Below are 268,232 nucleotides of genomic sequence, written 5' to 3' on the forward strand. Positions count from 1 at the left end.
TGCCGTCTGTCCCCGAAAGAGTTCGACTGTTTGCTCCCCTTTATGTATGAGCCAGAGAGTGTATGTGCGTGTGAACACGCGTGCGCAAACATATGTAACTGTACGTGCGTCCCAGAAGCCCCCCCTGACTCATTTGCCCTCCACCTGCTCAAGGCCAGGTACAAACACACCTTGTCGCCGCTTCTGTCTCCCATCAGGCTGATTACTAACAATTAAAACAAAACATATTCGTAATGGCGGTCAAGTTAATTGGATTTATTCTTTATTCCCCGACACGCACAGCGGTTTTAGACACCGCAGCGAAGTTGGCAGAGGAATACGCACAATTACCTAGAAAGTGCGCACGCAGACACACATGCGGCGGGACGCGGTGTCGAGGCACGCAAACATCAACAGGCTACCGCAACACAGACTATAATTTCATGTTAAAGCGCCTCCGGGCAGCGTGCTGTTTGTGCAACAAGTCGGCAGCAGCTGCTTCATCCTACAGATCTACTGTCCCAGCATGTCAACTCTTATTTGAATGCACAGTCAGAAGGCGTCTGTCATCAGTTTCTACCGGTGCCAAGGGAAAACCGGAGAGTAAAAGAAACACTTTTATCCGCTTATTATGCTTCTAGTGCACCGCAGCAGTCTGACACAAAGCGATATGATTATGGGATATTGAATATTAGGTGCAATGTCAAGTAGAACTGTGTAATTACTGTTGGTTTATTTATTCATTTAAATAAATATGATACTTTTATTTGGTTCTGCAGAGAAAATGTACTAAATTACTTAATTAAAATGACATTTTCCCACACAAGTAAACCAGCTCCTGACACATATAATCTCATTTATTGATCATTTCAGTCAGATAACAACAGTCTTATTTTGTGCATGCGAATGTTTGAATGTTTCATGTTATCCTGACAACATCCTAGTATAGTATACTCTCCTATATGTGAATATGTGCATTAAATTACAACAATATTTATATATATATAGAAAATAGAAAACAAGAGTGTGTAAAAAATACATTATACTACAGTAGCCTATATAGAAACAGAAAATAAAATATGTGTTATGCAATTTATAACAGAATGTAACGAATAAAAACTAATAATGCTTGAGAACAGGATCCTGAATAGGTGTGTATTTAGTATTAAGGGTTAATTCAGGGACAAGAAAACCTCGAATTAGTCTAAAAATCATACTAAGTATGTATTATTGTTTTAAACTATTAAAAAAATTACAAAATACAGACATATAATCGCATAAAAAAGCACCATATAACAGGAAGTTATCCGCTAAAAAACTCATCCAAGTCACTGAGTTCACTATTTGGATTAATTGTACAGTTTTTAATATAATATTAATAAAATACTCAATCAGTCAGTTTACTAAATCATTTTTATATTTATTTAAATAATGTTTGAGACCCATTAAACTGAAGAACAGTATTTATCCAGCAGATGGCAGCAACCAACAAACAAATCAGACACAAAATGGAGGAAACGGAACTTCGTCATCTTTTTTTTTTAATGTTGCGTTTGTTTTGGTGATGACGAGAAAGCGGTCAAGTTAGTCAGAGTGACATCATGACACTTCCGCCTGGAGCCTTCATCTTAAAACGTGTATCGGTGGGAATGTATTTGTTGGTCCGTAATTCACTTCGCAAACACGTGAAGAAAATAAATTTAAACGAACAGATGATTGTTTTTAATGCGTTTTGTTTCTTTGCATCACGCACACGTAGGAGTCGTCCTGTGAAAAAAAAAAAAAACGATTACCGCTTTTATTTTGAAGGCTAAACCCGTCCGCTTCCGGTCACATTTCAGCTAACCGCGTTCAACTTGACGCCGCGGCGACAAGGCGCTGCCAAGTCTTGACAACAAAACACAAAATTGCCTCACGTAAACCTATGCAGCTAAAGATCCACCACCATGGCGTCTTAAAGGGGTGGACGAAGACGCGGTTCCATGCTCGGTAGGTGACCGGAGCCAGTCTACTCTTTCGCCGTTGAGCCGCGAAACACGGACGCTGGAGAAGCTACAATGAGCTCGGAGCACCAGAGCGACAGCGAGGACGCCGACGGGTCGCAGGACAGGCCCAACAGCGGCAGCGACAAAGAGGAAGACCCCGACATCGACGACTCGGACGTGGAAGATGACACTGCTCCGGCGGTGTCACCCTCGCCGCCGGGACCCAGCGTGGACCGGCCGGAGCGTGGAGCGGGGTCCCCGGCGTCGGAGGAGGGAGAGCCCGGCTGTAAACCGGCCGCCGCGCCGCAGCCGGGGAGCGGCGGGGACCCCAGCACCGATGGCCGCAGGGGGAACAGCTTGTTTTCTTGGCTGCAGAGCAGGACAATAAGACGGGGGGTGTTTGTGGACCCGGCTAGGGATAACTTCAGGACAATGACCAGTTTGTACAGCTCCATGAATCCGGCTGTGGAGTCTGTGAACCTGAGCACTCAGACCCACGGAGCGGTGTTCAACCTGGAGTACTCCCCGGACGGGTAAGACCACATTTTGGGCCTTTTTATTCGGGAGTTCGTGTTTACAGAGTTGCCCCACTTACCTGGGAATTATTTAAAAAAAGGTTAGAAGTAATATTGGTAATAAAAGTGCTTGAATTGCATCATAAAATCCACCTTCACATGCTTCACCACTCTGCACTCAGGTGTATCTGCAGCCAAAAAAAGTGGGAATACTTTTAATTTATGCCCCAAATTTTCTTTCTAATCAGCCGTCCAGCAAAGTATGAACACCCCTACTATTGCATATTTAATTAACTTCATAAAAGCACCAGTAATATTTGCACATTGTCACTTAACATTAGCCACAGAAGAGGAGGTCCACAGACTTTGGGCCTTAAAATGATGTATTTTGAGTGAAATATTCCTTTTTCCTTCCTTCAACTATTATTATCTTATTATATCATGCGGTTCCAGGAACAAACATTCATCTGGCACACTACCACTGAATGATGCACATTGGAGTGTATTTAGAAGTGGTTATGCTCCATAAACCTGCTTATATACCCTGCACTACACCACTGCATCCATATGTCACCTCACTTCCCCTTAAAACTCACTGAGACGTTAAAAAAAATTAACAATTTCTCTGAACAAAACCTCGAAAGTCTTGCAAAAAAAACAACAACACCGTCACAGTAAGTAAAACTCAACACACACAGAGGTTTAATCCTCTGTGACCAGACAGCAGGTGAAGGAAGTAAATCCTGCAGCCCAACCAGGTCAAGCTGTGTCCCTTCTGGGTCACGTTTGTTTTGTGGGCTTATGTGGCTGCACAACAAAAGGAACATGTCCGTCCTGCACAAGTGGGGTTTTTTATCTGGGAAAATGCATTTTTTTGCTGTAGATAAAACATCCTGAACATACAGAGCCTTTGGCTTCTATATTTTGGGGCCTAAAAGAGGAAATTTATCCAATTTTATGGCACATTTTTTGTAATCTTTATCACATTATTACAACTGTTGGTGCAGAGTCACCCATCATGCTTTTGCATCAGAGTCAGGGAGGTAGAGGATTGTAAATATAAGTAAATTTCAATAATCCAATCCAATAGACTTTGTGCATAGCTGAGCATTAATACGTTTTCTGAAAAGCATAATCTCCTTATTGGGTATTGTTTTGTCTTTAGATGATCAGGGTGTCATTTTATTAATTTATCTTTTCATTTATGTCTAAATCCATGTTCCTGATCCGTATCATGTCATAAATCTAAGAATGGCGTCCGTAAAACTGGAGAAGAAGTTACCTTTTCTTCCGTAATCGCTCCTCGGTTTACGCAGTCTCGCCATATTAAAGTGTCTCATCAAAGACGGCTGTTCAAGTTTTCTCACATTTCCTGCCTGGGAAAATATTTTAGCTCAGATGAATTGATAATGCGCCACCTGCAAATGTGGTATTGCAACACGCTGATATTTGAGCTAATACCAATGGATTATCTAATATTGTAGTTTTATTATTATTTATCCAGATGTTTATTTGATGCATCACTGGCGACTGTAACGTTTTTGCCTTATAAATAAATATATATAGACATTAGGGGTGCACGATAACCGATAAGATAACTGATAATTGCACATTTTTGTCCTTTTTTTGGCTCTTGCAGCCACTGTGTGTTGTTAGTGTTGTTGGAGCTGTCTGTATTTGTGTTGAAAACAGTGTAACAGGTCCAAACAGACGGACTCTTTCCTCCCCCTTTAATATTTACGAGTGTGTCTCCGATTTGTGTGTCTGCTCCGCTCAGGTCTGTGCTGACTGTGGCCTGTGAGCAGACCGAGGTCCTGCTATTTGATCCCATCTCATCCAGACACATCAAAACCTTGACCGAGGCCCACGAGGACTGCGTCAACAACATAAGGTACATTTCACCACACCAGTGGAGGGACCCAGGGAGTTGAAGCTGAAAGCAGTGAAACGTAATAAGGTTCAGGATGGCAACATGATCCCTTAAATCGTCTTTATTGTTACATCAGATTAAGCTCCCTGTCAGGATATGAAGTGCAGGGGCCAATAAAAAACCAAAAGGAATCAAGCTGCTGTGTAGATTCATGGCTGCGGAGAATCTTAAATGAAATCGTTCCCCTGTTCCCTGCAGGTTTTTGGACAATCGTTTGTTTGCCACCTGCTCCGACGACACCACAATTGCATTATGGGATCTCCGTAAACTGAACTCAAAGGTTTGCTCGTTGCACGGCCACGCCAGCTGGGTGAAGAACATCGAGTACGACACCAACACTCGTCTCCTTGTCACATCTGGCTTCGACGGCAACGTCATCACGTGGGACACTAACAGGTTTGTGAGCGTCGTCAAAGTAACATTTTAAGATAAATATGAGGAAATTATTCATATTTAAACATGAACTTTGTGTTTTCTGCACCTTTTTAGATCTTTTGCACTTGTGATTTTTGCATTATGCAATAGGAAACATTCATTATGTGGTTTTTCACCTCCAGACTATCCCTTAATAATATATAAATTAATTATCTACCTTAGGGCTGCAGCAAATTATACTTTTCATTATCTATTAATATATTATTTTCCCAAAAAACAATGTTAAAAATGCCCATTACCAGTTCCTAGAGACAAAGGTGATGTTTTCTTATTGCTTTTTGTCCAATAAATAGTCAGAATATATAAAATTTATAATTATGTAACAGAGAAAAGCTAGAAATCCTTAAATCTGAGAGGCTGGGACCAGGGATTCTTTGTCATTTCTTTTAATAATTGATCAATTTGTTGATTTTTTTGCCTCTCATAGTTGTGTTACAATGTGCTGTTCTAGTGTTTACGTCATTGTTGTACCTGGAGCTGCACATATAAACTCCAACCAATATATCACAGACTTTTTAACAGTCCACTCTCCTTCATCCCTCTGTCAAATAAAACCTGCAGCATTACAGCTCAGAAGGTGGGCTAAATGGTGTTTTTGGCTGTAATTCAACCCTGAAAATCTAATTTCTTCTCCTGAAGAGCTACCCAAATAATTTCACTGTGGATGTTTTGTCTTGTTGCTTCCTCACACCTTGCGCAAACCCTTTTAACCAGAATTACATTCAATTATTTGAGCGAAAACAACATCAAACTGTCCGTTAAGACTTTAACTGTCCTCCCTCTGCAGGTTTACAGAGGACGGCTGCCCGCACAAAAAGTTCTTCCACACCCGCTACTTAATGAGGATGCGTCTGACACCCGACTGTTCCAAGATGCTCATCTCCACTTCCTCAGGGTACCTGCTCATCCTCCACGACCTGGACCTCACCCAGTCCCTCGAGGTGGGCAGCTACCGCATGCTGCGAGCGAGACGGACGCCACTCAGCTCAGGTCAGATCTCAGTCTCCCTGAAAAACTAAATCTGCCCATATTTCACTTTCTACCTTTTGTTTTTGTTTTGTTTTTTTCTATTCTTTCAGTATTATCTCTGTTTAATGTTTTTAGATATTCCTTTTTGTAAAACGTACACCTATTTAGTGCCAAAGGAAGTTGTTGATTAAGACATAATGAGCTGTAATTTTGATGGTTGAGTAATTTTTTTTGTCCTTTCATCAGGTAACAATACAAAATATTCAAAACAGATTCATAAATGCAAAGAATAACTGGATTGTCTTAATTTAATGTCATTTAAAATCTAATATTTTTAGACATTGCACAACTTATGATGGACATTTGTTGACTAAACAGTTTAGTCTTTAGAACATTGCTGTTGCTTCCAGATTAAATAAAATAATTTTTATTTACCGTGGTGTGATTTGTAGATGGAGGCACATCAGCGTCCAGGTCAGCTGGGACTCCTCGCCAGGGAAATGACTCCAGCAAGATCCACCCTCACCGAGAAGGTCAGAAACAATCGCAGTGTAAAACTCAGATTCTTTTCTGCTAAAGTGATAAAGACGGACTTTATAATTATTTGCTAACTTTGTTCTCGCAGGTCTTTCTCCCAGAAACAGCCTGGAGGTTTTGACTCCAGAGATCCCTGGAGAGAGAGACCGAGGGAACTGCATCACCTCCCTGCAGCTCCACCCTAAAGGCTGGGCCACGCTCATCCGGTGCTCGAGCAACATGGACGACCAGGAGGTGAGAAACACCTGTTTTTAAGATCTTTATGATCATTAACGGCCTCACTTCGTGTCTCCATCTTCATGTTTTATAGGTCTGAAAGCAAAGTGAGATACTTTCTTTGCGTCTAGATCTGTGAAGTGATTTATGACCTCCCTTCACCCTTGGTTGGTGTACTGTAGGAACTGCCTCATCAGCAGCATACTGCACCTGCATCTTATTGAGCATAAAAAAACCCTCAGCAGGCCTGTGTCGTTTGTAGCTTTCTTCTTGCCGTTGTTATCAGCTTGAATTCACCACAGTTACAACTGATCTTCCGGTGGCAAGTTGTTTGACAAGTTTACCTGACTCTTGATGTACGGTGGCCTGCAGCTGACATAAACAAAACCAATAAAATCCTGTTCTCAGAAAGTTTCAGGAAGCTTGTTATAAAAGTATCCACATACACACTGAGTTTTGGTTCAGATTGCTTGATGTTTTGGGGGATTTTTAAACTTTATTTTTGTAATTTTTGTTCCAGTGGGACACAGAACTGAACACACTGGAGGGAAGTACAACACAGCTCAAATGTTGTTAGTTCAGCAGTTGACTTACTTGCCAATAGTACCATACAAAGATAACACCAATAGGGCATCAAGTAAGAATTGCCTCCGGTCTGATAACCAATTGTAATCCATCTAGTCCTCAGAGGGAATTAAAATGACTGCAGTCTTATGTAATCCAATTAGCAAATACACATTCAAACCCAGTGTGACCCCATTGAACAAATAAATCACAAGGAATTATACATATGATAATACTAGTAGACCTCAACTTGTATAAACATGACACGATCAGATACTTCGTCTTTAAATTATTTTCCATTGGACTCTGTGTGTTTGTCCTACTGCAGTACCTTGAATGTCCAAACTCATTCTCCAATAACAACAACAGAAACAACAAACAACAAAATCTAAGAAAATTTGGCCCCATCAAACTTTGTTTAGTAGAATTTATTTACAGTTTGCTGTCGGTGCAGTGTTGTATCATCATGTGAATTGGTGTTTTATCGTAAACAAAAAGCCACTAACGGTTGGTCGGTGCCGCTGTGGGTCCCGGACCAACGTTAATCTCTCCAGTGACGGCGCCATCATGATTAATAGTTTCAGACCCCGCTGTGTGACTACATCTAACACCGCCATCTCTCCTCCTCTCTCTCCCCAGTGGACGTGTGTGTATGAGTTCCAGGAGGGAGCGCCCACCCGCCCGCTGGTCTCCCCCCGCTGCTCCCTCCGCCTCACCCACTACATCGAGGAGGCCAACGTCGGCAGGGGCTACATCAAAGAGTTGTGCTTCAGCCCGGACGGACGACTCATCTGCTCCCCGTATGGCTACGGCGTCCGCCTGCTGGCTTTCGACGAGAGCTGCGGCGAGCTGGCCGACTGCCTCCCAGTCCAGACCAGCTGCCTCAGGGAGATCCGCTCCATCTACTCGCACAGCGACGTGGTGCTCACCACCAAGTTCTCCCCGACACACTGCCAGCTGGCCTCGGGCTGCCTCAGTGGACGCGTCGCCCTTTACCAGCCTAAGTTCTAGCAACCCGCACTGTCAAAGAACGATGCACTGCAGACCTGGGTGGAGAAGTGCTAATCAGGGTTCCAGCGCAGATCTAGAAATGTGTCGAAGGAGAATACAGTTTCTATGATTTTAAACTCCTAACACTTAATATGTGTAGATTTTTGTCGTGCAAAGGCTATATCTGCTTTGTAAAAAGGCCTTCTTGGTATCCTTTGGTATAGATTATATCAAAACTATCAAAGGAAATTCAAATTTTCCCAGAAAATCTGAATCTATGGGAACCCTGAATAACATTTCCTAGCATTTGTTTTAAAGTGCTGTAGTGGACCGGATGGGTGGGAGTTACTGCATGCAGATATTTTAAATAGTCTGACGCACGGTATAAATGGAATATTGTGATTTTTCTGGACCCTCTGCCAGACAATCTGCATGGAAAACTCCACCCATCTGGCACCTAAAAAGGAACAAAACAAACCTTAAAACATATTTTCGGTACTTCTCGACCCAGATCTGTAGCTGTGCAGCAGACTGAGTGTTGACAGCCACTGTTCTGAAAAAAAATAGAAGAAGGAGAAGACTTCAGCTGTGACCCCTTTGTCCAGGCTGCACTAGTGGATGAAAACTTTCAGCCTCTCTGACCCTGAACTTCGAAAAAAAATTGGAGAAAACAGACAAACTTTGAGGCAACGAAACAAAAAAGCGTCATTGGGATTTGCAAACAAGACTCCATCCAGACTGAGGAGTTCAAACCTTGAAGCTCTGATCATTAAATCAAGAGCTCGTCTGTGGCTCTTTTTTTTTTTTTTTCATACTAAAGATTCATTTTGGTCTCTATAGCAGTAGAAAACTTATTTTGAGACTCCAGATGTTGCTGTCTCGGGACAAAAACACTAAGGATGCAAACAAACAAACAAACGGATATTAATCCATCAATTCTAACGAGACAAACAAGAAAACAAGGCGCTTGTCTCCGTCGTCTTGCGCTGTCGTTGATCGTCTTTGACACGGCGTCCTCCGCTGCGGATCGTGTCGCTCTCTCAGCTGCTCCGCTCTGCTCATGCCTTTTTCCACAGGTGCTGCTTCTCTGCTCATACAATCTGAACTTTGACTTCAAGGACCTCATTGTCGACGCCTTTCCCGTTTACCTACCTGTCAATTTTTTTTGTTCTCCATCTCCACTCCGTTTCCGCCTTCATGGTCCTTTAGCGGTTTAGGTTTTTTAGTGGTTTTATTGGTGTATTAATGTCTGCACTACTAGTTCACAATTGTTTGATTCGTTTGATTCTAACGTTCACTGTTTGATCATTGAGGCCGCTTTAGGATTCACTTCTGGTTTCCCTGCACAGTTTTTGAGTTTTTAATCTTAAGTCTGTGAGTGGAAACTTGCTGTCTGGACAATAGAAGCCGCCGTCGCTGTCTCAGACATTTTCCAGACCCACTTTCTGTACAAACTACTATTGCAACATACTTTAGTGAAGGAAAATACTATTTACAATTACATATTTCTTCTCCAAAAGATAAGACTGGCATTATTCTGTATTGTTTTTGGTTTTTTTACATAGAGCACAGTATGCTGTCTGTGGCACTCAGCCCATTGGTTCCTACTGAAGACATAAATCTTAAGTAATTTCCTGAAACAGCTGCCACTGTAGTTTGTAGAAAACGTTACTCAAACAGGAGTAAATAGAGAAGTTGTTGGGACTACTTTCAGCCGTGGAGTAATACACAATTCTAGTGCATATTTGCAGCTGTTGTTTATAGTAATGAAGGAACATGTCTTAATGGTACAGAGGATTAAGATATATCAGTATTTAGCCACACAGATAATAAAAGTCCATTCATACTTGGTTTTGAACTGAGCCCCTAAAGTCATATTTTTTTATCTGGTGCCCGTCCTTTATTCCTGTCTTCTCTTTAGATAATATCTAAACATCTAAAAATACTTTTTAAATCATAGTATCCATTGTTCTTAATAGATACTTCATATATTTACTCTTTCATTTCATTAGAACACCTGTGATATACAGTAAAATCACCTTATATCACTTATCTGTTTAAATCATTAATTCAATAATAATTAATTATGGGATGATAATAACTTTCCTTGTGTGAGCAGGATAATAACTTGTGCACAAAAGCTCAAAAAATGTGACTTTAAGGGACTTTTGGGGCTCTGTAGAGAAAAAGAAAATATATATAGAATATTGCCAGCCTCTTTAATTACCTTGTTGACTATTTTGAATATAGGGCAGAAGAAGTTTTTGCCTCAGCATCGTTCATTTAACCTTTTATAGGACATTGTTGCCAAGAAACATTTCATTTGATTGTTTTTCAACCTTGTACCTCATTTTGTTGGTTTCTGAAGAGAGTGTTGATCCACATCAGTGTTTTGAATTTTTTCTCCTCCTCCTTCATCACATCCAGTTATCTCACTCTTACAATGTCGTCATAAAAGGTGACCAATCAGGTTTTCTTCCTCTCTAAGGAGCAAATGGATTGCTTTGACTGTTGTAGTATCGGCAATGCTTTTGTGTTTTCAACCACTGTAGTATAGCTGCTCCAAGAGCCAAGCCTGGGTGTTAAAACCTCAATGTAAACTGGTTACAGTACATACCGACTGACTGCAGAATAGATATTGCGTGAACAAAAGATAGACATTAGCGTATACTACTATGCATACCAGCCTTTATGAAGATTCTCCTTTCTTATTTATACTGGGGGGGGGCGCGATGCTCTGTGTGGAGCCGTCAGATGCCAAAACGTGTTTTTGCTTGGACAAGGCAGTGCTTCTCCTCTGTAGTGAGATGTGAGCTGAGAACTTGAAGTGAACATCTGCAAATTATGGATTTAAAAAAAAAAAAAAGCTTACATTTTAAAAGAATTGGTTGACGTTACTGGAAATACGCTTATTCACTTTCTTGCCAAAGGTCAAGTGAGCAGATTGATACTCGTCTCGTGTTGGTCAGTTGAATATGAAGCGACACCTTGCAGCCGGTTAGCTCAGCTTAGCACAAAGGCTGCAAACAGGGAAAACGGCTCAGCTGACGCAGTCTAACGGTCACAAAATCTGCCTACAGGCAACTTTAATTTAACATTTAATCCATATTAAAACATTTAAATTTGCAGTTTATGGGTGGTTATGTATCAGACTATTTCTTGCCTGGCAACCAAACAACAACAAAAAAATAGTCAGAAACATAATCGTCATAAAATGGCATCTTATTGTTGTTTATCCAGCTGTTTAATGAGCTTTGTGTGTGCTGGTAGGTGCTGTTAGTCAAAGCCAAACTAGCCGTTTCCACTTTGTGCTTGGCTAACCAGCTAACAGGCTTACTGGCTGCTTGCGGTAGCTTCATGTCATCTGTTTACACGTGTGAGTGGTTATCAGTCGTCTCCGCTAAAACCACCGCCAGGAAGTTAAATAAGACTGAATAGGAAATTTATGAGTTAATATTTGTTAAAAAAAAAAAAAAAAAGGAAGTTGTCTGAACACAGATGTGATTTAATAATTCCCAGCTCACAACGTGGTCCTGTATGTACTGAGGAAGGATGCTTTCAACACTTTGTACCTCAGTTAACTGCTCAAAATGTGCGTGTTTCACCAAATGGGGTCCATTTTACATTCAGTTCAGTCAATTCTGGGACTTTTTTCCACCTCTAGAATAACTTATTTTCCAAGTTAAAGACATTAAGAAACAACCCAGAAACATTTCACTATTTAACTGTTACATTTATAGTTGTTGTTTTTTTTTAATTGACTGAGCTGAAGGTTAAAGGATCATCCATGCTGTATATTCAATGCTGCTTTTATTTCACTTATATTCACAAGCTCTTCGGAGAGAAGTGTCTTATCTGCCATTTTTCACTTCAGGTATAGCAACTAAAAAAAAAAAAAAAAAAACTGGGTTCATTTTTATGGATTTTTTTTTTTTTTTTTGGGTTTGTTTGTCTTTGGTCAGTCCTGTCCTTGGTTTCAACCTGTGTCCTGTTGTGGATTAATTGAATGTTCTCAGTAGTTCTGGTGTTAACCTGTGCACCATCACCTCAACTGATCACAGGTGGAGGAGGGGTGGACAAGAGACGGGAAACGTGTTGAATTACTCACACTGTGGTTTCCTAAATGGCTATACACAGCAATGAATCCCAACAATGAAACTAAAATGGTACTTATTATCACTGAAATAAAAAGATTAGCTTCTTTTTGCACTTCTGACTGTTTGGTGTTTGAGTCCAGTATTTCTATCTTTATATCGTATTTTATTTTTTATCCCATTATTAAAAACACCACACGTGAAAGAGAACCAACCACTAGATGGCAGTCAAACTAACACCTGCAACTACTCCCCAAAACTAGGGGTCCTGAACCCTCAAGAGACCGTGAGATGGTTAAGTTAAGAACAGTTTAACGTGTTCAAATAAATCTGAGAAGAAAGAATCGCATACCGAGCTGAACCGGTCACAGCTCGTAGACATTTACAACCTGTGTCAAAGGGCGGGAAGCAGACACAGCTGTGGTTTAGGGGATCACAAGCCGTTAAAGGTCGGGAAGCACTGCACGCTTCTGACTGTTTATAGCTGATGCTGATGGCTTCTTGCAACGCCGTTCTCACAGGTTGTAATTGAGCTGTGAGCAGTTTAACCAGAGCTTCCTACTTAGATTGTTTCATTTGAATACCTTTTTAAAGTCACAAACAGGTAAAACTCTGCTTTTCTCTAACTAAAATGTGTGTGTCAGTCATGTTTGCTGCTGTGGGGGATGTCAGTGTTTGATGGTCAGTCAATCTCAGCATCTGTTGGATGGATTTCCATTAAATTTAATACAGATATTCATGGTGCCCAGAGGAAGAATCCTACTGACTTTGGTGATGCTCTGACTTTTCATGTAGCGCCACCAGCAGGTTGAAGTCCTCACATATCCAGTGAAATGTCAACATCTACTGGAGAGATCAGCCACAAAATATTGTACCAACATTAATGGCTTCCAGATGATGAATACCTTAAACTTTGGTGATTTTATTGACCTTTCCATGCTTGCTTTTCCTTGAAGTGTTGACATTCATGTGACGCTATCAGCAGCAGCCACAAGAAGCTTTACCTTATTTATTGATTTTGGCAGCCCCTGTAGACAAAAGCGGCTCGTTTCATTGCTTTCAAGGTGAATCCGACCCAGTGGCAGGCATTAAGAATAACTATATTGAAATAGCCTTTTTCTCGCTGATGGTCTTGTTTTACAATTAAATTTAGACAGTTTCATTAGCAGTTAAAAGCGCCTTATAATACTTTAATATGTCAATTGCTTTGATTTATGATTAAATACCTGTAAAATGAATTACATTCGCTGTTTAGTGCCAATTAGCAAATGTTAACATGCTTACACACCGAACTAAGATGGTGAGTGTGGTAAACATTACACCTGCTTAACATTGTGCCTAAGTACAGCCTCACAGAGCCACCAGCATGGCTGTAGACTCATTATCTTGCTTGCTCTTGTTTCCTATTTTCTCATTTTTATGTTGTGATCCCCTGTGAGGTCGTGACCCCCAGGTTGGAACCACTGCCCTAGCGGCTTCTGTCAGTTCCAGGTTCTTTGGTTCAGATTCACACGATAGATATATAGATATAATACAAATAAGTCATATTTATTTGAGATTTTATGGTCCTGTTGGACTTCAGTCAAACAAAAACAGACTAAAACATGTCACATATCAGACCAGCTGACAGTTAAATTCTCAACTTAGTCTTAGCAACAAACACTACAGCATCAACAGCTATAATGTACAAATACTAAAGTGAATGCCTGTCCAGAAATGTAAAGATGTTCATTATCATTCAAAAAAGCTTCATGTTTGTATAACTTTTTAGAAGTGTTCTTGTTTTTGTATAAAAACTCTGTTTTTTTAAGTATCCTGTCATCTTCTGTAAGAGTTTGTGTGACTATCGTGGTTTAATCTGCCTTAAAGGGACAGTACACCCAAATAAGCTGTTGTGTCTTTTAATTGAATATTTTAAATCTGAGATCGCCAAATTGGTGGAAGTACAAATTTTTCAAACCTCACTGTATAAAACTGTCTGCATGTCTTGGTATCTACGTAAAAAAGAAATTGGGTGAACTGACCCTTTAATAGTGTCCTCTCAGTCATAGGAACACTATTCCCAGAGGTCACTTTTCTCCGTTCTAACCGAACTTCTTCAACCTACAACCAGCTCACGTCTGAGGCTTCTTCAGCCCCTCGTCCCGTCCGCTCTCACGCTCTCTGGGCTCCGGTGGACCGAGCCTTCCTCGCCTGCTGCAGCCGCTGACTCTCCCTGCGGCGGTTGATGGCCTTGGTGCTGGCGCGGAGCTTGCGGAGCCTCAGAGCTCGAAGACGCAGCTGAAGGTCCTGGGGAATCTTCCCTCCCTTGGCCCGGATCTCCTTCAGCCTCTGAAGGGGCGTTTTGGTCATGGTGAAGTCACAGATGGTGGGATGTGGCTCCATTCCAACGTTGCACCGACGCATGGACGGGAAGTAACCCTCGGCCCAAACCACCACCTTGTACTCGCCCGGGTTCAGTAGACGCCAGTAGTCCCCGTCGGCAGCTAAGGAAATAAAAAAGGGTTGAATTTATGCTCTTGATTGTTATGTTCCTAAAAATTTAATTTCTAAGAAGCTTTAGTGGTTAATGTACTAATCAAAACAAATATTATCTTCTATTTCTGCCAACAGATCCTTTTAAATTCTACACACTTGACCTTTAAAATGAAGATTATTATTACACTTTAACTTACACTAAAAAAATGCTTTCAAATTGCTTTTAGCTATTAACTTTTAATCTTACCTACAGTATTAATTGTCATTTACTATTGATTTTATTTATATATAAAGGACCAGTGTGTAACATTCAGGAGGCTCTATGTTCATGGTATGTTTTCATTAGTGTATAATCACCTGAAAATAAGAATCGTTATGTGTTTTGTGCTTTTTTTGGCGTGTTTCACAGCCACCGTAGTTTCTCCTTCAAGCATGGAAAGGGAGGGTGAAGCGATGAAGTTGTGATCTGCAACTTCACCGCTATATGCCACTAAAACCTACACACTGGAACTTTAAATCTCTCTTTTATTGCTAAAATAAATAAATAAAATAAATACATTTTTGTCCTTTTCTCATCCTTTTAATAATCTTAGGACCCTTCAGATTTACCACCCGACCCCGTTACTTGTACAATCAGCTTCCGCACTGGTCATTAGAAAGGAGAATAATCAGATAAAAGAAATCAACCTGATCGGATGTCATGGTCGTGGTCCTCCACCTTGATTACAGCGTCGGCTATTCCTTGTTTGGTCAGCTTGTCTCTGATCACACCCTTGATGCCTCTGTGAATCTGAGTGAAGAGGAAATGATGCACCGTAAGGGTCCCAAAGAGGACATTAAGGCACAAATGAAAAAAACTTTATCAAAAAATGGATCAAAGCAGCTTTGAGATCCAGCTCATGTGACTTTCTTAGTGCAGCTGGACCGACCTGCTCCATGTAAACCAGCAGAGACTCCTTGTTGTTCTCCCACTCGATGGGAAGCTCACTGGCATGAGGGAACTTATCACAGGACAACTCCACCGTCACCTCGAAGCAGTTGGTGTGCAAGTAACTGAAGTCATTCATACCTGAAGGAAGATACAAGTTTACAATCTGGATCAGAGAAAAAGTAGTTTCAGGAAACTAACATTTAAATTTATCAGTTTTATTTATGCTTCTGGATGTGGAGGGTGGCGGCTACCATTGATTTAGATTAATTATAAAAATGGAGGAAAATGTAAATTAACACATATAATTTAATGATGTGTTATTGCCACATTTTAGGCTAAGTCTGTAGTTTTAAAACTGGGGGTTTGAGAGCAATGGGGGTCCCCAACTTTAGATACTTCTATGCTTCACTAATGTGTCACAATAATGTTTTGAGTTAAAATATCTTAATTTTGGGGCTTTTCCAAGCAAATATTAATATATGTTATTGACAATTATATCACCATAAAAGGTCCAGTGTGTAAAATTTAGGAGGCTCTATTGTCAGAACTTGAATATAATATTAATAGGTATGTTTTCATTACTGTATAATCACTTGAATATAAGAATTATAATGTTTTTGTTACCTTAGAATGAGACATTTTATCTACAAATGGTCACTTTTCATGTTTCTACACCCAGAATGGTCACACACTGGACCTTTAAAGTCCCCATTCCACCCTCTTGCCTCTAAACCATAAATATTTCTCTAGATCCGCCTCTGGTTGAGCTCACAGGAGAAAAAGCATAAACATCCAGTTGCAGGGAAGGATGTAGAAGATCAAATCTGAATAAAATACATAATGTAACAGAATATGACAGAATGTAAACAACTAAAACTGAACTTTTGTTAGACAAAATAGGGGGAAACATTTGTAGTATTAGTAAGTTTAAGGTGTAAAACAATTAGATTTGATTCTTATACTCATAAAAGGTTGTAAATGTTAATTTAAGGTTACAAAAAGGTAAAAACTGGAACCTTAAGTTAAAGATTTAAGGGACTCTAGTTTAAATAAAGAGGTGCATGCTTTGAAAGGATGTTTGTCTGCCGGTAGTACATTTTTTTCAAGTTTTATCATTTGTGAAAACAGAAAACATCCTCTCCAAAAGCACAAAGTAGCATTTCTGAACTAAATCTTTCTCAGATGGCTTCCATCTTTCAGAAAGCTCTCTGCGGTGACTCACTGCCGGGGACGGTGTGCCAGGCGCCGCCGTTGATGATGTTGTTGTGTGACTGGAAGTCCTCAGAGTGGCAGATGCGGCGGTCAGGGTTGGCCATCACCAGGTTCGTCGAGGCGTACACGGTGGCCAGCCAGCGGAAGAAAGCGTTGTCCGCAGTGGGGGTGTCCTCCACAGGGGCCCAGTCACGGGTGCAGTCGAAGGGGTACGTGACCACCAGTTCTCCCCCGTGGAGGTTCGCACTGAGCACGAAGGGGATGTCCTGCATCCAGCTGATGACGGCGCGAGTCTCTGGTGCAACCTGAGAGGGATGGACAATCTGGATCAGCTGGCTTTGTTATTGTATTACACTTTTTTAGACCCTGATTTATGGGAAAGATTCTCATAATTAAACACAGAACTTGAGCTTCAGTCTTCTTCAAGTTTAGTTTAACAGTTTATTTGTACAGATACATTTAAAGGATTAATAATAGATGCTTGTGAGATAAAGAACAAACAAAAATAAATGGGCTTATTAAGACGTCAACACCATTTAAACTTTAATTTAATTGATTAAAAGTTATTTAAAGTTAAGTTATAATTCAAATAATATATGTTTTATAGTGTTTGAGCTGTAACTTTAGTGCTATGAGGACTTTGTGGTTGGTTTTGGCTTCCCAGACTTAATTTGTTAATCGGACAGCAGTGGAAATTCTTTACTTGTATTTTTTTCCTGTTGATTACATTTTAATTTCTTTAAGTGAAGCTCTTTTCTTTGTCTGCTCAGTCATTGTAATGGTATTTACATCTTCAAGACCAACGAGTAAAAAACAACACTGTGACATATGAATCAGCAAATATCTAAAACAACTAAAAATAATACTTTTATTTTATCTTTTTACTGTGTGTGTGTGTGTGTGTGTGTGTGTGTGTGTGTGTGTGTGTGTGTGTGTGTGTGTGTGTAGAGTTAAACAAATGAAACTGTTACCAATGACAATGTTCAGGCTTCCAGGAAAACCACAATCCTCTTGGCTCTGAAATTACTTCCTGATCGGACGTTTGCACGACGCTACAGTGGAAACATTATTTTCCTCTTCTCAAACTGACACACACACACACACACACACACACACACACACACACACACACACACACACACACACACACACACTGACTACCCTCAAAAGCTGCTTTTCAGTGTGACCTACATTTATGCACTAATGAATCAGAGACCTACTGTAAGAACTATTACACGTCACCCATGTTTAAGTAGCAGAGTTTGGTCCTTTTGGTAAAAGCAGTCTATTTAATTATTAAAACCTCTGTAATAAATACAGAATATTAATTAATTGATAATATTTGCAACATCAGAGTATCTTCAAAGTCCCTTTTATTGGTTTTATACAGGAAATGTGATTCTTTATTCGTTGCATTGGTCTGGCACAGTGTCATTGTTAATATTTCCACCAGGTGGCGCCAAAGTAAGATGTTGTTCAAAAGTATAATGTTATGATATTTAATACCAGTGTCGGGCAGTAAGGCAATATTAGTAATAATATTACAGTAATAATAACACTGTACCCAGTAACTAGTAGTGTAACTAATTACTAATAAAGTAAATACAGTAAATAATTAGTTACAACCTTGATTTTGTTGTCACCCTCCACTGATCTGAAGTCCAAATATTCACTCATTCAAAAAACTAGAGTTTTGTGGAGAAGGGACACAATCAAAGTTTTGTAGTGAGTTGCAGAAAAGTAATATAACTAGTAGTGTAATTAATTACTGTTGGCAGGGAGTAATAAATAAAGTAATATTACTTTTGAAAAGAATAACGGGTAATAAATGACATTTTTGAGTAACTAGCCCAACATTGCTTAATACTACTACTATTACTCCACTACATCTCACAGGCAAACATTGTACTCCCGCTTTAGTTACTAGTTACTTTTTAGTTTATTGCAAATTTGTCACATTTACACATCTAAAGTAGTAAAATTTAATACCTAGCAGTAATATTAATCCAAAAACCTCATATATAAATATATAATAGTAAAACACTGACAGGGACCATTTTACTGCACAGTGAGTACTTTTACTTTGGATACTTTAAGTACATTTTTGATTGATTGATGATACTTAAATACTTTTTTTGGAACATGTTTGTCAGATTTTTTAACATTTGTCTGATAAATATAGATCTTAATACTTGTTTACAAGAGAGCTCCTCACCATGGCGTCCTCTTTAGTGTAGTACTCTGGGATGGGGATGTAGTGGTTGGACACTTTAGATTTGTCTGCTGCCGTCTCTTGGGCGTCCCACATGATGTTGTTCAGGTCTGGAAAGTTGTGATTCAGGTCGATTCCCTCAAAGCTGTATCGTCCGTCAGCCCAGCCGGCGAGTTCTGAGCCCTGCAGCAGTGGATGGATTAATGTGAATGCATCGTATCAGGGTTTTAGTTTATTCATTCATTCATTCACCTGTTTGTCATTACCTCATTAGCTCTTTAGTTTATATACTTGTTCTTATCCACTAGTTCTCAGTCAGATTGCCTTCGTGTTATGTGCTGTAGCTTTCCAGTGTCTCGTATTTATCTGCTAGTTTGCCTCAGCCTGGCCTGGCATCATTCTTTTAATTAACCATGTGGGCACTACACTTTGTGTTTTTTAAAATGTGGCCTGTGTTGTAGCAGATCTTCTGTTCTGGAAACTTAAACTTAGACCTTTAATTTGATTACAGCCATCCCTCCAGGCTGTAGGTTTGTGAAAGAATGAACTGATATTCCTTTGGTTTACTGAATTAGAACGAACTCCAGCATATTTGTCAAAATCAAACCAGTTGAGCCTGAGATATTGCATGTGAGTTTACATTTCTAACCGTTATTTAGAGTAGGAATTAGGGCTGTTCCAAAATTTTACATTCAACCAAACTCAGGCTGCAGTCCAACGCTGACAATTAAGAAATAAACTCAAATATAAAAGACGTGGCTTAAGACAAACGTGCAATCATGAGCAATCTTACCACCTTAACTCTGGCTTTTACATAATCTAATTGTTTTTATATATGTCTGTCACTTGACGTATCTCTGTATCATATTGTATTGTTGTACTTGTTGAAGCTTTGCACTGGTGACTAGCTTATTAGCGAAGTCCAGCACATTTACGTTGAAGTTTAAACTGCAATGTTAACTAATGTGCTTTGTCCCTGGTAAATAAATAAAAACAATTATTTAAAAAATACAGAAATGTCTCCTCTGTGAATTTAAAGTCAAACAAATACACAAATATATAATTTATTCTCTGTATTACTCTGTAAACTAGACCATAAGGAGTGAGTGCATACGTGCCAGATACAGTCTGAGGGTGTGAAGATAAAAATCTCTACATAACAAGTTGTATAACATGTATGTAGAACATGTCCTATGTATGTGTCAGCAGAACACGTCCCAAACTTGGCATTCAGCCATTGGATAAGAATGATGTCACCATGCGCTAACAGCCAATTAGATTGTGAGTTTTTGTCTTGGGAACAGTATAAAATGTGAAATGTAATGTCAATTCTTTGACACACAACTCAGGACTCTGTACCAGGTGTGTGTCCTTATTGTGCAATATCTATATTTATTATCTATACTTCAATCATCAGTGTTGTATTCTCTAATGTGTCCTGAGTGATTGCAGTCATTTTCCCCGACCACATCTCAACAAACCTAATGTGGGATAAAGAGTGTTTGTGTGGGACAATGTGGGACTCGTTACCATCGCTGAGAGCTAGTTTAAACTTTTGATATATTGTGTATTTAACTTAACTAAGAAAACATTTTCAGTAGCACATAACAGACTATTCATGTTGCATGTAAAGGACTGAAATGTATTTTATTTGAATGCAACTTTCCCAAATCCCACACTAAGTAAATACAGTAAAAGGAAATTAAAGTTTCACAGTTCTTATGGTCCATAGTCGCCTTCCACCAGTTTCACCCAGTTACAGGTAGTTTCCAGTGTTTGTTGTAGCTGTATTTGCTTTTCTTTGTGGTAGTTTTTATCATATTCAACCTTAATCTGCATATCTTCGTCTTTGTGGTGACTTGTGATTTTCCCAGCGGGTGTAGTGTATCAAAGATAATGACAGGTTAACCTGACCTTTACCCACGTGTGTGCAGTTTGATTAACATCAAACACAGCCCCATGATGACGGCCTTCCCTGATTTCTTCACTGATATTAGACCAGATTTTAGAAAAGCCTCTTTCATGCAGTGATTTGACCTTTGAGAACTAGAGCCAATTAAAGTCTGAGACATTGGCCCTCATGAAACAACAATTTCTCTTATATTTTCTTTTATTTTATGTCAAGAGAAGTCAACCAAACGTTCTTATCCACCTAAATCTGCTCTTATCCTGGTGAGCTGATACATATGATAAGAACCTCAACACATGCAATATCATCCAAGGGTTTTTATAGTTTTATAGGGATCAGTCCACAATAATCCAATAACTATAGTTACTGTAAAACATATAATCAAATCTGATTATATTATATTCAAGGCTTTGTTATGTTCCTCAAATGTAAAACCTATGTTTCTTTGCGTTAGACAAACAATTTATGGACTGTGAAAGAGTCACGCATCCCTGACACCTTCTTTAACAAATCGAGGGCAAACTACAAGAAACATGTTTACGGTTTTTACACAAAGTCACATGAACTTCACCCACCTTCACATAAGCGTCTTCATATCCATCAGGGTTCATGGAGGGCAGGAGGTGGATTCGCGTCTCAGTCACCAGCCGAACGACGCGTTGGTTGCCCTTCTTGTATTCTCTGCACAAGTACTGCATTAGGTTGAGGACGAGCTCTCGACCCAAAACCTCGTTCCCGTGCATCCCCGCCACGTAGCGAAACTCGGGCTCACCTGCCGAGAGGGAAAAATGTTTGACAGAAAATAAATGTGGAGGGATTCGACAGGGTCGAGATCAACCTATAGAAACAGGTCACGTTAAACAAAAAGCTCCATAAATGTTCGATTGTTTATGTGCAGTAGGTCAAAGTTAAAGCCCAGAGCCACATCAGGAACATATTCACTCAAAACTTTCAACCCATTTGTATTGTGTTAGGCAACAGTGTGGAGCTGGCTCACAGCACTTTGCCAATAATCATACATGGATTGGCCAGACTCGATGGCAGACATTCCTTAGAATAAAAACTCTTAAGACCCAAAAGCACTTTTTGTAACAAAGAAATTGTGCAATGCCTGCCTCTCTTCTGCTTGGATCTGGAGCCAGTGTTCACTTAACCATGAATACAATGAAATTAAAATCAGCTGTTAATACTGTATATAACCTAAATTCCCTTTATTCCCCTTTGGGAGTGAAGCAATTTAAATATGTTTCTGCCATTTGTCTGAGAAGAAGAAGGGAGGAAAAGTTGCACTCTGCTTCATATTTCACTTCACTTATTTGAACTTTTTGGCAGACAAACCCTGAATCTGAAGACAAGAAATCACAAAGAATATCTGTCCTGTTTGGTGGAGAGAGCGCAGTCTCCAATTTCAAACCCTTATCTGTTTGTTTACACAAGAGCGGCCTTCAATACAAGACACCCAAGCCTCCCTGTGTGGCGCTGCTGCAGAGAAAACTCTGTATAAACACTGGAGGATGTTTAACTGGGCCCCTGAGCAGCTAAACTCAGAGTAACCCGAGAAACAGGATGACCTCTGGTCCAGAAACTGAAACAGTTTTTAAAGGTTTCAACTCATAGAAGAGCTGAAATGGTTCTTACCTAGTTCATGTTTGCTGGGGTTATCCGAGATCACCATGACGTACAGTTTGAAGCCCATGTAGCTCTTCCCGATGGTGTAGACGTGGGTGATGTCTGGGCACTCCTCCGTCACAGACTTCATGAGCTTCGGGGGTTAAAAAGAAGAAGTTGGACTAAAAGTCTTCAAAGGGTTAAATCTGAGAAACTCTGGAACTGTTGAGTAAAAACTCTGGCATTAGACTTTAGGGGGGAACCAAAGTTACTCATCATGCATCACTCTCTAACCTTTCTCATCTCTTTGTAGTTGTGGTGTCTGAAGTCCAGATCATCTTTTGATCCTAGTTCTCGCTCCGAGGCGTAGATGTCAGTCGGATCTACAGGGAAACAGCAAATTAACTTCCTTTTGTAAGACGATGTAGCCTTTAAAATCTTAATGTATTTTGACCTATTAGTCACTGTGAATCTTGCTCTGAGAGTAAACAGTCCAATGAATCATTATTACTATCAGTTTCTGTGTACAGCAGCATTTTCTGCCTACCATCAACACGACAGCCCATTATCTCAGCCCTGAGGCAGATGGTCCCATTGAAGTACCAGGTCTGAGGGTTGATGCGGATGAAGCGGGCGACGGTGGGAACAGGGAGGCGTCCGAGCACCGGAGTCTCTGGATTCTGGTTTCCTTCAAATATCTGTGCAATTCAGTGACACCACAGAAGAGCACAGAAAAAAATATTCTCCAATTAAGGTTTAAACTGTTATTATGCAAACCACAAATTCCAGTTTCTTGCTATCCTCTGTTTGTTTTCATGGTCAGTTCTCTCTTATTCTGTAACTTTTATTTTGTTTAAAGCACATTTTACTTTGGCACAAACTCCCTCAAAATCTGTTTTCCATCTGCGTGAGGTCCACCGGTCACAGTTAGGTACATTCCTCATATCAGAGAACACAGAAAGTGATCCTTACTGCTTCTTCTGTCCCGTTCATGCAGGTTTCCCAGTTCACAGAGTCGTTACTCAGCTGGACTTTGTAGGTGTGAACCCAGTCCCAACTGTAATGAAGACAAGAACTTCAAAGCTGTGTAACAATCTGTCTTTGTTGCTGTACATTTGTCTCAATGTTTCTTTCATTTTGGAACAAAAACTCTTTAGATTTGAATCCTGATTCTACCTGACCTCCAGATGGAGTTTCGGCCCTGCAGGATGACTCCAGTGAACAGGGTGTGGTAGATGGCGTCCACCTGAAGCCACTGGTGCTGGTCCTTATACTCAGCACACCAGGCTCCATCGTACAGGTCACCGTCCTCAATGCCAGACTAAAAAACACATGTTGCACAGAAGTTTTTTGTCAACTGCAGAATCCATTAAACCGACCCAAAAACATTCTTGGCTCTAAGTCAACGTGAAGCATTGCACAAGATTTTGGTGTCGATCGGATTGTAAAATAATTGCTTTCAGGCCGCAGACTGCAGAATGTGAGCAGGAGATTGACTGAGATGCTGAATAGCACTGATGGCTCTTCAATTCACTCATTATTTTATTTCATTTCCAAGAGACTAAAACTCAACAGGAATGCTTTCTACTGCAAATCCCGTCAGTGAAGTTTTATTATAGTGGTAATTTTATTGGCCAGTAAAGGCAGAGGGAAAAAAGTGGAAAGTATGGGCAATGTATTTTATTTTATGGTCTATTAGTTTAAGAAACATGCAGCAGAAATTATGGACAGAAATAAAACACGATAATATGAAGTGACTCAACTGACTCTTCCTAAGCCCCGCCCTTTTTTGCTCTGTGTTAGCAAAGAGTTTAAGAGAAAATGCCAAAAACATAATGATTCCAACCTCTCAAATGTGAAGATTTACTTCTTGTCTTTGTCTTACATTAAAGTTAAATATATATTTTGGGGTTTTGAACTGTTCTTGGATCAAATCAAATGATACCTCTAATAATCTGCCTCCATTCTCCCTTCATGACTTCCTGTCTTTTGCTGTTCTGTCTCTTTGAATTTCCATAAGGGGCAGTCCACCGTTCTCTGTGTTTGAAGTTTGATCTAGACCCACCTGGATATTTAGCCTCCCCCTGTGAGGACCCAGACCCGATCGCTGGTAGGAAGAGGCTTGAATCTGGCTGTCATCGACCCGCAGGGACTCCAGGCCGAGGGGAGGACAATCTGGAAGGGAAAGGAAAAGCAACCAGGAGATAAAAATCTTCTTTGTTGTCTGTGCTTGTCTGGAGATGGCCGGGACTGACTGGTGAGGGGTTAAAAAAAAACGCTTGTTCTGGTTTCTCTGAGTAAGCAAACACATGGCTGATGTAACAAGAGGCCCCAGCAGTTGTTATGTGGAATATCCCTAATTATCCCGGGTCAGTTCAGTGGAAGTTTGGAGGCCCGCTCCAAAGGAAACTGCAGATAAGTGAATCCATGAAGGGTTTGAATGTAATTCGAGACTAAGTTGAGGGCCAAGAGGGGAGTCAAACATCCAGCAGAGCAGGGAGGCGAGAGCTACAACTGCAGGGTATTTTATGCCTTTGGGAACAAGCAGTCCTATTAATCCCAAATACTAGTACAAAATCTTCTTCAAAATGTTAGAAAAAGGAGCAAAAATAATGATGTGTGGTGTAAAGGGAGGTTCACATTAGCAGTTCAACAACAGAGGATGAATCTCTTTAATATGTGTGGAGCTGTTTTTAGTCGATCAATCAAATAGTCATTCTTGCAGATGGGAATATTTGCTGGTCTGCAGAATATCTTTGGGTTTTGGACAAAACAAGCAATTTGTAGACATATAGGACATTTTAAGGCAACATTTTCCACATTTATCTATTATATGTCTGTTTTTCTACAAATAATCATCAGTTGCAACAATAAATATGTTATCCATTAATTTTATTCAAGCCTGTTCCATTTTAAATCAAACATAAACCACATATTGTGGGGGGAATTCATTGAGGGATCTCTAACAAATGTGGCAAACTGTTACAAAATTAAAATTTAAGCTGATTTAAATACTTTTTATTGGGTTAATCTTCTCTACAGCTGAAATAAATAGTCGATTAATCAGTTAATTGATCATCAGAGAATAAATCTGCAGAGGTTTTGATGATACTAATTCTTGCATAAATGCAAAACAACTAGTTCACTGGTTCACTTTGTCGTCTACGATAGTAAATTAAATATGTTTTCGATTTAACTAAGAAAATAATATTGATAACGAGAGTGTTTGTGCAGAAGTTCTGGACTACCCTGCAGCACTGGAGTAACAGAATTATATAAACCAATATTCACATTCTCAATGAACCCTCCACATTTATAAAAACTATGATATGTTACTTGTTATTTGTGTTTGACAGGTTTATAAATTCTGAGCTGATAAGTCAGGCAGTGGTGGAAAGTAACTAGTTACTCAAGTACTGTACTTACAAAGTACATTTTCGACAACTTTTACTTTACTTGAGTATTTAAATGTTATGTTACTTTATACTTCTACTCCAATACATTTATTTGATCAAATTAGTTATTAGTTACTTCACAGCTTCAAATAATAATGCAAAATATAATTAATAAATAAAATATGAGTATTTCTACACTGTGTTATTGCTACTTATTTAACTCAGGAGCTATGTGGGTCCCTGAAGGCATCATTAATTAATAGCACTTAACTGCGTCCTTAATTAACATTAATAACTGGGTCCAACTCAAGTCTCTCTGGGTTCTCACAGTTCTCGTAAAAAGTAAAACTGCTCTACTTTGCTGCCGTTCAGCTGTTAGTTATTTATTTTATTGTCCTACCCAGTTCTGTTTTCTCATCTTCTTCAGTTTCTTCCTCTTTCTTGTTGTTTTCTTCCTCGCTCTCTTGGCTGGTGTTTTTGGTGTCCAGATGTTTGTCTCTGACAGAGGTGGTGCTGGATAATGTAGTCTGTGCAGTCGTTGGAGTCGGTCTGCTGCGCTCCTGCAGCTCCACGGTGACAGACCCAGCTGTGGTCGAGTTGTTCAATAATGAGGAATCAGTCGATGGATCGTTTATCAATGCGTCTGAAAATCCTCCCAGAAAAATCACCGCTGCCAACATGCACAATGACTTTTCCATCTTCTTCTCTGTTTGCAGCTGCAGAGTGAAGGGGAGCAAAAAAAAAAAAACTACCCCGGCTAGTTTATGTGGATTTGACAGAGCCAGACCTCTATCCACTTCCCTCCTCCTCCTCTTCCTCAATCCCACCTCCCCTCCCTCACAAAATTCCAGCCTAAAGTCCCGCGAAAGAAAATGTGATTCAAAGGAGACCTGTGGTAATGTTTGCACCAGTGACCCACATTATCAACTGCCACATTAAAAAAACAAAACCTCTTTTTACTTTTGCGAAGGAACAAATGTTGTGATGTATAAAGTGTTATGCTCCACTTTTATTCTTTTTCTTCTCTCATGAAAGGAGAGGATGTGGTTGGAAGTAACTAGTTACTCAAGTAGGTGCTCAAATTCCACATTTTGAGTTAAACTTAAATTAGTATCTTAGTTTTCTGCTACTTTACATTTAAGTTTGTTCCCAAGCTGCAGCTCTCTCCACGATTGGACATAATCTTTTATTTTTCATTGTCCAGATATATTTTATTGAAGTTCTGGCAACAATTACATAAACTTCCATTTCCAGAACATACTTTTTTTGTAGTTTTTGAGCTGCATAAAACACAAAAACGAGGGGGGGACACAAGTTAACAAACACGGTACAAAAGAGGGGTCTCTCTATAGAGCATAAATCCTGACTCAACCCTGGAAGAATTCTGTGCCTGAACCACAGAGGCAGTTTTACGCTAAGCCAAAAACGAATTTCCACTTAAAATAAATAAATAAACATATAATAAAAAGGTTTTTTTTACTAGCTAAACTACATTGTGCAAATAATACAGTGAAACATTTTATCAAAACTAATAAATAAATGCACCAAATTCATTCATTTGCAGTTGCATACATTATTAATCACTAGTCCATGACTGGTTGCAACATCTACTAAATCCCTTGACATTGTAATGAACGATTGTTTTTCCGCTTTCCTTCTCAGTACCTCCTTCTACCAACCGTCCAGAGTCTTCCAACCAGTTTGATTTATGTAATTTTCATGATTCACATTGTCCTCTTCTGCACTGACTCTCAGGGACTTTTTGTACTTTTGTAACTTGTGTAGCAACATTTATTGAGTGCTCAAGTGTTTCTGAATCATATCAAGACCTGAGACGATGATAACCATCCAGATAGCAATAAAAAAGACAGTCAGAATATCCTCAGTGATTGTTGATGCATTTGTATAAAGAGCTTCCTGTCCTCTATCTTCACTGTGTGTCTGAAGTGTTGTGCGTCAAGCTGAGATTTATTACAGCACAGACTAAAGTTAATGTGACAAACACTTCGTCTCCTGTTTGTCGGCAAACCGTCACATCTGTGTTGTATTTACACTCAGCTTTTTTACTCACTTGGCTGTCAACATCTGGTAAAACTGATGATGCTGCGATGCAAGATGACATTAAGGAAAACAAGGAGTCACTCTCTGAGCTGTATGTGACTTATTACCAGATGTTCTGTGTGCACATGTATACATAAACAGTCTATAGAGTGAGGCTGCCTTTCTGTTTGTGTTTCCAGGTTTGGTCCATGCTTTATGCTGTCAGTCTCTCTGAGAGCTTTTTAATGATCTTCTCTTTGGCAATGAGTCTCCTGTACAACTCTAAATTCAACCACTGCCACAAGTGTAATGGCAGTAATTATACCTCTAAAAAGAAAAGAGACATAGAAAGCCATTTTAATTTCAGTTCAGTTTAGATACAGTGTGACAGGATGACATGAAACAGACTGTAAACATCTCATAATGTTGCCCAAATATGCTCTTATTTAGTTTGTTGATGTCAGAGGTTGTAGCTCTTGTACATGTATTTATTAAATAAATTATCTTAAATCATGTATGTATGTGTTTTAGGAGGAAAATATGTTTTTTATTGCTTATTTTTAAGAGCATTAAACCTTTAGTCAGACCTCTATATAAGCAACTAAAGCAGGTGTGGTAAGAACTTCCTAACCTAACTTAACCTATGTGAGATGAGCTATGGCTTCCTTTCTGAGATGATTTTTATCTACATATAAATAGGACAGTCAAGCAACCTCTCACCCACACAGTCAGGAAATGTACTTTTCTTCGTATTAGTCACCTATTGGATTGCAGTTGCAATTATAACAGTTGCATCTGCCATTTGTGGCTAAAATGTCACAGCTGTAAAGAGCCAGTCATAAGAGAAACGATGTGCTTGTTCTGGGAATTTAACTTAATAATTTACTTTTTTTGTATAGACAGGATGAAATCATGTTTGTGAGAGCTTGTGTGGAGACGGCAGTTGTGCAGAGCTATGGGGACAAATCCAGAGAACAGATGCATGATGGTAGGAAAGACGAATGCACACACATACGACAACATCCAGATATTCCACATGTCAGAAACAGTGTTAATCTGAGGGATCATACAAGATGATGGGCGCGTGGATTTGGATTGGGTTGGGGTTTTTCTGTGAAACATCTTTTATCACAACATGGCGTCTCGTGCTTTAGGGGTTTCAACTACATCTTCCTGCCGAGTGACCAGACAATTTAAGGATATTTAAGATCGAGATTGTGCTTCATTATTCCCTTTTCTTTGTCCATTTGAACTCTAATCACAAATGTTATGAGAAAAGAATATATAGACATGTTTTTTCAATGTGTTTCAATGTGTGAAATTATGAAACTGGTCCAGAATATAATATTGATAGTTGTGGCTTCAGTTTTCAGCATTTTGTGACCTGAATCTGTTTTTACTGTAGCTGCATTAGACCAGTAGTTCCCAAAGTTCTTTGCTTGTGATGCATTAAAACAAGTCAGAGTCTTCCTGTAACTCCTTCATACATTATGGCCTTAGTGATCTATATCCAGCTCATGCTGACCCTAAGAGTATGTTTTTCTTCTCATATTGTTTCATTTGAAAGATTTTTAGTGGCCAAAAGAGGTGAAAGTGACCAGTATTTCTAACAAAAAAAGCAAAATGTAGAAAAAAGTCTGACGAAAATTTAATTTGGTGTACTAGAAATATATATTTTCCTTTCTTATGCCTTCAATAATCTTGTTACCCCTCAGATTTATCTTGAGACCCCAAACCACTGCAGAATAATATAATAAGAAAAACACCTATTTCATTCCTATTTTTAAATCAATTATATACAAAAATTGCACCACGTTGTTAAAAAGTGGAGCATACATTACCACCACCACCACCACCAGCAGCAGTAGTAGTAGTAGTAGTACCATAAAACACGACTCTTATTCTGAAATCAAGAACACCCGAACCCGATTGGTGCGTTTCGTCGTGACGTGTGCACAGGAAATGGCCACGCAAGCGAGCGGAATCACAACATTGCATTTTTGAAGTCTCTTTACTCGTCCTCGCATCGTTAAACTGGAGCCTTTTAAACGACGCTTTCTCCACCGCGGCTGCTTTAACTGTCTCCGAGGAGCGTGTAGTTGCATTCAATCGAAATAACTGTGTGCTATGAAAACATGTCGCTGGTCGCTGTGAGAGCTAACCACCAGCAGCATGTAGCTACCAAATGGCTGTTCGGCTGTGATGTGTGTCACCGTTCAAAGTGAGTGTCCCCCCCCCTCTTTTTTAAACTTTAAAAGAGCTTGTGCCACTGTGATATTTTAATGCACAATGTAGCGTCTGGGTTTTCTAAGTAGTGGATGAAATGTGGCGCTAAAGCAGGAATTACCAGCAGAGTAACGGCCTGGTGTGGCTTCAGGCAAGTGGGAGCTTCCTGTTTACCTGTTTACCTGATTTTAAAGGTGTGTTGTTGTTTTTTTTTTTTTTTTGTTGTTGTTTGCAGATGACAAGAAGACGAGCGAAACAGTGAGGCGGTTAGGTAACAGCATGTGACACACAAGCTCTCTGCACATCATCAACAACAACAACAACAACAACAACAAAGTTTGGTTATTTAAAAAAATAAAAATAAATAAATAAATAAAAGATGCCTCGTCTGGAGGAGTTGGCCAACGTTGCCCTCAGGGTGCCGAGCATACTGGTGCTGGACCTGCTGTACAAATGTGACATTGAAGGTCTCACGGATCACCTCAAGGCCAAAAATGAAGACATGCTCTTCAAATATAAGTATGTCATCTGGAACATGTACTACCTTGGTGAGTAGTGAGTGCAGGGGGAGGTTTTAAAGAACTGGGTTTTAAAACACTTTCACTTCTGTTTTCTTTGTAATCAGCTGTTTCTTGTTTATATTGGACTGAATGTGTAAAGTAGACAGTATTATCTTGTGTGTGTGTGTGTGTGTGTGTGTGTTGGAAGCCTGGAAATGAGATTTTATTCCTGTTGCACATTTGTTTTCATTCAGTAATTTAAAATATTATTGTGAATTAATTTGTCTTGTATCAGAATTAGGCTTATTGCCAAGTAGGTTTTCTTATACGAGGAACTGATCGTGGTTTATTCAATGCAAAACAATAAAAAATAGTATGAGAAATAATTCAAATATTGAAGTATTGCAAGTCAAGAGGCGTAAATAAATGATAAACTATTATAGAAACAATGATTTAAATGTAAGAGCTGTACAGATTTGTGCAATATATTATAATATTATCTGTAGAGATTACGTTGCTGTGTTAGGTCTCCCTCCTTTAAAAAGCTGCCAGCCTCATGATGGTCTAAATGCTGTTATACAAATACAAACAAAGTATTTATATTTGCTAATTAAACCGGTTGAATCAAGTTCAGTTCTGATAATTATGACTGAGTTTTGGTCTTCTACCACTACATTTGGTTTTCTATTAATGACCAAAGATTTGGGTTAAATAAAAATAAAATGTTGTTGTTTTTTTTTACATAATTTATGTCATGATCCAAAGTTATAAAGTAGAACTAAAAATATTAAATTAAATGTGAGGATTTGCTCTTTTATTTTGCCTCTTTAACTGTAAACTGAATCTCTTTGGGTTTTTGGACTGTGAGACAAAAAGATTTGAAGACATCACCTTGTGCTGTGGGAAATTAATCGATAACGAAAATTAGTTGAAGCCCGAGCCATGACCTCAAAACACAGTTGAACACATTGTAGTTGTGTAAGGTTTAGTCTGATAAGTAAAGTCAACATTGCTAAAATTATTATAGACTTAAAAAATGCAGAATACAGCAGATGTGATCACAGTGTGTCGTTCTAGTGTCTAATAGTAGTAGTAATAGTCTTTTATACTTTTTGACTTGAGTATCTACCATCTTCACTCTCACTTCATCAGACACAGAAAACATAATAAACTTTCCCATTTTTCTTTCTTTCCAGGTCATCTGATAAATGTGGTAGTGTTGGTTCTGCCATTGAGACACATTGTGACGCTCTACCTCCATATCCTCGCTGCCCTTCTTCTATACATGGGGCATCAGATTTCCAAGTGAGAAGCACTACTATTACTATTACTATTACTATTACTACTATTACTATTACTATTGCTATTACTATTACTACTACTACTGCCACAACTACTGCTTCTACCACAACTACTGCCCTTCTATCACTAGTACTATTACTGCTATTACTATTACGACTACTACTATTACTATTACTACTGCTATTACCACAACTACTGCTACTACTATTACCACAACTACTGCCACTACCACAACTACTGCCACTACCACAACTACTGCCACCACAACTGCTGCCACTACTATTACCACAACTACTGCTACCACAACTACTGCCACTACCACAACTACTGCCACTACTATTACCACAACTACTGCCACTACTATTACCACAACTACTGCCACTACCACAACTGCTGCCACTACTATTACCACAACTACTGCTACCACAACAACTGCCACTACCACAACTACTGCCACTACTATTACCACAACTGCTGCCACTACTATTACCACAACTACTATTACCACAACTACTGCTACCACAACTACTGCCACTACCACAACTACTGCCACTACTATTACCACAACTACTGCCACTACTACTACCACAGCTGCTGCTGCTGCCACTACTATTAGTATTACTACAACTACTGCTACTACTATTACCACAACTACTGCCACTACCACAACTGCTGCCACTACTATTACCACAACTACTGCTACCACAACTACTGCCACTACCACAACTACTGCCACTACTATTACCACAACTACTGCCACTACTACTACCACAACTACTGCTGCTGCCACTACTATTAGTATTACTACAACTACTGCTACTACTAGACTTTATAGATTTATTGTACCCAGATCAGTTTTCTGTCCTTACGAAGCCTGGCTGCAATCACAGTGCTCCTCCCTCTGTGTATACAGTATCCTGCAGCCTGATATTTAATTTCAGGAGACGAGTTACTGTATCGTGTTTTGAGGCCACTGTTGTTTACTTTCTTGTAATGTGAGAACAACCAGTGGTTTTCATTCAAGGCTTCAGGCTTGTTAATCTAAATACATGAATTAATAATTCACACAAAAACTAAATGTTTGTGCATCTACTCATTTATTGCTCGATTGATTTCAAATTCTCTGAATATTTCTTTTATTTATTACTACTAATAATACAGTCAAAGTATCTATAAATAAGGACAAGTACTATAAGATAACAACTCTTCTTCTTCATACACTGTACATATAATTATAAAACCTTCTTTTTCTGTTTTTTTTACAGGGATTATGTTCGTGAGGAGCTGCAGTACGGTTATGAAGGAGCAGTTTACCTTGATTCTCTGGCCTTCAATAGATTTGTCTCTGCAATGACTAGTAAGTCCCAAAAACATATAAATACATACATAGCATTTAGATAAACACTCTGCCATCTAGACCCTTTAAATATACAGCTTTTCTCACTTGTTTCACCCTTTCCAAGCTTTACGGTTGGAAACATCATCTCATTCCACAATGTCTGACACTTATAATAAATATTCAAACCCAGGCGCACTCTAACCCTAACCCATGTACCAAGTCTGGGTCCTTGCTGCAGCAGTCCATGGGTTTGAATCTGACCTATTGCTGCATGTCCTCCTCTCTCTCTCTCCCCTCCATCCATTTCTCAAGCTGTCCTGTCTATTAAAGGGGAAAAAAGACCCCAAAAGTACATTCAAAAAGTCATATTTTTATGGCTAGATGTCTTGTGCATAATTTTATACAAATTCTCAAAAGAAATTCACCGTAACATGTTCGGTATCTCATGAAATATTAGCTTCTTTAGGATTTTGAAATTATGATATTTGGGTTTGAACAGTGTTTGGCTGAACAGCAGGTTGACTGACCAACCAGCGGGACAGATAAGTTGGCTTACTGTAAACTTCTATCATGTTTGTAATACCAATAATTTACAAAAAAAACAGTGGAAAAAGTGTCTCAAATGGAGCAGTGATAATACAAAAAAAAAAAAAACGAGGGGAGTCATCCAGTGCAACAAAGTGTGAAGAGCACAAAAAAGATTGTATTTGCAGCGACTCTGGCCTGCAACTTGTTCCACGCTTTGGGCTCTTCCTCAGGCAACATCACTGTTGCCAGATTGGGTTGTTTTTTTTTATGTAATTGCACCGGTAAAATAGTTTTGTGCAGGTTGTGATCATCCGGTCTTGCTTTTGTACCATTTGGGTTGATTCCATCTACGATAAGTTAGGCTGTATTCTAGTAAATTGGCCCTGCCTCTCATCAGAGTGGTGTGATTGAAACTGACAGGGCGCCGACGTCAGCAGACTCAGTTTCACATGAAATGACTGATACCTGATATCCGTTCAAATCAAAAGTCACTTCATTACAACTAAACTGAAACTTTTTTCTGTTTCTACGTCTGTAATAATGCTAACCTTTGTACTTATGGAACTTCTTTTATCTTTTATCTATTATGCATTTTTCATTATTGCGACTGATTTATTTGATTTAATTTCTTTTTGCTTTATTATTAGAATAGTCTTCTGAAATTTGTATTGCGTCCCAAAACGTACACTGTTTCACATAAATAACAAAACACAACCTTTAACCACACAACAGAACAAATAATATAACACATATTACATTAGACCTTCAGAATAAAAGCAGCTTCTAGGCTCTGATTGGGCTATTGATTGGCAACACTGGGCAGCGTCCTACCTGAGAAAGAGCTGGATGCCTCTTCCTCTGTACGTCTGAAATCCTGAAATATTAGACTTAGACTTAATGCTCAAGTTGTTATTAGTTATAAACAATGTAGTCATCGGTCATCATCATAAAGTGTGTTATATTGTGTGCAGGTCAGATTATTCTCAGCACGCTGTGTGCCTTCCTGATGAAGACCAGAAAGGTGTGGTTGTTCTCCGCTCACATCCTCCCCCTGCTGGCCAGACTGTGCGCTGCTCCTCACGCCACTCTGTTAACTGTCAACACTTTCTCAATGGGACTGACTGGAGCTGGAATCACAGTGTTCCTCCTCTCACATCTCTTTCTGCCATATCGCCTCGCAAGGGCTGCCTATTCAGAGCTGCTGCAGCTGGAGGTGCTCTTCATCCTGAAATCTTTTTGTCTTTATAATAACACATTTTCGCAATGTTCAATGTGTTTGTATGTGTTTGTATTTGTATGTTGTAGATGCTTTTATCCTAAATATGTGACAAGAAATTAAGTTTAGGACATTTGTCTTTCTATAAGAGTTTCAGTCGACAACGTTATTAAGATATTTTGACCCTTTCAGTGTCATATTAGTCAGGATTGTGTTTTTACATTTGATCAAGACTTATTTAGAAATATTGCTCTTCATCTTACTACACTTGTTGCAGTTATATTCAGGATAAATAAAACAAAATTCAATTTGAGTGCAGGTATCATAGGTGATGTGGCTAAATAAATCACAGTTACATTTCCTACAGGTTAGTTTTATGTTTTTTGTGTGATTTTATTCTTCCAAAATGTAGTTTTGTTTCACATTTTTACAAGATTTCTGTGGTTTAGCGCATAGGATATTTATTTATTTGTACTGACCTACAATTTCTCTGTCACATGATAAGAATATATGTGTTTACACTTACTCTACCTCTTACTTTTAGTTATTTGTAACTGTCTTTTTTTACACTCTTCATCACGTCACTGGTTTCATGTCCCTCAGGTGATCGAGCTGTACAGACTTCTGGCTGTGGGAATCTCTCTGTGGAACCAGTTTGCTGTCCCAGTGCTCTTCAGTGTCTTCTGGTTTGTTCTGTTCGTTGTCCAGCTGTGCTCAGACACCATGTCTGGCAACGCCTCAGCAGGCCATCAGGGAATCATGTTCTTCCTGCTCACAAGGTGTGATGTTATGCTATGTTTTATTATTCCTTGTGTGTGCTTGTACCATTCATTTGTATTTTGTTTATAATCTGGTTGTTTTAATTTGCTTTGTTTATTGAACCCTACAGTGTCTCTGAATGTTGTGCCACACCGTACTCTCTTCTGGGTCTGACCTTCGTGGTGTCCTATCTGGCTCTTGGTCTGCTCAACCTATGCAAGTTCTACCTGGGAGGTTATACAGCTGTTCAGAATGAGAACGTCATGCACAGGTGAGATGTTGTCTCCGATTATAATATCACTAATTAACTCTTTTTAGGTCCACTTGCCACATTTAAACCTGCAGTAACACATTTTATGGGCTCTGTCCACCTGAATATAAATACAATATAAAGATATTGATGAATTATGTCTGTTTGGCCTCTATATTTGTGTTTTATTGTGTTTGTGTAAAATGTTTGTGATTATAGCATCTTTATATTATCTTTATATAACTGCTATGAGTTACCACTGGGGGGCACCAAAGTCACATAGTGGCAGCAAACATTGCAGGTGATTTCCAAGGACAAAGTACATAAATAAAATATGTGAAAAAATCTATCTTCAATCCAAAACTCAAAGATAATTGAATTTAATATCACATAAGACAAAGAAAAGCAGCAAATGCTCACAGTTGAGAAGCTAGAAATAGTTCAAGGTGGATATTTGTGCTTAAAAAAGACTTTGATTAGACATTTACAATAAGAAGAATTAAACTTTGTTAAACTTTACTTTTTGACTCATGCGAGCAGTTTCGGTTGTAGTTGTTTATCGTTTAATTATTTGTTATCTTCTAAACAATAAACTTCTGCACTGTGTACTGTACACATCTAAAGTCAAAGTGCTCTATTATCAATTCTCTGCCCTCCTTTTCCTCAGAGGTGTGACTGAAGGTGTCACCCTGCTCCTGCTCGCCCTTCAGACGGGTCTGTTAGATATGCAGGCACTGCAGCGCACCTTCCTCCTCAGCATCATCCTCTTCATCGTGGTGACTTCAACCCTGCAGTCAATGATTGAAATAACAGATCCGGTTATTCTGGCCCTCGGTGCATCCAGAAACAGGTAACACCGACAACCATGTGTTCAGTTCCTTTAGGAGAGACGCCTGTTGAAGCTTGCTGAGTTAAAAAGCGTTCTCTGAGGATTTCTTCATTTCTGTTTCTGCTTCTAGGAGTGTTTGGAAACACTTCCGCGGCCTCAGCATGTGTCTGCTTCTCCTGGTTTTCCCAGTTTTTATGGCTTATAAAATCTCCCAGTTCTTCCACATGGACTTCTGGCTCCTTATACTGGTGTCTAGCTGCATGCTGACTTCCCTTCAGGTAGGAAGAGTGACTTTATGTGTCATACAATTGTCTGAAGTTTCTATGGTTATGGTTTATTTCTAATTTGGGATGTCTATCAAAGTGTGCAGTCATAATACTGTCAAAACTTTTACTATTAAGCTGTTCCCTAACGCATCTGTGTGTAGAGTTAAAAAATTCCAGACTCTGGCGCCCCACAGTGGTCGTAAAAAAGGCACTGTGGCAGTCGCAATGAACCCCCCCCAAACAAAACCTTAAGCTCTTAGATAAATATAAAAATTTTTATAATTGCATACAAATCTAGATATTGCTCCTGTAAAGTGAAACAAAAGCAAGAGACCTTCCATTAAACACTGGAAGTCATATTTGTAGTTTTCTAAATGGAGATGTGTTTATGCAGGTTACAGGCACTATGCTGATCTACTCCCTCTTCATGGTGGAGCTGTTTCGCAGCGACCCGATCGAGAGCCTGGACGAAGTGATCTACTGGGTGAACGCCGTCAGCAGGGTGCTGGAGTTTGTGGTGGCGCTCTGCGTGGTGGCGTACGGCACGTGGGAGTCGCTGTTCGGGGAGTGGAGCTGGATGGGCGCCTCCGTCATTATCATCCACTCGTACTTCAACGTTTGGCTCCGAGCTCAGTCTGGCTGGAAGAGCTTCCTGCTCAGACAGGAAGCGGCTAAGAAGATCAACTCCCTCCCCAGAGCCACGGCTCAGCAGCTGCAGCAACACAACGACGTCTGTTCCATCTGCTTCCAGGTTAGTGCCGCTGTGACTTTGTCATTGGCAGATCATCAGAGTGCTTGTGCGGTATGTTTAAGGCTGGGAACAAACTACCCAACGGAGCTCCATCTTAACCCCGATTTGGTCATTGCTGCTGTTTTCCCAAGTTCTTTCACAGAGCTTTAACTTGTGACAAATAGTAAATATACTGCACCTGTACAGCCCCATTTTAGTCCTCAGACCACTCAAACACTGTATGCTATATGTCGCATTCACCCATTCATACACATTCATACGCTGATGGCAGAGGCTGCCATGCAAGGTGCCAACTGCTCATCAGAAAAAAAAAAACTAATCCATTCGCACACATTCACACACTGATGGCACCGCATCTAGAGAAATTTGGGGTTCAAGTGCGCTTGCAGAGGGACAAGCCGAGGATTGAACCGCAAACCTTCTGATTAGCTCCGCTCTACTTCCTGAGCGACAGCCGACAAACACAGATGGACATCTAATTTAAAACTGACACAGTCACCATTGTGACATGCTCAGATGTCACCGGTGACAGGGTGAGTTTGTACAAAGAGGACAGTCAATGCTTCCTCTAAATGTTAATTATTGTATGAAAATCCACATTCATACCCAAAATATCACAACAATTTCAACATTAGTATAGAGTTAAAAATGTTGTGATCCTTTATATTTGACAGTATAGCCCAGCTCGACATGTAGGTGGTGGACCAACATGTGACATACACTGCTGTTTATAATACTTAACTCTGTGTGTACCTTTTTTTTTTTTTTAAGTCACGTTGTTCCTGTTTTTCCAGTTTAGCTCCACCTCTACTTGCACTGTTCTGGCACAATCTTTGGCCCTCAGCCATGGTTATTGTTGAAACCAGTTCATATAGCTTTTACCTGTCCTTGACAGTCATGACTAGGTTGTTGTCAAGGAAGCAGCTACAGAAAATGATGTAGAGAAGATGTTAGCCCTGACATGTGCTCTATTTTAAAGAAAAAATAAGACTTTATTGGAGAAATTCACATGTCACAGCAGCACAAACCCAAGGTAAGAGGTAATAAAACAGATAAAGAACTGTTTGACTGAAATGTAATGCAAAATATATTATCAGATGAATCTATACAATATATACGATACCTTAGACCAGTCATACTCAACTTGCTGCCCATGAGCCAAATCTGGCCTGTGATAGGGTGCTGGGTGGCCCACCAACCATTTACCATTTTGTCACAATTAAAATTAATTGATTGACACTGGGAATTTTTGTTTTTGTATATACCAATTAGTAAATATTCAATATATATATATATGTTTTATATATATATATATATATATATATTAATTATATTAAATATATTAATTGACTGTTGCTTACTGTTACATATTAGCCTGCACACACTAAAAGAGCTTAAACATGCTTTTCATTATGTCCCAGGTAGGAGCAGCTTATGATTTGATTGCTTGATGTAAGAGGTTCCAGCTATGTTGTGTAAAGTCTTTCAAATGTAACCAAAGCATTTACAACTAAAATTCAGTTGCAGCTATTAAACACGGTAAAATATCATATCAAGATAATTTTCATATAGGCACAAATAAGTCAGTTATGACCCGTTAAAGTATATAATGTTATATTTGATAGATATGTAATAGTATTTTATAGATTTACTACTTCATTAAGCTGTTACAGTCAAGTCAAATATGTCTCTCCTCACAGGAAATGAGCGCTGCTGTTATCACATACTGCGGACATTTCTTCCATGGCAACTGCCTCCGCAAGTGGCTGTACGTGCAGGAGACCTGTCCCATGTGCCACCAAACGGTCCGACCCAACCCGCCAGGCCAGAGCCAGGCTTCAGGCGAGGCTCCGGCAGCTCCAACTCAGAGAGAACCAGGGCCAGAACCGCCTGCACAAGATGTAGATCAGAACCGGGACAACGGCACGTCCCGAGAGACACAGAGCGAAGCTGTAACTCCTGATCCCGCCGAGCAGCAGGAGCAGACGGGAAGCTTTGGGGATGGAGACTGTGGGGCTGAAAATAAAGACCAAACAGAAGAAGCTGTCCAAGGTCTTCGTTTCAGCTCCAGTGGAGACTTTGTAGGATTTGTTAGCCCAGTGTCAAGCTGCTCTTCGGGGGGCATTTCTAGTTCCCATGTGCTACTGGGTAAAACTTCTTCTCATAACATGCAAAATCAAGGTGAGGAGAGTGGCAATGACTCACCACTGCCATTAACTTGTAATGCTGTGAACGAGAACGCGGTGGAGGGCCAATCTGACTCTAACGGAGCAGAATTTGAAGCTACTTTCTGTCCTAGAGGGCCACAAAACAGCAAAGGCAGCTGCTATGGGACTCCTAAATCATGGAACAGCCTCGGTACAACTGAATTAAACAATGCTGACAACAATCTTGAGGCCCTTGGTGTGAGCCTCGTCGATAGCCAAACATCTGTCAAATCATGTAATGAAAACTCAGAACTCTTAGACTGCACTGACGGACCTCAGACTCATAAAGGTAACGGCACATATTCGGACTTGGACGGGCTCAGAGAGGCAGAAACTGTCCCACAGATGTCCTCATGCACAAGCACAGACAACAGTGACTGACTGCCCTGCATCAGTGCCTTGAAGGGGTAAAAAAAGGGTGATCCTCCTGTACTGGGGAATTAAGCACATTTGCCTTCTTTCTGTGAATCAATAGGAAAAGAATATATTTTACTTTGACAGTGTACTGTCAGTTGAGCAAATAACATGCATCTGGATTGAATATAGGGACTAAATTTTGTGTTGGGTTAAAATGACCCTTATTGTGCAACTGTAAAGAAATTGTAAAATCTAATTCATAGAGATTACGTGTAACTATAAAGCAATTATCTTACGTCGATATTTACCAAATTCTACCAGGTTACGAGTGAAGATGTTTACTTAGAAAAATTAAATGACTTTTGATTTATGTTTTTCCCCAGTGTCCTGGTAGTTGTCTTGTTTAGCATTTTTGTGAATGCAATGTGGCAAAAGGAAAAGCTTCAGCGGTTGTTTTTGTTATTAATGAATCAGCGTTTTGTACTGCAAAGGTTCTCTGTCTGACCAGTATTTTTATTTTTTACTGTAGTTTCTATATGAATTAATAAAACCACGGCAGGTGCACGGTGAGGCTGGCATTGCGTGCCAGATTTCTTAAGTCTAAACACAACATTACTTCTGTAGCCTTAAGCTAAGAGAGTCCAGATGACATTTTTTGGCTGATATATTGATTCGGAGATAATAAAGTATTCTACATCACTGTGTCATTGCACAATCATCCACAGTAAAATATCACAGCCATCATAAAATGCTATAAATAGTATTTCTATGTTATAGTTGTTGGCCATTATTTCGAAATGTCTCCTTACAAAACTTGGGTTGTTTTTGTTCTAATGTCCTCTTCAACACTCAGCTAGTTACATACAAAGGATTTTCTTTTTAATATCTGTGCTGGTGTTCATTTTGTGGGTGTTTTCCCTTAAAAAAAAGTGTCCAAAAATCCTTCAGCCAACCTTCCCATTAGGCTGAAACTGAAGTATTTACACGTAATGTAACCAATATTATTGCCTGTTAACTCCCATTCCTCTCCTTCTCTGTGCATTGTGTGCAGTATTCCTATGCTGAGACATTACATGGCCCCTGTGGAGTAATTTAATTAAACCTGGACTTTGGGAATGTAAGCACAATATCAGCTGAAGGAATTATCTCAAACTATAGAAAAGGGCTACACTTTACAACCATAAAATGTGAAATATTGTATGAGAGTTAAAGTAGAAGTGTCAGTTAAAACACTGAAGCAGTTTTAAGTATCAGTTGTAGTTTATTTAAAGCAGTTAAAGGTGTCAGGTATCATATCAGGACCCACCTGAAGGCCCTTATCATGTCATTATACTTTGGTAATTCCCAAAAAAAGTTGATTTATGAAATAGACTAAGATTTATAAAACCCAAAGATATTCTGTTCATCATCGAAGAGAAGGAACTTTTAACTTGTCTATGATATTTTACGGTCAAAATGAATAATTAATAATAAAATAATCCCTAGTTTGTTTCATAAATCAACTTTTTGGGGGGGTGGAATTACTATCATGACTTATTATATTTGTATTCACTTAATATTCTTATGATTTTGCAAACATATTTAACAATATTTAAAAATATGTTGCACCAAAATCAAAACAATTTAAATTTAGCCTTTAACAATTAATAGATAGATAGATAGATAGATAGATAGATAGATAGACTTTATTAATCCCTGAAGTGAAATTGGGTAGTCATAGCAGCCAGGTACATTTAAATACAATAAAATACAACAACAGAATAAAATTCTTAGGTAGAAAAGATAAAAAAGATAAATAGGTAGATAAGGTGCAAAGAAGTTGTATTTGCAAGATGGTGGTAATAGTACTGATGATATGAAAGTAGGAAGGTAGTGTTATTGTTAATAACAGTATATAATAATAATAATGTATACACACACACACACACATATTAATATATATATATATATATACATGAGATATGATATATAGCATGTGTATAAAAGAAAGATATGCATACAATAAATAATACATTGTATAAATATCAACAAGAAAATGTCAAAATGAATAATTAATAATAAAATAATCCCTAGTCTATTTCATAAATCATAATCATTAACTACTTATTATATATTAATTCACTCAATATAAAAATATATTGCACCAGAATCATAACAATTTAAATTTACCCTTTAACAATAATTAAATAAGCTGACCTATATATAAATATATATATATAAGGGTCCTGTCATGCATGTTGTTGTTGTTGTTGTTTTCCCCCCCAGCAGCTTGTAACCAATCTGCCACCACATCCGCCCCGTCACTCAGCAACCGCCCCGTCACTCAGCAACCGCCCCGTCACTCAGCAACCGCCCCGTCACTCAGCAACCGCCCCGTCACTGCGCAGCCGCCGTGGACCGCCTCCTCTCGTCATAAAGCTCCCACTCCATGTCCACAGCCGCTAGTTGGCTAACAGCATCGACCCAAACCAAAAGAGGAGCCTTTCTTTTTTTTTTTTTTTTCCCCCGGCTCGTCCAGGAGAGTTGTTTCTTTCCTTTCACCTGGCACAACGCACGTACTCAACCTCGCTTTACGGTGTGTGTGTGGGGGGGGGCACAAATAATCCAACTGAAGGCGTTGTAAAGAGAGAGAGGGGATCGAGCCTGCGAGCTTTGTTACCCAACTCCGCGCATACGTAGTTTTAGCTAGCTCGGCAAGCTAACTGCGCTAGCTCGAGAATAAAAAAATAAAAAAAAGGAAAAAGGGAGGCCCGTCGAGTTTGACCGCTTTATTAATTACTGCTTGGATCGGAACCTCTTCGCACACCCACAGAGGAACACCGAGAGAGGAACACCGAGAGAGGATGGCTCTGAAACGGATCAACAAGGTGAGACACCGTCGGCCATGTTAGCGAGCTAACGTAGCTAAGTTACCCTTAGCCTCCCACAATGTAGCCGAGCGCTCCTCTTGTTGCTGTATCCTGTGGAAACATGGCGGTCAAACATGTTCTGGGAAAGTGTGTGTGTGTTTTTTTTGTTGCTTCGTGTACTGTGTGTGTAGTGTTTAGTGGATTTATGTGGCCGGGTAGCACACACACACGGGACACGGCTCGACGTCTGGACCGCAAACGCCATTTAGCTTTGCTAACATTAGTAGTTTCGGTTACAGGTTCACTGTGTTTCTTTCTTTTTTTATTTATTTATTTATTTATGTGTTTATTAAAAGATACTTTATACCTTTTACATGTTTTGAATGCTGTGTGGTTTTAGTGTTTTATTAGAGGGCCTCACATGTCGGTGTGCTATGTTAAAGAGGTATCCAGTGTTTTTTTTTAAAATAGTTTATATAATAGCTGTGATATAATTCAGTCCTGTTGGCTTTATAGGTGTGGAAACAAGACGATTATAAAGTCAAAGGAAGTGTGAAATGTGTGTGTGTGTTTGTATATTAGAGTAAAGTGGAGGGTGGGAAAGAAAAGTAGACTTGTAGCTTTTTAAAAAACAACTTTAATAATAATAATAACAATATTTACACGTATACATACTAGGCAGCAATATATGCCCTCCTCCTTCTCTTAGGATTATTGTTTTAAGTGGTCAGTGTGTCGTTTAAATATGAAACTATAGAGTTTTATTTGGTAGCATAACCTTAATTTATATGATGTTTTTACATTATAGGAGTAAATGTGTCTCAATCTCACCTGTCGACCACATAGTCTGCTTTATTTTCATGTTCACTGAAGCCTGTATGTGGTTAGGATCTGTCTCCGCCATCTCTCCTCTGACAGTACAGATGAGAGGGTTAGATAACATTGTGATCTACTTTCGCTTTTTAGTTTCCTCTTTGCCCTGTTAAACTTTTTATTTTACTCCGATACTCCTGTATTACCAGAACCCGTGACTCACATCGCTGACCGAATTCGTGTTAGCAATCAGAGCTGCGTTTCATGATACACTTCCTTGGTATGCGTACGTATTTGTTCTGTGTCTGTGCACATTCACAGGGTGTGTTCTGGCCCTTAAATGGAGGAAGTTGGCAGCAGTAGAGAGCAGAGTTACACCTAAAGGAAGAGTTCACGCCGTGGCTTCATTTCTTCACCGTGCTGTTGACGAGAATGTTCTTCCAGGGGAATCCATAAACTTCGTTGTCAGATGGTGTGTGTGTCCCGTAGGCCCGGGGTGGGGCTGTGGCCTCCACCTCACTCTAAAGTAGCTGTAGACCTAAAAATAACAGTAGGGGCAGTATGTATGCTTCGGGCTCATCTTGCGGTTGGCTGTGTAGCCCGGTGGTTTCCAACCTTTTTTCCTTAAAGGACCCCTTTTTTCACCCATTTAGTAAACGGACAACCCAAGAGTGGGTAACGTGTTTTTATAGATATTTAAAATTATATTCAATAGCAATAACAATACAGAACAACTGAAACTATACAGTGAACCCAAACAGCGAACGGAAGTTGATGTAAAACGTGTGATTTGGTTGAATTTGGGGCAGACTATTTCCTGTACATCAGAGATGAGGTTTCTTGATAACTTTAGGGAACTTTCAGTCCAATCATACATGCTTGATAGGCTTCTTTTTTTTGGACTAATTCAGTGTTTTCTTCTCATTGTTATATTAGTTCTTTGGTTGCTTTAACAGCGTGCCTTTCTAATGTCGGACGAGGCTGTTTAGAAGAGCATGAAGTTTGGTTTCGTGCTGCGATATAGGCTCACTGTGTGTGTTTTCTAAGTGCCTGTGCGCTCCTTAAAATCGAGAAGGCCTCGCGACCCCCCTTTGGTGACCTCTAAGGCGTGTTGACCATCAACTTAGGAACCACTGGTGTAGACGATAACAAGGTGGCCCCCTTCCCCCTGAGCTGGTGCGGAGTTGAACTTAGAGGGGAGTGACAGGAGATAACAACACTCACTCGAGGGTGTTGTGAACTAAAATGAAGAACACGACCACTCATGTGGCGTCTCCCCCCCCCCCCTGTTCCCCCCCATGTTGGCATTTATACCCAGGATGCTGCTCAGTCTGGCACGTTGATTTCAGATCGTGTCTCCTCCATTGTTTTTTCTCTTTAAGATCACTGTGGTCTAATTGGTTATTGTTTGTAAACCTCTTCTCATTACAGGAGCTTAGTGACCTGGCTCGTGACCCACCAGCACAGTGCTCAGCCGGCCCAGTGAGCGATGACAGTAAGTGTCCCAGAACGAGTCAAAAGCATTAGTCACTATCAATTAATGTGACAATGGTTCATTTATTTTATTTATTAGTAGTTTTGTGTCTCAAATGCCAGATATGAATGTTTTTTATAATTTCCCACAGACCAAGGTAACATCTTCAAATGTCTTGTTATGTCTGAACAACAGCCCAAACCCCAAAGATATTTAGTTTACAATCATGTATGACATGACATCAAACCTGAAAATATAGCATTTTTCCTTTTTAAATGGCCCTTTTTATCAATTAATTTCCTGTCAAAGAACTAACCATTTAATTTAATGTTTGAAGAAAACAGCAAAACAATTAAATAAAAAAACTAAAATCAAACAAGCTACATGTTGAAGATTATTCTGTCACACAGACTTTTCAGAAAATTTTAATTCAAGAGAAACTATTAAGTGTGTTTTTAAATAAACTCTAAAAGCACAAATGGGTGTAGGCCTAGAGCTGAGCACTGGTTATATGGGTCATGAATACCTCCACCCTAAAATAGCATGATGGGCGGTAGAGTAAAACTAATACGTGACCACCATGGTTACAAAACTTCTCAGAGTATGAGAATGAAAGTGTGTGTATATATAAAGGGAAATTGTGCATCTTGAATGCGGCAAAGACATTTTAGAAGCGTAGTTCCTGTCAAATCATACCTGTGACCTTTTCCTCGTTTCCTAACACTTTACTTTCGTTTCTCTGCAGTGTTTCACTGGCAAGCCACAATCATGGGACCTGTAAGTAGATACTTTATGACATAATTGTTGCTCTCTTGTACTTCGAAGGCTGCATGGTGATGAAATTTGTGACCGAGGTAGTGTTCCCGGCTGCTTTAAATGTATTCGTGATAAAGGTTGAAATTTGACTTGATAATGGGGCAGCTGTGGAAAGCGGGTTTAGATCATTCTCTATAATATGTAAATGTCTCTTTTGCTTTCAGAGCGACAGTCCATATCAGGGGGGAGTTTTCTTCTTGACAATTCATTTTCCAACAGACTACCCCTTCAAACCACCCAAGGTAAACTGAATCACACCTGAAACCAGGCTTTCTTTCTTCTTTTATTCTCTCATTAGATCGCATTATACATTGGTGGAATTAAAGATGTATATCGTCCTCTTCAGTACTCATTATGCAACAGTCAGTCTCTATTGCGACATAAAGATAATGGCTAATATATTCACGGTCTGGAACTGAGGTCAAACATTGTATTTGTTTTAGCACTCAGAAACTCTAATTTTACACTGTGTGTGTATGTGTGGAAGTTACTGGAAAATAACAAAGAAACAGTTCTTTTTAAATGAAACCAAGCCTGGCGGTTTGGCATCATAAACACTTTCTGTATCTGTTGACAGTCCTCATGCAGCAATACCGGTCATTCCAGAAGTTGATAGTCATGAGCATCAAACGTGTCCGCCTCGTGTCAAGAAGTTTGAATTGCATAACCATGACATTTGTGACGCACTCTTATTTGACTGAGTCCTCACTCTTTGTTTGTTTGTTTTTTTTTTCCCTTTTTCAGGTTGCATTTACAACAAGAATTTACCACCCAAATATTAACAGTAACGGCAGTATCTGTCTGGATATTCTCAGATCACAGTGGTCTCCTGCACTTACTATTTCTAAAGGTATGGATAATCATGAAAGGACACCATGAGTTCTTGGCAATAAATGTGTCAGTTATTAGTTGATGAGTCTGAAGTGCGTCACCAAACATTGGGAAAGTTCTTGATGGACAAATCAAGAAGGATATTAGCTAATAACAACATGAAAGTCCTTTCCTGTTGACTGTTTTGGTGCTATGAACAAAAAGAGTTTAGAAATGATCATTGAAAGAGCTTTTTTTTAATGAATAATTAATAATTACTTTTTTATAATAAAGTAATATTTTAACTTTATTAATACAAATGTTGCCTTTTAGATGTCATCTGTTGTCCCATTTCTTACTTTCATTTGACAATATGCACTGTTTTGGGGTTAGATATTCATAGACACCTTCATTTTAGATATTACAAGATCATCATTAAATGAGGTTAAGGTAACTTGTGTAGATGGTTCGAATGCAGACTATTTTTTTTATATTTGTTATTATACAACAGTTGTTTAATGTCCATCTGTTTCTTGCAGTTCTTCTCTCCATTTGCTCACTCCTATGTGACCCAAACCCCGATGACCCACTAGTGCCAGAGATCGCACGAATCTACAAAACAGATAGTCAGAAGTAAGTAACATTATCCATACGTGTGCTAAACATGTGAAATAACTCATTCTCAACAGCCCTGTAGTACATGTTGTTTATTATGGTACATTATCCACAATTGTCCCAACTTTTAATGGCATAGTAAAGCAATCACCTGTACAAGTATCACCTGAGTCTAGTATGTAACCTAGTTTCACCCTGTCAGGTACAATAAACTAGCTCAGGAGTGGACAACAAAGTATGCCATGCTTTAGGGTAAGGCCAGGAGGCAGTGCTGCATCTTGGCTCTTGCTTTGGGATTGGTTGGTTGTGATGCTCTGGTCTCACTGGCATAACCAGAGGCTTGGGTCTCTGTTATGACGTATATGACTGCTGTGTTGGATTTGACTGTGATTATACTAATCTCGGGCTGCATTGGCCATACTCCGCTCAGATCTTGCACCTTGATACCCTGCAGAGGAAGTCTGTCTGTTGGCGTAAACAAACAAGTCATTTAAATATTTGTGCCATGCCCACTGAAACAATGCTCTCTTCACTGTTGTGGGTTCCTGATTATACAAGTTAACAGCTAATTGTTCTGTTGCATGAAAAAGTAAATAGTTCAGTAAATACGGATAGTTTGAGGTCTTGTCTTTCCAAACAGACTGAGATTTTAGACCAACATATAAAATGTTAGACCCCACATTTAGTACAAATGCTTTTCTGTTTGATTGGAAAATCAATGTGTAGAGACTTGAGATTAATCCACTAGTTTAAAAAAAATGGGTTGCCTTTATTTATCACTGTTGTTACTGTTGCACGGTAAAAAGCGGTAAAGCCAGTTGTCAGCAGGAACCATTCTGACAAAATGGTCTTGGTGGTGCATTCAAGGACACACCGACATTTGCCTGCCAAAAAGACCTGCATTCGTGCGCTATGAAGTCTAACAGACAAACTATTAGGAACATTTAAGTTGGGTTCCTTTTGTATGAAAAAGCTTGTTAGAGCAGATTTTAAAACCCTCAGGTGTTTGCCTGCAGAGCTGCATCACCATGCAATGAAATGACAATAAAAATAATAAAGGCAACAAATAATTAATTGTTATGTTTAAGTTACAAGTCTTTGCAAGCTGATTATCAACTGTGGCTCCCTGAAAGGAAATCAGTCTGAACATGTATGGTTTAAAAAAAAAAAAATGACCAGAAGGAGTTCTTTGTTTTGGACAGATGGAAGCAGGTAGATCTTTACTTTCAGTCAATAATGAATTTTGAATTACAAAAACACTTTCACAGAAGGTTGTATGATTTTTAAAATCTAAACACATCTCAGTCACCTCAATATAGCTCTTTACAAGGTAAATGTAAAGACTCATAGGACGCTATCGCTACCATTGCATTTACCCAAAACCTTCAAATCTGGAGTTTAGGTACTTTTCTGTGCCATAAAACAATTATTGAGACTATAATCAAACATAAGGGGTGCAACTAACAATTTATTTTCTCTGTTTTTCTCGTTTTCCCAATAAAATATCTGAAGATAGAAAAACATTTCCCGTCTCATTTTCCCAGAGGCCCTGTTGTTGTCGTCTAATGTATTTTTTCCCCTCCAATCAATGGGCCTTTTGTGTTAAATATAATCTGTGTATGAGTGTAATTATTGCTTTTTGTGTTCAATGGCGGAGCATTTAGAAGCAGAATTTTCTGTGCATGTAAACACAGCCACTAACCCCAGCATGAAAAGGTTTTGTTCTTGTAAGACGTAGGTAAAGATGACATGTCAAAGAAACATTTCTCTGTTTTATCACCCAGATTAAGAAGTTTAGTTCTTCCGGTGTTTTTGTTAGGAACTTTGCTTGCACTGCTTTTAAAAGCAATGTCCTCAAGTGCATGTGCTTTAAATAAATCCTGAATAAAGAGAGTTTTTATGGTGAATGTGATGAGTTCAGTCAGTTGTTTTTGCTCGAGTTAATTTAGTTTTTCTTGTTTCTCTTTGCAGATACACCAGAACAGCAAAAGAATGGACAAACAAATACGCAATGTGATGGCATCGTTTGGAAAGCTGGTGGAAAAATGTCGCTGTTTGGTTCAAACAAAAAAAATCCGGGATTTTCTTTTTTCTTTTTCACTTTTTATTTCTTTTCTTTATTTTATTTTTTTTAAAAATCAGAGCATTTTACCTCCTCCCATCCCTCCCTTCTATCCCTCCCTCCTCCCTTTACCACCTGCGCGCTCATAAGAAGATAGTGTTTTCTCTCTAGGACACGTGCCAGTTTCTGTGAAGTTTCTACTCCGGTTTATTTTTTTTTTTATGGAGTTTAAAAAAATACAAAAAAAAAACAATCACCATGGTTCTGAACACTTGTTAGAGCATGCACCAGTAAGAGTTATTTCAACCCAGGAATTGGTGATGTTAATCATTTTACTCTGCACACACTTAGTAGAATCTGATGCGACTGGTCTCCCGACGCCGAACCATTACAATCGACCCCACGATGATCCAGTGTGTTACACCCCGGCCGGATCCCGTGGGGTTGATAACTTACTGGATTTCTCGAGAGCACTTGTAGAGAAGCCTGTCTTTTGCCGTACTACTAAATTCAGAATTTTTAAAAGGTTTCAAATTGGCAAAAAGTCTGGTGCATTTTATTTGAAGGTGGTTAAAAAAAAAAAATTCAGAAAACTAAAGGGGGAGGAGGGAGGGGGATGCCAATTCTCTGAAAGATTTTGTGGGAAACTGGTTAGTGGCTCCTGTATCTGCCTCCTGGTCTGATGGCAGTTACGTTCTTCTGATCATTAGTATAGGAATCTATTACCCGAGGAAAAGAAGTGTATCTTATTCCACTATCAAAAGTGTGTGTACAGAGAAGCACAGCAGTATATATCAATGTTAAGGAAACAAAATATAAGAACTTCAATGTTGTATTTTATGCATGTTAATAAAGGTAGGCTATTATATCTGATATGTTTCTGCAGAAATTAAGTGGATTGTAAGGCTGGACGTTGGAAAAAATTTGGTTCCCCTCAAAGGCTTTCTATTTCTTTTTTGTTATTTAGAAGCCAGTAGATGAGCTATTAGTTTTATGCCCACTCGAACACTGTCTTCTTGTAGCCCTAAGATATTGATGCAAAGCTAATGGTTGATAATCAACTTGTGGCTCTTGTTTCTTTTTACTTTTCCCTTCAATAAAGTTACTTAAACCATAAGATGAGTCTTGAGTTATGTGTTTTATTTAAGGCATTTTTTTTAACATTAACTTTAAATCATTGTTGGTAGTTTGAATGTTTTTAGTTGCTGCAATAACATGACTTATTTTTTTAAAATACAAGTATAATTTCAGTATTTCCATGCAAAAAATGTACGTCTTACATTTATTTATGAATGGTTGTAAAGAATAGACCTGATGTGGATGTCGAATAAGAGCCACTTCATCAGTTCAAATGGAGATAATTAAATCAGTTTCTAAAGCATCTCTTCTGTGAAGGCTCAAAGCTCATTTTAGTAAAGCAATACAGATAATTAACATGAATTCAAAGATAAATTGTGCCTTTTCTTCTATGATAATAAGCTGTTTTATAATACGCCCTTCAAACTGATGACTACATCAGTAATTACAGATGTGATGTGTTTGTACAATATTGCCACAACAGACCATTAAACCTGTTTGTTCCAACTGTACAGAATGATTAAACTATTTACATCTTTGATACAAAACTTTGACTTTAACTCTGAAAAATACACATTTAATCTGAGTAATGTTTACTTTGTGGTTCTCAGCGACACCACAAACGTGAACTACCCAACGTTATATAAAGAAATTCAAATTAACTACATCAGTAAAATGTGAGATACACATTAATGCTGCAGTAAAAGTGCTCAAATATTTTACTTAAGTGGCAATACCACAGTGTAGAAATCTTATTATATATACTGTCAATGGTGGAAATACTCTGTTACAAATAAATAACATAAAGAAAGAAGTACTCATTATGCAGAATGATCCATTTCATAATAATATATGTACTGCTGGGTATCTTAATCCATTAATATTATATTTAATCTGACTCTGCAAAGCTAACACATCAATGTATTTAAGTACAAAGTACAGTATTTTTAAATTAACATAAATATAATATATATATATATATAAATACTCATATAAAGTATCTCAAAATTGTACTTAAACTTACATTTTTTCCACCACTGCTAAAAACATAATGTAAAGTAAAAGTAAAACACAAGACAAAAACCACTTTTCTGCATAATTAGTGCTTTTTCTTTTTATATTTTAAGTTTTCTGCACACTTTTAATGCAGGACTTTTAAATGTAATGGAGTACTTTCACAGTGCGGTATTAGTACTTTTACTCAAGTAAAGGTACAAACACTGCCTCCACTACTCGGTGTTACAGGATTATCTCTAAAAGTTCATATAAAATCTTAACAAATCCGACCATATTGAACCTTTTTTTTTCCCGCCAAGTCTCACAACTGCAGTCAGCTGACCGCCGAGCGCGCGTCACATGACCAAACAAGGAAGTGCCTTTGCACAGCAATCACAACAACAACAACAAAAAAAAAGAAAAGAAACCCCCAGAAGCTCCACTTTTACAGAGTTTTTACGTTACTTACAATGACTCCAGCGAACCGAGAACGATGACTCCGCGTGGAAACAGTCGCGTTTGTGTTTTTGCTGTTTCGTTTTGTTTGTTTTCCGGAGTTTTAACCGGATTTTCTTCGGTAACGGATCGGCGACAAACTGTGAGTCTGAGCGGGAAATGGAGGCTGACAAACGGCAACGGTTCTGTGTCACTGCCCGCGGAGGTTCCTGGGTGTGTTCACTCGGCTCTACAGCAGCAGGGGTACATCCAGGTGGGCACATTAATACGACTCATATGAGGATTGTAATTATGATATTATTAATGAATGAGTCTTCTGTGTGTATTTCCTTTTATTTCACTTTGTTTTTGTTCTTTATGCTGTAAGTTTTCTAACTTAGTTAAGTAAATAAAGTGAATATGACTCCTGTCTGACTTTGATTTAAGTATGTGTACTCAAGTTCTGTACTTGAGTAAAAGTTTGAGGTGCTGCTGTCATACTTTTTCCTTTATTTGTTATTTTGAAGCTCAACATTTTACATACAAACCACACAATCAGTTTATATAAGGCTGTTGTTATTGATTAATATTAATAGTAGTATATTAAACAGACAGAATAGTTCAAATAAACATAATCTCAAGTAGCTGTAACATTAAAATGTCTAATAAGTACTTTTAATTTCAGTACTTTTAATAAAAAATGTTCCCTAATACTATCGCAGTTCTATAAATATAAATAAAGTATAAATGCAGAACCTTTACTTGTAATGTATAACAGTGTTGTGATATCTCAATACTTCTTGAATTACTTTTAATTAGGTAAATATTGAGTAAGTGTCTGTGGTCCTTTGTTTAATTTATTTTCAGTAATTAAAGACTCTCTTCCCGGGTAAAATTTTGTTTTTGTCACCTGTTAATTGTCCTTTTTTTCTGTGAAATAATGTCATAATATATGAAACTAATACAAGTAGAGAGAAACAGAGAATTCCCCAACATCTTACCGGCCTCATTGGCTTAAAATATCCACATATAACATACATGACAGTGTCTATACAGGAGTTTATGTTTTGCAAAGAATTTTGTATTAGTAGAGTGAAATCTGTAGTGGGGAATTTTAATCTATATAATGTTTTCAACCCGTCAGCAATAACATTAAACACTTGTTGCTGTTTTATCTGCACTATCCCAGTATTTTAATGCTATTTTTGCACTACTTTTAGGCCAAAGTATCTCAGGTTCAGTATCCCATTTAGAAGTTTCTTACTGAAGGCTGTGAAACACATCTAAAAGTTCATTTTGGAAATACAAGTAAGAAAGAAATTTTTAGCCACGCACAAAAAAATAAATTAACTTGGTTAATGTTTATTTATTTTTGGTGCGTGGCTAAAAATGTCTTTCTTTCCTGAAATTAAATTAAAATGTCAGCACATGCTACAGTATCAGCAGCAGGTGTCAGTTACAACAAACTTTGAACACATGTTACAACTATAAACTAAGAAATGAAATAATAAATAGTAATTCCCATCAGCTAAATCCTTCCCTTTGCTTTCAGGACCCTTATTTCAGGTTTAACGATGTGTCTTATCGGTGGATTGCCTTTGACAACTGGACATACACAACCACATTTACTGCGTCCACCCAGCTGAGGTCAGTATGATGATTTATATACATTTTTAAAAGCATTTTCTGCATCCTGATCCGGACTCATCTGTGTGTTCTCTGCATTAAAAGGACCAAACAGAAGGTACAGCTCGTCTTTGACGGTGTTGACACTGTAGCAACGATTTGGCTCAATGAAATCATTGTCTGGAAGACGGACAACATGTTCCGCACATATGTACGTTCACTGGAAAATAAGCCTTTGACAATGCACTGTATACATTATCTTCTACTTGAATGCATCCTTTGTTTGCTTTCTTTGAAATGCCATCTGTTTTTGGTGCGTAGGACTTCTCGGTCAGAGACTTGCTGAAGGACGGCGATAATGAGCTGAGAGTTAGCTTCTTGTCTCCAGTTCTTTATGCGTCTGAGCGGAGAAAAGCTCATTCTGCCTACAGAGTTCCTCCTGAATGTCCTCCAGATGTCCAGAAGGGGGAATGTCACGTCAATTTCATCAGAAAAGTAAGTCTGTCTCTACCGCGTGTTACCTCTCCTCTGGAAACCTGAAAGCACAACAGAGTCCAGACTGAAATATTTTAGTCCACCTGGTCCCTAAATCCCATCACAGTTATTTCAGAACTGTTCTAGACATCAGTAATAAGTCTGATTTCAATTAAAAAATGGGTCTAAAATTTCAATAATCAGAATTTTAGGCCTCAAAAGGTCTTTTACTGGATTAATGAAGTTAATGTTACTGGTATAAAGTTCCACTTTTAGTTTTAATTAGTCTTCATTTTAAATGTGCTTTGGGGAAAAATTGGTATTCATCAAACTATAACAACTACGAAACAGACAAGGAACCAATACTGGTTTTCCTTCATATCCTTCGTACTTTTAATTTTAGTGAAACGGGTCTTAAATTGCATTCGTAATGGTCTTTAAAAAGGTCTTAAATTGAACCTGTTGAAGACTGGAGAAACCTTATGAGAAGGCAGGGAAGAGGATGGTTCTGATGCTAAAAAATCAGGATGATCTCCGTGTGATTTGAGTTAACTGAGATCCTCATACTGAAGTTATCTCACCTCAACCAGCACTTCATCATTTTCTGATGTTTACATTTTAATAAAGGAACTAAATACGCAGAACATCCTTTTTAGAGCACTTACATTTAAACAGTATTTATATCACCGTGCGTCTAAAACTCTTTCTGTGTTGTTGAAGGAGCAAAGCTCTTTCAGTTGGGACTGGGGGCCTTCGTTCCCCACGACGGGACTGTGGAAGGACGTTCGACTGGAGGCGTTTGATGTCCTGCAGCTCCTCCAGGTTTCCTCTGTTCCTCTATACAGTACGTCTCATTTAATCATTTAATATTCATCACCAAACTACAGAAATAAGGAATACTGTTAAACACAAACAGGGATGCTCTGAGGCAAGTGTTACAACTCATAAATTGTTTATCAGCTGCGTAAGAATTTATGTTATTTAGCCTCATTGATATAAATGGGGCGGACAAAATCATAGACACACCTGAATCAACACCTGCTTAAACCAACTGCAACAAAACCTTTATAACAATACAATTATAACCTTAATAAATGATTTATAGCAGGACTGTTGCATTAGACTGGATGAGGGTGGGAGCGGTATACCAGTACTGTGGTATACTGTGGGAGAGCCCTGCATGGGCCAAAAACTCCAGCCCTAGCCCATCCCTCACCCGTGGTGTTAAAGCCCTATCCTGGCCCCGGCCCAAAAACAGTTTTTCAGCCTGACCCGGCCCGAGGCCAACGCCAATTAAGCTCTTTCTGATCCCCTCAAACACACACACACACACACACACACACACACACACACACACACACACACACACACACACACTATGGGGACAAGGAAGGGAGAGAAGTTAAATGACCCGCGACCGCTTTATAAATGTAAAAATTCTGATGGGTTATCATACCGTATACATTTGCTTATCTACAGCATTGAATTCTACCGTATTAGTGTTATTAAAAAATAAAATGTTTTGAAATTATAATAAAGCTGTCACTGATGATGTAATACTGTTATACTCTCAGTTACTACACCATGAAAATCTCATAGCATTGCAAATCTAGACTGGATTAGTTTTACCTAGTTGTACCTAATAAACTGCGGTTAGAGGGATTTTCTTTTAAAATCTTGTACACAAATATATAAATACAAATTATTCCTCCCAAAGTTGTATAACTGAGCGAATAATTGCATTTTTACTTAAAGCCTTAATAATCTGTTTGTCTGTCTAGATTCCAGCCTCTCTCAGTGGAGAGTCCAGGTTGAGCTTCTTGTTGATGCGGTTCAGACGACAAATGGCCGAATCACGCTCTCCATAGCTGAGCTGGACTCAGAGCAGACCTTCCAGACACAGTTTCTCCCAGGAAAGACCAAGAACAGCTTCACTTTACACATCAACACGGTACTGAGAGATTGCTGTGTACAGTGAATTAAAGTTTCATCTTAAAATGTTGGTTACCTTTATCTTAATAACTGTATGATGTGGCGACTGTGTGAGCAACAGTCTTACTAAACTGCATTGAAAGGTATCACACTCTTATGAGTGTGTTGTGACAGCAAAGACTATCCTAAGTATCTCTAGAAAAATCTGTTTTAAGAGCTTTTTCTTCTTCTTCCAGAGTAGCCAGGTGAAACTGTGGTGGCCCAACGGACATGGTGACCAACCCGTTTACCATCTCGCTGTCGGAGGCTTTCAGGATGGGTTTTTAATCCTGAATACAAAGTCTAAGGTCAGAGTTCACTGCCTGTCAACTTTTGCACTCTCCTTGTATTTTATTTAGGAATTTAGCTGATGTGCAACAGTAGAATGGGCTTAAATTCACAGTTTGCTGACACCAAAAGTGTAACATTTCTTCACTCTGAAAACAGGACAGATAATATGAGAAAGATGGAAATGCTTTTTATTTGTAGCTTCGACATTCAACAGGAGATTAGATATTCTCATGATGGCCAAGATTTCATGTAAAAACTCATTTATAGATGTCTTACAGATGTAACTCACAAGGTGGGGCTGTAACAGTGAAACAGAGAGAAGTATCTTTCATGTTCCAGCCAGAGTTTTTAAAATTCCAGTGTTGTTATGTACACCTTTCCACCAACGTGATCTGTTTGTTTAATACATCTCGAGTTTCACATGCCAGGACACAATAAGTTAAAAACATCTTTACATTTAGAATAAAACAACACTTTGTTTAATTTCTAGACTAGTTAAGTAGTCAAAGTCCTACAGTAACTACAGGTATGAAAAGTCTAGATTAAAATACACAGACACCATAGGATACAGAATATCTATAAAGAGCCAATAAAGCAACTAAATTAAAGATAATCCTGACTCAGTCTAAAGTATTAACTGATTTTCTGATCAACTACAATGTACTATACTATATACATTGATTTGATTAGTTCTGATAAACTGAAGTAAGGTTCTCCATGTAGGAAATCAAATTTATGAACTAAATTTAAACTGCAGGGGTTTTTTTTCAGCTTGTTGAGGGTGGTCACATGTGCCGCGGATATGAGACTGAATTCATTGACGTCAGTGCTTTTTAGTGTTTTGGTGTTTGATAACAAATGTCTCCTGCAGGTATATTTTCGCACAGTAGAACTTGTCCAGGAGCCAATTGTTGCGTCTCCAGGACTGAGCTTTTATTTCCGCATCAATGGGAAACCAGTTTTCCTCAAAGGCTCCAACTGGATCCCAGCCCACTCCTTCCAGGACCAGCTCACCCCTGCTGTGTGAGTTTAGTTTTGAAAAGCTGCTTTTTAAACTGTTGCACTTGAGTGCTGCCTGATGAGGGGAATACTGATCACTAATTATGATGATATTCTTAGGGAAACTACATCTCCTCTGTTCCTCCTTTCTGTGTCTTTTGTATAGATTTTTTTCTGACTTTGAATCACAGAACAGGCGTAGAGTTTTGACCTTGTTTCAACTACTGTGTTTCCCTTATGAAATACATTAATCCTGACACTACCTGGTTTCTGCTTGTCCCGCAGCTTAAGGAACTTGCTGCAGTCAGCCGTGGATGCTAGTATGAACGCCCTCAGGGTCTGGGGAGGAGGAGTGTATGAACAGGACCTTTTCTACAGCATCTGTGATGAGATGGGAATCATGGTAACTACTGTCATCCTCTAGTGATACCAATATTACTTTACTTATCAATATAACCACCAAAAAAATAACAAATCTCTCTATGAGACTTGACACTGTGTTTACAGGTGCTATCAGCAATATTTTAACAAAAATAAACCTCCTAAATCATTAGGCTGTATTTATTTTCATTAATATTATTAGTTATAAAACAGGAGACCATCATCGGCATAAAAAGAAATCAAAAGCATATTGAGGAGGAATGTAACAAAATGTTCGATACAATTCACAATACTTTGTTCACAATGTGAATTTCTCAGTTTTTTTTTTAGATTGATAGTAAATTATGACTGAAAAAGATTCCCATGTTTCTCAGACAAAAATCTGTAATATATAGTTTCTTTTTCAAATTATAGTATCCTTTTTTTTATTTCTGAGGTATTAACCTTCAAAATAATTCTAAATAGCATCCTTTTAAGGAGCACCCCAGTGCTTCCCATTAAGAATGTTTATGGGGAATATTGTAAATAACTATTTATTAACTAACTTGTAGAACACTGTACATCTGCTATAGTAAAACAAAATGTCGGTGTTATAGGATTTGTTAAAGTCTGAATGTGTGGAACCCTGTTTATTCAATGTGACATGCATTTTCACAAAAAAACATTAACAACAACAAACTGCACAATATACTTCGTACTTTATACTACTCCATCTGGACTTTGTTGCCAATTTGTTCCCTTAAAAAAGAAGCCCTGATGTAGTAGTATAAAGTACGAAGTATATTGTGCATATATGGGTTTACTGTTCTATTGTGTAATGAGCTTATGGTCTTTGCACTATTAGGAGTGTGTGTGTGTATCTATATAGTCCATATTAGCACTGATTCAATTTGTCTAGTGTGAAAAATATTTTAACAGCCTGATGCAGATAAAAAATATAAAGCATTTTATTGTTTTGATTTGTGATACATTAAGAAGTTAAATTTCCACCTCAAGCCCCACTGTTACATAGCATTACAGAAGAAATGACCATTTGAGGACAGATGACTGAATTTCTGTATGATTTCTGATTGCATAACCCCGCTATGAGTCATGAACATACTGTAGAACAGATGGATGCTCAAACTGTTAAGTTATGTGTCTTTAGGTTTGGCAGGACTTCATGTTTGCCTGTGCGATGTATCCGACTGAGGACGACTTCATACAGACAGTAAGAGAGGAGGTCATCCAACAGGTGAGCCGTGCATTTATTTTATTAAACTACTTAGAACTACATAAAAAGATTAAGATAATGGTATTTCAAGTTCAGTTTTTCTATTAAAGCACATTTTTACACAAATTAACCAAACCAAAACCTTATTTGTCACCTTTTTTGATTGTGTCACCACTGACTGAAATTATAAAATAACAAACATTGCAGCATTTCAAGCCAGTTTAAGAGTCCCAAAAGTTGTTGTTGCATCCTGTATCGACAGTAAATGTACTCAGTTTTGTCTTACTCATCAGGTTCAGCGCCTCAAGTCTCATCCTTCCATAATAATCTGGAGTGGGAACAATGAAAACGAAGCTGCTCTGGCGACAGACTGGTTCAGCATCCCAGTTTCCCAGAGACCTCTGTATCTGAAGGATTATGTGACTCTGTATGTGAACAACATAAGGGCGATAGTTCAAGAGGTGAGGGTCAAATCGTATGTCATGGCTAAGAAAAGTTGTCAGGATTTATGTTTTAAAAGGTTACAGATCACTGGTTGAAAGTGTAATATTCAGTGTGGTGGTTTATTGTCAGTGTTCCTCCTAAGAAGTGTCTTAATATCTTCATCAGGAGGACCAGAGTCGCCCATTCCTCGTTTCTAGTCCGACAAACGGTGCTGAATCGGAGCAGGAAGGATGGGTGGCAGCGAACCCTTACGACCCTCACTACGGGGACACACATTTCTACAGCTACATCCTGGACTGCTGGGATTGGCGGAACTTCCCTCGAACCCGCTTCGCTTCTGAATACGGCTTCCAGTCCTGGCCTTCCTTCTCCACTCTGCAGCCGGTGACTGAATAAACCTTCCACTCATACTCAAGATATACAAGATTTGTATTAAGAGGATATAATCTAGAGGAATCCTCTTGAATATTCACTGGACATAATTTCAGACATAAGATTATGTCTCCTTTGTGACAATTTTTAGCTGATTTTGATTGATGGGCCGTTCACAACAAGAACAATAACTACAAATATATCTTTTTAAAAATTGTCCACACCATAACTTTAACAACAACCACAATGGCAAATTCTATTGTTGTGATCACTTTCAGATCAGTTTGATTCACAATATTGTAGTATGCATCTTATTAAATGCTCATATAACATAATTTTAGGGTCCAAAACGGTCTTTAGTGCTGATTGGGTCTCTGAACTTGATTTGATCCTTACTTTTTTTTGCTAAAATATGGATAAAAAGTGTCTTCGAAAGACGACAACTCTCGTAACTCCTCTTTGTGAACCCATATGTTTCCCTGAGACAAGGATACAGTTTGACAACTACGAATACTACTGCTACTAGCACTTATAATAATGATATTTGTTGTGTTTCACAATGTAAAATAGCCCACACTGTACAGTACAGATAGAATAAAATAAAACTAGGTAAGATAAAACCATGAAGGTAAAATAATTTAAATAAAAGATTGTGAAATTATTACAAAAAGCACATTAAAAAAACAGGTATTAAAGGGTAGATGCTGTTTTTTTTTTAGTTGGTGTAAAGTTTCCGTCTGTTTTGTGATGTTTCAGGTTTCCATTAAAGAAGACTGGAGCTACACCAGTAACTTCACATCCCACCGTCAACACCATGAGAATGGAAACCAGCAGATGTTACTGCAGGCTGGTTTACACTTCCACCTGCCAAACTCCACAGACAACTTGAAAAGATTTACAGATACTCTCTACATCACTCAGGTAAACAGCTCTCTCCTCATGTCGGATACTTTTAAAGCTGCACAGGGGGAAAGTTTAATGCACAGGTTCAGTAGCTTCACATAAAAGAATATGGACTTCAGCAACCGGCGTACGTAACATGAAAACTGTACATTTATGTTTATCATCCTGTGACCACTGAGGAAACAGTGAGTTAAGTTGTCTTTTTTCTATTTTATTTTGACATCTCACAGTAGGAAAAGTACATAAAAATATGGCTGAATTCCTTTAAACTGCTTCCGTTTCAGAGTTTTGTGCATGTTGGCTCACTGTCACGTGTTTTACTGGGAGTCATTGTCACTGTTATTAGTAACATCTGTGATCTTCCTATGTGACAAGTCCAAATGTCTGCTGTGAAAAAAGGCCTTTCACTTCTCAGACCACGACTGTAGTAGAAGCCTCTTCTCTGCTGTCCGTCCCCACGATCAGATTCATTCATATTTTTGCCAAATTAAAATAAAGAACACATCTTTTTATCAACTTTCGTAGCCTTCTTTCAAGCCTACGTGAGTATGTATTGTTATTTAATTCATGCTGCCTCTCTACAGAGAGATATAAAGAACATACCTAATACCTGAATATAATATAAATATGAATATAATTCGGATTAAGAATCTAAATCTAAAACAGGTTAATGGGCAGAGATCTTTTTTTAATTTAACTGAGCTTCAGAACAATTTCTTCTTTGTTGGGGGGGAAATATATGCTATATAGCAAAAAAGCTGAATAATCATCACAACTTTTAAGTGTATTTTAGGCTATTTTGTGGCAATTACCTTAAATTATGTTCCTAATATGTGTTTTTGATTAAAGTAGGTAATCAGTTTTTGTTTTTTTAAATACAGACTAAATCATTTAACAATATTAAAATGATCTGCTGTGTTGGGATCCTTCCTGTAAACCATCCAACCGATGATTTAAAGACTGTGATCATGTTTCCCGTGCAGGTCATGCAGGCTCAGTGTGTGAAGACTCAGACAGAGTTTTATCGGCGCAGTCAGAGTGAGATCATCGAGGGAAAAGGTCACACTATGGGCGCTCTCTACTGGCAGCTCAATGATATCTGGCAGGCGCCTTCCTGGTCATCGATCGGTGAGTGAACACCTACTCAGCAGACACTCCTGCATTCAGCACTTTGTAGAGATTCAGCATTGGGAAAATGGAGGTTTATGATCAATTTAATAACTTCTTGCTTATAATTAGAGGTCACTGTTGCAAAACTAATCACATATTATGTCCTTGTGTGTCTGTGTGTGCAGAGTTTGGTGGGAAATGGAAAATGCTGCATTATTTTGCACAGAGCTTCTTTGCCGCCGTCCTTCCTGTCGGCTTTGAGGATGACGACACGTTGTTCATCTACGCCGTCTCAGACCTCAGTCGCGACCTGAAGCTCAGAGCTGTGGTAAGTTGTCATTGGTAAACTGTGTTGTTACATTACATTCGTTTTGCAGGCGCCTTTGTCCAAACAACTTACAATAAGTCAGTTAAAACTCCAAAGTACAAACTGGAAGTGCATCTCTCCAACTCAGTAAGACAGAGAAGGTGTTTGCAGTGCAGACAGTGAAACCAGAATAAAATATAACAAATTAATATAAAAACAGGATAACAAAGCAGGTATGTCATTGTTGTCACTGTTTCATACATTACTTTGGTTCTCATTTCCTCCCTGTGTAGTTCCTGTTAACCTCTTTTTTTTAAGGTTGTCAGTGCAGACATTCATTAAAAAAAAATAGATAGACAGTTTCCAAAAGTACTTTTACCATTAGAGTTTTAACAATGTGGGTTTTGATGACCTGTACTATATATTTTTAGATTTAAGCTGCTAACATGTGATATGAGTTTATATGAGACTGAGATTTTAAGGTTCAATCCTGGACACACAAAATTATTAGCACTAAACACTTAAAGTAAACTATCTAAACCAATTATTTTTGTTTGTTTGCTTCATTTATCACTTTATTTCAAGGGCAGAATAATGGTTGCAATTAAATGCAGCTTAAGTATTACACTGCATAGCAAAATAAAATTGTAGATATAGCTATAATTTCTTAGTGTGTTGTTTTTATTAACTTTATCTTTTCCTTTTAACTTATGTAATGTCTTTGAGTTTCTTGAAAAGCACACTATAAATTACATGTAGTATTATTAATAATAATAAAAAATAAATAAGTTTGTTTCAGTGAGAAAGTTTATCATTAATTTAGCTTTAAAAAAAGTCCCTTTATCCACATTATCATATGATTCTAATAAAAACTATATATTTTTGCTCAGCCTTGCATACAATTTAGAAATGTAAACACTAATTAATATTAACTCTAAATTTTAACTTTATAACTGGTTGATTCTGTATAAATGTGTGTGTTCGATATTGTTCTGATACATCAGCAGAAACAGGTTCTTTTGTCGATCAGGTGACCGTGTACTCGTGGACTGATCTGGATCCGGTCTGCACGTTGAAGTCAGACCCGCTCCCGGTCCCCGGAGGCAGCGCCGCGGCCATTTTCAAACAGCCGGTCGCCGCCCTGCTGGCAGGATGTGGACGCTGCACCCGCCTCACCTGCCTGCTCACCTTCCACCTGGAGGACAGCAGCGGCCAACAGGGTCCCACCAACCACCACTTCCTCTGCTCACCCAAAGACGCTCAGGGACTCCAGAGACCAAACATCACAGTGAGACACATTGTTGCAATCTCCCTTATTTATTTATTTATTTATTTATTTATTTATTTATTTATTTATACAGAGATTAAGCATTGTATGGAAGCAGTGATGTGAGTCCATTAATGGAAAGTGTGACACACATAGATGATAATAAAGTTACTGGATGGCAGGGATACTTTTCAACAATGACATTGGGTTAAGTTAATGAACAAACTTGGATCTAGGATCCTTGATGTGGCAGAATAAGATGACTTTAAAGTCTAGCTTCTGTGCACTGCAGAGACAAGTTAACAAAAATATAATAAAACTGAGTTTCCAGGGCTCTTTAGACAGCATTTAAAATATATTTCGTCTAAGATGAACAAGCCTGAAGCAATAGCGGCCAGATAAAGGTAATTCTTTACAATAATAGATGACTCTCCTGATTCCTGAGCTTCACCTTTATTCAGCTGATAAACTGAGGTAATGAATTTCAGAGAGAGACAAATAAATTCCAAATCATTTAATCAAAAAACTGTATTTTCAATGTTGATCTGACTTTTTTTGAGTGGCATTTTTTGCCCTCATTAGTAGAGTGTTAGTAGAGATACAGACAGGAAATGTGTTAAGAGAGTGAGAAAGGAACAAACACATCGTTAATCAGACTTGGACTAAAGTGGACACTTAAAAAATGTTGTTTACTTGCGGTCGATTGCGTCACGTTTCACTCGTTACAAACACAGTGTCTGTGTGTTTCCCTGCAGGCCGAGGTACAGGAGGATAAGACCGGCTACACCGTTACCCTTCACTCTGCCTCGGTGGCTCCTTTTGTGTGGCTCGACGTGGGAAACATTCCCGGACGCTTCAGCTCCAACGGCTTCCTGATGGCTTCTAGAAACAGGACGGTCAGTTTTACCGCATGGCGTCCCACCAGTGTCGCTGAACTCTCCAGATCCCTCACCGTCACATCTTTAAGGGACGTATACTGACCTGAGATCAGTCCACAGAAGGACAAAGTGGGACCTTATTGTAGCTGAACAGGTTCTGTTCTCTAAATGTGTCTTTTAAAGAGATACTGTGACTGAGGTTGGTGGATTCTTGAGCGTCAGAAAGATATTTTTGTACTGAAACTGATGAAGTTGAATATTTTTCTAAATGTTTAAACTTGTTCTTTTTCCAAACAATCAACAGAAAAGCCTCATAAAATGTCAGTTAGTCCATCGTGGGACATTAAAACAAAGGACATTATTTTAGGTGTGTTTGCAACAACGGGTTAACCCACTGTATTAAATCAATATCAGGGACACGGTGGGGTTTTACTTGAAGCACTCGTTCACACAAAATCCACCAGATAAAGGAATGATAAGTGTAACGATCAATACAATATTGATAAAGGTTGAACAGGCCAATATGAGCCTGGTTTCAGACCTCTTAATCTCCCACGTCTTAGATCTATAGCTACTGAAACTGATGATTAATTGATTGCTCTTTCACTATCAGGACAATACATTTCCAGTATTGACAACGACATTAATCAAACTCTAAGATCACGTCCGGCACTGATCAGTTGTTTGCTGTTCTGAACAGGGATCATTGAATCCAAACTGGGTTTGATTTTACAGATTATTGTGTTTTTGTGAACTTAAAAAAATATTTTTCTTTGTGTGTTTTGCTATATTTGCACATCTCTGAGATAATTCACTGAACAAAGATTAATACTTGACATCGTGGATGTGTTTGTACATTACTGTCCAACATATGTTTTATATTTGTACACAGTTGAAATAAATGTGTGAAGCTTTCTTTTTGACATTGAATTATTTTATTCTGTTGATCATCCGTGTTAAAAAAAAGTACTAATTACATCAGTCGTGCTTATAAAAATCAGACTTTATTGATCCTCAGTGGAGAGAATTATGTGTGTTATCTGTGTGCACATAAGACAGATAAAGACCCAAAAAGGATAAAAACAGTGACGGGAATATTTAAAGGAGATAAAAACTAAACAATAAACTGAAGTAATAATAATTTGTATACAATAAAAACCTTAATTAACAGAGTAAGACTAAGATTTTACATATGAAATTAAGTCGTTATGAGGAATACTTACTCAGACATTTGTATAATATTTTCTGTGGCTGATGGAGGAATAATTCACATCTTTTTCTTAAATAAAAGTACTGATAGTTTCAAGTAAAAGTCTTTTTATTTAATGGGAATATATATATATATATATATATATATATATATATATATATATATATATATATAAGTATATTTCTTAGTTACATTCCACTACTGAAACAAACTATTAATGGACGCTGTTATGGAAAAATCTAGCATCCAACTCATTATGATTATTAGGGTTACTCACACATCCTCCAACCTCATAGGAGTGCAACACTCAGGCGCTGGAGTCTCCCTTTAAGTAATAAACACTTATTAAAGCTTTAATTTAAAAAGAAAACTGGTCTGAATTCATTGTCATATATAAATCCTGCTCACTGAACATGTAGTCACATATATACTGTTAAGTTGTGTGTATATAATAGTTCTATGTTTGTGTTTATCTATGTTTGTTCAACTTTGTTGTCCTTGTTCTTGTGCTGTATGTTTATTTTTGTGTAAATACATTGAAAACAAATAGTATTGTGTACAGTGTGTTAAAAAAAAAAATCCTCTATGTATTTTGTATCTTTTTAACTGTTTAAAATTATTTGCCCCAGTGTTACCTCACTTCTATATGATTTTAATTGTCTGACTCCTGAAATATTTTTAATCCTGGCACCGACCATGTAAGGCAACTGTTTTTTACTTTGTTTTGAAAAGTGCTGTATAAATAAAGTTTAAAATAAGAGAAGATAAACTTATAGAAATACACAATAACTAAAAAAAAGAAGCGAAAAATACAAGATATAGTAAAAATAGTTTAGAGGAAATATAGGATACCGTATATACATATATATGTATGTAAAACAACACAGTACAGGTATTAAATAGTGCAAAGTGACTGTGACTACAAGTGTTGCCGGACGTTATACACATTATTATTATTATTATTATTATTATTATTATTATTATTATATCATTATTATTATTATTATTATTATTATTACATACTTTGCTGTAATCTTTGTTTGGCTCTTTAAAACTGCGTTGACCACCAGCGGCCACAAGGTGGCGACAGAGACATTTAAACACAACCTCACGTGTTAATGGTGTTTTTAACTTCCAGCTGTTTTCATAATTGAACCGGAGACGCAGCTGTACACTGACTCACACTGAGTTATACAGCCGGCATGTTTGTCCCAATTCACACAGTCACCTTTCACACACAAACACACACACACACACACACACACACACACACAGGAGGAGACCCTTTTACAAGTGTGTGTGTGTGTGTGTGTGTGTGTGTGTGTGTGTGTGTGTGTGTGTGTGTGTGTGTGAGCACGTTGCATGCCAAGTGAGAAAGTCAGTCACAAAAGAAAGCATTGAGTGCACGCGGTCGGTCACCTCCATTTTTTCCCCCCCTTCATGCCTCTGCAGTCTGATCTTTGAACCCGATCCAGCTCCGACAGTCCTCATAGATCCACTCAGAGCTCATCAGGAGACACACTGCTGCTCCCCAAAAAATAAGTTAATCAGGTTCTGAGGGAGGGTGAAAACATGAAAGGGACAAAGGCGATTCCTGCTCCCGGCTGAGCCATGGATCTGATTGTGGACTGCCTACAAATTGCAGGGACATCCTGATGTCTGTGTTCTGAGTGAAGCAGCTTTCCAGAGGAGCAGAAGAGAAAAAAGAAGCAGATTAGTTCACTGAAGCCAAAATGTTTAATTTAAGATGTTTTATTGGGTGCGTTTTGATTTTTATTCCAAAGTCCCAGAGTGTGCGTGTGGTCGGCGGGGATGGACAAGGGTTCCTGGAGAATATTTTACACTTTTATGGGGAGAATTCATCCATCACAACGGAGAATCTGGATGATTTACTGCTGCTAATCTCAGCCAGGAGGTCTGAGTCAATAACTGAAGGAAACCCGCTGGCAAACAAAGAGGTCAGAACTATTTATATTTATTACTTTTTATTACTTTTTACTGTTTAAACCTATTACAGAAATAAAACTGAATGACTTTAGAACTGATTTCTTATACATGTGGTCGTAGTTTATAACCAGAACTCACTTATAACTCACTTCTTAAATTGTTATATATCTTTTCTTTTTTTTTTTTTTTTTTTACATTATATAGTTATAGATACTTTAATATATTTTTATATTTTCTGACTGGCGTTTGTAGTTAAATGCTTATTTTTAACCAAATATGTGTTTTCTTATGCATATTTTATGTCATTTTTCCATAATTTATTTGTTTTGTTGCTAATAGTTTTTGCTTTTTATTTACAACAATGCATTCAAAAGCATTTCTGTGTTGAATAAGCTTTATAATAACATTAATCTGTGTATAACTGTTACTCTTCTCTGCTGCACTTTGGGCTAACTTCATAATAAATGTTATTAATGGTTCCTATTTGATCACCTGCCTACAATAATAATAATAAAACTCAACTTACACATCACATTTTATACAAGAATACTTAAAATAAAAACATATAAAGGAAGATATGAGTGAAAGGAACATTAAAGAGGCAGAAGAGAGATTTAAAAACATGTCTAATAACGTCTTTCTGTCCCTCAGTGTCCCTCAGCCGAGGAGATCTTGTCCCACTTTGGGTTCAGTAATGTCAGTCAGCTGACTGTGGGACATCTTGGGGAGATCTGCCCCGCTCTGTTGACCCAGGTGCTGCTGCCCTCCTGCCCCTACGTCACTCCCACGCCCAAGCCCCCTCTGGACTACACTGGTGAGTTGCTTCATCACTACACTGGTTTATTTGTTGAGACCCCCCCGCAACTCAAATAATTCACAGGTCATGCCGGTTTGTTGCCTTGAATGAGGTCTGGCAGTGCTTCTATCCCACGGTGAGATTATCACACAGTGTTGGTGGGTGGACGACGCTCCTTAAAGACAACTGGCTGCCAATTTATTCTTGCTTGTAAAACCTTAAACAAACAACAACAACAACAACAACAAGAGGATGTGAAGTTTCTTTTGATTCAGCTGTGAAGTCAAGGGTTCAAATCCGGCCTCAGAGCTGCCGGAGGTCGTCTTTTCTAACTTTAACTAACCATTAAAACCTGTGACGCTGAACAACTATCTCCTTTTAGACTCTTTAAATGACAGGAAACATAGTAATTACATAGATTTTCTGTTTTTAGATTCTTATATTTTTATTAGTTTATTACTGCAACATAAAGTCAGTAAACTAAATATCTGTGAATAAAGGAAATCGGGGAATTTCCAGGGGTTGTTAAGTTTAAAAAATACCACAAATAGTTTGAAAAAGTATGAAAAATGTTTTATTTTAGTTTAAATATGATGTCAGATTTACTGTTTTCCCCCATTTTTGTTATCCCACATATCCTGATACTTCTGGCTCTTAAGTATAAATCTCAACCAAAGCAGGAAATAACGATATGGAACAGTAATTGAAAACTGATCCTGCAAAAGTTGGTTAAATAATAATTTCAATTTTCTCTGTGCACTTGTGTCTTTTCATGGAATTTATTTCAATTGTTTTGTGCCTTTAAGAACAAGATTTAAGATTATTTTGCCAACTTTTAACCCTTTTAAGTCCTTAAAGTGCTCAGAAAAACCACAATTCCATGACAACTGAACAAAGTACATACTGAAGAAGACTGTGTGATAGGATAAAAAGCTCCAGAAGTGTCACTAAATTTGACCTCGTTTTGCTGTTTCCAAGGTCAAGGATGACGTTTGAATCTGAGTCTGTTTAAGTTTCTGTTTTCACCACCAGAAAGCAAAACTGGAAACACTTGAACATGGAGGTATATATAAAGACAACAGGCAGCACGAGTTAGTAAAATTAATATTTAAGGTTTAATTCCACAGCAGAATACACTGAAAAAGTTTTAATATGGTTTAATAGTGGTGGCTTAGTCTACTGTCAGGAGTACATAAAACATTTTGATGCCGTCTTGCAGAATATAAACCATTTCTATTGTGCAAATGTAGTAAAAACAGAACCAATAACCAACAAAATACTTTACAATAGCTGTATAAACACTATAAACTGACGTAAAAACAAAGTATTTAAGTAGATATTTCTCAAACGTTCTGTTGCACAGGAATCAAAAGAGTCCCAGCAGTTGTTTCAGATATGCACTAGAATGGCAGCATATAAAACAATTCATATCATACAGGAAGTTTAAACCGTTTATAGCGGTTCATCCGGTACATCAGAGCTGCTCTGATTGACGGGTTGTAAATGAAAATGTATGTAAGTCCTGGATCACCACACTTGAATCTGGACTTTTGTCTCAGGTCTCTGTTTCTCAGTCTTACTTATCTGTTTCCACTCATGACTATCAGATAAAAATGTCCACAAATAAAAAAACAACACGGTCATCTCCTGTGGAGGAGCCATAACTCTCCACAATGTCCTGGATTGACTCACAGAGCCACTGACCTCTCTGATTCACCGTCGAACGCTCCTCCTCGGTGCTGTTGACACACAGTTACGGCCAACTGTGACTGTTGTTCACGAGTGCTGATCGCGATGCACGCTGTTTCTTCACCGGTCTCTGTGAACAGAATTCCTCCTCTGCAAATAAATAGCGTTGTGTTACCAAAAAAAATGTCTTGTTTGTCATATATATATATAAAGATAAATAGGACATAATGTAGGTTTTCAAGGTGCAGATCTTCCATGATGGAGGGGGCAAATGGTGCTGGGTGGTTGTGGATACTTTTTGTGGTCTGTTATGTTGTTAATTTCTACGTTTTAGTTTCTTTCACACAGTAAAATCATCTCATCTGTGGTCTTTGCTTGCTCACTTTACCTCAGAGCTATAGGGCTACGTGTTTATAACAATAAATTATAATAAATAGAAGACATTTGTTGTGTGCTAAGAGTGTCTGAGGAGTGAGCAGTTCCTTCACTAATCAATTCATTTTACCATCCAAACCATGAAACTGTATTTTCAGACTTTTTCCACAAGGATCAGGTTGTTCAGTACAACCACAACACAAAGTCTTCTACCTTCAATCACTGTTATCTAAGAGCTGGACCCTCAGTTCAGCCTTACAGGCAGAGGCTCATCTGGCTGCTCTTTGGTTTATGTTTGTTGTTTAGGGTCTGCTGATATTGGCGAGCGAGGCCGGATTGTGAATGCAACCTGAGAGGAAGTCCTACCTCACAGACTCAATTTGCATGACCTTAAAACCTCTACAGCTGCTGTAGTTTTATCCCACTTCATGAAATATTTTACATTTGTTGCTTTAAACACATTCCAACAACAAAAAAAAGTACAGAATGAGCTCACGTAGGCTCCTCAACAATTACTTTCTAATGAATAGAAGACATGAAAAGATAAGAGGTGATACTGTATTTAACTGTAGTTGAATAAATAAAGAGCTTAAAGATGACGTCACTTCTCAAACACGCCACAGAAATGAGCCTAAAGCATTAAATATGTCAACAACATCGTCTGTAGCATTATAATGTAAAGTAACTGTTTATTCTTTAATTTCTGCCCTGACAGTGTGGGGTTACGGGTTTCTGGCGGTCACTGTGATCAACCTGGCGTCTCTGCTCGGTCTCCTGCTGATCCCCTTCACCAAGAAGTCCTACTTCCCCAAAGTGCTGACCTACTTCATCGGCCTGGCCATCGGGACCCTCTTCTCCAACGCTGTGCTTCAGCTCATACCAGAGGTTTGTGAGAGGTGCAGTGGGTTAAATGGAGTCAAATAAATGCCTGTTTTGAGTATGTTTTAGAGCTTGATAAAAGGGCGGTATTGTATAACTAACACTGACATTCTCCTGTTAATCCACAGGCTCTGGGTTTTGATCCCAAAACTGATAACTACGTGGCGAATGCAGTCGGAATATTTGGAGGGTTTTACATCCTTTTCTTCATGGAGAAGGTCCTGAAAATGGCTCTCGGGGTAGAGCATGAGGTAAGATAACAGTGCAGTGAGTCGGTTTATCAGGTGCAAAGCACTTTTCTTTTACTGCTGTGAGTGATATCATTTATTCCGGTTGTATAACTTCCATTAATACGTCTGATTTATTGGCTAATTAGTGACTATAATGAGGACACATCCAATACGGGAGTCACGTACATTATTTATGTTTTAATCATTTTGCACGAGGGTCAGGTTCACAGGGTTTGTGACCTTCAGTAAATATAAGATTTATATGACAGCATATATCTTTACCTTTAAGTTTTTTTAGCCAGCAGAAAACAGAATTTGATTAAAGCTGTCGGTGAAAGTCAAAATATTAGAATAAAGCTCAAAGCACCGCTGTGGCTATCTGTATGCCACATTTATCTTTTAAAGGTCCCGTGTGTAACATTTACGTATTTTTTTTTATTAGTGTAAAATCACCTCTATCTAGGAATCCTTGTGTTTTTGTCACCTTAGAATGAGTCGTTTTTGTCGACGGACATGTTGAACCGCCAAGTTTTACAGCCACCGTAGTTTCTCCACATCCTGTTCTCATTCGTCAAACACAGATGCGAGGTGTGTCCAGTTGGTTTCAGAGTGCAACTTCACTGCTATATGCCACTAAATCCTTCACACTGGTGCTTAAACCTGGCCTAGCACATAGCATATCTAAGTAAAGTCCAGGAAAGGACAAAGTTAACAGAGGTTTCAACTGTAGTTGAAGCACAGAGTAAGACTTAGAAGGGGTCAATTCATTATTATACATCCACTCTCTCCTGTTTATCTGACTCCTGTGTCTCCATTGCCTCCAGCATGGCCACAGCCACTTCACTCCTGCTGAGCCACTTCAAGAAAACTCCCTCCACAACGGAGACATACTGGAAAAAAAGGACTCCATCGTTTTGACCAGCATCAGCACCATCGCCACAGACAAGAGCAGCCCGAACCCAGAACCCCTAAGTCCTATCGTGACACCTTCTCAGGTAACAGTGCGCACTCACGTCATCTGTAACAGTAATAAAATAACGAGGGTGAATTAAACAGGCCACATTCTTGGGATTGATCAACTCCCTCTGCGCACATGTCACATTAACCTACACAGCAGTCAACCTTGTACTCAATCGTCTTTTATCTAATAAGTAGGTAAGTCTTTAAGCTATAAACAGTGAGTTTTTCTGGAAGTCTTATCTTAAGTAATTGCGTGCTCGACAGAGATTTGCAGGCGCCACTATCACAAAAAAACCAACACATGACCGGAATTCAATCAAGATTCACGACTGTAATTTAAACATCTTATCGGTCAGCAAAGAGTAAAATCCTGCAGACCTAAACGGTATTACAAAATATCTCCAAACAGGATGAAGTGGCCGGAAGGAGGTGATGTTTTATTGCGGTTCGGACACACTTCTTTAGGTTCTCTGCAAGCTCAGATGCTTTGGAGTCATTTATTGAGCTGTTATCAGGAGCACATGTAGGGCATTTAGAGCTGCTGTTAATATTTAACAGTAAAATCTCTTGTGTCCTATGGAGGAGTCTGGCTTTGAAGGGATCAAAAATACTAAACAAACAGACATGCCGCTGTCACAGAGGGGATCGAGCAGTGAAACCAAGCTGAAGGTCTCAGATCCTTCCCCTCCTGGTAAATGCTGGAATTGTCTGGCGTGAGCACAAAGACTCCTTGTTTGGTCCATGGCTAATAAAAGGGACGTTTTGTCACTGCAGAGTATCTTCAACCGAGCTCCCAAATGCTCTGTTTATGTGCGCCTGTTTCTCAGGTTTCCCATTAAAAACACTCGTGCCATTATATTTGTAATTGAAGAGTTTCGTTGCGAATGCTGCACATTCATTTAGGGGAAAATATTTCCTGTATTTGATCATCGGTCGGGCTTATCTGTTACATTTTGTGGTTCAAAGATGGACACGCTCTGTTGATAAAAAGCCCTTTAGTAAGTAAGATTTCCTCAAAGTCTTTATTTAATCGTGTTCGTGACTCTTTGGATTTCACTTTGGTTCAAACATTCAAGATCCCCAGACTTACCTGTAGCACCACCATCAGGTTTTGTGCCAGACTTCATGTCCCCCTCAAGATGAATTATAATAACTTTGGTGATGCTTTAACCCAGTGGTTCTCAGCCTAGGGGTCTGGACCCCCACTAGGGATCGCCAAGGCTTCACAGGGGGGTCGCTTTCTTGATTTTAAGGGGTGCTAGAAAACGTAAAATATTTACATAGTATGCCAATTTCTCAGTATTTGGTTTATTTCTGTGAAAAAAATGTTAAGTAGATTGCCTAATAAAAGAATGGCCAAGAGTCAGGGACAAGAAAAGTCTGAATTTGTTAGAAAAAAGAAGCCTAGTAAGTATTTATGACTGGAAACAGGAACTAATCTGTTCAAAATGTATCAGTTTCACTCGTTTTACACGTCTTGCAGTTGTTTAATTGTACAGTTTTGAATATAATATGAAATATCTATAAAATATGTCACTTAACAGTCATGTGAGGCTTTAATCAAAACACCAGGTCAAAATTGTTCTTGTTTCATACTTTGGTTTATTAATTAAACACATTACCGTCATCCTCAGTAGAGCTACAGAGCTACAATTGGGTTTAAGATCATTTACGAACAGTCACCAAGTTTTAGTATCTTGGTCACAGTGCAAATAAACATCAATATAACATTGTCATTGTAAGCAGGCATTTATCTTAAAGCACTGATTTACCTGCTGTATCCAGAGCTGCTAGCAGGGCTGCAGACACACAAATCTACTTTTAAATATAAGTTTTTTAATAAGCTTCCACATTAAAACAGTTAAGCAAGCAATTCATTGCTTTCTAGTTTGTAATATTGATGAGAAAATCCCTTTACATGGTATTGAACAGCTGCCAAAAGCCAAATGTTCAACTTTGTCCTCCGTTTTCTGGCTGATTTGAACTTTAGGTTTAAACATACAGGTGTCAGTGCGTGTGTTATCTTTCTGTCTCACTAAATCCACACATGCTATAAGATTCTTCGTTGGTGTAATCGAACAGTAGCATGAGTTGTTTGTCTTCAACCTGTCCCCGTCTGTCTTCCAGGAAGTGCAGGCGTCTGCCGTGATGTGCTACTGGCTGCGTGGGCAACGCATCTCCAACATCAAGACGGTGGCGTGGATGATAACTCTGAGCGACGCGCTGCACAACTTCATTGACGGTTTAGCCATCGGTGCCTCGTTCACTGTGTCGGTACTGACCGGGTTCAGTACGTCCACCGCCATCGTATGTGAGGAGTTTCCCCATGAGCTGGGTGAGTGAGTCCTCAACCCTGTTCACCCTCATGTGGGGGTCATTACAACATTACAACCTTGTACTGTCAAACATTACTCAAACCTACAGAAGCCCAGAGAGGCTTGTTAGAGATTTTTCTTTCTGGTGATCAGTTTTCTGATGTAAATTGTTTTCTCGCCTGTTAAAACTGGTGAAAATAGGAGTTTTTGGCTTCTTTCAGGTGATTTTCTTCATTCATTGTAAATACAATGTACAGATATGTCAGCAAGTTGTGTAACATTAGTGTCATTTCTTTCTTTTGGCTAGAGATTTTTATTTTAATCAGATTATAAGAGAAATTAAAACTCACTCAAGAAAACATGAAGATGCTTTTAGTCCTTTTTAGAACATGTTGTAGTGATGCACTTCTGCCTCTTGTGGCCAGAATGAGAATTACAACAACAAACACTTCAACAGATAAAAAGAAAAGTAGGTTAGAAACAAATATTAAAACTTTTTTTTTACTACCTGTTTTTTAGATGAAAAAATAAACATTACTGAATTTTTTCCATTACTTTTCTTAATTCATAAACTCAGGAGATAAAACAATTTAGATCATTTAGTAAATGTATCACCAGAATGTTTTTTTCTCACTTGCCTTTTCAGGGCTTCCATAGAAACCCACAGATCTGAAAAGTTCCCAAATTACCAAATAATTCAGACTGAATTTTGGGGAAATGTGTACATAATGACACAAGACATCTATACTATTTCCATTTGATGGCCTAATACCTAATACAGGCATAAAGAAAGTCTCAAGTTTGAATTTTTAAATCAGTGTGAACCTCACATAGCTTCATTGAAGAGCCAGAAGAACCTCACACATAATAATAATAATAATAATAATAATAATAATAATAATAATAATACACATAATAAAGTAATTTAAGAGGAAAGAAAACTGGATTTGAAGGGATTAAAAGCAGGTTATCTTTTTACTCTAACTAAAATCTATGATCTTTACTGACCTCCGTTGACACGCTGCAGAATTGCACCAAATCATTGATCTCCCAGGACTAGTTTTCATACACTGAATACAATAAAGTAATATAATGTAATACAGGTCATGTAAGAAACAGAGAGGTGTCAATAAAGTTATTCTTGCACCTTTGAGGCCATCTATGTAAATGAGGTGGACAATATTAGAAACACCTTTGAGTATGAAGTCCAATACACACAAAAGATGAAATTACCATTAGAGAGAGATTGTTTCTACCTGAGGAATGTTGAAACTCATAGCAGGAAGCATCACTTAATATTTATATAAGTGAGAAGAATAGGTGCTGAGGGTGTTTTAAATAAAAGGTCTGTATAACCTAATCACACTAACCTTTTGTGGTTTGGTGTAGAAGTCTTATTAACTGCATTGTTAAACACAACATTTGGGTTGCTGGATGTTTTATTACAGAAATACTATCAGTTTCTTGGTTTTAAGTGAAATCAATATCTCATGCAAGGAAGATGCGTAAGCTGCGTTCAACATCCGGCTCGTAGTTGTCTTAATTTGTGGTAAAATTATGAGCAGCCCAGTGGGAAAAATACTTCACCTCAGCAGCGTGTCACTTTGATTATATCAGGGTTGTTTTACAGTTGACACAAGTTTCAGCAATCGTCATCAGATTAATGTTCTTTAATCCAACGAAATCCTGTAACAGGATGAGCTGGTAAACAATATCAGTGTCTCGGTTTAAAGTGAAATCAAAAAGTCTTTTAAGCAATCTGTTATATTACATAACTACTAACTATTTTAAAGAGAAAAATGGCTTTTAAAATAATATTCAAACTGTCCTTTCAACTTATCAACCTTTGTGTTTTGTTCCTGTGCAGGTGACTTTGTTATCCTGCTGAATGCTGGTATGAGCGTCCCACAAGCCATTTTCTTCAACCTGCTGTCAGCGGTGTCGTGTTACGTCGGTCTCGTCTTTGGCATCCTGCTCGGGAGCAACTTTGCCCCAAATGCAATCTTCGCCATCGCAGGAGGAATGTTCCTGTACATTGCGTTGGCAGACATGGTGAGTTCGACTGTAAAATACCTGAGGATACTACTGCATGTGTAGATTGCCAATCCACTCTACTTTTAGAGTTATTCTACATGGTTGATGTAAATCTTTATAGGGATAGATCACCCCAACTTTAAAAATACATACTTTTCCTCTTACCTGTAGTGCTATTTATCTGTCTAGATTGTTTTTGTGTGTGTTCCTGAGTTTTGGAGATATTAACTGTAGAGATGAATGATAATATGGGACCAGATGATGCTCAAAAAGCGCCAAAAAATACATTTAAAAAACTTTAGCTTTCTATAAATCAAGCCTAGGTTACACAAGATAATCCACAGACCTTGTTGTGAGCAGTTAAATGTAAGAACTACTTTCTCTTTATCAATCAATCAAGTGTAAAAATATTATAGAGGAGAAAAAATGTGTTTGTTCCTAACTTGTTAATCAACCCTCAGATTTATATTGTTAGTGTGCACAGAGGAACACTGGGAATTATTGTTCGAAGGATCAGTTCATTGTTGGTTTTGGTATTTTCATGGGATTTGTTGACATTAAGAAAAATATGCTTTGTATTAAGGCTTAAATTATGACCTCTTTTTGACCCGCAGAAGGTCAATCAGCAGTCAGTTAATGAGGATATTTCTCGTTTTATTGCCAGACACAAGCCAACAGATTCACACTTCTTGTTTAAATACTATAACTTCCCTTTATGTTGACTCTCGAGAACAATTAGGTCAGTGTATGTCTGTTAAAGGATTGTGCACGAGACAGATATCTGATTGTCCTTTTTCTTTTGTCCCAGTTCCCGGAGATGGACAGCATAGCACGGGAAGAGAAGCGGACCTCCACCAAGATCATCTTCTTCCTGATCCAGAATGCTGGGCTGCTCACCGGGTTCACCATCATACTGCTGATCACCATGTTCGCGGGCGACATCAACCTGGGCTAGAAAGGGGGAGGGAAGACGGAGGCAGACAAAACTGGAAAGAAAAATAAATAAATAAAGGAGCTGCTTACGTCTCTGCTCACTCGGCTGGGCGGGAACGTGAATGTAACATTTTGTACAAAACAAAACAATGCTTTTATATGCTAATTTAGGGGAGCGTTTACTCCGTATAAGAAGGGAAGATTTTTTACAATCATTTGATGTATGAACTCTAGTCAAATTTGTTTTAAGGAGACAATAAATTATTTTTTCAGTCTTCATTTAGTGTGAAATATCTAACATTTATTGTACCTCACTGGTTCTTTAGTATAACATAAGCTGTGTTATTATTAGTTTGATGTCTGAGTTTTGTGACCTCTCTGACCGTCACTGGTTCTTTATTGAATATAGAATATATGATGCTGTCTGTCAAACTTTAGACAATGTGAAGATGTTAATAATGAAACCAGTGGGACTCCGATTGTAAAATATAACAAAAATAACCACTACGACTACAAATGACGTGAACTTTGATGAGCTTTGTCACCAGGTGGTGTTTACTCTACGTCGGAGGTCTCCGTATATTAATTACATTATGCATTGTTTGAGCTGTTCCCCTCAGGGTTTTATTACATTGAAAGCTTCTGTCAGTGGCTGTTTGATTAGTACAATAACCAACATGGAATACCAGAAATACCAAAGACAGAATTAAAGAAACTTTTCAACAGTAAAAAAATGGACCAATTATGTACAATATGTGCAATTTTCAGTAATGTACTTGAATCTTTTGACCTTTGTTTCTTCACTTTAGTCTGTGTTTCAAAATCAGACTATCAAATTTTACTTTACAAAACCAGCTGGTAAAGTTTAGAAATTATTTTCAAAATATTTTGTGTATTAAAGATTTTTATGTAATTTTGTTTTTCATTTAATTTTTTATTACTTGTAAAGGTAAAAAAAACCAAAAAAAAAAACAGATCACACATAGTATTGTGTGGATATCTTATTTATAAAATAATAAATTCCCAACCAGGGAGTGGCAAGATAAATCTGAAGGGTTGTAAAATGATAAATGAGATAGAAAAGGGAGACAAAATTATATTTATTTTAGTCTTTTAGCCTTTTCTCTTGTGAATTATTGGATTCCTTTTTGGGGTCTTTTAATAAATGTTCAATTAAAACAGGAAGAAAATCTCTTTTTGGTTGAAGTGGTAACAACCTGTAGACATACAAGTGGTGGGCTTGCAGGTAGACATTGGTTTTATTTAAGGGGTCACCAGATAAAAAGGATTGGAAACATTTCTGTTGAGCAGTGGTTCCCAACCAGAGGGTTGGGCCCACCACTGGGGGTCGCCAAAGCTTCAGAGAAGGGTCACAAAGCCTTTTTTACATTAAGGTGTGTGAGAAAATCTACACAGTAAGCCTATATGTCAGCATTTCAAACACTGATTTTGTAAAAAAAAGATTATTATTAAGTATGTATGATTGTTAAAAAAATAAACAACACAGACAAAAATATCAGGAAGACTAATCTGATTAATATTCACTGGAAATAAATCTGCTCAAACTTGTTTTACACAAATTCCTGCAGTTATTAAGTTCAAAGTTTGGGTTTAATATAAAGTTTATCAGTTGTTTTCTACTGTTATTGTGATGTAATATGAATTACCTATAAAATATGTATTGTCAGGGGTCATCAGTTCACTGAATGATAAAAAAAAAGGGTAAAATATTGATTAAATTGTGTCTTTACACCAATAACAAACTATTACCTGTGAATGTGACCTTTCTCCCTCTGCAGCCTGACCACGCACACACACAGCGTCAGCAAGCGGCAGCCAATCAGCATTGCACAGGAAGTGGTGCAAGATGCGTTCACGCACACCGTGTGGCTCGTAATTATCTAGATCCGTGGTAATTTACGAGCAGCAAAGCGGGGAAAAAACACTTGACTCATGTCGGTTTCACAGTGATATTTACACAGGTTTCAATGATCTCAGAGCAAAATGGATGTAGTTTAATCCAACGAGATTTCACACCAGAATGAGCGGGTGTTTAATTTTCCCATTCTTTAGACCGCACCTTGAATGCAGCACACCCGATGTTTGGGGATGTACACAAATGAAATGAGACGTTTTTGACTTCGTGGGAACTTTTGCGCGCTCACCACGTCCACACACCGCCGGCAACCGTTAAAATAAAACACGTAAGTCTTTCTTTATTTACTCTTTTTGTAATCCTCCGGACAATATCGGAGCTAATCGACCCGGAACAATGTAATCTCAGCTAGCTTTGAGGGGCTAGGTAGCGCCGCCGATGCTAACAAACGAGCGATGAAAGTCACGTTTCTGAACGTTTTTCTTGGAGGATTTACGATGTTTATGCTCTTAATATTCACTGTTTGATGTTTAATGAGTGCTTGTTACACTTGGTCAATAGAGAGGAAAGTTAGGATTCATATTACAGCCTGTTTTTGTTGGTTTAAACCCCGTTTATACCCGTGTGTTACAGTTATAAAGCAGCACTTAAATGTCCCCTTTAAGCATCTTTTGTAATATTTTATAGAAGAAACAGACATTTTTTTTTTGCCAATTATTAAAAAGCTATTACATAATTCCCCCTAAAACATATTGAAGATTGATCTCTTTAGGAAGATTGGGGAGTTGGGTGAGAATTAACCTGTGAGTTTGCTTGAAAGTAGGTTTTTGAAACTGCTCCAGAGTATGAATCTATCTTATAAATAAAGACACTTAAACATTAAAGACAATCTTTAATGTTGAGTTTATTAAAAAAAAGGATAAAAGACAATGTTACATAAGTGAAAAAAGTCTAGTTTAAATCAGCCTGTGTGTTGTCTGTGCCAGGTTTATTGGTCTAATAGCTTCCCAGAATACGACATAATTATGTTTTTAACATGTAAAAAATCTCAAATTATTTCCTGTGAAAAAGCAAAAGTTTAAAGTTTCACACATTACATTATGGAAGTGCTTCTTCAGCTCCAGTACAATGTGTGGCACTGAGTACAGTTGAGAGATACAGGAACAAGTTTCAACACACCGTGACTCTGAAAAAGAAACAAAACATGTCTTTGTTTCATCACATTTTGACCTCTTTCTCTTTTTAAAAACCAGGGCTGAACCATGGCCGATATCGAGATCCGGAAGTATCAGGCCGACGACGCCGAGGGTGTGAAGGAGATCTTCACCCTGGGGATGAGCGAGCACGTGCCGTCGTCCTTCATGCACCTTCTGAAACAGCCGCCCACCCAAATGGTGCTCATGTGCCTGTTCTGCGCTCTCATGACGAGCTCCAAGTCCTTCCTGCTCCCCATCCTGGCCGTCACCCTCGTCATGGCCGCGGCCCGGCAGTTGGTCGTCTACATGTTCAACAGATACATCGACACGTCCCTCAAGAAGGACCTCAACGACATCGGCGAGACCTACCTGAAGCAGAAGGACTCGTGTTTCTGGGTGGCTGAGAGTGAAGGACGGGTGGTCGGCTCGGTGGCTTGCCTCCCTGCCGAGAACGCGCCCGGGTGCCTGGAGTTGAAACGCATGTCTGTACGCCGCAGCCACCGCGGCATGGGCATCGCCAAGGCTTTGTGTCGGACGGTGGCTGATTTTACTCGAGACCGGGGTTACGCGGCGGTCGTCCTGTACACCTCCGTGGTGCAGACGGACGCTCAGAAGCTGTACGAGCACATGGGCTTCGAGAAGATCAGAGAGTTCGTCATTCCCGAGCTCGCCGCCAAACTCACGAACTTCACTTTGTTTGAGTACAGACTCGATTTACAGAGAGACGGGAAAAGGGACTGAGGCTGTGTGGCGTTACAGGGCGACGGCACCATCCACTCACCCAGTGTCTACGCTTAACGTTTACCCAGCATGCATTGTAGTTAAAGGCAACCAAACCGCCACAGTTAATGTGACAGTATCCACAAGAGGAACTGTTTACTACACACACTTACAGTAAAAGGTCAGACATTGTTACACACACACAAACGACAGATTGATTGATTGATTATTATTAGAAACCTTTTTTTTTTTTTTAATAGTTGATAGAAATATCTGTTATGTCCGAGGTCATTCTGTTTGTGTCGAATTAAGCTTCTTGAAATTCATTTGATTATTTAATTTTGTAAATGATTTGATTTCTACGTGACAGTCAGAATAAAATCGTTAGATCTGAACGTGCTCCTACAAGTTCTGTAGTCCTCTTTATTTATTTATTTATTTATTTGTTTGTTTGTTTGTTGTTGTTCACGATCACTTTTAAGTTCCACATTAATTTTATTACATTACATGTTTCTGACTGTAGATTGGGACTTTTCACACGGGTTTTGTGGCCTCCATCGTTCCTCCCTGATGCCTGGAAGGGAAGTGAGTTTTAATCTGAAACTACACCCCCCTAAATGCCACTAAATCCTGCACACTGGACCTCTAATCCCTCATGGCCTCATCTTCCCTTACTCAGAAATGACTCCAATAAGTTTCACACAGGAAGGAAGAGAGCCGTGGCGTCGGATCGATACGATGTGTCGGCGTCAGTAGAGAGAAATCTGTGAACTCCAACCTGCTTTAGATAAATTATATGTCTGATTTTAGGGTTTTTACTAACAGCTTTTGCAGTAATTATGCTTCATTGCTTCACTGTTACATCTAAAAATACACCCACATCTTCAGTTCCTTCTTTCCTGCTTATGAGCTTTGTTATATCTCTCAGTGATTTATCTATTGTCAGATTTGTTCATACCAGAACTAAAGCATGTAATGTGGCTGGGAAACTATTTCCCAGTTCCCCGTAGGGCTTTACGTATTTCATCTTTTCTTTAACCACACATTGTTTCTGCTGGAAGCCCTAAAAAGAGATCAGGCACCTGTTCGGCCAAACGGGAAGAACGAGTCTCTTCTTTATGAGAGCGAGACGGAGGTTGTGGCCCAAGGGGGGGGAGGCGAGAGGAACCTGCTGGGAACTGAATCAGATATTGACGGGTTTGAGCAGAGCTGAGGTTTCTTCTCTGGGGGTTCGTTTTGCATACAGGATGTTCCAGACTGGTGCTTCACAAGTTGTGAGGTTGTACAGATCTAATATATAATCTCTACACATACATTAAGTTTCAGCTCAATGCCCTGGAGAAAGACTGAGTCTTTTTGGCCTTATTAAACTAAATTGTGCCCAAGGATACGTTTATCTTACAGCCAGGTGATAAGATGAAACAGAACACACATAAAAATTAAAAAGTACATAAAATATATCACAAAAATGGGTAAAAAAAAAACACAAGACACATGAGCGGATTTTTTTGCTGTTTTATTACCTCTTAATTTTTTTTTTTTTAACATAATAAATATAAACATATTTACCCAGCTTGTACATACCTTCATTAAGTAAAAAAAAAAAAAAAAGACATTTTTAAGAGGAATTGCCTTTAATGCACAAAATTAATAATTAAATTAAATAATAAAAAAATAAATAATTTACCTTTTTTTGTCTGTGTTTTTAACCAGCTGTTATCTAATATACCAACCAATGAATACAGTTAATACATTTTACATTACAACCTGACATCCACCACCGGGCTCCTCCTCGGCTCCTCGGGGTACGTGAGGCCGGCTGGGACAGGCACCAGCTCGGACACCTCAGGACGGATGTGCCCCGGTCAGACCTCCATGGATGGATGTTAGGGGGCGAAGCTGAGCTCGTTAGCCGGGATTTATTTTTTAAGGACACCTTAACAGGTAAGATTAAACACACACAGCTCACGTGGACAGTCGCGGGGTGAATTTAAAACACACACACACACCTTTCTAGAAAGAAATGTGTGTTTTTATTAAAATTATCTCGTTTTTTAAAGAGTTTTTTATTGAGGAATAACCGACCGATGCTAACCGCTACTCCTGCTAGCTGGTCAGGGAGTGTCCCAACTGACAGCCTGAAGAAGTGGCTCTTTTATTTAATACCACAGCTGATAAAAAACCAACATTTATACATTTAAAAACGACTAATTACAGAGTCGAGGCCATTACACGTATTTAATAAGCTCTGGTTGGTGATTATGGAGGCGGTGTGGAGCCAGATATGCAGCCCTAATGGGGATGAATGGGGCTTTATTTCTGGTTTATATTAATTAATCTCCACTCCACATTGTTGTTTCCTGATTTCCAAATCCAATTTGGTTAAATCTGTTGGTTGGGGGGAAAAATGTCATATCAGGCTGCAGCCACACCCATGCTGTGATTTATCTTGATTCCCACCAGGTATAACAGGCGAAACATTAGGGTTATATAAGTGTTTTTAGGGGTTAAAAGAGGCTCGTAATGTTAAATAAATCACTGGAATAACATAATTCAGGTCAATAAGGCAGTGGGATGTCTTTGGAGCAGTGGTTTCTAGGCTTTAAACTCACTAGATGGCACCAAATTACACATTTAGCTCTTACATGCTTTCACATAGTTTTTTTTTTTTTTGTTTATATTCTTTAAGGTTTTTTTTTTTATTTTGTTGACTGTGCAGTTAAATTGTGCACTTTCATGCTTATTTGAAGCACGCTGAAATTAAATCCTGGGATGAAGCTGCTCTGCCACTGTTTTCTATGGATGACCTATTTTATTCCTGCATGCATGGTACAGTGCTGAGACCAGGGCTGGATGTCATTAGCATGCATGTAGTGGAGAGGAGGCCCAACCCATAATTAGAGTTTATCCACTATTGTAAGGAAAGCTATTGTCATTATTAATTCATCTAATGGTTATTTATTGAATTATTTAATCACAAAAATCTCCTCAAATCGATTGATTGTCTGACAAACATGTGCATATACATATTTATAGACGTAAATATGTTGAATTTACAATAATTCACTCATAAAAGCAGCAGATTGTCACATTTAGTGACTGAAACGCAATTTCTTTACTATCAAAATTGTTTATTTATTAATAAACTGCTAAGGCTTACAATTAAATATCGGATTTATGTGGGCTACATGGTTACAACTCACTGTAGAGTGACAGAAAATCAATTCAATAAGTCATTTTTAAAAAATAAATGCCAAAAATTCTCTAGTTCTGGCTGCTCAAATGATCAATACTTGCTATTTTTCTTAGTGTAATGATCATGAACTTAATATCTTTGGGTATTGGACACCACATTTACAGTAAGAAATACAGATTATTAAAGGTTTATATGATCAGTCCTGTGGTTTTTTTATATGGATTAAACACACTTTAGTTAGTTAAATTAAACCAGTGCTGAAATCAGTCCTTAAAGAATTGATTGCACTTTTAATTGATGAAGAGTTTAAACCATTTATCAGGTAAAAAAAAAATATAAGTTGCTTGATGAGTTTCATATCTTTTGTTTTCTGTTAGTCATAATCAATATAAAGACATCACTTTAGGATCTGGAGGCTAACATTAAGCATTTATCATTATTTTTGACATAAAAAAATCAGATTAAACATCAATTTCTTATAAAAACTAGTTGTAATTTGCAGCATTTGTAAAGAAATCTTTACCTTTGTGACATTATTAAGACACCTTAATGACTCCTGACACAGCAGTTTGCCTTTCAGCCCCCTTTGATTCAACTATCTACGTCGACACGATCTCTTTTCACGCCTGCCAAAACTTAAACCACATTTCTCCTACATAATCTCAATCAATGCCAGCCTCAAGGACATAGACGTGTTTTACCTTTGTTCAGTGACGTCGATCTGTTCCTCCCTGGACCTGCAGACCGGCTGAGGTGCAGTGTGGTCGTTGCTGTTCCTCCTCTGTGTGTGTCACCTCTGTTGGACTGGTTCTGAAAAGGCACGCAGCAGTGGGCTGCTGAGCCGGTGACGCCTCTTCCTCTGCCATTGTCCTCATTTTCTGTAACGAGGCAGTTCTTTGATTTTGGCTGTCTGCTGGTTGTCTATTATTCCTTCAGTAGAGAAGATAAGGACTCCCCACCCCACCTCCCCACCTCCCCACCTCTCCCCTTCCTCCCACAAATCCCCAGCACCCTCTCTCTTCTTTTGGTTCTGCCTTCGTCATTTGCATAAAAGGGTGCAAAGAGACTGCAGAGGTTTATTTTGTATCCCTAAACATCCCCAACTGTGTTTAACTCTCCCACGCCTGAAATCTTAAGTCTTTCTAGACTTTAAACGCAATCTTGGGAGTTTTATCTCGGCTCTGGGGCCAAAAACATATATACAGCCTCAATAAGTGTGTAGGGGTAACACTGTGCCTATATTGTGTTGTCCTGGTCCATGCTTGCTTCCTGAAGCTTTATGAGCGATGCATTATCAGGGGAAATATCTTTTCCTGAAGGCTGGGTTTCTTTTGTTCTGACACTGAAATGCAAAACTCTTACAACATCTCTCATCAGCCTCTAAGCTGAGAGCTTTTTCCACAGAAACCCCGCAGCGTTTGCTTGCATCGCAAAAAGATGACAACACACAAAATAGAGAGAGTTAAAAAAAAAAAAAAGAAAAAGGCCCAGCCAGGCAGCTGATAAAAGCTGATAAAGGAGAGCTAATCCTTTGCTCTGTGATGGGCCACAGCATCAGGCGGGGACCGAATGCAATCTGCTGGCTTTTTGCTTACAGTGTGCCGCATTACAGAGCGTCACCTGGGCCTTTTGTGTTCAACCACAATGAAACGGCATTGGATTGAGTTGAACTGGTTCGCTTCCCCTCCCTTTTGGTTGGAAAAATGCTTACTGCCTGCGTTCTTTCTGCTTTTTTTAATTTCCAGACTGTTCACACTTTTAGCCGAAGACAGGAATTGAATTTGACAGTAATCTGACGTATACTGCAGTGCAAAGGAGAGGAGAGTTTTTAAGGACACATCTGGGCGCTTTTAAAGGAGTTGTTTTTGTTGACTTATTTACCCTTTGCAACTCTAGTGCTTATTATAGGGTTTTGTGCTTTAATGATCTGTCTTATCAGGACTTAAACTGCTCATTGATCAGCTACAGAGGGCAGTCCTGAAGAAGTCCACACCAACTCCAAACCACTGCATCGTATGAAATCAGGAGAACATGCTCGGGAATAATGACTGTCAAGTTTATTTTGAGAAGCTTTTGAGAGGCATGTTTGCAGGCTTTAGGACCCAGTGCCTCAGTCTGGGCCTAAACCACCCTCCCTCCTGCAGAAGCCAGCGCAGACACTAGCGCAGCGCAGTGCTGCCGCTCAGCTGATGCACTCGCAGCAGACCAGAGAGCCTGGCTGTTTTTTCCCCCCCTCTCTTCTCTTGCTCTTCTGTTTTCCCCTTCTGATCTATTCATCATCGGAGGGCTTGGGATTGGCACCGTCTGCCTGCTCAGAAACTTTCTGACAGAGCCAAAAAAAAAAAAGAAACAAAAAAGGAGGAGCTCCCGCCCGGCTTTTCCTTCTGGCAGCAGCAGAGAGGAAAAGGGACGGGGAGTTTTTGAGGGCTCAGGCTGCGCTGCGAGGATCAGGAGAGGGATGGTGTGATTCTGTAAAGAGACGGCGAGGAAAGAGAGAGGATAGAGGGAGACGCTCCGGCAGCATCACCGAAACTCCCACCCCCCCCTGACTCTCCGCCACCCCTCTCCCAGACCCCCTTCTGTCTGTCTGGCTCACCCCAATAACACTCTCCTTCAGACAAGACAGGCGGTTTGGGGGGCAGCTCGGAAACATGTCACAGACTCGAAGGAGCACATACAGCCGGGTGAGTGTGCACAAGGTGTTAATACATCCCCAGATACTGGTTGAATGAACGGGCCGGACTGGTGTTTTTAAGTTAGTCCAGATCGGTGCGTCATTGTTGCTGCTACGTCTGTTCAATTAGTTTCACTCTGTCATCTGTTCCATGTCGATTTCCACTTTGAATAGGAGGGTTTCGAATCCATTTCAGGGCTACATTCCTCTGTCTGGATTGTCGCCTCTTTGTTCGGCTCAGATGCCCCCTCCGGGTTCAACATTGCTGCTGTGGTGTTGAAGGTTCAGACCCTCTGTGACACCTCGGACCTGTAAAGTAGGAGATGATACATGACAGGGCAGGTAGTAGGTTTTGTTAAGGCTTTTTTGTTGTCAGCAAGACACTGGACACACCACAGGACAATCCTCGAGCCCCAGAAGACTTCCTGTTTGTCATCCGTCTCTGAGTCAGGCAGCTTCCCAGTCACCAGGAGGGATGACATCAGTGCTCGCTGCTTAGATTTTATACCTTTCAGCTACTCTTTTCTTTTTCTCCAGATCACTGAGAGCTCCCTTACTTACCAACAATAGCCCTTAGATTATATGCTTTGTAAATTAGCCCGCGTTACATGGTGACAATCCTTTTAAAACCATGTGCATGGCAGCGTTTCGGTAGCTTACTTTTTTTTTTTTTGAGAAAACAGCAACCGTCTTCAAGTTTCATCAGCGCCTTCCTCAGAGCATTGTGAGAGTTTTACGGTGCAGAAAAATGAGGCTGTATCACTGTTTTCGTCTTCTTTTAGCATCGTATTCGGTGTGAGCTTGCGTGTGTTTTTAAGAGTAGAGTGGCACTAAATAATTCAGCACGTCCTCCTCGGGTCCTCTCTGCTTCCAGCACATGGCAAATGACTGAACAACACTGAATGCTTCATTACAGTATGTTAGCTGGAGCCAGGCGAACTCATCTTGTTTTAATTATTTTATGACTTTAATGAAGGCATGAATTTTAAAACCCCAATGGATGTTTGATTGCAGATTGTTGACAGGTGCATTTGAGCTGTGCAGACGCCCCGAAGCACCGTAAACCAACGATTCCTGCTTCTGTTATGAATCTGAAGTGACTGATGTCTTTAAGTAGATGTTAAAGCTTGAATAAAAGATCGGAGGACTCGACTGTGACGTAGAAAAAGCTCAAGGATGCATTTGCTGCACACCAGCGAGTTAAAATATCTCTTTCCATGTTTTTGCCAACAAAATGTTTGAATATATTGAAGATATTTTGGTAGAGAAAGAAACGGATATTGTAGCTGTAAGTTATGCCTGAGCAGAGAACCGTTTGGTTTCCATGAATATAATATATAGACACATATAAATATATATATATATATATATATACAGTCTGTATTGTGAGCAGTAAATCCTTGGCTACAGTTGAGAGACGTAAATCGCTGATAATGGCCTCTTAAGAAGTGACACCGTCTTTGAGCTTAAGTTTAACAAAACACTCTTTATGTTACCACATTCCAACCTTTACTTTTTTAAAGATTTAATGTCCCCAACCTTGTGCTGTATGGATGACTGTTAAGGCCTGTACGTTCCCATTTAAACCACATATTACATATTGATTGTTTTTACTTCCTCCTGGAACGGCCAATCCCTTTGTATTGCTTTCCATGTTACTGCTGTCTTCACTGAGAACCTGGGAAACAAAGTTAACTTATTCATTTCGCCACTCGGGGGAGGACGCCCTCCTTCAGCGTGTATTTAGACTGATTAATTGGGCCGATTATCAGCCGACGCCTGCGCTCACGAGGCCGATAAACCTAACATATCTGCAGGCAGCTTTTGTAGCGGGGCTGCTGTGGGACGATGTGAGTTTTGGGAAAGTGGTGAAAAAGTTTTGAGCTCTGTCTTATAACCTTCCTCAGTAACCATCGTCTTTTCTAAACGTTAACACTTTTCTCCTAAATGACATCAAATCTAATCTAAAACTGTATTATTCTGTAATAAATTATGTTATAATAATACAGTTAAGTGACGTCTCTTCTGATGTACTGTAGCGAATACTACGTTATGAAATCTGGAGCATAAACTAATGTATTTTTGTGTTTCATTAATTAATGTAAAATCTGTATAAAACAACATGTTACTGGCTATATAACCATGTATATTTATATATGGACTCTGCATGGAATAATGAAGGTATACATGACTTTTCTTTGTTTTAAAATCAGCAGTACTGCTCTAGAAATATTGGCACCGGCATCAGCCAGTGAAAAACCAATATCAGCTGACCACTCGTAGAAAAAACGAAGGCCGTCTCGCCCGAAACGTCCGTGTGGCGCCATTAAAAAGTTAAAAGAGGGGAAGTGCTGTCCCAGTCTTTCGTTTTATGATTTAACACATTTAGGATCCAGCACTCTGTCGTTATAGACTTTATGAGAGTACACAGGAACAGGCCAAGGAGGATAAAAATATGATCCCTCACTGGATGGTGGAATTTGTAGTGTGATGTTATGGTCGTTAGGGTTAAACCGAAACATTGGCTGAGCCGATTCAGCCAATAAATGAACCGATATTAGCTTATTGCAGATATTGTTAGTGTATGTGGAGGCCGGTACCGGTAAGGAACAGGTTGCGAGTTGCAGCAGAGAAATGTAAACAGTATGTTTTTAGGTACTTTAGGAATCAGTGTCACCATAACAGTTTATTTTTTTAATGGTAAAATGTTCACAATTTAAAATAAAGTTTGGATATCAACAGTATCAAAAAGTGTCAAAAACTGGCAGGTATCAAACGTTTTTATTACGTGTTTATGTAAAAAAATAAAGAATATTGGCTCACATGAGGTCAATATTGATATCCAAAGAATACCAAGGAACTTATTGATACAAAAGTAATTTATTGAAGTTTTTGATTAATATTTGTAGGGAGTTTTGTCTGAGTTAATAAAAGGTATATTTATAAATTGTAAACAGGTTTAAAAATGTAGAAATACAACAGAAACCTGCAGAGGATGGGACAGATTAGCACATTTAAAAATGCCCTTATGTTGCTGTTTGTCTGTCTTGTTTTGGTTCACTGTCCACCGCAGAGGTTTCCTGTATTGTTAAAGTTAAACGACAGCACATATAAGAGATAGTGTGTTTACAGTAAGCTGAAGGAGAGTCAGACCATGTTTCTCTCACTGGGTAATAATATCTGTTCCTCTCTGTTCTGCTGAGTCACCATCTGTTCTAGGACATCACACAGTAAAATTGGGTTATGCAGGATTATTTGATTGCAGAAATATATTGCAGCTCGTGTAAAAAATGTGCCCCCCGGTTGAAAACGTTTTCTGATTGTTGCCATGGATTTATCACAAAAATTTGGCTCCTCAGCTAAAAAGCAAAGCACTGCTGTTTAAAAGCATTCATTGACATTTAGAGAGTGCAGGAACGAGGCCTTTGCTTTTTTTCTTTTGTGTGTGTGGTCCTGAACAGCTCAGTAGGTCAGAATGAGACTAAAACTACATTTTGCTCTCTAGCCACTATGTGCTGACATGGTCCTGTTAAAGACCTGTTAATGCAAATGTCCAGTGAACAGCTTCAGGATGTGAAGCTTTGCAACTGTAGTTATTACTGTCTGACAGCTCTAAAGTCATTTATTTATCACGTCAGAAGGTGGTTATTGTAAAACAATGACTCACTTAACTCTTGCAAGTGTAGGGTGATCAGATTGGCATCAGACTGTGCTGTAAGAGAAACTGAACACCAACAATGTTTTACAAGCTGTTAACATTTACAGAATGATTTAGTAAACGTTATCAATAAAATATCTTGTGCATTAATGCTGATAAAACCTGTGTATGCCATTTAAAAGGGCTGAAATAATGATTTATTGCGTGCATCTAACCATTCAGATAGTTTAACCTTTTAAATTTTAATCACGGATTGAAACCAAGTCCAAGTTTCAAGCACAGAGTATGTACAACTATAAATGCACTTAGGACAAGTTATAATCTGATTGCCTCATACTATCTCCGGAGGCAGTCGGTGATGCATTTGGTGTAAGTGTAAGTGTTTCAATAGACGTTTGGTAAATGCAGAGAAACTTTTGTGCACTGATCCAACCTCAGAAAACAAGCAGAATGACACATGGACCAGAGAGCCAGGATCATAACAGTAACATAAAACTACAAAATCCTTTAAACCATCATCTTAAATGTACAATATGTAACATTTCCGCATCAAAATGTCTAAAAACAACCAGAACTACTATGTTATATATATTTTTTCCAACATGTTTTGATGTGAGAAACCCCCCTAGTGGCAGAAATCAAACACTTGACGTTTAAATCCCATTTATAATGTTCAAAGCCTAATTAGGCATCACTTTAAGCCTTAATGTAACTTAAACGAGTGAGTTATATAAACATTCACTCCCTCTGCAGTTGTCATGAACTGGGAAAGTTAGCGATGGAGATCACAACTGTTTTTTGTACCAGGTTGTAAACATGTTTATTTCTGCTGTTAAGTTCAATATGGGACCTTACGGAGATTGATCACTTCCTGTAGCCAGCCTCAAGTGGCCATTTGAGGAACTGCAGTTTCGCATTGGCTTTATTTGTCAGCCACAGGGGTCGTCGCCTGGGTCAAAGAGACCACCCCAAAGGGTACAGCCATTTAGTATTGCACTTCCATAAAGATGGGGAACTTGTGATGCACATTTTAAATAAAAGAATAGTTAAATATGGTGCTTCTGGTGCCAGGATGTCCTCACTTAGTTCTTAGCGTTCCTACACTCTCCAACTCCACTTTCTCCAGTTTGTAACGTAGGATTTCTGTAAATTTGTTATCACCAAGCCCAAGGTGAGAGACTCAGACTCAGACAAAAAGTTCCTCCAAAGCCACAGACCACATTAGGCAACTGATTTCACAGACTCCCTCTGACCAGTAAGCCTTCCAGTAGTGTTGATGTGAACATGAATTCCTGTTTTAACACTCTTGTGTGTGTGTGTGTGTGTGTGTATCCCACCCAGACCACCAGCAGCGGCAGCAGCAGGATGAGCTCGGACGGGGGTGGGCGGCCCGTCAAAGTGGGCTCCCTGGTGGAGGTGATCGGGAAGGGTCAGCGCGGCACGGTGGCCTACATCGGCAACACGCTCTTTGCCTCCGGAAAATGGGTGGGCGTCATCCTGGACGAGGCCAAGGGCAAGAACGACGGCACCGTGCAGGGCAAGCGCTACTTCACCTGCGAGGAGAATCGCGGGATATTTGTGAGGCAGTCGCAGGTGACTACAGAACTATTTCAGTACAGATCCTAAATGCTTTGATGTGTCTGTGCTATAGAAACCTGAATCAGAGGATGATGCCATTGTCTCCGGTACAACCTCCCATCTATTGATTGTTTAGTGTTTCATTTTGTAAGATGTTTGAGATTGTGTTTTTCTTTTTATTTGACGCAGTGGGTTTGTGTGGGGGTTGGTATTTCTCTCTGCTGTCTGAATGGTGCCAGCAGTTTTTCTACTGCTTTGTTGTTTTCAGATGAAAAACAGCTTTATTTTTGTCTCCCAGATAATACTGCAAAGCCTCCAAGGCTGTTACAGTGATCAGAGATTACCTGTAAGGGCCTGGAGGGGACAGTCAAATACATCCAGAGGAAAAAAAAAAAAAAACCAATATGGGAAATATTAGAGTTGTTTGTGTCACTGCTTAAAGTTGATGTGCATTTAATAAACTCCTATTACTTTCTCATTGTGGCAGGTTTTAGTCAGATATCTCATGTTGTTACGAAGCTCTCAACATGTACAAGCAGTAAACAAACACTCACACAGAGCACAGACAGTAGAGTTAAATGTTTGTGTATCTTTGAGGTCTAATGAACATGTCGAATGCATTTCCATCCTCATAAAACATTTTTAAATCCAGCTTTGTTGACATGCATGTTAACTAGCTAGCAGTCTTCCTCTCCCCTCACTTTGCTGGCACATTGCAGCATTTCTTGGCACATTACTGCCACCTGTCAATCAGTGATATAGTGTGAAACCATTGTCAGTAAAGTGTGCGGACATGCAGTCGCGTGCGTGCATGAGACTAACAACACAGAGATCAAATCTCCACAGGACACCTTTTAAACGTCTTAGGCCCATTGGGCCTCCTCCTGCGAAGACCATTTCTTAATCCTAAACCTGTTTTATCTTTTGTGTTTCAAATGTTTCAACTGGACAAATGTGGATGAGTGGATGAGGATTTGTGTGGTTGTCATTGTGAGATTTGACTAGTTGCATAATCGACACCCCTTGATGTGTAAGGCTGCCTGCACAGACAGAACACTAGTGGCATAAGGGGACCAACAATTTGACTAAAATGAAGTAAAAAATAGTCTGCAAGTTAGATGCAAAAATAAAAAGCTACGGCATTAGTGCCAAGACCTAAATGAGAGGGAATGTGACACAGAGAAGGACAAGAGAATTACATTACAGGTGATGTTACATCGTTGAGTGCAACCGAGGTCGAGCAGCGACCTGCACGAAGACCCAGATGCACCGATTGGAGCGTGAGAATATTCGCAGCAACTAATAAATTGTAGAAGCTCTCGTGCCAAAATACCCGTGCCAATAAAAGGGTTCAGTCAGCTGGCAAACCGTGAGGCAGCTCAGGCCATTTGTTTTTCATTTATTTTACTTTCATTTTGATTTCAATATACTTGAAACACAGATTTATGCAGAATAATCTTGCTGGTGGTTTTTTCCCCGCTGTGAGATGAGTTGTACTACATGAGGCCTGGACCCAATGTTGGCACTAAAGACAATTCTTAATTCAAGAAAACTGGTTGTCAAGTTGTCTTAAATCACTTGCACTTGACACTTAATAACAAATCTATATTGGTTTGAGTGGTTCTTACACAAGGCCCACTTTGATGCTGCCTGTGACCCAGTTGTGCAGGTACAGACACACACATGGGTCAGCTTCCGTATCGATTAGGTGTCGTATTACTAATCCTCTTCATTATGTCTCCCGCTTGGCTTAAAAGACTGTCTGACCCTGACTGTCCCTGCACTGCGGTTTTAAAGGTTGCTATGGAGATTTAGAGACAATTACGACTCACTTTGGGAGTGCTATATTTGAATGAACATCGATAATCAAGGCAATTTTGTTTTTCGTGGCTCCCCTTTAACATCTGTCGCTTCCTCTCTTCCAGCTCTGCTGATGAATAAGATAGTTGATGTTTCAGAAGACGTGACTCACTGTCTCTTGCTGTCTTTCTGTCTGTCTCTGCGTCTCTGTGTCTCAGATCCAGCTGGTTGATGATGGGGCGGACACAACGTCTCCAGAGACACCTGAGCCCGGCACTGGCAAGGTCCCAAAACGTGGTAAGGACACACACATTCAGATGGTTATGGTTCTGTCCTTGGTCATCATTCAACCGGTGGTTTTCAGTATTCTGCTGGTGTTTTATAAGTAAAAAAAGAAAAAAGGGAATTTGCTCAGACAAAGTGCAAACATGTCGATCCTGACCTTTTTAAAATGGAGCTTGTCGAAGGGACGTTCATGCTCAGAACATTAAACATGCAGCTCTATTCAGCAACGTGACTGCATGCAGGTAAACAATTCATCTTTTTGTAACGTTAATAAAAACTGATGCTGACTCACTTCTCACAGTAGTGAGGGCTCTTTGCTACAACAGTTGTGAAAGGATTTTTGTTCTTGAATCCATTTCATAAACATCCTCATCTGGTACTGGTGATGCAAAACACCTGCGTTTTTTTACCTTTTTGGGGGGCTTTTTACGCCTTTATTTTGATAGGACAGGTAAACATTGATAGGTTAATGGGTGAAATGCAGCAAAGGGCCGGCTGCAGTAAAGACTTCATCTACCAGGTGAGTTACCAAGCGTCCTGCAAAACACCTTTTACATCAAAATCTACATTCGCAACCTGTGCTGACGATGGTCCTTTTTAAACGAAACATTCACTTTTTTGGCCGGACTGCAGCAATGTCAGGCAGCGCCATGAATGCTAAAGTAACTGCATCGGTCGGTTGAGTATTGGAGTAAATAACCTTCTTTTGCTTACACGCTTCGCCTTCTGAGGCTATTGCCAGTGGAAAATCAGGATGTGGTCCATGCCCACACACACACCCACATCCCTAACCAGTCCATACCTTGCCAATGTGCCAACAGATACAATACCTGATATTCACCATGAGGGAGTGAAACTGGTAAACAACATAAAGCCTACTGCTGAAGTAAAGACGATGGTTATATGCGCTGTAACAGTCCAGCAGAGTAGGAGAGAAACCAGCTCTTCATGAACAGCGAGGCCTGAGGGAGAGCGTGCAGTTAAAGCACCCCAAATAACATCGCTCTGACAAAGACACTCAATACAGAGTGAGTCACAGAAAAACAAGAGACATCCCGCAGAGAGAAACGAATGAAAGAGCAGAGGGAGTTAATGGATAATTAGTTATAATTAGAATACGTTCAATAAGTTTTGTTCTGAAACTGCATTTCTAACGTTTATTACTGGGACCACCACAGAAAATTGCCAATGGACAAGTCATTTCACATTGTGCCGACCTTTACACATGAATAAACCTGATTATTTTGGCATCTGTAAAGGTCATTTTCATATGAGATGAGGCCTCATTTCTGTATCAGTGTATACACGCCCTTAAGCAAGGCAGTGTAACTCCATCTGCTCACCCAATGTATGTCCCTGTGGTCTAGAGTTTCTGCTAAAGGCCTGAAATATAAATGTGCCTCAATATCTCATTACAGGGACACTGTGTGGTTTCAGTCAAGCAGAGTGTGGCACCAGCACTGCTAAGGTTGTTGGTTTGAGCCCCCTCTGTGTGCACTCCTGATCCAGTAAAGCTTTTAAGGGTTAAATGTTCTGTAAATGTTAAACTGAACTTAATAACAACAGGTCATCTGAATTCTTGTTGACAGCAAACATGTTTCTTTTGACTCAGGTAAGAGTAAACACGACTTGTTTGGTGTTGACGCGTTTGTCTCTCTTTTTGGGAAGAGGAGATGAGAGACAAAATTATAATGGAAATCAGCAAAGTACTTAAACTTGTTTTGGGTACAATTACCAGCTAACAACATCATAATTCACTCTCAATAAGGACTGCAGGATAGGACAAAATTAAACCCACAGTAATCTCACCACAAAGGCCGTTAGCAACACTTCTGCTGAGGAATATTGTGTTGACAGCTCCAGAACAGCTTTAAATATATCTCTTACTGTGTATAAAATCCCCTTTTTTTATTCTACCTGATCAAAGAGAGATTTAAATGTACCATAAATAGATAAAATACAGAATTATTATCCTCTTTCTCTACTGTTTGACACGAGAAAAAGAAATTGCCTAAACTTTCCACATCTGGTCACCAATATGTTTTTATCCTCTGGAGGATGGAGCTAACAGTGGCTGCACTCTGTTTCCATGGTAACGCCTGACTGCCGCTACATCAAACAGGGAGGCGGCGGTTTCGGTTGGTGCATTGAATTCAGTTTGTCCCCTTCCTGGCGCAGAGAGATGGGGAGTTAAAGCGGTGACACACTTGTTCACTTCATTGGGGCAGAGTTGTTGTTTCAGGAACAGAATGAGACTCGGGAGGTGATTCAGATGTGTTACAGGAGATGTTTCTTCACATTAAAAAAAGAGAAAAAAAAAAAATCACAGGCTAAAACTTATTCCACTTTAATAATTAACCATCATATAAAAGTTATTAGAGAGTGATTTCTGCTGCAGACATGTACAAGAATTTAATGACAGGATGTTAAGCTGCAACTCTCTGATGTAATTGTCACATGTAATTTATTTATCTGTAGTTGACATGAATGAAACTTTAAAATATTCTATAAAGAGGGAGTCCTGGTCTGATTGTTACTGTGGTTGTACAAAGGTTGTTTAACTTCTTTAGCTCCTGTCACACTGTGAGGAGAAATACAGTTTTTATAGACTGATCTGATATAGAGCTGGACAATACGGCCTCACAATAAAGTATCTGATTTACGATTTCAAGCCTTTTTCTCTCTTAAAAAACTATAAAAGACGCCATATTTATGGCGAAGTGAAATCACTTCATCTGTAATATCCTATAACTGGTTAATATTAGTCCCTAGCAGCTGTTTATCTCAACATTATAGCATTCATAATTTAAATCTCATCATTCCCAGCTCTAATCTGATGTCTTAAAATGGACTCTTTCACAGTGTTTATTAAACAGATTTTATTTCTAAGGGTGAGAACCAGAGGGGTGTATGTGACATTTTGGATGAGAATTATATTTTTATATATTTATATATATCTTGATGAGCTCTTTCTACTGGCAAAATGGCTCTCGTGAATCCAGAGTTATTAATCAGAAACCAAACACTGAACTTTATGAGGCTCTTCCAAAAAAAAAGTCAAAATATTGTTCATGAAGTTTATCGTCATCCACGTGTTTATGAGGTTTTAATATTAAAGATTTAATTTAATAAACAAAGTCAGGACATATAGGGGCATTTTTTGTTTTGGCTCTCCTGTAAAGTTGCTCAGATTTCACTCACATCCCTCTGGTTCTTACTCCTTGATACCCCCCCCGGCATACGAGAGGAAGATTGAGATAATACATTTATTATTACTGATCTTACAAGATGTGGATTTCTCTCTCTTTCTTTCTCTGTGTGTTTAACGTTGTTCTGCTGCTACAAGTAACAGTCGCTTTCTTCCAGTATCATCTGAAGGGAGAAAATGGACACAGAAATTAATGTCAGAGAGGTGTTTGTGGTTCGTGCAGTTTATCCACCGTGTCTCTAACAGTCTGCTATCAGTGTTGACTTTAATCTGTTTGCTCCAGGATCTTTGTGGGACTTTATACCTTGTAAAAAGACTGTAAACATTGATGATAATATGAAAGATTGTCTCTCATTTTCTTTGTTTGCCTTTTTCTTCTTTTTTTTTATCTCCTCAGAGATCCTGGAGACGCCCAAGTCCACTAAACTGGTGAGTCACAACACAAAGTTCCCCTGCAGGAAGTCAGAAGCAGATACGGCAGCACACACCTGGACTTTTACACTCTCACACTCACACACACACACACACACACACACACACACACACACACACACACACACACACACACACACACAGACACACACACACACTCTCTATATTATCTAAAGTAAACCCTGTGTGTTGACTGTGAGGAGGTAATGCAACACCTGCAACTGCTGAGAGTTCAGTTCATCCATTTCAGACTGCCTTTAAAAAGAAAACTCTTCCTTTTTTTACAGGTTTTGTTAGTTGTAGTTGTGTGTGAAGATGCTTGGCAGCCCCTCAATGAGTTTATTGACATTTATATTTAGCATTTTTTATGATTAGGTGCATTTATTTTGCCCAATATGGTGTTATAAGAGGTATGAAAAGTCTCTCAGTGCATTAAATGTAAATTTCTATCTGTGACATGCTGACAATTTAGTAATTTACCGTAAAAAGAAGTAATATACATAAAGTTAAATATTATAAACTATTAATTCTTCTTTTATACATGCCTGTTAAAGGGTGGAGAATGGTCTAGAGATCATATATTACTTTTTATTACTCTTTCCTTCATAAATGCACATAATCTTCCTCCATAATTTAATTACAGATTTCTTTTAAATAATCATAAATAATCCCAGAATATGTGAATTTACCAATTTATACAAACTGAACAAAATGAGATTTTCTTACATCGACAGCTGAAGTTTTCTGTTTTCACATCCGACCAGCAGAGGGCGATGTTTACTTATAAATACACTAACTGTCTGTTGTGCTACAGCGACAGATGATTTATTAAGTGAAACAAATACAAGAAGTCCCTTGAGATCAACTGTTTGAATTAAAATAAAGTAGGAAGCTTTAGTTATTACTCTACTGTATTACTCGTTTATTTTTGCTCTATTGAGCTCGGTGTTCAGCCACGATTGAGTTATTTTGTGGACAAAAAAATCTGATAATTACCAATAATTAGATTTCATGCTTTGTATTAGTTTTGCTGTTGTGCTCACCGGTTGTACAAGTATGCAGTAAAAGCATGGGATTAAAATAACTATTATAATAATTTAATAATAATTCAATAATTCTCAACTTTTAAAATTTTTAAATCAAAGCTAAATTTTAAATGTTTTCATTAATTCTACATTTTATAATGCAGAGATCCAGCTGACTGCACTATATATGGATATGGATAATATGAGTCTGGACTTTATTAAGAATATTTTAGATTAATAGCATCGCATTTAGTCACCCATCAGCCACAATGTCCAGAAAAGAGTAGTGACTAAAATCTATTATCCCCCAAGTCATAATCATGGGTAGAAATTATAATTTTATATTTATTTTTCAAGATTTCTTTCACTATTCGAGGAAATCAAAAAAAAAAGAAACTTATGCTGAGTCACAGCTGCCATCTTCTCAGTAGATAATATCTTCTAAAAAATATCCTAGTAAACCTTGAACTTAATGTGTAGAATAATAATAATAGTAATAAAAATCTTATTATATATGCAGTAAAGTTAATTTTGGAGGATGGAAGATCGAAAGTAGCTGTAGGATGCTTTTCTTTAATTTAACAAGTGGAAACACTATAATTTATTCATTTTTTATGAACTAAATAAAGTTTGTTGACCTCATTTTATGTAACAAATACAAAATGTGGAGTTTTAACAGCCACACTTAAAATCTATTAACTTCTAAAGCTGCGGAGAATCCGACATACTGTAATCCCAAATGTCTGATCATCAGCTTTTATCATATCCGGTCAGATGTCACAGGATTCAGATTCAAATGTCAGCATGTTCATAATGTTACAGCTGACATTTACTGTATGTTTCACAGACCCATCGGTTAGTGACCTGTATTTTATTTTATTTTATTCAGTCTCATTCTTCAAGAGAAAGATTAAGAGGAAGAAAGAGAGACATGGTGGTTTTTTAAAAACAGAAATATTAGAATTAGACAGTTGCACATGTAAGAAAGTATAAATGTAACAGTAAATAGTTATATGGACACTTTAAGTATGTAAACACCTTCATTATCGTCTCTCCTCATTAAATTCGACATTGTACAGAAGTGCTCAGTATGTTTAATTTATAAGAGCTCTTGGTTTGCATTTTTATTAGTTTGTCCCTGTGATAAAACACAAAAATGTGAAAAACTAATTGTAAAAAGATTCTCATTTCCCGGAGCTGTAAATGTGTTGAGGAGGAAAAAAAATCAAATCTATGCAGCAGATTCATAAGAATATTATTTATTCTTCACAGTGAAGAGAGACACTGATTTAATAACTCATCGTTCACGTTTGAAACATTTTAAATTGGATCTTTTATGTGAACTGAATGAAGAAATGTGTGTGTGTGAAAGTGAAATGAAATATGTGCACTGTGTTATTTGATTGAGGTCACCGACGAAGAGCGCCGACTCACTGCGGTCCCCCCCCGTCACCTCTAAGCATGCCTCTGACAAACGTTTGACCTTTAACTTCAACCCTCCCTCCCTTCCTTCCTCACTTCCTTCCCTTCTTTCCTTCGACCACGCAGCGAGGAGTGAAGCCCAAAAAGGTGGTGCATGTTTCTCTAACCTCGGTACAGTGGTAATGTTATGATGATGACCGTAGTAACCGTGGTAACCGTGGCTCTGAATGGCCTCTCTGCTGCATGGCAACAGGGCCTCCATCACCCCTCATGTACCCCATGATTCCTCTCAGCTCACCGCATCGCCATCCTTGGTCTTGTCACCGAACGGCTCTGTGTTCATGTGCGAGTGAGTGGAAGCCGGTAGAGAACGAGCGAGAGGTGACGCCTGTGTGTCCGCCGCGCCGCCGCTTCCTGTCACCTGTCCTCACCGTGCGCAGCGCTCTGGTCTGTTTGGCACACGGTGTCTGTGTTTGTCTGCTTTCTGTGCATTTTAAAAGCATGTTGTAGTGAAACAGATCATCTCATATTAACTCATTTAATGATCATTGAGAGGAAAATGACAAATTATCTTCTTTTAAAAATCTAAATCCCGACAACGTCTAGGAAATCTGTTGTTCTAATGGTTGTTGCACACACATATTATATCCAATAATCAGGGTTTTAGAGAATCTGTCAGTTCCTGTAGGTAATGTAGACGTCTGTGAAGGCACGGGGGGTTTCTGAGGGGACATTCAGAGGGTTTTGGAAGAAACTGCAGCTGAAGGCACTTTGTTTTTTTTAGCCATGTTTACCGCTTGTTGCCTCTGCGATGTCACATCTGTAAAAGTTAAATGACGTACTGGTGTTACAGTGGTGTTAGACAGATGTGTGACAGCAGTTGGGGCCAGTTTGTCCATTGACAGAAATGTCATCAGTTCTGATAATCGATCCATCGTTTAGGTAAAGCAAAGCCTCTCAAAATGTGAGGATTTGCTATTTTTCTTTGTTTATACGTCAGTGTAAATTGAATATCTTTGGGTTGGATGTCAAGATGTCACTTACATGTTAGATTTATACACGTATATAAAAGATTAATTGAATTGAAGATTAATTGATAATAAAAATATTTAGTTAGCTGCAGCCCAGGGAGCCTTTGTCCTATTGTATCCCTCCTGCTCTCTACTGTGAACTATCATTAAGGCTCTGTATTATTATTTTATATTAAAACGACAACAAAGAATATATCTGTCCGTTCTTTTAACTGTTAAAAACGTTTGAAAATCTGACTTTAAAATCTACAAAAATCTTAGGATAGGGGATATAAAATGGATTAAAAGAAACAGCCGAAACTTTTCTGTTCTGTCTGGATAGTTTTTCATGAATTGTGGTAAAAAGATGACAAACTTTAACTATCAAATGATGCCATAAAGGAGTAAATGACAGATCTGGCAACACATCACAGTTTATTTTAGTGTCTGAGACACACCTGTTGTGTCCTAGCAGCTGCACTGAATCCCAGAATACAGAATATGAACCAATTTTACATCATCTTTAAATGTACTGTACATCGAACAAGACGCCATAAGAATATGACACAGTATGATATGATATACTGTGACTCTCAAGCTCTGTGCTGACAGTCCGGTGCTCTTTAACAATCACCCTCCGCTGAGTCATACATGCAGGCGTTCCTCTGCTGCACTGTCTTGAAAATGTCAGACTGTGACGGAGGTGAAATCCGCTGCCCTCCCGCCTGCAGAGAACAGACCTGCAGAGTATGGATTCCCTGTCAGCTCGGCTCTACTTTATCGTCTCTTGTTCTGCATCTCCTCCTCAGCGGGGATGACTTTCAAAATCAGGAGCTCATTTTAGTCTTTGGGAGATCTAACCGAGGTATATGGGTGGTAAATGTCACTTAAAAGGTTCAGGACATGCAGGGAAATGCCAAAATAGATGATGCATCCCATTTATAGACGAGCCAGAAATGTACCGGTAGAGATTAATAGAGATAAAAGTCATGAATAACAGAAAATATTAAGGAAGTGTGAACTGTTCTTTAAATGGAGGAGCTCACCCCAAAATGGAAACTCAGTCTATATCTACTTGTCCTCCAGCTGAAGGTCATAGGACCAAAAAAACAGACATTTCGTATCCAGTCTTTAATTTTAGCCTTTAGCCTCTAAAGTACAAAAACATATTTTTCTATGGTGCTACAAAATGTTCAATAACGAATAAATAAATATGATCAAATATGTGAAAGAATGAACATAATTAAAAACAAAGTTTAGCTCATTATTATGAAACTGTGTTATTCTTATTTTCCCAGTAATATGAGTTTAATTTGAATCGAGTTGTTGTCAATAACACACAATAACACTTAATAATAATAATGACACTGACACAGCACATAAACACCTGTAAAACAGTGACTCAGACTCATATTAACTGTACAGACATGAGAATGGCATAAATTTTCTTATCTAACTCTCGGCCAAGTCCAAAAAATGTCTGTACTACGGCTTTAATTGTAAATAAAAATCTAGATTAAACCCAGAGAGCATGCACAGGAGGAGCCTGTTCTCTCAGACTGCATCTCCACAGAAACCTTGACGTATAAGGCAACCTTTATGACGCCTGAGAGGAGGAAACCCGGGGTGAAAAATGTCTCCTTGCAGACTTAAATTGAAGCTGACTCAGATGAGCACACAGTATCAGATCTTCTCCCCTCTGGATTATACTGACTGGACAGTTATAGGACACTGTGTAGAGAGATATGTGTGTGAGTACTAACTGAAACTTCAGAATCAGGACAAACAGTCCCTCTCTGTTTGTCCTGATTCTGAAGGGATTGCTAAAAAGTTGCATTATGTGGTCAAATCCTCACACGGGGTCAGGGTGCAAAATTAACAGTTTTATCCACCGGCCAAATGGCTAAAGCTTCATGGGGGGGTTATAAGGCCTTCTTGATTTTAAAAAGTGTAAGAAAACTTTAAAGATATACATCATAGACCTTTATCTCAGCATTATATTCATTTCTGTGAAGAAAACAAAATCTAATTTTATTTTTAAAGTTTAAAGATTATTATTTAAGATCTAAACTTTGAAGACATGAACACAAACTATATTTATAGAGCTTCAATCTCTGATAAACAGCCTGCTTTAGAAAAGTACACAGTTAAATCAAATGGCCGAGGTCCGGGGAGAAGAAAATACTAAATATGTCAAAAAAGCCTCTTAAATACGTACGATTGTTAAAAAACAACAGTGCAGACAGAGAATTGTACAAAAAGTTCTTAAAAATATCAGCGAAACTCATCTCTGATCAATATTCACAGGAAATTATCTGCTCAAACTTTGTTCATTGTTGTTTATCAGTTGATGTTAGGGTTATGCATTTAATATAATATGAAGTAATGTCACTTAGTGAAGCGCTGAAAAAGGGTCCCTTAAAGAAAAAGGTTGGGAACTAACTGAGCTAGTGAATATTTAGATTTTACCAGCCACATAGTGGAGTACAATTGTTGTTTTCTGGCTGGTAAATTCCTTTAATTTTGTGTAAACAGTGTAACCCAAAGTATTAATTTAGCTATAAATACGATGACGTATGCTTGTGTGAGGAGGTTCATGTCCTCCTCATCCCCTAGGAGGAAATTACCTTCATGCAGAAGTAATATAACTTTAAAACTAAGAGATAAACTTTGTCGGTCTTTCTAAAGTTTCCTCGAGTACGTAATAAGAGCAGTCGCCGTTTTGCAGTACAAGCGGAGCGTGTTGAGTTCTGCTGTGTTAATGCTTCCTGGGCAGTAATTTTATCCCCTCTTTGTCCTGCTGGAGGCTGCAGAGCAGTGACCCCAGAGGCAGATATCCTCTCTCTCTCTCTCTCTCTCTCCCACTGTGTGCTGGGAAAGCAGGAACATGATACATCCACCACCCATCCCATCATCCTCTCTGTCTGTCTGTCTCACTCCCATCACTCCAGCGGTGGATGCCCTCTCAGAGCAGCACTTAGCAGTGTGATGGAGAGAAAGTGAGCGGATTACAGAGAAAGATGTTTAATATTTCAACAGGACAGATTTCCCTCCACTGCTCTGTAATGGATACACATAAACTGTTTTTATTTCTGCTTCAGCAGCTCAGACTGCTCAAGTCCTGCTTCTGTCTGTCGCGTAATAATCTATTTTCTTAAATAATCAATTCCTTAATACTCGCTATCATATCATATTACAAAAAAGCACTATATGGCCTCGGTCATCAGTCTCAAATTACCTTCTGCCATTTCTCAAGCCCACAAAGTATTTCAGGTTTAAAGCTTGCAAGCTAATCACAGTATCCCCACTGAATTAATCCTCTTACACCTCTTCTCTCTTCCTGCTGAGCTGCTGGTGCAGAGAAGGAGATTAGTGGTGCTGAGAAAGATATTACGATAGCTACTCAAATGGTTCTTGGCTGTTAAAGAAGGAATTGACCTATTAAATCACTAAAAACTCCCTTTACGACAATCAGTCTTACCTCCTAATCTCAAGCCTACCGTTTTGTGTGAGACTTAATTCTGATACTGGTGGTTGTAGTTTGTGTTCGCCTTCATTAGAACAAGTAATCATTATAGGACAGACATGATTATTGGGCAATGTGAGGGTTTTTACTGTGAGACAATAGGAATTTGTCACCCATCACAGATTTGTGATAGCAGACCTTTGAGTTGCTGCCCACATTCATTCATTTCAGTGATTTCAGTGCGATAATATATGAATAATAAAGTGAAATGAAATGGCGCTCCAGTGTCATTATCAGGCTAATACGGTGGCAGCGATCCATTAAATATTAGGCTGTTGTGGGTAATGTTGTAAATCCACGAGGACAGCTTCATGGCAGTTTGGGTTTAAAGGAGGGACTCAGTTTATTCACGAGGAGTTCTCACATATATACAGAATATATGTGTTAATATGTCGGTCTGAGGTTAGAGACTACGGTCTTTGAGGTTTGAGGGTTTAACCAGGCAGTAAGGGTTTCACAAAAGATGCTATTGAGTTGCATTGTGGGAAATGTGTTGAGACTAAAGTCAAGAATGTCTCGTCCTCTGCTGCTTCGATTTCAACCCTTTAATCACAAATCTTTCCCCTTCAACTGAATGCAAATACAATATTAAAGTGCTCCTTTAAATGATCAGAATCTTACAGAATCAGGTTGATTTGCCTTCCTGTTAATGATAAAAATAAACACAGAAAAAGAAGAAATATAATTAAAGATGAAAGTCAAAAAGAATAGATAGAAAACTATAACATTCTAAATTATATATGAAATGATATAAAGACAATAAGAGAGAATATGTACAATATTATTTTAAATAGAAGCTGTTTGTGTGTTTTTGGTTATGACATTCATAAACTGCTAATTGGATTATACAGATTAATTGCATTAGATTATGTATGAAAATGAACGTGAGGGATTGAATAAGAGAGTGTTAATATAAATAAACATTATTTAAAATGTTTACTTTATTTAACCAGGTAAAAATGTTATTTTCTTTGAGAAGTAAGACGAAGAGTGCAGCACAAAAACATTGTAATAATCATAAATACAAACTAAAACCACCGTTATGTGCTACAAAAGACTGTAGACAATATCCAGATAAGATGCATTAACAGGTGTGACTGAAGAAATTAAGTGAAAACAATAAATTTAGCGAACATCCTTTAACATTTACTAAAAATAAATCACCTCTGACAGTTTCAGGAGGAACGGGGCAGTGGATTTAAAATAAATATAAAATAATAAACAGGTATATTTGATACAACTTAAACCTTCTTTAATTTGTAACACAGATCAGGTGTTTCCTCCTCCTGATGCTCATTGTTTTTGTCTCAGTTAAATGAGCCCATAGGAGGGCTCGGAGACTGTTGCTAGGAGACAAGAGAGGCTTGCATCAGCGTTGCTGCTCATTTTCCTCCCTCTCACCTCCGTTTACAGCCCTGCCCTCCTCTATCTCACATCCTTCTTCTCTGTCTGCCCCCCAGCCACTGCTTCACACACACACATACACTGTCTCACCCATCCCTCCCTGTCTGTCTCTGGTAGAGGTGGTGATGAGTGGGTGAGCAGCATGGGGAGGGAGGGAGGGAGGGAGGGAGGGTGCACTGTGATGTAATGCCGGAGCAGGGCATTGGCTGGGCTGACAAATCACAATAAGCAGAGCGAGAGAGGAGAGAGAGAGAGAGAGAGAGGCAGCAGGAAGGGAGGGGGGGTGAGACAGAGGGGAGGAGGGAGGAGAGGAAGGTTAGGGGAGGCGAGGCGTCTCCTGTGAGCAGTAGCAGGTCGGAGGCTCGCTTGTAGCAAGATGTCAGAGTCGTAATCGGAGCGGAAAGGAAAAGGGAGGCACCGACCGAGGGCTCCGGCAAATGGATTATGAGAGACGCTGAGCAGGAGGACATAAAGGAGGACGACAGCGGGAGGAAGGGACGGACCGAGGCAGGGAGGGAGGGAGGGAACCTGGGAAAAAATCGCTGCGGCCATTTGCACCACTGCAGCTTCCCGGCCTGAGTGGCTGCCTGTTCGGCTTCAGCTGTCTGTCCGTCTGTCCTGAACCTCCGTGGATCTCTGCTTGTTTTATCACCTTCCTCTGTGTGTGTGTGTGAGAGTGTGTATATATCTTGGTGACTGTGTGTGTGTGTCTTCTTCTCTTGCAAATATGATGAGACAGACTCCTGCACCCCGGAAGGTACAGAACTCCATATGATCGTCCTTATCTGTTGGGATGTTGTTGTTGTCACCATCCATTTGTTTTGTTGGCAGAGCTGCCGTAAAGGTCATGCTTGGAAGTTTCAGTTATTCCTCATTTTTATCCTCGTTTTGGTGGCAATTTCTCCTTTTTTTAAAAATATATTCGCTATTGTGGAAGTAGAAGTGTACTTGCAGCTTGGTTTTGGTTTTTTTTTCCTTCAGTATTGATTTTTGTTAACTCAGAGTGCCTTTTTTTTTGTTGCAGTTACTTCATGCCTTTACATACGTGTGTGTGTAGTTCAGTTTCTCTGTCTGTATTTGGGCTCAGCATGCAGAAGTCATGCCTTCCACAGGGGGTTTTTACGAGGTCAATGATTTTTTTTTTTTGTCCGTCAAGTGATTTCACTCTTGGTTGCAGACGTAGCAAACAGTCTGATTCTGTGATTTCTAGTACAGCCTGTTCTGATATCTACGGCGCAACGGCACGATGGCTTAAGAGGGCTGTCAGCTCTTATTTGGTACAGCTGTTAGCTCGTGCTAATTTCTGCTGAATGGTCCAGCTCTAATCCAATAAAGAACGATAACCAGCCAAAGAGATGGCCGTGCCCAAGCTGAAACAGAGAGCGAGAGGCAGTGTGCAAATGACAGAAGAGAAGGAAGCCAGGGAGAAGTGAAGGACTTCAGATCAGGATAGAAGAGTCTGCACAGACCTGAGTTAAATAGTGTTTAATCACCACATGGTGACAAAATGTGGTAAAATATGTATTTACTCACCTCAAAATCAAGTCGAGTCTCCCCACCAATGTCCATTCAGTAGCTGTTATTGGGTGTCTTCAGATTGAGTCCCCCCCAAAAAAAAGGGTCAGTTATTTGATTGTTGATATTTAGATAATGCTCCATAAATCCATATTTTTCCTCTCAATTTCCTGATTATGTCTGAGTACGTTTCTTGGAGAGAACAATGTAGTTCAGTTTGTTTCCTCCAGTGAATAATTACAGGTAACCGCTAAGATGGAGCTCTTTTACTAAACATGTGCAATTTGTTTAGAAGAATAATTAATTTAACAATATATATAATAAATAATGGTAATTTATAAGTATATTTACTTATGGAGAACTTCCTTCAGACCTTCGTCTCTGTCGTTTCTATAATTAGTACCAAATGACAGAAACTATTCAGGAAACTTTCTAGGAAATAATTAAATTAATTCCAATATTTATCACAAAATACAACAAAATAGTGATTATTTGATAATTTACTGCACAAATTCATGACAACTAAGCAAACTCCTTTTGTAGAGCTGCAGTGATTAGGTGGTTAATGGATTTAATCAATCAAAAGATGATTTGATTTATAATTTCAGTAACTTTTCAAGGAAAAAAATCCCAAATGTGGAAATTACAGCTTCACAAATGTGAGCATTTTCTCACTTTCCTCAGTTTAATATGAGAGTAAATTGAATAAGACTGATTTTGAAGAGCTGGACCAAATAAGACGATGTCTTCTCTTTTGACATTTCAAAGACTAACCAATTAATCAAGGTAATAACTGGCAGATTAATAATCAATAATGATAATAATTGTTGGTTGCAGCCTTAATATGATGGAAAGGCTCAATAACAGCTACCAAATGTTCTCTCAGCTGTTTTTTCCAACGTCAAGAATGAACCTTCAAATTAATTCCCATCAAATTTAATAACAAAACGCAACATTATAGATTATAGATCATGAACATATAGAGTCCAGACACGAAACTTATTTCATAAGCCTGAAGGTTGTAAAAAGATTCTCAGCCTGCAGAGAAACCTTTAAAGCATCTTTAAATATGAGTTATAACTTATGGATGTGGGGTTGTCTCCACTTTTAAGGGTGTTCTTTGTTGTCTTTAAGGGCAAATCTCTGCGTCTCCCAGCAGTTTAAACATTGTAACCCAGGTCTCAGACAGACTCTGTGGACATTTTATGAGAACAGAGTGTGGATATCTCTCTGCACCACTTCACTGAAGCTCCGACTCATCCAGCCGGCTGTGTAGCATGTCAGAAACAGGCGATGTAGCAGGATAACAAGCCATTATCCCAGCGCTGTCTACAGAATGAGCGCACTACAACAGGATTGGGCTCAGATGAACCTCATCTGCTGCGCCCCCCCCCCGACACAATGCAGTCATTTAGGTCACAGCGGCCGTACCAGTCGCTGCGTCCATGTTGTTACCGAGGGGTATTTGGTCACGTGGGTGGAAGAGATGAGTCCCCGCAGACTCAGCTAGGACAGGAGAAAACAACAGAGTAGAGATCTGTAGGGATTTTACATGATAACAGACTCTTTGAGGGGTTTTTATCGTCAGCCATTAAAGTTTCATCCACTCATTTTGTCCTTTTCTGTGTGATTTCCTGTTTTAATATGAACTTTGCCTTGAATCACTAACCCTGGGCTGTTTGTTTCCTTCCCTTCCCTCCTCTCCTACTCTACTGCCCTTTGACCTTTCCCCACTTCTTCTCCTCCTCCTCCTCTCTTTTTCTCTCCGTCCTCTGCTCCTCAGACCACGGCCAGAAGGCCCAAGGTGAGCCCAGTCTTCAGAGTCTTCAGGGCTTCCCATTTCTATCAGTGTGAATCATTTATGTGTCGATTGTTATTTCACTTCATGCAGCAGTGTGTGTGTGTGTGTGTGTGTGTGTGTGTGTGTGTTGCCAGCACAGTATTGACGATACATCATCAGACATGATTCACAATCCATTTTACTTCCATTAGAGGAAAGATAATTTTGGTTAATAGCTCTTCTACTGACTACAACACATTACACACGTTTCTTTCTTTGTTTTCATCCATTTGAACTTTTGCACAAATATTTTGTGTTTTCCGCTGCAGTTATTGTTGCTTTTGTTCAGTTTTGTCCTTTTTTGTTGTTGTTTTGATTAATTAAAACATTACTTTGTTTGCTTTCAAATTTTTGTTTAATGTATTATTTAATTTTGAGCATTTTTTTTACTGTGTTGAAGTTTTGTATTTGCGTCCTAAATCCGGTCCGGGGGCTATCATGGAGGTCCAGTTAAGAATTAAATGAGTTAAATCAACATGACAAGAAAATTAGACATCCCTAAAAATAATGGTTGCAATGCTGTTAAGTACAGGTCATTTTGGTGTTTATGTAAGTGAAGGTAAATAGTTTTGGTTGTGAAAATCTGTGAATTATTAAATGTGCAGGTCTTAGTCCGCTGTTAAAGTTTACCAGTTGCTTGAGAGGCAACAACTCAGTTCACCTGACAAGAAAAAAGCCAGTTAGCTTGAAAACCAGCGACCAGATTACCAGCGAGTAATCCAGGAAAGTAAATAAAGTAATTTAGCATGCAAAAGCCTCTACTAATGCTATTTTTATAATGAATGCGTTACATGCCAATCCAGGTTTCCACCATATTTGTAACTTAAAGCAGCAACAAAGAGTTTTAATATTGTTTTGATTGTGGCGTCCCCTGTGGACAGAAGAAGTAGAGTTTCCACCGCCTTGTTTCATGGATTTCGAGGTGAATTTGATAGAATCCGACCCGATGACATTAAGAATAAGTATATACAAACAGTCAATCTTCTCCCTGATGGTTTGTTTATGTGGGTCATATAGAGGCATCAGTATTAAACTAAGATAACCAGTTAAAAACTCCTTGTAGTGCATTCATGTTACATACTCCTTAACCAGTAAAAAAAAAAAATATTACGTTGAATAATAAAAGGAAGGTTTGACTCTGGTAATGCAGAGCTTAAAACATATTGCTGTCTTTATCTCCCATCAGATAGAGAAGCTTAATCCAGCCGAGTTCAGGCAGTCAGAAGCTAAACGTTATTTATTCTCCATCCTGACCGGCTGCGATGTTGAGGAATGTACACAGATGATCAGAAACTTTAGATAAAGACAGTCAGGTTTTCTTTATGTTCAGTTTAAACATCATAAACTGAATATAATCAGGACACAATTCACAGCAGCTCTTACGTCAGAGATAAGGGACCTCCATTATGGCCATTATTACATCATCAGTCAGATCTTTTCAGTGTCTTTTTTATCCAGATTATTATTTTTACTCGCTTTCTTTAGCAGCCCAGCCGACCTGGAGGCCCCGGCGGGAAGGGGGCTGCGTCCGGCTCGGCCTCGGCCTCTGCCGGAGAGATGAGCAGCAGCGAGCCCAGCACGCCGGCCCAGACCCCTCTGGCCGCTCCGATCATCCCCACCCTCCACTCCCCTGGAAACCCTCCGGCCCCCGTCCCCAGCAAGGTCGGTATCAACTTACAACATCCCGCTGTAGCTCACACACACACACACACACACACACAGCACAGATGGGATGTTGTACAGCCGGTGTGGACAGGGAAACACATGCTCGCCAATTAATTAAGAACTTGTTGCATCCTCCAAATACTGGAAGTCTTCACTCTTTAAGCAGCAGGTGACTTAAACAGGTGACGAATGTCGGCAATCAGGATACGTTTTTCTCTATAAAAAACTATAACGTGTCTGTAATCAGGAATAAGATGGCTGGCAGGTATCTTTGATGGGAGTTCACACTGTGGTGCCAACAAGATCAAGGGCCTCTTTAGACTCATAAGCCGTAGTAGCAGATGTGTGGGAGTTAAATCAGATGTGACATTTTCTTTATAGCTCCTATAAATATACTTTTCTTTTCGACACAGCTGTCAGTTTGTGTTTGTGTCATCAAACTCAGCCAGAGGTCTTAACTGATATCTTATAATATATAAGGCAACATAAAAAACAAACACATGAATTCCAGGCTAATAAAAGCGGGAAAAACACAGAATATTTGGTTGTAATTTATTATGTAGAACCAATATTTTAGATATTTAATCCAGTGTATCCCAGCATGCACTGGGTGTGAGGCAGGGTAAATACTGCCCAGGTCATGAGTCTACTACAGGGCTTATTTATTAATTAAATAATTATTTGTAACTGCAACATTACATCGTGTTCAGCACCTGAGGTTTACAGAGGTTAGTTAGTTATTTAGTGTTTTCATATAGGGTTGAGTGTGGAGCTCCTTCTTAATCAAATAGTTAGTAAAATGACAAAAAGCAACTTAGCTGAAAGCAATGTTAATATGGTACTTTACGTCTTGTAAGAGGTTTTAAATGAGCTATAAATGTATATTATGAATGCATTTAACCAAAGTGTTAATAGATAGTTCATAGACAGAACATAAACAACAGTGCTGACTCTCCAAAGGTATATTTATTCTTTCTACTGAAGTCAATCAAAAAACAGTCTGCTGCTTTTGTTCTGAAGTGATAATTAGTGAGATTGTTTATGATAACCAGACTCAGTGTTTTGTGCAGCAGATTTTTGTTTTACGTCAATAATTGGAGATTAATAGGAAGTGTTTTTCAGCTTTAAGTCTGCTGCTTCTCAGCCTCTTCAATAATCATGAACTGGGTCCAGGTTGAGTCTCTTGTGTGTTATTTGAGCTGGGGATAGAGAGAGGTAACAGTTAAATGTCAAGAATTATCACTTTATTATTATCACTGTTTAATTTTAAAGCGAACGTGATCAGTCTGACTCGTATTTTAATCCCCCCAGGAGGACGTCACTATGGAAACACAGGTGCAGTCATGTGGCGTGACGTGATGTTTTTTTGCACTTGCTATAGGAGTGTTGTTTGCCTCTCACTAACATTTTAACAAGATGTTCTAAGTGTGACTTTTGGTCTTTAATTGGTGTTTGCTTTGTCTCAGTTCGCAGGCAGATTTCTGCAATAAAAGAAAAGAAATGCACATTTATTGCAGGGTTGAATTCAGATCTCTTGCTGTTAAAGGATGTGTGGTGATGTGTGTGTGCAGATACATACTGCTCTCTGTGTGTGTGTATACTGTAAGCATGTGTGTGTGTTGACGCTGACTTTCTCCTCTCCACAGGTGGAGTCACTGCATGACAAGTGAAATTAAAGCTTCCTAACACATGAAAAAGGATAAAAGTGTTGTCACATTAAAGTAATCCACCCGCTTTCATTATTCACTGAGAAGAAACACTGATGTAATAAAGCAGGGTTGAAGCCTCTTCGTGTGTCTTACAGTGCGTTTACTGTTTTTAAACGTGTGATTATTTCAGCGTTCTGCATCGACAGCATGTGTTAAAACTAATTAAATCTCTGCTATTCCTCCCATCTGCCCTCCTCACCAATCCTCCATTTTTTTAAAAATCTGCCTTCCCGTCCTCTCGTGTCTCGTCTATCAGGAGGAGGAGGCGCTTCGTGGTCAGGTGAAGGACCTGGAGGAGAAGCTGGAGACGCTGAAGATGAAGCGAACGGAGGACAAGGCAAAGCTGAAGGAGCTGGAGAAGCACAAGATCCAGCTGGAGCAGCTGCAGGAGTGGAAGACCAAGATGCAGGAGCAGCAGGCCGAGCTGCAGAAGCAACTCAAAGAGGCCAAGAGGGTAAGGGGCAGTGGATGGGTAGATGGATGAGTAGATGGTGGAGAGGTTGCTTGATGAATGAGTGGGTGGGTGATTAGGTAAGTACATATTATATCAGTGCAGCCACAAAATGGCTGCAGGAACAAGTCATGATGATAAAAGTGAAGCTGAAGAATAAAAAATTAATGGATTTAATATAATGGAAAGGTAACATAACCTGCTCAAAATTGTTTTATTTTAAATGATTAATAGCTTTTTGTTTTCATAATAGACAAAACATTTATTAGTGTTTCAACCACAACTCACAATATTTTCTGTGAAAGTTAAAACAGTTTTGGCTGTTTTCCAAGAGAGATTTCATCATTTGTGTTTTTGTCTTTGCTTTTCCTTACTGGTTTAAAATGGGCGAGGCTCAGTTGGAAAACATTTGAATGAAAATCTCGATAGTTTGAGTTGTTTGTTCATGTTTCCAGGATCAAATCTGATTAAACCACACCCTCAAATCACGATGAAGCAGATTAACTGAGCTTTGACTGTTTCAATTTTCATAAAATGTACCCAATGATCCCCAATCCTTTAACTTTGGTTTGTGCCTTTTAAGAAATATTTCAGACTAAAACTAAGTTGGCTCTTAAGTTTAAACTCTAGTGAATAGTAAAGAACAAAATGTATGATTGGGGCTAGAAATTAATGTTGTTAATGGTAGATACTGATTATATCTGATGATAATTTCCAGTGTGGTTTGCTGTCTCTTAATTAAAACAGTAATTGTAAGTAATCATGTTTTCAACCAAGAACAATACTCGGGGTGGAGGAGGCAGTATTTCAGCTAATGAGACAAACCCACGCTAATGAAAAATGGAAGAATTGATATTAGCAGCATAACCAACCACATCCATTCAGCAGCAGGAAAAAACAACATAATACTGCCTTTAAATTAATAATTAACTTAAATAAAATAAGGTATTAAAGACTGTATTACGACTATATAGACAAATGTACATAACTATATGTAACTGATTCTTTGTGCAGGAGGCTAAAGAAGCCCTGGAGGCGAAGGAGCATTACATGGAGGAGATGTCGGACACAGCGGATGCGATCGAGATGGCCACGCTGGATAAGGAGATGGCCGAGGAGAGGGCCGAGTCTCTGCAGCTGGAGGTCGACTCACTCAAGGAGAAAGTGGATGAGCTCACGATGGACTTGGAGATCCTCAAGCACGAGATTGAGGAGAAAGGTACGACTAAGAGGCAGAGGAAATTAGGAAAACTAATCAATTAAATTAAATAATCATTACATGTTAAACAGGTCGGTAACCTCTTGCTGCAGGTAGTGACTATATGAAACGTTATTTGTTGTTTTAATACGCAACAGTTTCAATCTTTAAAGGTTGTATATACGAAATTCGCTTGCCAGTAGATGTCGCACCAGAGCTCCAGCATCTCAGACCAAAACAATGTTCACTACCCAGTAACTGATAATCTAATGGATAAACAAACACACCTCAAACAAAATAAAACTCACAAAAACTGTCTTTGTTAGTAGAAAAATAACAGTTTCAGTAACTCTCCTCAGTTGGAAATGGAGGAACTCACATGCACTTACATGCATACATGGCCAGACCGGCTTTATAAACAAAGCACAGACTGGCTGGGATAGCAACACAAGCAAAAGGAGTGTTTTTTAAGAGTGTGTTCAGATACTATCAAGTTTAACAGGAGCAGAAATTACAAATGTTGTTCTGTAACGTGATCAGACTGTTGAAGTAATGTAGAGCCGGTCATCAGTGACCTCTGAGTGCAGCATGATGGCGGCTGATTTATCGATGCTTCCTTCGTTTTCTTTACAACTGCAGAAAGAGTCGACTCAGAATAACGGCACCATTTGTTTAATTAAAACTTGCTGTCGAACATAAGTTCTTAGAAGTGTAATTTGGTGACATGAATTAAAAGTTAAAGTTGTTATTGGTCTTTAGTAGTGAATCTTGTTAGAGCTCAGTTTTGTTTTGGGGTTTTTTTCTCACAGGTTCGGATGGCGCTGCCTCCAGTTATCATGTGAAACAGCTGGAAGAGCAGAACGGCAGACTGAAGGAAGCACTGGTCAGGTAGGTGTGTTTAAACTTCCTTAAACTGACTCTTGACCCTGCAGCAAACCCAGGATGAGTCCTTTACTTCATTACAATAAATAAACATAAGAACAGTTAAGTGAGAAGGGAAAAGACATGTATGATCCAGATCTAAACAAACAATCTGTTTTTTTCTGTGTCAGGATGCGCGACCTGTCGGCATCTGAGAAGCAGGAACACGTGAAGTTGCAGAAGCAGATGGAGAAGAAGAACGTGGAGCTGGACACTCTGAGGAGCCAGAAAGAAAAACTGCAGGAAGAGATGACGGCTGCAGAAAAGACCATCGACGAGCTGAAAGAACAGGTCAGTGTGACACAATTCAGCCTCTTTTTACCTCCGTATGAGATTATATTTATATTGAATTTTTTAAAACCAAAGAGACGAATAATGCTGCCGTTTCTGACAGTGATGACGTGCTGCGTTTCAGGTGGATGCGGCCTTGGGAGCGGAGGAGATGGTGGAGATGCTGACGGAGAGAAACCTGGACCTGGAGGAGAAAGTCCGGGAGCTGAGAGAGACGGTCTCTGACCTGGTGAGTGAAGATCATCAGTCTCAGAGACGGTAGGGACAAACAAACAGACGTGGATAATATTATATTAAGTTAACAAACACAAAGTTGAGTCAGGTCTTTATGTGTCTGAGATTAATGACTAGAGACTCCTGCTCAGCCCCGCTGAGTGTATTTATAGGACAAAAATTAAAGTGCCACAATTTGCTGACTCATTCCAGTATTGATATGGGCCAAGGTCATTAATATGTATGTGCTGCCCTCTGGTGTTTGTAATCACTGCAGGCATTATTGAGTTAGTGTTTGTATTAGAGTCCACCTCTGTTATCTGTTGACCTCGACTGGAACAAATGAACCTGTATGAGAAGCCTGATTGGTCCGTCATTGTCTCGGGGGAAAGTAATCATTTACAGTATGTGCAGGATTTTAATGATAATGGCATCTTTCAAAGCATTACGGTGGCATAAGTAAAGGTGATTAGAAAAATGAGGGACAGTCCTGGGAGTTTTCAAATTATACACTGTGGCTTAAAGTAGATTTAAAAAAGTAATTGAATGTTCATCTCCATTAATGTGATTTGCAGTGTAGTGAAAACCAGCAACATTTTTATATGAAAGGACAGTTTGTCTACATGATTGTTAAATGATACAAAACAATTTCTTTAAAAATCTATTCAGATGAGCTGAAAAAACAAAAGGAGGAGTTAATATATTTTGGATTTCTGGTAGAGACATTAGCAATTTGTGTGCAATAAAGAGAGGTAGAGTCTGTGTGAACAGCAGTGATCCAGCGGTGCAGTCAAACACCACAGGCATAAAAAAAAAGATAAATGGGAAACTTAATTATTAGACATTACAACAGCGATCATTAAAGGGTTCCAGTAAAGGCTGTTTGCTGGTCGTTGTCTGCCCTCTTTAGGAAGCTATAAATGAGATGAACGACGAGCTGCAGGAGAACGCCAGAGAGACGGAGTTGGAGCTGAGGGAGCTGTTGGATCTGGGCGCTGCGAAAGGCCGAGAGGCCGAGAAACGCGTTGAAGCTGCTCAGGAGACTGTAGCTGATTACCAGCAGACCATCCAGAAATACCGCGAGCTCACAGCTCACCTGCAGGTACAGACAGTCGCATATTCAGCATGTAGCACATTGTTGGACATGTTTCTGTCTCGTGATCCGTCCTGATTCTTTCTCTGTGATTGCTGCAGGAGGTAAACAAAGAGCTGACCAGCCAGCAGGAAGCCTCAGCAGAGCTGCAGCAGCAGCCGCCAGCGGAGATGTTCGATTTCAAGATTAAGTTTGCAGAGACGAAGGCCTACGCCAAGGTCAGAAACTATACACGCTCTTTGAATAACGAGGAGTTCTTGTAGTGTGATAACGTTAAATGTGATTCCGTATCAGCCTGAATGTCCTTTTTTCAAGTTTAGAGTTAAAAGTTTGCACCATGGCTAGATTTTAACTTCGCTCTGAGGCTCTATAGTATATTTAATGTTGTGTGTGTGTGTGTGTGTGTGTGTGTGTGTGTGTGTGTGTGTGTGTGTGTGTGTGTGTGTGTGTGTGTGTGCGCAGGCCATTGAGATGGAGCTGAGGAAGATGGAGGTGGGCCAAGCCAACAGACACGTTTCTCTTCTGACCTCCTTCATGCCCGAGTCCTTCCTTCGTCACGGCGGAGACCACGACTGCATCCTGGTGCTGCTGCTCATCCCCAGGCTCATCTGCAAGGTAAACACTTCTTAAACCACATTTCCTCCAACAGAGGCGCCACAGAGTCGACGTGTTTCTGTGCGATGTTGAACTATATCTTCGTGTGCGTCTGTAGGCCGAGCTGATCAGCAAACAGGCCCAGGAGAAGTTTGACCTGAATGAGAACTGTGTGGAGCGAGCGGGGCTGAAGGGAGCCGTCGGGGAGCAGCTGAGCTTCGCTGGCGGTTTGGTGTACTCGCTCAATCTGCTGCAGGCCACGCTACACAAATACGAGCAGTACGTTGCACCACGAACATACAACAGGAGAGAGTCTGGGCACTGAGAGATTAACTTTTTTATTTAAATCTGTCTTCTCTTGTTTGCTCTTCCAGAGTTAAAAGAGTTAAACTTCATCTCTACACTCAAGACCTTCAATAATTTCTATTTTATAGTGCGTTTATGAGCTAATTTCATACTTTTTTCAGCATTTCAGAACTTTTATGTATTTTTTATTCATTTATTAAGTATTAGAAACAAGAAATATGTGTTTCTAAGTTTATAAAAATGTATTTTTAAAACTTGCACATGAAGGCACCTTTGAAAAGTTGTATTAAAACTGATATCAAACAGATATTTAGTTCCTGATTTCAGAGAACGATGCCTACAGGAGTGATGGAGGAATAATTAATACATCTTTACATAAGTTGTAAGAAATACAGCTCAGTTTGTGTGTGTGTGTGTGTGTGTGTGTGTGTGTGTGTGTGTGTCTCAGGGCTCTGGGTCAGTGCAGTGTTGATGTCTATAAGAAGATCGGCTCTCTGTACCCGGAGATGAGCGTCCATGAACGTTCTCTGGATTTCCTCATCGACCTGCTGCACAAAGACCAGCTGGACGAGACGGTCAACGTGGAGCCGCTCACCAAGGCCATTAAATACTATCAGGTACACACAACATACACACACACACACACACACACACACACACACACACACACACACACAGTTGATTATTTCTGTTAAATCCATTGCAGACATCCATTGGCAGTCAATTTGTCAGTTGACAAGAAACCCAGAATGTTTTTTATACTTGAATCTTCCCTGTGGAGCAGTTTTTATGTGTGAGACCGCATGTACACGAAACACAGTCCTACCAATAGTTTCAATGCAATGGCAAAGACAAGAAAGACTGTCAGCTAGTAAACATGAATGTAAACATTACAGGATTTAAAATATGTATAAAAATTGGCTTTATAAATGTTTTATGAGGAAGAAAATACATTTAACATGTTTGTTTGACCTCCAGGATACAAAGTTTTAGTGAGAAAGACTGAATGTAAACATTCAATTAAAAGGGAAACTTTAAAGTGACTTATCAAGTATAAAAATTACATTTGCAAACTACAAATCTGTCTTAAACATCAGTCATCACTTGATTTTCTGTTAAGCAGTTAAATGATTTATGTAATGTACCAAGTTTATCTTAATAATTGTATAACTAAGTATAACTGCACATCCAGTATAAAACGACTGTGGACACAAACCATAATACTGTATGTGAATTTATACTTATCTCCAAAATGACCTTTCTCAGCACCTGTACAGTATCCACCTGCCAGACCATAATGAGGACTGCACCATGCAGCTGGCTGATCACATCAGAGTGAGTACCGACACCACCAGAGGGATCTGGATCCAGCTTCCTTTCAAAATAAAAGAAATCCACACACACTCATGTAAATATTTAGCTGCTGTCTTCACCAGTTGAACGCCACCTGTTGTGTCCACGTCGCAGTTTACCCAGAGTGCCTTGGACTGCATGGCGGTGGAGGTCGGTCGTCTGCGGGCGTTCCTGCACGCGGGTCAGGAGAAGTCCGACCTCGCCGTGCTGCTGAAGGACCTGGAGACGTCCTGCAGCGACATCCGACAGTTCTGCAAGAAGATTCGCCGCAGGATGCCAGGAACAGACGCGCCGGGCATCCCAGCGGCGCTTAACTTCGGACAACAGGTAACCATGGCAACAATAACTCTTAACCGTCCCCCCAGCTGATTTGGCCGAGCTGACATTAGTGAATCATTTCAATTTTAGAAGTTTATTTTAATTCTTATTTAAATCTTTAAAGTCGAGTATATAAATACACTTGTTGTGATAACTTCAGTCATGTTGACCTTTGACCCGCAGGTGTCAGACACCCTCTCAGACTGCAGGAAACACCTCACCTGGGTGGTGGCGGTGCTGCAGGAGGTGGCGGCAGCTGGAGCTCAGATGATGTCGCCTCTCGGTGAACAGGAGGGGCTGTCGGCCGTCAAACTGGAGGACGTGGCGTTCAAGGCCGGAGAGCAGGTATACGCTGTCACTGACCTATGAGACAGACACAAATGATCTGACTCTTCCGGTTGTTAAACAGCTTACGATCACTTTATCAGATTTATGGATCCCAGGGCGCCAACCCCTACGAGTATCTGCGGCAGTCCTGTGGCATCGTCATAGCAACCATGAACAAGATGGCCACCGCCATGCAGGAGGGAGAATACGACTCAGAGAAACCTCAAAACAAGGTACTTCAGTGTGAAGAGCTTTGAATTCTCGCCCGGACCTGGTTTGTCTTCAGCAGGTTTTAGTTCTGACTTTATTCTGTTGTCACCACTCAGAACCCGCCGCCCGTGGACGTGCGAGCGGCGGCTCTTCGAGCTGAAATCACTGATGCTGAAGGTCTCGGCATGAAGCTGGAGGACAGAGAGACGGTCATCAAAGAGCTGAAGAAGTCTCTCAAGATCAAGGTAGGCAAAACACGCCGACCTGCTGAAGAGAAGAGAGAGACTTCATAAACTTGTGAAGGAGAAAATCCCACATTCCTTCTCTTACAAAGGAAAAGTTGAATTCATGAGCAAATCTGTCAGATTTATGTGTTTTTTTACTTTCCTAAGAAACACTAGAAAATAAAAGATTCAATCTATTCTCAGGTGGTTTTAGTTAAATAACAATGTTCACACCTGTATAGACTGAAGAACCCCCTAAAAACCCACCGAGGGCTCCATGAAACCACAGCGTTAATTCTAATTAACTTCTGGCTTCTAATCCACCAAATTTATTATAAATAATTGCCAGTTTGATCAGCAGTGAAAAATGTTTATTGCATGAAACCTGTGTTTTGTGTGTGTTCAGGGAGAGGAGCTGAGCGAGGCGAACGTCCGTCTCAGTCTGCTGGAGAAGAAGCTGGACAGTTCATCCAAAGACGCAGACGAACGCGTCGAGAAGATTCAGACTCGACTGGACGAAGCTCAGACTCTGCTGAAGAAGAAAGAGAAGTAAGACCGACGTCCGACTGTAGATTCAGAGATTTAAAGTTCTGTGTCGGACGTCTACAGCTGTGCCGTGTTGTCCTTCCTCTCCGCAGGGAGTTTGAGGAGACGATGGACGCTCTGCAGGCCGACATCGACCAGCTGGAGTCAGAGAAGGCCGAGCTGAAGCAGCGAATCAACAGCCAGTCGAAGATGACCATCGACGGGCTGAGAGGAACCGGCCCGTCGGGAATCGCTTCCATCGTCACAGGAATAGCAGGAGGTGAGTGGACGGAAAACTACAAACATTTACCAACAACAGGCGGTAAAGGAGCCACATTACGACACATCAGCTCACTTTGTGACCCTGGTCTGGTAGTTTATCATCATTTTAACTCCAACTACTGTGTTATATTCCTCCTTTTGACCCTAACAACCTAAAAACCTCCTCTTTGTCTTTACTCCTCTCTCTTTCTATAACCTCTTTCTTTTTAATGTCGTACTTTACCTTCTGCAGAGGAACAAAAAGGTATCTACCTGCCTGTATTGACATCCGTTGATGATCCAGCATGCTAAAAATGAGGATTATTGTTATTTACTTGTGCATGTTTTATTCAGGGTGTCTGCAGGTCTTGAAAAGTCCTCAAAAAGCAGTTCAGTTTCCTCAAAAAAAGCATTTTGAAGGTGTTAAAATCTTAAATTTAATTTGCAGGAGTCAGAACCATCAAACACTGCTGCTCGTTATGGAAACTAGGACGCTCATTAGCTCTGAATATGTTGATTTTAGCAAAATTAACTTGAATTAAAATATAATTTTTAACTGATAAATCAATCCATCCATGTTCCTGCTGCTCATCCAGGTCGTTATTTCATTTTTTCATTAGTAATTATTGTCACATACTGCTGGAAAGTACTAAAAAATGTGATATAATAATAAATAAATCTAGGCTGTATCGTCCCTTCTGGTTTTTCATAATACTTTCATATTGGACGGTATATTAATTACCATTAATGTGGTATTAATAAGTATATTTAAATGAAATTAAACTTGAACCCTGCAGAAACCCTGTTAATAAACCATTAAGACTGAAACGTTTTATTATTATTATTATTAATGTGATATTCATCTCATTCATCTGCATTTTCTGGCATGTACATCATCTCCTTGCATGGTCTTAATCCATATTTAGCAACTCTGCTCAGTATTTAATTGGTTTTAATAATTTATAACATCATAGAAGAAAAGTTGAACAATGATTTGACCTCTGAACTGTGATTGGAAAACTTTTACTTCAGTAAATAATATTCATTTCTTTACTGAAGTAAAAGTAGCAGCACTAATGTGTAAAAATACACATTTATTACATTTTTATTTCATATTTTCTTCAGAATTATAAAGTGACAGATTCCAACGCTGCACTGAAGTATGCATGCTAAAAAGTGCAACATCAGACACGTTGTTGCACCGTGTGTTTCATCTGAACTCGTTTTATAAAGACAGTAAACTGCACTGAGACAAGCAGCGTTTCCTAACGTGTACCTGCTCTCGCTCCCGCAGCGAACATGATGCCCGGTGTCGGTTCCGGTTCGGGTGTCCAGGTGATCGACTCTCCTCTGCTGACTCAGCAGATTGAAGCTCAGAGACTCTGCATCAAACACCTGAAGAACGAGAACAACAGACTGAAGGTACGAATCGTCATGTGTGATTTCTGGTACAAACATCTCTTCTCCTTCTGAGAGATTAATGTTTTTATACCTGGCCACTGACAAATAAATGTAAGATTAGAAATAAAATAAGAGGACAGCAAATATATAAAGTATAATATAAACAAATATACAAATGAGCAATAAAATCACACTGTATTAGTTTAATTAGTCCTATAATAACAAATTTTGCAAGGTTTGTTAAATCTTTGAAACAATTTTAACAATTTCTTTTATTTAACTGACCAGTTTCTCTCGTTGTCAAACCCAAGACGAGCTGATATCTAATGCACATTAATCTCTGAACATAATCACATAAATCTTCTTTCAGTTTGGCAGATTTTTTAATTTCCAACCTTAAACAACCTAAAGTTTTTACACTGATGTTTATCATAAACCTCTTTAAGTCAATCCTGAAGATTAAAGTCCTTAAAGTCTTAAATTTACATTAAAGTGATAAAGTGCACTCTGGATTGATATCTCCACTTTTCCCTCACAGGCTGAAAAGATGCGCGCTCAGCTCGCCTCTCTGCCTCCTCTTCATGTGACCAAACTTCCCTCCAGAGACGGAGGGCGTCCCGAAGTGCTCTCTAGCGCCCTCTACCGCAAGACCGACCAGCTGCTGGAGACTCTGCTGCAAATGAGTGCCAACGTTAAGGTGGTGGACATCACTGGGAAATCTCCAGGTATGTGAGGTGTGAGGGCTGTTTTTGTCCTGGGTTTTACCTCTCAGGCTACATACAGGCTGCTCTACACTCCTGATGGGTGGAGCTTTTAGGGGCAGCGCTCATCAAAACTCTCCCTCCTCGTTTGTCTCCATAAAAATGATTAAATTCATAGTTTATGAGTAATGTAAATGCTGCATTGTCTGTTTACTATACATATTTTTTAGTATTAGTGAATTTAAAATACTGAATTCTGATTCTTTTGTTTGACTAAAGGCAAAAAGACCATTTTTATTTTACTGTGTTATTTGTCGGGTTAATATTAATGTACAGTTGTCTGGTTTAAGAACACAAATCTTCACAGCAGCTCCTCCTTGTCTTCACATTCGCAGTACACTGTGTGTTTTGTTTGTCCTGCAGTGACACCTAGTGCTCAGCTCCTGGAACAGACGGCTAGATTACAGTCTCTGAGCGACACTCTGGGCAGACTGAAGGTAAACGACTCAACACACAGAAAAAAAAAAGACAACTCACCTTACAGGATCATTGAATCAAATTCTCCATATTTCCTCTCTCCGCCAGGATGAAGTAGCGGAGCATGTCGTCAACCAGCAACCCGGAGCTCGAGTCTCGTCTGATTTTGCGACGTTCCCTTCGACCTCGTTTGTCAAAGTAAGAGCGCCGCTACAGACGCACTGTCAGTTACAGCTCATCACCGATTCATTATTCTCTTTGGATTGTAAAGTGAATTTAAGCTGTTGGTGTCACAGTCAGGGTTGTGTAACACTGTGATTCCTGTATTGAAGCATCACTATCTCCTACCCACTGTTGAATTCATCTTTATTAGAATTATTTTACAGACGTAAAACTGTCATTTTAATCCAGTTTTTAGAGATTAGGAAAGTTATTCTTTACATGTCTCAACCCAAAGCCAATGATGGAACCGGGTTTAAAAGAATCCCAGTAAGATTTGATTCTGCTTAAGAATGTTTAAATTAAATGTTTCCAAAAAAAGTAGAAAAGTGTAGAAATAAATTAAATGATTCAGTCAACAATTTTAACAAATTAAATCATGTTTACTTTGTGCTAAGTCCAATCTTTGCCTTCAAATAATAGTGTTTCTAAATTATATTTTAAGCAATTTAATTTCTTGTAGGATTTACACTGCCTCTGTTTAGATCTAAAGAACAGAAAGCAAACTTTTCTAAATTATTTTGTCTTCTTTTCTTTTCCTAAATTAAACGCTATCCAGTCAGTCGTTCATCAATAAAAATCCTACTGTTGCAGCTCCACTTACACATTGTTGCTTGGTGTAGACCCGCTCCTCTACCCGCTCCTCTACCTGCTCCACACATACGTAGCCACTGGAGAGGCAGAAGTGTAAATGATCCATCAGGTTTCCGTCTCGGGCCACTAGATGTGGATTAAGGGGACTTGCCGCACTCGACCGTCTCTCAGCAGATCTAATATCGAACCCTTTTCTGTCTTTAGGCGAAGGAGGAGAAGCAGGGCGACTCGGTGCTGGTGGGTCGGGTCATGGTGCCGTGTCCCCGCGGTCAGGAGCAGGTCCACCGACTCGTCCTGTCTCAGTTTCAGCTGCAGAGAGTTCACAGTCTGCTGCGGACCTAAAACTTCACCCCGCCCTGCGATCCTGCCTGCTGCACCAACACAACAACACCCTCCATCATCAGCTTGGCAGCCTGGTTTCCACTCCAGGGCCAAAACCAGGAGGTTCACATCACTAGTGGTGAGATCACAACCTGCAGGAGATGAGCTTTACCTTTGAGAAACGGGTTGGAGACCAGTCTGATCTCGAGATCACTTTGGATTTTAGATGTCTAACCGGTTCTGACGCTACCTTGTCTTCATCTCAGCCATTTTGATTGAGAGCTACAATTAGAGCTGAAATGATACGTTAATTAATCGATTAGTTACTCTACAGAAGAATAATTGGAAACAAAAAAATTGTTTTTTGTAATGGATTCATTGTTTAAGTCATTCACTGAGCACTGAATCTTTAATGTGAATTTAATGTCTTTGAGTTTTGGACTTTTGTCAAACAAAACAAATCTAAAGATGCCCATTACGACTTTGGTAAATTATAATTTAACATTTTCTAAAATTTGATCAAAAACGATGAATTAATTGTACAATTGTTCATTTCTAAACATTTTAAAGCAAAAGCCATCACATCCAGCATCGTATTTATTGAGTGCGTACCACTAAAGTGATCAAACATCCTGTAAAACCTCCACAGTAACAGAAGCGTCCACTATCAGGCGTTCCACTGACTTTTCAACCCAACCTGGTTTTCGATGAGACTGCTGAGCTCTCGACTACAAACCCTGCATACTGTAACGTCTACGTTGTGTTTTAAGGCCAGAAAAAGAAGTAGAGATACTTGCGACCGCACTGCTGCATGCTGCCCGGATACACTGAATTATTTTGTTGCGTAGAGTATTTATGAAGCTGCTCTTTGGCCCTGGTGTGGAACCTGCACACAATGTGGTTTATATTAGGCCAGAACATTGGATGTTGCTCCATGTTTCTATGTTACACTATTGGCGCTACTGTTATTGTTACACAGGAGAAGAAGGATCATGGCTGTGTTGTACATTTTTAATCAGGTGTCACTGTTGTGTGCTCCATTTTTTTTTTTTTTTTATATATAACTTAACCGTCTAAAGGGAAAGAAGGATTATGTGATTTAGAAATTACACTGAAGAAAAACAAATAAGTTTTGTCCATTTAAAGTACAGTGGGCATTTTACTGTGGTTTGATCAATGACAATTTTTTGCACATATAACGAGTCCTGAGTGACAGGAGGAACCACAGAGGAGCACTAAATCCTTCACAGTTGCTTTACTTGGCTGTAAGAACGTGTGGAGGATTTACTGTTTGTGCTCTGTGGTCCGATTGAAACCCTGTGGACTGCACAGAACCAGAGAAGCTGATTAACCTCAAGGGATTTACTGTGTAAAACTGGGATACAATTCTTTGGCTTTTGCTGATTTTTTTTTTTTTTTTTTTTTTCATGTTTATTTAAAAAAAACACAGAAGAAAACATTATATGGTTTTAAATTATTTAGTATTTATTACACTCGTGGTGTAAAATTCCTGTAAAGTCGTTACCGTCTACTTTTACATGCTGTTGGTATAAAATGACACACCGGTTTGTATTGGTAAAGTTATTGAACTACAAAAAAAAAAAAGAAACACCCAGAAACGACTGTATTACCTTTTGTTCTGCTCAGATTTCCTGATGTTGTTTCAGACTTTGTCCGAGCCTTAAACCTGCAGAGAGCCTTGTGGTAAAGAGCGATCACCTGCCTTATTTTTCTTTAGACCAAACCTCGTTTAAAGCAAAACTACATCTTTGCCAAAGAATCTTCGTTTCTCTTTCACCACGTTTGCCAATGGCTGATTTTAAGAAAAAAAAAAGGCTTTTAGTTCATTAATCCGTGCTAATTATTTTATTTAATGATTTGTTAGACTGTTTATGTTTACACAGTATTGTCATGACTTGAAGTTTTATGATTAATTTAATTAACTGGGCATAGTGCATCTACTTTAACTGTAGTTAAAAATGGGGAGAATGCAGACATTTGTTATTTATTCATTGTGTTATTTATCTGTTCTCAGTGAGCAGCTGATGTACTGAAATCTGCAGCTTGTCTAAACTTGTCTTACCTTTTCCTCGTGTGGCTTCCTGCTCTTGCACAACCGATAACTGATCAATAAAGTCATTAAAGCCAGTGTATCTTTGTCGGCTTTCACTGCCTTGGATTAAAACATGGAATTTAGCAAAAATGTTCAAAGAATCTCAGATATTTGGTTTATTTTTTTGCATTAAAACACATTTTAACCAATTAAAAACATTCCACTGTCAGTATGAAAAAGTAACAGATAAAGTAGAGTTCTACTTTTCTACATAATCTTTCAAATAGAAAACAAAACAAAATGTGGTTACAAATAAATAAAAGCTATTATCAGTTAAGTTAGGTAGCTTTGTTCTTAATAAAATTGTAAAAAATTAGTTTTCACATCGTTGATTTAATCTACAGTAAAAAGTTTCACAGGTTTGTTTGATCACTGCCACGCTGTTCTTCTGCCCAGGACACGACTGGTGATCCTCTGAAAGGAAACAACGTTCATTCATTTGATTAATACACAAACTGTCACAAAAAGTTTGTCTGTGAGCCACAAATATCATCAATAACATCCACCAGCTCAGTTTATTTCAGGAGCTGGTTTTAAATCAGATGGATGAATCAGCAGTTTGTGTTGTACCTTGTTGTAGAGTTGTGCGTTCAGCCGGTAAGATTGATATTCTGCTTTTCTTCTTTCCTCCTCTCTCCTCCTCTGCACCTCCGGCAGACTCTCATAAATCCTGGAGAACAGGCGGCGTTAATCAGAATCAGAATCAGAAATACTTTAATAATCCCCGTGGGGAAATTACTTTACTTTAAGACAAAATGTTAAGAAAGCCAAACTTAATATTGTTTAGTTGAGACCATTCAGCAACATCTGTGTTAAATAAAAGTGCTTCAGGACCAGAATTCATATCACAAAAATATATTACATGATACTTTACTTGCTTTTAACCATTTATAACACCAATGTTAAATCCAGTCTGATGTCCAGACAGGCAGTCTAGCTCAAATGTATCATTACAAACTCATTTTTCTGACCTTTTTTAAAGCTTTTTGTACAAATTGGTAAAATAACAGACAAAACTAGTTATATCCGATCACCATAGACTGCAGAGTGTTGATACTATTATTGTTATTGTTAAGGAATCCATATAAATTTACAGTTTAAATTGAAAATCATATTCAAAACAGAAGAAATTAAAATCTTACTGTTTGGATCTCTGTATCATCTCCTTTCTGGGAACAGCCCTCCTGAGCAGAGCGGTGCCTGAACAAAAAGAGAAAAGAAAAATAATCAGTCCAGTTTTACAACAAATACAACTAATAATTCATCATTTCTTAACCCATTACTCCTCTTTATAATCAAACTGTATTAAGAAACAGTTTCTAGAGGCTCCATACTCTAGAAACAGAGACACTAGTGATTCTGTGAGCCGCTGTGAGTTCAAGTATTCAGACTGGATGTTACAATCGCACTCTTCCCCTCCTGGTGTTTCCTGCTGAGTACCTGCAGGCCTCGGCAGCCTCCCCGGTCCTCCAGGCCGGCTGAAGAGTTCATCTCTCTCTCTGCTGAAGGCTTCCTGTAGCTTCCTCTCCTCCACCTGCAGAGCCAGACGCTTCACCCTCCGTCTGGACTGAGAGATGAACTCCGGACGACGCATCTCCAGAGCATCCTGCAGTTACAGGGGCAAGAGATTTTAAAAAAAGGGAACCATTTACTGTTGTTTGATAGTAAAATTAAAATCACGTATCAGAATAGACACCCAACATTTTATCTTGCATCTCAATCAGCTATAAGTGATAAGTTATTCTATGTGAACACAACAGTTTTAGATGTTTCAGGCGAGAGATTTCTATAAATTTTTTCCCTCTGTGCTAATAAACAATTGTCCTCAGCGACAGACTTTTAATGGATGTTTTGTAAAGACAAATACAAACCAACCTGAAGAGAGATACGTGCCAGACCAGAGGACATGGTTTTGGTTCTTGGATCTATATCGAGTTCAGTGTGATGTGTAAAACTGGGCTGTTTGTTTCTCTCTTCGTGGATTTGCCTGAGCGGTTCTCTCCACGGTGGGATTCTGCTGTACGGTTCAAACCAGGCAGTGCTCGGCCTCCACGTCGACTCCTCTTCCTCGGACCGGTTCTCCTTCCTCGCCTCTGACCTCAGGTTGTCAGCGGAGATGAACCATGAAACACCTGCAGAGGATCAAATCAACACAAGGATTTAGTTTTACTGTGAAACAATGAACTGCACACATAAAACAAGAGCCTGACGTACCTTCAGGAAAGGTCTTTGGTGGGTTTTTCTTGCTCTTTCTCTGTTTTTGTAACCCCTGAGTCTTAGAGGGACTCCTCCGCCCTCCTCTTCCTCTCTCTAAGCTGGATGAGGAAGATGAAATCTGCCTGGAAGTTCTGGCTTCGCCAGGCGACGGGAATGTGGTTCCAACATCTCTGGTGTGGCGTCGGGTCCCATTACTGACGAGCTCCAGGTCACCTGAGGAAGAAGAGAACAGTGTGAAGATTTACATGTAATGATATGAATATGTCTGTTTTTAATTTATTTGTTTTTTTACTGTTGAGATTTATTTTAAATAAATTTTAGATAAATAAAAATGTGCCCTATTCTTAAACCTCAGCAAGACGGGAACAGTAACATTATATCTGCAAAAATCAATGCTTTATTCCAGTTCCAGTCACTGTTTTCAGTCTGTTTATGAGGAATAGGAAAATATTGGAGGACGAAACACGTGTTCACAACAGCAGAGAGTTGCATTATGGGTTGTTTGTTGCCTGAATGAGTTCCTTCAAGTCAGTTTATTGTGTGTCTTTTAGAGTTAGTCAGCCCTAAATGTAATTCCTTACTTTAACTCAGTTTAACATACAGGTTTTTCTGCAGCTTGTGTAATCGAAGTAAATAAAATGAGCAGAAAGACGGCTTTACTCCAGAAACAGAAAGAACAAATCATCCGTCCAGCTGCCAAGAATTTAAGTTATTATCAGTGTCAAGTGTGTGAATGTGAAAATAATGAACAGAATGAAGAATTTGTTGCACCTAAAATATACCTGAACAAGTTTCACATGTGATGTTTGGTAATATAGAAGTTTCAGGCTTCAAGCTTGATTTTCATCTTCCAAACCTCCAAATTCCAGTGTTAGAAAACGTTGGGGTCTTATATTCAAACTAATGCAATAATAATAATAATATGTAACATTTTGACACTAATTAGTGGGGATGCTGACTGTTCTTCAGTTCTTTATATATTTTCTGTTCTCTGTATTCTCTTTTGTTGATTGAGGAAAGACAACAGTAGCTCAGTGACTCATCATATAGACAGTGTGGGAAATATGTTGCGCTGTAGTATGTATTAGTATATCTTGGTAAAGGTTTTTTTTAGACACCAAAGACATCTCCAAATTACTTTACCACTGACCTGCTTGGATGCCTTTGCTGACCAGTTTAACAGCCTTCTTGGATGCCAGAGTCCTGGAGGGGCCGGGCTGTGATGGGAGGGTGTTCGTGCTGGTTGATGATGCAGAATCAGCAGCAACCTGAAGAACAAAGCAACGACATCAAAGCTTTAGAGCTGTTCAACACCTATTGTAACTATAAGTTACTGTATTTCTGTGTCACTGACATGTCACAGTGGGAAAAGCACAGGTGTGAATAATAAATGAATGATGTCTGAAGTTATTTAGCTGCTTCAGTTTCAGGGTCTTGGTGTTTTGCATGCTGACTCACTGTCAGTTTACTGAGACACAACAGGGATATAACAGAGCCATCGTTTTGTGATTGAATTCCTCAAATAGTGCCGATGCTTGGACAGACAGAGAAAGAGTACTGATACATGTTGGTGCTATATTTGAAGTGAAAAGGATTTCTAAAGTTCTCCATTTTCTGTTAACTTTAAACCTTTAAAAGTTTTATTTTTCTCAAATCCTCACAGCTTTTAAGGGTTCTGAAGGCCAGTTAAGAGAAATATTCATTGCACACTGAGAATGAGGGCAATAACAGAGAGATATTCGTACTGTAGATTCATCGGTGCCGGTGGTCTCTGACAGCGTGATGATGTGAGGCGGGTCTTTGTTTCTTCCTCTCCTCTGCTCCCTCCCTTCTTTCTGCTTGTTGATGGTGCTGTACAGCCTGCTGAGGCTGGAGCTCGTCTTCAGGTGCTGGACTCTGCGGGCGCCGAAGGCTCGGATCAGCCGCGCCGTGTCCACGGTGGACATGGAGCCAGACATGGTGGACAAGGTCTCGGACTCGTCTCTGTCTGCAGGAAACAGGTGTTCGCTCTGGGAGGAGTCGTGAGAGAAGCTGGAGAGAGATCCTTCGTCTGTAGGAGACGTTTGCTCTACCTGAAGCCTCTGTGTCCACGCCTGATGAGGGATGGGAGGCTCACCTTCAACCTTTCTACCTCCAATGACTTTCCGCTCCATTTCTCTGTCCTCACCACCTACGCTCCTCTTCACCTCTCCAATATGATTCTTTCTTTCTTTACCGGTAGCGTCTTCTCCCCTCCTTCCTGACTTTTCTCCTGGATGGCAATATGCCTCTGAAATGTTGGTTTCCTTTGTGCTATGAATAAGACGGGACAGACGCTCCAGCCGATCCAGCAGCGACGTTTCTCTGTCACTGGTCGGTTGGGACTCCTCCAGGCTCCACCGATCACAGAACCTCTGCCACAGCTGGTCCAGAGAGCTGCTGCTGTGCTGGGCAGCGGGCTGAAGGAGGTCAGAGTCTCTCCTCTCCTGGTCTCGCTCCCCTCCTGCCTGAGGGAAAGAGCCTCGGTCCAGACGACGGCTCGTCTTTACGTAGACCGTTTCCATATGAACTGACTGAAATCTCTCACGGCTTGGCTCTGGTTGATTATAGCTGAGGAACTGCACTGGGCTGGTCCCCTGGTCTCTCTTGGAGGCTTCTTGGTTGCTCGATAAAGGCGCTCTGGTAAAGGCGACTTCAGTAGACGGCTTTGGAGCTCGAGTCACACTTGTTTGTGAGGTTGCATCTGCTGATACAGAGACACCAGTGAGTAGAGACACAACAATATATATATATATATTATTCACTGTATATGTGCAAACATACAGAAATAAACCAAGCAAAGACAAACAAAAGATGCATAAAGGCATTAAAAACAAAACAGAACACCAAGTTGATCACAGACTAAATAAAATGATCAAATAATATTAGATACTGTCTTTCACACAATACATTTATTCATTCTTCATCATGAATGGCCACTTTAAGTAACTTCCATATTCAAGTACTCGCATTAAATTATTAAATTATTAGACTGTAGAGATTAGCCAACATGAAGAAAAAAACACATCCACAAACATTAAGATGTTGCAGTAATTTCAATAATAGCTGGTAAAAAGCCGTGGCTGGTTTTCCAAACATCACTTTTATGTCTGGTCAGAAATATGTAATTACACTATACGTTGAACGAATACGGACATCCAGTCGAGTACTCATGCATATTTACATATTTTCATAGTATATTGATGTGGCATATTTCTTTTGCAGCAGCTGTCTGCTCAGTCCTTCTATGGGAAGAGGAGGCCTGCTGTGCCACAGATTGTTGTTGTGCCAGCCCACGTAGATATCATTGACTTTGATTTTCAGACTAAAACTGACTTTTTCAAAAAAATCAAAACAAAAAAAATGTCTTCTTATATCCACCAATAACACTCTAGGGTTGAAATTTTAAATTTCCAAGTATTTCAATGAGTTAGTTATGGGTTAATGTATGGAGCAGAATACATAAATAAACAAACATTCGCCCAAGCCCATTGTTTGATACTTGGTCTTTTAGGATTTTTCCAAAACAGTAAAATCTGTCACACAGAAAACAATACGACTATAACCTGTTCCCAACCTGCACTGCCAGACACAGTGTAGCAACATTTCGTGTATATATTTTGAATGTTTCTATTATATTCATTACATTTAACCAGTAACATATGTTCAAATTAACCAATGACAGACTTTATTTAGCAATTTATGGACAAATGACACGTGTTTCCATCTGACGTCACAGTGCAAGTAATTCACATCTGTGTGTGCGTATGTTCAGCTCACCTCTGCGTTCAGGCTTGTGCATTTTGAAGGTGGCTGTTTTCAACCTCTTGCTGTAGATTCCCTCTGTGTGTCTGATGGTGACTCCACGGTCCAACCCCGGGTCTCTGTGCCCGAGGACCTCACTGCTGAAGCGTGGGGGCACGGCGTCGTCTGAGCCTGGTCAGAGCATAAAAGTGGCTCATTACCTTATGATGATTTGTGAGATAAGAGTTGAATAAAAGTGACCAAAATCCTTCATTTTCAGCCAGTAATGAACAGAAGATGTTCAGAGGCAGTCCCCTCTCCCTCTGTTTCTCTGCTGGGGCCCGAGCCCTGCCTTTGTCTCACTCTGCCCCTGAACATGAATAATTAATGCACTGCCTGGTGTATGTTACAATAGACCAGCTGCCACCCATACAGGCACAGGGGAAATGAGAGCAGAGCCTCCTCATTGCAGATTCAACTGGCAATTTCAATTCTCTGGATTTGATAAATTCTTTCATAATTTACTTTGATTAACCCCCCCCCCCCAAGATATTTTTTTGGCATTTCTGCTTTATTTGTTAATGAGAGCTGGAGGGAGACAGGAATAGCAGGGGAGAGAGTGAGGGGGGTGACACGGAGCAAAGAGCCCAGGTTTGATTCCCAACCGCTGCAGTAAGGACTCTGCCTTTATACAATGTGCACCTGCTCCACCAGGTGAGCTACAGGGGAACCCCTCCAAGACCAATTTACATTCATTTAAATTAAAAAGGAAAACAGAACATACATTTGAGTTGCTTTAAATGACGTACAAGTAGCATATGAGGCAACTGGTAATCAGTTAATAATCAGACAGTAGTGGAGATGCTGTGGAATTTGTCCATTTGGATTTATTTGTGTTAAATGTGGGTTTATTACCATATTACCATATAATTTAGGCTGTTGATACATGTGGCGTTGAGTTTACTTGTTTACAACCCAGCATGTGCAATTTTGTGGGTCAAATTGTTAGTGTCTATCCCATAATCAGGAGGCACTTCATGAATCAACTTGGAGGGGGGTGGGTGGCGTCTCTGGTATATTCATTTATCATGTGCTTGTGGTTCATTGCTTTTTCTTATCTATAGATTCTCAGCGTTTTACCTGTGTGTGTGCTCTCCATGGTGGTGTCAGAAGGGTCGGTGGTGAAGTCAGCTTCTGTTTGAGGGACGTAGAAGAGCTCCTCACTGCCGCGGGGTTTATAAGGCAACAGAACAGGCACTGCAGTAAATGTGAGAAGATTAATTTAGGAATAAAGAATTCAGCAGCAGCATTTTTACAGTCACACTACCGGCTCCAATTGTTTTGGAGACACACTTCCACACCCTCCACTTGGACTTTGTGTTTTGGGCAACTAATCTCGCTGTCTCATGGAATCAGAAGTTATAAACCACAAATAAAGTTACACAGTATGTTCTCAATCATCCTCTAGAGCAGAACTCTGCCCTCATTTATAGTGAGATCAACAGTCTTGTGAATACTGGGTTGGTTAAACTGTATTATAAAACTATAAAACTCCTCATACAGAAGTAAAAACAACATGAGATAAGTCTTTCTTTATATACCATTATATAATCTAAATACATTTCATAACAAGCCAACCTGGTGATTCTGTTGTTAAGGGTGTTGGTGGAACCACGACTTTGTGACGTGGTGTTTGTGAGGATGTGGAGGTCATCTTTCCCTGAGGCGCAGCAGTTTTGAACAGGGTGGAGGTGTCGACTCTTTCAGGCCCCCGTTGTCTTATTGGCTCTTTGGTGTTGTACCACTCTGGTGGACTGGACAAACCGACACCTTCGTCCGGACTGCTGGCCGCAGAAGAGGAGTGTCTGAGGGGGACAAATTCTTTACATGGCAGCCCTGTAACAGCATCAGCATGACTGGAGTGGACAGAGGTGGCCGAGCTGTGATCGGTGGCTTTCGGGGACAAAGTGAGATGGACATGTGAGACGTGACCTGTCCTGGCTGGAGATTCAGGGGTGGATGAACCTGTGGCCTGTTCAGCTTCATGACCAACACCAGAAACAGAGCTGTCCTGGACGGATACCTTGTCATCTTTAGCGTACACATCCTCTCTACCTAAACGCAGAGAGGGTGGGGGAGGTTCTTCAAACTGGCCTCCTACAGCATCTTGCCTCCTCTGGTTCCCTGGTACTGTCAGGTTTTGGTTTCTGGTGTAAAGACTACTGCTTGGCTCAAACACAGATGCAGGCTCTGTGGTTGCCTTATCTTCTTTATCCACAGTAGGGGGGATCCACATGTTCGTTTTAGGGTGTTCGACTGCTCCTGTAGAGAGCTCGGTCAGGTGGAGCGGCTCAGGTGCAGGACTGAGGGGAGGTGCAGGCAACGTGGAGGGAGAGGGGGAGGTTGAGCGCCTGCGGGTGGCGATGGTGATAGATGTGAGGGCCTGAGGGTTTGTCCTAGGGAGGGTTACTCCTTCTCTGGCAGCAATCTCACGTATTTGAGCCTCTAGATCTGGGCGAGGAGGGTTTTGAAGCTGCACACTGGAGAGATCTGTGCTGAGGCCCTGCGGTGGCTGGAGTGGCTGCTTACTAGCATCACTGAGGGCTGTAAATGTCTCGACATGCTGAGACAGATCCTGCCCCCTTAAGGCTCTAACACTGGATGCTGCACTGCTCTCTGTATCTGTGCTTCCCTGACTCTGAAAGAAAAGCAAAAAAACAAGAGGTCCGTGTTAAACTGTGAGACCAGGCAAGGTCCAAGTTTTTGTTACCCTGTGAATTCATCCACCACAAAGATTCAAAGAAAAACTGCACTGCAAACATAACTGGGAACAGTTTAAAATTTGCCAAAGGTTTAACATGTATTTGTTGACACACCATGCCTGCAACACACTGGTTACCTCAAGCATTAGACCGGTGCTGTCCAGAGATTGGAGGCAAAATAACAACAAAATATAATTATTTTATAAACTTATAAATTTATAATAAACATTTGTAATTGTTATAAGAAAGTATTTTATAAAATTATATATAAATGTAAGTTATTTGTTGTAGATGAAACTTTTATAATTGTGATTGGTTGTTAAGTGAAGTTCATCAGTGGTTTACCTTTATGGGGTTTTTTAGCAGCAGCTCTCTCTTGATCTCTTCAATCCGATTTCTGTCCTCTTTGTCCAACTCCAGAGGTTCACACTGCTCTCCTGATAACTTCAGCTTAATCCACTCTGCAACATATAAACATTAATGCTCGTGAGAGTTTATTAGACAGTATGTCAATATGGATAGCCAATGACTGAGCTAAGAATGAATTATCCTAATCCAGCAAGCCACATCAATGCATACAAGCTTGACTGAGTTCTGTCTGAGGAAATGAGCCTCAGTGTATCTATACATATTTTGAGGAAAACATGATTGGAAGTGTCTATGGATAAAGATGGATCACACATGGAAGTTAATTGTTTTGCAGGAGTTTGAAAAGTTTGTCTGGATGTTTTAATCTTTTTTTCCCCCCATGAAAACTCAAGATTAAGGTGTAACATTTCAACAACATGTGATTCCTCTTACCTCTGGCTCTGCTCTCCTCTTGGTCAGTGAGGCTGGGTGTACTGGACACCATGGTGGCTGGAGATTCACTCTGCAGTAACTTGGCCACTCTGACTGCCAGCGAACTCTCACTGCTCCCATCGCTCACCGCTCCTTGATCATTGTCCTCGAGGATGGGCGAGGAGGAGCTACTCTGTACAGGATCTTCCAGAGTAGTCTGTTTTTCCTCCTCTGTGACACCCGCCATGTCTGTAGGAGTAGAAGTGAGTTGTTGTGTACTCAGAGCTGGTAAAGGCGTAATAATTGGTGGCTGCGGTGGGACTTTATTGTCAGGGGGAGCAGCACTACAGCCTTCAGGTTCTGCCCGCCGGGCTGATTGGGAGAGGACAAGAGACGACCCTGGACCTCTACCAACAGTGCTATCTTGTGGTCTTCTGTATGCGCCTGTGGACATCGCAGGAATAAGAGGTTGTGTGGATGGATAATAAGGTGGCCCAGATGAAGTCATACTCTCCTGACCAATAGAACTTTTTCTCAGTTTCTCTGAGCTTAGCATGGAGTCGGACGAGGACCTGCCCCACAACTGGGAGGATTGAGTTCTGGGATCTCCAGTAGCAGAGGAGGAGGAGAAAGAGGAGTCCTGGAGCCTGCTGGTTTTCTTCCTCAGTGAGAGGAATATGTCATCATCAGAGAGCAGACGGGGCGCTGCAGGGAAGGCTGAGGAAGCCACAGAAGACCCAGCAGACACCACGTTCTCTGCCTGAGAGAGTAGCTTACGGATCTCCAACAAGGCCTTGGAGCTAACAAAAGAGGCTTCTGCGCTTTGCTCCATACTACGGCTCGTTTGCAAGGGCGACTCCAAGTCTCTATCCCCACACCTATCCTCGGTAGCTAACGAGAGGTCAGAGTCAAACCTGACCCCTAGCTGGATAGTATTCTGGCTGCTGGTTAAGCTGCTGTCTCTCTGCTGTTGCTGGATGGTCTGCAGTGTGGAGGGATAAGAGTCTTCATCAGGCTGGGAGGAGGATGCCAGTCTGTGTTCACTCTGGATATCTTCTGGATCGGATAAGGGAGAGGCCCGCCTGGCCCGCTCAGGGATGGATACAGCTGGACCGAGACTGTCCAGGCTAAACGTTATGGACATACTGGAGTCCACTGACAGGATGCTGGACCTGGAAAACTCTCCTTTATGGGTACTGCCACCTGAAAATAAAACATTGGACTATTTTTTAAATAAATAAAAGATACACTTAGTTCCTAGTACAAGTCAAATTACTTGTTATAGTTTCTGTTTAGAGCATCAGTTTTAAAAGTACCTTCAGGCGTTTGGATGCTCTTGGTTGGGGTTCCAATAGATCCTTTAATTGTACAGAGATCAGTGGGGGAGAATTCAGGCTCTCTGATTGGCCCTCTGGGTGCAAATGGAGTTAAGATTGTTGAGGGAGACTGGTCAATACCCAGGTTATGGAGATACAACTGCAAGAAAAACAAATACAGAACATATTAGAATCAGGAGTAAATCTTCCATGTATCTAACTGTTAACTGTTAACTGTAACGTTTATTATCTGCTGAAACTGACTAACAATAATACATTTTCCAATCAACATATTTCAATATTTTAAAGAAATCCAATCAATCATTTTCAGTTTTTCCATTACCGGAATTCGTTCTTCAATATTGAGGTCTCGGGGCCTCGGTGGAGGTGGTGGTGTTAACTGTTTTGAAGTCCAGTACGGGGCATAGTTATCGACCTCTAGGCTGACAACAGAAGAAGCTTCAATGGAAGTTCCTAATTTAATTCCACTGTTGTAGCTATCTTGAGAACTTGAGAGTGTCAAATCTCGATCAAGTGACACATCACTGAACTGACCGAGGCTCATGAGAGCCGAGGGTTGAACTGTGGCACTCTGCTGATGGACATCGCCCTGAGTCTGGCTCTTTTCTTTTTCTGTACGTCTCTCTGTCTGCTGATCTTTCCTGGCCGACATGACAACCGTGCTCAGAGAGGAGTGGGACTGTGACCTACCAAAGGGTGAGGCAGAGGGTCTTAGTGCAGACCCAGTATTATCTTTGTCACTTGGAGCACTGCCCACCGCCTCCCCTCTTTTTAAAGAGGAGCCAGAAGGAGCTGTGGAGGAGATCTGTGTCACATTCTGGTTGGCAGGACTTGAAACGGGAGGTTGTTGTAAACTCCTCGCCTGCTGACTCAGGATGCGATTCAGAGTGTCAGATACTGCATCGTAAGCTTTCTTTTTAGGAGAGATGCCAGAAAATCCTTGCAGTGCCAAGCTATCAAATAGTGATGTCTTGCCTGAACTCTGGTTTGCCCTCCAAGCATCTACTTTCTCCATATAGTTGAGACTTGGGAGAGACTGGACTTTAGCAGAGTTAGCTTCCTCTTTGCACTGATCTGATGTGTCTGGTTGACGGCCTTCAGCCACAGGAAGAGCTGGCTGTGGAGAGATCTCTGTGCTTGACTGATGTGAGTTCTCTTTATTTGATTCTATGGCAGAAAGTTGCCCTAATTTAGCCTTGACACTGGATTTGAGTGGGGCCTTAAAAATGCCCGGTGTGGACTGAGACTGTGGAAGAAAACCCAGGTAGGATCCATCAATCCCTGTTTGGTTCCCTGAGGACCAGAGGTCTTGCTCTCTGAGACCACGTTCAACGCCTGCTGAAAACGGCCCCGTCCATGGCACACCACCCACATTTGTTCTGGACACACTTGACTTGCCTTTAGATGTCTCCGCGGGATACGGCGTGAGAGATTGACCAGGTGGTGTTGGACTTTTCCGCTGTTGTTTTTTAGATTCGGCTTCACGACTGCTGCGCCTCTCGACCTCAGACAGTAGCTCTCTGTGTAACACTTCACTACTGTCGTCAGGTTGAGTGCTGCGGAGCCCCATGGTGATGTTACAGACCTCAGATGATAAATCTCTGTCAGGTTGTTGTGTCTGCTGCTGGGGAAGAGAAGCTTCACCTGGAGGACCTTCTCTTCTAACCGTGCTTTGGTCAAAGCCTGGTTTGCAAACTTTAGTGCTTTTATGGTCTTCGGTAAAAGATGCAGCAGTCTTCACAGAGGTCTCAGAGGCAGAGGAAACGGCACTACTACTGCTGCTTAGCATGCCAATATCTTTCTGAAGGAGTGCCAAAAGATGCTGGGCAGGAATTTCCTTACTCAGAAAGTATGTCTCATCTTCAGCAGTCTCTCCTACTGGCTTGTCTAATGGGCCAGTTAGTGTCCCAGAGTCCTTCTTCCTGCTACCTGTATCATCTCTGGATGGTACTCCCTGTTTGTCAGTGCTGGTAGTCAGTGAGGAGTGAACTGCTTCTTTTCCTCTTCCTTCGTCTCCTGGTGACAGACTGTGCTGGGACAGAGAGCAGCAGCTGTTCGCTCCGTCTTCAGACAGGATGGTTGCCTGGGCCAAAGGGTGCTGGGACAGTGAGGCATGCTCAGAGGTCTGAGTGGTGCAGTGCTGGGGTTGAAAGTGAAACCTCTCTGATGCCATGGAAATGTCAGGGTACGCCCTTTGAAAAGCAAATAAAAAGAGATCAGAAACTTCTCAACGTGACATGTTGTAGAAAACTATGTTTAGAGCCAATAACTGACTTTTGATTGTTTTTATTTTTACCTTAAAGCAGCAAATTCATTGTCACTTTGTTGAAATAAAGAGTATTCAGTGGACATGTGTTCCACTCCAGAGTTCGCAGGCAGCAGAGGAAAGGCTGGAGAGAGGTTACTGTCCTGAAAGTCTGATGATACAGAAAATGCTGAATGTTATCCACAGGTACAAGTTTAGGACTTACAACAAATAGTTTTTCATACCTACACAGATATCCTGAGATCATGAGAAAGTTATATCAATACCATGAGGCATAGTTTACTCATATTTTGAGTCAAAACAAGAGGTATACAATAGCACACAGACAGAGCAGAAGAGAGAGCGATATTTTGTGTTTTATTCAATACCTGGCTGCAAAGAGTGCCCCCACAGCTGTTGATGCTCCCAGCCATCTGTTTCCTGTCTGGCACAGCTTCGAGTTTGAACTCCCAGTTGGTTTATGGGTGTTTGCCCAACAGACTGACTCACATCTTCACCTGGTGGCAACTGAGGAGAGGCCACCACCCTCTGCAAACCACATCATCAAACAACTTACGGTTACTTTCCACTTGTGCCATTCAACGCTGCTGTATAACTGCACACATAAGAACAAGTCTGTAGGTCCCTGGAGGTGTTAGTGGAGAGGAGCGTGCTGCACAAACTGTTATCCATCCTGGAAAATATCTAACACCCCCTCCACAATCTGCAGGTCAAACAGCATTTGCATCTTCAGCAAGAAACTTATTCAGCTCCTTTGTTCATTCAGAATAATATCACAATGTCCTTTGTATCTATTATGCAACCTCACAACTCTAGATTACTACATTACAGACCTATTTGTTTACATATACAGTATTCAGTAAACATCTAAGGATAGAATATAGCATTATCAACTGGACTTGCACTACTAATGGGGACTGTCTTCGTACAGTGTATATTTAATATATAGTAGAGTTAGATTATCGTCCTACATTTAATGTATAATATTGACTTTGTATTTTATGATGTTTTTGATTTCTGTAGTTCTAACATATATCATTTGTTTTTAGGATTTATATGACACATCTCTTACTATCTGTCAAAGAACTGTAATTCCAATTTGGGATTTATAAAGTACTCTTTCAATCAGTCTATCTATCTATCTATCTATCTATACACTTTTTTAATTAACAGGTTTTTGGGAAGGTTATTCTAATCCGGACTGAGGTTTTAAGGACAGATGGTGCCATATGCTGTACAGATTGTAAAGGCCCTTGGTGCAGACTTGTGACCTGTGATGGTGGACTATATAAATAAAAGTGTTTTTACTATCTATCCAGGCATTTTCGTGGATATGATGACAGCCAAAATAACGTTAAACAACTCATGGGAAAATGACATTAAACTGTAAAATAACTGAATCCCAAATAAACTCACTAATGCACAGTCGAACCATTACTGGGTTAAAAACAAATCAGCAGTATTTGAGTTTAACTTAATTACATTTTATACATATTAACATATCAATAAGTTCACAAGCAAAGCTACAAGTTAGCTCGTTTCGATGGCAACAGGTTACCGTTGGCTTGGTGAAAGACACACGACAACACACGTTGAGTATAATCTGCATACAGACTGTGAAACGTTCACTTGCAACCGAGCAGTCGCCATTAACAGCGTTACTCACGCAATAAGTTGCGTTAAGTTCAAGAGGAGAAAAGTCGAGTTGGCCGTTGGTGAGTCGGCTAACAACGTTAGCACGGCGGTTAGTGCTGACAGCGGCTAACGTTGCGTGAACTTTAGATTTCACCGAGTGAGAATTGCGTGAAAAACGTACCGAAAGACGTCAACAACAGTGTGCGTGACTTAAATCTACCTGTGGAGGCTCCATTTGTTGTTGTTGTTGTTGTTGTTGTTGTTGTTAGTCCGCCACAGTGAGCGCGCTTCCTCCAGTTCGTATCCAAGGAGCGTTGCTAGGAAATGTAAAAGGGGGGGAAAACCCGGAAGCTCGCGCGGGAGGGCAGAGGGCGCGAGATTTGAACGGAATGACGTCAAAGATCGTCTATTGAACGGATGGCTCGTTTGCGTTTCCGTTAAAAAAAAAAAAAACACTTATAAACAAAAATAGTGCCCCTTCAGGTTTCTGTTGTTTAATGTTAACGGATATTATTTTATGTTATTTTGCTTTATTTTTGCTGTCTGATGTTGGTTTCTCTGTTGTGGCGGTTTAAAGTGTAGAAACACACGAGTGGGTCAATGTTTCACATCAGGACTCAGAAATAAAACAGAGTGGGAGCTCTGTAGTTTTTGCACCTCTCTGAATTTAAAGCGGATCATATCACATCTTGTGACTGAGGAAGTTTATTGATCAGGTATTGATTCAATACTTTTACTTACATATAATAAGACTATTTTATCTCTTAACATTTTGAGGGGTTTGATTTTTTTTTTTACTCTATATGCACTAGAGACCTTCTTTGTATGAGAAAATAAGAATGTATCTGATGTTTTAATTAATTTAATTTGACATATAACTGTCTTATACTATATTTTTACATGTTGCGTATTGCAGTTATACTATAATAATAACTTAAATAACTTTATTTATATAGCACCGTTTAAACAAACAAACTACAAAGCAGAATAACAGCTGTAAAACACAAACTAAATAATAAATATATCAGAATACAACAATAAGAGCACAATAGAAGCCATTAAAATAATGAATGAAAATAGAAGATAATACATATATATATAGAGAGAAAAATAATGTTATATGTCTGTTTTTTTATTAATTTAAAACGTATAATTCTTTAAAATCATCAATAATCAAAACAACACAAACCTTACTGTCAAAGGCACACAGGGACTTTAAGCCCTCAGTTGCACATTCAGGCACCTGCAGCACCATGACTGGCGGACACGATATCAAAGCATAGCCACCAAATTAACGCCAGTACCCGAAACCACAACAAAAAACAAAAAACAAAAAAAACCAAACAAAAACAACAACAAATTGACTGGAAGGAGCTTGTTAGGAGGCGGGAAGCAGCCTGAAAGCCTAAAATCAGGGCAGCGGGAGACCCAAGCAGCTCTCGGCTCCAACCCGGAAACAAGCAGACTCGTCGCAGTTGAACCAGACAGACACATTAAACACAGCCGCGGGAAAAAGAAAAAAACAGGGGAAATAAGTCAACACCATGCCCAAAAAGAAGGAGATAGTTAGAGGTAAGAGTGAAGCAGCGATTGTCATTTTTGTTTTTAATGAGCGTTTTAATATCGGAGAGAACTGAAGACGTCATTTCGTCCAATGTGCCGCTAGTTAGCTCCGTGGCTAGCTGGGTTAGCTCGCTAAACGTTGTGGCGTCTGGTGAGCAACCCAAGGACGCTGTTGATGTGTTTGTATGACCTAAACCGCTGCCTTTTGTTTGTGTATTTATATTTATTTATATTTATATATGTAAGATTAGTCATTTCTTTACTAAACTAGCTGGGGTTTTTTGTTTCAGCTGGCGCTCCTGTACCCAGAATACGAGAGGGATCGAGGCTAATGCGCACACATGTGAGTTTAATTCACAGAAAATACTTTTTATGTTTTGTTTATTTTGTTGTTTTTCTGTGGCATAACCGGTATTTCCAGTTCCAGTTCCTGTGCTGCTGGTAATGTGCCACCAAAAGCAACGCTGCTGACACATGATCTACCTCTGTAGTTGTCAGGCAGGTCACAACTGTCAGATTAAAGTTGAGATTATTGATTGTTTTATTATATTATTTATATTATAATGAATTAATGCAGAGAAGGAAATGATATGTGGGTTTATTACATCAAACAATTTCAGTATTACAACGTCAGCTCTTGTGTTTATTGCTCTGTATGACAGTAAAAACAAACTGTGTGTTTTAATGGAGTAAGAACAGATGATGGTTGATTTGTTTAGTCTATATAATGTAATATAATATAATATAAAAATAGCTTAAATCTTCTAATTTGCTTGTTTTTTTTTCCCTTGCTCTTTACCAAACTGAGTTCATTCAAAACAGTCCGAATATAGTCACTTTACAGTGATGTAAAACAAACAGCAAGTCCTCACATTTTAGAAGCTGCAACCAGAGAAGATTTAGGATTTTTGTTGTAAAAAAAAAATACATAAATTATTATTTTTAAGCAGCATAGTTGCAGATTACAAAACTACAAAGAAGTGAGAAGCCACGTCTCCATGTTACAACATTATCTACCAGCTCTTGTGGGAGCTGCTGAAGATAACGGCCGTAAACCTACTTTACACACAGCAAATCAATTAAAGGTTGCACAGTGTGTTATTTATAACAGTATATAGATAATAACCGTAGACGCGCCCTACAGCGTGGACACATTGATGGATGCATTTTCAGTCTCTGATCTTTGTCATTCCCAGGAAACGATGGTAGATTTCATAAATGGACGTCATCCTCGGAGCTCGTTCCTGGATGTCTTCGCCTCCGGCTTATTTGGTGAGTTATTCTCTGCGGTGGCTGTTGCTGGTTAGTTCACAGTGAAACGCAACAGACTAGTTCACTGGCACTCTGTTGAATTGCAAAAAAAAGTTTGTTTATTTTATGTAGAGATGTCGGATGTTCACTGCAGTGAAATCCTCGCGTCGTCTTGCATTCATTGTTGTATTTGGAGCAGCAAGGAGACGGCGTGTTGCTGCCTCAAATTACTTTGTTACCCAGTAAGAAGACAGGACCTCTGGTCTACTGGTTTTGTTGCACAAAGGAAGTCAGGATGTTTCAGCTTTGTTTTGTGGTTTCTATTTCAGTTCCAGGCTTCCACCAAATAGCTTGTTAAAGATTTTAAATATAAGTAACATAATATGCTGGTTGGTGATTAGGTTTTATCTCCTTCTCTGGGTCGACATTGGTTAAGAGCTACATGAGTTAGTGCTAGAGTATCACGGCTAGATAGTTGGACTTTACTATTGATTTCTATATATTGTCAGAAGTCATGAGACCAGTTATGAGGGTGTGGAAGGCTATCAGCTTCTTCTTGTGTCTGTAAACCACAGATTACATCCGGTTTAATGTTGCCACGCTGTTGATCTTGATGGAGCTGTTTGCAAAGGGTTGTGGGTAGCTTTTGATGCCAAGTGCAGGATGAGAAGACTTAAGAGATCTCACTTCACTTTGGAAAACCTGAGAGGATGGTGGCAAAGGGAAGATCCACCTGAAAACCAGTTCTGGTGGAGTATACTGGCCCCAGTTATTCACCAAGCTCATTCAGACTGATGATAAAAGTTCTGCTACCTCACATACAGTAATTCAATTCAATTCAATTCAATTCAATTTTATTTGTATAGCGCCAATTCATAACAGAAGTTATCTCAGGACACTTTTCAAATAGAGCAGGTCTAGACCGAACTCTTTAACATTAATTACAGAGACCCAACAGTACCACCATGAGCAAGCACTTGGCGACAAGGGCAAGGAAAAACTGCCTGTTAAAAGGCAGAAACCTAGGACAGATCCTCCGGCTCTAGGTGGGTGGTCGTCTGTCTGTCTGGGTAGCAGTAGGATTGTGTACTGACCCATAATGGAGAGATGTTTTTGCCCCATCAAGATCAAGAATCTCTCAGGAAGACGGCGATTAAATGGATTATGTGCCTTTTTGTTATTTTAATAATTTGATTGCAATCTCTCTGGGTCGGTTCAGATGACTCATGTGTTCACTTGAAATGAAAACACTAAACGACCTCCTCGTGTTTGTCTCCATATCTCCCAGGTTTAGATTTTTTAAGGAACCTGGATGGAGACCTGGAGGACGACATCATATATTCTGATGATGACGATGATGACGATGATCACTTGTATCCACACAATTCTGCTCACAGACCTTTAGAACCACATCCCCGAATAAGACAACTCACTGACGAGGTATTTTATTACACGTCTGTTTCACTTCTTTGAAAGTGAAACCAGAAAGCTATTTTTTATTTCATCCCTGAGTTGTAACGTGATATAACTGACTGACTCGTGTAGTTTGTGGACATTATATTTAACCTCAAAACAGAAATGTTACATTTAGCAAATTGGCGTGTGTTTCATTTCTTCTGGGAATTTCTTGAACTTATAGTTTTGTTTTTTTCAGGAGGCAGATAAACATGCAAAAGAATTGATAGAAGAAGAAGAACGACGAAAAGAGAAAACAGAGAGGAACAAGCGTAAAAAAATGGTCAGTATGAGCGTAATTATTAGGATTTAACCTCCATTTTAACTGTTGGTGTGGTTTTTCGTGGCTCACAAACACGTCTTCTTTCTGTTGCAGCGTAAAAAACAAAAGAAACGATTAGAAAAGGAGAATGCAGTAAAAGACATTTTACCTGTAAGACTTGTTTTACTCATATTGCTGTGAATAACAACAAATAAGAATAAGTGTAAAGTAAAGCATTATCAAAGCCACATTGATTACTTATAATCTCTTTTTTTGTCATCACAGGAGGAAGAACAAGGGAAGTCAGACTCCTCAGAAAATCAGGAAGAAAATCCGGTTATTGAAAATAATGCAGAAGCAGATAAATCTCCCGAATCTGGTAAAACACAAAATGCAACAGAGGAAGTTCAATGTGACGAGAGCGGTGGTAATAATAAAGAAGAAAATCCTCCAAAGATGAATACGAAAGAAAATGAGGAGCAAAAGGTTTGTGGACATTTTTACTTTTTTAAAATTTGTCACATTGTGTAGAAAGTTTTCTTTAAATGTATTTATTTAAAAGCTAGTGCAGATATAATGTCTCAACAGTAATTCAATGGATGATATTCAAATACAAAATGCAAATATACCTTAAAAAAAAGAGAGAAAACCTTACTATGTGATATTATTATTATTATTATTATTATTATTATTATTACAAAATAATTGTTTAATCACCAGGATTTGTTTTGAATTGATGCATTATAATATTTTTTAAACTGGTCTGTAGTGTTACTGACTCACTCTAAGCTGAAAGTGTTAAGAGACCGGTGTTTCCATGGTAACTGGAAGTGACACACACACAAAAAAAAAGATCAAAACATGGCTCATAATTTCTGATTTTGTTTTTACAATGTTGTCAGAAGGGAAAGTGCTTCGACAAACTAGAAGTACTGAGACGCATAAAACCACAAAAAGCAGTCACAGCAGCTCACTGCGATTTTATGTTACAGGAAGTGTTTTGTGGTGTTACATTCCTCGCTGTATTCTATTATTATTATTATTATTATTATTATTGTATAAAGTGTTTTTTTTAATTTAAAATTGAATTGACCCAGAATTGATAGCAAATGACTTAAGATGGTAAAGAACTTGGACAGCTTTGTGCCACAGGTGAATTTATCTGTCTTTCTAAAATCTGACTATTAGCCACCGTCATAGTCTGTCTTTGTGAAACTGACGCCAGATTTTTAACATTTTTGGTCCAGTTGAATCAGCATCTGTAAAAACATCTGGACAAATATATTGGGGATGAAAAAATTAGTGAGTAGTTTGTGTACGATTATCCTAAAAACCACCACCTTGTGTTTCATTGTCCTCCGCAGGATTTGGATTTAAATAATTCATATGCTTCTATGGCTAAACCGGTGCCTGAGGAGACGTGTAACCACATGCCTGCGAGAGAAGGAAAAAAGGAAAAAACAGCTAAAATACTGGAAGTTGAGCAGTTGAAGGAAGAAAAGCCAGAAGTTGTGGAGAGACCCGGAATTCAAAAGAAGAAGGAAGTGAAACAGGAACCCAATGAAAAAGTGAGAACACTGAAAACATAGTTTTTGTGTTTCTAACGGAAATAATCGGATCCTAATAAAAGGTCGAAACCAGCTGTCACAAATATAATCCCTCTCTGTCATCACTTATGACCCACTAGAAATGTGTGGCGGTGTCTGTATCTGCAGAGACTGTCCTCTGCCTGTATTTCCTCAAAGGGCGTCAACCTTTAGGCAGTGGGTGTGTGACCCTCAACCAATAACGACGTGCAGGGTGTGAGAGTGAGACTCTAAAAACGTAGTGACTTAAGTGCCAGATTGTAAGCACACATCTAAGAGGAAGGGGCCTTCAAAAGATCAGCCAAGAAACACTAAAACCAGTTTTATCCTTTTTTAAAAGTCTGATTCTTCAACTGTATTTGTGAATACACCATTTTTATTTATTTCATGTGATAGAACAATAACTGGTTGGGCCTTTTTTAAAATCATCACAACTTGGTGTCTGACAAGCTGCGTGCAAATTAAATGTTTCCTGAAGTGCTCGGCATACTTCAGACTAATGTGCTCCCTTTTTTTTAATTTGAACAGAAAACGATGGATCCCACTGCAAACGATCTTGCAAAGAGAAGCAGAGAGCTTGCTGGTGAGTTATCTTTCCAGTAACATTTCTTTTATTGAAACTCTGACAAAACAAACACGTTGAAGGTGCCGTCCTTGTTCTTCCTTCCAGGTATTGGAAATCGTTTGGCTGCCTCTGGACAGTACGAGATGGCGGTGAAATACTTTACGGACGCCATTAAATACAACCCAAAGGAATATAAGTAAGTCTTAAATTGATTTCAGCCTTCACTAAAACAACCAGAAGTAGTGACCATTTTATGACCTTGAATTATGTTTACTCTGTTTTTCAGGTTATTTGGAAATCGGTCCCTTTGTTATGAAAGAACGCAGCAGTATGAAAACGCTCTCAGGGATGCTGACATAGCACTGTGCATGGAGCCAAACTGGATAAAAGGTTTATTTAGGAAAGGGAAAGCTCTCTGTGGGCTCAAGGTAAATCACTGCACCTGTATCCCGTTAACCTTGCTTACACTGCTCCTACTCGTTCAGGGCTGTATAATATCTCTTCATGCTGCAGTTGGCTTGACGTGTTTTAATGCGCTTCATTAATTTATTAATGATTTCTCCCCTCACATCTCCAGAAATACTACGAGGCCTCGCTGATCTATAAGGAGGTGTTACAGCTGGAAAGTTCGAGCGTTGAAGCCACACAAGAGCTGAAACGAGCACAGACGTTGCACCTCATGGTAGGAGAAGTTTCTGTACAGCATTTACAAAGCAGATAACTACAAATAACTTGTGTTATTGGCTCCAAACAATTGAACATCATTAACATTACACAGTTAATCATAGGAAAAGGAGGATCAGGAAAAAAATAGGTTTAAGAGTGCGAATGCTTACTCACTTCTGGTGCAGTTTGTTCCCTCTGCCATTTTAATATTTCACTCAGTTTCGGTTCACATTCACAAATTTCATTTAAATGAGAGGGCGCACCAGTAGCAAGAAAACCAGAGAATCTGTAGGGCAAATTCTTCCATAATATTGAGAGTTGCTAGCTCTCTGAAGAATTAGGAACCCGGTGTGATGAATCAAGTTACTCATGCAGCATGGAGAGAAGACCACAGCATAGATGTTCTCTCTCTAGACTTCCAGAATGATCTGCTTTATATACCTTTCAGTACATCCAAACAAAAATACATCTGGTATCCTATTAACATACTGCTGTAAATCACATATGAAAGGTTTTAGGTCTTTAACACAAATGGTCCTTTGATCTGATCCTGTGACTGTGACCAGATTCTTATCAGTCATCCCCCCCAACCATAACACCACAACACCCCTAAACAAACCGTATCCATTTACTACCCCATCTAAAACATTCATCTACCACAAATCAGTCAGATAAAACGTTATCTATAAATGTTTCCTCAGTGCTTTTACATCCTAAAGCTAAACACACACCACCGCAACGCCGGATTTGGTCCCAATACGGTGCAACGTTCCAGCTTTGAACATGCTTGTGTAAAAGGGGCTTTTATAACCGTGAGTTCTGTGTTGAGACAAACTATTTTTCATTGATTAATAGATCCATGTGAGTTTGGACAGCCCTGTGAGGAGTCACAGCTTAACTCAATCTAGAAACTCAGCTGCTTTCCACCTTTTTTGCTCCTTTGTCATTACAATAGCAATCCAAGTAACAGTGAAGTGTAACCTGTCTTATCCAGGAAAGCCCAGAATTCAATTTGCCTCCTACCTCGTGAAGCAGACATGTATTGAGCCAATGTGAAACCTCTCAGACAGACTTCGCTGTGGGACACAGGATATAAATTATCTGTCTTCAGGGTAGTTGTCAGAGAACGCTGATGCAACCTGTATGTGTGTTTCTCTCAATGCTAACCAGCTGTATTCTTGTACAGCTTTAATTAAAGGCTTTAATGTCTGTATGCTGGTATCACGTCCGCTTAGGAGATTGTTTTTGGACTTCCATTTTAGGAAATGGGATTCACCTGGGCGCAGAGCTCTGAGGCCTTGAAGTCGCACGCCACCTTAGAGGAAGCTGTTGAAGCTCTGTTTAGTTGTGACAGTAATCCGGGTCCTAGAGGTAAATGTCTGAAAAATGTTTCTTAAATATCACCTGTTACTTGATGAGCGGTGTCCTGGTATTTGAACTCTCGTACTGTTTGTTGGCTCTCTGCAGATGTCGGTGCAAGTAAGAACAAAACAGTCCCACCAGTGGTGAAGGTAGAAGATGACGATGAGGGCGAGTGGACTGTGCTACAGACGAGCCGTCCCAGATCGCAGCAGATCAAAGAGTCTGATGCTCTGGGCCAAAGCAGGTCGAAGTCTCAGTCGCCGACCCCTCATTCAAGGAATTCAATGAAACCGTAAGTTACATTATATTTTAAAATGAATAATGCACCAGGGGTCACCAAAGCTTCACTTGGGGGTCACAAGGCCTTCTTGATTTTTAAGAAAACATATACACACTAGGTCTATATCTTTTTGTCTAATTCTGTAAAGAAAACTAAATTAAATTGTTTGCTTAGATATTATGTTTGATTGTTGAAAAATACACAAACCTCTTAAAACCACCAGACAACTGACCTCTGATGGAATATTTATAGGAAAGAATCAGCTCAAAATTCATCCAAACTGCTCGTTTTACGCCATTGTTTTCACAACTTGTAATAAATAATAATAATAAGAAGAATATATCACTTAGTGATAGATAGGGGATCCTTAAGGGGTCCTTTATCTATCACTTATCTGGTTTAAAGTGACACAATGTCCACCTCATCCAAGGTTACCTAATGAAAGTTGTAGACACCTGAAGGCGATTCTATAAGCTGTGTCACAACTTTAAAAAGTAAAGATTATGGAAAAGTCAGTCATTATTTGTGTAAAAGATTATATTTATCATACGATACCTTCGAGAGGTTGGGATCCGCTGCCCTGATGTTCATTGTATTTGTGTAATTTTTCAAATTCTGTTTTAATTCTGTAGATTTTTCTTGCGTGCGTCAGTTCGCGGAGCTCAGTTAGTTCATTAATTTACTACTGTATGCATTAATAATTAGTCCTGAACATAAAGTGTGGTGCATGATCACAATACTACATTATAATAGCTAATTTTTACATATACAAACTGTATTTAAGGTGAGTACCTGTGTAAGAATAGACTGGACTTTTTTGGTTTTTAAGATAATTTGCTGAATTGTACCAGAGTGGTGCAGAATAATTCTAAATTGTTTTGTTTTTTTTAATCTCTCTTCTGTTTTGTTTAAAGGGAGCTTTTCTCCGTTTGGGTGGGATCCTTGGCCCCTACTGTCACCTACTCGACACTCCACGAGCTCTTCAGCAGGTGAAGCACTACAGTCCGATCTCCTTCGCGGCCTCTGAGCATGTTTTTTTTTGTTTGAGGGCTTCACTCAGTACTTTGTCAGAATCAGATGTTGTTCTGAGTTTAATGTTTCACGTAGATGCAGAAGGTTTCGGCAACAAGAACACAGAGTGAAAAGGGTGGCTTGAAGTATGTAGAATAAAAGTAATGTAACAGCGAGAACAAAGCAAAGATATTTCACAGGTGCAGCTTGAGTTTCTGGATTTTTCTCCTGTGTTTCATTTAGAAAAAACACAATATAAATACACTGACATATTGATGCTGTGATTGACCATTTGACCATCAGAAGGCTCAAGTGTATTGTGAATTGATGTGTTGATTTGCCCTTGTTGACCCCAAGCCACAAAGCAAACTGCCCTGCAGGGATATTACAGGTTGAAGCTTGTGTGCTTAGACACTTTTCTCTCTCTATCACAGAACTGGGGCCGTCTACAGCATCAAGATGCTGCTGGAACACCAGTGTGCCTTTGTGAACTACACCAGAAAGGAGGACTGTGACAGAGCCATCCAGAGTTTTAATGTATGTATCTGTTTACTTTAAATGGTATTTACATGTTTGTTTAGGCATTTAGCTGATGCATCAATCTCAAAACCACTTTTAAAACTGTTAAAACTGTAGAATAAACTCAGGTTGTCAACAGTAATGTTCATTTAGGAAGTTGTTCAGTGTCTATTACATTTAACACTAACCAAACTCTTCAGCTGGAGCCACAAAATTAAGGTCTTGAATACATTTGAAACCTTAAAAAAATTAGTAGGTTGCTTATATTACGGTACAGACAGCAAAAGCCCAATGATTTATATTTCCCAGGCAAATGTAAAATATTCCCTTTTTTAAAGAAGTCAACCAGAAAACCTTTTTTAAGGTTGCTTATATTCACTTCTTGGCAGGTTCTAAGTTGAGCAGGAAGTTGGAGTCTATGGGTATAACTTGTTTTGATTGCGTTATTAAAGTTGTGACTGACAACCGCAGCTCCTTCACTCTGTAAAGTTATTCATGCTTTAAAGTCTGCTTCTCTCAAACTGCGGCATTATTTTCCCATCACACAGATCAACTCTGACATAAATCTTATCAGTTGTTTCTCTGTAAAGCTTCTTCTCTCCTCTCTTTCTAAGCTGTGTGGCTCTCCAGTATAGCTCTGTTCACTGTCAACCTAAAGCATTTCTTTTCCAACAGTGATTTTAGGTAAATATGTTGTTAAAAAGATAAATAAGTGTAATTAAAAGTCAAGCTTTTCTTGGACTTTAGTCAGTAGTAGTAGTAGTAGTCTGGCCTTTTTGTGGGACACAAGAACACATTCACCATTTTCTGACATTTTATAGACCACATATTTAATCGATTATTAGACAGAATAACTGTCAGATTAATTGATAGTTGTAGCTATAGATACAACGCTAAATAATAACCGTGTGTGGGGGTGGCCATAGCTGAAGAGAAAGAAGTAGTGTGAGTATGTGTGGGCTTTTCAAGTATTTAAATAGTGAAGCAGATGTTCAGAATCGGTTAATATGAAGATCTGGTCCTGGTCTGACCAGGAGTACGTCAACTACTGCACTCTGTGAGCTAAAATTACCGATGTTTACTTCTGTTTATGTGAACATGTTTGTTAAATGTCTGTTTCTTCTGCAGGGACTGGTGGTAGAGGGGGCTCCGCTGTCTGTGCGATATCCCAGTAAAATCCACACTGGACTTGGTATGTCCAAATCGGCCGCCACTGACCCCTACTCGCGCCCCGGGTAAGAACGTGATATTCTTCTCCCTTGTATTACAAAAGCACTTTGGTTACGAGTTTAGATTGTTGTGACATTTTATTTTTTTCTACTTTAAAACTGAGTGGATTAAGTAGGATTTTTTTTTTTTTACCATATATGCCTAGGATCATTTATTGTTAGCTTCACACTCACAGGACTTCTAAAAAAAAACACGCCTAATTTCTCTAATGCAAAGTATAGAATTACTAATATTACATTTTCTCTGTTTTATATTAGTAGATTTGTTTATTTGTTCACATTATTGTTTAATTATTATAGGTAAAAAAGGAACCATGCTCCTGATGTTAACAATAAAGATAAATGTAACACCCCTGCACACTCAACTTTGACATAGACTCCCTAGAATTGAATCTTGAAGTGAGAAACTGTTTTCCCCTGTTGTAGCCCGTACAAGAAAGAGTGCTTTTTCTGGAGGACCACAGGCTGCACGAGGCCGGACTGCACCTTCAAACATGTCCCAGAGAACAAGAACATCGACAGGGACAAATTCACCAGTAGACTGGGAAATCTAGGAAATTAAAAACTACGAGCATGCGTCGTCTCCTTTGACATTTGACACAATGGTGGAGCCAGACTGGGCTGCTTTTAGTCACCTCGACTTGTCTTTGTTTTTGGTTGTTGTGAAGTTTTGGCTGCAAAAAAAAAAAAAGAATAGTTGTGTTTTGAATTTGCCACGTTGTTTTTGGAAATGTTCACACCATGATGGCCCTACCATTGTACGAATACAAAGGATACAAAGGACACATCAGACTATGTTATACTACTGTATTATAGTAAGAATTCATGTGCATCAAGCTTTGAGCATTCCTTTGCAATATGCTTTTGTCAGGGATTACTTGTAATTATCTAATCTGTTTAAAGATTGTGTTAAAACACTTTATTTTTTTTACTTTCTTGCATTGTTTTAAATTTGATTTTAACAGATTCTTCTGGTTTTTTTTTTCAGTCACCACTAGGTGGCAGCGTTACCTTTTATCCCTTAACTTGGGGGCTACAAACTGTTCTGCTTTCATTTTAAAGGCTGTGATTGATGAGTAGTTGTATTACTGGCACATTTATTGTGCCATGTTTAATTATGAAACTGTACTCTGTAATTAGGCTGCTGGGACATTTCATGTGCAGAGTGACTAATGGTTCAGTTCAGTAGTTCTGTACATTACGTATACATTTTGTAATGGCATGTCTGTTGCAGAATCTGTTTAAGTGTAGTGATGTGTGGAAACAAACTATCATACAATAAGTGCCTTTTAGTAGCACTGTGGCTGCAGTTTATCATAGGTCAGTCCAGAGGGAATTAAAAGCCTCAACTTTGAGAGAGTTAATGTGCCATACAAATTGATATATACACACACAGTACAAGACCAAAGACTTGTGTAGGTGGAGGAGTGTAGATGGATGTGAATCACTACAAAGAATAATATAGTCAGCCTCATCTCAGCTTCAGGCCGAGCACAGTCTGTGAGCAGGATTATTCAAGCCTCAGCATGTAACTCGGTGTAATTTGGGATATCACTATGAGGTCAGAGGAAGCTGTGACTTGAGGATGAGAAAACCCAGTGGTCTTTCGCTGTCCCCCCCACCAAAACGTCTCCGGATTAATCCCGGCAGCAGCTGTGTATCCTGTTGCAGTGTCCTTGAGCGAGGAGCTCTCTGCAGTTGTCTTCGCCTGAGTTTGAGCAGACGTGCCAGTTTAAACGCCTCATAAGTAACTGTTGTCCCCGCAGGTTTTATCTAAAGCGAGGTATTTCTCAGCCTAAAATACACCTTTCAATCCTCCATACTGTGTCTCCTTGCCATTAATGTGCGTGGGATTTGTGTAGACCCCCCCCCTTCGATAAAGCGCAGCAGGTTTTGTAATGTGACTCAAGCAGTTCAAGGTCACTTTTGTGACTCCTGTTATGCAATGTGTGGGGTGTGAATTACAAAACCTTCCTAAAGAGGTGAATAATTACCTAAAAATGAAGTTGGAGTGAGGGGAGGGGGGAAAAAAGAAAAGTTTAAGGCATTTAGCTGTGAAAAGTGCTTACTCTTGACCTTACAGACAGAGCAGCTGTAGTCGTGGGCATTAATTGGCTGATGGTGGCATACCTCACAAAGCCCTTTTGATCTGTGTGAGATTTGAGAGCATGAAAGGCTTGTAATACTAATAACATGAACTCTGGTTGAACCCATAGGCAGCTCTGGGACATGCAGTTGATACATTACCAACTCACAAAATGGGTCTATATTTAATCTTTGTCCGCTTGGCTTTGCCCTGCTTTTAAAAAAAGAAATGAAAAAAACCTGTTCAAATGCAGATAAAGACTTGATAAGACGTTAGGGTTCACAAACCGGCTGGAATCAACATCCCACCACTCCGGGCTCGGACAAAGCCAATCCCTCACTTAACTAAAGCAAACACCAGGAAGATTAAGTGCATCTTGTTAAAAGGCTGCTTGGTTTGTGGAGCTTTTAACAGATTTCTCTCTCTTTCTCTCTCCCTCCCCAATAGGAGTGAAAGGGGAAGCAGAGAAACACTGTAACAGAAATTAACCAGCAGACGTGACATGTTGCTCTCCCACTCTTTTTTGCTTTTTGATGTATGGCTATGCAGCAAAAGAAAAATCCTCCCTCACCCCCCCCCAGAAGAGAAGTGTTGGGTTTGGAGTAATTGAATGCATTGCTTTTAGCGCAGGGATACATAATCTAATTTTTATTCTAATTCTGTGGTTTTCCCTCCGCTGGTAAATAAACTATTGATGTGACATGAGGGAGTAGCTGACTCACGCTGTATATCAACAGTCTGATTTGTTTCTAAGGCAGCCAGTATAAATGCTCCACTGCTCCCCACTCGGCTCGCAGGCCTCTGCTCAAACTTCATAACCTCAAGGCTGCTGCTGTTTGCTTGTCCTCTTTAAAGGAATGACACTTCAAACATACTGTGTGTATTTTGGAGCCTTCCAACAGATTCTTGTAGTAAAAGCTTTGCAAGTTTAAAGGCCTTGAAACTTGTGGTCCTACATGAGCACGCATTTTTCTGTTAAAATTAGAATAGTTTTGGTTATTTCACTGTTCTGTTTGAGCTGTTTTCACTGGTTTAAAGTGGGCAACAGTCAATGTTTAAATCAAAATCAGATGGCTGTTGTTGGGTTGTTACCTGATGTCGTTAATCAAACGTGATAACACATGTAATAAGTCCTTAAGAAGATGATTAGCTGGGCCTTTGAGTGTTAAAATCTGTCTGTTTTTTGTTCAAAACTTTAATTTATTCAGTAAGGAATATTTAGAGAAGTTATTTACTTATAGAGAAATAGTTGAATTTCATTTTCAGGGGTTTTAAGACTTCAAATCAAAAACAAAAAGAAGCAAAATGTTGCTCTTTATTAATCATATGTCAATGTTTTTGTTCTATGATGTGATAAAACATGAAGAATTTTATTTAAAAATATCTAGATTTTAATTTGCTACTACTGGAAAATCCTGTCTTATAAAAGTGCCAAGCTGACCAACAATTTAAACGTACAATTTTTGGACCAAACTGTTGTGTCTGCAGATTGTAATGAGTATAATAACCGAGATCAACAAGATGTTATGATGGTGGACTCAGACAATGGGGGAGGCATCTGGTTCACTGCAGTCTCTTTCCAACCCGTGCTGGATTCCCTTTGTTGCACTGTGAAATGAATACAGTAATTGTCACAATGAGAAATTGACCTTCTCTTTAATCTAGACACAGGCACCCTTAACATGTTAAAATAGCGCAAACCCAATTAGGGAATTGATTGCTTGCTTTCATTTTCCTCATTTGCATCAGGGTCATATAGGGAAGATAAATTAATGTCTAGTCTTTTGTCCACACTGTCGTTCCTGGTTACCGAGTATCTATTGCTAAGAAATGAGCAGGAGGAAAAAGTCTTTTGTCTCCCCTTGACGAACTCATCTCTGATAATCTGCTGTTAAACACATACAAGAAATAAAGACCTACAGAAGATTTAAAAGTCCTCTTTCATTCTGCTGTACAAAATACACAAGTTTACATCGTTTGATGGATCATCCAAAGGGCAATATCAGTGTTTATGCAGGTTTTTTTTTTTTTTTTTTTTAGCTCATTCACACCCACATAAGCCATATTTAAATGCTGAATGAACGTGATTATCATGTTTATTGGTGAAAGAAAAGAAACTCCACTTAAAGGGTACATTTTTCTCATTGTCAACAAATCCCATGAAAAGGCCAAAACCAACATTGCATAAGACTAGCTCAGCACTTTTCTGCTTCTCTACTCCATCTCCTCAAGCCCACTGATTCCTAAAAATAAATCTAAGTCTTTATATTATACTTTCATTTACAAAAAAAGGCTCTGTAATTTCCTAGAACAGGTAGAGCACTGTGGTTTATTCAGCAGACGCTTGTCAAATAGTAGTAATTGGTGCATATGTTTGGGACTATTTTCAGCTGTGGATTATTACATTTTTAGTGTACTGTGAGTTTGTTTTTTTTTACAGCAGCAGGACGGCGTATGTGGGAGTCAAAACAAACATCGCCCCGTGTTTGTTCAGCACACTAGAGAGAGACAAGAAAGGCAAGGAAGAGAGAGGGGACGAGACACATACAATACATGACGAAGAGGAAAAAGAATAAAATACTTTTGTTTACATTGTGAAGTTGACAATGTTGTAGAGGAATTAGCTCTATCAGGACTTGTTAATAGTCCTTTCTAAAATGAGTTTTTCCAGACGTTATCTGAACCACTACAGTGCTCAGTGCTTTTAAATGATGGTCAGTAGTACTATAATGATTACAATAACTGTAGTTAATGGGTTAACACATTAAAACACTGGTATGGTCCTTTATAACATCAGCGTCTTCAAGTTCCTGCACATGAAGTATGTTCAGTTAGTCTAACTGCATCCATAATGTACATTCCTGTTTCCTTTCCAGTGGAATGAATTATTCAACAGTGCAGGTTTTTTAATGTGTATATGTGCACATGTTTATGTTCACACAGAGACTGTAGGGTGACAGGGAGGATAATGGCATTGACTCCCTTTGTTGTCTTTGCTGATAAATGGCAGTTTAAAGGTTGAATCTCACATCTCTTTCATCTCAGTCAGACGTGCACAGGCACAAATTCTGCGCGTTGTCACTTTATTTTGTTCTTTGTCTCTGATCGATTGAGAAATGGCCTGTATGGGAGCAAAGTGTCATTACCATGATTAGAAGCTCGTAAACAAAAAAAAAGGCTTCTGGGTTTCCAAAGCACACACCGTGATGTAAAGCTGGGCATGCCTCGACTTGTGTTTACTCAAGTATTTACATGTCTTAATGGGACAAGAAATATGTGGCCTGTGTGCAGAAGGAATCATTAAAACCTCCCGTCAGGTTGTATTTTATCTTGCTATCGACCTACATATCTGGAAGTAACATGTACAAGGGCATGAAAAATGTTGCAGCCCGTAAATCCTCTCATTGTTGCCTCAAGGAGTTTGACTTCCAATAATTGATGCCCATTTCCATACATCACCCCAATCCTCATTCCCCGCCAAACTCTCAATGCTAAAATGTCACGTGGGCCTCTTTCACACATTGTCCAGTGGCTGTCTTCCGTTTTGTGTCACTCATTTTTCAGAAACCATAGATTAACCTCCACGACACCGAACAAAATAATGTCACCATTAATCTGCCGGTTATTCCTCGGACAGTGATTTATAACAGGAGACACTTGTAATAAAACTTTGCCCTCCAGGCTTTTACCAAACTGCGCGCTTCCTGTACAAATGAAACCTGCTTCCTTTAATACAGATAATGCCGAGTGGTGGCATGTCAGCTCTGTTAAAAGTCTTTTATTAAGAAAGGTTTGGTGTTTATGAATGGGTAAGGAGATACCATTTACTCCTTTAAACCCATCCATCTAGCCAAATTTATCCTCATTACTTAACCAGCTTGCACCACGCCAAGCTTTATTGTTTAAACACCTTGTGTACACGTGAGACAAGGCAAACAAGGTGGTTTGCTTTGTAATGTTTACCACCCATTTAAGGAGCACTGAAGAGGCTGTTTATCTCTCTTCTGGTTATAGAGGCTGTGTAGCAACCAGGATGTCTGGGACGATTTAAGACTTCCTCCTGCTCACCCGCTTGCTTTCCCTGTTTGAAAATGCTGCAGAGGATCCATCTATTCCTCCCGTTGTAATGAACCTCCCTGGGGGCCCGGGCGCACCATGTGAAGACGCCTTAGTACCAGAGCGATTCATTACCTCGGAAATGTGAGCTTTTGTTCCGTTTTCAGCAGAGCCCCATTAATCTTGGGCTGCCTCCTGGCATGCAGGCCAGGTACTGCTTTGGTAATTACAGTTAATCATCATTCAGACGTGCACATGGACCGCGGGCTCCTCAGTGGTTTCCATGCAGGGGCAAATCTACCCCGTTACACTGTTGTTTGCACCCCCCCTTCCCTCCAACTGTAACTCTGCATCCCAGTTGCACCATAAAGAAGCCTAATTTCTTTCTGGTTTTTTTCTGTTTTTGTTCTGGTAACCGAACCACAAGAGTTTTGGTAATTGTGTCCAGAAAGGTTTGACTCCAGTTGTGCAGCAACCTCTTCCTGCACAAACAAGTAAACATGCTGTCTTCCGCCTCCCCAGCCCCCTCTAAACATTTACACTATCCAGCTGTCAGTGTTGCGTAGTTACTGGAGCCTACTGTTCACCTGCCGTTTATGATTGTGATTAATGGACAGATTACAAGATGGATGATTTTCAGGAGCAACAAGCAGAAGGAGACCATCTGTATGGTCTTACGGCGGAGGGACACGTGGAGGCCGATAACTTCATCACCCAGGGTTTCCTACTGTCACTGGAAACACGGAGAGCTATGTTAGTGTTTACATTCAGAGCTAAATTAATAAATATATTATTCCTGTAGCTGAACCACTTTGGTCTTTAGTCGGAAGTATCAATAATTGGATGGATTGACATGAAATTATTTAAAGACAATCACGGTCCCCAGAGGATGGATCCCACTGACTTTACCTCTTTTGTTATCATGAGATTAACATTTGTGGTTTTAAATAAAAAGTCTGTGATACATTGCTCAAGAATTTGGTACAGACCTTAATAACTTGATTCTCTTATATTTTAGTTTATAGTCAGATACTTGCAGAACGAATCACATTCCCATCAGCCTCGAATATACTTTGTGTCAAGCGTTAATAAGCAAATGTTAGTATGATACACACTAAATTAAGATGGTGAACAGTATATATCTGCATGTTAGTGTTTAGCTCGATTACTTTTCTTGTTTTTAAAAATGGCAAAGATTTCAATGGTTCCAGCTCCAGATAATATTTATGTCTTAAAAACAACTTTAATGTGTCAATTGGGATTTTACACTAGTTTCTGATGTTTTATAGACCAAACTATTATAATGAGTGTAAACAATAGTTAATTGCACCAGTTTCTTTTTAATTTAAATCCCCAGTAAAGTTATGGAGAACAATACAAGCTCGGCTGCTGGAAGATTAAACAGAAAGTGGGAAAGAGGATTTTCACTCTGAGAATAATAAAGCGTTACTTTTATCATTTATCCTTTAATATTCAATATCTCTAAAATATTCAGTCTACTTTTTGGTGTACCATTTTATCTAAAGTTACCTCATCTACTTCTGCTACAGTTAGTGATTACCTGTTACCCAGAATGCCTTTTAACTCCGAGAATGTGCCCGACGCTTTCATGTGTAGGTTATACTCTACATACAGGTACTGATAATATAGTCAGAGCGAGAGAAACAGGGAGAAGTCGCTTATAGAAGAGACAAAGAGCAATCTGTGCGCCCACAGTAGGAGGAAATGTACCAGAATGTGTGTTAAGGGTCACAACTCTCATTTTGACAGCTGAATGTTGATGCAATGTGGTGGATTCACATTCACATTCAAATAATTGCTTATAGATCCGAACTGGTGGTTGTTTACGTGTATCTTTTTTTTCCTTTTGAAACAAACCTTCTCATGAAAATGCATCCTTTTTGTTCCTTTTTTGTTTCTGTTATGAGTCACCTTGTAAGAGAAGGTGTCACTTTTTTTTTATGAAAATGGTTTCACAACAAAACCCTTCAGCTGTGTACTTCCCCAAAAGAACATCCAGTCAGTCATCCATTCAACAGATTAACAAAAAAACACCAGCATCTAGGGAAACCATGAAGACTGTTGATCAGCTCCCTGCACATTCCTCTAAAGACCAGCCACACAAGCTCTCGGGGTATTGATTAACATTTTAGATATGAGCAAAGAAGAGAAACACTGTGTGCTGTTCTATTAGGAAAACAAGCCCTCAGAGGTTTGTTGTTTGTAATTTGAATGAAGATAAAAACCCATCGCTTAAAGGCTGCGGCATCAAAAGGAGATAGTTCTAGTCTGGATGACCTCCTTTTAAGGAGAACAAAAAGCAAACTCAAACAAGACCGTGCTGTTGTTTGAGTTATGCTTGATTAAAAAAAAAAAAAAAAAAAAACCCCACAAAAAGCAGAGATCGTAATGATGGCAAAGTATGCTGAAGACATTTGGGTCCCGTCTGTCGGAAATGAGCGAGGGTAGTTGCCCGTTATCTGATGTCAGAACAGGGTGGAAAGCTTTTCTCGGGTTTGTTTTGCACCTGTTGGGTCGAGTGTTGTATACAAAGAAGGAAGAAGCTGGAAGATGTCCCGACAGTGTCGTCATCCAGTGTTGCAGACTCACTCATGCATGCACATCTCTCTTTTTTTCCTCCCCTCCCCTCAGCCTAGTCTGATTTGGGTCAATTCAACAGCACAGAATGACTGCATGTTAGCAGACTAGATCCTTACAGGACAATTATAGGGATACTCTATACTACTACTGTATTTATTCTTAATGTCAACAAATCAATGTGCTGAACACGTACACATCTTTCTGGTTTAGGTGCAAAAAAACAGCCCAAAAACTGTGAATTAACACTGTTGATGCTCTCTATTTCATCACATTAGCCAAAATAAGAAACTAAATTGAGGTTATACACCTTATATCTGACAAACATCAACCGTGTGGGCATTCAACAGTGTTATGAGTCTTTGCAGGGAATAAATTACTGTCAACAAATCCCATGAAAACACCAAAACCAACCACGAACTGATCCTGAGATTTAACCTTTAAACTGCCATTTATCAGGGGAGACAACAAAGGGAGCCAACGCCATTATCCTCCCCGTCACCCTACATAAACATGCATATATACATAAAAACCTGCACACATGAGTAATTCATTCAAATTAAAAGAAACACATGGATGTGCACTCTGGAGGCAGTCAGACCGTTTTATTTAACATACTTCATGTGTAGAAAAATATGGGTAGATAAGGAAGAAATGTTTTGGCATTTAAACTAAACTAGTTATCTTTATACTACTGCTTACCAGTGTCTGCACCATAGTCTGCCAACACTGTATTTTATTTATGCAACAAACCCCATGAAAAGATCAAAACCAACAACCAACTGATCCTGCTAACATGTATTGTCTGTATATCCAAAGACTGATATATCTTATTCCTCTGTGCTGTTGTTGTCAAAATACTATTGCAAACATATCAATGAGCCACACTGTTCAGTTCCTCCTTTTGCAGGCTTTTATTTTGATAAAAAATGCCTGATTTCACAACAGTTTTTCAAAAAAAATTCAGAGGTTTTTAGGCATTTTTGCAATGAAATTGAAAGTGAAAAATAGTTTTGTTTTTAACAATGAATAAAAAATCAAAGGCGACTTGTTCCAGTGAGAATAAAATCACACTGTTTTGTTTGGTGAATGTTAAACTTTCAAGTTTCACATGTCTTCATGGTCTGTATTTTCACAGCAAGGAACAAGGAAGTGAGTTTACTGACGTATGGCTCAACATTTTGCTTAAGAAACAACAACGATTGGTCAAATTTGCATAGATTTTATGGCGATTGAACAAAATTTGCAAGGTTGTGCAGAATTCACTGGCTGAATTTTGCATTAATTGTTGTGATCGCAACTTCCTGGTGGGACTGCCTGTTGTACTGGGTTACATGTTCACCATGAACACACACTGTAGTTTATTTTGACCCCACATACACACCGTCCTGATGTTGTAAATACCCACCGGAGCACCAAATGTGTATCTGCAGGTGAAAACAGTCCCCAACAAATACACAATTTACTTGTATTAGAGTAGTGTTTGCCAAAAACTACAGCATCCAGCTGCTTTAGGAAATCATTAAACCTTTTTCAAAAATGAAACTATATATTTGTGACCTGTTTTTAAAGATTTATATCTTCAGTAACAACCAGTGGTCTTGGCGCTGAGAGCCACAGACGGGGAAGAAAAGTGAGAAAGAGACGGACTAACACATTGTTGTTTTTGGTCTTTTCATGGAATTTGTTGACAAGAACAATAAAGAATAATAGCAGCCTTATTCTTTAAAGTTTTAGGGCCTATTGGTACAGGTTTAATATTATTTGGATTATGATTATGTCAAGTTCCAGATTGTTCCACTGGTTTTAAGGAGCATATTCTTCAACACGGCCTCACCGATTGTTTGCTTTTTTTTTTTACCTTTGTGTCCACTGCCACCTTAAACCACAAGACACCTGTCCCTTTGTGTGACACTTTCCACACACACACACACACACACACACACACACACACACACACACACACTGAAAACCTCTGGGGGTTTCTGCCCAGTCATTTGGCACATTTTTGATGTTGAATCAAAAAAGACAAAATGAGAGAGCGAGGAGGGAGCGGGGAGGGAGAGGGAGCAATCTAGGCTTTCCACTCCAGTGAAAGGCACTCTTTGTTGAGCACTCCTCTGCAACCCCCCCCTTGCCCCCCAACCCAACCCTCCCTCCATATCCACCCTTCATCCTCCTCCCTTCCCCTTCACTCCCCACCAAAGCCCGGGTGGATTTTTCATTAAATGCTATCAGAAATGTGACTGGTCCTATTCATGGGTAGATGGAGGGCTGGCTGTGTGGCAGGAGACCAATACCTTCACTGGAGAATGACAGGAATCTGGGCTGTAGGTGAAGGTCCGGCACACTTTAGAGGACCTGACACAGAAGGGAAAATTTTGCTTTTTCCAAGGTTTTCTTTGTGTGTAAGAGCCTCTATTTTGAAATCCTCAATATGTTTGATATATTTCTCCAGACCCAGTGTGTTCTCGCTCCGATTTTCTCCGGTTAGACCTCCTTTGTTTGCAGAGAAAAGAAAAAACAACCTGACATTTGTTATATTCAGTGGCAGCTCAGTGTTTTCTTTCTCTACTCTGAGGCTCCTCCAAGTGAGACCTCCTTGTCCTCATTTTTTTTTTTTTTAAAAGCTACTTAAAGAGTTAAGAGCACTCTGCCTAAACAAAACAACATATTGTGCCACTGCTTCCTCAGTCAAACAAGGTGACTAGATCAATCCGCTGTTCATTTTCTCACTAAAGGAAAAGAGATGAACCTCTCATATTGTTAGAGAGCGGTCGATTATGTCACGGGACAATGGAAGGCAGCGGGTTGGAAGAAAACACAAACAATGATTTCCGCAACAGCAATTTAATCCTCTGGCGTTAAAACCTGACACAAAGTGGACAAAGGCGAAGAGGCTGGCATGAATAAAACCCCTGAATCTGAAGATTAGGCATAAAAAATGAGGATCCTTTGTGTAAAAAAGAGCCTTTATCTGCTTTTGAAGTCTGTGAGACCTGCCAGCCGTCCTCAGCCTCTCTTTGTAACCGGCCCCCATGTCCCACAGCAAACCACCACCTCACTTTCATCTGCCCGTCATCTTAGGGGGCAATTAATGCCATTCAGGTCTACCCACTACACAGAGAAAGAGAGAGAGGGAGAAAGATGGTGGGAAGACTCATCTACTTGTTGAAGCAGGGACTTGACAACAGTTTAGTGTAGCCTAATTTGGTGCATATAAGGCAAGTGCCATTTCTTATCTGATAAAATTCAGCGCCGCTCTCCTCTGCTGTTATTATTTATATTTGATTGGGCTTCTGTTTACAGGCAGGCAGCGTGGAAACCAGCCAGTCTGGTTGCTTAATGAATATTTCACTGCCTCCACACAATAAGCCTCCCATGATAGCCTTGTGAATAACGTCCCGCTCTGCTCCGCAATTCTGCCGTGCGGCATGCAATAACTCCAGCTCATACTTGATAAAGCTGCATGTGAGGAGAAGCCCCGGGTTTTATTGTTGACCTTTTCGCTCTCTGCTGTAGTTCCTTTACTCTGGGGACTCCCACTGTTTCTGCTTTGCTGTTCTAATACAGCGGGCCCTGGCCCTGGCGTCTGCGAGAGGCAGGGGAAATAAAGCCTCCATTTGCATTACGTAATTTCATGCATTATTCAGAGCTTCGGAGAATCATTTCACCTAGACAACTCCTCAGAGGGCAGTGAGGAGATAACTGTTAGTGACAGGACTGGCTCATGAAATGCAGAGTGACTTAACCACCCAATCTGCAGATATTATCCCGGTCTGAATTGGAAATAGACACCGGCACACTCACACAGATGCGCTCGCAAAAAAGTACACACTCGCTGTTATATTCACACTGAGGGGGAACAAGTGATATCAGATGCACATTTTTTACGGTATATCTGTTTTATGATGCTGTTGATATTTCAAAAAAGGATTTCAAAGACCACGGGGAAACTATAGCACAGATGAATAGTGCTGTATGGGTTGGAGTTGATCTGGCTTTTTCTTCCTCACACACACACAAAACCACAAAAGAGGCAAAGATTTTGAATTCAGAAGCTGTTAGATAACAATGTTCTATTTATGCTTGTGCTTGCTTTTGTCAGCGCGGCTACTTCAGCAGGCTGTTACGTTGTAGTCGTGTCAAAATATAGGGGAAGGGGGAATATGTAAAGATTTTATTGTCATGATCTGTCTTTTTTTTTTTTTAATGGAGTGCATTAGTTTGGAAGCAGAACTCGCAGCAGCAGCAAGTTCATCACAAGGCAAAGGGAGTGCAGACAGGCCAATTAGGGCAATCAAACAGCCACTGTAGCACATAAGCTGCATAGCAGGGCTGCTCACAGCAACTGGACATTGTTTCTTTATTGTCCAAGGCTCACAACAGCAAGAGTCTGAAAGAGCCCACAGCTCCAATGATGGTGCAGTTGTTATCGCAGCCAGCAAAACACTGCAACACTAGACCGGGGAGAAATAAAGCTTTTCTCCTTCTAATCATAGACAATGGAGTGTATTTCATTAAGCCAGATAATGGTGTGTGCATTTCATTACCATAGATAACTAGGAATATTTAGATGAGGGATGAGGTGCTCATAAAGCGCCAGTTGGTAGCCATGGCAACCCGGATCTTGGCAAACAAAAGAGTCGGGGAGAAAATGTTTGCTAGGGGATGGAAAGAAAAGGGGGGAAACCAGAGAAAAAGAGAGGAGGAGGTAGACTGAGAGGAACCGCAGAGCTAAACACAGTCCCAGGCCAAAGCAACCAGACTGAGCGCTGCGTGTTGTTTTTCTTCCTCCATCCAGAAACAGACTCAGGTGACCCCCGGTGATCCTCCTTTGTTCTCAAGAGTTAAATATGCTTCCCCTCTGTAGGATACTCACAGGATAATCACATGCTAATGTAGCCACGGGCCAAATAATAAACTTAATCACCCAAATGTGGAAATCAATGTGCAAGTACGAAAACCTATTCATCCATCTTGCTCCGCTCCTGTGAATATTACAACCCCCACGTGCCCTCCTCATGCTGCCAGTCAAACCCTGACTTTATGTTGTGTGAATTTCAAATGAAGACGCTTTCTGACAATAAGAAGAGCCGTCTCTCCGAAAGCCTAAATCAGGACCAAAACTGTGACCTTGACCTTGGGAGATGGTTCTCATTCATCCTGTTTCAGAGCTGTCAGTTTGAGGACAAAAACCAGGACGGGTTATATTACTGTGGATGACACTAAAGCAATGAAAATCCATTTTCTATTTGGCATCAGGCAGCATTAAAGCCCTGCTCCTCAGATATGAGTCTATCATTGTTAATGTAGAAACATTATTTCGCGGCTGGAAAATTAAAGGTTGGCGTGAATGACAACTCAATACAGCTGATTTGGCATTTGCAAAATATAACATTGATGATGGCTGCTCGCATTTTTTTAGCATAAATTGGCCAGTCAAGCCTCCTTACACTGTAATTACAAGTCAAATCACAACTGTGTCCTTTAATTGAACAGATTAAAATGTATTTTACGCTATCTTGTCATTCTAAATGAATGTTTTTCTTTTCATTACGGCTAAAATAAAACATGGAGAAAAATACTTTTATTTTGTTTTTGCACCGCAGATTATTTTATATATTTGTCCTTTTATGAAACCATGAGATTCTGTTTTAAAAAGTTTTTTCCTTTTTATGTTTTTTATTGTGTTTAAATTCTGAACATTAAGAATCTACTGCCCTGCTGTGGGCTCTGTGAGGCTGTATTTATGCTCACAATCGGCTGCACAATCACAGTACAAACATGCAGATGCTAAGCAGGTATAATGCAATGTTCACCATCTTAGTATCTCTTATTAGCACTAAATACAGAGTACAGCTGAGGCTGATGGGATGGGGTTATTAGTTTTGTAGGTATTCAATAAAAAACAAAATATTGGACACATTTTGACCTGATAATGGCGCAGGATGATTTCTATCCACTGGCTGTGGAGACCACAAGTATCAACCTCAAGGTGGCACTAGAGGAGAAGTCAGTCGGATTCATCCTCAGGTGAGCGTGAATGTCGAGTAGTTGTTGAGATATTTCTGTCCGACCCACTGACGGACCAACGTTGAGATCCACAGAGCCATGTTGCTTCACAGTTTCAGCTGCCGTACTTCCTTCGCTTACTGTATTAATTTATTCTTTTTTATGCACCACAAGCTTCAATGTTTTAGTTTTACTGTTCTCTGCTTCTCTTGAAGGTTTTAAATTGTGAACAACACCACAGCAGATGACACAGTAACACAGAAAATAACTACACATGACCTGCACATAGAGTTCAGCCATTAGGTGAAAGGAGATAGGACTCCATATGGACAACCTCAGTCTTGTTACCCTCAGATACTCCACTTTAACAGGAATGTGGCACTGCTGTCAGGCCTTTGATCTAAAAAAAAAAAAAAATCAGCTTTTTAAACTTTTATTTATCCTGGGAACTGTTTTACAGAGCATGCAGAGTTTGTTCTCACTAACACTGCCTCACATTCAGCAGCGCTCATACATATTTGGGAATCTCAAATTCTCAGACTGCAGCCGCAACATAAGAAGCTCCAGGAGCAAACTCATTTTTAGAGCTTTCTACATTAACATTTTAGGCTCTTGACATACTCATTATGCAGTATTTGTGTCTTTTTGAATGGATATTATAGATTCATTATATGGTTATATTCATGTATGAGTTTCCAGATAAATTATTTTGATATTCATGAAATATTAAATATTGGTCAGTGGTGGTCCACAGCAGGATCCTCATATTGCGGGGGGAAGCTGTGCACACAAAAACAACATTAAACATGGGCCATTGCAAGTTGCAGTAGAAAGAAATCTCTAGTATTGGCCTTCAAAGACCGTGTTGGAAAGTGTATTTCATATGTAGCTGGTTGCACATCCAGCGTTCCCCCATCCTGAGTAACCCGAGAAGGCACCATTTTCCTGAGAATTCAGTTTTTTGTTATCTAAACATGGGAAACCCACATGGAACCTGATTTTTCCGGTTTGAACACCAATGAAAACATCTGACAAGCCACACAGGTGAAACACACACACACACACACAACAGGGTGAATCCAGCCTGCGACAGTCAGGCATAATAATGTGGATTCCCCTGATGATGTATGTGTTTGTGTGTGTGTGTGTGTGTGTGGAACCAGACTCCAGTCTTGGCCCACAGTAATAAGATCAGCCTGTTTGGGCCTGACAGGCTGAGCCACTCTCAGGGTGGCCCATCTGGCCAGCGCCCAGGCCACGGCGCCAGCCACCGGCTCCACTGTGTGCGGGGACCCATCTGTGGTCCTGTGTGGTATCAACCATTACACTGCCAGGCCTGTCCCGAGCTGCACATGGGTCCACTGGTCTGTGTGTGTTCTGCAGATGGGATAGCGGGTCAGCTAATAGCAGCAAATCACTCTCAGTGATTGTTTTAACCCGCCTGAGGTGTACAGATGAGGCGGGATTTACAGCAGCAAGATGTTTCAGTCAGTGGCAGGTAGGCTGTCTGACGCAAGAAAGCACAACTGGGGAAATTCACTCAGAACTCACATTTCATTTTACATAACTTAAAGTTATAGTTCCCCTACTGCGTTACAAATGGGAGTTAGGTTGAATAATTAGGCCAAAACTGTTGCGGAAACATGAAACATATGTTAAAGGACCAGTGTGTAGGATTTAGTGGCATCTTGCTGAGTAGTTGCAGATTGTAACTCTCACACTTCACCCTTTCCTTCCAAGCACAAAGGAGGAACTACAGTGGATGTTAATGACATTTCTGCCATGAGATCCTCCTGAATGTTACACCCCGGACATTTAAGTTCATTAAGCTTGAGCCCGCAATAGGGCTCTTTTTTTTTTTTGCGAGTTTCTTGGCCACCGTAGTTTCTCTTACACACTTGGAACAGGAGGGTGAGGTAGGGGGTTGTAATCTGTAACTACTCCGCTATACGCCACTAAATCCTACACTCCAGACCTTTAAGATCTTGAATCAACAACTGTTCAGTCACAGCGACTAACTTTACAGATTCTGCAAAAATGGATGTTTATTCAACTCATCACCTCAAATCAAAAGTCTTTCAGTGGCCTGAAAATAAAAACTAGCTGAATTAATTTGAAATTAATAAAACATATATTTACATTCAGTTTATTAGAAAAGATTAATTTTTTCCTTTAAAATCCAATTGAAATCACGTTTAGTCATCCCATTATGTAGTCAAAAACAATGTCAACATGTTTTTTTTTTAATGTAACATTAATAGTTGTTATTGGTAAAAAGAAGAAAAAAAGGGTCTTTGGGGAAATATCAGAAATGCTCCTTTTCGTCTCATCCGGCTGGAGGGGCGTGTGTGTGTGTCTGTGTTTGATTGACAGCAGCTGGCAGGCTGAGTGTCGCTGTTACACCGTAGGGAACGAGAGACAAAGTAAACAAACTTACGCTGTAGCTACTTGTCACAGGGCAGACGGCGTGTTGTTAGTGGTACCGAAGAGAAAGGACCACACCTGGATTTAAACAGACTGAAGTGACATTTGCAGGTACGTTCACATGCTGTTTAATGTGCTGCAGCTGAGCAGCTAATTAGATATCTGGCCCTGCAAACTGACATTCGCAGAGCACTTTTCCCCCAGTGAATGTTTGTTTGGTTGAATGTTCAATAAACTTCAGGTGCACAAGATGACTTTCACCTGTGATCATTCTCCTGCACTTGTGAGACGTCACTGCTTATTATTTTAACATGAAACAGACTGACTGGAAGCTTGCTCAACTGGACTGCATTAATAAACAATCATAATCATCCTCAAACCAACTCTATCAGGTCCTAAATCTCTACCTTAACACTGACACCAAACACCAACAGCAAGTATAAATACAGCATTAGATTTAAAGGGTGGATATAGTGTAGAAAATATGCACAAACCAGAGAATGGGACTGCCATCCAACCATGTAAGCAACTTACCCCCCCAATATGTTTTATCTATTGCCCGTAAGTGTACAGTTTCCTTGCAATTCAGTTTCAGGAAAGTGAATGCGAGATGAGGGAATGCAGACACGACAGCAGCTGCATAGCTGAAAGATCACAAGAGACAGCCGAGCATGAGCTAATATGAGACAAGACACATCTGCCTCTGAGATCTAATGGTGCATGAAGTAAAAGTGCATGGAGTTTACTGGATATTAACAGTAGAGCACACACAGGACTGTACTCAGCAAGGGCAGGGTTTTAGTATGAGGCAAATAGAGTATAACATTACTGTCTATCAGAGTCAATCAGTTTAATTGGAAGATAATATGGCACGGTAGGATTCAGAGGTAGGAAGGAATCCTTGGACAACAGATGTCAGCTTGAACCATAGCTCTAGCAAATGTTTTGGTCCAGACTGAAATATCTCAACAACAGTATTGATTTCCATTAAATGTTGTACAGACATTCGTAGCAGCCAGAGGATGAACCCCAATGACTTGTGATGCCTGACTTCCTTTCTCTACACCACAGGCAGGTCAAATATTTCACATTTCCAGTAAAAAATCTCAACATTTACTTGATGGATTGGTACAAAACTTTGCAAAGACTTTTGTGGTTTCTAGATGATTAATCCAATTCTTCCACCATGAGGTTGACATTTGTGGCTTTGAGTGAAATGTCGGGGGAACTGTTCATCAGACGTTCATGTTCCCCACAGGATGAACTGTAATATTTTTGGTGATCCGGCTTTCACGTAGCGCCATGAACGAGTCAAAATTTATATTTGTCCAATTCCTTTGTTAGTGACCAAATACTACTGACGTTCACATCAGCCTCAACAACTTCAACTTCAACTCTCATCTTCCTGTTTGTCCCCCGGAGGGTTTTATAGCAAGGCATATATAGCACAGCATAGGCATTAAATACAGTAAAGGAGAGGGTAGGATTCCCTAAATACAGTGAGCTACAAGTCCAACAACAGCACTACACAGGGTACACAACCACAATAACAACAACATTACAAGGCGAATTACTTGTGACCATATAAATACACAAAGAAGGGTTAAAATAAAGTACACGGTGACCAAGGCATGTTGATTACAGGATCAACATCTCTCCCATTATAACACAATCATAAATGGCATAAACATCATAAATCGTCATCAGCATCACAACTAACACTACACACTCATAGAGAAAACACACTAACTAACAAACACTTGCCGGTCGCTGCACGAGCATGCTTAGCCAATGTGATGGTAAACATCAGCATATTAGCATTGTCATTTGTAAGCATGTTGACAATTGCATTTAGCTGAAAGCACCAATGTGCTGAAGTAATAGCCTCAGTTGTTTCTCTTTGGATTACTGGAAATAATTCTGCTACCTACTGCTATCAAACTGTATGAATTATTAAACTGCAGCTGGCGTTTTGTTATTCATATTTCTCAGCAGTTTCTTCCTTTTTTCTTGAGGTTTTACTGGTTAGCCGAGTATTTATGGCTGTGCCTGTTGAGGTTTTGGTCAGTGTCAGATCAGCTCTGCAACTGAGTATTGTTTCATTCACTCTGCAGCCTATCTAATGTACAGCACTTGGACAATGGGACCTCACAAGGGGACAGTGTAAGATCCTTTGAATGGTTACTATCACACCCCTTTTTACCTTTCATATACACTTTCGCCACTTTATAGAGCTATGTTACAACCCATTAAGCACTGCACTACTGCATATATTACAGACATGGGTGGCCACAGTGGCAATTAAAGCCTTGGCAGTGCTAGTGTTAGCATTACGCTCCAACCATAAAGTAGATGCACATATCAGCATTGTCTTAGTAAAGGTTATTTCCACCCAGCCAAAACACTACAAGTAGACTTCAAACGCCTCGCAGTCCACTCGCCTGGCTGCACAGTTTAAAAGCTCGACATGGTGTGTGGGACAATGGCGGCCCTCGAAAGCATTGTGGTAATCAGGGCCAATGGAATTTTCCCTGCATCATTAAAAAGGGATTGGTCTGTTCACTGCGTTCATGGGAAGTGCCGTTAGTTAACCCAACAAAGGTGCTCCGGCTGTGGACCCCCAGAGATGAAGGGCATCACAGGGGCTCAGTGAATCCACCTCTAATCCTCTCGGCCCCATTGTACCGATACACTCTAAACCCTTTGACCACTTCCCGCTCTAATCTCTGCAGATTTGGGTGAGTTAAACAAGTTTCTGATCCGTAGGCCCACAACTTCCCTCCTCCTCCTCCTCCTCCTCCTCCTCATCCTCCTCTGCTCTCCTCGCTGTGGTGACAAGTTCAGTTACAACAACTGGGCTCAGCAGAGAGTTCTTCGTCCCTTATTTAACAACAATAAATAGATGTAATAAACCAGTATTACAAAGTACTTTGCAAGTAGTCACACACTGAAAATGGTTTCATATAGAACCAAAATGATTGATTGACAAAAAATTTATCAGCAACTATTTTGTTAATCCATTAATTGTTAATTAATTGCTGGTTGCAACTTCATATTCTCGCTCTTCTTTATCTAATGTGATAGTAAACTGAACACATTAGGCTTTAGGAAATGGTGTTTGAAATAGGTTTTCTCTATTTCATGGCATTTTATAGACTAAAGAATGATATATTAAAGTAATAAAAGTGATTTAATTATAAAATAAACGGTTACAGAGGCCGTTGGGGAGCTCTTGTGTTCAAGAGGTATCAACAATATTCTTAAGATGAAAGAAAATGTTGAGAAATGCCCATCGCATCTTCCCAGAACTGAAGCTGAAGTCTTGAGTTACATATGCTTTGTCCAACCGACCCGAAGATATCCAGTTTATAATGATATAAAATAAAGAAAAGCAGCAAATCCTCTTATAGAAGACGCTGGAACCAGGAAATGTTTGCTATCAAACTAGTTTTAGATGGTGTCCAACATGGAAATCAAGCTAAAAAAACATCAAAACATTTCACACAACACATTATTATTAAAGTGGACCTTTAGGTTTTCTCTGGGCCTCTCGCTCTGTGGACATTGATCCACATTCCTTTCAGTCCCACCACCACTTCCAACCATGTCAAGAGGATATTGTGTATATGTGCGTGTGAATACATGAATACCTAGGTGCTGGGAGGAGGAGGAGGTGGAGTTTTCGGGGTAAGTAATAGCGGGCCGCATTCAGAGGGGCTGGTGGTCGTGACAAAGCACTTGACAGGCCGAAAGGCACCCCCTAATTTCGGGTTGACCTTGGCTTGTTTAGCATTCCCTATTGCTGCTGGTGACAGTGACACGTGTCTGGGGTTGGGTTGACTCTAGGAGCTGGGGTCTGCAGGGGGGGTGGGCGGCAGCAGAAGGTGTGTGAGGTGTGTGTGTGTGTGTGTGTGTGTGTGTGTGTGTGTGTGTGCAGATGGACCGACCGTTAGGGATGCAGTCCTATATTCCCAAGAGAGGAGGCAGAGGTCAGGGATCAAAGCCCCAACTGACTACCCTCCCAGCTCTGTGTCTGGGGACGTACAGAGATCCAGAATGAAGCGCTCCTCCGGCCCGGCCGCATTATGCAGTTTGTGCAATTAATGCAGTGACAGGGATGGCAGGGGTGTACAGGAGTGGTGGGCTGTTTGTGTCTGTGACTGTGTATGTTTGCATGGAAGGGAGCATTGTGTGTGTGTGTGTGTGTGTGTGTGTGTGTGTGTGTGTGTGTGTGTGTTGTGCCAGGCTGTTGTAGCTTGCACAATGTAGCAGTGCAGCTGGCACGTGCCACACACACACACACACACACACACACACACACACACACACACACACACACACACACACACACACACACAAACACAGAGAGTCTAGAGAGGTCTTTTAATTAAGGGATTTGTTAATTTTCTATTCAACTTGACAGTGATGAATGGGGGTGCAGTGCCTGCCCATCTCAGCCTCGGCTGTTCGGCTGCCTAGGAGGCCTCTGGGTGCGATCATCACACTACGAAACCGTATTCACACATGAAGATTTTTAACCCTTTAGGAGCCAGAGTCTGCTGCATCAACTGAAGCTGGAAAAAAACACACAAAACAAACTAGATGTGGCTCACACGCTGTAGCAGCCTGTGCGGAGGCCAGATAGGATATAGTAAAGTAAACAGTGTTAAACAATGGCCACACATTGTGTGAACAATTTGATTGATTTGTTTGCTGCTGTTTGGCTACGACGGAAATAACTTAGACTTTTTTATTGTTATCTTGGCCAGTTACCAAGCTTATCATGCACTCTTTTTAAGTGCCTTTAAATGCCTAAAATGTACATTATGCCTTTTATTGCTATCGACTTGCAGCGGGAAACGCATAAAATTCTTCAAAAACTGATTATTTTATTCTTAAGTACATAAGTATCTGCCAAAGAAGCTGTTAACTTGACTTCAAATGTCAATAACAAAGAGTATGTATTAGTTTTTATATTAAAAGACCAGACAACTGCAGCACTGAGCACATTATTCACATTATTACACTACTTTCCAGTTAATTGTAGAATATATTTTAAAGCATAAAGCTGGTATTATTCTCTATTTTTCTTATTTTCAGCAAATTACATAAAAAGACCGTCTCTTTATACTTCCCTATCCTGTCTGTAGCACTCATCCTCAAGCCCAATGGTTTCTTTTGAAGATATAAATCAGAAATAAATGTCTCACAAACATATAGTTTCAGGTTTTAAAAAGGCTCAGTACTCTCATAAAACATCTGGACACTGTATTTCTCAGCAAACATTAACTCAAACATGAATAAACATTGCATTTGTTGTGGACTATGTTTAGCGGCGGATAAATACCCATTTGTGCTGGTGGATATTTGTAGTAGAAGGACGGTGTATGTGGGATTGGATTTCTGACTCATTGGTGTGTTTTTAATTGTTTATTTTTTTACCTCTATGGCACAGAAGAATGAGCTATATCAGGCTTTGATACACACAATGCAGTTAGAAGGACAAATTAATTGTTAGTTTTGGTCTTTTCATGGAATTTGCTAACAATAACAACGTCCAAGAGGCAAAGTATATTTCTGATAAAGCTTTAAATACGCTGTATAAACCTAGGCACGATGAAGCTGTGTTTAGCTATATAATCCTGCACATAGATATGGAGCTGAACTTCATGATTGTCTTAAATTTAACCCAACTGTGGCTTCTTTTAAAGTTTAATTTAAGTAAAGTTTAAAGTTAGATGTTAGATGTGAAAATATTGGGAGAGATCAGACATCAGAGAGGCATTAAGGGTTATTTTGACCAAACCGGAGTTGCTGGTTATTGCAGTGGAAAAAGACAAACTAAGACAGTTTTGGTGAGTTTTATTTTGTTTTAAATTTACGTTTTTTGTCAATGGACGATATAACGGCTGTTTCTGGTTAAACAAAAGGTATATCTCTGTCTTTCCATAGTGTTCACACTGTCAGTGGCAGAAGCACTTTTTAGTAGACGTACACAACGATTATACGTAGCAGCGCTCAATACTGGATTTCAATTTCAATTTATCCCCATTAGTCACTGAAACTATCCAGGGGAAAATATAGAGAAGTTACCCTTTAAATCTAAACTGAAACCTGTAACGTTTCCCTTTGTCTTTGAATGTTTACTTTTCTCTACTTGAGTTTCCTTTATTAATGTGAGGTGCTTTATTACTGCACTGAAACTGTCTATTATTTTTAATTTGATCTCTTTTTATAGTTTTCGCATTCCTCTCCACCAATGAACTTGTCTTGACTCCTATATTTTCATGCCTGGAATCTTTCTCCGAGATCAGCTGCTGCCCTTTTTCAAGTGATGCTACTCTAAATGAAACTCTTCAAATATATAAGTGAATGTATTTCATATTCATTACCAATACTTTCTTTGTTGCTACCAAACACGTTTTGCATTAAGAGCAATATAGGCACCCTGAAGCAGCGGAGCCGCATGTCATATTGGCCCCCATGCAATTTATCTATTGTGATTTGGCAGCCATTCATCTTTTAAATGCTCTCTCATGATTTCCTTTGTGCACGCAGAGCCGGAGGTGACCTTGAAAATGGACCATGTGGTGTATTCTGATGATAATTTATTCTCACATACAAGAAAACTGTCTCACTAACATGATTTTCTTCATGCTTTGTGCCATCTAGACTCACTGGAAACTTAAAGAGCAGCCACTGTATTCTCTTTTCGAAGAATCTACTTATAGGGCTATTTATTGGGGGGCAATTTTAGCCTGATTTAACAACACATTCAATCCTTTTGTAAGACCAAATACTGGTCTCTTATTCCAGCAGTTATATTGATTGCCAATGTACACAAAACTAGAAAAACATGCTTAAAAAGTTGTGAAAACTGGTGTAAAAAATCAACGCTGAATCCAGAAGTAGAAAGATAAAACTATGGATTTTTTATATATTTTTTATATAAATTTCCCTATAAAACTGAATCACAGGATCATTTTCAGACTCACTTTCAGTCTGTGAAAGACTGATATTGATTTATTTAATCAATGGAAAACCCCCCATAATGGTGGCAAACTGGCTCTTAGCTCCAATTTTAAAATATAAGACGTGCAAATGACTTTTGTCTCAACTTTGACTGTCCCTAATATTTCACTTGACTTGTCTGACAAAAATAGTAACATAGTCATTGTCTCTTTTTTGTGAGTCTGTGAGCTTTGACTGCACACACACACACACACACACACACACACACACACACACACACACACACACACACTAGCGGCACACTCCGTTTTAATGCATATTAATGAAGTTAAACGGCCCGCTGTAGAGAGGAGACAATGGAGCAGAGGAGGGTTGGTTGTGAGCACAAAGCCGTGGACTCAGGGGAAGCAGAACAGGTGCAGGGAGGACACTGCAGCTTCACGTGGAAACGACTCACTATAGGTTCATCAGTGCAGGAAGGGATGTGTTAATGTGGCACCATCCTGGGCTTTTTTTTTTTGTTTTGTCTTTATGTTTTTTCTGTCGAAGTGTCATTGTTGTGAGGTTGCTGCACTTTGTGTCCTAGAAATCTCTTTTTAACCAAAACACAGAGACCTGTACAAGACTGATTTCTTACATTTGTTGTCCACGATTCTTTCATTTAAAGTTGTACGTGACGACTGTTTACTCATAACTTTTAGGACATTTAGGATGTTAAGAAACATACTATTCGTAGGTATGTTTTTGTTGTTGTATAATCACCTGAGTCTACGAATCGTTGTGTTTTTGTTACCTTAGAATGAGCTGGTTTATCTCTGCATGTTGAACCACCACGTTTTTACAGAATGGACAAACCAGACACTGGATCTGGATAGGACAAGACTCTTTAAAGACTCTTCTCTAACCCCGATCTCAAACTCTCAAGCTATATCTAGCTGTGAAGCTGTGAAGTTGTGATACGGGACTTTATTCTCAGATTGTTTTTTAAAAAAAATAATGAGCAGAAATAATAAAAACCAGTCAGCACTTCCACACTGTCATCAAAAATAACAATTCTGGTGTTTTATCTGTATTGTGACAAGTTATCCAAAGATCTTTCAAGGGGAACTCCAATGATTTTACACACAAAGATCAGTTCACCAGTAAAGGTTAGTACTACACAGCCTGAGATTAAATATAGCTTTCTGTGGCTCTGAAGAAGCTTTGTCAACACTGAGAAAATATCCTTGATGATGTAATCTAGGATATCTGAGCTCAGCTTAGACTCATATTTGGCATTAAACTAGAAATTCTGGGTGAGATGCTACAGCTAGGTATGTGGGATTCAGGGTTTTTTTGTTTAGAGCTTGAACCACACTAGGGACAAGAAAGTCAAAGTGTCTTGTTCTGTGCTGCATTGATTTTTTGACTATTCCTTTCCAAATCTGTCTCTTCAAGTGCCCCAACTTCAGGGAAGTGTAATACGAAACCAGTGGAGAGGCCCCTTTAAATAAACTGTTGTTGCTGCTGCTGGAAGCAAACAAAGCAATCACTTCTCTGTAAAATTAAAAACCTTGGAAATGGACCCAGTTTGTGTCAATATGCACCAATGTGGGTTAACTTTAGAGGAGAAAACCACCTACAATGAGGGGTGGCGAGGCAACACAGACATTTTGGCCTATTTCTCTCTTTCTCCTTAAATTAAAAATGACAAAGACAAAATAACCTAATAAATAATTATGAGAAGAAACAAATATCAGTCTCTCTCCAGCAGCAGGATAAATAATTCTCCTGTAACACAAAGAAACACTCTTTCCGTGATAATAGTCATATTGTGGGAGGGAAACTGATTTTCCCAGCTCAGTAACTCCCTGCTCTGCTCTGTAGACCCTCCTATGGGGCCAGAGAGATAATCAACTTGAACCAAACCACGCCCCCCTGTTTTATTCTGGGGAATTTATCAGCGCCTACATGTTGAGTGCACTGCACACTAGACCCAGCAAGAGAAGAGAGTAGATCGCCTCCACAGACTACCCATGCTGACAGACACACTATCCGAAACGCCTATTCACTCCTGTGGACATTAAAACTCTGCAGCTCCGGACAGGATGGATTTTTTAGACCGCGGTTACCTGGAAGCGCGGTCCCCGTATGATTACACCTTTAATTTCTGGAACGACTACCTCGGCCTGTCGACACTTGTCGCCAACAATAAGATCAACAGCCCGTCCTGCAGCCCCAACTCTATAACCGAGTCTCTTAAAGCGACCCTGGGCTTGGAGGACGACTCCCCGGTTTGCTCCTGCGTAATTGGGCACGGCAGGGACAGCGACGGACACTTGGACTGCTGCTGCGCGGCCCCGGGCTCTCCGCCGATCTCCATCTATGATCTCAAGGAGCGCATCTCGCTTCTCAGGCCGTACGAACAGCTTGCGGGGGATTCGCCTCTGGGAGACAGAGATTCACCCTCTTATAGGGGAAGCTTCGCCGGCCTCGACCTGCTCTCCATGGACAGAAGGCGCAAACAGACTCAGAGGGGCAAACCGGAGCCGAAGGTGTGCGTCTTCTGTCGGAATAACGGCGCGCCGGAGGAAGTTTATGGCACCCACATCCTGAAGACAGCGGACGGCAGAGTGCTGTGCCCCATCCTGCGGGCATACACTTGCCCCCTCTGCAGTGCCAACGGCGACAATGCGCACACCATCAAGTACTGCCCGCTTTCTAAAGACCAGGCGAGCCAGAGAGTGGCAAAGGGAGGCAGAGTGGTTGGCAAGAGGCTGAAAATCTTCTGAGCCAGGAGATGAATGAAGTTTGAGTTGCACTGTAAATTACTAGTGTGTATGGCAGTAATTTCTGACCCATTTCATGCACAAGACAAGTCTGGAGAGAGAAAGATTTTAAGAAAAAATAAGATTTTTATTGATTTTGATTGTGTCACTGCTTCATTTGTAATGTTTTTCGTCTCTCTTGTAACTCTATGGGCACATAGTTTACACTTGGACGCATTGCGCGCAATACCCCCACCCATCCCCCCTTCCTCACCCCCTGCAGCACTCTTAAGGACTTGGTGATCAAAAAATGAACCAAAGTACTGTACAGATCGACCTGTGAATGACCACCTTCATGCTGTAATCAGAAGTTGCAGTGTTTTTTAAGAAGCACAGTGCCAGTGCAAACAGCCCCTGAGCATGTCAGCGGGGCTGCTCTGGCTTCATGAGAATGCCAACATTAATGAATATGCAGCACTCCTGATATGAGATGAATGTTTAGTCACATTGGCTCATGGATGTAAGAAAAGTCTGACAGGCCATGCAAGATGCAAGATATACTTCTTTCTTTGTTTTTCTTCCTGAGATAAATGTTTTCTACCAAAGGAATACAAACTTTTGTATTAAAACTTAGCCTAAAGGTAATTTCTGTATTGTTTATATGTTGGATGTCTTATATTCTTTAATGTGATTTTTATGTGGATAGTATTTTACAGATTTGAATGTAAAAAAAAAAGAAAAAAAGGTAGATCTGGAATGCAGTTCACCTACATGTACCTTCAAATGTAGCTCCAAGCTCTATTATTTGAGTTTTACTCTCATTAGTTTAAAAAAAAAACACACAGATGCTGAATTGACTTTTTTCAAGTGGAGATGTATTCCTGCGATTCTTGTAAATGTATTAAAGGGGGTTGAACAATTTTAGCAATGAAAAGGCCTTTCAGACATTCCAAAGTCTTTATCTGTCAATAGAAATGTTTTATGTACTTATTTTTACCTTATGTATCACTGGGAAATATATTCGCTGTAAATGACCTCTGAATAAACATGTAATTTGCATTTTTCTTTGACTACGTGGGACTACAACTGATTTTTAACATCAATCACTCGCTTCATGACGCTTGATAACATGACTGAATGTGTTATTGTGAGCTTAAGATTATGGTGTCACACATAGTAACTGAATAAGCACTCCTCACAACATCCGAAAACATCTGCGATAGTCGTGTAATGCAAAAGCGCCACCTAGTGTTAAAACCCTTGAACAACAACAACCCCCTGTAGTAAAGATCTCCACTGTACGTAATGGATCCAAGACTTTTTATGATTCAGGATGGACTGGTCTTTGCCATGAGATAAGATTAGGAAGGTGTTTTAAAGTCAGCTCAGATTGGAAACGTACTTGAAACAGTTTGTCCTGATGTACATAACCTCGACTATCTGGGGACAACTTGTGAAAAACCTTGCCGCTCAATGCCAGAATATAAAAACAGCTCAGTCGCCTTGTAGCCAAAAGTCCCTGCATGTCTGCGTGGAGATAAATCTGTAAATGAGTTGCAAGTTTTCTTTTTAAACCGTGTTTATATCTAACACTTATCATCAGATGTTCAGTACCAAGAAAGACTGATATTTAAAATGTTATATGTATTTTATATCACCAGTCAGAGACCTTAATTGGAGGGAGTTTCTTCTGTCTGTGCAGAGGAAGACAGCTGGTGGGTGTATCTGGTTTGTAATAATAGTTCCAGACCAAACTTTTCTAAATGAGATCTTATATTTGGAAAAGGCACTGCTGAGCTGTTGAGAGTTTTTTTAAAATCTCTTGAGATCACGCCCCAAACTAAGAGTGGGAAATTATCTTATTGTGTTTTTTGTTTTGTTTTGGGATGATCTGTCCTTTTAAATGTTCACCAATCGATGAGTTTCATTGACCTCTATTGATGACTGCTAAGAACTGCAACAACATAAATAGACTGTATCACCCTCCCAGTAAAAATGTGCTGATAGCTCGGTATACATGTTAAATGATATTTTGAGTTATAGCTAAGCCCTGTAGTGCGTACCAGGCTGTGCCGTCGTCAATATACTGAGCCCTCTGACCGGTGACATCACTCTCTAGTCCTGACCTAATATACTTAAGCTGCCTTTAAATCCTATACTCTCATCTAAGCAATACTGCAGATACTCAGCAGCCTGACCCGGCCTCACATCTACATTGCATCTGCTCAGGTTATACCACAGTGGCTGGCCCGAACGGCTTCAATGGCAACTTCCAACCACTATCACGTCGTCTTATCTGGTCCCACTAGACCCCTGATTCACATTAGTTGACCTGTCTTATACAAAAAAAGGAACATGGTGTTATTGTGAATATTAATAACGATGGCTCTGTTATAACCAAGTGTCTTAGTAAGCAGTGGTGAATTGTTACAGGTAAAATTCCTGCATTCAAACTTACTTAAGTAAAAGTAAAGGTAAAAGTATTGGCATAAAAATATACTAATATACTTAATGATGCATTAATAAACTGCTGGGTAGCCTAACCTATGATAATATATCATAATTTATGTAGTTGATTTACATTTTGTATTAACAGTCCAATCAAACTAACTAAAGCATAGTGGAGTAAAAAAGTCCAATTTTTGCCTTCAAAAAGTAAAAGAAGTGTTAAGTAATTTAAAATGGAAATACTCAAGTAAATTATTGTAATTAAGTAGAGTACTTGAGTAAATGTACTTGTAGTTACATTCCAGCACTGGCAGTAAGCCAGGACAGTGTGACAGTGAGTCAGCATGCACAACACCAGGACCCTGAAACATTATTTATTTTACTGTTTACATCTGTGATTTTACTATTACTAAAAATGCATTTTAGTATCCACCGAAAACACCATAAAACATTCACAGATGTTATTATGGAGCGATTCTTCACTGTTTGTAAATAAAGACTGTTGGTGGGTGTATTTTAGAAGAAAGAAAAAATGTAAATATAACCTTTTCTAATTAAATCTGTGGATTCCTTTGAGAAAACAACCCTTATTTGTCCAGAAATCAACTGTAAACTGAACTTATATCTTGATTATATCTATATAGCAGCAGCTTGAATAATAAAGCAGCAAACACTGATGGAGGGACGGGAGCTGTGAATCAGCTGTATACATTACATCTGTTGCATTGCTTCTCCCTATGTAACAACATTTTTTATTGTTTCTTTGGGTGAGCTGTCCCTTTAAATGCTAAGTAATCAATGAGCGTCATTGACCTCTTTTGGTCATAAATAGAACTTCTCCCTGTCCAAAAGCCTTTTGGGTGTAACTGACACAACAATGTCAGCAATCTAAAGGAGTAATTGGATCCGATACTTCTCATCTTCTAGTTTATCCGGCTGATATCTCTGATGTCCGGCTGAACAGTGCCACCTACTGGAATTATAATACTGCTTTATCATTTTGCTTTTTGGCCTTGAAAACAACACTTTGTTGCTAAAGGGTGACGATGAAAACACTGGCAGCTGTGATAGTACTACAGGGGATGCCAAGATTTTTCTTCTGAAGACTTTTCTCCAACACGCCATGCTTCACTCCCCCCAAAACAAATAAAGCGTGGCTTTCTTCCACTGATGCTTTAGGGCCGTCTTGCTTTTTTTTTTTGTCTCCAAACTGAAATTTCAGCAGCTGGTGGAACTGATTGAATCATCAAGAATTAAATCAACACTCTGCTGATAAATTATGGTCATTGTGTGCTAGAAATCTTAATTATTTTCACTTTAAGTTGTTTTAATGTATTCCACTTTGACCAAGCTGACCTCTGCAGTGACAAATGAGTGCCGGTGGATCAAATAGTGATCCTGAGTGAGGTGGGTTTGCTCGTTTCAGTATTAGTTTTATTTATTTTATTATTATTATAACATGGGGGGTATATTTCAGGGGCAAGAAGCTAAGAATAAGCAGTATAATAATGCCTCTTTATGCTTGTTGTATTGACAAATTTGACCACACTGAGAAAGACTAAAACTTAAAGACATTTCCTGTATATCTTTACTTTATTTTAAATATATTGTTTTAGTTTAGTTGTTTTTCTAAAGTCTCCGTTCTTCTTTCAGTCATCTAAAATAGTTTTGTTCTCACCTAGTATTACTTTAGTTTAGTTTTAGTTACCTATAATGATCCTGACTCCCTCCTGGAGTATAAATGTTGGCCTTTAAGAGACAACTGTCCTACAACTGACACCAGTCCGAAAGCGTCTGTCACTAAAAACCGTGTCCTTGAGCAGAAATCTGAATCACTTCCTGCATAAGAACGCCAGCTTCATGCCTCTTTTTCGACAAACACTAAGGATGATTTACAGGTACCCTCTGACTCATCTCTGGATGTTAAACAGCCGGAGTGTTTTCTCTGTGTCAGCAGATACAGATAGCACTTTCTTCTTCAGTGGTGTCTCCCACACACACTGTCAGCTCAAGAACATCAGTGACTCATCAATTTGCAATTTAAATAGATCAAACAGATACGTCTAAAGATACTCTGGGAACAAAAGCAGTATACAGGGCAATCGCGAAGGGACACTCCTAGCAAAATAGACAACAATAAGGAGAGGATCAAAAAAGAAAGTGTATAAGGAGAACATTTTACTTCTTAAAATACATCTCTGTAAAGTAAAAAGTAATAAAATAAAGCACTAGCCATCTGTGTACTGTTCAATTAGCAGGAAAGGGTTTAATATCTTTGTATGTGGGCTAAAGTGAGATTATTCAGACCTATTATTCATAGATAGCAGTGGGCAGGTATCAACCACATCAATCTATTTAAGAACCAAACAATCTATATGGTATTTAATTTATTGTCTTCTATGGCATTAAAACCTTTAAGTGCCTGGCTTTTAAAGTGTACGTCCGCCTCACTCTGTCTTTACGCACTTTGTATTGATTCTCTCTAACTGGGTTGTGGAAAAGACTTTGTTTCAAGTCATTTTCACAAGGTTTGCCCCAGTTTTTTTTTTCACTTTATTGATGTGGATGTGTTCATTGCTTGAGAAATGCATCTGAGCCTGCATTGAGGGCAGAAAGTAGGGTAAAATATGCCACCAGAAATATGTAGAGTAATAAGAGTAATTGAGTGTAATGCCATTTTTAGGTCAGATTAAAAGAAACCCTGCTCTACCACACCATGTCTGCCTGCCCTGGCTGAGAGAGAGTCTGAAAACCAACCTCCTCTCTCCTCACTGCAGCAGCCTGCTATTGGTCTGGTGGATGCTGACAGCACTGATGTTTCTCTGTGGTGGAGGGGGAGGGAGGGCAGCCTCACTCTATAAAAGCCAGGGATCTGCAGCATCACTGAGCTGGTGCAGTGCAAAAACGCTCGCTCATCCTCACCGATGGTGTGCAGAACAAGGGGGACATAAAAAAAAACCTTCTGAAACTAAAAACATCCATATCCTTTTCTTAAACAAACAAAAAAACCCACAACAAAAAATTCATCATGAGCTACGATTCCTACCTCTCCTATCGCCGCCCTTGGGACAGCTACAGAGGCTCCCAATCCACCACCAAATCCTCTATGTCTTCCACCCTCTTCTCTTCTCCTCGAGCTCCTCCGTCTGGGAAGAGGATCCTGAGGCTGGCCTCCTCTTCCCTGCCAGATGGGTCTGAGCGGATGGACCTGGCTCAGGCCAGCTCCATAAACACAGAGCTGCTGGGCCTGCGCTCCCAGGAGAGGGAGCAGCTGGTGGACCTGAATGACCGCTTCGCCACCTACATCGAGAAGGTGAGGCACCTGGAGCTGCAGAACCGAGCCCTGCTGGCCGAGCTGGAGGCGCTGAGGAGGCGGCAGAACGACCCTTCCCGTTTGCAGACGCTCTATGAGGGCCAGGCGCGGAGTTTGAGGGCCATGATAGACTCGGAGAACGGGGAGAAGATGCGGATGGAGGCGGAGAGAGACTACCTGCGTGACGTGTATGAGCAGATGAAGGAGCGCTACGAGGAGGAGTCGAGACGGCGTATGGATGCCGAGGAGGCCCTGCAGAGGGCCAGGGAGGAGGCCGGCAGGGCCGTGCTCTCCAACTGTGATGCAGAGGCCACCGTGGTCTCTCTGTGTGACGAGATGGTGTTCCTGAAGAAAGTCTTTGCAGAGGAGCAAGCAGAGCTGCAGGCTCAGCTGCAGGTGGCTAACATCAGCGTGGATGTGGAGGTGTCCCGGCCCGACCTTTCCACCGCCCTGCGAGACATCCGGGCACAGTATGAGCGGCTGGCAAACAAGAACATGCAGGCCGCTGAGGACTGGTACAAGAACAAGTTCGCAAGTGTGGCAGAGATGGCCAGCAAAAACAACGAGGCCGTGCACGCCATCCGGGAGGAGACCATGGAGTACCGGAGGCTGCTTCAGTCTCGCTCCTCGGAGATCGAAGCTCTCCGGAACGTCATCGACTCTCTAAATAAGCAACTGGAGGATCTTGAGCAGACGCAGGCCAAAGACGTGGCAAAATACCAGGTGAATGAGGGATATTTGGATCCTGATCTGCATGAACATTCACCCAGTATCTGGGTAGCTGTGGTATAACTTGTATACGCTGCCTCGTCTAGTTATCTGCCCATTTGGGGTCCAATATGACTTGAGAAGTATTCTGCTCTCAGATCAGAAGCAATCTTGTTCTTATGATTTTTTTAAGGTGCACAGGAAAAAGGGGTCAGGAAAGATGAAAAGATGGTGTGACCTCAAACTTGGACACAGAGATAAGATGGAATAATCTTTATAGATGCCTCTCAGACTAAATGGAAAATACTCAACATGCAGAAAGTAGGAAACAGCATGAGGAAGCCCTGCTTGTTTCTTTTTGATAGAAAATGTAAATATATTCTCTGCAGCAGCTACACCCTCCCCATACCGTAGTGCTCAGCAGGAAATGATGGCAGGCTCACAGGAGAGGTGAAAATCTGCAAGGTTACTGTCTGAATAAATGAGAAAGAGCACACATAAAATTATCAGGGATTTCCAAAAACTATATGTTAATTTACAACCATTTACACAAATCTCTTCAAGCTAAAAATGACCTAAAATCAAATATCTATCATAAAGTTGTGTCCTACATGCATCACTAACTGTGACATTTGATAATGAATAGTTGTGGGGTTTTTTTTTGCCTTCATAGATGAGGATAAGTGAGCTGGAGCGGGATATCACTGACGCCAAACAGGAGATGGCGCGCTATCTGAGAGAGTACCAAGACCTTCTCAATGTGAAGATGGCCCTTGACATTGAAATTGCTGCGTACAGGTGAGATCTAGTTTTGGCTGCTGATCGCCACCAATATTGTACAATTAGTTCATCTTAAAGAAATATTCATGATTTTATGACTTTTTTCTGGGGCAACATGTTTTAAAAGTTGTTTATTTTATATTAAATCTCACAACAGAAATTATGTTTTTCACACTTTTACTGTGTAAATAGCTCGAAGATAATCTGTCTCCTTTTTCTTTTCAGAAAACTTCTGGAAGGGGAAGAGATTCGACTGGCTTACCCTTCCCTTCCCGCCCTAAACTAAAACCTTTATGCCACCAGCCTGGCATAAACCTGAATTCTTCACACCCCTTCTTTCCTTTCCTGCCCTGAACATCACCCCTCTCCCGCCCTCATTTCTTTTACATTCTCCCCTCCATCATCTCTCCCCCCCGGCCCCCAAAATATACTCCCTATACTTCCTTTACTCCTCCCAAAACCAAACCAAAGCTCATTGTTCTCAAGACAGATGCGCCCTTGTGCTAAACAAGAGGTCCACCAGAAGTCCCCCTTCTTCTACACACGTTCTGACACCACACATCACGGCGGATGGCAAACTGTAAAATGCAGAGTGGCTGCACTGCATTAGTTACATAGCTAAATCGGACAGCAATATTGGTTTGGCTGAGTTCCTCTCTGTCGCACATGTTAAGGTCCAAGCTGCAGAGTTACTATTTGACTCTTGTGAACCCTCACTGTGCAAACATTTGACCAATTGTTTGTGAAGGAGGACAAAAATTCCCACTATCTCTCAGTGCTTGGGCTTTATCTGTGTTTAAACTGATGCAGGAGACCTGCAGCATTATTGACCGGGAACTCTACCAATCGATTATTCATTGTCCTGCACCCCTGGTTCTTTAGTAGTAGTCAGTGAACCAGTAACCTTAAACATTTCTTTTCACTATATTAAAGACCCATTTTGTCTTTTTTTTTAAGTTATTCTTCCTCTGCATTTACATCTACACCAATGCTACAAGTTTTGGTTGGTTTAAAAAAACCAGAGTGAGTTTGGGGTCTTCCTATTCGGCCGCTTGTTAAAATTTCTAATTTCTAATAAAACTGTCTTTTCTTGCAAAACCTTCTGGATGTGTAAATGCTGTGGAAGACTAATTGTTACTGGTTTCTCCTAATATTCATGCAGTGTGTCTCGCAGCCTATCTGCATTAGATTTTTTTTTTCTGTTCTGTGAGTTCATTCAAAGCTAAACAATGAAACTGAAAGATAACTGCAGGAGCTCCTTGTTGTTTGTCTGCTGGTGTTAGATCTAAATGGTGCTTTACATCTGTGAAACTAATACAAAGTCTCTGCACCATTAACGCTCAGTGTACCTGTAACAGCCGGCAACAAGCTAAATAAACATATAACTGACCTGCAAATCAGTTCACATCTCGTGTTTTCATTTGACCTCATTTCAACGTTGTGGCTCCACCTTAGCTCTCGTGTACAACCCAATTATTTACTACGCGTTAAGACCAATCAGCAAATGACTAATTCATTACATAATCAAGGTGTAAACTGGTGTAAAGATAAAGAATATGCAGAGATGCTCATGTGCACAACATGATCCCACAATTAGTTTTTTTTAAGACAAGACACAGACATCAACAGCAGTCTAATTTTAGCCACCACGTCTTTTAACTGTGCGTCATTAACATCAAAAATACATTTTAAAAGAGGCCATTCAGGCAGACTATTTTCAGACTGCTAATCACACAGTTTGGGTAATGATCTGGGTGTTTTGAAAGCATTTAATTGTACAATTATCTCTAATAAATTAATTAAATGAATGAATATTCAGTCATGATGGCTGTAATTCCAATTACTGGGCTCTTCGTACCACATTAAACACATGAAAAATAATACTTTAAAGGAACCTTTAACAAATGCATACAGACGAATTGTTACAGTAATGGTGAAAAGTTAAAGAGATATTACATCTGCAACTGAGAATGACGAATATTTTCCATGTGTGTTTTCTGATTTGTGGATTTTCCCTCTGAAATCATGTATAACATTAGCAAAACTCCTTACTTACAGCTCTCAATGTCACAGGAACGACACACAGCAGCACTGCACCATTTCCCATCATTCCATGTTCCTGGCAAGCTGACTGTAGCTGTATTGGGCCGGCGCGCCTCAGCAGGATCATCCGTCACCAGGCTGACACCAGCAGGCATCCCACTGAACCCTGAAGAAACACAAATAAAATGCAGGTTTCACATCTGTTTTTTACCATTAATGTACATCTGGGTACATCTGGGTACATTAAAGAATGTGATTTTTGGACAGAACCACTTTTGAAAAGGCGAGAATTGAAGAGTAACCTACATTTATGTCACATTTATCACCTGTTTCTGTTTTAAACTGTGTAACAATTCTCTGGTAAAGAAAAAAAACCCAGCCAGTATCATTGAATCATTTCATTAAAAACATATAGCAGGAAAAAAAAACAAAAAACACACAGGTGAATATATTTGGTGAATTTGCCGACTATTTTATCTATAAACAGTTAATCTAAAAACACAGGTGGACTGGATTTAATAACAGTAACGAAGGCTCAGGTCCATTAAGTGTCACCACGTCAGCCATCATTAATACACCTGTGAGTTTCCTGCTATGACATGTCAAAATGTAGGCTTATATCTCAGCATTTTGTTCATTTAAGTGAAGAAAACTAAGTGAAATTGTTATTTTTTACAAGTTTAGATCAAAAACTTTGAAGAAAACAGCCTCATCCTGCATCCATTATATAAAAAGTTACCAAAAAATATCAAGAAAACAGGAAATAATCTGCTTATAATTCACTCAAGGACATTTAACCCCCAAAATATGATCAATAATCACTAATTACATTCATGATAATACATTAGAGCCACCACATTATACACTACACACTTTATATTAGTAACAAAATCTTTGACAATCACTCACTTACCTGGTCACTTACCTGTTAAACTAACTGGCAATCTAGTTTAAGGACTGGCCGTTATATTACAACAACAACAACAACTAGTACAGAAGAGTCACAAACAATAAAAACTCTGTATTAATACATCCATGAGGAGTGCAGACTGTTATAAATCCCCCCTTTCTCTCGCCTACAGATGGCGGTAGAGCCAAACAACCTCTGAGCAAACAGATAACTACTTCCGATGTCAGAGGACACCAATGTGAACTCCTTAACGGACGTTTCGGACGCACACGCCGCGAATAACCGCTTCACTCACCGACTAATAATCCGCGACCGTCTGCGAGCTTTCGACGCCGACATGTTCCAGGTGCTCGGCGGGAGGAGCGTGCAGGCGGCCCGGCTCCTCGCACCCCGGAGCGCCGTGATCGTGGAGGCTGTCCGCGGCAGAAAGTCCCGCACCGACCCGGTAGCCAAGTCCAAGGAGGGGCGAATCAAAGTGCCCTCACAGGTCGACCCGGTGGAGATGGTCGTCCTCAAGGAGAGATACTCGGAGTACCAGCTGTTAATGAGCGCGCTTCGGTACGTTTACATTATTAATCTGTTATAAAATACCTGAAATGTGAAACTCTGTTTTCCTGCTTTTTAAATATGTCCGTAAACGCAACATCCTTTATTACTGTGTTGAAGTTTAATATTTTCTTTAAAGACATTTGAGGAATATTTAATTTAAATCCCTGATAATCTGCATACATCTGAAACATACCTTTGTCTGCTAAATAGAATAATAATCAACCTGGTTTCTATTAAATTGAACAGTTCGATATGCAAACTACAGCAGAAATTAATCAATTAATCAATTTACAGGAAATTATTTACCATGTTAAGAAAAGTATGTCTAGAATTCACTGTTTCTAGCTTATGAATATTGTAAATATTGTGAAACATTTTTCTTTATTTTCTCCAAGATAGTAAACTGAATATCTTACAATTGATTTAAATGTTTCAACTTGGTCTCTGGGAATGATGTGATGAGCATTTTTCATTATTTATTAGCAATAATAATAATAATAATATATAATAATTTCAGAACATTATTGACAAATTAATTAAAAATGCAAATAATTTAAAGAATTGTTCGGTATTCTTTTCATTTTCATATAATTTCTTAAAAAAAAAAAAAAAAAGTATCATACATCATGTTGATTTAAATTTGCCTGAAGTTTAAATAGTTGAAATGAATGAATGAATTGACCAGGTTCTTTCCTCTGTGTTTGTCAGCCTGGAGTTTAAGGAGGAAGTGCTTCAGAAGAAGTACGAGGAGGAGACGGGCTCCCTGGCGGAGGAGCGTACGAGGCAGGAGGTGGAGGAGCATCGCGCCCTCATGGACTGGAACAACCGGGAGAACCTCCGCCTGCTCAAACTCAGGTAAGAAGACAACACGAAGGCCAAAAACCTCCTCTAAAGACGCAGATACTGGGTTTGTGTCTTATTAAAACAGCAACTTTATTCTCCTTTTTTGTATTTTACAGGATATTGAGGGTCCAGAAGGAAAAGGAGGAAGCTGAGTACAAGCAGTTAGAAGCTGACATCCAGCAGGAACAAGACGAGCAGGAATTCCTCAAAGAAAAAGAGAGAGAGATTTTACAGTTGCAGGTAAGATTTTCTCTGTTTTCTCTTCTAAAAAGCTACTTTTGAATGTTTATTTTGGAGTCTGTGAAATCAAAGAATCCAGCAAACTTGATCTTCTTGGCTTTTCTTTTTGACTTTCTGACCTTCAATCTCTCACAGGAGGAAGCGAAGAACTTCATCACCTTGGAGAACTTGGATCAGCGTATCGAAGAGGCTCTGGACAGTCCAAAGAATTACAACTTCGCCCTCGACAAACAAGGGAGAGTCGTTAAAAAGACGATACTGCAATGAAACGCCGCGACGACACCGCTTCAGTTTGGAGTTTGTTTTCAGACATTCAGTGTGAGAATGTAATCGCGCCTGTCGGGACTAAGTAAAATACCTGAGGTCGTTTTCATTAGCAGAAGTTTGAGCTGGATGTCTGACCACACCTCTGGATGTGTGTTGGACAGTTTGAACCACGAGGCCACGCTGCCTTTTGTTTTTCGTGTTTGTGCTTCGTTTTCTTTCTCATTTGTTCTGTATCGTCACCCCAACATGTTCTTTTACTCATTACTGTCTTCTCATGATGTGTAATGTATATAAAGTAAATTAATGATTATCGGAGTTTCCACTTAATCAGTGTGAATCTTTATTTCTCTTCAATTGTTAGACTCTATGATGTTTCAAGCACAAGGCTCTTCTTTAGACTTCTGATACACAGACGTGTTATTTTATGTGAAGGTGTTTCTGTTTCATAGAGTATGTTTTTGATCCAGCACCCAACCAAAGTCATCACTGAATGCACTTATCTTGCCTCCAGAATAGTTTTAATCGGTCTAATGACCATTTTTAATTTACAATTTCTTTTTAGAGTCTGTGAGTGTGACTCTATTTATGATAGTAATCATAAAAAAAAGTCAAATAGAAACTGTGATGACTCACTTATTGTACACTGTACATTCAAAAGATATATATACCATAGTGGCAGCATCCAAGATATGTTGATGTCAACTGGTTTGTGGCAGTTTGTAGTTTAATTAACTGCAACTAAAGCACAATAATAACTGTTACTGTAAGGGCCTCATGGTGGCTCCTATCATCTAATCTCAAGGCCTTGTCTCTGTCATATTCTTAATCAAATTACCCCTCATGGATTAATTTACAGAAAATAAGTTTGGTTTCTGGAGCTGGAGGGAAAGTCTAATTAATCTCCCATTTGTAGTCTTTTGTGTGCTTGATTGTTACTTTGAGACAATGCACACAAACCCAAGGATTTGTGGGGTATTTATCCAACCATGGTCACTCTTTAACAGCCCCATCATTTGGTTTAGTGTATAAATAATATACAATAACATCCTTTAACGAGTGAAATGCTTTCACGCTCAGTATTTTTCCCCATCACAATCTTGTCCTTTGGTCCTGCACCTGAAGCTGCCGCCCTCTAGGAGGCGCCGTGTGCAGCTTTCCACATTGTTGTGTCAGGCCGGTATTAAGCCGCTCATGTATGACAACGTGCTGCTGAACCAGTCTTAATCCTCTTCTGTCAGGCCGGGTGTGCAGGTTGATGGGATGATGATGATGATCAGAGGTGAAGACTTCAAGAGAAACTCAGGTAACCTGCAGCTTTAGTGTGAGGAAGGATGGAAAACACACATTTAAAAGGCAACACTGTCTTTAAACTGATTTTGTGTAAAAAAAAAATGAAATGAATACATGGTTTCAAGTCAGTGAGGTTTTAAGAACAGCAGTTTTTCTTCTTAAAATGACCTCAACATTGGGAGAAAGTGTATAAAATGAGCAGGAAAATACTGAAAAACATACAATGCATCTCAATAATCTCAATATTTCAGACCCTTAATCTGAATTAATTGAGGGTGTGGAGCAGAGCTGCCATGATGAATTGATTACTTCATTAGCTGACGATCATTAGGATCATTCATGAATCATTTAAGACATTTTTCAAGAACAGCTTCTGCTTTTCTCTATTTTTTAACATTGTAAACTGGATATTTTGGGGGTTTTGAGTATTGGTGATATCTGAAGACGTTACATTGGGCTATTTTCTTAGATTCTGTGGAACAATTGATTAAACAACAAAATAAATGACAGATTAATCAGTTAGTTTGAGGGTAAACAAAGTAAACACATCTGATGAGTAATTGTCTGGATGTTAATGAAGGTTTGAATGTGTTTTAGTGGTTTTATTCTCAGCAACCATCACTGTTTGGACTGGGCTGCATTCCCACTTCAGTGTTAAACATGATGGGACTTGTAATGCAGTGCACACGGTTAATGTGATTGGTAACCGAGGTTAATGGGATTGTTCAACCACGGCAGCAAAGGCTGGGATTAGAAGAAGTAGATTTGAGATGAACTCTCAGATTAGCAGCACAAGACTGGAAGCTGTTCTCAAAACTCGGTATCGGTCAGGAATCAGATCTTTAATTAATGGTAACGATTCTTTAATTTATCTTTGTCAAACTGGACTTAATCTGAAAATCATTTTGTTTCTTAAATAGTAGTTAAAATAATTCACCCCAACCTCAGTAGAAACTTTAGTTTATCTTTTGTAGTTTGACCTCTTTTTACAGCTTTAAATATACCAAACGGCTCATTCATCACAGTCCAAGTGTTTTGTTTCCAAACGACTGCGCTGTGAGTCTGTCAAGCGAATATAGGCTATAATAAAGGCCACATTGGACACGAACAGTGAACTGGTGACAGTTTTAGAAACAAGGACAAGGAAAAGAGATTGTTATCATGTTAAGAAAGCAGAAAATAAACATATCTGTAACCCTAAATTATGTACAAGTTTCAGACTTCCCTTTAATCTTTTAGAGGATTTTAAGGGTTTCAAATAAAAAACACAGACAGAAAATAAGCTGCGGTCTGAATTAGTCACAAGTGGTGGAAGTAGTGGTGGAGAACCACTGCCCTGTGAACTTCTACTCAAATAAGTCTCTTAGATACGACACAATTAATATTCCTCTCCTTTTTATTTGGTGCAGCGGGAGTGATTACATCAGCATACATACAGCAATCCTTGAAGGTAATTGTAGTTTTTTTGTCTTTGCCCAATAACATCTATGTTCTGACTCTAAATGACTATTAGTAATACATACAGACTAGAGCTAGCATCAAACTGGTTGCGAAGTCCCTTCGAACTGACGATAACGATATTGAACAAGTGTTGTTCGTGAGCACCTTGATATTAGGAATAAATACATTCACAAAGTATTGGAGCTGCGGAGGCAGGCATGTTGAAGCAAAACCATTCCTCTGAACAAAGAGGGCAGAAAACTGATGTGAAAACCTTCTTTTCTCTTGAGCAACATGCTCAATTACATTCATCCTTCAAGATTACAATCCAATCCAGAGTGAATTATACATGTAATATCTCATGTTCTAATCTGAGGCACCTGCAGGTTTTTTTTTAGAAAATGGGACAGTCTATCTCTTCTGTCCATAATGCCCAGTATGAACGTTCACTCAAGACCAGTAAGACCTTCACAGAGCTGCATTTGCTCCTCTTCATGCCTCAGTTTTTAGGTTTCTAAATGTGTTATAGCTAATGCTTACACCTCAGGTAGTTCTGAACCAGCCTGCTCCAAGTAAAGAAAATAAAAACTGGTTATAAAAAAATAACACCTCATTCATAACTTGGAATAAAAACATTCAATAGGAGGCTGTACATTAGTCATACGCAGACTGTACGACTTTATAAAATCCTTTTTTTGTGATAAAAATATAGCATTAGCTCACATTAGACTGAGAAAAGAAAATAAAATAAAAAAAAACATAAGCACTTGAATATTCAAGTATAATGACTCAGACATACAACACATTCACTAGAAGAAAGTACTGTTGGTTTCTTCCATGATAATCTGAGATATGTGGGGGAATCCATTGAAAACAAAAAGGTTTGTTCCTCGCTTTTAGAGCCAGTGAGGTGTGTGTTTATTAATTCAACCCCCACTTTAGGTCTCATATAGTTGCTGAAATTACTCTTGATTAAGAAACCTGGTTATTGAGCTGTCCAGGGTACTTCTCAAACCTCCTCTCTGCCTCCTCACTGAATGCATCACCTGCAGGGAATAAAGAACAATGAGTAAAGCAGTTAGAAAAGTTTAAAAAAAGGAGCCAACATTTTACATCAACATCTGATAGATTTTAGTGTTTTGTGACTGCTGCTCACCAACGTGGCAGTTGTGGAGCCAGATTCGATGTCCGTCGTATTTGCAGTTGCACTTCATTGCGTTGTTGGTGAAGTCGCTCTCAGCCACTTCGTGATTCGGATTGATCACAATCTGAAGAGGTGAGAAACGTTAATGATGATGATTTATAGTTCGTGGATTATTTGGTTCTGCGGGGAGAGGAGAGTGAATATGGAACTATATGGACGTGTTTTGAAGATATCCAAACATACCTTCGTCTATAAAGTAGACAGCGTGAGACAGACAGAAGGGGGGAATAAGAAAAGAGAGGCAGAGGAACTTTATAACTGCAGAAGGTCAAAAATAAGCTGTTTACAATAGTTTGATTTGCAGCTGCAAATTCTGTAGTTAAATTGTATCTATGAGTCTATAAAGCTGCCTAACTTCATCAAAGTTGGAATGTTTCAGTCTTCTAGCACTATTTTATTATATGTAATGGATTTGGTGATGAGTTTTTGGTTGATATTAATGTATATCTATGTAAAGTTTTATATTTTACCGAGCACTAAGAACTATTTGGGCTGTATTTGCTTCCTGTTGTACGAATGACAGTCACAAATGTTCACCTGCAAAATGTAGTTTCCAGGTTTGACGTCTGTGATGTCGATCCACTGGCAGTCGATGTCGTGACGGTACAAATCCCAGCAGCCCACAGTGATGCCCTGATCGCCAAAGTTGGCGCACTCGTACCGCTTAGAAACACCTGGGTGGAAAAAGATTCACTGACATTCAGCAATTCAATGATATTTAATTGGACAAATCCTTTTTTTAACTGTGAATTTTGATTTACTAAGAGATCTATGTCACTATTATCACTCGTACCAGGTAGGTGTGACAGCTCCGATAGTGCCCTGAAGTAGGATATACTCCGTTCACTGAACCTTTCTATCTTATTGTTTGAATTTGAAGCATCAAACTCACCCTCTTGACAATCCGTGTCCTCCAGACAGAAACTGGCTTTGTGTCCCTCTGCCACTTTGCTACCGTTAGCGTTCAGCAGATCATAGTGGGTGAAAATGTCCATGCTGTGGTAGTGACTGTATAATACAGAGAACATGTTGTTGTTAATGACACCATTCAAAAAAGTGACATACTTAATGCTTAAGAGACTTAAAGGGCCTATGAAATCGATGTGAAACTCTGATTTCCTTCAGCTGACAGGTGGTGAAACAGGATGTTGGGTAATGACTAGATTGAATTGAAATACATTATGATATTTTTTAGAATCTAAAATGTTAGAGATGTTGTGAAAATAAGACAACTTTACAGGAAGAAATACAGCTTTGATTCTGTTATAAAATAGATAGATAACGTTCTGTATATGTGGCATACATTGACAGAAAGTGGAACTATACACAAGGTACTATAATATTGTAATAAGTATTGAATGATGGTTTTAATGTACATAACGAAGCATATTGGAATAAAAACTGAGGCTACATTTCTACTGCATTTTAATCCAAAATTTAATTTCATGCCAGCAAACAGAATTCCTCCCCCGCTTTTATCTCTCTATGTTGCCCGAGAGGCTACAGAATGATGACGGAGGAGGACACACTTCGGCTCTCCTCCCACTCCTCTTTCTGAGTTTGTGTTTTATCAGCTGACTCAGGGGGAAGAAACTCAAGCGTTGGAGGAGTTTTGGGTTTATGTCTAGCTTATAAATTAAATTCACAGACAATATAAACATATATGCACTTACTCTTATTTATCTCCAGCGTTAATCTTGTATTTTTATCTGTATCTATGTTTTCTGCTGCGATGACTTAATCTTACTTATTCTTGAACTCAATTTTGTGTATAATATAGGAACACATAAATAATGATGATGATTTGCTTGTACTCCAGAGTTTTTCTTTATCTCCGCCCACTGAGACTCAACTCAGAGCCAATGAGATTAGATTAATGCATCATTAAAACTCTGGACTGAACGTCATATAAACAGAGCTGCCAGTGAAGACAATATTACCCATGGCAGGCGTGCCAGACCCACGAGTGCCGTCCAGCCTTTGGCTTAAAGTCAGCCCGACCGATGTTGTGGATCTGGGACGAGAAGCGGAGCAGGCGTCGGTGTCCGTAGGGCCAGTTGGCCTTGGCTGCAGATTTCGAGAGGCAGTCCTCCTCTGCAGCACAGTAGAGCATGTGCAGAGGGCGATCCTCGATGTAAACTGTCTGCTGGACCAGTGGGGCGTTCAGGATGAGGTCAGAGGCCGCTGGGAATATGGGATAGGAGCACGATTAGGCTCAGTACAGTACAGGATATCACAAAACTGTTAAAAGTTCTAATTACACCGGAGAGTAAAATGAGTGCCAAATCAAATATTTATGGACTGTAACCAGCTGGATTTACAAGTTGCACAGGGGACATTAAAAGTGATGCACACGGCCGGGACATGCTTGTTGTTAGCTCATTTTCCAACACTACTTACAGACAGCTGACTTCAATAACTTCATGAGACACAAACTGTGGCAACAACAAGCGGGTCTCAGCTGTGTGCAGTTTCTGTCGTCGTCTGTATTTGGTTGCTCGATTTATTTGTGTTTTGTCTATTTGTTTGTGTCTTTAGCTGCAGTGCGTTGAGCTCTCAGGGCCACCTTACTTCATCACAATCGTACTGAGCTTTACAGACCCACATTAGTCACAGCTAATGACCAGAAACCACAAAATAGCATCAGACAAAAGTAGTAGAAAGCTTAAGATAGAGTTCCCCTCTCTGAAACAGAAATTTGTAACAACACAGACTACAGTCAGTCATGATTTCCATCATAAATACATGTTGAATCTTGTTTTTTTGTTCTCTTTTGTGATTCTATGTTTTTTTTTAAGCCTCTTGGAGTTTCAACAAATCAACTAAATATGTCTCTGAGGATTGTCAGTAAACAGAGCAGTTAGTCTAAACACATTTGTTTCTGCTGCTGTCACTCACTGTCAGAACAGATGACTCCGGCTGCAAACTTTGCTGCCGACTTCTGGCAGCTGACAGTTTTGTGATGCTGGCACTGACTCAGAGACATCTCGTTCCCGGTGCACTTCACGCCGCTCATTATCATCTCGGTCACATTGCTGCTGTCCCAGTACCAGGTTTCCTTAAATCCGGAGGGTTCAGACAATAGAAAAAAAGGACACACGTGCAAACAAAAAAGGAAACAGGAGTTAAGCATTCACAGAGTTCAGTCTGATGTTGCTGCTCTGAAAAACAGATGTTCATGACTCATTTCTGGCTGCTCACTGAGGACAGAGTGTAATGCTGAGTTTATGATCACTGGAGGACAATGACTTTCTGCAGATACTGAGTGGTTTAATAATCGTATTGCTTACTGGAAGTGTTTTTCATTCCCACAGCACTATACTATATTTAAATATTTTGTATCATGTTGCTCTGGTATGCAGCTTACAATAGCATTTGTTTTTTACTTTTAAAGATTGCTGAATATCTTAAAACTAGAGTTTAAAAGGAAAAAAAATCCATCATTGCATATATCAGAATTTTCTGGTGAACTCCACTTGTAATATTGTCATGAAGAATAATAATTTTGTATGTTCTGGTGTGCCCACTTTCCCTCAGTCTACATACATACTTACTTCTACTTCACTCAATAATTTACTACACTTGCAAGAAGCCACAGAATAAGTCTTGCCCTGTAACTGTGGTATATTTTATTCTGTGGGTGTAGAAACTGTGTCTCTTTAAATGGATTTCTGACTCCAAAACTTGACATTTATTGCTGCATGTTTAAAGATAGACTCCCTAATTTTGTTGTACTGCACATCAGTACATACAAATTCTCTAATTTCCTCCCAGTTCACTGGATTTAAATGCAACACAGTTAACATAGCAGACTTTGAAAGGTTCAACAATGACCTGGGAAGTTTGGGATGTCACTATTGGGTGTAATACCAGAAACAGGAATCTAACTCTTTTATACTTTTTTTTGTCTAAAAAGAACCATAATCACAATTCGAAATAAATTCTTTGTGTCATATTTTCAAAAACTAAACTTATTTTTAACCTTTAAATGTCATTTAAGAATTTATGTTGATTTATTTTGAAACGTTAATTTCATACCATCATTGTGATACGTATGGAGCTCTTTAAATCTCTAAATCAACTTCATTGGTTCATATTGATTTCAAATACAGTCCTTTTAATTCTAGTCTATAACCATATTCCTTAATATAGTATATACTGTATACAGAATCTGATAAGCTTTACCTCTTTGTTCACTCAGTTTTATTCAAGACTCTTTGACTGGAATAATTTACCGTTACACACTGAAACCTAGAACATAACAACATAACACAACTAAGCCTTATTTCCTAATTAAAATCAAGATGTTCCTGCTTCTTATTATTTAGAGTCATGACAATAATTCTAAAACAATACATTTATTCAGTATCTCTCTTCATTTAAATCTTTGCTCCTACTTACATTGATGGCATGCATGGAGTATCCGAGCCCTAGCTGCCTGCAAACCACCATGGCTTCCTTTGTGGTCCAGCCAGTGCTGCACACTGTGCCCCACTTGGAGCCAACCTGAACCTCCACCCGGCCCTCATAATTGCTCCGGCCGCCCACTATCCGGATCTGCAGAAATATCCTGCTGGGAGTCAGTGAAAGGACACACTTCCTGTCCTGTCTCTGAGCTGTCTGAACTGAAACTAATGTCACTCCTATACAGTCCTCCGGCAGTGGAGAGTGTGCGTCGTTGAAGCAGCAGTTTGGTTACACTTTTTCTGGAAAACGTCAACGTGGTTTCCAGATGAGGTCACGACTTGGCTTTAGTGGTGAGTGGCTTTTGAGTTTGATTAGAAACTTCATGTGAGTCTGTTTAGGTCTGCCCACACAGAAGAGACCCAAGCAGTATTTGTGTTCTTCCATGAATGGAAAGAAACATCTACTCCATATGGAACTTATAATGTACTGTCAGACATTAATACAGGCATTCAAGTATATTCCAGAAATATATACATCAGGATTTAGCAAGATAGTTATTTTTAGGAATATATTTGAATGTCTTATCAGTTCTAATAACCAGTATTAGTATGCTGCACATATCTGAATGTATATGCATAGAATTAACTGTATTCACTGTAATTAATTACAAGGAATTTCTTTTTTTGTGGTGTTTATGACAGTATATTATATTTGCATATGTCAAATATACTAAAAGACAACTGGTTAAAGCAGCTCTAGTTGGTGTTAATAACCTACTTGCAGGCCCTGGTTAGCGTAGCCCAAGCCCAGCTGCCTGCAGGCCACCATGGCCTCCTTGGTGCTCCAGGACTCTCCACAGATCAGACCCCAGCTCTGCGTCCCGTTAGAGTCTGAGCTCAGCACCTCCAAACGGCCTTCGTAACGGGTACGTCCTCCTGTGATTCGGATCTGCGTGGGGCCGAGGGGTTAGACACCACAAAGCAGAGTATAGATACACAAGGGCCGGACGGGATAATAACTATTTTTATCTGTTAGAGTTTTTATCCCACTTGCTACCGCACTCTATGTGTATCTACAGGAAACAAGAGTATAATTTGGTAAAATACAGACTGCACAACCAGAAATACTCTGTGTTAAAAGGAATTCACTGTTGTCACAAACCACAGTTGCCTCTCTGACATGTTTTTAAAACAATAAATTAGGTCTGAGCTGGTTTCAAACTATTAAACTAATTCAGCACAAACCAATATGAAACTTTAAACTATGGAAAAGACTAAATGACAAATGATGTTACTGTTGTTTGTGACAGCAGTGAAGAAGTGTTGGTTTGGAGTTAAAAGATTTCTGTGAGTATCAGCTCTAAATCTCTACATGTCAGAGCAAACAGAAAAGACTTAACTAAATGAAGGGGTAATACAATAAACACAGTATAACATTGTTCAACTTCTTTCCTATGCTACATTTATCAAAGCATGAGAAAGTAAAATCCTGTACTGGCTGATGCAATAAATATTATGATAACAGTTTTAAACAATTAAATCAGCTTTCTAATGTTTACTCAAGTTAAAAGCACGATTTCAAAATGAAACATTTAAGTAAGGAGGTTCATTTCTGACCAAGCTCTCGAGTCCCATGTAGGGCACGCTGCAGCGGACAGCAGCGTCCTCCATGTGCTGACAGTCCTCTGACGTGATGTTCTTAAAGGGGCAGTTCCAGATGGACTTCTCCTGACCGAGACACTTCACCTCGTTCATGTAGATCGGACCCATTCCTGGACAGACAGACAGTCACACAGACAGACAGCGGCTTAAAGGTTTAAAAAAAGGTAGATTTCTTTATATTTCCACTTCCATATTTAGAGCTTCTCAAGTAAACAAATAACTTTCAGATATTTTCAGATCGCTATTCATGAAATTGGCCAGCTCATTTAAAGATATTTTTAACTGACGGTTACATAAAAACATGATTTATCGGGTCACAAGTTCTTTATATGTTGCTACCACTGCAGCATTTAATGAGTTTGAACCCATTTAATAAGGTGCTTAGATCAGATTAGAACAATCCAGGTCAGTTCAAACAACCACTGCTGACTTTCTCTCTGACCGAAGGACCAAATCAAACAAACAGTGATGTCTTTCTCTGTTCAGGAACTTTATCTTGTCTTTGTTGTTGTTATGGTAGCAGTTACTGATCATTCTGTCTACGCCGTTCTACTTAATTCATATTATACTAATGTTACTGCTACTGTCTAATTCTGCCCTGGAAAAATGTAAAGTCTCTGATGAACTGGATGCGGATGGAATCACTGTTTCATTGCACCACAGAGACGCAAAACAAAAAGAGCAAAATAGACACTAATTAATATGAAAAAGTCACAAGTAACTTACTTTTCATCATAACAGCAGACAGGACTATACAAAGGCACATAGAGGTGCATCTAGACGCCCAGATTGTACATTACATTTGCTGTTTGATGCTTAGAATTCAGCTGTGATATTGTTTCAGATTTCCATACAGTACATATACAGTACCTTCCAGAAACTAATCCACTTTTTAACCTGAGGCATGTTTGCTGAGCATGCATGTTCCCTGTCAGTGACACCTTCCTTTACATTCACCCGCTAAACTCTCACTCCATCACTTTGAGTAACAGCACCATGAGGTGACTGTATTATGAGATTTTCCATGAAAGGAATTCCTTCAGCGGCGCTCGTTTCCGACTTCAGTGACGTTTAAGGAATGCTTCTTGCAATGATCCAACCAGGTGGTGGTCTGAGCACAGAGCCGGTATGCTGCTGCCTCAAAGAGATTTTGTGAAGAGTCTCCTCCACCGACTTCCTCTGTGGTAGAAATCATAACGTACACACACTAGAGCAGACATCCCAGCCCAGCGTTTCTGAGAACTGCCCTTCAAGAGACTTGTTTGTTTCTTCTTTGGTGGAATCTCACGGCAGTTGATCAAAAAACTACACACACCTCCATGTTCAATCACTAATGAGGAACACACACACACTAAGATAAATACTGTAATATTTAGGTGACACGGCAGCACTGGCACAACACTTAAGGGGACGGTTCACCCAGTGAGTGCTATATTCATCCATCTACATTATTTTGGTGTGAGTTGCTGAGTTTTGGAGGTATGTCCTCCTTCTCTCAAATATAATGGAACTGGATAACACTTGTATGTACAGTATTAAGTAATAAATACTGTATTTAGTAAAGAGAGATATCTCTGTGGTGGCCTAATATATAGGGAATAACAAAGTGTCTTGCCCTTTAATTACTAATTCACCACACCAGAGTCAGGTGGATTGGCGCTCGCTCTCTCTGCAGCCTGAGGACGTTTAGTTGAACCGATATGTTGCTGTGAGATTATTTTATGAACAAACATATGAGTTTAAGGATTTCTTTTGGCAGAAATCAAATCCCTTATCTATAATTACCATTTTAAAAACAGCTGTTTGAAATTAAACACCAGCCTAATGTAGCCGTATTTCATTACTAAGGAGACATACTCACACACACACAAACTACTTCATTGAGCTTTGGGGTTGCCATCCTGGCTGCTTTTCTGCCATCAGTGAGGAATGTTGAGTCAGATTTGCTCTTTAGCCAAATTTCTAAGCAGTTTTCAGCCAACAGAGGAAATGAATATGGTACTGTAACTGTGTGTGTGTCCAGAAAGGACAAGTCACAATTGCAAAATACCAAATTATAACATAACAACTACAATTTATCAACTGTTACACCGGTATTAATCACTCTGGTATGAAGTATTTTTCATGCTTAGACACAAGCTGTCTAAGCACTGCCTCATTTTCACATGAAATAGTCGACAACCTAACTCGAATAACACAGATGGTTTTCTGTTCTAAAAATGTCTAATAGACAGAAATACCCACAGAAGAGAGCTATTTCATAAATGAGGAACTGTACGGGAGGATTGTAGTGTGTTTGTGTGTGTGGAAGGTGGTTGCCTTGTATTTGTGAAAAAGAAATAATCTTGATGGAAATGATACACTAAGAATTGTCTATTATTGCAGTAAGTAGGTCAGAAAATGACTAATCTGTTTACTGTGGTGAAGTTCTTTCTTTTAAGTATTTTTGTCTTTGTTTCTTTTCTTTCCTCAAGCACAACATTCCTTTCCTGATTAAAATAAGCTTCAAATGAGGAATCCGTGTAGGAATGTGGACTTGTTAAGGGCAGATTATCAGTGCTCTGGGGGTGAAGAGATGACCTGAGAGACAAGCTGCAGATAGACAGCTGATGAGTGAAGTCTTTTACAGATTTTACAGCTCCAGGGTCTAAATTACTATTATTATCACTTTGGTGCTACAAATACTGAGAATTTTAAACATACAGTTTACTTTTGCCACCATCAGTCATGTCTTTTGTTATTTCTGTTATTTCTGCGGTGTATAAAAGCTCATTTGGGCTCACAGACGAACGGTTGAGTCAAACCTCTGTGGGTGAGAAAGACCCTACAGGATGGAGCTCTGCCACTGCAGCCGGACATTTTGAGGCCAATTCTCAAACCGTGCCAAGTCACACTTGGGTTGAATATTCCAACATTTCTTGGGCTCCTGTCAAACGCGGGTGACTACTTCCTTTTTACTCTTTCACTGGACTTCTGTTTGAAGTTACAAAACCGAAAAAAAAAGATTCTTTACCTGCAGTCAAAAGGCACTGAAGCCGACCGAGGAGGCACGCTGGATTGGTGTTAGCTCCCTGACTTCAACCACCAGAACTTATAACTTTGTTCTAGACTTCTTAGATAACCCTGGGCTACTTATGCTGGCTAAATCCAGATGAGCATTTAAATGCTCTTGTTGTTTTTTAATTCATCATTCAATTACCAAACCTTTCAAAACCAACACATTTTCATCAATGTATGATATTTTGTTCCAAACCTTGTCCCATGCGTGCTCCGGTGAGAGCCTCCTTGGCGCTGCCGAAGCCGAGCTCCCTGCAGACGACGCTGGCTGACTGCAGGCTCCAGCGATCATCACACACCGTTCCCCACTCGTTGTCTTTCAGCACCTCCACCCGACCCTCGCCCAGCCTGGCACCTCCCTTCAGCCTCACGTTGCTCTAGACAGCCAGAAGACATATAAAAGGATAATTTAATCTTTTACATAATAAAGACAGAAAAATAGAATTCTGTTTTCTTGTTGGAAACAAAAATAAATAAATAAAATGTTATTCAAGGTCCACTAATTAGCTTTTTCCGGACCTTTCGTCCAGAAGTTAATGAGTCCATTAGTCCATGAGAACAAACTCCATCTGCTGAGGAAGACTGTAAGGTGACTAATTTAATTCAGCTCTTTAAGGTACAGATTCCACCTCAGCAGCAGGTAAACACACAGGCTTTAAATGAAATGAATTAAGTACTTTACAGAGAAAAAATTCAAACTGTGGTCAAGGTGGACGTGGAAAACAGAAATTAGATTAAAAAAAAGTCAAGTTAATTTGTCATGAGTCATGTCTGCTGTGAAAAGGCCCCATTGAGCTGCCGTCTTAGTTAAAGACTACTTTACCGAAGTTTTAAGTTTCTTTTTCAGGCCACTGTTCTGCATGAACTGAGGCCCCGGCATGCAGCTGACCACGGCCGCCATGCCGCCCTCGCAGGACGATGTCGCGTTTCTCTTGCTGAACTCCAGGGGGCAGGCTGCCAGGTGGACCTCTGTGCCCGTACACGCCACAGAGTGAACGTGGAAGTAGCTCTTCTGACGCTCCAAATACAACCTGGAAGGAGCAGAGACAGGGGAAGGGACTATAATGGCAGGAAACAATAGCTGTGTCCCAAATCCACACTACAGTACAAACTGATTCTATACAAAAAATAGTGTGGACCTGGGACACAGCAACTGATTGAATTAACCAATTAATGCCTTAGTTGTATTCACAGTAGTCACAAGTAAACATCTGACAATATGTTGAGAATTAACAAACAAACTTCAACTGTTCTTGGATTTAGTTAAAGGCTTTTGTTCTGACAATCACGGATGTTCCTAGTAATCAGCCACATGTGCGGAGCAGGTGCTCATACTGGAGGGGATGTGGTGGAGAGAATTAGCCTTTTCTATTCAATGGGAACATCCAACATTTTTTACTCTGACTTTCTTATCAGTTTACATTGCGTTTGTCTGCGAGCAGCATGTGTGTGGGCTTGAATTTACCCACTGAATTGTTTACCCTGAGATTACCTTTTGCCAGGGCTGCTCTGTTTAGACTTAGAGTTAGCTTTAGCTTTGGATGTCGGCCTGCAAGGTAAACACGGGTTAGACTGCACAGTTAGGAGAAAGAACACGAGGTGACAAAGTGAAAAACCATAGTAACAAAGGTTTACGTGATGCACAATTATGTTAAAAACACAGTTCAAAAGGATGTGTCTCCTTCAACATAGTGGTTAAGTACAGTTGTTAACACATACAGTGATACGTAATAAGTTGCACAAAACACAAAGTGACACATCCTTTTTAAATTCGTGTAAGTAAACAGAAACGTGACAAAGAATTAAAACATTTGTTGGTTATTTTGACATGTTTCATCAGCGACACTGCACAGCCAAAAGTATGTGGACACACACTTTTCTTAATGCTACTGCATACAATGATATATTTAACAATACTGTAGTTTGGGGATGGCTCCTTTCCATTTAAACATGATAAGCCAGGTTCATAAAGATATGATTTTCCCAGTTTGGTGCTTAAGAACTTAACTGGGCTGAACCTTTGGAATGAACTGGAAGTGGAAACTGTTTGGTTGTCCACATACCTTTGGCCACGTAGTTTATGACATGTAATGCATAATAACATGTTTGTTAGTACAAACTGTGATTGTAGCCAATGTGAACTTCAAGTTACCACATTGATTTTGTTTGATATATGGCACTGCTTTTAGGTAGGTGTAATATCACAGCGACAGGTTACATGGTAATATCATAAACCATACACACTATGTTAGTGGGTTCTTCAACTTTTTCAGCACAGGTTTTAGAATAAAAGTTTAATACTGTGAAAATTAAAAAACTCTTTAATATTATATGTTATTTTTTATCGTCTTTTAGAATCTGCAAATGATTATTATCTTGTTTTAACATCTGGAGACTCAGTATGGCTCCAATACGAAAACAAACCTGAACAAAAAAAACAAAGTTACAAAGTGCTTTACAGTAAAAATAACTAATTAAAGTGAATAAAATCCAAAACATAAAATAAGATAAATTAAACAGTTACTGAGTTTGCCCGCTTTAATTTGCAAATGCATTAGTTTCTCCTGTTTGAATAAAGCTAGTTAAAAACTACAGTATCTACCTGTTTTAGGTAATCACTGAGCCTTTTTATTTAAATGAAAATAAATATTTCTGAACTATTTTTAAAGATTTACGTCTTCAGTAGTAACAAATAGGTTTGGCGATGAGTGGACAGACAGGGTCGGGAAGTTAGAAAGTGTTGAGGTTGAGTGTTGATGGTCAAAAGGATTGCTGGTTTGATACTTTCATGGGATTTGTTGACAATCATGAAAATATAGAAAGCCAGCTTTATCCTTGGAAGATATATTTTTAACACCACAAGCATCCGGTGAGCTTTAATATAGAAGAATATATTAATTGTTATTCGTTATCCACGATAATAGCTTGTTTTTATCTCCTTAGAGCGCCTACTTTGTGCAGTTTTACGACCTCAGGACACTTTATAAATCAACGGCGTCACGTAATAACTGCAAAAAAAAGAATGATGGACTGACTTCCTCTCTCATCATCCAACGTGGCAAACTCCACCCAGCAGATTAACAAACGCTGTGAATTATTTGCGGATTCAACCAGACACAGGTCGGCTCTTGTCATGTGGACTGTGACTTTTTTTAAGTTGAAGAACCCAGGATGAAGAGTGACTGACCTCCTCCAAAAAGCATGCCATAATGGGGAATGGGATTTCCAGCTGTTGCATTAGATTAAGAGGACCTATTAAACCCCCGTCACAGACACAGCACAGATTGAGAACATCTGTTCCATCAAAAAAGGGCCTTAAAAAGGTCTTAGTGATAAAACCAAATCAACTTTATGTACATTTACTGTACATTTCTAATTAATTAAATATTTGTACCCTTGATTAGATCAGTTTTTACAATCTGTGCCATGTCAGAAATGTGAAAGAAAGACAAAACAAACACAGAAATGAGCAGAAAATCAAACCTCAACACAAGGCAACCATGACTTTTAGTGGGATAAAATAGGACAACCCATTCACATGCTGGACATCATAATAATATGATATTAGAGGGAGGGGAAGTGGTCAACTAGGTAGAAACAGGAGCTAAAATTGGTTATTATCTACTCCAACAGGAAACCCACTGTCAAAACTACTAGAACTACAGAGTTCAGGCGGAGGTGGACGGTGGGTTTTCCCAGTGACAGTGTACCTTCCACCGGCTGAAACATTAACCTTTGGCCTGGAGACCTTCTCAGCCGCTCGCTTTTTCAGACGTCTGCAACAGTGAGACAGCCAAATTCCATCACATACAGGAGAGAGACTACATGCAAACACACACATACACTGGCTGCTGACACACACACACACACACACACACACACACACACACACACACACACACACACACACACACACACACATACAGTCTCTGGGCTGCACACACACACAGGTCTTTAAGGTAACATACAGGAGGGTTAGTGGTGAATAACATTTCTGACATTCCACAAGTCTCCAGTATATTATGTTACAGACTTCAGGTCACCAATGTACAATCACGATTACAGAGCTATTCCAACTATGGTGGACATCTGAGTCTCATTCAGCAGCAACAACGCCTCAATATCTACCTGTTATTAGCTGGTTATACCATAGAAGTCATTGTTTGTGCTGTTTGTAGTTATAGTGACAGACTAACCTGCCTAATTTCTCTTTAATTTTAATCTAATTTTAAATTTAAGTGAGTTTTTTGTAACCTTAAAAGTACCCTGAAGTTACTTTATTGTTTTCATCAGTCATCAAAGACTTGAAAACAATAAAGAAACTCGAAGGACTTCATATGTACAGTAGGTCCAAAATATTATAATATATATAATATATGTTCTGAACCCAGTCTGATACATAAAAATCAGCAAGCTTGAAGTTTTCAGAGTTTTCAAAGTTTCAAAAATCCTTAAATATGTAATTTAATTGAAATTTTAAATAGTCTGATATGGTGTTCAGATAGGGAAGAACTAAATAACTAAATATTAGAGTATAAGCTTCACTCCTTTGGATTGTTTTGAAAATCAAATATAACCTGCTGTAATATTTATCAGTGTCTACTATCAATCACATTTCACTCCACAGCCTGGTTAAAGATCCTGGGGAGTGCAGCTGCATATGAGAAACAAGTTGTAGTTGTTGAGTGAGCGTCAGTCGGGGGCCGAAGACTATAGCTTGATAAGAAATCTGTGCTTGAGGCTAGTGGCTCCAGGCTACATTAACAGCTACCAGCATAACACACTCTCTGACACGTCTCTGACCGAGCTGTCAGCGGTCGTGTTGCTACATTAATGTATGTTGCCAGGTTTTTACAATGCAGAAGAATGTGTGGAATAAAACAGATGATATCTTATATAAGTTAGATAAGTGTAATGTTACATTGGTGGAGTACTCTTTTAAACAAGTCTTGCCTGAAATAAGAGCTGGTAACAAATGATTTAATCAGCCTGGGTTCCAGTGGGTTTTAAGTGTCCTGTAATGAGTTTAAATGCTGTTGAACTATAACAGGCATACATATATTTTGGTATGAAAAAAATTGTCAAATTTGATGACAAAGACTATTCGACAACTGACAAATGGTCTCAGTATGTGCCTGTGTGTATATATCTGCTTTCAAAACACCTTTATGACCAAACTCTCAGACTTATGATTGTCCATCTTCATCCTCCTGCACTCATACAACAGAACCAAAAAGACTAGAAAAGGACAGAGGGGACTGACAGCACAGAACAATTTGACTGTCTGCAGGTTGACTTCACTGCAGTCGTTGTTGTCTGTGCATTATGTGACCAACCAACCTCCCCTCCCCATCCCCAGACCATTCCCCTGAGCCTCAGCCTTCACACACGGTTGAGAGAAAACACACATTTCCCCTCGTACTACTGTGAACCATCTGCAGGGGATGAATAAAAAACGGCTTCAACTGGAGCACAGCCAGGAATGTGTGTAGTCATACTGGAAGAACAAACTGGGAAAATAAATTGGAAGTCGGAGAGTTCGCTGAAGTAATCACTGTCCTCTCGTACCATTCGTCCATATAGTTGTAATTTGGAAAGAAAACTATGTGAATAGGCCTTAAATGTTGTAATTGGACCATTAATCTATTTGTTATTTTTACCCCTCTGTGCATGCAACATTGAATGAACCCAATAGATTGTGAAAGGAAACTTTTATTATGGTTTTTTAATCATAAACAACTTTTAATGCTTCATAATTTAGATCCTGTTATTAAGGAAAACAACTAAACACTCATTTTTATTCAGGGCTGAAATAAATCAATTAATCAACAGAGAAATAATCAGCAATTATATTAAAAAATTAAGAAATTGCTGCAAAGTAATGAAGAGAGGACGAGAACGTGAAGTATGTGACCCAGACACACACACACAAAAAAAAATTGGCTTTACTGTCTATCCAAAGGAAAAACAAAAACATCCCCGGAAGAAGTAAGACACAGAACAGAACAATCGGAGGCTCACGTGCTTTGTGTCAAGCTGCAGTTCTGGCAGATGGTTGGAGAAAGTCTAAAGTAAAGTAAACAGCAGTTCCTATAATGTCCACTCTTTACCAAACAAAGTCTGAGATCCTGCTTGCGGTTTGGTCAACGTGTTGCCACTTTGCTTTACAGACTAAAACCACAGGAATGTCAAACAGGCTGCAGCAAACATCCCATTCATTCTGAGTGAATGAGAAAGTTACAGCAGCTTTGCTAATTCTTACTGCTGCTACTGGCAAACAAAGATCCTGCATGTCCTGATACTTAATATACTTTATCAGTTTAAAGAAATTGTGTTTGAATCGTAGAAAAACCAAAATGTCAAACTATGTATTTAAGTAGCCTCGAAGATGAGTCTGTATCAACTAAATGAGAGAACATATTTGTCCTGACATCTAAGCGGACTGCCTCTCTTGTCCTTTATTATAAACCACTGGAGGCTGAAATGTTTCTGTGAACACCAGAATCAGGTTTTAATGGTTGACGTCGAGTAATTCACTTACTTGTAGAAGTTCTTGTTGACTTTCTTCTCATGTGGGAATCCCAGCATGCCGCAGACCACACGTGTGTTTTTGATTGTCCATCCCAAGTCGCAGATCTGAGCCCAGCCGTCTTTGTGTTTCACCTCCACAACACCCTCCGTGATGGGCAGCCTCTTTTTGGCCATGGCGACGACGGGCCGGAGTCGCACCTCCTCTATCTTGTTCTCATCTACGAAAGCCTGTAAGGAGAAAATCAGGGCAGTTTGTTATCAACTAAAATAACTTTCAATATTTAAATTTTATTCCAAATTAATTGTGTATCTGTTTATTAATGAAGACTTAAGTGATTATGTCTGTAAAATGTCATCAGTGGACTTCTTTATTTTTACTTAAACAACACGATGTAGTGAAGAAAAACTTTTTTTTTATGCCCCTTTTTTTGTTTGCAGAAAATCATTGTGGTTGTTTTCCTTTACAATGATCACACTGACACATCCATGCATCCAGACATGTGCTCACATATGCACATCTCTTCAAGGGTGAGACTAAACAATGAGTCATAGCTATTATGGAGAGTAATTTTAGGTCAATCTTCTCACTATGTGGTAAACGTGGCTATCTCTGATTGCCAGCTTTGCAATGAGTCACTTCCGCTGTGGTTTATTTGGGGGAAAAAAACTACCCGTGGTCACAAAGTGAAGTCTGGACGCCACATTTGACTGAGACTCGTAGCAACAGACAGAGAGGGGGAGAGTAGTTATGTATCTGAGAGTCCTCCCACTTACTCTTATGAAACTTCATTTCATAAGATCCTTCTATGTAACAGTGACACCTCATCCAATCATTCCAGTGGTCTCTGGAAAGAGTCTCCGGTCTAACCTTGTTCACCTCGGACCAGTCGGTTATACAAATGGACATCAAAGAGGACAAATGGAAAATGATGACCAGCTGGAAACACCTTAAATCTTTATTTATCCAGGGAGGGTTTACTGAGCACACTTGGTCTTTTTCAGAAACACTCTGCTTCACATTCGTTCAGCCATCGTTCCCACCTGAGAGAACATGAATACAAACAGTCTCTGAATAATTCCACTGGAGGTTGTGGGAGTGAAGTGCCTCCTCTGTCAAGGGCACAAAGAGTAGAGCTTGACACGTCAGTATCATTTACTGTCTTTCTATATAAGATTAAACAGACTATTATTTACATTTCAGACATTTGTCAGGAGCTTATATGCAGAGCAACTTACTGCTCAGTGTTCATCATTGAGACAAACGTGAGCCATTGTGATGCACATTAAACATTAAACCCTAAATCTGGCCATTATCAGGCTCATATCAGGTACTGCAATTTGATCCCGGTAAAAGTTTCATATTTCTCGGTTTACACTACAGTGCAGTTCAGTATAATGAGTATAATGAGTATGTGCTGAGGTTTGGACCTGATTTAAAAATGTCAACAGCAATGTTTACTAATCAAACACCTATTTTAAGAGCAAACTGAACAGTGTCATCTACAAGGCACGTCAGACTCCGATTCATCTCCATACAAATGGAGAAAACACTTAGGTAAGAGGAAACATGAGTTTATTTGCTGTCTTTTGGTGAGGTAATCCTTTAAGATTTGCCCTTATTACTAAACCCTAACAGGGAGATGTTGCTGAGGGACGGGTCAACATTACAATGGTGGAATTTAACATCTGAACCTGGTGACCCGAGAGGTCACAACCCTGCTCTTCCCTACAACTGCTCAAACAATCAGTCGGAGGAACCGATGCTGCGCTCTGTTATGGGAGGCGTTTTGGGATTACTGAGAGCTCTCACCTCAGGACAATATACTCAGAGAGGCTGCTGTTTTTAACAGATTTAACAGACACATGGTAAAGAGCAGAGCTTATCAACACCATGTGTGTGGCAGCTACAGGTGGAGTTGCACTGAGGCATTGAATGCCTTCCATATGGGTTAAACCTTATTGTCTATAAGTTGTGGAGCAGAAGGGTTGTTTACGCAAACGTTTATGGTCTTGTAAATGCTTCTTAATGAACACACATTTTTTTTTACTGCAGAAAAATTAGAAAATCTCTTTAAATGTAATTCAGCAACTTACGTCAATAACATTTGAGTCCACAAAGCCAGGAATCCTCTCGTCTTTGCACACAACTCCGGCATCTTCATCGTGAGTGCAGTCACTGTTGCCCCAGCCGCGAGACTTGCAGGAGTCAATGCTCTTCTCTCCTCCGTTACACAGCACATTGTCCAGCCAGATTTTCCCTGGACAGGCAGCAGACTGTCAGTGTGGCCCCAGCACACTCCCAGGCCTGTGGAAAGTAATCAGTCCAGGCCTGGAAGTGACACCTGGTTGCTTGTAACACTAGTGGTCTAGGAACTTTTGGCATCAAGCTCTCCACAGTTGCATTTATTTTAGACAAGGAAGAGGCTGCATAAGGGAATCAGTCAAAAACGTAGATGTAGTCCAATATGTTTAAAATTGTTCCTAATAAACGTTTAACTCAATTATTTCAATATTTTTTTTCCCAGTTTTGAGGTGACTGGGGTGGTCGAACATTGTGAAACAAATTGAAATCATATTTTCCTAAAGATTTGAAAAGAATAGTCATGATATACATTATAAATGCTGAGATTAACATGCTAACATGTTCACAGTTACAAGGTTAATATGCTTATTTAGCAGGTATAATGTTTACCATGTCCAGCATCTAGTTCATAGCCTTAAATACTAGACAATCAAATCATTAGACTTGATGGCAACCTCAATAGTCAGTTACCACACTTAACCATGGGACATGATTGTCTGTACCAAATCTCTTGGCAATCCCTCTGACAGCTGTCCAGACATTTCACTCTAAACCACAAATGTCATCATGCCGGTGGTGCTAAAGCAAATTCAGAGGCTCGCCAAAATCATTAGTATTCATTGTCTCGGAACCAGGAAGGACTGTACAATTTTTGTGCCAATGCAAACAGTACATGTTGAAATAGTCCAATATGAATCAGAGCAGCCAACCAACTGACAGACCGACACTGTGATCCCTAGAGTCACACTGCAAGCATGGCTAAAAATATTCATAATAATCCACATTGCTCAAGTATTTATAATAATTTTGGTTAAATGATAGATGAGGATTTCCACCTACAACTGCCAACGTTTAAATGTTTAGATATTACTTAATATCTGAATAAACACTATAAATACCCATATGGCAGAACAGACAGTGTATTAAACAAGAAACTGAATCTCAGGAAGTGGCTACGGTCACTCTCACCTTGGCCCTTGCCATATTTGGCACTGTGGGTCCATCCTGTGGCTGAGACAAAGCCCAGTTGGCGACAGAGCACGTTGGCGTTGGATATTGAGAAGTCGTCGTCACAGATGGTTCCCCACTCTCCCTTGTAGAAGAGCTCTACCCGACCCTCGTTGTGTTTTCGCGGGTATCCAGCCAGTCTGACCTTTAGCCGTTCATTCTGGGACTGGGGGGACGGGGATGGTGAGGGTGCCGGCGTGGCTGTGTTTGATGGTGTGGTCTGGGCCAAACAGCAAGTAAACCACAACCCAAACAGAAGGTTGAACGCTAACTGTTGCGTGCATCTGGACTTCTCCATCATTTCAGCTGCACAGGAAGAAAAAGAAAAAGGCAATGTCAAGACAAATCTCATAGCGCGAAGAAGACTGGATGTTTTCTATAAATCTAAATAATGAATACTGGGCCCATTCAGGTAGATTTTATGACATGTAATTATCAGTTTAGGAGACGAGACACAGACGAGTTTTCCTTGTTTGCAGGGACAAGGTTTAAAATGTTTTTTCCACAAGTTTGTAGTGCACATCATAAAGTATCTCACAGATATGAGCAACTATTTCCAGAACTAACGTAACATCATTAATTACTCAATCGTTAATTACCCAGAATAGCAACACACCTGACTATACTCTCTATATAAACTATATTATACAAAATATCATCAACAACTAATGAGGTTATCACCTTTAACTCTCTCCATGAACATGTAAACTGTGCACACCAGAGAGTTTCTTATGTGAAGAAACTGTATGAATTGAATATGTACTATAAGTACTGAAAGAACAGTTTTATATGGAATCAACAAACAACATATGTAAAGTTTTACTAGTGAGCTTTAGGGGTACTGATAAGATAATTTTGTTACCTTCAAACAAAGCCAGGCTTTTCCCCGATTCCATTCTTTATGCTAAGCTTAACTAATCAGCTGCTGGCTCCAGATTCATATGCACGCAGGGAAGAGACTGATATTCTGACCTAACTCATCTAACACTTAAGAAAGCAGATAAGAATATTGACCTGTTGCTTGTTTGGAAAAACGCTCACCCTGGTTCTAGTTTTGTGAAGTTTTATGCACTTGCTCCACCTCTAACCTGCTAAAACAGAAAGTAAGCGTTCTTTAACATAGACAGATCCAGCTGCCTGTGACCCCTGAATGATTCTCTGATTGCTTGATGCCATTCTGGTCACCAAAAATGTCCCTGTGGTTGACCCAGACATCTTTTCGGTTAGAAAACTGCAAAAATGTACCCTATGAGATGTAATCCTGAACACAATAGTAGTGCCCCATTTCCTTTTTTGCCCCTTCCCTTAGATATTGTGCACATCTCTGTATACAACGGATGCACTACTGCACATTACAATAATATTTATGATATTTTGTAAGAAGAAGCGTGTACCATTTTCTTTTTAACCATGAAAAAGGTTTTAAGTGTTGGAAAGAGCCACAAGACACCTGTTGCCACAGCAGTAGAGTTTGATGCACAGTATACAAAATACTCTCAGATTTCAGCCTCGTAACATATTTCATTATTAGCTATAACTAAAACCAAGGGGGCCCACACAGAGGAGCTGCAAATATGCTGAGCATATGGAAGTATGATAGATGTAAGAGCGTAGAGTTGCTCCAGTAGTTTGATTCAAACCATCTGGCCACTGTTTACTTGACTCTGACGTGGGGAAGAATAACAGGGAATATTTAAAAATGTGTAGGCCTCAATGATGTTTGTCCCTTTGCATAGATTTCCAGTCCAGTTTCTTTTAATGTTAGTGTGCTGATGTTCATCTTTAAGTGAGCAGGCGTCACTATTATTCAGGACATTTTCCTTTGGGTTAATATTCATTCATATTTCTAGATACAATAAGCCACCTTTTCCCTAGAAAATATTCCCTCTGCTCCGTTAAACCTTCCTGTACAGCTCTGGTAGGTACTGAATGCTAACATAGGCCTGCTATTGATAACCTGACAGCTACACTCCCTCTTAGCTTTTAGCGAGTGGGGGGGTTTCTTCCTCCAGAGACACATACAGTAGTGTGATGTGTTTGTACAGAAACCACAACCTTAAGGTGCCCTTTCCAAAACATGTCTGAGACTGACTGCGTCGTCTGAGTCCAATTTCACAGTGTATGGAAGGACATACACGTTCACACTAAGGGGCTTTAGGGGATCTGAAAGGCATTACCACTGTGTCTGAACTGAAGCCTTGTGGTGCCACATTTTAGCGTGGATATTCTGTATCGTAAGATTATTTTTCTGCCTTTATTATATTGTTGATGGTAGAGATCAGGATCAAACACATGCAGAATGAGGGGCTTAATATACACCCAGAAATATAGTTAGTTGCTGACTAACTAGATGAGAATATGCCCTGCTTCCAGTGTTTGTGTTAAGCTATAATGCTGTACTAATCTCTAATGAACACACATTAATGAAACGCATGTAGAGTAGATTTTATCCTCTAACTCCTGAAAAGAGTGCAAAAGGTGTATTTCCCATAATGTGGTACTCTGTGGATACTTTTTTCATATCCAGCCTCTCTAGAAAGGAAAAATCTACCCAAAACTTACAAAAAAACACAAATGATGCACCCATCACCTGCTACAATAGACTCTGGTTTGGTGTTTGTCCCTTAAAAAGCGCCAAAGGGAGAGAAGAATTGCAATATAAGCATTGAGAACGACATCTATAAGATATTTAAAAGAATTAGTTGTTAACAAAGATAATCTTTGTTAACAACCTGTCCAATCTCCTGATCTCTCATATGCAGCAAAGTCACCATGTTTCCACATCTTAGCAATTACTTAAGTAAGTACGTTATCGTAACTGATTTAGTGGCATCTAGCGGTGTAATTGCTGATCTCAACGCCTTCGCCTCACCCTCCCATTCTAACATTATAGGAGAAACTATGGTGGCTGTGACACTCCGCTCCCTCTGTAGATAAACGGCTCATTCTAAGGTAACAGAAACACTGATTATATTACATTTCTGCCAATAGATTCTCCTAAACGTAACACACTGGACATTTAAATAACTAATTGCCTGAAATAATGAGTGGACCATTACTTACAAACATAAAATATATTATGCACACATTTTGTAGCTTTTGTTACAACCTCCATCACACAACATCTGATTTTAATAAAAAGTCCAACACTTATGTATCAGGCCAACTCTAATTCAAACCAACCCTCTCTCTCTCTCTCACACACACACACACACACACACACACACACACACACACACACACACACACACACACACATTGAACTGTTTCTCTTCCTCTCTCACCCCTCACTGAAGCAGGGGCTCTCCATACCAATGTGCTCATGGATCAGGTCTTATGAAAGGCTCAAATCAACCAGGCAGCGGTTCCCCGGATCAGCCTGGCTCTCAGCTTCAACATACAGAACCCTTTGGTCATCACAAAGTCTTATCTCGAGACTCTTCATGTGCACATTCCCACCGAAACACACACACACAACAATAACCACACACAGGACTACTCTGAATCTGCTAATCACTACCAGAGGTCTGTACCTTGTTGTGCTTCAGCAGACTGAAACAAACTGAGGAGTTAAAGCTCCCTGGGCAATAAAAAAGATTTTCCTGCCGTACTGCTGCACGCTGTTGACCTCAGAGGAACTTTGTGTAACTTTATACCCAAATCAGTCGACATGAGCGTGAGCCACATCAAAGGGAGTAGATGAGTTGATGGGTTTTAGATATAGAAGGAAAAAAAGAAAACTACAGTTGCTCAAAATAGAAAACACATGGTGGTCAAACATTTCCTAGAAATTATGAGAAAGTGCAATTAGGGGTTTGTTGGCTTTGTCCGCCTTACTGTTTTGTAAAGAGTCTAGATGCAAATCACAACACAGGGGTGTAAACTTTTTCCAAACTCAAGAGAAACATTTAACTGTAGCATTTTTTTTTTTAAAGAAAGCTATTAATAAAAACAACTTTTGGGCTGTTCATCCTCATCCAGCACGACATTAACTTTGTGTTTTTAGTTCTTTAAGACATCAGAAAACTCCCAACAATGGATCATTTCACTGCTTATCTCCTGGAAAACAGCATCTGGACCAACATACATATATGAACAATTTCTAAACATTTATAACTGCAGGCTTGACGGCTTATTAGAAAGTGAGAATGAGGATTTATAAACACTAAATACCAAATTAAAAACACCATCTTGTTGTATAACTGATCTATAAAGCATCAGTAAATAATTCACTATGAATTAAAGAATACAGCTACAGCTTATTTACCCTTAATGACTGCGATTTATTAGAAAGTGGAACCAATTTAACACATTTCTTCTGATCCGGACACAGATCAGTCCTGTAATTACACCTCAGATTATTTCCCCCAAGTAAATATTTGGCTTTGGGAACATATTTTACTTCCTGTTGCAGCATTCCTCACATTTTTTCCATCTCCAACATTCAGCATCCTAAAAGTGAATTTGTTTTACTCTCATGGATCTTATGGACAAATATACTGCAGCTGATATTCTATGGAGCGACTTTAAAGCACAATGCTGCCTCACAAGAGTTATCAAAGCTGTATTTAATTATAACAGACTGAGTATTAAATGCAGCTTGTTACTTTCTTCTTACAGGTTAAGGAGTTTTACAGTAAAATCCTCTACAAAGATGTGAGTTTTGCAGCCAAATCACGATTGCAAAGTATTAACAAAGCTGCCTTACCTTATGTTTCTAGTGTGAGGAGGTTATAACGGTTCCAGTGGAGAGGGGAGGCTTGGTCTTCAGTTTTTTTTTGGTGATCCAGAGGTTTATAAACTGAATCAAAAGATGAATTTATGTCCCAGTACTTGTGCTAATTCATCTCCTCCATCAGACAAGGGGTCCACCAAGCAGCCAATTACTCCCTGCGTTATGTGTCTGTAAATTGCCAGCTGTGCAGCCCTCACTGGCGAGGAGGAGGAGGAGGAGGAGGAGGAGGAAGAGGAGGCTGCAAGACTGAAGTGGGCTGGATTTATTCCCTGGAAAGACACTAACTCTTTCATGGATGGTTCCGTAACAGGCTGAATCTCGCATATTTCACTCGCAGGCTACGTGCCTGACGAGGCGCAACGTGTCCGCAGATTTACAACCGGATCATGGCTGCAGATCAAGTTTCTTATATAAACACATCTTGCCTGTAAAATACAAAATATGAAATATCTTTACATTGTCCTGCAGTTTAGGTAGAATGCGGAAAGGACGTTAAGGTGACTTTACATTAAAATGGCATCTTTATATCCTCTGATATCAATACGGGAGTGTAATGTTAGAATAACCTATAACGTTAACTAAACAAAGCAATGCAGCCTCGAAAAGCTGCATTTTGCCCTTTAAATGACCCTTAACCTAAAGGAATCATTTGACTTTTTTTGGGAAATAACATGCGTACTCGCTTTCTTGCCAAAAAGATCCACTGGAAGCGAAAAAATCCCGCAAAATCTTAGCCCACTGTTGAAAGAGAAATTAAGCCACTAAAGTATTTCCCAAAATGTCCCATTATAACCTTTAAAAGTTCCCCCATAAAATGCAACAAAGAAAGAAGTCCCAAAGATATGAAACGTTTGTATTTTAATAGGGACAATGCAGTAAGAAATCTTGTGATGTGAGTTACAAAAAAAAAGTTAGAAGCAAACAACAACAACAACAAAAACAACAAGAGGGGAAACCTAGAGAATTACAGTTTGTCTCATTTTAAAAATCACATTGCTCAACACATTCATGTATTAGATACAAAAACATGACAGGCACTTCATTTTAAAATCAACTTGCTGTATTTTACAACTTGCAGATACATTATCTCCAGTAACTGACCACTGAACAACTGTGTCCACTGAATTTCCAACTATTCTGGGAGTGAAATCTCCTCCTTTTAGGTAGTTAATGATTCATTATGGTCCCTGTAATCCATCGACGGATCGATCACTTAAAAAACAGATTACATTAAAATAGGACGGATAAGCATTAAATGATTATAGGACAAACAAAAACGCACACATCGGAGACACAGGGTTAAACAATCAGGTTCTACGTTGCTAAATTCCTGTTAAAAAGAATAAAAGCTTCAGGGGAAACTGACCAAATGAAAGCAAAAGCAATATTTAAGTACATACTGAACATGCCCAACAAGACAGAAAGGGTTTGGAGTTCAAACCTCCATTGGAGGGATTCATCAAGTTTCTGCATTTAAAAAAAAAACAAAAACTTTTTCTTGGACCTGGGGAACATTTCAGGGATCAAATGCCCTAATTTTAGCCTCTATTTTGCATCTTCACATTTATAAATCTCTTTCTGCTTGCTCTGATTTTCTCTCTGCGGGGAAAGGGTTGCAGCGGCTCAAGGGCACTTCAGCAGGGCAGACGTTTTGGGGTCAGAAAGGGGCTTGAATTCATAACAGTACAGTCTCACTAACCCCAACAATGATTGTCTAGATTTCCTGATTTCTCAAACAGCTCAGAGTAAACATTTGGGTTCTTTTACAAACACTGAGATCTCAAGTGGGAAAACTACTGTAACAGGACAATATTTCCCATTCACAGAGGCAGAAACTGTCTTAAAATTATACTATCTACACCAGTAACAGTTAATATCTCCATTAAAGAATAAGTGATGAAATTTAGAGTCAACATCCATTGAGGAAACATTTGTTTTTGCAGAAACTGTTTAAAAACCATTTACCATTCACATCCTCCTTTCAAGTCCAACTGGTGACGATGAGTAAAATGCTCACAGATAATAAAACACATAAGTGGTTGTAAATGATTCTCAGTGTTGAGCTTACTAAGACTACCAGATGGATGGGAGTACTACCGCGACAGTGCACCGATATCAACGGCTAAATCGGTCAGTGAGTACTCTAAATTTCAGAGTTCAAGCCATCTTTTCTTTCATTCCCCTTCAATGAATTTTGCAGGATTAACCAGTGTTGTTTCATTTCCAATATGTTGTTATTTGGAACAGGTACGGAGAGTGGAAAGGATTAGTCAATTAGACAGATAGTTCACTTTCATATGATAATTGTGTCTTTGGGGTTTAGAATTGTTGTTCGGACAAATAAAGCATTTTAAAGTAAAGTTATCTTTGGATCTGGAAGATAAAGTCGGGTATTTTTAACTATTTTTAGTTATTTTATAGACCAAACAATTAATCGACAACATATTCGACAAATAAACAATGATTGATGATTTTCTAGTAAAATCTTTCCTGTGGTTAAGCTCACACACTGAACAGGCTCCCATCCACCTGGTACCTCAGTATGATAAAATAAACCATTTATAAAAAGGACTTGATACCCACTGAGAATGAAGTGCAGTCCACAAGACCATTTAAGGACTTTTTAAACCTACAGTATTTCAGGCAACTGTGGTGAATTTCCTTGAGTAGTTTCAGACCAAACCCCAGCTCATTTTCTCCAAAGTCCTGCAGACGATGACTTTGTCAACTTTGCTGCACACAACTTTGGTCAGGGCAGGACACAGACTTCTATCTACTGACCACAACAGTGTATTAATACTTAGAAGTCACCATTATACAAACATAGGTCCTCTAAATGTTTGACATTTTGCCTGCCACAACCAAGATTTACCAGTAACTGGGTGACTGGTTGGTGGCGGGCATAACATCCCACTGTGAAATTAACTGTGAACAGTCTAAAGTGCTAAAGGTCTTTGCAGCAGATTGACAAGTACTTCTTTGGATGTAGTTTTCGGACGGATTAGGATGGATGCAGAAGCTCTAACAAGGCACCAACTGCTCCGAAGTAACCCTAAAAAAAAAACACCACAAAAAGAACTTGGAGTTAGAAATCGAGTCCATCAAAGCACAAAACTCCATTTTGTTCTGAGGTCAACGTGGGGGTCGAGTTATTTACCTCATGTTGTAGGAAAAGTGCCTTGAGCTGTCCTTTAGACCAGTAGTCCATGGCGTAGGCCAGAAGCTTCATAGAGAGAGTGTTCACTCTGAGGAAGTTGCCCACAAACACCACTCTCTCTATGTTCTTAGTAACGAAAGAGAATGAAATAATTAGTTTAATTAATAGGCAAGTTTGTTATTACAAAACAGTATAAACACAACTGATTCATTGAGTTGAACACCTCCTGCTTTGAGCTGTGAGAGACACGTGGATAATGCAGCTTACCTCCTCTACGCCTTCATAGCCCTGTACAATGCTGCTTGATCAAGACGCCACAAGGCAGCACCGTAAAGAGGCTGAATGCAAAGAGGCAACAGCAGGGACACCGGTGGAGAACAGATCATTCCACAGACTGCATAATGTAAAGTAAGTCTAACACTCAGCAAGAAACATTTCCTCACTTTTGTCTCTTGACATCCATCTTTGACCGGTGAAACACAGATGCCAATAAAATACTCAATTAATTCCACCATCGCCACTCGTTACCAACCTCATTGAGAGCGCACATTCTGGTGATGGAGCCGATGTTATTGGTTATGGTGACCAGTGTTGCCCTGGCCAGGTCCTCTTTGGACACCGACTCCCTCTTCTCTTTGGACATCATGTTGCCAAAACTATCAAAACACGAGTCATATTAGAGGAAGAAGTACTTCAGAATTCTGTTAAAATTCAGCAATGTTACTCAAACAGTAAATCCCAGAAAGCATGATTTATAGTGCATAAAAAAAAAAGATAAAGGCTTCTTATTTTCATCCCAGGATGGTAAATTTAGCACCGTCCCGGTTCCTGTTTCATTAAATGCAGGCTGGTGACCTATAGTGGAAAAAAAAAGCTGCTGTAAACCGCACCTTGAGGCTACAGCCCAGCCTGGCAGCCCAAACCTCTCATAGTCTCCTCCATAAATGTCCCGAACCAGCTTATCCACCCGGGTGCTCTCCCCTTGAGAAGCCATTTCTAGAGCTTCCTCGAAAGTAGAGCAGCCAGTCAGCAGGCAACACAGGCCCAGGAAGGTCCCACCACCGAGGCTGTAAACACACACATTAACAGAAAGATTAATATTCTAGGAATGCAAAATACATCAGTTCTGGAAGATAAGCTGCCTGCTGGGCTGAGTAGAGATTTTAAAGTCTCAACTGGAGTCTAAAATTGAGGGCAAATAGAGTTAGACTGACCTCTTCAAAAAATGTTATGTACATTATACAGTCTCCTGATTCAAACACACTCATCTTGTGTTTCTTTCTCAGCACAAAGCACCATTATGTTGAAGGAGAACTAAGCATTCATGAGTCCCATTCAAGGCCACCAGACAGAGAAACCACATGTGAAAACAAACCAGTGGAGGAGGAGGAGGAGGGAAGGAAATCTGACAGTTTAACTAACATATTTCAACCACAAATCAAACTAACAAAGAACCATTTTGCTTCAACTCACAGCTAAACGGTTGGTAAAGGAAGTGGTTTGGTAACAGGTTAAAAAATAAATAAATAAAAAAAGCTGCTGCTTTTCATACGAAGGCATTAAAGAGACACAGAGGGCAGACATCACCTAACAGTCACCCGCTGGAGTGAAAACCCTGCATCCTTTTAACCTGGTATCAGCCTGCGTGTGGATTCCCTCTTTTTCGGCTGATATTTAGGGCTATTGACACGCAAAGCAAACCAAATAAATATATAAATTAAATATTAAAAGCTCTCTTTAAATGTGTGATGCTGCACTTGACAAATACAGTTCTCGTTTTCTTTTGCTCTTCTTTTACTTAATTGGCATCTTTAATCTTTCATCACTGTCAGATGAAGGCCAGACTCACCATGAACATAACAATACTATAAAAATATAAATATATTTAAATGTTAATAACATTACCAAGTAGCAAAATGGGTAAAAGTGTATTAAATTCAGACAGTATTTCCCTTCAGTTTCTTCATATAAAAGTACATGCACATATGATTTTTAGAATCAGAGCAGAAGTCTGAGTATATGACAGTATTGTCAATTTTCAAAACAACTGACATCATCACTGTCTTAACAAAAAACAAAAGACATTCAGTTTAACATAATGTGAGACGTGAAAACAATACACAATCCTCCCATTTCAGAAGCAGGACCCATCACATGTTTGTCATGTTTGACCCATCAATGACGTACAAGACGAAGCAATTACCAAAATAGTTGCACATTGGCGATGTTATGTTGCTCAACTAATCATTTAATTGATTAATCGTTGCAGCGCTAGTCAAGTTAATAATCATTTGCATTAAAATATGCACTTTATGATAGTCCGAAGTTTTATCATGAATGAGTTTATGAAATATGATGGAAGGCAGGAAGTAGGCAAACCTGTGGATTTGCATTGATGCCTCGTGAGCACAAAATTATTTATAATTTCATCCTATTTCACTCAACTATAACTCCCTAAAAGCACATTTTCACACCGTATGTTACTTCAAGAACTGTAAAATGACTCTATAATCCCCATAATGGACAGTAAATCACCGTCACCGATAATTACCTGGTCCCTGTAACTCGTTTGTAGTTGCTCTCAGAGTAGACAGCCAGGATGCTGACCCCAGACCCTATGTTGACCAGCAGCAGGGGATAGGGGTTCTCCAGTGTGTAGGGCTTCTGGATGCAACGATCTGGGTCTGTGGGGTTTTCAAAGTAGTAGCACTCCGAGGGTCCGCCGGACACCACCGAGTCGATGTACAACACACCCCGAATCAAACAGTCCAGCTCATCCAGCTTGTGAAGCTGCAGGTCTGCCATCTTTATTTTTATTTTGAGAGGAAAGAGAACATGGATTACATCAATGAGGGGATGTGTGAGGGGAAGACACAGGCAGGAAACTGGAGTAAGCAGGGGGTAAGAAAACAGGAGCCTGATTACAATTTACAGCTAATTTAGATTTTTTCTTGCTTAAATTAACACGTTCAATTGTACATCGCACAGTTTGATATAAATATAGAACGTAGTGCAACAATAATGCATTATCATTGTCATCACTGTTAAAATGGCCCAAAATAATTAACAAATGCTTTCTCATGGCCCAGAAGACAAAAGGTTATCTGAACAATGTGTCAGATAATTAATTTGCTTTGATTTCTGCCAATTTGCACGAGGATTTATAGAATCAAACATCTACCAATACGCCCTTTTTAATCCTGGTATTCACCGGCCATGGATTTCCGGTGCTCTCCATCACATACTATAAATATGTTATGACTTAACAATTCTCTCTCTCTCTCTCTCATCTTTCCTTCCTGTCCATCGTCGCTGTCCAGCCTGCAAAAGCACAACAAGAGAGAACAACTGCAGACCCACCGTGCGGAAATCAGACTCAAACTTGTACGCCCCCCCTCCCGTGGCGCAGAGGGTGGTGTGGAGGCTGGAGAAGTGCTTGTTGCGACCCATCTGCAGGAAGGCCGGCAGGTCGTGCGTGGGGAAGCGGATGAAGTGCAGGTTGCCCGTCCTGCCGCACAGCGTCAGGTCCTGCAGCTCCAGGTGCACGTCCCTGATGCCCGTTTTACCATAGGCGGTGTTGGAGGTTAGGTAGCGCCGGATGCTCTTCAGGTTCTCCACCTCCTCCTGCTCCTCCTCTGCTGTGATGTCTTTGGGCTCAAAGTACACCAGCTTCACCAGAGTGCCTCCAATGTCCATCCCAAACCAGGGAAAAGCTGCAATATGACATTATGTATATATATATATTTTTTTTAAATACGATCACTTTAACAAATAAATAGTTTTCCTGCATTGAATAATATCTTCTATCTTTAATATATAAATGCTTAGTGCAGAGCCGATGTCTCATTGTTGGCCGACATAATGACAAGCAGCTTCATCCTCAGAGGCAGAGCAACAGCACAGTGTGTACCGCGAACGCCATCTTGTTGCAAACCAGATCCTGGCTATTTACTGCCACTACATCTCACCGATATTTCAGAGTAAACCCGTTGCAAAAATCATTTTGTCAGTTTTAGCACAATCACAGTGCATAAAAGCGCTATTTAAATTTTATTTTAAGATATTCCTGCAGCTCATTATATGATTTTTTTTGCACCCCCCCCCACCCCCCTTTCCAAATCTATATCCTCACTGTCTTTTATGGGGAACGCCTTTTAATTTTTTTTTGTAAACATGCAACAAACGCTGCCTTCCCCAGTAAATACACGAAGCCCACGCCAGCAATGTGAACACCTACGCGGCCTTGTTTTCTTCACCGAGTCGATCCGCTGCCTCGGCGTCGCGTTGGAGCTCCGCCGGTCGGATGTGGCTCTCCCGGCGGACGCGGATGCCTCATTGTTGGGCTCGTTTCTGAAACAACCGGGCATCTCCTTGTTGGACCGCGGCTGCTTCGTGGGCGTTTCGTCTTCGTCGATACTTTCATCGTCGTGTTGGTGGCCATTGAACGCCATTTAAAAAGACTAATTAACTACATATAGGCTGTAATGAATGATAAATTGAACCATTGGACGTCTGTGATGTCTGTGATGTCTGTGGACAATGAGGTCCGAGGCTCTGGGAGCTAGCTAATTAGCCTGCTAAGTAGCTGTGTTCGTTGCATGTCCTTTTTGTGTTCGCTGTCAAGCCCGAGGTGGGCGGGGCCAGGAGGTGATTGAAGGACGGCTGGACCAATCAGAAAGCGCCGTTCAGAAAGAGGCTGATGTCACTTTTTTTTTTTGTCACATTAAAAATAAACATCATATATGCAAAAATATAAAAAAATTAAATTATGAGAAGTAGGCTACATGTACGAAATCTATTCATGATCTAATGTTATACTCTATATATTATATATACAGTTAGTTCTTATATTATTATTATTACATAACCACAAAATGAGGATTATTGTGCTCTTCAGGTAACAATGTTATGTTGCGTTATAAAAACAAATAGTAGAGATAATAAATTCTATTAATTCTATTTGGTAAATTAGCTTTCTTTACTTCAAAATACATTGAATATATTAAGAAAATGCGGTTAAGCAGGGTAAAAAGTGCAATCAATTAAATGTATTCTTACTTTTTGCATGTTATGGTATTTTATTCTCTATTGACATTTATTCTTTTAATGTATAATGCAAGTATTATACGTTTTCTATTTTTACAGAATAATAATTGTACAGTGGACTCCTATAGGAATTTTCTGTCGCCCTTGTTCTGTTTGACATAAGTCCAATGAAGAAATAAATAAAACAAGTTTAAAGAGTTGCCATAAACTAGTGGCTTCGCTAAAGGGTATTAAACATGCAAATTCAATAATTTTTGTAATAATATCAGTTTTATTTACATGATTATCCAGTGCATAGCTAGAGACAAGAGCATAAAAGCTAAAACTTAGATTACAATTTCCATGTATGATAATGACAATACACTCAAATATCCTCCTAAAATGTGCAAAACCTTCTAAATTGTATTTTTCCGACACACTTCATGTACTGACAATGCTATTTACAATAAAATCTTATCTCATAGAACATGACACCAACTATTTAAAAGGAGAATAAATCCCAAGGAAAAATAAAACGTCATCTCAAACATTTACACCAGGTAAAAGCCAGAAAGCAGCACAGGGTGGTTGCCAGAGTGGGTGCCAAGATAAGCTCATTTCCTGTTTTTTATTGTACATTATTAATACCATCTCACTGCATAAAAATAGTTTACATTTACTACATTTTCATAATACGTTCTCAACAACATTAAAATGGAAGAAATAAGCAATAAGAGTTTTAAACACCCTGTTAAATATGCAGCTAATGACAGAACAGCTCACTGTTCTGTTGCCACTTGTCATATTTACACAACACACTCTCTGGCTCGGAAAGAAACCGGGCAGTGCCATGAAAGAAAAATCACTGTCAAGGAGTGAACTGGTTTTAAAATGTTTGGGAGCAACTGGTCAGGACTAATAACCAGTTTAATTATGCAGTTTTTATCTGTCTGATTCTTTGAGGGCTCAATATCGAAGACATCACGACTACTTTGGAATGTTTTAGGCTCATCAGTTTTTCTTAAAATGCAGAATTTAATATCTATAGTGTATATATATATATATGTACAAATAAATACAGACAGTGCACTAGCCGTCATTTAAAGCACCATTCCCCACAAATTCAGGTCCTTGGTACACCTATCCTCACTGGATGACAGCCAACAGTCTTATCTTAAAAGTGCTTATCAGACGAGTGAACATACAAACATTTCTCTCATTAACACATCGGCGTACCTTGACTGAACACATATATGCAGCAGGTGCATAAATAACCTGAGACCTCAACCCAGTTCCATAATAAGAGTAAGAGGGGTAGATTTGGTTTTTTGCTCACAAGGGTCAACCTCATTCAACAGTAAAATGATAAAATACAGTCCAACTTATTAACTTGTATTTAAAGACGTGATCAAAGGTCTGGCAAGTCAGCTATTATTACTACAGGTAATTATTAAACAGCTGCCTCACGCCATCCCAGGCCAGTCACTACAATAAGGCACCATACCCTTAAGATCCTCTTTCCAAAGCTTTAAAGCCTAATCTTCTCTTCCTTTAAAGGTATTAAATCCCCTTTAATTCTTAAACTTCCACGCCATCAGCAGTGCACAGGCGCCCACTCCTGCAGCGGTCAGAATGTACTTTGTATTAGCTGGCAGGACGCGAGAGGGAGTCTTCTCCTCTGTAATATCAGCTGGTGCAGGCTCGGAGGGGTGACAGTTCTCACTGGAGGGGGTGTTTACACTTGATACAGTATCAGCACCGTCTGTGGATAGTGGCGGTGCAGAGGTGATCTCTTTGGCAGCTTCACCGTTGATGCTTTGAGCTTGTGCGCCTGAGTTTTGGCCCTCTAGGTTGAGGATAGACGGCTCCTCGGATATTTGCACCACGTTCACCCGAACCTCCTGCATATCCAAACTCGGACACGGAGACTCGTAGTGGTTTTCCTCCGGTTCGTTATGGTTAAGGGCGATGCCGTTCTCCTGGCATGGCAGTGCAGTGTCTGTAATCACGGCTTCGGAGATGACAGCAGAGCACGCAGGGACGTGGGTAGAGGTCACAGCATCTTCGCTCATTTCCAAACGGTCGCTGTTACCCGAGTAGGGCGCCACCGGGGAGCTGGGTGCAGGGATAGTAGAGCTGCTGTCATTTTGTGGCTGGATGCTGATGAGAACGCCAGGTTTGCTCAGACAGACATGGCTGTCATCAAGGAGAGAGGCGTCCATCTCAGCAGCAGGAAGAATCGGGGAGGTTGTAGCCGCAGTTTCCGTCTGCGGGCTGCTTTCAAGAACCTGCAGGTGAAATTGATAATAGATGTTAAGATGACTGACTGCTACTATTACTGTAAGATCCCTTTCTGGGAACATTATAAGCTTCACAGTGGTATGAATTATTGCACAGCTGCTGTATTGGATTCCACACATTTGAACAGGTGTTACCTAGAAAACTGCCATTTTCTACCCAAAAATGTTAAAAATGACTTAAACTTTGACATAGTAATATATGTAACTCATTACTAAAGGGTTTCATTACAGGTGAACTAAAAAAGTAGCCTGGCGGAACCTACAAGAATCCACATCCAATCAGAGCAATGAAACGTGTGACGTAGCGCTAAGTGACACATGCAAATGCTTGGTCCATTTATAAGCAGGAAATAAATGGCGGCCTGGTCAAAAACGTTGTCAAATTACAGCTACACAGTACAGTGTTGCCCTGAATGGACCTACAGACTGGACGCTCCTCTATCGGTCAAAACGGTTGTGATTGGGCCGACCAGACGGAAGGGTGATCAGACACATCTGCCGGAGCAAATGAAACATCATGAGCTCTGCAGATTAGTCTGGTTCCCAGGCTACTTAAAAACTGAACGCAAACAGAATTTTGCTTCAGTATTATTAACGAAACAGACATTTTTTTTATGTATCTTGGTACAGTTTTGTTGTTTCGGAGCCTCTACAAGACTTGTACTTCGAATGTGTCGGCCATTTAGGGAAATGTAGGAAATCAATTAAAGGAGAAACTTAACAAAATCCTACAAATTAGTTTTTTTACCTGAGTTACGGGGGGTTCAGAAGTCTCTTCAGGAGTAGCAGGTTTGATGTCCACAGGAGGGGTGGTGTCCTGGACTGGAGGCTTCTCTGGGGTCATCGTGGGGAAATCGGATCCATCGGTCACGTCTGAGTCCATCTGAGTCGGAGAGGGACTTCGTGGTGGGCCAGCCTCTGTGGTGGTGGTTGTTTGGAGAGGATCTGGGTGGGACGGAGTGTCTGTTTCACACGGCTCAACAGTACGGGGAGGTGGAGGAGTGTCCACAGAGCTGATCGACACCTCGCCATCTCCTGCTATCACCTGATCAGGGATCGCGCCATTCTCCCCAAAGATATCCTGGATGTCTGATTCAGAGTTTTCCACCGGCTCCTGGTGAGACTGAATCTCCCTCTGAGGCGGCGGGGTTGCAGTCGGCGGAGTGCGTGGGGTTTCAGGCGAAGGAGGAGGTGTGGACGGAGCAGGTGCCGCTTCAATTTGAGCTGACTGCGGAGGCTCGGCGACAAGCTCGGGTGGGGCGACAGCCTCAGGAACTTGAGCTGCTGGGGGGGCTTGTGGCTGCACAGGGATTTCCACGGGAGGTGAAGGCTGGGCAGCTGGCTCTGGGGAAGCTGATGCTTCAGCTGGCGGAGCAACAGCAACCTGACTGTTTCCACCACTCTCCGGGATGGACAGTTGACTGGCAGATGGTGCCGGGTGGACGTGTGCCCTTATGACTGTTGTCAGAGGGGAGCTGGGGTTGGAATCTAGGGCAAAGCAAACAATGTTGTCATTTAAATCTGCTTTGAATGCATATGACTAAAGCTCCTGAAGGACTAGCTGACCCTGAAAACATACAGTCATTTATCATTTACTGACGTTCACAGGACTAGTAAAACATACTATTACTCCCTGCAGCAGCTTGTGTTTGATATGATTTTGATCTTTATAAACATACTAATGGAACACATTATATAAAATTGATATTAAGCATACACTGACATTTAAGAGACTAGTAAAAAAAGCTTTTTGCTAGCCAAAGATGCAACCAACTGACAGTATAAAGAGTAAAGCTTTCCAGAATATAAGTGATCTTTCCCAATCTGCACCTGCACGTTGAGCTTTTATCCCCAGCGAGATGTTATTGACATTAAGAGCCATTGAAAAATGTGTACAGCAAGTCTCTTTATTTGCCTTCCCCTGTTGTTTGTCTCCAACAATCCTAAGGCTGCATTCACACCAAATCAGGAGTTGAAAAAACTTAAAGTTCACAACACGATGTGACACAAATGGGACGCGCAGTAACACTCCCACAGTACAGCAACCCTGCGATAATCGCTGTAACGCCTGATTTGGTGTGAATACAAACTTACTGAGAACATTAGCATGTGAAATACTTTCTCAAGTAAAACAAACATTGCTGGGAGCTATCCTATTGGTATTATGTGTGTTTACGTACTCACAAATATCCAAAAGAGATACAGTATATCTAATCCTGACAATTTATAAGTGTAGGATTGTGGAATTTGGAGCTTCATGCTCAGGTTAAGAAGATCATCGCTCTCCCACACATCAGCTTTGAGTTATCTCTGAAGGTCAGACAGTGAGAAGACGCTTGTTTTCCTTCAACTGTAATAATAAGCTTATGAAGCTCTGAACGACACAGTACACTCGCTCGCCTGTGAACTGCATGTGTGAACGCAGATGACCATATACCTCGGGCACTGAGCTCAGGTCTGCGCCAAAAATAGACTGCATTGTGCAATTTTTTTTACTAGACTACGGCGTGCCTAGTCAAGTATACCGTGCTCCAATGTTCACACACTCAACCGGAAAGTAAAGTATGAGGGATTATAATGAAAATATGGGAGCTTTAGATGTGCACAGATTCAGTTTTTTGTGGCTGTATCAATGTAGGTCCTGTTCAACACGGTTAAATCCAACAAACTTCAGTAAAGAAGAGGTTGTTGACTCACTGTTGGTGCCTTTCAGAGCGTTGTATTCTGCTCTAATCTCCGATGCCATAGTTTTAAACTCGAGCTCCTCGAGTGCTTTGATGAATTGCTCCGGCCAGCTTTCTCTTCTCTTCAGACAGTCCAGAAGAAGCACCATGCTGTCATAGTTCCCACAAGTCTCTCTTTTTGCCTCAATGGTTTCCTAAAATCAGATTTACAGTACATCCATTTACATCCAAATGTTAGTTCATAGACAACGTTTAACATTTTAGGGTTTTTGGGTTAAGGTGAGTAAAGGCCTCAGAGAAAGTATCTGTATTAAAACGGTATTTGTAATTGGCACTAGTATTTAAAAATGATCCAAACATTCCCCAGCCTCAGTTCGAGGTCATTATACCTAATTAAAACCTACCCTGTCGTGATCAGTCAGGCAGGGCAGATGGGTCACTATTTCTCTCACTTTCACCTGGGACACAATGGCCGGCATATTCCGCCGCAAGTATCCTTTGTACAGTTTGTCACTGGCATACGACATCTGTGAAATAAGAAAGTGGGACAAAAAGCATGCAGTAAAGACTTTGTGTGGTGTACTTTTGCAAAGGGGTACTTCAATAGTTAATACACACTTCTATATTTTAGTAACCGCCTTAGTTGGCAAGCCTCTCTGGCCACATTCCTTACGTCTAAGCTTCCCTTTTACTACATGAGAGATGAAAAGTACCCAAAAGCACAATAGGTAACCCTGATCTTTGCTGTCGGTAGTGATCACAGTCACACTTAAGGGGATTTTTTACTCAATGAAACTGAAAGTGAAAGTGAAGATAAGTCAGTCTGCAGCTGAAAGAAAAAGGTTTAAGACAAAAGCTGACACGTTTTCCCTTTCATTTCCATTAAGGAGAAAAAAGGAAGAGAGTCTCTAAACAGCCGCAACCCTTGTTTTACTTTCAAAGGGAGGACAACACGCCTTCATTTCAAGGTTGCAGTTGTCTGGAGTAAGAAGAAAGTGAACAGGTCCTGACTAGTCACTGATTAATCACCTCCAGACTCCAGTTTAATATCTGATCTTTAAATATGCAGCATGAAAGTCTCAAACAAAACAAAAAACACACCCACACATTCCTGATGACTTCTCAGGGTCAAATCAAACATTTGGGCACACTTTTTTTCCCTGTATTGGATACACCTTAAACCTCCACTTTGTTTGTAGCCAAACAGTAAAACTGAAGTAATCTGTTGTCAAGTTCAGTCAGGGGGAACGCTTTAACGCTTTCACCGGATAATGTGTCGTCAAAGTGGAGCAGTACGTTAAAGTTTAGTGTAAACGTGGGACAGCAGCTGTCTGGCACTGCGTCCAATAATGGAACAAATGTCAGAGGCTGCAAAGCGAAGAGCAAAGTCTTCTTCGCTGTATCATTACCCCCCCTCCTTTAGAGGCCATGGTTTACCTGACACACACACACACACACACAGACACACACAGACTGTCAGGTAGATTTACTGCCCCAGTGTTCAAGCCTTAAGAGGAATGTGGGAAGTTTGTACGAGTGGGTATTATTTTCAAGCATCTAAAGTGTAAAGTGATGAGAGACTAACAAAGACAAGGAAGGTGGTGTTAAGAGAGGGGGGGGTAAAGCACCTTGAAACAAGGGCGAATAATGCTGAAGTGCAGCCAAATGGATGACCTCTAAAACTGGCAGGTCGTGACTGTCCTTTTCTTGCCAGTCTCCTTGGCTTTCCAAGACTCTCTGGATCTCATATTTCATGCATGTCAGATCTGTCTCACCCTCCTTTTATTTTAAGTCTCAGAAAATGGACACATTTAAGTTCACATGTTGGCAGGGACATAACTTATCAAGCCAGTTTAACGACTGCCAAAGGAGGGTTGGAGAGGATCATGATCTGCCTGTATATTATTTAAATATATAGAGGAAATATACTTTTCAGGCCTGTTTTTTGGGGTGAAACAACTGATCAAGAAGATTCAAACAAACGACAGAGGCTCAAACCTGCCTGTAAACAACTGAAAATATGCTGTGAAAATAACAAATTGACGATAAATTGTTTAAACTACTTTAAATTGGAAAGACACGACACAGGCTAACTCATGTCACTGCCGTTTCCTGTGTTTGTAGGCTATAACCGAGAAAAACCCTGACTTAAACAGCAAGTACACGCAACCACACACTTAATCTAATTGTTATTATACTCACATTATATCATACAAGTCTAATCTTGTGCTCACCTTTCCTGTTTTCAGCTCTTCGTGCCTCCGTCTCGGGTGTTTCTCTCTCACTGTTACAACCTGCGCTGTCCTCTTCAGGCACATCTGCGCAGCGGTTCCTCCCCGGAGGTCCCCGTTCCGCGTTCCCATTGGACGACAGCGCCGTCAATCGAAGGCTGCGCCAATAGGAATGCGCCGTGGCTGCAGAGGAGGCGGGACGTGCTTAAAGCTTGACCCCGACCGTGACATTTTCTCTGCTTTGATGGGATGACAGCAGAATTAGATTGGATCTCGACTTCTGGTTTACATCTGCCTCTAATCCCTGATCCTAATCCGTTCACATGGACACACACACAGAGAAAGAGAGGAGGGGACAAACTGTGTAACTGGTATAGAAAATATATGACCATATAACCACAAACATGACCATTAAAGTCATATTTTTTAATAGAAACAAAGCTGGTATTCAACAACAGGCAACCCAGGAGCATTGATGCAGAGTTTGTGGACTGTATCCAAGTGTAGTTACTGATTTCTAGTTACTTTATTAATATATAAATATGAATATTTATATACAGTAGGCCTATATACTGTAGACCTACTACTGTAGCAGTAAAATGCCACTTACACAGTAATGGATCAATACTAATAATCCAGAATTATAATATTTTATTATGTTTCTATAATACAAAAACACTTTAATATGTATCAAATTGCATAAAACATCATGAAAATCACAGGTTTACTGTGTCAAATTAGTTCCTGCATAATAACTTGTGATAGAAATATAGTGATGAAACTCAAATATGAGTGACTGTATTTTGTTTTATACTGTGATATTATTATTATTATTATGTTTATAACATATATTTTAGTATTAGGGAACAGATTTCAAATGCACTAATCCACATTTAATCATAACTAATCTGTCCAACAACTATAAGCAACTGCAGTGGCAATATTTTATTATTTATGCTCACTCTCATCCTTAATCCATACTTCCCTCTACATATACACACATTATATTAAGACTGTCAGCAACATAAACACCTGGAAATACATTAAATATTGCAGTACAATACCACCTTTGTGAAGTTTAAGAGGCACATCTTGTGTTTCTGGCAGCAAGCACAACATATATTGAAATAATAAAGGTTTTATAGGTAGATTTAGCCCCACTATTGCAGAAGACCTGCTTTTAGACCCTTGTTATTTCAGTTTATATTCTTATTCTCAAATTACCAAACAAATTTGCAGTAAATCACATTAAACAAACTAATTGCCTCAGAGTGAACCAAAGGGACCTTCAGTAGCCTGCTTTACCCAGTTGGTAATCGAGCCTTGACTGTATGATAATGTTTGTTGTGTTGTTGTACTGCATTATATTACATCGTGTGTATGTCTGTTAAATTACTAACCTGGTTCCAGACCGCTGTTCACATCTCAGAGAGTTTCAGTTTTTATCGTCTCTGTAATGTCCCCATTTCTTTTGTTTTATAAATATTTGTTTCATGTTCTCAACATGGAAAAGCATTATTATTAAAAGCCTCTATGTGCTTCTCATGTTATTTTTCTTATTAATGTTATGGTTTTGAAGCTTCATTGAATACTTTCCAATGGAAACAAGATAAGATAAACTTTGATTGACCCCATGCCGGGAATATAAGTGTGTAAACGAGTAAAACATTAGGTGAGGTGAGGAAATAGATTCTGCTACAGTCTGCATTTTTTCAGAGACCTGCTGAATAATAAAAACATAATAGTTATATGGCTTTAAAGTATAACAGACGGTTATAGAGCAGGAATGAGCCAAGTGAAATCATACTCATGTCAGAGCAGAAGGTGGCGCCACCTCCTCGCTCACTGAGTCAGGAGGAGCCATGTGATCGTGCAGGAGTAACACAGTATGCGTCATAAAAAAAACTCTTTCTACCCTCCTGAATGATCATCATTGTCTCAAATGATGTGGAGGATTGTGGGAAGGTTAACGCCACCAGGCAGGATGCTGGTTCATTATACTGCAGCTCTGATAAACAGGGATTAAAGATGTTTGAATAAAAAAGAGATCTTATAATTGTATTATTTGCTCTTTATTCTGTAAACACTTAAATATTGTGTTGCATTATTCATGTTAAATGCATTGCCTCGAGTGAAACCGTATCTCTCGTAGATTTATGATGCATCACATCACAGCCTTTGTTTGTGGTAGACACAAAATGACCAGTGGCAATTATTATTATAGATTAAACACATCTCCATTGTGCCTCCCCCCACTGTAGTTTACCTGCAGTGATTCATGTCATTTGAAGCCATAGAAGAGAGTTTGTTATTTTAAAGGTACTTCTACAGCCTCCATTTGGAAGGCAAAAAAGGCATGTTTCATAATTAATATCAACAAATTATAAATTAATGCGCAAATGATTAATGCAAATTGATGCAGATCTCTTGTACTATATTGATGGGTAACTTGAGAGCAAGACAGGCTGTTGTGTTTGAGATATGACTGATGTGCTTGTTCATCCTGACAGCCCTGCAGCAGACTTAGTAGTTATTGTTCCCCTTGTGAATCTGATTATTTTAATCTAACAGGCTGCCTATTTGTGTCCCCCCTGCAGTAGTTGTCAAGTCTGGAGAAATCACTCTGGGGTTGTCTATAAATCTAATTCAGCTTGAGCTTGTAGGCGTCACATTTTTAGACAAAATAAACTGGAAATGTGACGTTTAAAGACCAAAGAGGGAAGGTCAAACAAAATCTGTAGTATCCTTCAAATTCATGAACGTACATTATAAAATTATTTATGCTTTCAACCTCAAACTCTACATAATTTGTGATGTCCCAACTTGTTTCATCTTGTAGGTATCTTGGGTGCTCAGAGCTCTTTACTGGGGCTGTTCTACACTGCACTTCCACCCGTCAGTCAAACAGCGAGGGTGCTAGTTTGTTTCTTTCTGTGCACATCTTCTTGTTTTTGCATGTAGGTGGCGCTCTTGTCTTTGTCTGTTCACCGTCTTCTATTTATTTTTTAACATACTGTAAATGTAAAGCATGTCACTGACACAGGAGGTTTTTTCCAGGGGAGGAAGAAGATGGTGGGTGGTTAGAGAATCAAATATGAGCTGGAGACAAGTTCAATCAGCTGTATGGAGGAAACCAAAGCTTGTATGTAAATGTGACAAGTTATTATCATAATGATTACTGCTTTTAAGATATTTAATGAAAGCACCGCTCACATTTGGCCTGTCTAGACATCAGGGTGGACAGTTTATTATCAAGGCATTCATATTTCTTTATTCTTTAGTCCGTCGGTGATTAAAAACAAAACAGAAATGTCACCTAATACATTAATCCAGACCTGAACAGAAACCTTAAATGACTGAGGATTTCACCTGATAAAATGGCAGATGGAGAAAGGTTTACTACATTGCAGCAACACAGTGAGCTGCAACATTTTAGAGAATATGAAAATCAGTTTTTTAGAGCATGACACTAAACAACACTAAACCATCTTTATGCGGTAAAATCCCACCCCTTGTATTTCTCCACGCAGCCCAGAACAAATGCTAAAACTATTAGTGAGTCCCATTTGACTCAAGTCTGTTTCAAACCTTTCATATCTTGGAGGGCAAACCTTCTTTGGCAGGAAGGAGGATACAAATAAAGCCACAGCGAGAGCCTGAGGCAGCAGCGTCTATCCATCACGGTTGAGTGGGGAGGAAAAAAAAAAACACCATGTACATCTCAATAAAAGAACAAGACTGTACTCTTCAGCGACCCAATAGCTTTAAGACTGCAGCACACTGGTAAGAAGATCTGACGTTCAAGATTGTCATGTAGGGCAACACAAATGTTTCAACTCAGACTTTATTCAGTTTGACAGAGGAGGAGAAAGTATTCAGATCACTTACTGGAGTGAAAGTACAAATACTGCCCCGTAGAAATACTCTTTTACAAGTAAAAGCATTGAAAAAGTATCTAAGTATAATCAGGAAAATGCACTCAATGCAGAAAAATGTCCATGGCTGTTATACTATATAACATATTATATCATTAGATTATTATTACTCATGCATAAAAAGACCAGTGTGTGGAGGATTTAGTGGCATCTATCAGTGAAGTTGCAGATTGCAATCAGCTGAATATCTCCTCTCCTTCCAAACGTGTTAGAGAAAGCTCAACCGGAGCCAGTGTTTGGATTGTCCCTTCTGGGCTGCTGTAGAAACATGGTGATTCTAAGGTAACAAAAACGCAACGATTCCTATATTCAAGGTGATTATACACCAATGAAGACATACCTATAAATATTATCTTCCATTTCTGCCAATAGAGCCTCCTGAATGTTTCACACTGGACCTTTAAAGCAGGATTTTACTGTTCTTGTTAGTTGAGCTCATTTTGAACTATGTTGCCTAGGACCAATTTTCAATATGAATTAATCATACAGTCGAGGAGCTTCTTCATATGTCGGTGAAGGGTTAGGCGTCTATGCTCGAGATTGAACTGATGAACTTTAACCAAGGTCTGAACTCACGCTACGCTCGCACAAACTGATAAAGCCGTCGGGTTGGATGAGCAGGAGGATCTGACGGCTGACATGAATTCACATATTGTAAAGAAAACCCTTGTTTTGATCCCACAAGCTTGAGTTCATGTTGATGTACTCACAGGATGAACAGAGCTGGCATATAAAAGTTTTAAAGTGTTCTCAAGCACATTGAATTGTAGTGGAGGAATCTGTACATTTACTCAACAACTGTGCTTAAGTAGAAATTTGAGGTGCTTTCACTTCCCTCGAGTATTTTCTTTACATGTCACTTTCCACTCCTCTTTGATTCAGAGGGACATATTGTACTTTTCACTTCACTACAGTTATCTTTATTGCATAAAAAACATACAAAGAGCTTCTTCTTGTGAGGAATTAAACCACCCAACAGTTTATAGAAGTGTTACTGAAGTGATTTATTGTTAGTCGATGGACAGAAAATAAATTGACTATTTTGATAATTGTTAAAGGCTTCTTTTCTTTTTGCTTATTTTAAAGCAGCAACAAGGAACTTTCACTGATTGATTGGTTTATAAAATTTCAGAAAATAGTGATAAATACCGTCACAATTACCTAAAGCCCATAGTGACACGCTCACAATGCTTATTTTGTCCAACCAATAGTACAAACCTCAGAATCATCATTCTATATAAATTAAAACTATTGAACATACAACAAGGAGTTTTTTTTTACTAGTTATGTAAATCTAAAAGACGCCTCCATATTACCTACATAAACAAACAAGACCATCAGAGAGAAGATTGGATATTTCTATAAAGTGTTTCTTAATGCCACCGGATCAGATTTGGTTAAATTCCCCTTGAAATCAATGAAACGTAGTGATAGAAACACTACCGCTTTTATCCACAGGGGCCACCAGAATCAACAAGAAATGAAAGTTCCTTGTTGCTGCTATTTAGGCAAAAAGAAAAGAAGCCAACCTTCACATGTGTGAAGCTGAAACCATTAAATCTTGCTTGAAAAATGACTTCAACATTTATCGAAATAGTTATAATGTAATTAATTTTCTGTCGATCGACTAACATTAAATCGTTTTACTTCTATAAACTGTTGGGTGGTTTAAAACAAAACAAAACAACTTTTTAGAAGCTCTTTGTATGTTTGTTTTTTTTAGGTAATAAAGATAACCGTCGTGAAGTGAAAAGTACAATATGTCCCTCAGAATCAAAGAGGAGTAGAAAGTGACATGTAAAGACAATATTCGAGGGAAGTGAAAGCTCCTCAAATTCCTACTCAAGCACAGTTGTTGAGTAAATGTGCAGATTCCTCCACTACAATTCGATGTGCTTGAGAACATAGTGAAACTTTTATATCCCGGCTCTGTTCATCCTGTGAGTACATCAACATGAACTCGAGCTAGTGGGATCAAAACAAGGGTTTTCTTTACAATATGTGAAGTCATGTCAGCCGTCAGATCCTCCTGCTCATCCAACCCGACGGCTTTATCAGTTTGTGCGAGCGTAGCGTGAGTTCAGACCTTGGTTAAAGTTCATCAGTTCAATCTCGAGCATAGACGCCTAACCCTTCACTGACATGTGAAGAAGCTCTCCGACTGAATGATGAATGAGATGGCTGAGATGGCTTTCGTTGATGTGTTTAACTATGTGCATGCTACAGGGAGCTCTGCCTCCTCTGTAAAGCATATATGTAAAGTAGAAATGGGACCTTATTGACTTTATCCCCCAGAGGCAGTTTCATTTCTTTTTATGCCAGCATTATGTTTAAATGGCCAAATGAACTGTGGCTGCATTACATAACAGGCTTCATTATTGCTTTTTAGACACTGGGATAATGGATACTGCCACATACTTTCCCTCTGAGGACATTAAATATCTCATAAAATCATTGCTTTCATGCAATAGTGGGGGATGTTTGATTTTCTTTTCATTCAAACACTGCTTCATCTTATCAGTGAGAGGGATGAGGAGTCAGCAGGAAGACTTGTCACAGATCGCTTTGGGTTATAAGGAAGTCTTTCGACCTCGACCCTGATTCTCTGCTAAGTGCATTAAAGTTGTGTATGCTTGAACTGTGAGTGCCTGTATGAGCCAGGACCTGGATAACTCAGACACCGTCAGGGTTAGAGGTTGGATATGTAGTGGTGGTTTTTAACCTATAAAGGCAGCAGAGGAGATGAGAAATGGCCTGCGGTACACCTACAGGAATATTAAGGTTGAGCGAGTACTCGGCTGAATTTAGATAATAATAAAGGAAACTGTGTCAATATCTGTGCAGCAACTTTCACTCTGACTATTGTGAGAAAACAAATTGCTCTGGAGCTCAATTATGGGGCTGTTCTGTAAGAAATTTTCTGATAAATACAGTAACTTCTGATCAACCCATATCAATCAATCAACCTCAACCAGTTATATTACAGTAAAATGATGCTTAAAGTTTAATAAAACAAAATAAATATTACATGAACACTATTCTGCTTAATGAGGTTACAGATTCCGTGGTTTTAATTACAATCACACATATTTGTATATAAAAAGACTGTGAATACTTGCTGCAGGTTTGTATTGTTTATTTAACTGATCAGTTGGGGCCCTTGCACTCAACTGCTCTTACTTACACTGCACATACGATGCACATTACTGAATGTATTACAAACCTTTAGGTGAGCTTCTTTTAAACACATTCTTATTTACTATAACATTTGAAATCCTTGTTATTTTCACGGCTCTTTTCTTAGCTTCTTAGTTTACACACAGACACGATATATGCAGGCGTGCCAGGATCCAGGTTTTCTGTTTTTAAGGCAATTATTTCACTACTTCTATTGTATACCTATTGTAACTTCTATAATACTGAGGTCCTGTACTGGTGCTACTCAGCCCTGGTGAGTACCGATCCATTTCAGGCACTGATAAAGACATTGATATTGACCTTGACATTAACAGCGAACCAACCCTAAAACGTAAAACTCATCTGAAGAAGAGGAGGTCGGAGAGGAACAGCTGACACCTTTTCACATCTCCTGCTAACTTTTTGTCTTGGGCTACCAAAAAGTGTGAGATTTCTGTCAAGTGATTGTTTTTGAATGGTTAAAATATAAAACAAGCGTCGCTGTGCTCATGTATATTATATTGTGATTGGCTTTAAGGTTACCTCTGTCCATAGTGGAGTGCTTGCAGTTGCTTGGTTTATGTGCACTACCAGGTAAAGTCGTAATTTATCATTTTATATATCTCTGCATGTTACTGTTTTTTACTTTATTGTAAGTTTTTGTGCAACTGATAATAAAAACAAATGTTTCCTTCATCTGATATCAGGTTGCAACTACAAAGCTATCCGCAGGAGCCTGGAAAGAGATGTTGGTAAGACGACTTTGATCCTTACTGGTGGTTGAGTGAAATAGTCGTGAACCAACAATATTAACCTCCACAACTAGATCTTATTTGACCGTTTTTTTAAAAGACCTGATACCAGTAGATTTGGGAGGATGTAGATTTTAGAAAATCTCATTCAGCAAACTTCTCTGTGTTCGACAACATAATGTAAATTCTGACTGTATAAGATGTTGCAGTGATCTGTTAGTTGTCATTTTGTGAGTTTATATGAATTGCACCTGAATGTTTTCTAAACCTAAAACAGCACAGCAGTAATGTCCCACAGCAAAATGAGGATTTAGACTCCGTCTGATCAGTCTGAGAATATTGATATTTGTCTCTTCAGCTCCATTAGTATGATAATGGTCCCCCTCGTGCAGAATCTGTTAGTGCAGTTAATTTGAATACAAACAGGCTTTCTGTTTTAGTGCTTGAGGTTGAATTAAACATCATCTTGACAGTGAACTTTCCTGTTCTGCTGCTTGTCTAAAAAGCTCTTAATGGACTGTTTGTCAGAGTCTATCAGCTCCTTTCGGCACCAACCTTTAAATGTTTTATTTTCAAGTAATAACCCGAAAGCAGGGGAAACTGCTTTTACGCTCTGAGTTGTGCGTCAACACCAACCTCTTTTAAAAACCAGGCCAAAAACTTCTCTGTGAATCCTTTGATTAGGTTTTATCCTGTTTATATGAGTGTGTGTTTGTCTGCAGGAGGGTGAGATCAGTGCTCCAGTGCTCTGTGTGTACATATTTTATCTTTATGAATCGTATTTTTATGGCCTATTTGTTTGTTGTTGTTTGTTACACATGTTTTTTAAATATAATGTTTGGTGCAGTGGCATAAGGTAGTTACGACTGGTTCCAGTGCACACTATCATAAAGCGTTCCTAGCTAACGTACTGCAATGTTTTTTCCTCCAGGGTGGCAAAGTCATAACTCGCCTTACGCTGCGTCTGATTGGTTAGCACTTGTTGTCTTCATTGGTGTGGTTGGTTAGGTTTATTAGACATGAGGAATGAGATTGGCTAAGGTTAGGTTAGGAATGTACGCCAGTCGGAGGCAAAGTAGGGTGGGGCCACGTTATGACTTCGCCATCCTGGGGAGAAAATAAATCGTACATTGTATCGTTTTGTCATATGATCAATAGACATTGGACAACATTAATCTTGATAAAAAGATATCTGCAGATAAATTCAGAATCTGTAAAGGGACCAAGAATTAGAGTTTGTCCCCTCTAGACTTTAGGGACTTTTACATTTAATATTTCTTATTCTTACATTATAATTTATTCCCTGAAAGCTTATGAGCACATGGCAGTGTCTCTATCTCTAATTAATCTAGGAGGAAAAAAATACAGGACAGAATTGTGGGAGAATTAATTTTCTAGATTTGTATATTAAATGAACTCCTTGATTGGCTGGTGAAAAAAAATCTGTTATTCAGTTTAGTTTCCTGCTCTGATGGAAAACTGTAAAAATACAAAAATGAAAAACCAAGTGACCCAAGGGCAGACATTTGGAGACATGGTCTATCGTCAATGAATAAATTATGTGCAGGAGCACAATCATACTGAAGAGCTTTAGAGGCTTGTTTTTTTTTCTTCTTTCCTCTTCAACCTGTAACCTTTCTTTTCACTCAGGCAGAGTAAAATGTCAAATCTGCCGGGGCGTCGGAGCCACAGGCGGCCACTGCTTTACTGGTAAACACACAGACGACTAAAAGCAGGTTTTCTTTTGGCGAGCACTGAAAGGTTAGACTGTTAACGCAGGTCATGTGGGGTGGAGGAGGTCCATCCACTACACATCAGACCAAAACAATGTCCACATTGAGGATTTTAAAGTGTCTAAAAAGTCTTCATTTCTTATTTTAACAGTGTGAAAGGTGAATAAACTGTTTTTACTGCACAAGAAATCAAAATGAGCTCATATGACGAACCCAATGTTGTCTAATAAAGGCTTTAGTAATGACTCAGAGATGTTTTACTACTTTATTTAGTCTTTTATTCACTTTATCTGCCTTCATCATGTTGAAAACAACTAAATACTTGAATATAAATGATGTGACGAACCAGAAACTTGACTTTAACCCTCCAGATTTATCAGCAATAAGCAGCATATAAACATAATAAACTGTTTATAACACATTATAATGTAGTAATAAGGACATTGTAAAGTGTTTATTAATGTATAAGTACAGATAGCACTTTAAGGTCTCCCTATTGAGCATTTATAAGCAGCATATAAATATAAAAACTAGTAGTAATATGGCTGAACGTCCATATAGTTGCATACATTATAGTGTGTTATGAACCATGAATTATATGTTTATATACTACTTAGTAGAAGTTATCCCATAAGAACACATTATAATGTCATTCATTATTTCTTTATAGAACATCCAGCTGTTAAAGTTAACATCAATAAAAACGTACATATAAGATATATAAAGACCATATATATCAGCTTACAACTACATTATATTGTGTTATAAACCCTATTAAATAAAACCACCATAATGCACTTTAATGGCAACCTACTGAATCAGGCTATATTTGTCTTTATTGCTCCTCATTCTTACATTTCCACTCAATAAAACAGCCAAAATGGTGCTTCCTCTGAACATTTTATGATATATTATGATTGACTTGACCTCCAACGTGCAGCTGGATTAGTTGTGAATTTAATATGGATGGAAATGATCTGATGTTTACACGGTAAATGTCATCTCATAACCTGAATTAAAGAGAGATTTGATGGTCGAATGGCATTTTATCCGTGATTAAGGTGGGCTGAGTGTTTTTATAGCCTTTAAAAAAAACAACAACCCCAGATGAGTCCATATTTGAGAATGTTTTAATATCCACGTTATGCATTACACGTACACAATCACAACAAACCCCCCCTGGATGTTTGAGTGTGCTGGCTTCACATTTGTACAAACCTCCTCTAATAAAGGTGTTATTCTACTTGACAACGCAGCAAGTACTGCAGGCAAGAACAAATATTCAAAATAGATAGTAGAAACATGTGTAACATCAAAACATGAGAGTGTACAAGTTTATTATTTTATACATCTAATCAAAACTCACGACAAGCAAACAGGCCACTACAGCCGTTCAACGAGGGGTCAGCACTGCGGGTCAAACGGACTAGAAACCAGCTGAGAACAAGATGAACTCTTTTGATTTTAAAAAGGGAAAAAAAAAAAGACACTTTCACGTCTGATTCTACAACATTTTCTCCTCTCTCTCCCACGGAACCGGATCCTGCTCCTCCTCGACGTGCGTATTCCTGCGCCCTGTCCAAAAGTGCTCCACATCTGGGAAGGTCTTCTCCTTCTCCGGTGAGACCGCGTTGGCGACGGCATTGGCTCCGAGTTCTGCTCCGTTGTCCTCCGTTTTGGGACACTTGTCGCTGGGGAGCTGCTTTGAGCCCCTGCAGCTCGCGATGAGCCAGATGGCGATCAGTCCCTGGCGCACGTCGTCGTACATGGTCATCAGGATCACCGGAGAGAGGGAGCTGCATGCGTAAAGGAGGACTTGCGCGAAGATGATCAACCCCACAGGAGGTTTGTTGTAGCCGAGCCTGATCCAGGTGAATGTCCCCCACTCTGGCAGCAGCATGAGCCCGAGGGCGCCGCTTAGACACAGCAGAACCAGGGTAACCTTGCTCTGGTGGTGCGGGCTCGGTGCGTGATTCACCGCGGAGTGCAGCGTTTTTGTGTAGTAGGCAAGTGTGAAGGAGATCGGCACCACGAAGGTTGCGGTTGGATAAATCTTGTAGAACAAACTCATGAAGTCAGACGCGCACACTGGCATTTGAGAGACGCAAATAGTGTCGCTGCCATGCGGCACCAAAGAGGCGAAAAGCATCTGGGGAATCGGAAACATCATGGACACAATCCAAATGAACGCCAGGGCTCCGTGAATCCACGTCGGGCTGTAGAGGGGCCCCGTGGCGGTGCTGGGAACAAATGTGTGTTTGGCTCTTGTGGTCGCCGCGAGGATTAAAGTTTTTGCAACCACACACGAGTGCTGGAACCAGTCCGTGGTGCTGCAGACAAAACTCCCCAAGGTCCAGGTCTGCCTGTAGTAGGTGACGGCGCGCACCGGGGCGCACAGCAGCAGGATCACCAAGTCCGTGGACGCCAGAGAGGCGAGGAGAGCTTTCACCTCGGAGCCCTTCCCGTTCCTAAAGTCACGGATGAAAATGAGCAAAACGAGCAAATTCCCAACCGCTCCGGACACGCAGATCCCGATCAGGATGACAGGCATGGCAGTCCTGGTGTCCTCCCCCTGGAGAAGTTGAACTCCTCCAACAAAATCAAAAAAGGAGACATTTGTCGGTCGATCAATATCCATCTCTTCCCCTCTGTGACTTTAAAGTTAAAGCTCCTTAAAGTGGAGACACAAGAAAAAACAAACTGCAGTCAACAAATGAGTTTTTTTCTGGGTCGAGTTCCACTTTCCTCCTCAGATTTGAACGTCCTGAAGGGGAGAAACCGGACGGAGGAGCTGGCCAGCGCGCCGCGGTAGCTGAAACGCTCTTAATGGGGTCGTGATCGCATCAGCAAGTGGGTGCGCAGGCTGGCAGGTAGGCTATTTCAAGTGCTGCCATTTAGCATCGTCAACCACTCACGTCATTTTATCAGTGTGGCTCCGGGCAGCCCAAATGTGAGCGCAGCGTGATGTGATTTACATTTAATCACGGCCGACGTGGCGAGTCAGAAACATGGCAACAGACACATATTCTGTTTGGATTAAAAACACAAATGTGACATAGAAAAACAGGCAACTTTCACTGGGAATCACTGAGAAATAGATGGCAGCCATATAAAATGTTTAGATAGTAATCAATACTGGCTAAAAGACATACTCTTAATCAACCTACTCATCAGAATGTGAAGAATAAAAAACATTTTGGGGTAAACTCTGTTCTATTTAGGATACAATTCAGTATTTCTGGTTTTATTCTGTCCATATAAAAACATTTAAAGGTGCGTTAGATTACATTTAAAGTGACACAATGGCAAAAAGTGGCCTTAATCTGATGTTATTCGCTCATATGTGACCTTTTTCATGACAGTGTGAACAGCACAAACCACATTGAATCTGATCTTTTCAGATCTGAATTTTCTTTTCTCGTCCAAATAAGATTCAGGTCAGAGTTTTTCTGCAATGTGACCAATCATATCAGAATTCATGTGACTTATATCTCGAGTCACTGGCGCTGGCCGTGACCTGTGCACACTGGAGTCTGATATGGGCCACATTTAAAGAATCTAAACACCCAAACAGAAATAAATAACAACCCAGATCTGAGCAATAAATCAAAATTGAGCGCTAATGCTTGCAGTGTGAACACTCATGAATTAAATGTTGAACTGTGTGAAAAGATTGGCTATTTTTATATTCTCAATGCCTGCCAACCAGTTTCAAGGTTCCCCTTGAAATCAATGAAACAAGGCGGTGGAAACACTACTGCTTTTGTCCACAGGGGCCGCCAGAATCACCACAAAATGAAAAGTTCCTGAAGTGGCTTTTAGTTACTGTTTGGTTTAATGGCTTTATTAAGAATTGTAGCAAGAAAACTCTGTTGGTGCAAACTGTGCACAAACTGTTTATCCCTCATTGATTGATACAGTTGATCTGAAAATAGATGAATAAACACACTTTAAAGAGGCGGAGTTCACTTGGGTTTACGACGCCTCTCATAATAAGTCCGTTACAACTTCTCTATAGATCAGTTATAAGAAAACTCTGCAGATAAATCAGTATTTGAGGCTGTTTGATTGTCTCCATTACGTATTTTGTCCAGTAGAGAGCAATATGTTTATATTTTCGTACACATCTCGAACATACTTCTTCAACAGCTCACTTTAACGGAACCTTGTACAAATGTTTTGTTGAATGAATAAATGACTGCCAGAAGATAAAATGTTATCAGACTTTATAGAGTATTTGTAACATTTCAACTGTTTTGCTTTGTCTGTAGATGTTTAAGAGATTATCAATAAAGTATATGTGACAATTCTTTACCATAACCGAGATGTTTTTGTGCCTGAACATAAACTGTAACCACAGTGGTGAAATATCAGAACACTATTGTTGATTGTTGAGTCGATAGCTAAGAAAAGCCTTCATGTTTAAAGCTCCCTCTGATTGGAAAATCTGTAAACATTCGGTCCATCTCATCTCACCACCTGTTTAAAAATGCCCTGTCTTCTTATTATAGGATCAATTGTACACGTCCATAGTTACAATAATAGAGGTTGTAACTCTATTACTTAATGCTTTCACTGACATTAATAAAAAAGACTCTAAACTATGAATTAAAGTGCTAATCTTAGAGAACGATCCTCTGATTTTGTCTTGATATTTATTGGATTTTTGTTGTTTTGTTTTTTATGTTTTTGTGTCTGTATGTTCTTGTCACATTTGGTTTAATTAAACTGTTGTTATCTTTCTTAAATATGTTATTGTGTAACTTTTTAAAACAAGATAGTCTCAATGGGTTATTCCTAATAAAGAATTTACAATATAATAAACATCCCAATAAAGTGTTACAGACTATTAACAACTTTGTAGACATTTACACCTCCAGACTTGATTGTTTTATGTAAGAAAAACCTTTTAAAATTAATGTTTTATATGTACATTTATATATTTACTGCCGACCTGATAGATTACCAGAAAGTGAGAAACCAATTAAAGTATTTATTAATGGAGTACCAACATTTATGACCAAATCCAACTTTTTTCCTCCAAATATACAGAATCTGAGGCCCCCAGAGTATCTGCTGAAAGAGATCTTGGTACCAGTTCTCTCTGTTGCACCTCATTAGGATCATTAAAATGTAAAGTAATAGGAAACCAGGGATTGTTGTGGCACTAAAAAGTAAGTCAGCAGCCAGCTGTGACCTAATGAATGTAACTGATATCTCTCTGGATTACATTGCCGAAAATCCAATTAATAAGTTCAGCATCGAGGTCGCAAATAAATATGAAATATGAAAGAACCACATTATGAACTGTTTTACTAGAGTGTAGACACACAGTGATTCATTGATTAAAAAAACAATCCAAACTCATTTTCTGACTATTATGGTGACCCTAAAGCAGAAGTGCATGAAGCAGACTGCACCACAGAGTGAGGTGTTGACTTGAAGAGCATCGGGATGATGAAGGGGAGGGAGGGTGAGCATTGTGGTGGTGGTGTTGGTGGTGGGGGGACGGGTTGTATGTGGAGAGGTGAGGGTGCCCACTCAAATGCTGTCACCTCCTCTAAGAGGGCTGGTTGCTAGGAGACCGGAGCCACCATCACAGTATGGGGTTAGGAAGATGTGAGGCAACATGAAGTAGTGTGAGATATGGACGGATAGAGAGGCTTTAAAGCGACTCTGGAGCTTCAGATCTACAGTAATGAATGGTTACATAGTGTCATTGCAGTGGGGGGAAGAAAAAAGGCTTTGGTGGTATTTAGAGGGATGATATAATAGCACAAGCAGGAGTGCTGCCCTCACGACGCGCAGTAATCAGGGATAATTGATATGTTATGGACTGTGCAGGGCTAAGAATACGAGTAGGCTCTCAGCTCCCACTGATTTCGCTTCTGGAAAACTATCAATGTAACATGAATGTCACAAATCTGCATTTCTTTACTCCAAGATGCACCATATTTATACTCCGATGTGTGTTTGGACAGATGCAGCCTCATTGAACAAGATTAAAAACAAAGTTAAGCTGAAAGCAATAATGGAAATAGGCAGTAAGTCAAAAGTTTTATATCAATTTAATAAAACGTTAAAAACAATAACACTAAAACCAATGGAAATTATAAGAGACCTGACATTGTGGGATTAATCCAAATTAAAAACCAGATTAAAAATATATGGCTTTCTGTTTAATAAGAGTCTACAGCCATGTTTTGAGCTTAAAGGTCCAGTGTGTAACATTTCTGAGGATCTATTTGCAGAAATCGAACATAATATTCATGGGTTTGTTTTCATTAACGTGTCATATATAACCTGAAAATAACAATCATTGTGATTTTGTTACCTTAGAATTAGCCGTTTTTATCTAAGGAGCTTTTCTACAGAGTCTGTCATGAATGAACAAACCAGACACTGGCTCTAAATGGGACCTTGCACATCGTAGTTTCTCCTACATGAGTGGAAGACGAGAAAATAAATTGTGGCCCTGAAAATGCAAACACGCTGATGTTAATCATTCAGTATTAGCATGCTAACATTTGTTATTTAGCACAAAACATTACAACTGAAGATGATGGGAGTTTTGTGTATGGCTATAACCTAAAGTACTGAACAAAATTAAACTTTGACCTGCTAGTGGCACTAGAGTAAAAGTCAGGGGATCACCAAAGTCAGTTCATACTGTCAGGATCACCAATTCGTTTTGCTAAGTTGTGTTTGGCTTTATAAACAAGTAAATTGAGTTTGAAATGTATTCAGAAAAATGTGCAGAAAGCCAGTGCTTAGTTTTTTGTATTGGTCAAAACCCTTTCGGCAGCATTCTAAGTTAGACAGGGCTTATTCACTTACTTATTCAAAGATATACAGTTGTGTATCATCTGCATAACAGCGATATATATATAGTCACTATAGTGACTGACTGTTGCCCAAATGTAGCATGTATACACAAAATAGAATGGGCCCAGTATGCTCCCTTGAGGAACTCCGCAATCGCTATCAAATGTGACACAAGTCCTGCTCATGTCTCAAGTCTTTACATACTATGAATAATAGTGTCAAATGCACAGGATCTGAAAGACTAAGGACAGCTACTCTAAGGGACCACACATACATTTGTGCTTCAGCCTTATGGTTAGTCCACCACTTTAGTCTAAATCATCTTAACAACTATTTCAAGGATGACTTTCACTTTTCAACACCACCATGAGGTCTGCCTCTGTTTTTTCGAGTGAAACAACAACTCAACTATTGGATGGATTGCAGTGGAATTTGCAATTCATGTCCCCTTCAGGATGAACTGTAACAACTTTGGTGATCCCCTGACTTTTCATCCAGCACCATTTATCACACTTTTTACTAAATTAATTCATGTGACACAGTTGTACTTGATGTTTGTTGCTAATAATTAAATGTTAACAATGCAGACACACTTAACTGAGATGGTGAACATGGAAAACATTATACCAGCATAACAATTTGACATTGCATGCTAGCATTAGCATATAGCTCAAAGCAGTGCTTTGCAAACACATCCTCAGAGAGCTGTAGACTCTTGTTCTGATATACTGTGGGTGTGAATTAATGAAACAAATCACACAAAAAAAAAACTCAGGAGGAAAATTACTTGAAAGAAGATCTTGTGCTCATGAGGTTTTATTGTTCTGTCAGTCATGATTGCTTTTATCCTCTTAAAAGGTGCATTAATGTGCTGTCATTTTCGACTCTGCATAATTTGAAAAGTCTCATCTTGGAACAAAACTGTTTCTCAGCAGGGCCTTGCAAGGATGAAAGACTTTTTGAATTGCACGAGCGCCTACGTGCAGTGTCTGGTACTCAGACTGTAACTGTGGGTCTTTTTCTTGGGAGAAAACTGAGATACAAGAGCAAATGCCTGAGAGTTTTTTTTTTTCCTTTTTCATCTCTGAATCCACCACTCCAGCCTCGACTGAATCAGTATTGTGCGAGAGTTGGATCCCTCACATTCCCCTCAAGGCTTTTACAGAGCTGGAGAAAGACAAAGTAACAGTAAAAGAAAATGATGGAGAGAGGAGGAGGGGAGAGCGGGAACAGAAAAAAAAAAGAGTTTCGGTAAGAGTCTAAATGAACCGCAGTAATGTTCCCTTTGGAGATAGTCCAGAGTAGAAACAAAAATGAAGTACTTTTTCGACCACAGGGATGTCTACCATAAAAAAGCACGACCTTGCCATGATACATTTTTTGTCCTAAATCCCTTGATGCAGAAAAGCTTTTACAGTATCAAAGAAAACAAATGCAGGTTTTTGTCATTAGCGTCATTCAGAGAGATCAAAGGTAAAAAAAGAAGGGTCTCCCCAGGTAACCGCACACATAAACCGTGCTGTTATCAGAGCCTCTTTTTATTGATGTTATTGCTCAGAAGTGGGGAAGCAATTAGCAATTAGTTGTTGATGTTTCGACCCTATTTTACATGACTGCTTTCAAGTCACCACCACCACCCCCCCTCCCCTCTTGCCCTCACCATCAAACAAAGCTCAAGATGGAGGTTGCATGGCTGGCTGACATCAAGTTGCTCCTATAGGTGGCAAGACTGACAGTTACCACGACAACCTGTGGATGGAAACCACTTGACTTGCAGAGCCGCTTGTGACAATCTTCATGCATCAGACGGCCCGATTAATTTCATGAACAGTTTTAATTTCCGCTGTTTGTGTGAATAAATCTGTGTTTGATTTGTGATGAGCTGCGTCGCTTTTCTTTCCATCCCTCGTTTGGTTCACTTGTTTCAGGCATCATGCAAAGGGATGAATGACTCCCTTTAGCAAAAGGGCAGACTCCCGCCTGCAAAATAGCAAATAATTAATGTCGTTTTTTTTTTAATAGTGTGTATGGGAGGGGGAGCGGATGTAGATGTAGGCTTTTCTTTTTTTCTCCTTTAATCATAAATACATTAAAAGCAAAGACATATACAGCTGTAAGCATGGTCTTATAGTAGCAGATGTATGTATATATTATGGGTTTAGTGAATATTACTCACATAACCTGCTTTTTAATGATTCATTGTTTTTTTTTTTCCATGTCTTTTTCTTATGCAGATAAATGTTACCACTGTGCAGCTACCTGCGGTGACTTCCTGCTGTCCGCTGTCATGACTGATTGAGGCATGGACACTTTTAGCTCAATGCATTCAGTGGTGGAAGTATTCAGATCCTTTACCTAAGTAAAAGTACCTGTAAAAGTGCTTCAAAAGGGTAAAACACACTGTTAGAAATGAAGGTCTTGCACTGAAACAGTTACTTAAGTTAAGTATAATCAGGAAAGTACTAAATGCAGAAAAATGTCCCCTGACAACTTCAGTATGTTTGTTCTGTCCAAACCTCAAAATGATTACATCTAAATTACATATTACATATTACATCTAATAATTAAACTAATAAAAAGGAAAAGGCAAATCTTTTAAAATTTAACTTAATTTGAATATGATTTTATCGTTTCAGGTGTATTAATATTATTATTATTATTGTTATGATCGTGTACTTTCATATGTTTTGGGTGCAAAAATCTTAATCTGTAAAGTAACTAGTGACTAAAGTTGAAAAATAAATGAACTCTGAACTGTTGTGGAGGAGAAGTATAAAGGGGCATGATAAGAAAATACTCAAGTAAAGTACAAGTACCTAAAATTTGTACTTATGTGCCACATTTGTGTCACATTTAGGATATTTAGAGGTTGTTTAAATCCAAAATAATGCACACACACACACACACACACACACACAACACACACACACACACACACACACACACACACACACACACAAAACAAACAGTGGTGGAAGATAAGTAACCTAAGCACATTTATTTAACATCTTTAGTCACTTTGCAGGATAAGATTTTACAAATAAAACCTATGATTACGTTAAAATGTTTATTTGCTCAAACAATATGTGTGTGCAGTGAAAGGATGGATGGTAATATGTCATTTAAAACTAGTACTTTTACTTATTTTAAGTACTTTTGTTGATAATATTGTACTTTTATTTGATAAATAAAACTTGAATGTGTAACAATATTTTTATAAAATGTAACTTATTGACATTTTCAGTTCAAATACCACCGGAGGTCAAATTTGACTTTCAAAATAAAAACAAGTGCATCACATCAGAGAGTTTTAAAGTGTTTAAAATGACTTTAGATTTTAGTATGAAGGGGTTTTATGGTTGTGAATCCTGACAGTCAGAGTACTCTGAGGTTTTCTGAGCTTCATGTCAACAATGATGACAAATATTCAACCTGCAGAACTCCTAAGAGAAGAGTGCCACCATGTGACAGAGGAAGGAACATCTGAACGTACAATACTACAGTTACAGTATACTAGACATTTTCCCTTTGTTTGTCTTTTAATATTTGGTATCTTGGAGCAACTACACGCCAACATGCTGCAGAATAAAAAGGAAAAATAAAGAACAATGTTGGATATTACCATCAAAAACAAATTTTCTTCAAAATATCTGTTTAAAATTATGATTAAATACAGAAGATGAAGGTTTTCCCCAGATCAGTTTGACCAACTCTTAGAGAGCTTTAATCTTTGTAACACAATTTACACGATAAGAAAACAGCATTTCTTTTCCCCGTGAAGATACTCTGATTACAACAGCAGATGGCAGCAGATGATAGTTTGTGTTATTATCCTCAGAGTCATTTGGTCTCTCAGCCACAAGATGGAGACTCTGACACACGAGTTGATGGTTGGAGTGAATCTGACTCAGTATATTATCTCATGTCAGGTTGTATTTGAGTCGATCTGTCTGGGGTAAAATTGACCGCACAAAAAGGATTTACTAACTTAAAAACTTGTTAAACCCACATATAGAGCAGTTTTACTGTTATATGATTAATTTAAAGTTGATCTGTATGCTGCAGTTGGTCTCTTATCTAAATTATAAAACTGGAAAAGCTGAATATTAACATATCATTGCACAGTTAAGGTAATTACAGACTCTTTCTTTAGTGACTGCAGGGTTGAAATGGGAAATTAAGTGTACAAAATGTGACTTTCCTCTAAAATACCTTTATTTTTTTACTACTTTACTTTAAGGAAGACAGAAAAAAAGGCTTTTATCTATATTATCTACAAAGGTACCTAATAGACCAGATTGCATTCATACAGTGTTTTACTCTATGTACATTTCGCCTCTAATTCACACAATCATAGTAAGCTGTTGGTGTGATCATCAGGAGTAAGTCAAGGGGTTTAGTGTCTGTGATGGGATCAGAGGACGACCAGGTCAAACCTCACGAAGCACTGAGTGAAACGTGTCGCTGTTATCAGTGTTAATAAAAGATCACTTAGTCATATATGTTTTGTGTGTGGTCTCTAGTATCATTATCTTTTCTACCTTTACTTTTACTTTGATTCAGGAATCCAATTCAACACATTGATTTAAAAAAATAACATGTTAAAAAAGATAAATTAACTGATTAATGTTTTCTATGGTCACATTTTAGACAAAGTTCAATAAAAAAAAACCAACATATTTTTGGAAACATGTCTGAAGATTTGGAAATAAAACTATTTTTTTATTTTCTAATGCCACCTTTAGATGTTTCTGTTCAATGCTTATACCAATGTCCCACAATGAAGTCATGTTTTTGAGTTCAACTATCTTCATTCATTCCAAGCAAATATTGATGTGTGTGATTGTTTGGGACTAAATCAGCATTATATTAAAGTCTCCATGCCACCGAATAAATATTTCTCTGCTTTCATTTCACCTTTTTCATAATGCAATAAGGAAAAGCAAACATAGTAGCCTACATTGCATCACACTTAAAGGTCAGGATGCTTTACATTAAACACACACAGCTACAAGTGAGAGGTTCATACAAGAATAAAACCAATACAAATACAGTAAATGCAACAGTCATAAGGAAAATGCTAATTTAGTCTGAAACAGAAAAGTGAAAGAAAACAGCCTTTCCTCCCGGACGACCAATCAAGCACTCAGCACTGGTTCCAAACGTCAGCTTCGACTTAACCTTAGATTTTACGCTTGTAAACAATTGCCAAAACTTGTCTTGTTCAACATAGCATCAGAATATAGCCAGAAAAAAAGCCCTGCTATGGTCACACAGTTGGCTGAGATATGGCGAATTAATTGCTGTATCTAGGCTGAGTGTAAGAGGGCTTTTGCTTTGTGGAATATATATATATGTCTACTGTAAAATGTGTTTTAAAGTTATAATATGGTTGTGTGGTAGCGGGTTAATCTGCATTTTGAACATTATTCACTCTTCCTTGCTTACTTATTACCTAATGATGATATAACTGTCCATAAATGTATTTCCATACTGTACATAAATGCAAATCAATGCCTCTCATTCACTGATCTTTTATGTCTGTCTGATATATGTTCTTCCTCTGTGCCTTAGAGCTCCATTATTGTCCAAAAAACTATTAAAAACACATAAATGAGCCACACTGTTGTGCTGTGTAACATGTTCTGTTGTTTATTTTAATCCCACATACACCTTCCTGCTGCTATAAATACTACTATTGAACCAAATGTGTATTTATCCGCAGCTGCAAATAGTCCTGTTTGAGAAACAGCTGTTTTAAAAGGTGAAACTATACATTTATAGGCTGTATTTTCTTTTAAAGATTTATGCTTTCAGGAGGAATGAATGGGCTCGGGGCTCAGACTCAAAGGTGAGAGATGAATGAACACATTGTTGTTTTTTTTAGTCTTTTCATGGTATTTGTTGACAACACATTCATTAATCTGACCTTCTCTGCTGTCTTAAATCACTTCTTTGTGCAGTCAGTGCAAAATTACAACCACATTACACCTCATCTTGGCACAAAAGGACCCTACGAAACCCCTCCAAGACCTGAAAGGGCTTATATTCAATCTGTTCCACACGCAGGCAGGATTAGTAATTAGCTGAAATGTGTCTTTCATGTTTTATGAAATTGGTGGAAGAGAAGAAAAACCCTGCAGCAGCGGCAGCCTGTGTCCGTGTGCAATGCATGTCAGGAAAGACTGTAATATGTTAATACACGCACACACAGTCAAACTGATTAAAGTTAAAGTTTTAATGCACACAATAAGAAACCAAATGTGTTTTGTTTATGGACCTTTTTTTATTTTATTTAATCTAGATGACTTGTATGTTCCCGCCTTTATGCACACAAGGCCGAGCTAATCTTGTTCTCCATCGGCCCCTGTGCATAATGAAAAGGGGCTTATCATGATGCTGGCCTCGGGGTGACGTCGACTTTTCTCCATTTCCGCCGAGAATAAGGTGAATGCCACTTAAACCACGTGACCGGCGGAAATCTCCCTGGACCCATAGGTGCCGTCGCTGGCTGGAATGGGAACAATAACTCAGGGAGAATAAAATGAAGAGTTCAATTGGGAAGCGATTAAAATGAATAGAAGCTTTGACTAGATAAGACACATACCATTTCCTCATCTATTTAACATTCATTGAATTGAATAATCCGGTCTTATTATCGTAAATAGTCTGCATATTTACCCTGAATATGCTAATTTATGTTTGCTGCAAGCCCTCTGCGACTTAATAATTTTTCCATCAATATATGCATATCTCTGGCTTTCTCCTATAGCTATTTCTAAAGAGGAGTGGAGAGAGAGAGAGGGAGAGAGACCTAGAAAAAGAGATGAACACAGTTATATAGTGCTCATTGTTTCTGTAACTTTTCTATTCATTTTATTTTGTTATTTATTTTTTTTATTTTTTTGCACTTTGCCCGGGGCCGACCGAGTTACATTTCAATCAAAAGATTCATTGTAAAGTCATTATCCCAAACTAGGCCCCGATAATTGGCTGTCATTTTGCATAGTGGTGGCACTCTGGCTTTAGGGCAAATGACTGCGGTCTTATCTTTCACTTTTAAGGAAAAATAATGGACAATTTATCATTAATCTTCTCTGGGAAATAATAACAAGTTAAATGTCATTCCCCGTGTCGTGCCTTACAAATAAAATTGTGTTGCTCAGGGCCTGGGCTGATCACTGACTGACCTATCCTCTTCACTGTGAAGGTAGAGGAGAAATTTAACTCTGGCAGCAGCGTGAAGGCAGGTTGGACCAGAAAACATTAAGTCCTGCAACATGTAATGTAACATGAGTTAAAGCAACATTTCCCTGCATATATTTTATCACTTCTCCTGCAGCTCTTAAAGTGTGACATTGTCTATCTTTAAGGAAGTCTTTGGCTCTAATGAATTTCTTAGCTGGTAAAGACTTTCATTCGTTTGTAAACTGGTTCCAGGAAGCATCTACAGAGGAGAAAGTTATATAATAAATGTACCTGCTAATCTTTTGTACATGTAAGAATCAATCAGAGTCAGTAATATTCATAGAGTTTAAAATAAGTAAACTTTATGCTAAGATTATGAGCATAATATTTTGTAATTTGAGGTTTAATGTGTTATTTTTGTGAAAATGCAACATTTTACTATAGTATAACGTTAATGTGTCGACTGTAGCCAGTCTTCAATCTAAATGGCTCAGTTGGTTCAGTTATACATAGTGGTGAGGTTGGCTAGAGGGGGCCGCGGTCACCCTACAATTAATTAACCTAATTAATGTCATCTAAACAAAAAAAACAACAGATTATTATTATTTTAGGAAAGTTACAGTTAATTTGCTTATTGTGTAAAACAAAAATAGAGAAATCTGTTGTTTGGGGTTGAAATATTTTACTCAAATCCATAAATTTCAACTTCATGGTGGCGCCAAAGGAAAAGCCAGAGCATCACCAAAGTCAGTAGGATTCATCCTCTGAAGACCACGAATGTCTGTATTATCTATCCGATAACTGTTGTGATATTTCAGTCTGGACCAAAGTGATCGGCTGACAGACCGACATCAAAAATCTAAATACTTGCATTTTTAGTCAGCATTACTGTTACAGATCCCCTCCAGACATTTATTAAGACATATATACAAATATGCTTGTAACAGTAGTGTGTCTGGAGGGTTTTCTTTGTCGTAGTAAAAAAAGTAGAATTTCCACATTAAAATCCTTAAAAAGGCATCTATCTACTCCTTCTACCTCATTAAAAATTCATTTCTAAAGTTTTCCTGCTGCACACAAGATGTCTCCTACTTCAATGTAAAGTCCTCATTGTCAGTGTTTGTGCACTGGTGGATCACACTTATCACACGTAATAAGTTTCACACTGGACCAGGACTGACTTCCAAAACTATTTATGACATCACAAATCATGCTTGTATAGGCCCCGCCCCTTAAAATCAGGTTTTCACTGAGCACAGAGAAACTTTCAGCAGATGAATGTGAAAACATCCTTATAGAGTCAGACTCTGAACATACATCATTCTGTACAGTGAAGCTCAAACATCCAACTGTAGGAACAAGAAGAAAAACAGATTTTTGAATGAAGGGGGACTTTAAATTCACAGGATTTGTAATAAATAGGTGAAAACATGCATTAATCAAACCTCAGCTCATTGTTCATGATTCACAACTTCATATACTTTGTATAATTATCAGCTGCAGCTTTCAGAAATCACGTTTTTAAAGCAAGACATCATGTTTTTCTGGACAAAAGCAGCCTCTGTGAGTGACCCCGTCCATTCTGAGGGGCCTCATCAGTAAACAATATGAGATAAATGGCAGAATGAAAGGTTGACATCAGCAGAGGACTGCACTCATTCCCATTCGTTTATCGGATTAGGCTGCTGTGAGAGGACGAGGCGGGAATGACTCGTTTGGCATTCAAAGGCAACTGTGGCCCAAAGAGAGCCTGTTTGAACAGGGATCAATTATCAATCAGTCCTATAGACGAGGAGGGGAGATTACCAAAGCTATACGAGTCGTGTTGACAAATAACCCCTGAGATCCTGTCAATGAATGCACACGGACAAACGCCTTTGGCTTTGACACTGGCCACTGCTGAAATTCAGATTAGAGTCCATCTCATCAGCAGATTAGTGCTGTTTATGTCTGCTCGATCATCACACGTCTTCTCTGTTGTCATTTCAGCTGCATTAAGCTCCGGACCTGCTCCTGCACGGCCAATTATGTCCTTGTAAGCTTACGGGTTACTTTCACTTTGTCAACACAATTGCATTTCTAAAAATATATTTCCACACAAAACCACCTGATATGTTTGTAAATTCTCTAATAATGTAATAATTAATAATACAAATGTAGTAAAAGCTACAGGTGCAGGTATACAGAGACAATAAACCCACTCTGTAGGACAGGATAGTGAACAAGATTGTTGTTTTTGGCTTCTGTAATTAATCAAAGAATAGTTGTTCTTTCTGTTCTTTCCTTGTGCACATAGTAAAATAAACCAAAAGAGGATCAAATATTCAATAAATTGCACAGGGACCCACCTAACTTTTACTTAAGATCAGAGACAGCTTATTGGAAAACAATAATATTTTGCCTTAACTTATTATTGATATCCAGTTAAACACAGACACACACTCTTAGATATTGAGTATATAACACAGTAGTCCCTTAAAAAACTCATGTTTATGGATAAAAATCAAATTTCAGTCATATTTTATTGTTTTATCAGGAAGAAGTCTCACAAATCCAATTTAATTCATACTGTTTTTGGTCATCCTTACTTGAATCAGTCCCAGGATTGTCAGGTTAAAGCTGTGTGGGGGGATAGTGAAAAAAGCAGCACTTCACCACCTTCATTGATACCACTGAGGAGCTCTTGAGCAAGACCCTTAATCCCAACAGCTCCAGTTGTAGCGGTGTGAGTGTGATCAGGGTTTTCCTTTAAGAGAGAGGCTTCCTCTCAGTGAATAAATAAACGGTCAAAACAAATAAAAAGAGCTTTAAAGACTCACTTCTCTTCTCACTTGCAAAGACCGATGAGGAATCAGAATGGTTTATTGGACATCATTGATAAAGGTGGTATAATAAACTGTAGGAGGGATGAAGGGATGTAGGGGAAGGAAGGGTGAGGGACACAACACAGGTTTGTGGATGGATGGATGGATGGATGGAGGAGTTCGGATCTCTTCTTTACTCTTAGTTGGAGCCGCAGTGGTTCCTGTATTTGAATAAAAGAGAGAGAGAAGGGGCGTAAAAAGAAAAAGAAAAGGGTTTTTGGAGGGAGGGGTGTAAAAACTAAGTCAAAGAGGGAGTGAACGGATAAGGTGTGCTTAAATGAAATGAAATGAAATGTTCCTGAATGTAGTTTTAAAACTGCACTTAATAAAAAATCTACAGAAAAAAGTGATCAACTCAGAAGATAAGAAAACCCATGAATTGAAGGACACAGCAGCATAAAAATCAGCTGGTATCATTAAAAAACATTCAGCTGGTGCAGATCAAATACTATATGTTGCTTTGTTATAGTCATGAAATACGTATCAACATCAGATGCAGCCACTGGGTCATGAATTTTACATTGTTTGTGTCTGCAAACACAAGAAACGATACGTTTTTGTTGCAGAAAAAGTGCAACAGATGAGGATTAATTTGACCAAATGCTGCTGTTTGCTGATGCTAATGTTACAAATGAACTTCTCTCATCCGCAGCGATAAAAGAATGAGATCATAATGCTCTCAGGGTGCAAATAAAGGTGGTGGGGGGTTGACATTGTTCTGTTGTGTTCAAGACTGCATCAATAGCAGCGGTCAGTGTGTCAGTTTGGAGGGCAGGTTGAAGGTTACGGAGGGCCTCAGAGAGCAAACAGTCCCTCGTAATCCCGACCCTCCCTTTCTCCTGCAGCGAGGAGTTGACCGTGACAGTTAAGAACCGCCGTGAATCCTCGGGCACGTCTGGACGACCTCAAAGTCGAGGGGACGGGACAGAGGCAGACGGGGCCCCGCCGTGAGGGATCATGGGAGAAGTGCAGAGGCGGTGTGGTGGAGATTAGGACAAGGTTTTATTAGTAGGAAGCCAAAAACGTTTGAAAAGAATAAATTAACAGAATATGTAAAAAAAAACAAGTGTTATAATGTCTTTGTTCAACTATTCTTTTTTATTTCAAAGCTTTTAGACTTCTACTTTAAGATGAAAAAGTCTTCCTCATCCAGTATGTCTAATGTATTTGAGGTGCTCAATATTATGTAAAAGGAGATTCCTACATTCAATAAAGGATGTAGGAGCAATTAAAGTGACAAAACCTCTTTAATTGGTAATTAAAGGGTTTTTTTGTTGGATTATGATGAATCCAACTTTGGTGTCAAGTATATGTTGCTGTCAATCAAACAGCTTTGACAGAACTGGGACATCTTTCCTTTTGGTTTTTCTCTTGATGAAGTTAAATGTTCTGTAGGTGGCGCTCTCTATTTTGCCTATTTATCCAGGGTGTCACTACTCAGGCTTCCTCCATATATCCATTGGCTACTGTGGACAAAAAGTGTCTGGTAGGGAAAGATCAACCAGACAGATGCTTAAGTTTTTCTTTGTGTTTTATTGATCAACAAGTCATAAAAAAAATCCATTTACTTCCATGAAAACATCACAGATTGTCCCTCAAACTGCTGCTAACGCCTTAAAGTAACTGTTATTCTCTGTATGTGAAGTGATTCCAACAATCTGCCTCTTTCTAGAAGCATTTAACACACACACACACACTCATATATCCAGTCCTGAGGAGGGTCAGGCTGCTCTTCTGCCCTCATGACCTGCAGGGGGTCAACGAGAGCAGCTTTACAAATCCTGACTTTATAAAAAAACACTGGGAGAAGGTCCTCATGGGAATTAACCCTACCCAGGCAACCCCAAACAGTGAATTACAGGGGGCTTACATGATTTCTGCGCTCCCTGGGGACATCAGACAGTCAGACGGGCTCCGTTTAAACTCACCCTGCTCGCTCCACTTTAGATCTGCCTCTCGCTTTTGTTCCACTGTATTAGTTCAATCCCTTAAAGACTGCAGGGAGGCTGCTCGGTCTCTGCAAGCTTTCTTTCTCGTTCTGTTTTTTAAAGATGTTTTTAAAAGCGACGTCTTCTCCGGCTTGTTTGTGACCACATCCCCACCTGACACATGAAAATAGGGAAATAAAACCTTTATTTGTGGGTCAAAACACATATTTTAAGGGTAAAAGACAATCCAGAATACATCCAGTAAAACCTTTTGTGTGCTATTGTTTAATGATGTGTTGTAATTTACCTTATCTGTGTACGTACCTTCTACCTCATCTACTTCTACTGTATTAAACTACATTTCCCAGGTTGTCTTCTGCCAACAGAACAACTGTAAACTTGTTGCTGGATGATTGCTGTGTTTCCAGTCCAGAAAATGGCGCTACCTTTCCTACAAAGATTGAGGTCCTCGTCTAAAATGTGCTTCCTCCTCAAACTTCATCTAATTTCCAGTTATGGTCGTAAAAATCAGCTGACATTTTTTATTACTGTGCGCAAATGTTTTTCAGTTGTTGGGTCACTTTTTGGCATGAAATGGTCAAATCTAGCAGCATATTCTCATGATGTTTTGCATGATTTACATTTAAAAAAAGACGGCTGTCACACCATCAAACACAAGAATACACCAAAAACTACATCTTCAACAGCCATTTTTCTAATTGTGCAGAGATATTTTGGGGCTTTTTCTATGGAAATCACAACTAAGAACGACTACAATGTGGATTTTTAGGTCTCATTATGGTTTAAATCTGATTAAAGGCTATTTGTGCGTCTCCACCCTGCACAGAATATGAATCATTTTCACATTTTCACTTGGAAAGGTTGATTTTTTTGGCATGAAATGGTCAAATTTTAGCAACATATTCCCATGTTCCTATGATTAGTTTAAAGTCAGTTTGGTTTTCTGTCTGACCTGTTGTTTGATCCATACAACAACACAAACAAGGGCACAGTACAGTTGTCACAAGAACAAAATAACAGCCTCTGAATGATCTTAAACATTGCGAGAAACAGCGGCTGCTCACTGCTGACTGGCGTATTGACTCGGGGACAATAGCTCGTATGTCTGAGTGTTTTTTCCCAGCTCTTCACTGGGGAGGAGCCCCCGCTGGGAGCAGATTAGCCTCTTCATGGGGGATGTGACGCCCAGAGAGGAAGTATCAGAGGAGGACAAACACAAGGACAAATCATCCGGCCGTCACTTAATATTCAGCACAGACACGCAGACAGCAGGAGAGGGCTTCTTCTGAGCTGCAGACTGAAATTTCCTTTTCTTCTTTGTTTCCCCCCATTTTGATCTCTATTAGCTGCTACTGAGATGATTGTCGGTCGTCTGTGGAGGCAGATATTTATTAGGTAACAGCAAAAGACAGGGAGGTGGTTGCATTTATGAGAACCTATGAAACATTATAATTGATTTGACTGATATGATTTCTTTTGTGTTGCACAAATTATGATGAGACTGAAGTGTTTCTTGAAATATTCTGGTTTACTGATGAACAAACACTGTGTGGCTTTTTCATTTTCATGCATTTAAACTTGCTAACATTGTCTCAGAGGCCTGAAAAAGACAGATTGTTTAATAGAACTTAACTGTGACTCTTCAGTAACATACAGTCAGCCTCTGTCTGTACTGTTTAATGATCTGAAGAATGTGAAAGACGCTTTTGTTGTTCTAAATATGTACAAATCACTGCAGATAAAATGCATGTTCAGTTTTATTTTGACACATAAGTTTGATATATTTTTACGAAAATGTTTGTAGGGCACCAAAATACTCTTTAGAAGACAAGAATGATGTAGGAAATTTAAAAACAACTGAATCAGAAATCTGTTTTCACACACAAGGAATAATAAGTTGCACAATCACAATTAACAAAGTGAGAGAAAAAGGGGCAGAAAGTACCTTAAATGTCAAGAATTTTAGATATAAACTAGAAATGTGTTAAATGTGTCTGTTCTAAGATGAAAAGAACAGCACTGTGTTAATGTGAAGGTGCAAATGTTTACAGTATGTAGAATATGTGCGATAATAAAGTGGCACACACACTGAGAGACACTAATAAAATAAAACCATGTCACAGTAAAACCTCCGTTATTATATACTTCAGGCTGAAAACGCACCATAATAACACAAAAGGCACCAATTAGATGGTGGAAAGTAACTAAGTACATTTACTCAAGTAGCCTACTACATTGTTCCAGATGACCCCACAGATTTATCTTCTGAGCCTTTGGAGGTCCCCGAGCCTTAGGTTGGGAACCACTGGAAGTAGCTCCACCTCCAGCAGCTGACAATAAAATGCTGTTATACATTGATGCATTATACTTATTTAGCTGATTTGTGCTTTTATTTTGGATTTGAATGCAGGGCTTTTATTTGTAATAGAGTATTTTTTACATGGTGGTTTTGGTGATTTTAATTAAATATCTGAATTCGTCTTCCAACCACAGGATATTTGTCCCTAAATAATCATGAATCCTGGGATCCTGGGACTTAATTATGACCCTAAATGGCTCATGTACATTCACATATACAGTTCACATGTGCACCTCCAGCACTACATTGTTTATTGTGAATGAAGCTACTTTATACATTCATTCCAAAACACTTTATCATGGAAAAAACAGGAATATATATCCAACCTGAAGTTCTGTTAAGGATTTGATTATATATTGTTTTAAAGAGGAAATGTGGACCAAACCATTGAAGTTTGCGTAAGATAATACAGAACTTTATTCATCCCGAGTGCAAAAATATTAAATATAAACGAGGTGAACAGTAAGGTTGCTTCTTGGTGAGTTGAATATAGATGTACTTTAAACATTTAGGCAAGAAAATAAAATAAAAGTAAAAGTTAATATTTGATTTTTGTGCAAAGTATTTGATTAATTTAACTCTGAAAGGTGAGATAATGTAGATATTTGACAACGTGCATGTGGAGTCAGTTCCACGACCAACAGATGGCGTCAAATACAAAGTTACTCAGACTGTAGCTCAGCACATTGTACTGAGGAGGAATCTGTAGGAAATACTTTAAACTCTAGTATTATTGTAGGAAATTAAACTCCAGTTAGGATAAAGGATTTTGTTTAGTATAAAAGAAGAAATGCGTTATGGGAATAATTTAGTTTTGACATTAAATGCACTAAATAAACCTGATTTAATATCATATTTCTGCATGAACAACTTATATTTTGTCCCCCTCCTTGCTGGGTGATTGACAGCAGCTGAGGTCAGTCCTCGGCTCGTTCCCACATGGCCCTCAGCCGCACTTTAGCAGATAATTAAAATATAAAT

General features: G+C 39.5%; 18 protein-coding genes and 1 long non-coding RNA gene across 39 annotated transcripts in view; 12 read left to right on the plus strand and 7 right to left on the minus strand.

The window, feature by feature from the left end:
* Window positions 1-255, minus strand: part of hhipl2 (HHIP-like 2) — an 8,908-nt gene extending 8,653 nt beyond the window's left edge. The window contains exon 1 of the mRNA XM_051395612.1: window positions 1-255. This exon is cut by the window's left edge and continues 363 nt beyond it. The gene's annotated coding sequence lies outside the window, so the exon portion shown is untranslated.
* Window positions 256-1,828: 1,573 nt separating this feature from the next.
* Window positions 1,829-12,329, plus strand: wdr32 (WD repeat domain 32). The gene is made up of 7 exons (XM_051395615.1): window positions 1,829-2,497; window positions 4,257-4,370; window positions 4,608-4,805; window positions 5,632-5,834; window positions 6,266-6,346; window positions 6,439-6,584; window positions 7,770-12,329. The coding sequence occupies exons 1-7, from the start codon at window positions 2,037-2,039 to the stop codon at window positions 8,139-8,141; spliced, it is 1,575 nt and encodes a 524-aa protein (XP_051251575.1). The 5' UTR covers window positions 1,829-2,036; the 3' UTR covers window positions 8,142-12,329.
* Window positions 12,330-13,741: 1,412 nt separating this feature from the next.
* On the minus strand, window positions 13,742-26,753 carry cpxm1a (carboxypeptidase X (M14 family), member 1a). Its single transcript, XM_051395613.1, has 13 exons — window positions 26,360-26,753; window positions 24,630-24,739; window positions 23,746-23,885; window positions 23,537-23,621; window positions 23,112-23,262; window positions 22,859-22,947; window positions 22,595-22,718; window positions 21,532-21,728; window positions 19,051-19,230; window positions 16,846-17,140; window positions 15,622-15,761; window positions 15,380-15,482; window positions 13,742-14,700 (listed from the first exon to the last, which is right to left on the minus strand). Exons 1-13 carry the CDS (start codon window positions 26,655-26,657, stop codon window positions 14,369-14,371), a joined length of 2,244 nt encoding a protein of 747 aa, XP_051251573.1. The 5' UTR covers window positions 26,658-26,753; the 3' UTR covers window positions 13,742-14,368.
* A 2,049-nt stretch (window positions 26,754-28,802) lies between these two features.
* zmp:0000000662 (RING finger protein 145) lies at window positions 28,803-41,228 on the plus strand. 2 transcript variants are annotated; one of them, XM_051395610.1, is made up of 11 exons: window positions 28,803-28,987; window positions 30,461-30,773; window positions 31,922-32,030; window positions 33,293-33,384; window positions 34,866-35,107; window positions 35,714-35,889; window positions 36,000-36,140; window positions 36,787-36,969; window positions 37,079-37,226; window positions 37,609-37,965; window positions 39,666-41,228. In XM_051395610.1, exons 2-11 carry the CDS (start codon window positions 30,605-30,607, stop codon window positions 40,551-40,553), a joined length of 2,505 nt encoding a protein of 834 aa, XP_051251570.1. In that variant the 5' UTR covers window positions 28,803-28,987; window positions 30,461-30,604; the 3' UTR covers window positions 40,554-41,228. The 2 variants fall into 2 exon arrangements, with proteins under 2 accessions (XP_051251570.1, XP_051251569.1); XM_051395609.1 differs by lacking the exon at window positions 28,803-28,987 and adding an exon at window positions 29,943-30,220.
* Window positions 41,229-42,956: 1,728 nt separating this feature from the next.
* Window positions 42,957-51,085, plus strand: LOC127361215 (ubiquitin-conjugating enzyme E2 D3-like). 3 transcript variants are annotated; one of them, XM_051395647.1, is made up of 8 exons: window positions 42,957-43,396; window positions 45,623-45,686; window positions 46,411-46,442; window positions 46,646-46,723; window positions 47,226-47,331; window positions 47,831-47,924; window positions 48,109-48,158; window positions 49,878-50,031. In XM_051395647.1, the coding sequence occupies exons 1-7, from the start codon at window positions 43,373-43,375 to the stop codon at window positions 48,155-48,157; spliced, it is 447 nt and encodes a 148-aa protein (XP_051251607.1). In that variant the 5' UTR covers window positions 42,957-43,372; the 3' UTR covers window position 48,158; window positions 49,878-50,031. The 3 variants fall into 3 exon arrangements, with proteins under 3 accessions (XP_051251607.1, XP_051251616.1, XP_051251627.1); XM_051395667.1 differs by lacking the exon at window positions 42,957-43,396 and adding an exon at window positions 44,642-44,663; XM_051395656.1 differs by lacking the exon at window positions 48,109-48,158 and having other exon boundaries at window positions 42,961-43,396; window positions 49,878-51,085.
* A 1,094-nt stretch (window positions 51,086-52,179) lies between these two features.
* On the plus strand, window positions 52,180-65,627 carry manba (mannosidase, beta A, lysosomal). 2 transcript variants are annotated; one of them, XM_051395607.1, is made up of 17 exons: window positions 52,185-52,750; window positions 54,029-54,123; window positions 54,208-54,313; window positions 54,424-54,597; window positions 55,297-55,420; window positions 56,358-56,527; window positions 56,745-56,855; window positions 57,710-57,861; window positions 58,123-58,240; window positions 59,366-59,452; window positions 59,725-59,892; window positions 60,041-60,259; window positions 61,004-61,168; window positions 62,134-62,278; window positions 62,446-62,588; window positions 63,598-63,855; window positions 64,590-65,627. In XM_051395607.1, the coding sequence occupies exons 1-17, from the start codon at window positions 52,535-52,537 to the stop codon at window positions 64,812-64,814; spliced, it is 2,676 nt and encodes an 891-aa protein (XP_051251567.1). In that variant the 5' UTR covers window positions 52,185-52,534; the 3' UTR covers window positions 64,815-65,627. The 2 variants fall into 2 exon arrangements, with proteins under 2 accessions (XP_051251568.1, XP_051251567.1); XM_051395608.1 differs by lacking the exon at window positions 64,590-65,627 and having other exon boundaries at window positions 52,180-52,750; window positions 63,581-63,703.
* Window positions 65,628-67,335: 1,708 nt separating this feature from the next.
* On the plus strand, window positions 67,336-78,359 carry slc39a8 (solute carrier family 39 member 8). Its single transcript, XM_051381784.1, has 8 exons — window positions 67,336-67,880; window positions 68,521-68,683; window positions 71,445-71,614; window positions 71,737-71,859; window positions 72,663-72,833; window positions 74,926-75,133; window positions 76,981-77,165; window positions 77,956-78,359. The coding sequence occupies exons 1-8, from the start codon at window positions 67,656-67,658 to the stop codon at window positions 78,100-78,102; spliced, it is 1,392 nt and encodes a 463-aa protein (XP_051237744.1). The 5' UTR covers window positions 67,336-67,655; the 3' UTR covers window positions 78,103-78,359.
* Window positions 78,360-80,136: 1,777 nt separating this feature from the next.
* On the plus strand, window positions 80,137-82,280 carry LOC127353004 (probable N-acetyltransferase CML1). Its single transcript, XM_051381937.1, has 2 exons — window positions 80,137-80,284; window positions 81,210-82,280. The coding sequence occupies exon 2, from the start codon at window positions 81,219-81,221 to the stop codon at window positions 81,891-81,893; it is 675 nt and encodes a 224-aa protein (XP_051237897.1). The 5' UTR covers window positions 80,137-80,284; window positions 81,210-81,218; the 3' UTR covers window positions 81,894-82,280.
* Window positions 82,281-83,732: 1,452 nt separating this feature from the next.
* Window positions 83,733-127,968, plus strand: dctn1b (dynactin 1b). Of its 9 annotated transcripts, none has more exons than XM_051381580.1 (31): window positions 83,733-83,816; window positions 92,742-92,993; window positions 94,997-95,075; window positions 98,669-98,700; window positions 101,277-101,321; window positions 107,830-107,847; window positions 110,389-110,409; window positions 111,931-112,107; window positions 114,076-114,273; window positions 115,285-115,489; window positions 116,278-116,356; window positions 116,521-116,680; window positions 116,805-116,909; window positions 117,804-117,995; window positions 118,088-118,204; window positions 118,449-118,601; window positions 118,699-118,859; window positions 119,335-119,503; window positions 120,153-120,221; window positions 120,354-120,566; window positions 120,741-120,902; window positions 120,986-121,117; window positions 121,211-121,339; window positions 121,725-121,867; window positions 121,957-122,123; window positions 122,358-122,369; window positions 123,399-123,526; window positions 124,044-124,230; window positions 124,630-124,703; window positions 124,792-124,881; window positions 125,701-127,968. In XM_051381580.1, the coding sequence occupies exons 2-31, from the start codon at window positions 92,766-92,768 to the stop codon at window positions 125,836-125,838; spliced, it is 3,783 nt and encodes a 1,260-aa protein (XP_051237540.1). In that variant the 5' UTR covers window positions 83,733-83,816; window positions 92,742-92,765; the 3' UTR covers window positions 125,839-127,968. The 9 variants fall into 9 exon arrangements, with proteins under 9 accessions (XP_051237540.1, XP_051237502.1, XP_051237521.1 ...); XM_051381542.1 differs by lacking the exon at window positions 83,733-83,816 and adding an exon at window positions 87,616-87,752; XM_051381561.1 differs by lacking the exon at window positions 83,733-83,816 and adding an exon at window positions 87,617-87,752 and having other exon boundaries at window positions 101,277-101,297.
* Window positions 127,969-128,034: 66 nt separating this feature from the next.
* Window positions 128,035-190,707, minus strand: alms1 (ALMS1 centrosome and basal body associated protein). 5 transcript variants are annotated; one of them, XM_051381486.1, is made up of 18 exons: window positions 190,642-190,707; window positions 141,423-141,582; window positions 141,085-141,205; window positions 139,111-140,980; window positions 138,768-138,927; window positions 137,473-138,654; window positions 137,017-137,132; window positions 135,548-136,607; window positions 135,050-135,166; window positions 133,946-134,101; window positions 131,893-132,872; window positions 131,298-131,415; window positions 130,145-130,360; window positions 129,806-130,062; window positions 129,371-129,536; window positions 129,073-129,130; window positions 128,501-128,600; window positions 128,035-128,344 (listed from the first exon to the last, which is right to left on the minus strand). In XM_051381486.1, exons 1-18 carry the CDS (start codon window positions 190,693-190,695, stop codon window positions 128,300-128,302), a joined length of 6,936 nt encoding a protein of 2,311 aa, XP_051237446.1. In that variant the 5' UTR covers window positions 190,696-190,707; the 3' UTR covers window positions 128,035-128,299. The 5 variants fall into 5 exon arrangements, with proteins under 5 accessions (XP_051237446.1, XP_051237436.1, XP_051237428.1 ...); XM_051381476.1 differs by having other exon boundaries at window positions 131,893-132,869; window positions 135,050-135,169; XM_051381468.1 differs by having other exon boundaries at window positions 135,050-135,169.
* On the plus strand, window positions 143,888-158,457 carry si:dkey-33c12.4 (uncharacterized protein LOC560112 homolog). Its single transcript, XM_051381730.1, has 18 exons — window positions 143,888-144,261; window positions 144,543-144,595; window positions 145,449-145,524; window positions 146,792-146,943; window positions 147,158-147,241; window positions 147,335-147,391; window positions 147,506-147,706; window positions 148,585-148,788; window positions 149,335-149,389; window positions 149,477-149,567; window positions 149,658-149,799; window positions 149,949-150,053; window positions 151,300-151,408; window positions 151,505-151,691; window positions 152,594-152,668; window positions 153,125-153,227; window positions 154,338-154,444; window positions 154,865-158,457. Exons 1-18 carry the CDS (start codon window positions 144,234-144,236, stop codon window positions 154,998-155,000), a joined length of 1,965 nt encoding a protein of 654 aa, XP_051237690.1. The 5' UTR covers window positions 143,888-144,233; the 3' UTR covers window positions 155,001-158,457.
* Window positions 180,529-182,400, plus strand: LOC127352996 (nanos homolog 1-like). Its single transcript, XM_051381925.1, has one exon. It carries the CDS (start codon window positions 180,677-180,679, stop codon window positions 181,358-181,360), a length of 684 nt encoding a protein of 227 aa, XP_051237885.1. The 5' UTR covers window positions 180,529-180,676; the 3' UTR covers window positions 181,361-182,400.
* On the plus strand, window positions 186,658-189,985 carry si:dkey-33c12.3 (uncharacterized protein LOC335380 homolog). The gene is made up of 3 exons (XM_051381843.1): window positions 186,658-187,820; window positions 188,479-188,603; window positions 188,811-189,985. The coding sequence occupies exons 1-3, from the start codon at window positions 186,813-186,815 to the stop codon at window positions 188,869-188,871; spliced, it is 1,194 nt and encodes a 397-aa protein (XP_051237803.1). The 5' UTR covers window positions 186,658-186,812; the 3' UTR covers window positions 188,872-189,985.
* A 1,037-nt stretch (window positions 190,708-191,744) lies between the features above and the next one.
* mrps26 (mitochondrial ribosomal protein S26) lies at window positions 191,745-193,764 on the plus strand. The gene is made up of 4 exons (XM_051381899.1): window positions 191,745-192,096; window positions 192,796-192,942; window positions 193,047-193,170; window positions 193,306-193,764. Exons 1-4 carry the CDS (start codon window positions 191,759-191,761, stop codon window positions 193,435-193,437), a joined length of 741 nt encoding a protein of 246 aa, XP_051237859.1. The 5' UTR covers window positions 191,745-191,758; the 3' UTR covers window positions 193,438-193,764.
* A 2,341-nt stretch (window positions 193,765-196,105) lies between these two features.
* On the minus strand, window positions 196,106-221,276 carry loxl3b (lysyl oxidase-like 3b). 3 transcript variants are annotated; one of them, XM_051381708.1, is made up of 16 exons: window positions 221,046-221,276; window positions 216,299-216,643; window positions 215,122-215,285; window positions 213,038-213,255; window positions 210,207-210,272; window positions 207,989-208,045; window positions 207,320-207,527; window positions 206,693-206,873; window positions 203,395-203,549; window positions 201,773-201,928; window positions 200,270-200,429; window positions 199,312-199,555; window positions 198,264-198,379; window positions 197,909-198,045; window positions 197,324-197,435; window positions 196,106-197,213 (listed from the first exon to the last, which is right to left on the minus strand). In XM_051381708.1, exons 2-16 carry the CDS (start codon window positions 216,636-216,638, stop codon window positions 197,140-197,142), a joined length of 2,388 nt encoding a protein of 795 aa, XP_051237668.1. In that variant the 5' UTR covers window positions 216,639-216,643; window positions 221,046-221,276; the 3' UTR covers window positions 196,106-197,139. The 3 variants fall into 3 exon arrangements, with proteins under 3 accessions (XP_051237668.1, XP_051237659.1, XP_051237677.1); XM_051381699.1 differs by lacking the exon at window positions 201,773-201,928 and adding an exon at window positions 202,556-202,726 and having other exon boundaries at window positions 221,046-221,273; XM_051381717.1 differs by lacking the exons at window positions 201,773-201,928; window positions 207,989-208,045; window positions 210,207-210,272 and adding an exon at window positions 202,556-202,726 and having other exon boundaries at window positions 221,046-221,272.
* Window positions 201,935-227,774, plus strand: LOC127353023 (uncharacterized). The gene is made up of 2 exons (XR_007881223.1): window positions 201,935-202,128; window positions 227,550-227,774. It is a non-coding gene; the product is annotated as an uncharacterized LOC127353023 (long non-coding RNA).
* pank2 (pantothenate kinase 2) lies at window positions 221,912-228,861 on the minus strand. Of its 2 annotated transcripts, none has more exons than XM_051381828.1 (7): window positions 228,467-228,861; window positions 227,590-227,942; window positions 226,781-227,034; window positions 225,153-225,296; window positions 224,762-224,885; window positions 224,230-224,355; window positions 221,912-224,124 (listed from the first exon to the last, which is right to left on the minus strand). In XM_051381828.1, exons 1-7 carry the CDS (start codon window positions 228,678-228,680, stop codon window positions 224,074-224,076), a joined length of 1,266 nt encoding a protein of 421 aa, XP_051237788.1. In that variant the 5' UTR covers window positions 228,681-228,861; the 3' UTR covers window positions 221,912-224,073. The 2 variants fall into 2 exon arrangements, with proteins under 2 accessions (XP_051237788.1, XP_051237787.1); XM_051381827.1 differs by having other exon boundaries at window positions 225,120-225,296; window positions 228,467-228,860.
* Window positions 228,862-229,526: 665 nt separating this feature from the next.
* Window positions 229,527-236,554, minus strand: mavs (mitochondrial antiviral signaling protein). 2 transcript variants are annotated; one of them, XM_051381745.1, is made up of 5 exons: window positions 236,473-236,554; window positions 234,643-234,765; window positions 234,252-234,432; window positions 232,303-233,042; window positions 229,527-231,542 (listed from the first exon to the last, which is right to left on the minus strand). In XM_051381745.1, the coding sequence occupies exons 2-5, from the start codon at window positions 234,763-234,765 to the stop codon at window positions 230,826-230,828; spliced, it is 1,761 nt and encodes a 586-aa protein (XP_051237705.1). In that variant the 5' UTR covers window positions 236,473-236,554; the 3' UTR covers window positions 229,527-230,825. The 2 variants fall into 2 exon arrangements, with proteins under 2 accessions (XP_051237705.1, XP_051237715.1); XM_051381755.1 differs by having other exon boundaries at window positions 236,441-236,523.
* A 10,626-nt stretch (window positions 236,555-247,180) lies between these two features.
* On the minus strand, window positions 247,181-249,017 carry LOC127352943 (G-protein coupled receptor 151). The gene has a single exon (XM_051381856.1). It carries the CDS (start codon window positions 248,702-248,704, stop codon window positions 247,571-247,573), a length of 1,134 nt encoding a protein of 377 aa, XP_051237816.1. The 5' UTR covers window positions 248,705-249,017; the 3' UTR covers window positions 247,181-247,570.
* Between the last annotated feature and the right edge of the window lie 19,215 nt (window positions 249,018-268,232).

The sequence above is a fragment of the Dicentrarchus labrax genome, unplaced genomic scaffold (genome assembly GCF_905237075.1).
Source record: "Dicentrarchus labrax unplaced genomic scaffold, dlabrax2021, whole genome shotgun sequence".
Classification (NCBI taxonomy): Eukaryota; Metazoa; Chordata; class Actinopteri; family Moronidae; genus Dicentrarchus; species Dicentrarchus labrax.

Excerpts from the sequence above, each read along its gene's own strand:
- wdr32 (XM_051395615.1), top strand. The coding sequence starts at position 2,037 with ATGAGCTCGGAGCACCAGAGCGACAGCGAGGACGCCGACGGGTCGCAG. Across the intron at positions 5,835-6,265 it reads ACGGACGCCACTCAGCTCAG|ATGGAGGCACATCAGCGTCC; the intron begins GTCAGATCTCAG and ends TGTGATTTGTAG. Across the intron at positions 6,347-6,438 it reads GATCCACCCTCACCGAGAAG|GTCTTTCTCCCAGAAACAGC; the intron begins GTCAGAAACAAT and ends TTGTTCTCGCAG.
- cpxm1a (XM_051395613.1), bottom strand. The coding sequence starts at position 26,657 with ATGGAAAAGTCATTGTGCATGTTGGCAGCGGTGATTTTTCTGGGAGGA. Across the intron at positions 21,729-22,594 it reads CCCCAGCAAACATGAACTAG|GTGAGCCCGAGTTTCGCTAC; the intron begins GTAAGAACCATT and ends CCCTCTCGGCAG. Across the intron at positions 15,483-15,621 it reads TGCTGGTTTACATGGAGCAG|ATTCACAGAGGCATCAAGGG; the intron begins GTCGGTCCAGCT and ends CTCTTCACTCAG.
- zmp:0000000662 (XM_051395610.1), top strand. The coding sequence starts at position 30,605 with ATGCCTCGTCTGGAGGAGTTGGCCAACGTTGCCCTCAGGGTGCCGAGC. Across the intron at positions 30,774-31,921 it reads CTGGAACATGTACTACCTTG|GTCATCTGATAAATGTGGTA; the intron begins GTGAGTAGTGAG and ends CTTTCTTTCCAG. Across the intron at positions 36,141-36,786 it reads AATGAGAACGTCATGCACAG|AGGTGTGACTGAAGGTGTCA; the intron begins GTGAGATGTTGT and ends CCTTTTCCTCAG.
- LOC127361215 (XM_051395647.1), top strand. The coding sequence starts at position 43,373 with ATGGCTCTGAAACGGATCAACAAG. Across the intron at positions 46,443-46,645 it reads AAGCCACAATCATGGGACCT|AGCGACAGTCCATATCAGGG; the intron begins GTAAGTAGATAC and ends TTTTGCTTTCAG. Across the intron at positions 46,724-47,225 it reads ACCCCTTCAAACCACCCAAG|GTTGCATTTACAACAAGAAT; the intron begins GTAAACTGAATC and ends TCCCTTTTTCAG.
- manba (XM_051395607.1), top strand. The coding sequence starts at position 52,535 with ATGACTCCGCGTGGAAACAGTCGCGTTTGTGTTTTTGCTGTTTCGTTT. Across the intron at positions 59,453-59,724 it reads GAGAGGAGGTCATCCAACAG|GTTCAGCGCCTCAAGTCTCA; the intron begins GTGAGCCGTGCA and ends CTTACTCATCAG. Across the intron at positions 61,169-62,133 it reads ATACTCTCTACATCACTCAG|GTCATGCAGGCTCAGTGTGT; the intron begins GTAAACAGCTCT and ends TTTCCCGTGCAG.
- slc39a8 (XM_051381784.1), top strand. The coding sequence starts at position 67,656 with ATGTTTAATTTAAGATGTTTTATTGGGTGCGTTTTGATTTTTATTCCA. Across the intron at positions 71,615-71,736 it reads TGCTTCAGCTCATACCAGAG|GCTCTGGGTTTTGATCCCAA; the intron begins GTTTGTGAGAGG and ends GTTAATCCACAG. Across the intron at positions 75,134-76,980 it reads GGAGTTTCCCCATGAGCTGG|GTGACTTTGTTATCCTGCTG; the intron begins GTGAGTGAGTCC and ends GTTCCTGTGCAG.
- LOC127353004 (XM_051381937.1), top strand. The coding sequence starts at position 81,219 with ATGGCCGATATCGAGATCCGGAAGTATCAGGCCGACGACGCCGAGGGT.
- dctn1b (XM_051381542.1), top strand. The coding sequence starts at position 87,720 with ATGTCACAGACTCGAAGGAGCACATACAGCCGG. Across the intron at positions 112,108-114,075 it reads CGGCCCCCGTCCCCAGCAAG|GAGGAGGAGGCGCTTCGTGG; the intron begins GTCGGTATCAAC and ends CTCGTCTATCAG. Across the intron at positions 117,996-118,087 it reads AGCTCACAGCTCACCTGCAG|GAGGTAAACAAAGAGCTGAC; the intron begins GTACAGACAGTC and ends TGATTGCTGCAG.
- si:dkey-33c12.4 (XM_051381730.1), top strand. The coding sequence starts at position 144,234 with ATGCCCAAAAAGAAGGAGATAGTTAGAG. Across the intron at positions 153,228-154,337 it reads GAGCCATCCAGAGTTTTAAT|GGACTGGTGGTAGAGGGGGC; the intron begins GTATGTATCTGT and ends TTTCTTCTGCAG. Across the intron at positions 154,445-154,864 it reads GACCCCTACTCGCGCCCCGG|CCCGTACAAGAAAGAGTGCT; the intron begins GTAAGAACGTGA and ends CCCCTGTTGTAG.
- LOC127352996 (XM_051381925.1), top strand. The coding sequence starts at position 180,677 with ATGGATTTTTTAGACCGCGGTTACCTGGAAGCGCGGTCCCCGTATGAT.
- si:dkey-33c12.3 (XM_051381843.1), top strand. The coding sequence starts at position 186,813 with ATGAGCTACGATTCCTACCTCTCCTATCGCCGCCCTTGGGACAGCTAC. Across the intron at positions 187,821-188,478 it reads AAGACGTGGCAAAATACCAG|ATGAGGATAAGTGAGCTGGA; the intron begins GTGAATGAGGGA and ends TTGCCTTCATAG. Across the intron at positions 188,604-188,810 it reads ATTGAAATTGCTGCGTACAG|AAAACTTCTGGAAGGGGAAG; the intron begins GTGAGATCTAGT and ends TTTTCTTTTCAG.
- alms1 (XM_051381468.1), bottom strand. The coding sequence starts at position 190,695 with ATGATGGGAAATGGTGCAGTGCTGCTGTGTGTCGTTCCTGTGACATTG. Across the intron at positions 140,981-141,084 it reads AATGAATTTGCTGCTTTAAG|GGCGTACCCTGACATTTCCA; the intron begins GTAAAAATAAAA and ends TGCTTTTCAAAG. Across the intron at positions 129,537-129,805 it reads TGGCACGTATCTCTCTTCAG|GATGCTCTGGAGATGCGTCG; the intron begins GTTGGTTTGTAT and ends CTGTAACTGCAG.
- mrps26 (XM_051381899.1), top strand. The coding sequence starts at position 191,759 with ATGTCAGAGGACACCAATGTGAACTCCTTAACGGACGTTTCGGACGCA. Across the intron at positions 192,943-193,046 it reads CTCCGCCTGCTCAAACTCAG|GATATTGAGGGTCCAGAAGG; the intron begins GTAAGAAGACAA and ends TGTATTTTACAG. Across the intron at positions 193,171-193,305 it reads GAGAGATTTTACAGTTGCAG|GAGGAAGCGAAGAACTTCAT; the intron begins GTAAGATTTTCT and ends AATCTCTCACAG.
- loxl3b (XM_051381699.1), bottom strand. The coding sequence starts at position 216,638 with ATGATGGAGAAGTCCAGATGCACGCAACAGTTAGCGTTCAACCTTCTG. Across the intron at positions 208,046-210,206 it reads AATGTTTCAGCCGGTGGAAG|GCCGACATCCAAAGCTAAAG; the intron begins GTACACTGTCAC and ends TTTACCTTGCAG. Across the intron at positions 203,550-206,692 it reads CGGAGCACGCATGGGACAAG|GAATGGGTCCGATCTACATG; the intron begins GTTTGGAACAAA and ends CTGTCTGTCCAG.
- pank2 (XM_051381827.1), bottom strand. The coding sequence starts at position 228,680 with ATGGCGTTCAATGGCCACCAACACGACGATGAAAGTATCGACGAAGAC. Across the intron at positions 227,035-227,589 it reads TTGAGTCTGATTTCCGCACG|ATGGCAGACCTGCAGCTTCA; the intron begins GTGGGTCTGCAG and ends ATAAAAATAAAG. Across the intron at positions 224,886-225,119 it reads GGCTGGGCTGTAGCCTCAAG|TTTTGGCAACATGATGTCCA; the intron begins GTGCGGTTTACA and ends GTGTTTTGATAG.
- mavs (XM_051381745.1), bottom strand. The coding sequence starts at position 234,765 with ATGTCGTATGCCAGTGACAAACTGTACAAAGGATACTTGCGGCGGAAT. Across the intron at positions 233,043-234,251 it reads CGCTCTGAAAGGCACCAACA|ATTCCAACCCCAGCTCCCCT; the intron begins GTGAGTCAACAA and ends GCTTTGCCCTAG. Across the intron at positions 231,543-232,302 it reads CTGAACCCCCCGTAACTCAG|GTTCTTGAAAGCAGCCCGCA; the intron begins GTAAAAAAACTA and ends TTTCACCTGCAG.
- LOC127352943 (XM_051381856.1), bottom strand. The coding sequence starts at position 248,704 with ATGGATATTGATCGACCGACAAATGTCTCCTTTTTTGATTTTGTTGGA.